The 281304-nt window shown below is 36.9% G+C and overlaps 2 protein-coding genes across 2 annotated transcripts; one reads left to right on the forward strand and one right to left on the reverse strand.

The window, feature by feature from the left end:
• Positions 1–20657: 20657 nt before the first annotated feature.
• On the forward strand, positions 20658–218423 carry LOC121378375 (piwi-like protein 1). Its single transcript, XM_041506516.1, has 21 exons — positions 20658–20736; positions 39015–39179; positions 58595–58772; positions 68200–68272; positions 73000–73200; positions 88428–88623; positions 91177–91295; positions 108622–108702; positions 114569–114682; positions 117220–117408; positions 143337–143415; positions 144946–145047; positions 146405–146545; positions 155392–155694; positions 162799–162894; positions 169055–169171; positions 169525–169719; positions 196709–196894; positions 201499–201566; positions 209745–209922; positions 218056–218423. Exons 2-21 carry the CDS (start codon positions 39051–39053, stop codon positions 218140–218142), a joined length of 2832 nt encoding a protein of 943 aa, XP_041362450.1. The 5' UTR covers positions 20658–20736; positions 39015–39050; the 3' UTR covers positions 218143–218423.
• Positions 218424–232728: 14305 nt separating this feature from the next.
• LOC121378249 (UPF0561 protein C2orf68 homolog) lies at positions 232729–264649 on the reverse strand. The gene is made up of 4 exons (XM_041506327.1): positions 264493–264649; positions 245672–245796; positions 243638–243708; positions 232729–233761 (listed from the first exon to the last, which is right to left on the reverse strand). Exons 1-4 carry the CDS (start codon positions 264564–264566, stop codon positions 233630–233632), a joined length of 402 nt encoding a protein of 133 aa, XP_041362261.1. The 5' UTR covers positions 264567–264649; the 3' UTR covers positions 232729–233629.
• Between the last annotated feature and the right edge of the window lie 16655 nt (positions 264650–281304).

The following is a 281304-nucleotide window of genomic DNA, read 5'->3' on the forward strand; positions in this document are numbered from 1 at the left end:
GTCTGCTATTTCATTGCCAATTATTCCTACGTGAGCTGGGACCCATTCAAAGACAACATTAAGTTTTAGTTAAAATATTATATTTATAGTATGAAAATACTTAACAAGTCTTCATATTAATGTTATAAAAACATATTGCAAAATAAATTTCAAATAGAAAGATACATTTATTTTAAAAACTGTGAATATGACAAATTTAATGAATGCTGGGGAAAGTGGTTTAATCTTTTCAGTATTGACGAATAACATCAAAAACACCATCTTCTTTAACTATAGGTTAGGACCCTTTCCTTTGGTTTCTTTGCTTATTGCTTTTTATTTACAAAAATACCGTAACTTGTTTATAAATTTATAAACTTTTATAAATCTTACATCCACCATATCTACTCGTAACTGCTTCTTCTCTATATGACATTAAGTGTGGATATTAACTGGTAGACACTATTTTGCTTCGCTTGTTAAATGTTATTGTTTTTTTAATTAGCCTGAACCCCATAAACAAATTGTTTCTTTCTCCCCTCTGTCTTTTCTGTCTTTCTTTCCTTTTCTTCCCTATTTCTCTTCTTTTTTCTTTTTTTCTTTTTTTTTCTTTGACTCTCAGATCAAAATCATTTCAGATAATTATGGGTGTACATATACATTAATAGAGTATGACTATGTTTTGAAAGTATATATGAAGTATTGGTATATGTAATATGAATGTACATATGTATGTATGTATGTATGTATGTATGTATGTATGCATGCACTACGTATGTATAACTATATGTAAATATTATGAAATGTAAAACAATGATTCAAGGCACCCCAACTTTGACATTGCCAGTGATCTGGGGACAATAAATAATTTTAAAAAAAAGATATAAAAAAAAAAGTTTCAGTTGGTTTATTTCGTTGAGTACACTATGGATAGCTGCTATTATGTCTGGTAGATTTATTGGTTTGAAGTGACTGTATAGAGCTAAGACTATCAGAGAAGATGACGCGTTTAGTATATTTTTGAGTTTTAATCCAAATGAGAGCTTCATGTATGTATGGCTGTCAGTTGTGTATACTAAAAAGTTGTCTGTTGTGTATACTGACAAGTTGTCCGACAGCCTAGCATATTTAACTAATTTTGAATGTCTGGATAGTTTTTCTTCTACAATTGCAAAGCCAACCCTACCGTTATCTGGATTTTTAGAGCCATCTGTGTAAATATGGATGTGCTCGGGATAGTTTTCATTAGCTGCGGCTTCGAACAGGATTTGTTTTAAAGGTGTGTGGCAATCTGTTGGCTGATTGACATGATATAGTCTCACTGGAGTGTTATCTATTCCTACTTCGATTTCAATTTTGTTAGCTTTAGTGGCGAAAGAATCATTAAGGTTACGATTAGTTTTAAATGCCTGTCCTGGTTTAGCTATTATAGGTGTGAGTTCCTGAACTGGGTGGTCTAGTTTAAGAGAATGGATTTTGAGATGATAATTAAGATGTTGAAAGTTACCGCGACATTTTAGTGGCATAATATTAAACTCGACTTCTAAACTTTGTCCACTGGTGTTAGATGGAACTTTAGCTATTATTCTAAGAGCTTGATTTTGAATAACATCTAATTTATGTAAAAGCTTGGGGAAGGCGCAACTGTAGGCCTGGGCTCCATAATCTATTCTGGAGAGTATGCATGCTTTGTAAACTATAAGCATAGCCTCTGTTTGCGCTCCCCAGCTTGTACCTGAGATGGCTCTTAATACGTTTAGGAGTTTTTAAAAGAGTGTTTAACTATGTCATTGATATGATCACTGAAAGTTAATTTTGAGTCAAAGGTTACTCCTAAGAATTTAAAAAATTTTACTCGTGGAATTATTTTGTCGCCAGATTTTAGTTGGTGGCTATCTGGTTTATTGGTTTTATTAAAGAGCATATAGACAATTTTAGTTTTTGAGAGTTTAATGCCCCAGTCCAGGGCCCATTTATTTAGCCTATTCATATCAGCCTGCATTTTGGTAAAAAGAGCTGAAGTAATAATGCTGTGTTTAGTGGAGAAGCCTTTCCTACTTTTTCATTAGCATTAAGTGATTTAGTTATATCATTAATAAAGATGTTGAATAAGGTTAATGAGAGGACCGAACCTTGTGGCATGCCATTTATTATTTCAGTTCTATCTAGTGACCGTTTACTCTAATTGAGATTGATCTGTTATGGATGAAGTTGTCAATAAAATTAAACTTATTACCTTTGATTCCGTTACCTTGGAGTTTGTTTAATAGATCTTGGCGCCATACCATGTCAAAGGCCTTTTCAATGTCTATGAAGATTGCTAAAACTTTATGGGATTTTCTAAACGCATCGTTAATACTATTTTGTAATCTAACTATTTGATCTATTTGATCTAGAGCGTTTATTTCTAAATCCGCTTTGTACATTAGTTATTAAGTTATTTTCAAGTAAGAAGTTGTTGAGACGTTTGTTAATAATAGTTTCTAGAGTTTTACACATGTGGGACGTGAGTGTTATCGGTCTGTAACTGCCCGGGAGGGCATGGTCCTTTCCCGCTTCAGGGAAAGAAAGAAAGAAATGTTTTATTTAACGACGCACTCAATACATTTTATTTACGGTTATATGGCGTCAGACATATGGTTAAGGACCACACAGATTTTGAGAGGAAACCCGCTGTCGCCACTATATGGGCTACTCTTTCCGATTAGCAGCAAGGGATCCTTTATTTTCGCTTCCCACTGGCAGGATAGCACAAACCATGGCCTTTGTTGAACCAGTTATGGATCACTGGTCGGTGCAAGTGGTTTACACCTACCCATTGAGCCTTGCGGAGCACTCATTCAGGGTTTGGAGTCGGTATCTGGATTAAAAATCCCATGCCTCGACTGGGATCCGAACCCAGTACCTACCAGCCTGTAGACCGATGGCCTAACCACGACGCCATCGAGGCCGGTCACGCTTCAGGGAGACTAAGGCCAGTCGTTTTTGATTAATAAGTTTACGGATCCGCCGAAGTTCATTAAAAAGTCCCGCTGGAAAAATAAAAATGCAAACCTACATTTAAAAAAAAAAAATTTACCGCCGTTCTGACCAAAAAAAAAAAAAAAAAAAAAGTAATTCAAGGGTATTTTTCCCAAAATTATACTTGTCAAATCATATTCTGTCTTTGTTAAATTATTTATTCAGAAGTACGTTGCGTTTTGACTTTGCCGTGTAGGTAGCACTATACCAATTAATTTCCGGCTGGGTCGAAGTTCGAGGTGCACCGAACTTTAGATAGAGAAGTTAACACCACAAGTCCTGTGATTGGTTATAAATGTGAGTGTGTTGGTTGTAAAAAAAAAAAAAAATTCATCTGGGCTAAAAATGTATACAATTTTAATTCATCTAGTACCACTGTGTCAAGTAGCCTTGTGCTTGGAACATGTATGGGGTACATGTAAAAAAAAGTACTAAAATTTTGTGCGAAACTAGGGGTGTTGTAAAAACATCTGGTTATACCGAAAATGAGCCATGAAAGGTACCATTTTCTGCAGTTAATACTTTGAGGTAGGGGTTGTAGTGCTGATATTTATGGGTCATAGTTTGGTTGATATATTGCATATAGTGTTTTCAAACACAAACGTTAACATGGTCGCCTATGGGATTTGAATTGGTATAGTCCAACCTGTACTGTGCGGGTGCACAGGTGCATGGCCACCATCTTGTTGTTGTTGTTATTGATACTTGCGGAAAGCGGCTATATGTCGAAATCAGAATTTCAAGTAGCAGAATTGAACAGTTTATCGTAGTATGTCAGTGTTAACTAATTCAACATCATAAATACATATCAAAAGTATAAATCAATAAGCATCTATGTGTAATACAGTATTTATATGCCTGAATGCCAAAGCAGTAAAGTTTCGCCCTTAGACCCGTTTCACCCTGGAGACCCGTTCACCCAGGGTGAAACTTTATTTATAAAGAAGTTAAAAGGGTTTAAACAAAGGGTTAAAAAAAGGTTTCTACAGGTGATTACGTAAAAAGTAGAATATTGACAATAACGTATGTTTGGTTAATCTGGTATTGCGTGTCTAACATTTCTGCCATCTCTTATACTTTCCTGTCGCCCCATACACGATTCGATAGTTGGGAAAACCTGTGACATAATTTCTTAGCCGAGTTCTAATTGGTCAAATGTATTTACCGCGCCGTATGTCACGGCGGGCCATATGTCATGCCACACCGGGTCCCGTCTCTGAATAGCCAGAGACCGGAATCGGGATAGAAATTATTTCCGGGTCAATTTGAATATTTACGGCCTAAATAAATATGAACTTTATAAATTTGTATACGCATTTCCAAATTAATGATAGTTAAATTAAACATTAAAAATTTTACGCAATTTTTGAATGGGCTGTCTAAAATAGAAACTATTAAATAAAATAAATTAACTTATGCCCTTATATAGGGGAGAAAAAGGAGTTTGGTTGGTGAGTTTGGGCCAGGGCCACAGGAAGTTATTTATCGGTTGGGAAATTCGAGAGGCATCCATCGTATTAGGAACATTGGTGTGACCCTCCGGGGGGGGGGGGGGGGGGGGGGGCGGGGCAGGTCCCCGGACAAACCTAACACACCCTACGGCCGAAACCGCCTACGCCTAAGTGTCCTACCCTAATTTCCAGTGGACGACCCCCCCCCCCCCCCCCCCCCCGACGATCCAACCGCTGTGCCCTCCAGTCTCGATTCTCCTCAAGGTTTTAAAAAGTCCAACTAGTATAGTGGCAAGATCCAACGCTGGTGCTGTCTAGAAAGGGTGATTGTATTGTATTTTGGCGATCTGTAGACAGTAGGGACAAGATCGCGCGCCGGTGTAGACAGAGCTAATTACTACATGAACCGTTCTTTTTTTCCGGAATAGACGGCATCCGGTATCGACAGAGTTTTGTTTTCCTAATAAATTAACGGTAGATGAACGGGACTTTAAAACTGTGCCGGCATCTATCTAAACCGGCATTATGTGCACACACACACACACACACACACACACACACACACACACACACGCGCGCGCGCGCGCGCGCGCGCGCACACACACACGGGCCCGTAGCCAGGATTTTGAGGGGGTGGGTGGGGAGGGGGGTCGTGTAGGCGCGAAACCCCCGAGTTGCTATGGGGACGCCGGGGGTATATTGAAAAAAAAAGTCACCGGTGGGGGGTCGACCGACCTCCTATTGGCTACGGGCCTGACACACACAAAGTTTATAATATATATATATATATATATATACTCTTCAAAAGAAGAAACGCAAAACCACATTGTCGTAACATTTTGGAGAATTGATTTAATTATTGAATGGTGAGTCCGATAATTACCAAATGTTGCAGGATTGTTCACAATTCACTCTAGTCCATTGTGAGTAAGTGATAGGACACACCACCAAGGTCAAGGTCATCTGGAGTCAATACCGGGTGTGGCCTCTGCGTGTGTTGACAACTGCCTGGCACCGCCTGCCCATTGAAGCAACCAGAGTACGGATGACGTCCCGGGGGATGGTGGCCCACTCGGCCTGCAAGGCTGCTGCCAGCTCGGGCAGGGTCTGGGGCTGTGGTTGTCGCTGTCGGAGGCGTCGGTCCAACTCGTCCCATAGATGCTCAATTGGGTTCAAATCCGGTGATGTCGATGGCCAAGGAAGGACATTAATGTTGTTGTTCTGTAGGAAAGCCGTTGTGAGACGTGCTGTGTGAGGCCTGGCGTTGTCATGTTGGAACACTGCGTTGGCGTTGGCCATAACTGGAACGATGTGTGGCCGGAGGATCTGGTCAATGTAGCCCTGTGCATTCAGGTTGCCCTGCACGTGGACCAGGTCAGTTCTGCCAGTGTGTGAGATGGCTGCCCACACCATGACACTACCCTTGCCGAATCTGTCCACTTCCTGCACGCAGTTTGCCGCATAACGTTCACCACGACGCCTATACACGCGACATCTTCCATCATGACGTCGGAGCAGAAATCGGGACTCGTCACTGAACCACACCTGTCTCCATCGCAGTTGAGGCCATTGTCGATGAATCTGGCACCACTGCAGTCGGAGTCGACGGTGTTGTGGTGTTAAGATGACACCTCGAACTGGACGACTGGCACGAATTCCTACCTCACGTAGGCGGTTCCGTACGGTCTGGTCGGATATCCTGCGCAAACCTGGTATTGCTGCGGCTGTGGAGGTGGCAGTAGTCAATCGTTCCCGGAGGTGGCGTACCCGGATGTAGCGGTCCTGCCTGGGGGTAGTGACCCGTGGTCGACCGGATCTAGAGAGGTCACGTGTTGATCCATGTTGCTGGTAACGGTCCCACAGTCTGGAGATGGTGCTTGGGGACACATGGAATGCCCTGGCAACGGCCGTTCTGGATTCGCCTGCGTCTAGTCGGCCGATGGCATTGTTTCTCTGCGGTTCACTGAGACGTGGCATGTCCTTGATTGTCAACTGTCGGCCAGATACAGAGGCCAGGCAAGCGAACACCCTGCACTTTTATACTGTCGGTGTTCATGTTGCACGTGCAGACAACGCACGTGCAGTGGTGACATGGTTTGCACGTGGCTGCGTTTTTGCGAATATTAACATTTTGGAACTTTATTGTACAGTAGCTGCGTTTTTATCGAATGTAACCGTGGGAATGTGTTTGGGACATGCAATGACCTTATATTCACAAAGCATGAACCGGTAGGAAACATAAAATCGGAGTTATAACCCATTTGTACCCTTTTGCGTTTCTTTTTTTGAAGAGTAATATATATATATATATATATATATATATATATATATATATATATATATATATATATATATATATATACACGCACGCACGCACGCACGCACATGCGAAAATTAATATAAAAGTGGTATAATTTCGTTATTTATGATCGTATCACAGTACAATTTGACATGAGTATGTGACAATGTTCTTGCTATGGACTGACGGCAGTGGAGGCGTTTTCGTCACCAAACAGCATCGCACGAGGGCGCTGAAATCAGTACCTTGTGTGGCCACCAGCAGCAGCAAACACTGCGGACATCTCCTTGGCATAGACTGAATGAGTTTCTGAATCTGGGCACGTGGAATCCTAGCCCATTCTTCCTGCAGTGCATGTGACAGTTGCAGAAGCGTCTGAGGCTCCGGGTCACGCTGGCGTACACGTCTGTCCAGTTCGTCCCATAGATGTTCAATGGGGTTGAGATCTGGCGATCTTGATGGCCATAGCAGCACATTAATGTTCTCTCTGTCGATCCAAAATAGGAACATGTGACGGCGAAGAATTTCACCCCGGTAGCGTACAGCTGTCCGGTTGCCTTGTACGAACACAAATTCACTTCTGCCGGTGTATGAGATGGCTCCCCACATCATGAGACTCCCTCCATCGAATCTGTCAACTTGGGCGACACAGTTGTTGGCAAAACGTTCATTGCGGCGTCTGTAAACACGTTGTTGTCCATCACGTCGCTGTAGAAGAACGCGACTCGTCGCTGAACCATACTCGCCGCCAATTTCCCCAAGTTCCACCCCTGTACATTCGTGCACCAGCGAACACGTAAATGTCGATGTTGACGTCGCAGGACGGGGCCAACATACGGTAAACCAGCTTCTCAAAGTCGGTTCCGAATGGTTTGTGCAGACACCCTTCTCAAACCAGGTATGCGTCCAGCAGTGTTCGTTGCTGTGACAGTTCGGTGACGCAAGTGCAGAACCCGGATGTAGCGATCTTGTGTTGCAGTTGTTATTCTAGGTCTTCCACTTCTGGGCCGGTCTTCAGCTGATTGAAACTACTGGTACCTGTCCCAGAGACGTGAAATGGTGCTTTGATGGACGTTCATGTGGCGTGCGACTTCTGACTGCGATTCACCTAACTGGAGGCGGCCTATTGCAATGTTTCGATTCGGCAGGCTTAGTCTTGGCATCTTGTAACTCGTCTACGTCGAAATGGAAATGAGGCATCATTGCGAGCATTGCAGCTTTAAATACCCACCACTACCCCATTCTGTTCCCCGAGTTTCACGTGCATTCGCCAAAATCTGACCATTTCACGCCGATTTCCTGCAATTGTCGCGCAACGTGCGTTAAATTTCTTTTAGGGTGCATTTGGGCATGTTGTCCCATTCCAGGAACATAACAAACATGGTCATTCAGCAACATTGTACAAAAGAAACCGATATTTTGTAAAATCAAACACTTTTCTTCTTTCCCTATCACCTATGCGTTTCTTTTTTGACAGAGTATATATACATACATATATATATATATATATATATATATATATATATATATATATATATATATATATATATATATATATATATATATATATGTATATGTACTCTTCAAAAAAAGTAGGGGAACCTGAAATATTAATGTTAATATCAACTATTAGACCGAACATACGTTTTGACCACAGTCATCCTAGTAAAAAACGTTCAGGTCTGTTTATCAACACACCGAAAAATATTCCACAGTTTGCGCATGCAGCACGCAGTTGCCCCGTACACGTGCGTGGGGTGTCATTCTCGATTTTGACAATTTCCAGGAAGGTCCATTAATCACTGTGGAACATTATTTCTGTTAATCTTTCTCATTCTGTTGATCATACAGTTGTTATTGGTTTTTTTTAGTCATTTTTATTGTTTGAATTTTGCGATTTACTGATAAAAAAACGTCAACTTTCAAATTTCACTTCTGACCACAATCGTCCTTCAAGATCTTTGGTGGTCATAAAACCTGCTGTAATACTGAACTACCGGTTGTAATGTTTGCCCAATTAATTCACTATTATCATATCACCATACCCCTCAGCTAATATACCTTACAATTTTGGCAATTGGAAATTCTTATTAGAGTTCCGCTACTTTTTTGAAGAGTATATTTAGTAAATGATATTTTAATTGCATTGTATTTTGTGTATCATAACTTATTTGATGACTTAGAAATACCTCCCTTATTTTATCATTTAAAATGTTTTTTATTTTTTAAGATGGCTGCTAACATTCCCAATGAAATATCAGTTCCTTAAAATTCCAAAGTGATCCAAGATTTTGATAACCTTGCAACATAATTAATTTTTGTTGTAACTTACTCTCAAAACCATATTAGACAACATAGCAAAAATGTACATTTATATATGTTGGGGAAAGTGACTAATTTACATAGATTAAAATGGCTGCCATATGTAATAGTATACACTTGATTGTGTACCAGTACAAGATATATTTAATAAAGAATGTTTTAAATGATTGTATTTTGTCCATAATAACTTACTTGAATACTTAGAAAGGTATCTCTTTATTTATAATATAAGATGGTTTTCATTTTTCAAGATGGCCGCCAACATTCCCATTGAAAATAACTGTTTCTTAAAATTCTAAAGTGATCTGAGACTTGGTAATCTTGTCACAGTTTATTTTTGTTGTAACTTACTTCCAAGAACATCCTAGACAACATATAAAAAAAGTAACTTGATGTAAGTTGGGGAAAGTAACTAATTTGCATAATTAAATATGGCCGCCACATTGCATATTTTTCAATGGTAATCACATGTATGTGTGCTGAAACGAGATATATTTGGTAAATGTTCCTTTACATTCATTGTATTTTGTCTGTAATAACCTACATAATTACTTAGAAAGACCTCTCTTAATTTATATCTTAAGATGGCTTTCATTTTTCAAAATGGCCACCAATATTAACCTTGAAATAAGAGTCCCTCCATAGTGATCTGAGATCTTGGTAGTCTCTATCATTTATGTTTGAAAAAATAATAAGTAAAGTATTATGTCACATTGTAGATTAATGAGTTCTACATATAATATGGTCTTACTTTTCATCAAGTAGCCTGTATTCTGAAGACAAAACCGAAATGTGTACTTCCTAATTAATTTCCATATTTTACATGCAATCATCCATTCTTTGCCAACTTCCTTCCATGTGCACCATTATGTCATAGTCTGTTTTACCAGTGCTACAATAGGCCTTTGAAATTACGCATCACTGACGGGGCAAAACCTATTTGCCCAGAAATGAGTTTTTCCATTTTCACATAATGATTATCTGTAGCATAAAATAACACAAATGTAGAGAATCCAATCACAAAGTTATCTTACCTTACACTCTGAATTATTCAGCAAATTATTAGTTTCATTCATATATAATAAAAGGCAAATAATCCACAGAAGCAGACTCGAAGAATTCAACCAATTAGAAGAATTTGCCGTCTCTAAAATCAATGCTTAAAAACAAATTATGTTCCCTAGTTAAGAAGATTCAACAATACCACCTGCTTGACAAATATAGGAAATGTCATTTATAGATGGACCTGATCCATATCCATCAAATACTGTTTATGTGACTGTTCACATTCCTGGGGTACTGCCTCATCTTACCTTTGTCCAACAAACCAATACTGAATTACAAAATGAATAACAGTTCGAAAATGATATCGCACGAGGCATTAGTTCAGATAATGTTTTGGCAACGTTGTGACTGTTCCAATGATTGGCACTTCCCAGGACAAGACATCCTTCTTACTTTTGTCTTTAGGAAAACTGCAGACTGGGTAAACCAATCTGAGCATGGGCAATACAGAATAATAGATGGCATGCTTCATGAATCATTGTTAAAACAGTGATGATATCAGGTGTTTGCAAAACGTGAGCGTTAATTTTCACCCAAATGACACCCAATATGAGCCAATAGTTGTGATGTTAGTTGTTTTTATCTAAAAAACATGAAACGATATGTACGGTCAGAATGGGATATGCAGACAAACATCTGATTATTGGCCACAGATCACAGTTATTTTCCCATTTAGTTGACGAAAATCCAGAAATGTATCTGCCATAGCGTACGAGACAGGGGGGCGGGAATTCCCCCCCCCCCCCCCCCCCCCCCCAGTGCTGGAGCAAAAATGATACAGATGCTTGGGCAAAATTTGGTAATCTGAGACAATTTTATCATATATTTCCATCGTTCTTATTTAAAATTAGTTGTAATCCATGTAAATATGTGTAGCGATTCGTTTGCAGCCCTATTATTGCTATTATGAATAAATGTTGTTTTTCAGATTCAGGCATTTTCGTTTAATTCGGGGAAAAGCCAGCCTAACCGCCTACAAAAATGGGAGCTCGTACGCCTATGGTATCCGCACAAGTAGTCTGCTGTTTGACTGTGACTGTTTTATGGTAGATAGCTTTGTAGTGGCAACAATTAGACTGAAGATGATAAGGAAGGGCATGTAGTTTGCAAGCATGTAACCTGTCAACATTGAAGATTTATCTGTGGTAATTCCAGCCCATGCAAATGTAATAATTTTATTGTAAAATGGGTGTGCGCCGGCCAGGTTTAGTGGGTGTGTTTGTTGAAACCAATATCCTGGGAAATAAAAGTGCTATAGCCACTAATGGCATTGTGACGGAACATGCTCTTAATTTTGTTTTCGCCTGTGGCGATATTAATTGTGTTAGAGGGCCGTGTGCAGTTTCATTGCACTTAGCCAGATGGGCAACGTAATACTTCTGCGCGACGGTCCTCGAGCGGTCGTCTAATACACACCCAGCTAGGTGCGGAGGTCATGTGGCCAGTAGTTACGTAATGCCCCCGCGCGACCATGGAATCTCTAGCGAACTGGCGTCAGTAAGTCTGGCGATCAAAGATAAAAATGCGTCTCTGGGAGTTGGGCATATATATCTTGATAGGGGGAGGACCGCCTTGTACCCCCAGGCGATATTCTGGTTTTATAATAAATAGCTAGTTTTTTTTTAGATATCGAGGAGAAGCAAAAAGGACGGCTCTCGGGGAACGTTGTCCTTTTGGACTTTGGTAAATATATATATTATTTCTGCTCTGTTGTATAACCTTGATGTGATTGATGTGACTTTTAAATATTTTAATACTGTATTATACCAATATTCTTTAGACAGTGTCTTCGGTCATCTGACGAAGTAAATCGTAGTCTTATTGTTCTAACATTATACGAGTATTTGGTAATATAAAGCTTAGCCAGTCATCCTAGAAGACCTAGGTAAACTGTAGGTTATTGTCTTTATTGTGATAGGTACCAGTATTAATTCTGTGTTACAAGGTTACTGAATGAGTAGTTAGGGTTAATTAAAAATTAACCAGTTAGGAATAGTGTTGTAATTCCTTTATTAATTAAGTTCCCCTAGAAGCGTTTCTCAATTTATCACACGTGTGGGTGTTGTGTCACGGTGAAGTGATTAGCATATTGTGTAAACTAGACACCTAGAGATTAACTAATTAAGTGATCAGTTCTGGGTTGTTATTATTGTTGTTATTAATTAACTACTGCGGCTGTAAATTTGTCAGCGTAGGTTAATACAGATTCCAAAGTGTATTGTGTTTTTGTTGTGTTTTCTAGTGAACTAAACGTGCTATATTATATATACTTTATATAAGATCGTATCTCTGATCATACCTAGAGACGAGCCACAGCGGGTATATACCGCCTGTTACAGAGAGATCTAATAGATATACAGTTAGGAGAGATATTTGGACAATCGTGTTTTATTCAGTGACGGGTATTATAGAATCCCCGTGACAGGAGTAGAAAATTGGGGTGCTCGTCCCGGATCTGAAACGGGACATGCATATTAAAAAAAGTATTGTTTGTAAATGGGGGCTTTATAAATTAATTTTACAAATACTAGAAGTAGCAACGTTGTTCACTAGAAAATTAATTAATAATAAGTGCGTCCTATCTAAACATGGATAAGAATTTGCTGGATAGGCCTACGCTCAGTGTAGTGGAGATTAAGCGAGCACGTAAGGCCGAGTTAGTTGAAATCGCAAGTGAGCGGGAAATTGATTTAACATCAGCTAAAACCTTAGGTGATATAAAGACAATTATTATCCAGGAAGATTTTGGTGATAGGCCTGTTATGGAAGACAGTGAGATTGTTCCAGAGATAGAGATAAATGAGTTAAGTGTGGAACAACAATTAGCTTTTTAAAAACTTGAGTACGAAAGAGAAGAACGTGCATTAAATAGAGAGAGAGAGAGAAAGAGAAGAGAGGGATAGAGAAAAGGAATATAGAGAGAGAGAAAAGGAAGATAGAGATAGAGAAGAGGAAGGGAGATAGAGAGAGGGATAGAGAAGAGAGAGATAGAGAAGATAGAGGGATAGAGAGAGAGAGAGAGAGAGAGAGAGAGAGAGAGAGAGAGAGAGAGAGAGAGAGAGAGAGAGAGAGAGAGAGAGAGAGGATAGGGATAGAGAATTCCAGTTAGCTAAATTAAAAGTGGAACATGAGTTAAAGTTGAATACTGAAGAAGTTAGACGGGAAGCCGGAAATGGGTTTAACATGTCGGAGGCTTATAGATCAGTGCCTGTATTTGACGAACAGGAGGTAGATATGTTCTTCCAACTTTTTGAACGGGCCGCTAAGCAGCTAAATTGGCCGCAGTCTAAGTGGACATTGTTAGCCGTGTCTAAGTTTAAGGGGAAGGCTAGTGTAGCTTATAATTCAATGAGTGATGAGCGAGCAAGTCAGTACGACCTAGTTAAGGCGGCAGTGTTGAGGGCGTATGAATTACGACCTGAGGATTATCGTTTATGGTATAGCGAGTTGAGAAAAACGCAGGGTCAGTCTTATAGTGAGTTTGTGGCTAAGAAGGCAGGGATGTTTGATAAATGGGTGATTTCTCATCAGGTAGAGTGATATACCGAGTTACGGGAGTTATTGATCTTACAGGACATTAAAAATGGATTACCAGTTAGCTTACGTATTCATTTAGAGGATCGTGATGTCAAAAAGATAGAGGAGGCAGGCTTAGTGGCAGATGATTACGTGTTAATACACAAAGCTCAGGCAGTACAGGGTAGCTCTTTACAACAGGGTGATAAGAAGAAATTTCAGCCAGGTTTTTCCCGGGAAAGTAACTATCGGGGAGAGTCTTCTAGTTGGTCAGCTAGTCAGGCAAGGAATGCACCTGGTGGGCAAAGTAAGGATAAACCTACATTATCAGCCAATGCACGAACTTTTCGTCCACATTGCAATTATTGTAAAAAGGATAACCATCTTGTCGGGGACTGTTTTAAAAGGAAACGCGATAATGCGCACGTGGTCGGTTTAGTAAGGTCAGCTCCGTTAGCGAGAGAGTTAATGGTTAGTCACATGGCAGAGAAAGTAAACCCGTATGTGTCCACTGGTATGGTTTGTGGTGTGAAACAAGAATTGAGTCCTAAGGCTATATCAATCTATAGAGATACCGGGTGTAGTCAGAGTTTGATCACGCAAGAGTGTTTAGCTGGTATTGAAAATTCAGATTCAGGACGTAGTTTGGCTTTAATCTCGGTTACTGGAGAAAATTTGGTTGTCAGGTTACATAAGGTTTTCTTGTGTTCGAAGTTTGTGACGGGACCAGTCATTATGGGTGTTGTGAAGGACTTGCCTTTTGAAAACATAGGAGTTTTGTTGGGTAATGATTTGACTAGTCAATGTTGTCAGCCGCAATGTGACCAATTGTTACTTGAAGACAGCCCTTTACCCATAGAAGAGTGTGAGGTTGATGATACTTGATATCCTGCGTGTGTAATGAGTAGGGCGATGGCCAGTAGGTTAGCACGAGACCCAGAGGATATTTGTGATTTGTCTGATACGTGTGTGAGCTATGAAATTGGAATGGATGAGGTTATCAGTAAAATGGTAGATAAGTCAACTGAGGAATTAAATGTGGTGGAACCTGTTGATCTCCCGCAGAGGGGAAATGAACCAGTTGTGTTTGATAGGGGGGACTTACCTTGTAATAGACAAGAGTTAATCCTAGAGCAGGGGGCTGATCCAAGTTTGTTGGCAGCTCGCACTACATTGTTAACTGAGGGTGAGATGGAGGATCAGATGTCAGGGTATTATATGGACATGGGAGTGTTAATGAATAAGAGAGTGGAAAAGGTTGTGTCTGATAGTGAGGAATGTGTGACACGATGTAGAATTGTGGTGCCCTCTAAGTACCGTCCGTCATTGTTATTGTTAGCACATGAAGACGTGTTTGCTGGCCACTTGGGGCGGAATAAAATTCATAGTAAACTTGCCTCAGAGTTTTATTGGAAGGGAATGTTTGCAGATGTCAGTAAGCATTGTATGTCATGTCATGTGTGTCAGGTTGTGGGCAAACCAAATCAGCTAATTCCTCCCTATCCCCTGCAGAAGGTTCCCATAGTTGGGGAAGCTTTTTCAAAAGTGTTGATAGATGTCGTGGGGCCATTACCGAAAACGCGTTCAGGCAACCAATTCTTGTTAACAATTATGTGTTTAACTACGCGTTTTCCAGAGGCGATTCCCTTAAGGAAGGTTACTGCGTCTGTTGTAGCTAGTGCGCTGCTTAAGTACTTCACGTACACAGGTTTACCAGGTGAAATTCAAAGCGACCGGGGTACGAACTTTATGAGCAAGTTAATCCAGCAAGTACTGTCTATGTTAGATATACGACAGATTCGTTCTGCTGCATTCCACCTTAAGAGCCAGGGCGCCACAGAACGTTTCCACCAGAGCATGAAAAGTATGCTCCGCTGCCATTGTTTCGACAATGGTACTGACTGGGACCAGTCAATTCCTTTCGTGCTGTTCGCAGCACGGGATGCTAAGCAAGAATCCTTAGGATTCACCCCATTTGAGTCTATGGGCATTCAGCCCGAGGCCCTCTCAAATTGGTAAAAGATAGTTAGTTAGACAAGGATAATGCCGAAAACCTGCTGAGTTATGTAGGGAGAGTTAGAGATAGGTTGTGGCAGGCGACCGAACTGGCTAGGAAGCATCTGAGCTATTCTCAGAGCAAAATAAAATCAGTGTTTGATAGGAAGGCTAAGAGTCGGGAATTTAAACCAGGGGATAAAGTGCTGCTGTACCTTCCCATTAAACGGGGTTCATTACAGAACAGGTATTTCGGTCCCTATGTTGTGCACAAACGGGTTAATGAGACAGGGTATGTGATAAACACTCCTGATAGGGTTAGAAAAAGTAGGTATTGTCACATCAATTTGCTAAAAGGTTATTTTGACAGACTGCCGATAGTTCCAGTGTTGCCTGTCCAAATTGAGAGTCACTCAATTTCCTGTGATGACGTCAAGACTGCAGAGATCAAATTAACCAACAGCCAGATTCTAGCAGACTTGAGTTCCTATCTACAGCACCTTGACAGCCCCCAGCGAGCAAAGCTGACTACGTTGATACAAGACAATGTTTCCATTTGTCAGGACTTTCCAACGGTTACCAATACTTTAATCCAGGATGTGCACTTGGAACCCAACGCTACACCGATTCGACAGCATGCCTATCGGATAAATCCTGTAAAACGTGCGGCACTAAAAAAAAGAGATAGATTACATGTTGGAACACGACATTCTGGAACCATCAAACAGTCAGTGGGCATCACCTGTTATTCTGATTCAAAAGGGAGATAACAGTTTCCGGGTGTGCGCTGACCTACGTCGCGTGAATCAACTCATCAAGGCAGATGCCTACCCTCTACCCCGCCTTGACGATTGCATCGACCAAGTTGGACACGCGCAATACATCACCAAATTGGACCTACTGAAGGGTTTTTATGCCATTCCGTTAACGGAGGAAGCTAAGGACATTCTGGCGATCATCACACCTGACGGCCTCTTCCAATTCCGAGTGATGCCGTTTGGTTTGAAGACTGCCCCTGCTGCCTTTCAGAGGATGATGAACCAGGTGTTATCAGACCTAGAAAATGTCAGTGTATATCTGGACGATGTGGTGTTAGCCACCGACACTTGGGATGAACATTTAACCGGGCTACAACAAATATTCATTCGCCTACAGAAAGCTAACTTGACTGTGAACCTGGGCAAATGTGAATTCGTGAAAGCTTCAGTGACCTACTTAGGTCATACTGTCGGACATGGTTGCGTCGCCCCATTGCAGGCCAAGACGCTAAGCATCAGCCAGTATCCTGCACCGACTAACCGTCGTGAAGTTCGCCGGTTCCTTGGTATGGCCGGTTATTATCGTCGTTTCTGTGCTAAATTTGCGACGGTAGCGGCCCCCATCACATCGCTGCTAAAGAAGGAAACGAAGTTCCAGTGGTCAGATGAATGCGAGAAGTCATTTAACCGTCTCAAGCAGATGCTCTCCTCGTCTCCCGTGATGGCAGCACCAGACTACCGAATGCCGTTCAAGCTAGCTGTGGATGCCAGTGACGTGGGAGCTGGAGCTGTGCTGTTCCAGGAAGACGAAAATGGACTGGACCATCCTGTAAGTTTCTTCTCCAAAAAGTTTGACAAACACCAGGTGAACTATTCCACTATAGAGAAGGAAGCTTTGGCCATGGTACAAGCTCTGAAGCATTTTCAGATCTACGTGAAATCGGCAGTGCATCAAGTGGTGGTCTTTACTGATCATAATCCGCTTACCTTCATTCACAGAATGAAAGCCACCAACCAGAGAGTTTTGAGATGGAGTCTTCTTCTGCAGGAATACCCAATTACCATTGAACATATCAAGGGCACATCTAATGTAATCGCTGATGCCCTGTCCCGAAGTTGAACGTTATGATAATGTGTTGACATTCTTGATTTCTGTTTTGTTTTTATATATTTTATTTGTATACCAGGGACTCAGAGACTCAGTGTGATTACTAGTAGTCACCTTATTATTACATGTGTTATAAATGCCCGTATGCGTCGGATAACACACCGTTTTGTTTTAATGTAGTATATTTCCCTATTCCTAGAGTAGAGGAAATATCCTTTTTGAGGTGGGGGTGTGTGACGGCACATGCTCTTAATTTTGTTTTCGCCTGTGACGATATTAATTGTGTTAGAGGGCCGTGTGCAGTTTCATTGCACTTAGTCAGGTGGGCAACTCGTTACGTAATACTTCTGCGCGACGCCCCTCGAGCGGTCGTCTAATACACACCCAGCCAGGTGCGGAGGCCATGTGGCCAGTAGTTACGTAATACCTCCGCGCGACCATGGAATCTCTAGCGAACTGGCGTCAGTAAGTCTGGCGATCAAAGAGAAAAATGCGTCTCTGGGAGTTGGGGATATATCACTTGATAGGGGGAGGACCGCCTTGTACCCCCAGGCGATATTCTGGTTTTATAATAAATAGCTAGTTTGTTTTAGATATCGAGGAGAAGCAAAAAGGACGGTTCCCAGGGAACGTTGTCCGTTTGGACTTTGGTAAATATATATATTATTTCTGCTCTGTTGTATAACCTTGATGTGATTGATGTGACTTTTAAATATTTTAATACTGTATTATACCAATATTCTTTAGACAGTGTCTTCGGTCATCTGACGAAGTAAATCGTAGTCTTATTGTTCTAACATTATACGAGTATTTGGTAATATAAAGCTTAGCCAGTCATCCTAGAAGACCTAGGTAAACTAGGTTATTGTCTTTATTGTGATAGGTACCAGTATTAATTCTGTTACAAGGTTACTGAATGAGTAGTTAGGGTTAATTAAAAATTAACCAGTTAGGAATAGTGTTGTAATTCCTTTATTAATTAAGTTCCCCTAGAAGCGTTTCTCAATTTATCACACGTGTGGGTGTTGTGTCACGGTGAAGTGATTAGCATATTGTGTAAACTAGACACCTAGAGATTAACTAATTAAGTGATCAGTTCTGGGTTGTTATTATTGTTGTTATTAATTAACTACTGCGGCTGTACATTTGTCAGTGTAGGTTAATACAGATTCCAAAGTGTATTGTGTTTTTGTTGTGTTTTCTAGTGAACTAAACGTGCTATATTATATATACTTTATATAAGATCGTATCTCTGATCATACCTAGAGACGAGCCACAGCGGGTATATACCGCCTGTTACAGAGAGCTCTAATAGATATACAGTTAGGAGAGATATTTGGACAATCGTGTTTTATTCAGTGACGGGTATTATAGAATCCCCGTGACAGGCATATAGAAACACAGCATATAGCGTAAATAATTGTGATATGTGCCCTGATATAGCCTCTAGATGTCTACCATCAACTGTTTTGAAAGCTTTCAGGAGTCCTTGAATATTATAACTGATGATGTAACAACTTCTGTACAAGAATGATCTGACATAGTGAAACTGATATACATTGACTTTGAACTAAGATACCTCACAAATTGTGATATGTAAATACAAAAAGGCGAAACAGAAGAAATATTGCTTCTGGAAAGCTGAAGTCATCCCTTTTGTCTTATAACTTAGACTTGATGCCAAGATCGGTTTGAATGTCCATGTATCTACCAAGGTACAGAACTGATTTTATACATTCAGTGGTTTCTTTTCGGTCTTGCAAGTTTGTCTTTCTTATTTTGTCCTTTCTCTAACTTGTGTGATATCACTTATAACATAAATTTTTGTGATTTTTTTATATGACACCACACATGCTGGTACAGAAATGGCCATTGTTTGTTGCGGCGTTGGTCATATCTCAACCTCCTGATAATCCTATAAAAATTAGGTTTTCTGCTGAAAGCGGTCAAAGAGATATTTAACATGGTCATACTGCTACCACGAAGCACTCATGTGCATTGTTTATAGGTAGGCTGCCATTCACAAGGACGATGTACCCTTCTTGACTGGTTATACAGATTTAAACCTGCATACGACAGACCTTCGTGGGTATATTTATAGACCGTTCTGATGGCATGCACTTGTAATATCAGGTGTTTGATGCTTCTTCTCTGCTGATAGTTTTCTTCGTTTCTTCACATATTTTTTTCCAATGCCAATTAAAGGATCAGAAAGTTTAATAACGAAGGGAGTACTTTTGAATTATGGTCGATGACAGGTATTCAAGTAAATGTCTTTATCATTTTCAGTCATGTTTACTTTCATTCTAATTATTAGTTTATATTTATGTGTTAATGGCCAGTCATTGAATTTGCATTTTGCCTACAATGTGTTTAGAAAAACAAGACAGTTTATAGGATTATGTTGTCATTTGTCAACAGTAAAGAGGTAGATTCATGTTTCGGTATTAATACATAATCTAGTTACAGATTGTTCATGCTTGCTGACAAAATAGTAAAATATCATGGTCGTAAACAAAAAATTCCACTGGATTCGTATTTATTGACCGAAAGTGCCATAGAAATGACAATCTAATGTAGAAAACAAAAGTATCCATTTGCCAAAGCTTTTTATCAGTTGGCCAACTTAAGTGGATACAATACAAAGTTAACGGTGGGCTTAATACATCATTTATGTCACTTTTGTAACTAAATAATAAATTTATAGGCTTTCTTTGACAATATTAGCAACACTAACAAAAGTACATTGTTTGTATATATGTACATTTATGTGCAATTTTGGGGAATATTGGTACCCATATATCTCTGAATGAATTTTAAAGAATAAGTGTGAATATATTTAAGTCATAGCACTAATAATTCCATGTATTTGTTCACTGAATCTTAAGAATAATTTGTCATTGTGTTTGTATATATATGAGTAATGGCGGCCATATTGAAATTATGCAAATTAGCATATTTGCGCCACCTACATCAATGTACATTTTTGATATATTGTTTACGGATGGTTCAGGGTACAGTTGCAATAAAAATCATTTATGTTGCAATTTGTTCTAGGTCAACCTTATTTTGACTGGACTAAATCCCGCCCTATAAATAATTAAAAACTCTTATACGAGACCCTTTTTATGGGTTGCAGGATTATCTCCCTTATCTGTTTTTAATCCGGGCCATCATGAACCACGAGAGGGAAAATTTACGAACACAAATTTGACTGTAAAGGTATGTCAGAGTGCAAAGCAGCCCTTTACATTTACTCGCCAACTGGCTAGTGAATGAAAAAGAAAGGAAACCCACTAAGGTCGACGACAGTAACTTTTTTTAGTACCCACGAAAATAGTGTTATATTTAAATCTGTACAAGACTTTATAATTAATAGCAAACGTTTCGATAACTAACCATTCATTATTCCTCCTTCTCCCTTCCCAACTGTGACTAAATAATATCATATCAACTATCTATTTTTATTTTTCCTTTCTTCTCTCTCTCTTCCATTCTTCTCATCTTAGCTAATTTGAATTTATTTAAATTATTATACTATTTCTGTCATCTTGATGTATCAAACTTGTATTTATAAATGTAGGGAGAGGCCTTAATATAGGCTCTTGCCTGTTGGCCAATCCCAAACCGCATTTTGACGGCAATAAATATTGTTTAAACTAGACAGTAACTTTTCGCACCCTTGTTTTGGCTTCGTACACAATACAGGTGATGCGCCAGTTCTGGAGTGGATCACTTTCAAACAAAATTGTGAATTGTCAACATGTGCGCGTATAAACAGTGATATAAAATGTAAATTTAGGTAAACATTTAACACCCAAAACAGTGTTGTTCGAAATGGCGTACTTAAGGCTAAGCCAGTTGCGGATCACTTTGTCTTAGTTCCGGATCACTTTCGAAATTAGAGGCTTACGCCTTAAAAACAGTGACAAAAACACTATTTCCAACAACTTAGAACTTTCTGTTGTTTGTGGATCCTGGCTGACATATTTTATGGCCATTTGCAACTCCATGAGGTGTACTCTCTCCCCCCCCCCCCCCCCCAATTACGCCCCATATTAGCAATTTCTAAAATTGATTGAAAATCAATGATGGTGTCCCGATATCAGTCTCAGATATACGTGGCTTGTGTCAAAAATAAAAGTGTGAATGCGATCCTTATTATTTTCGTTTTGTACTTTTCAACAAGTACGAATTATATTTGATTTCTGTCATTTTGTTATATAATAATAAATAAAAATTTTTCATTTATTACCGTATATATCAATAATAATAATAATAACAGGGGCGACACAGTGTAAACAAATAGAGGTACGGCTCGTGGTTGCCAGACTCGCCATTCAAATTACTTGTAAGGACATTTTCACAGATATAACAAATATAACCCACACACACACAAAAGTGGTACGGCTCTGAAAAGTAGTATGGCCGTACTGTCTATGCCGCCCCTGAATAATAATAATTATAATATTATTATATTGATGACTTTTAAAAGGCACATTTTCTTTGTGAAAGGAACAGTCTTGAACAGCACCTTTTATTGGAACTAGAAAGAAATGACATATCAGCAAAATATCAACTTAGGGACTGTTTAATATTTATCATAATATTAAAATTAAGCAAGTAATTTTGAAGCAGGATAGTTAGACCTCTAGTTAATATAATAATAAATATTAATATAGTGATACACACTAAACAGTCACAAAGTGGAAATATTATTAGTATTTTTAATTCCTTCATTGGGATGCCCTTTTGACGTGTTGTTCCATTTGTCCTTTTCTGGTTAGTCCCCCACACCTGCAAAATATTTCCTGGATCTGCTCCTGAACAGTGCTTTACAAAGCAAGTTCAAATTTACTCTTCCCTGGCCAGTAGAGTATAATATTTTAGTCGCCATTCACTTACATTTAGTAGCCAGCTTAATACATACTTGTAATTAAATCGATTCATCTGCCATTTTACGGCACATTACTAATGTCATAATTGTTATTAGGACTGCATTCGAATGAACTCGTGAAGAGGTGATTCCTAGTTGTTAAATAGTAATTACAAGTTACTGTTTGTGTCCGGTTCCACTAAAACAGTGAATGACTATTAACTATCATTATCAAATTCCGTACACAATAATTGTATTAAATGAATTTAAGCGAATTACTATTTTAATGACACTGCTAAAATATGCATTTAAATTGCAGTACTCATTAAAAGTTAAATAAAAGCATTGTGATAATATCTACCAGGCTTCAACATGTTACTAGTAGTAGTAGTTAACAATCGGCTACCTTACTTTTGGTTTAAATAATATTTATTTTCGTCACATACTGCCTTGTAAATACATAAATACTGTTTTGTAAATAGTTGTGTCTTTAAAGCCGTCTAAAGTCGAGTCATGAAAATAGAACCATGTTTTCATCCTCCACTGGTGAACATGACTTCCAACGTGATTAAAACGACATTCACGACTGGAGACGTCGTTATCGTGGAGGGACCCGTTATCACGATATAAACATGAGACGATTGGAGCGCAGCATAACACATGTATGAGTCGAACATTTAAAATAATTAACGTTTGAGTTTCAAACAGACAAGTAAAGACATACAGTGGCTCATCAATGTCAAATAAAGCCTGGCTTTAAATGGGACAGGACTGACTTGGTCCAAAACTGAACTGGGGCCGAATTATTTCCAAACGCTTGATATTCAAGTTAAGGGAGATAACATCATAACAAAGTATTACCTCTCACTTGACGTCACCGTGTTTACTCTTGAATACTGGACAATCGTTATTCATACTCATAGTCCGATTAACATGTCTCAAACTATTATTTTTCAAACAAATTACCGATAGAAAATGTTTTATGGAAAATAAATTGCTACTGGTCCACAGAGTTTTCCGATGTCCAGTTTTGTTTACAGATTAAAGTAAAATTATTGGACAGTCGCCAACTGGCGAATGTGATTTAATTTTTTAGACACCAGGGAATGTTTTTAGTCGCCATGGCGAGTATTTTACTCGGTTTGTAGAGCACTGCTGAATGTAGAATTATTTTCAGCGATGGTCTAAAGGCTAGGGCTAGCTCAGATTGACCGTGCGAATACACAGATAATTTTCCTGCATCAGGGCCCGTGCTTATAAAACTTAGTCTAGACTTTAATGTAATGCTATTTGAATGGCGTTGCCATGACGTTAAAGTCTGGATTTTATTAAAGTTTAGACTTTAAGGTTTATAAGCACAGGGCCAGAATGCGATTGTATAAAGCAAAAAATTCCACTGAAAAAATTTAATCCACCCTATAGGTAGTACTAAACCAAATAACTTCCGGCTGGGTCAAAGTTCGAGGTGCACCCAACTTTTGATAGAGAAGTGAACACCACAAGTCCTGTGATTGGTTATAAATGTGAGTGTGTTGGTTGTAAAAAATAATAGTTTCATCTGGGTAAAAAAAATGTGCAATTTTATTTCATCTAGTACCAATGTGTCAAGTAGCCTTGTGCTTGAAACATGTATGGGGTACCTGTAAAAAAAAAAAAAGTACTCGAATTTTGTGTGGGATTTGATTTGGTAGTATACACCCTATAGCACATATTCAGGGCATAATAAAAAAATATTATGATTTTGTCATTTTATTTAATTAAACTATACTGGTTGATTAATTAGCCATCACTCGATCATGCAAGTTCACAATGACCTTGACCTTGACAATAATCTCTGTACATGGCTCTGAATGGAGTTTGAATCAAAGTTAGCACTGAAGAAAAGTTGGTTTTGGCCTATAATTCATACAGTAAAGATTTCAATAATTTCTTTTTACATGGTATTTGACTTGCCATATACAACTGCTCTTAAATATGGTATTATATATAGGCAACCTGAACTAAGATTTTAATAGCAATTTATTTTTATATTAAAAATAGCATGTGCCAATAGTGGGTTAATGTCTTTAGTTTCCATTAACATTGTTAATTTTTTTTATGTATGAAATTCTGAAAACTCAAATTTGTAAAGAAGTTGATTTTTATTGTCATTTTGACATATTTATAGGGTGCTAAGTTATATTTTAGACAAATTTGTAGTTTTATGCAAAATTTAAAGTAATTTTGAAGAAAAACTTTACCAAAAACATTATTAAATTTGTTGTCACTATTGTGCCTTCTGTTCTTATTTGTACATAACAATAAGGTTGTTAAACATATACTTAGATCTCCAGATCATTTTTTTTTTTTTTAATAATCACTTAGTTAGCTCTCATGAAAAGCATTTTAAGTTTATACTAGATTCAGAACCAATTTTTTTCAGATTTGATTATCTGCCTTGGATTAAGTTGATAATTTATTTTATTGTTAAAGCTGTATTACCTAATGTTACTAGCTAAATAAAATGCTGGATTACAGATTGTAGGAATACATCTAATGTACATATTGTATTCATCCGGATTAGAAAATAATGCAAGAAAATAGATGTTCGGGTAATTTTGTCATTTAAAAATAGTTTTTTTCAGTAATTAATCAAAAATAAATGTGTTAAAGCTGCATGATTATTCCAGATATCACAACTATTAAAACCTCCCAACTACAGTAGGCTATAAATAAAATATAGTCAGGAATGTTGGTGGCCAATAGTTTTGATGGTGCATTATGAAAATCAGCATGGCCGATGGATTTGAAATTCCCACACTTGGTAACTTGAAGACACCCACACCCAGCATACAGGATTTCCTCCCAACACTAATGTTCAGGACATTAAGTCATTACTTCATACAGGTACAGTCATGTTTGTGTTTCCTTCCTCAGACAGTGTATTTTTTTAATACTGATATTTCTTTGATGTGCCTGTTAAGGTCTTCATAATCTAGGGGTCAATCAAGTGCATGTGTTTTAATGGAATTCTTTAAAGGGGTAGAGGTACTCTTGACTATCTTTGTTGTCTCTACATATATACCTGAGTACACACACCCAACTGAAAGTAAATATCTTCAGGAGTTTTATTTTAAAACAATTTGTTGTTTAATATGACATATTGCATTTGTACAAAACTATATGCAATATATATGCTTTTTGAGGTGTACGTTATATTAGGTTGCACTGTAGAAACAACAGTTTCAGTGAGGTTGTCAGTCTATGTCAGAATACACCAAATCCTGGTTGTCATAAAGACACATAGCTGGACACTTTTTGAAAAATGTATGTTAGGCCAAGTAAAAAAAATTGTTTGGTTCCTGTTACATGCCAAAAACAAATAGGGTAGGTAGGTAGGGAAAACTTTTTTGTTTTTTTTTTTTTGTTTGAGCTAATATTTCCTGAATAGTATAGCAGATTAATATATTAAAAGCTCTTTCTTTGTGTTACAGTGCAACTGACAATACATACTCTGAGAATCATTAATTATTTTCTATAAAAAAACCACCATGTCGTAACCTAGTCAAACCACAATCGGTATTAATGTAAACACCACCCAAGTCTAATACTACACGGTAAGGTTATAAACTACGATAACACTAAAATAACACTATAATTTGTTCATTGGAAAAAAGTTTTAATATCAAAGGTCTGATCCACAACATGGTTACACCCCCTCACAACTACAGCAACAACACTGATCTTCCAGGCCTATTTCATTGCCAGTATTGCAGTAACAAAATGTACATCATGAACACAACGAAGATGTCAATAAAAATTAACAAAATAAGTTAACAAAAAGATCTCCATACTAACTATCCTCATAGCAGAGATATCAAAAGAAAACAACTATTTTCAGGAAAACAGTTTCCCTTTTGGTCATCGATAAGGACACTGCACAGTATCTTTGCACTGTTGACAAATAGGTAAAACAGGTTTGTATTTTTGCTTTTAAAGGTCTGATCCACAACATGGTTACACCCCCTCACAACTACAGCACTGCAGACGCTATTAAATGTGAAAAGAGTTGTCATTTCTTAAGGTTTTGCGTACTACCAGTTCATTTCAAATGCCATGAATATCATCATATTTAATAATAAATACAGGGGTTATTTGTCAAACAAATGCAAAATATTGATAGAGTTGATGTCTAAATATTTAATTTAAGTAATCTTTTCAGCATAATCGGCTATTTTCATGTTTACTCTTTATGTTTAACATTGAATCGTAACTCGGTATTTCTAGAAGTTCGATTACGTTTTAGGGAATTCCCCTACCAAAATAGACTGGAAATTTGTATCATTCTGCTTTTTAACAGTAAACTAGCGTAACATTTTGAAGATTGGATTCACAAGTTCCGAGTAGTTCCGAATGAGTACGAGAACACGTCCGAGAGCATGTGGTGTCAATGGTGTCTTCCATTTACAGAGTAGAATGTCAAAAATGTGCTCATTCAAATCAAATAATATTACACATGTATTTAAATCAATTTCAAATGAAACGACATTCAAGAAATCGGAACACCTCGTCACATTCCGCTACGCTTATATTTCGTGGAAATGTACGAGGAGTTCCGAATGGCTCTCGGAAGCTATTCATTTGGAACTCTTCGGAAGTAAAATTGCGCGAAGTGTTCCGGGTCTTCTGGTAACGAGATCTTGGACTGACAGATCTCGTGGCATCTCTCTGCAGTTGTTGTTTTTAGAGTCGACGAAAATTAGGATTGATATTAATGGATTATTAAAAAAAAAGGGTGGGGAAAAGGTTAAAAAAAAGTTTAGGGTCGGCACCAAAAATTTTGGGACGGTCGGGTAACCGGAACCAAACAAAAATTTTTTACTACGCCTTATCAGTATAGGTACCCCGGTAGTACTCAACCAAATAACTTCCGACTGGGTCAAAGTTCGAGGTGCACCCAACTTTTGATAGAGAAGTGAACACCACAAGTCCTGTGATTGGTTATAAATGTGAGTGTGTTGGTTGTAAAAAATAATAGTTTCATCTGGGTAAAAAAAATGTGCAATTTTATTTCATCTAGTACCAATGTGTCAAGTAGCCTTGTGCTTGAAACATGTATGGGGTACCTGTTAAAAAAAAAGTACTCGAATTTTGTGTGAAACTAGGGTAGTCATAGACGCTACCCGTTATCTCAGAAACGAGCAGCTTGACCCCCATTTTTTCTCTGTTTCACTTTAAGTGTAAGGGGTGGTAGTATTTATATCCGTGGCGTTTATGTCGGTTGATATGTTGCAGGTAGGCGTTTTAGCCACATACGTTACTATTGTCGTCTGTGGGATTTGATTTGGTAGTATACACCCTATAGTGGTACAGACTGTTGAAATGAGATGAACACTTAAAATCGTAGTTTAAGTTTATAAAATAGGCCTACATGTCTACATTATATACATATTGTCATTACCTGTAGAAAACAAAAATGATAAAAGAAATATAGATGGAACTACAAGTATTAATAGAATATTTTGCAGAGGACAACTGACCATGGAACGAACAGTCTAGGGCTATTATGATATGGGTCCAACACATGCAGGGTCGAATTGTTGTGAACTAGTGGTTGAAATGATGAATCCAGAGAGCAGGGTTCACACGCATCCTGGAAAACCCTGGAAAGTGCTTAAATTTTATTTTCATCCTGGAAAGTGCTTAAAACTCCGGGAAAAATGAATTAACCCCCTGGAAAGTCCTGGAATTTTACTATTTTTAATATATATATTTTTCATTTAATAATAATTATTTGGAAAATATATTTATAAATAATCGTGTTTGACGTCTGGTTCCAAACTATATCCTTCATACAACAGTAATTATAAGAGGTCGACTGCCATTGGTCAGCTGTTAAAATGTATACACAGTAAGAAGGCGTGGACATAAATGAACACAACTTGTGATTGGTTGAATAAATTATGTAACTGTAAGCAGTCTTGTTTCTGACGTTTGTGCCTTCGAAATTACTGTCAAAGATAAATAATTTAGTAGATAGCTGGAACCAGCGCCTTCCAACAAAACAACTACTCCTAAGGCTTATGTCTGCTATGCTTCTGTGTAGCGAGAATCATGCAAAAGTTGAGAACTTGTAGTTGTAACATATTCTTTTATCTCCATTGAAGTCTTGGATGACCCAAAACACAGCAAAATGGTATCCACATGTCAAGGCATGTCAACGAAGCAACCAATTAACTAAATAAACAATCGTTTTATGGGTTAGTTTTGATTGTTTGTGATATAACTTGGTGGCAACAAAAAGTCCACTTATCTCTTGATTATTTTTGTGCTGTCAGTGAATAATGTGGTTGACATTTAGTTACTCACGGAAACGGGTATAATTCCAGTAAATTTCATATTTGAAACGCGATGTCACTAATGAGTTTAAATAATTCTTAATGAAAATAAAACATGTTTATATGATTTATGTAATTTTTTCATGAGGTACTTTTAAAAAAACACACAAATAAATAATTATTTAAAGTACATACATGTACTCTATAAGCACTGACTTATAAACATAATACTGTAAATGTATTAATTCATGTTATACATTTTGTGACTTACAATTATTATTATTATATATATGTTTTTTTGAAATAATAGATCTGAATAATACCGGTATTTAAACATTACTGTCTCTTTTTCTTGATAGTTTTGGGTAGAAGAGTGATTTTTTTAAATTTAAAAAATCTGGATAATATAAATTAAACATAAAATTTTATTCATTTATTTTTATATAACGACACCCCAGTACATTGTTTATTTATTGATTGTTTATTTGTAAGTGAATTAAAAGTCTTTTTTTTTTTTTAAATACTTTGATGGATTATTATTCTATCAGTGTTTTAGATCTCATTAATTTGAGCACAACATTTTTCTCTTTTTTTTGTCTGTTCTGAGCATGCTTAGTCTTAGATATTGTTACTATAGTAATGTTAACAGCTGGTAAAGATGTTGCTGAAATCCATTTCAATTTATATCAGTCAAATTAAGCTTAATATTTTAGTGGTATTAAGGTAAAAATATGTTTGAGGTTAACATATAACATTGTTTATACTCAATTTAGGCCTGCTTGTTTTGGGCACACTTTTAGGCCTTTCGCCTTGACTTTGGTGCAGTCCAAAAGTCTCATCTATTTAAAGTTATATACTTCTGAATCATGACCAAAAATAATTGAAACCCTCAAAAACATTTCCACAATGTGGTTAGATATATGTATTAATTTTGGTTATGGAGTGGTTTGCTGTAAGATCCAGCATTGAGACACAGATGCATGCACACCCCCGCACACAGTAAAAAAAAATCTGTACACTACAATATTTTTATTTATGTATTTTTACAACTTTATCATCCATGTGATGTATCTAGATTAGGTGTAGCTTATGAGACATAACAACCACTGAATAAACAGTTTACTGGGGTGCCGTTAAAAAAAAGTTTTCCAGGTATTATATTCAGACTCCTGGAAAAATGTAAAATAGCCCTGGAAAATGAACCAAAATGGTGCTTAAAAGTCCTGGAAAATTAAAATGTGTTAAGTGTATGAACCCAGAGAGAGGTTTAAGAAGAAAATAATAATAATAAAAAAAATAATAATAATAATAATAATAATTATTATTATTATTATTATTAATAGTAAGTGGGGGGGGGGGGGGGAAGTGGGAGAAAAAATGTCCATTGTGTTCAATGTTTTTGAGATAACCCTGAGTTCACTGCGCTATCTTGTGGCAATTACAACATAAATACTTGTATTGTGAGTGATCCGCAACTGGCGTATCAAGTGTGTCCCCTTTGAGGAGTTTGCAGCATCACTTTTCATAAAACTTGTCATGCACAATCTATATGTTTCCCCTACACGTACTATAAAATTTCAAAGGATATAAATAGAAAAACATTAAAAACTTCATATCTCTTGTTAAACGTCTGTTTTTTTCATGTCGTCTGCTCGTGTAAATCTTTAACAGTGGTTATGTATCAGCGTCCAAAACATATATATCAGGGTTTAAGCTGGACTTAAAACATTATTACTTAGCAATTTGGTTAATTTGACCCAAAAATCTGTAGCCAAATTCAGGTTTCAATTAGCCCAAAAAATGACAAAATTGAGGCTCTTTTTAAAGTAATTTATTTCTAACCCATAATTTCTGAATGATTATGGGTGTTTAATGTACTTTAATATATCCATCAGTTCTGCCCTGTTTTAAAATCCACATTGTGAAGTGCATTTCATGGCTACTCTGTAACATTTCTAACAGCTCTTCGCTTGCACAGTTGTTTGTAGAGCTATATATATATATATATATATATATACAACATCAATGACAACACATTAATTTATATATGTGCGATGATAAAAAATATTACATGCAACTAAATCACAATCGTCTGCCGAGGCTTACTGCACCCAGTTTATTGCTATTGTTACTGTTAGGAGTTGTAATGACAGTACATTGTTAAATATTCAGCAAAAATACAGATAGTTAAACAGTTTAATCAGCATTTTAACGATCCTTTATGATATACCCGGTAAGCAATATTCCATGAACAGTCAGTCGAGACATGTCAGCTTTTTTCACACGCAAGAAATCACATGACATCGGCCACATGGAGGATGCGAAAAGGAGTGAGCTATTCTGATTGACAAAAACAAAGCCGGTTACGGAATCCGACAGAAGTGGCTCAAAACAAGCATGCGCAAAGTAGATGTACTAATAACAAATAGCGAGACTAATGCTGCGTTCGCGTTTACTCGGAAGTTGTTATTTCTAACTTGTAAACTGATTTCCGACCTGTATTAACAAATACTTCTCAAAAACAAATAGAGGAAGGTTTTCGAATTAGCTTTTTGGCGATTTGATAATGAAATATTAAACCCTAAACCCTGGTATATATCTGTATCAAAAATAAACATTAGTCCAAGACATTTGTTTACTTTCCCCATGCAAAAGTCAACAATGTCAGAAATATTCAAATGTATGTACTCAGTATTGTTGCATACAAACGAAACAACCACCAAAACTGGGAATGGGAACTGTATTTACGTGCCCATATCCCGGAGGTTCAGGCACGCCTACCCCGGACTCAGTCTCTGACATCACCGGTGGCCGATTCCAGGGAAAGAGGGGGGAAGGAGTGGGAGGAGCAGCTGAGATGAGAGGGACAATTTAGAAATTTTGATGGCATGACCATGGCCAAAAACCAATGGGGGGTGGGGAGGGCGGCTAAATATCGTAATAACTTCAAAATGCACTGTAAAAGATAAAACATCAGGATATGAAACTGGTGCCTCACCGAAACAGGTACATGCCGGACGATACCTTTTACGAAATATGGATTTCACGTGAAATTACGGTAAGATGTGCTATATTTTACAGGTGATGCGTCAGTTCCGGATATCATCCGGTTCAGTCTGTCGGTATATTATATTTTTAGTCATTTCTAATGTAAATTTCATTAAAAAAAATATTACAACAAACAAATAATACATGTTTCTTGAAATTGTACGTAAAAAAACATAACACAACGGTAAATCCTTGTCCTTGCATGTATATGCATAAAGGACCATCAAACCTCACATGTAGGAACAACTTGGGATGGTGGTGTGTCGCGTACTATTACATGGAGGTGGGATATAGCCCAGTGGCAAAGTGCCCGCTTGATGCACAGTCGGTTTGGGATCAATCCCATCATTGGGCTATTTCTCGTTTCAGCCAGTGCACCACGACTGGTACATCAAAGGCCATGGTATGTACTACCCCGTCTGGGATGGTGCATATAAAAAAACCTTGCTGCTAATCGAAAAGAGTAGCCCATGTAGTGGCGAAAGCGGGTTTCCTCTCAGTAGCTGTGTAGTTCTTAACCATATGTCTGACACCATATAACCGTACATAAAATGTGTTGAGTGCGTCGTTAAATACAAAATTTTTTTCTTTCTTTTCAATTACTAGGTCATTATGACCTACTTTTCACAATCTACTGCACATAACAGTAAATCCTTGTCCAGACCATATCTTGCATACAGGACCATCAAACGTCACACGTAGGAACAATTTGGGATGGCGGTGTGTCGCATACTATTTCTAGGTCACTGTGACTTAATTTTCACGATCTACTGCACATAAACAGTAAATCCTTGTCCAGCTCATAATTAGAATTGAATCATACCTGTAACATATTCATTAATATAGATATGGTGTTCCACCAAACTCCTGATGGACGTATCATGTACCTCACCGGTACTCTTTGTTTTTTCTGGATGTTTTTTTTTTTAGAAAGCCTTATGGTATTGACCTGATATTTTGTGGATATCTTTATCATGTACTGTTACAGATCAAATTTGACTTTCATGGTGATTTACCCATTTTTTATGGAGTTATGGGCCTTGAACTTAGGAGATGTGAAAATTTGTTTTCCAGATGTTTTTTTGAGAAAGCCTTGAGATATTGATCTGAATTTTGGTGATAGCTTTATCATGTACTGTTACAGATCAAGTTTGACTTTCATGGCAATTTACCAATTGTTTTTACAGAGTTATGGCCCTTTGAACTTTGAAGATGTGAAATTGTTTTCCAAGCCCTTTTTAATTCAGAAAGCCTTGAGATATTAACCTGAAAGTTTGTGTATACCTCGTCATTTACTGTTACAGATCAAGTTTGACTTTCACAGTGATTTACCCATTTTTGATGGAGTTATGGCCCTTGAATTTGGGAGATGTGAAAACTTGTTTTCCGGAATAATTTTCACAAAGCCTTGAGATATTCAGCTGAAATTTTGTGTATAGCTTTATCATATACGGTTACAGATCAAGATTGACTTTCATGGCAATTTACCTATTTTCGATGGAGTTATGGCCCTTGAACTTAAAAGATATATATATATATATAAAAATAAATGTTATCCAGACTTCTGTTTTGCAATGCCTGAAGATATTGATATTAAATTTTGTATATACCTTTATCATGTACTGTTACTGATCAAGTTTAATTTTTATGGTGATTTACCCACTTTTCACAGAAGTATGGCCCTTAATTTTAGGAGATACGAAAACGATTTGAGTTTGAAAAGGGACATGTATTGCTTTAGCAGTACTCTCATAATGCTTGTTATAATATTATCTTTAATAGGCAGACTGCTTTTAATACTAAAAGTGATGTGACAATTAAATAACACGTGTTAACCACACCAAGTAAAAATAAAACATTTAAAAAAATCGTAACTTCAAACAAAGTCGTATGTTCGGGTTAAGACCATAAAAACCATGTGACAGTCTTTTTCTTTGTTTTTCAAAGCCAGTGACCACTAATTAGTGTGACCTCTGAACTTTTAGTTCCATGGTGCAAGCAGAGTAAGAGAAGGGTCGGATGAGGAGTAGGGATTAAATATACTGGGGTTAATTAGTTTGATATGTTGTCATCCCACTAATAAGTTAATTACCTGTGTCCACTGTTACATTATTATTGTCAGACTTGTTTATTCTGTTGTTAAAATGTAGTGAATAATAATATGGCCTCTTGTAAGGGACATTTAAGCATTTAACAATCTAATTAAAATTAGCTCCACTATTACATGTGGATCTAACATCAGCCAGTTGGAGCTCATGTCCACCAATCAAAACCTTACTTGCAGAATCCTGCCAGTGATTTAAAAATAATTTGAAAACATTCCGAATTATCCTGAGGGTATACATGTTTTGTGTGAATTACGAATGCCTTAAAACATGTTTTATTTTATAAAATAAATAATTTGTAATGTAAAACTGAAGACTGATAACCCACCCCGTACGTATTGGTATGGTTCGCTGTAATGCGGCCACTAAAATAGACTTGCCCGATATTTTTAGAATTTGTATGCTCCCAAATAACGTTGTAAAAGCCGAAGTGTGATTGGTCAATATTTAAATTATTATTTACAGACGAAATGTTACCTGGACATTGGTGACTACGCAGTGTTGTTAGTTTTAAATCACTGGCAGGATTCTGCACGTAAGGTTTTGATTGGTGGACACGAGCTCCAACTGGCTGGTGTTAGATCCACATGTAATAGTGGAGCTAATTTTAATTAGATAGAGCATTTAATTTTTTTTTTTTATCTCATCCCTAGCTGTGCAAGATGTCCATTCATGACGTCAGCCCATACAGAATTTAGAGAATAACTAACGAGCTACAAGGAATTATGAATTATCTGTCCAGAGTGAATGAATGTTGTAAACCCGAGCCTTTGGCGAGGATTTTACAACATTCATTCACGAGGGGCAGATAATTCTAACTCCTCGTAGGGAGTTGGTTATTCTCTTTATTACCCATTGTCAATTTTAACTGATTTTTAATGTAAAAATTCCTCTGCAGTCTACAACAAAGCCATCAGCCATTACGTCATATAATCTTACGCGCATTACGTGACGTAATGTAAGTGACGTCATAGCATAACAGCGTTCTTTTTACAGCCAAATGTTTACAGTACAAAATAATACAACTGTATTTGCATTTGAAAATAATTATTTTTATATATTACTAAAGCCGCTGCTTATGAAAATATACCATTTAATTTTTACGAAACAAATGAGTCCATTTGTTTTTGTAACTTTATGTAGATCGTATAACTTATGTGTAATCTGACTCATGAATGGAAACATTATATGAATGAAAGTGAAGTTCCGGCCATGATATGCAACCAACTAATATTTTGTTATTAAAACCTTCATTATAAAGCTATCTTGTTAATTTGTTGTCTTAAATTTTATTTAACACATGAAAGAAATACGGCAAATATGATAGTGTATTTTATTTATGATAAAATAGTCAAATAAAAAAGTTACTTGTTCAGCCATATTTGTCTGTTAGTGTAAAATAATAGTTTATTTACTGAAAGAATGAGAGAAAAAGTACACCCTCGGTAGTAAAAGTTTGACCATAGGACTCTCCAAGCCTTGTCCTAGGTCAACATTTCCACCACCTTGGGTGTACTTTTTCTATCCCACATGACCACATATGATGGAGTCTTATAATCTTGTATAGGCTATGACGTCATTGCGAGTTGGTTAGTTTTAGATCAATATTTTCTTATTAAGATCTTCATTATAAAAGTTATCTTGTTAATTTGTAGTGTTAAATTTTATTTAACACATGAAACAGATGCGGCAAATATGATAATGTAATTTATTTATGATAAAATGGTAAAATAAAGAAGTTACCTTTTCAGCCATATTTGTTTGTTTGTGTAACATTCTTCCTTGATATAAAGAAGTACATTAGTGTTTTCCCTAGTTTATTTTAGCATGGCGCGGCACCATGCCTCAATAGTCTAGCGCCATCTTGCCTTAATCAGCACCATGGATGCTGCCCTGAGATTAAACAAGCCTTTTCAGCAATTAATTCTAAAATTGCCTTTATAAAACGTCAAAAAAGGTATTATTAATTAATAAAATATGCCTTTTATATCTTTTGCCATTCATTTATTAAAGCAAGCACATAAATTACATTAATATTTATTTCAATTAATTTTTGTGTATTTTTAATGAAAAATAAATGCTCCGAAAATAGTGAAAATGCCCCAAAAGTGTTTGGTCTATCATGCCTTGCCTAATTTCTAAGTAAATCACTATACATTGATATATTTATTTAATATAATGGTACAAATATGACATATTATATGTAAATGGTAAAGCCGTATTTTCATTGGTGGAGTCATCTTTCATCAGGATCCAAAGATTACTGCCAAATTCAGGTACCAGTATTCTGAAAAGACAGTCATATAAATACCAAGTAAAATCAAAATGGAACCAAACAGATATCAAACTGAGATTTCTTAAACCTTAAAATAAGGTCATAACCAGGTAATTTTAATACATTTTTAACACATTGGGCAAAATATAAATACATTTGTGAAATATATACTGCTCAAAAGAATTTAAGGGTCAAAAATTATAACCAAATAAGTTTCAGAGTGTATTAGATTGATGATGTAAACTGCACCAAAAAGTTAATTTATTGTTCCATATTTACAAAAACCCACAAATAAACGTCACTGTATACAAGAAAGTCACATGACATGCTGTCAAAGTTGAAGGTTGTCAAACATGGATTTTACACATTAGAACATTCGTTTAATAGTGTGTGAATCCACCCCTGGTGCGAATACACTCGACACATCGTTGCCTCATGCTGTTGATCAGACGTCTGAAGAACTCTTGGGGAATGGCCTGCCACTCTGCCATAAGAAGTTTACCCAGATCATGAAGGTTGGCCCGAGGGGCATGGTTATCCCAAACTCTCCTGCCTAATTCGTCCCAGGCGAACTCTATTGGGGCCAAGTCAGACGAATATGCTGGCCAATCCATCCTGGCGATACCTTGTTGTCTGAGAAAGTCTGTTACCACCCTGGCGCGGTGGGGTCTGGCATTGTCATCCTGCAGAACTGCCCCGCCGCCAATCTGCTGAAGGCCTGGGAGAACCAACGGCCGGATAATCTCATTCAGATAGCGGATTCCATTCAGATTGCCATCCATCACATAGAGGGGGGTCCTGTGGTGGATAGAGATGCCGCCCCACACCATGATGCTGCCACCACCGAACCGGTGACGTTGTCTAACGTTAACGCCAGCGAAGCGCTCCCCAGGCCGTCTGTAGACACGAACCCGACCGTCGTTGAACTGGAGACTAAACCTGGACTCATCAGTGAACATCACTCGACCCCACTGAACACGTTGCTACCGCAGATGAAGCGTGCACCAGTGACGTCTGGCCGTTCTGTGACGTGGTAGGAGTGGTGGTCGAACAGCCTGGCGACGGAAGTGTAGATTATTGGCTCACAGACGATTGCGTATGGTTTGATCAGACACTCGAGTTCCAGTCGCAGTCCGCAGATTGTCACGTAATCGGCGTGCAGTGGTTGTGCGTTGACGTAGAGCCATATTGGTGATGTAGCGGTCCTCTCTATTTGTAGTGCTTCGGGGTCTTCCCGAACGTGGACGATTTCGAACAGAATTCGTTGCTTGGTACCGTTGCCACAGTCGGCCAACGACACTCTGACTGACACCAAGTCTCAGAGCAACATTTCTTTGCGTATTGCCATCCTGAAGCCAAGCAATAGCCCTTCCTCGATCTTCGATAGTCCGTTGACGTCGTACCATTGTCGAATTTGGGGTGTGCACCGTACACGAACGCAAGCTCCAATTATACGGAAATTCAGCATTGGGAACATGGAATACACGTGCAAAGCGTGCAAATGAAGCGCTTTGTGAAAAAGCAAGTTATGGGCACTTAGCAAACCTTTCGCTTTCGCCCTAATTTACGTGCAAATGTAAGCATGTTTTCGCCATTAGAACTAGTCGACAGTGTCAGTGACAGTGGATTTTAATTCTTTTATGGGTTGCTTAGACCCACTTTCGTCAAAATGGAACAATACCATGCGTGACATGGTCTAGCTAATATAATTGACATTCAGAAATAATGTCGAAAATATCGTCTGACCCTTAAATTCTTTTGAGTAGTATACATTAAGAACTTAGAATTTAGGGAGGGGAATAAGTCTTAATTTCTTTTTAATTGATAATAAAATATATATTCAAATTAATTAATAATAATTATAATTCATATGCATGTGTTGAACGAAGGTGGGGCGGGGGGAGATATATTAAAACACACCACGAATGTCGGGAATTTAAAAAGAATGAATTTTATTTCTGAGACATTCAGAAAAAACTAAATTTGCCCTTGCTTAATCCCAAACATGATTTTGGTGTAATAAATACATTGTAATTACTATGTATTTTACTGCTTAGGCTTACCATTTGCAAATAAAAATAAAAAGGTTTGAGTGGGATTTTTTATTAAAATTAGTGGAAATTGTAATGTTAAAAAGAATAATTAAAAGAGGAAAGAATGTAGATAATGTTTGGACCAGTTTTCCTTTTCCTAAAGGAACTGTACTTTATCTACTCTAGTCTACATAGTTTTAAAAAAAGTGATATATACCTTTTAAGAATTCTGTACTCCCGTCTTCAATGTTTGGTGAAAAGTGTTGAAGTGTAATTGGTTAATTTATATAAAGTGCATGAACTGCATTGGTTTACAGGCGAGTACTCAACTGAACGCAGCCTAGGAATTTATCCTACCGAATAAAACCGAACCGAGCGATAAAGATAAAATGGCAGCCAACAATGTTTGGAAACGTGTGTTTACATTTTTTCATAGAGTAAGGTCTCCAAAATTGTTCAAATGATCGATTCAATAAAAAAAAACCCAATGTATGTATATTAACAAATAAATAAATTGACAACAAAAGTTGTCATTTTGTTTGACAACTTGAAAAAATACAAATTCCATTTAAGATTTGCAATTCGGCGATTCTGTCTGGTACCCCTATACATGTACCTACTTGTTGAGCATTTGCTCTTTGCATGCCCAAGTGACCTAACAGAAATAACAATTCTTAGGAAATATTTTTATAAAGTAGTTTCTTTCCGAAAAACTAAAAAACCTAGCTTTAGAATATGAATGATTCTACTGTGTTTTCTGATTTGTGGACATAGTTTGGTGGTTTTACTGTTGAAAAAAGTTTACATGTTGTCGACTCATAACATGCTTTTTTGTTATTCCTTCAGATAAATAAGTTGCCACGGTAGCGAAGTTTGCCCGCAATGGCCTCTGGTGGTTATGGGCGTGGTGGAAGAGGTGCAGCGTTGTTGCAGGCTCTTTCCCAGCAAGCTCGAAAACCTGGTTCTGGACAGCAAGATGAGAAAGATAAACCAAAAACAGCAGCTTTATCTGTAAGTATAAGTAGTCACAGTGACAGATCAATTTTTATCTCCTGTAATGCAGTTTGTGGGGGATGTTAAAGGAAGGCTAAATTAAGGCTTTTTGTCAACAACATATTTTCATACATATATTTAACATGATTTTTTCATTAAAAAAACAAAAACATATTTAAATAATGATCAAAATACGGACACTTTCACTATTTAGTAGATGCAGCTATTGTTGTAGCATTCAACAGTGAATGCCACCTAGTGAACGGTCAGCGCATTAATTCAGTGATATCAGACTCTGTCACAGTCGAGTGATCAGTATAGTTTGGTACATGTTTTATCTGACAACAAACACATTAGATTTTAGAGCGCATAAATGTACAGTGGCCACACAAACACCAACTTGCATCTCTCTACGTTGTGACCAATTAATGCGACCTTTTTTTTTCATTTGGTGACTGAAACATTTTTACAGTTGTTCTGTTCCCCCCCCCGCCCTACCTGCATTGAGTGGCCATATTAAATGTTTACTATTATCTAAAAGGGGTATTTTAACAACACCGATAAGGTGCAGCAAATAATAGATCTTCACACCTTCAAGAATACTATAGTACCCTTTCAGTCTCGACATCTCGACTGTATCAGTTGAGAAAGTCTGACTCTGCAATGCATCTAATCGCCTCTGGGAAGGCTACGCTTGGCATTTGTCGATTCACTTACTATGACAATATACCGCAGGAAATAGGAATTAAATAATTAAATAGAAAAAGAACGGTTAATTTAATACATTCCATTTGCATTTTTTTCTGAATGAAACAACATGTCATAAGTTGATATATAGTTAACTGTGAAGCACTTCCGTTGATTAGCAGTACAGATGGTGAAACAAGAAACAACAACAAATGTTTTAAAGAATATATATGTTGCAACCTGTAATCAGCGGTCACCTGTCTTTAGCGGCCACTTTTATTTACTCCCTTGTGTGACCGCTTAAGACAGGTTTGACTGTACTTACCCCTGGTATGACAGTTTGTATCTGTGATAAATAATCAGGGAGTAATAGTCCCCCAAAATATAAAAAATATCATTTCCGAATGATAAAAAAACTAAACTTCAGGGGTCTCCAGGTCACAAACTATGACAGATATGTACAAAATGAGTACAATTATAGATTCTCCAGGTAAGGATTAGCTAATATACCAAATTGCAGCTTGATATCTTTATAATGAATTAAGTTATTGGCATTCAAAAGGTGCCTGAAATCACATGACACAGTCGCAAATGTCAAAAACGGGCCCTGCATTTGATCAACAATAATTTCAAAACTAATTAAAATTTGGCCCTAAAATTTTGTATGCATCCATTATTTATATGGAAGTATAAATGGGTGAAATTTTATAAAATTTGGAGATGGTGACCTGGGAACCTCTGGTTGAATTGGCACGGAATGACCCTTAAGCAACCAAAGTTAAATGGAAACTTTTATTTTGAAGTAAGTAAAGTATACCGTATTCATTATGTTTATCACTAGCTTTGTTATTATAAAGTTATTAAGAGTCGCGAACATGACTGGAATTCGTTTACATCTCATAAGCCTTTCCACAGTGACCAGACAATCATGAATTTTATTTTTCAGTTAAGTTTTTAACTTGTCTTCAACAAAGTAAATTCTTCGGCTTGGATTCGTTGAAAGATGTCGACTGTAGGCCTATTTCATTTTCAAATGAAATTGCAACATGTCAAAAGTGACAAAACGTCAACTTGTTTGATGATAAAAAAAACGCATCCCAACCTCCCAAGTTAAGTGCTTATAAATTGCATCATTTTATCTGCATTTGATTGTAGGTTTTACTTGACAGTTTTATTACTTTTTCCATATTTAACCCTTTCACCGATTGCTCCCTGCTAACAAGCTGACCCTTGACGATGGCTTAGCAAATTTCCATTGTCTTTACTAAATTAGCTGTCTTAGATTAAGTTTTATAGTTAGAAGCACAAACTTTTGGATTTAGTGAGATAAAAGGACAAGACTGTTTGTGATATTTAAAAAAAAAAAATTGTTTGTTATTACCTGTCAAATAAATTGCAATTACAGGTGAAAATAAGAAATAACACAAAAGCTGTTTGTTTTCAACTAAATTAAAGTCACATTTTTAATACAAGTGAAGAATACATGTATAAATATATTTGATATTGTTATTATTCAGTGTATACCTTAAAAAAACAAAACAAACCTGTATACAATTGAAATCCACACAGTTTTGTCCAATGTCATATTATCGAATACACAATCAAAATGTCACAGAATTGTGTGTTGCACACATACACACACATGAAGTATAATAAGTACAATAAGAATTCCTCACAGTCAAAGAAACAGTAAATGTAAATATAAAAAGGTGAACTGTACAGGTAAGTGAATTGACTATCTCCAGTATTCCACTTTGGTATGGAAATCTCGGAAACATGTTGAACCTTTCTTTACACACAAGTAAGTGGCACAACCACTGCATTTAAAAATTGTCTCGGTCAATTTACAAGGATTGTCTTTTATTGATACTCCTCCATTTGCATTGGAATAAACATGGTGTTTCTTTGTACACACAACACAGGTGTGGTTTGTACTGTCCACATCCTCGGTTGTCGGAAAATGAGACCCAACATCCAGAAGACGATCAGGAATCTCAACATCTACACTTGGTCGTTTTCTTTTTTTCCGGATAGCTCTGTTGTCACCAACCAAAGAATGAACAAGTTCATCGATGAACTGTTGAAAATCACGTGCTCGTCATCTGCCAGGTTTGTGATCGATCACGTGGCCCTCAATAACGTATGCATTGAAAATACACCACAACAGTCCCTTTAGTACAAGACGCATGTACTATCTGTACTGCTTGGCAGATTTGCTGTAGTGACACATCTGATCATTCCTGTCAACACCACCCATGTTACTGTTGTAGTCCTTTATCAGTTGTGGACATCGCACATCCTCCAAAACTCCGTTTGTTTCGACGCAAAACAACATCTGTATCCGGCTGGTGAACTGTTGAAAGCAGGTGGACCAACCGATTATCCTTCCACACCAACGCCAACATACCATCAGACATCATCCACTTGCACTCGTCCCTACGTAGATCTCGATCTTTGACGTCAACAAGCTGCTTGGGGTAACCTTTTCTGTTTTTACGAACAGTTCCAACAATTCCAATGCCACGACTTTTCAAATTATACGCAAGGATAGGGCTGGTATAAAAATTGTCCGTGTACTAAATGTGTCCCATGTTTTCAATTCCTTTAGTTAAATTCAGAACAACAGCTGTTGTTAGCCCAATATTTTCCCCTTCAAACACACTGTTCTTAGCAACATAGATTTCAAATCTGTAGCAGTACGCTGTCGCAGAATCACACAAGAGAAATGCCTTTATTCCCCATTTCGTTGGTTTTGATTTATGTACTGCTTCAATCCCAATCTGCCCTTGAAAGGGATCATGCATTCATCAATGGAAATGTTCTTAGATGGATAATACTCTTCCTCAAACTTAGTTTGGATGTAAGAAAGGAAAGGTCTCACTTTATAAAGTCTGTAATTTTTGTCAGCATCAGTTTCATCACAAAAATGTAAATATCTACTCAGTTGAATATACTTGCGGTACGTGATCACTTTTGCAAATCCTGGGGTATGAAATATCCACTTGTCTGGTTTTTCACAAAAGTATCTTTCAATTCTGGGGCAGTCAACACACATCAGCATGGCTAGTCTAATTCCAAAATAACTTTTTATTTCCAACAAAGACGGCCGAATCTATTCTGCTTTGTTGTTACTGGGATCGGTGGCAATTTTGTAACACGCGTTTTTGTCGGTCCAATAACAAATGTTTTCAAACAATTCATCTGTAAAAAAAAAAACTGAAAGTACTCAAGTGCTGAACAACTTCCGTCAAAAATCCGCATTGGACCTGGTCATCCCGAATAAACAGCTGAAGAAATGTCGTCCGATTGTTCATTAGAAAAACTGAAAGCAGGATCCTTGTCAAAGTTCTGTAAAAACCCATCAAAATTAATCTCATCGTCGTCATCTTCAAACATGGCCAAAATCCGTTGTTGTCCGATCTCTTGTTCGTCTCGAAATGACATAAAATTGTCATTATTTTCTTCATCAGATGAATCACTTTCTGATCCACTATTCTCGGAATCAGACATCATTGAAAAAATTTAACGTTCGATGAAAAAAATGGGTTTAGGCTACTGCAAGGCTCACACTGGAATTTTTTTTACTTTAGCCAATTTTCAGAAATGTAGAGTATTTCCTTGAACATCGTTAAAATGTGGTTAATTTAAGGACTATTTTATTAGCCAAAGTCTTTTTTTTTTTTAGCCATTTTGTGTAAAAATTAGCAACTGGTTAATATGGCAATGTACAGGGTGAGATTCAATGCATCATGTAAACTTGTACGTACTAGTATATGTAACAGTACATGATTAATAAAGGACAATAGTAACATTATTTTAACATTTGGTGACAGGCACATTTTCTTTTATAACAGGCAATTTCGACAAGCACCACCAAATAATTATTTCCAGGCCTTCAGCTGAAGGTGAAAGTTGAAAACCAGTGACGTGTTCTGAATGGAATGTGCTCGATAACATTTTAACTGTTTTCATTGAATCCTAAACAAAATCGCTAATTGTTTATGACTTTTGTTTCATGCTGACACTATCTCGACTGTAAAACATTCTACAATTTGTTGCAGTCACCCGAGTCACGAAATTACATGCAATCTGAAGTGAAGAGTAATACGTGAATTGGTTTAAAAAGAAAAGCCCAGGGGTTTAACTTTTACTTATGTATCCAGCACCTTCCCTACATATACTCTTCAAAAAAAGAAACGCAAAAGGGTACAAATGGGTTATAACTCCGATTTTATGTTTCCTACCGGTTCATGCTTTGTGAATATACGGTCATTGCATGTCCCAAACACATTCCCACGGTTACATTCGATAAAATGCAGCTACTGTACAATAAAGTTCCAAAATGTGAATATTCGCAAAAACGCAGCCACGTGCAAACCATGTCACCACTGCACGTGCGTTGTCTGCACGTGCAACATGAACACCGACAGTATAAAAGTGCAGGGTGTTCGCTTGCCTAGCCTCTGTATCTGGCCGACAGTTGACAATCCAGGACATGCCACGTCTTAGTGAACCGCAAAGAAACAATGCCATCGGCCGACTAGACGCAGGCGAATCCAGAACGGCCGTTGCCAGGGCATTCCATGTGTCCCCAAGCACCATCTCCAGACTGTGGGACCGTTACCAGCAACATGGATCAACACGTGACCTCCCTAGATCCGGTCGACCACGGGTCACTACCCCCGGGCAGGACCGCTACATCCGGGTACGCCACCTTCGGGAACGATTGACTACTGCCACCTCCACAGCCGCAGCAATACCAGGTTTGCGCAGGATATCCGACCAGACCGTACGGAACCGCCTACGTGAGGTAGGAATTCGTGCCAGTCGTCCAGTTCGAGGTGTCATCTTAACACCACAACACCGTCGACTCCGACTGCAGTGGTGCCAGATTCATCGACAATGGCCTCAACTGCGATGGAGACAGGTGTGGTTCAGTGACGAGTCCCGATTTCTGCTCCGACGTCATGATGGAAGATGTCGCGTGTATAGGCGTCGTGGTGAACGTTATGCGGCAAACTGCGTGCAGGAAGTGGTCAGATTCGGCGGGGGTAGTGTCATGGTGTGGGCAGCCATCTCACACACTGGCAGAACTGACCTGGTCCACGTGCAGGGCAACCTGAATGCACAGGGCTACATTGACCAGATCCTCCGGCCACACATCGTTCCAGTTATGGCCAACGCCAATGCAGTGTTCCAACATGACAACGCCAGGCCTCACACAGCACGTCTCACAACGGCTTTCCTACAGAACAACAACATTAATGTCCTTCCTTGGCCATCGACATCACCGGATTTGAACCCAATTGAGCATCTATGGGACGAGTTGGACCGACGCCTCCGACAGCGACAACCACAGCCCCAACCACAGCCCCAGACCCTGCCCGAGCTGGCAGCAGCCTTGCAGGCCGAGTGGGCCACCATCCCCCGGGACGTCATCCGTACTCTGGTTGCTTCAATGGGCAGGCGGTGCCAGGCAGTTGTCAACACACGCGGAGGCCACACCCGGTATTGACTCCAGATGACCTTGACCTTGGTGGTGTGTCCTATCACTTACTCACAATGAACTACAGTGAATTGTGAACAATCCTGCAACATTTGGTAATTATCGGACTCACCATTCAATAATTAAATCAATTCTCCAAATGTTACGACAATGTGGTTTTGCGTTTCTTCTTTTGAAGAGTATAGATGGACAAGTGGAAATATCTAGCAAGTAGATTTTGTGGTACACTTGTCCGGTGGACAAGTGAATTTTTTCTTCTTATTTCTATCACTGGATACATGTATGCATATGATAGCAGTTTCACAAGCATCAATGTATATATATATCCTTATAGTATACTTATAGATACAGTGAAACCCATCTAAACTGGACACCCTTGGGACCAAGTAAAATGTCTGGATTAAAGAGGTATTCGGTTTAGAGAGGTTAATTTCTGTACTGATTTTTAAAAAAGGACCATGAAAAATGTCCAGTTTTGGGGTAATTCCGGTTTACAGAGGGTCCGGTTTTAAGAGGTTTCACTTTATATATATTGTATAGCTTGTGACGTCAGAAGCGTGTTGACATTGTTTTATTAGATATATTGTATAGTTTGTGACTTCAGAGGTAGACATTGTTTCATTAGCTTGGAATCATATAATATGTATGGCACCGTTTATTGTAAACCATAGAGATAATATTCCATAATTAATAATTATTACTGGTAACACAAATTTATAGTTGCAGTTTCATACATGTGGTTGCAAGTCACTTATTTTTCTATTTTTACACAAGTACATAAACAGTTCACACCAGTTATCCAACAAAACAGCAGCAAATCCTTTGTCATTGTGAAGAGGCAACTCAAATTCAAAATGTGATATGCAATTGGTCACCTGAAATGAATTTTCCCATGATGTAATTCTTTTTCTACTAGAAAATGAAATTATTTAGCTGTAATACTTTATGTGCATGTAATTTAATTCAAGAAATAATATTTATATTTCAAAAGAAGATAAAGTAATAGTTTTTTAAAGTGTATTATGCAACTATGAGATTACCCCTTTAATAGTTCTAAACAGCAAATGTCCTTTCATTTCGTAAATTGTATACTACTCTTAAAAATATCTCAAGTTGTTGCTAACGTTTTTAGCAGAATACCTCTCAAGACAGCAGCGTATAAAATGAGCAAAGACAAACAGAGGTAGGAGAAGAGTAAGAACAGAGAAATGAAGAAAGAGAAAGTGAAGTCAAACGAGAACAAAAAATGAGATGGGGATTAGCATGCTGAGAATGAAAAACCCAGATTTTAAAGAAAGAATATGGGTTATTTACAATCTGTGCTTTATTCCCATTGATTTCTTATGAAGAATTTGGTTCAGCTAAATCATTTGGTAAACCATAAGAAAGTGGATGCAGTATATACTTGGAAATTGCAAAAAGAAATCATTACACTTCCAGTCAACATATACATGTAAACTTAAGCTGTTGTTGAGGCACGTGTGCTGGAAATGTTTAAAGGGAAGGTCTAGACTGACTGGCTGCGATCGAGGGTGTAAATGCCCTAGTTATTAAGGAGGTGGGTGGGTTGAAAAATTGTGATGTCCTAAAATGCAACTAGTTAGGTATTGTAACGGAAACTTTCGCCTACATCTCGGTTACCGTTACGGGATATGGATGCCATTTCTTCGTAGCAGCGCCACCACAAATCACAGCGGCACATTTCTCGCCAATATTATCACACGTTTTGTTCAAATAAAGTTGTAGTTGTATACATATTTAAGTTTCTTCACGACTGATACTCATCAGGCGCCATAACGATGTCTTGTGTATTGGTAAGCCCTTAAAATTAGCAATGTACAATATCGTCTGGCTATTCTTATCCCTTGACTACCATGTTAGTTGTAAGTAGTTTCCTTGCTATCTTCTTCAGAGCACCGCAGAAACTGCATCTAGTAATATATAAAAATAAAAACTGGTCTACTTGACCTCTGTCAAAAAGTTCCAAGAGCAGACAGTGCAGTTTAAATGTCGGTATGTTTTTATTTTTCATAATTTTAGGCAAACTATTAAGTTTAAGTTTTAAAAGATAAAAGAAATAAAAAAATACATTGCGTCAAATATATCATAAAACAAAAATTACTCTAGTAGATTATATATTTTCATGTATGGATATTTCACATTCTCACGACATTCTCGTATTATCTGTCATGGCTGCCGAAGAATGCTTTTTGTCTTAATAATTGTTAAGCTGCATTGTATTAATTATATTTGCAACAACAATTAATTTAATATTTATCAACGATATCGAGGAAGTGTTTCCAACAAAGTGTGAATGTTTTTTTTACAGAACACTGAAGTTTGTTTTTGCTACACATAGGGTATATGCCTCATCTCATAGCGCTGAACAGAAGACCGTGTCGATGTTAGCGCTATGTTATTGTATCTAGCATTTTACAGTAGAATTCATTATGACAAATGTTGGGTTTATTCATAATAAAATAATAACATTAATTTGCTTTGAGCAGGGATAGGGGTGGGGATTGGGGGTTCGACCCCAACCCACCCCCCTGAACATGTCCCTGTTCATTTTTTTTATTCCCTTTTGAAATTCATGTATTTGTTACAATTTAGATGAACCAGTTGCCAAAGACGAATGTTTCATTTTGAAAATTTGCTCTTTAAGTTTTAACTTATTCACAGATGTTGCATCAGTTATTTTTATTATGTCAGTTACCCATTTTAAAAAAAGTTAGTAAAAAAAAATCCTTTTAACATTGCTCTCTTGTTCTTGTGATCAAAGATTATTTGTGCACTACACATTTCTGTATGTACCGGAAAACTTAATCCTTCAGATTCAGAGAATTTTGGCACGTCCAAAGACATGTCAAATAAAGGTGACTTTTTGTGTTGCGTCAGTTACCCACACTTCATTTGTGATTATATTTGCTCTGAGATTGTATACAATGAAATATTCAATTATTCTTTTTGACATGACTTCATTGATAGAAATAAGCAGAATGTTTTACTAGTCCACCTGACAAATACATCTAGAAATCTACTTGTCTTCCAATATTTTCACTTGTCCAAATAAATGGTTTGTTTTATTCAAGTACCATGATGATGTTTGTGATTGCTACAAATGAAACTGCACTGAAACTTTTTACTTGTCCACTGGACAACTAGTGAGGCACATTTTGCTAGTCCGAATAGATTTTCAATTGTCAGGACAAACGGACAAGTGCTTATTTTGAACACTGGACTTTGACACGACATATTTATTGCAATTATAAAGACTTAAAGCCGCACACCCTAGTTCCATCCAACGAAAATAAATTATAATTTGGTTAATCTACAAACCTGTAACACACTTAGATCACGTTTTTATCAAATGGAGTGAAAAAACAGGTTTTATATCGATAAATACCATGGGAATCCCCATGTCCCAATTGCTTGAAATAATTTTGAAAGTTAGTATTCTGATGTCACCGGTAGAAGCACAACAATGCCTACGTCACGACAAATTTCACAGACTGTGATGCGTAAGTCCGCTACAAGTGCAACAGCTGTAATTAACTTTTAGTCAAAAAAGATGTTAAAATTTGCTTAAAACCTGTTTTTTGAGGATATGTAAGAAATAGAATAATATATTTGTTTCCATTAGATACCATTTATCTCACAACTTGTTAATTAAAAACGTATCAAACTCACTTTTGCTCGTTACATACATTTTAACCTTCAGCATGCCATATTTCCACTAGAATTATTTCCCTTGCAGCCACATTATTTTCTATAACTCCACGACCATGACACTGCCTGCTTTCAAAGTCTCATAACTTCTCAGACTGACAGTATTTAAATATCATTTTGCATTTGACTATGTTAAAGAACATTTGTGAATTTTAATTGTTATCTTGTTTAGTGGAAAAATAAATAAACAAACAAACAAACAAACAATGAACATTGTGTGTTTTTTGTCAAAATCAATTGTTATTAGCAGAGTTAGTTCAACCCTAACCTTATTGTTTGTGCAGTGTTTCTGAACAGTTAATTCTGTATTCCACAAGTGAATGTCCATGGATATGGGCACATAGGCTCCTTACACATGTCACAGATGTATTGCGTCTGACACCGTTTTATCTTCCTGTTTGAGCACACAACACAATCAGGTTTTGAAGGTTTGCCATGATTATTTTTTGTCAGGCGACAGGGTGGGTCACTGTGTCGTCTTCCCACACGTGCAGGCACTGGTTCAAATCCCTGCGGCAGGCCATGTGCAATGGCAAGACGAAACTTCTCAGCATTCACACGCTTGGGGTGTTGCTAGTGTTTGTAGATGACCAGTGCATTGCAAAAACAGACATCCAGAAGATAAAAGAACACTTTCTTCCACCACTTGACCACCTGTGCAGAATCATATAATATGTCATAGCTTTGTCAGCCCTATCAATGCCACCCATGTGTTGTGAGTGTGCCTGAATTGCTGCTGGTTTCTGAACTTCACGCACGTTACCAACATGCTTCCTGCAGGCCTGCGATGAGCTTCCTGCAAGCTTGCGACAAGCTATCTGCAAGCTTGCACCATCATCAGCGGCGGCCATCTTGCATCTTGTCTAATTCTAAAAAACCCAACAATGATCAGTTTTAAAGTGAAAAACATGAACTGTTAAAACAAAAAAATAGGTGTTACATGTAGTCAGATACTTACAAAATTAGTTTCCCTGTATGATAAACATGTTCCATGTATGTGGGGCAGTCTTGACTAAACTGACATGCTAAAAAAACCTTCTGATCCTTATCCTATATTCTCCTCCTTTTTGTTTTTTAGGTTATATTCTTCCTCTGTTTTGAGATCCACAGTGGTGTAAAGTCATTTATTTGTTTCTTCTTGTTTATTTTTACCCCTGTTCCACCAAGCAGGATTCAACCAAACTTGGTCCAAATGATCCTCTTATAGACCTAACCAAGTGTTGTTATTTTTCAGGTTGATAAAAATTCCAAGATGGCCACCCTGGGCTCTAAATAACCAAGACATGTTTTACCTTTTCTCAAGTTCCACCATGCAAATCTCAACCATATGTATTTCTAATGATCCTCTCATGGCCCTGACCAAGTTTGTTATTTTTTGGGCCAATTCAAAACCCAAGATGGCCACCCTGGCATCTGATTGACCCAGACATTTTTTGCTTCTTCTCAAGGTCCACCAGGCAGGTTTCAATCAAACTTAGTCCAAATGATCCTCTCGTGGCACTTACTAAATGTTGTTATTTTTGGGGCTGATTAAAAATCCAAGATGCCCACCCTGGCTTCTGATTAACTGAGACCTTTTTAATTTTTAAGTTCCATCAGGCAGTTTCAATCAAACTTGGACCAAGTAATTCTCTCATGGCACTTATCAAGAGTTGTTATTTTTGGGACAGTTTAAAAATCCAAGACGGCCGCTCTTGCCTTTAATTGACCGAGTTGTTTTTGACTTCTCAAGGTTAAGCAGATTTCAACCAAATCTATTCCAAATTATTCTCTCATGGCCCTGACCAGAGACATTTTAAAACTTCTTTTCAAGGTCCACCATCCAGGTTTCAACCAAACTTGGTTCAACGATCCTCTCATGGACCTGACAGAGTATTGCTATTTTTTGGGCTGATTTAAATCCAGGATGGTCACCCTGGCCTCTCATTGGCTAAGACATTTTCAACATCTTCTCAAATTCCACCAGGCAAATTTCAACCAAACATGGCCCAAGTCATCCTTTTATGGCCATGCATATGTTGTTATTTTGGGGGTCAATTGAAAATCCAATCATTACAAGATGATTCTGTTTTAACCATATTGTATTATCATTCGTATGTATTAATATTAATTTTGTTTTAATTATTATTGTAAATAATATGTAAATCTGTTACATGTATGTTTGGTTGTTTAGCCACTGTTCCCATTGAATTTAATAAATCATGTGAGAAGTTATGAATTTAAAAAAAAATAACCATAAAAATGATTTGGACTTAGCTTTTTCTGTTCAAATTCAACTACACAAACTAAGCCTTTCTGTGTAGAACTTTGCACAAGCTTCCACAAGTGGATACATGCTTGCACAGTTACGATATGCATGCAGCAAGCTTACAAAAATGAAAATATGCTTGTGGAAAGCTTGCACAGTTGAAGATATGCATGCAGCAAGCTTGCGCATGCTTACACAAATGAAAACATGCATGAGGCAAGCTTGCAGAATTACTGAATTGGGAATTGGGAAATTGTTTAACGTGCATATTCAGAGCAAGCTGTTGTAGCACACGCCTGTCCTGGGCACAAGTACCAGCCTTGGCCGGTTCCTCCGTCCAGGACAGGAAAGGGTTGGGGTGGGTGAAGGAGGGACCGCCTGCATTGGCAGGTGCAAGGAAGCACAAGCAGTCAAACCGTAGTTGGTAACAGGCGGGGGGTGGTATGGTGCTATGTAATTTGGAATGTCCCGTAGGATTAAGCCAAAGGGAAATGAGTGCGCATTTTGATGAAGGAAGTTTGGCACAATTTTGATGGTCGTTCTGAAAATAGAAAGGTAGAATTACTGACTAGCTTACACGAGGTAAATGTTAGCTTGCAAATAGCTTGCATTGCTTGTACTACCTTGTAACAACCTTGTAACTACCTTGCAACAATCTAGAGACAAGCATGCATTTTTTTTGGAATAACTGTCCAAATATTACAGTAATAAATTAAACAATAAGTATGTCTTTTATGCTTTGTAATATAATAACCAAATACATATACATGTACATCGTATATTTTAGTAAAATGGGGCTTTTTTTTTATTGTTTTATTTTATTTTATTAGTAGCCTACTACTGTAGCATTTACACTATCCAAATTAACCAAAGACGTGTGCGTGCTTCGTCTATAGGACAGCCACTCCCTAGGAAATTCTTTACTGGAGATTTTACCCCCTCTTGCATTGCCACAGTTTATTTCATCCCTCTTGCATCACCAGAAAGAGGATTGCCACCCCAGACTAGTTTATATACTACAGAATGTGCAGTTCTACCTTTATTCTCTTTGTACTATATATATTTTTGTTTTGCTTTCAAGACAGTGCAAGTCAAGCTGCATGCCTTGGCTGTTCTAGCAGTTTGTCTTCACCCCAGTATTAAAAATAAGATTTAATCTGTATATTTTAATGGTAATTTGTAAAGACACATTTTTATTTCTACTGGATTTCTTTTTTCAGTTTTTTTTTTATTTGAGTTGGTATGAGTTTAAAACTTAAGAACATGTTTTTATATGACTTAACTTTATTCATTATGAAGCTACATGACATTTCATTGATTTCCCTTTGAAGCAAGCGGACCATATACGTGAGCACATGGTTATTCTTCAACAAAAAACTTTCTAATTTTGATTTTGGCTGTGCAGTTAAATTTCAATATGATAATTGGAGAGCTAGGTGAATTTGAGAAGGGCCACTGTAATATTTGTCTTCAGCTGGACCTGCTGGCGATATGGTTTTCATGTTAATTTTCAACCCTGAAAATACATTATTTTTATTTCTAATACCGTATAACCGGAAATGTTCGAGGATTTTTATTTTTGTGGGTTTTGAGGGTAAGTAGTCAGCATTGAAAATATAAATCCTTGAAAATATTTTGAAAATATCAACAAATTCTATCAAAAATATTTATTGTGAAAAACTTAACCCACTGACAATTTACCGAAACATTTTATTTCCTGTCATGTGCGCAGTCCACCGGATACGACAAGAGAATAGTATAGTCAAGACAAGTTAGAATTTAAAAAAAGGTATTGTCTGAATCTCACTGTGTGTAGAATATAATGAAATATTTTTTAATTTCGTATATTGCTTTTGTCAATGTCCGCCCGCACTGCATCAGTGATTCCGGTGTGGATGAATGCAGATTTCAACATTTCCTGGCGTGTTTTCAATTCTGCCATAACTTTCATAATCCAGCTTGCATTAGTTGGTTTTGATGTCTGTTACACCTTTGCCGTCTTTCATAGCCAGGGAAACCTGCTTTGAATACCATGTGGTGAACTCAGACTTCATGGCGTTCTTAAGTGGTTTGTTCACACATACGTAGTAATTGGCTTTACACAAAATCAAAGATTGTGAACAGTTGTCTGGCGAATAGTAGTCAGTGGCCAATTAGGCTACAGCTGAGTGTTCTATTGTTTAACTTTACATGTTGGAGGTGAAATTTTAATCAACAGTAACAAGTATTCTTGCAACTAGACTTGTTAAAACTCGAAAATAAAATCACTTTCAATTTAGATTTGGCAAACGACGAAAATAAGAAACCTTAAAATGTTTTTATACCCCAAACCATGAAAATTTCCAGTTACACGGTATATGATATTGACGGTACCGAAACACACAAGGATAATAATCTCTTTTATCATATAATTAATACGACATATGTTTGTATACTGTACATGCAACTTTAATTTCAGTCCGCCAGTACTAGATGTTCAGATGACGTAAGAATATGTGGCACAGTGTCTTTTTTTTTAATGGAATTGACATCAAACTCGAATGACGTCATTTATGGATGTCCTTACATCAAAATAAACTAGTGCTTAAATTTTTTTATTTTCTGGATGCTGGACAGCTTTTAGTGTAAAATTGTTATTGAAATGTTTTTATTTGATGACTGTGAATGCATACGTCAATTATGGAGTGTCACACTAGTACATTTGCTTAAATGTCAATAAACCTAGTCCCGTGACCTTGATTAATTTACATTTAATTTACAAAGTTATCAAATTCTTAAAGTATGTGATCTGAAATTCTGGATTTTTATATTTTAAAAGCTTCGTAAATACCAGATATTTCATATGAAGTTGTATATGACTAATATAAATGATGGTGAAGTGTAAATAAAGAAAGAATCAAATAAAGAAAATAAATTGAATACTTAGGAGATAATCATATGGAGTTTTTAGATTTGCGGGCGTTATTGTCTATTTGACAAAAAATGACATTTGCGGAATCTAAAAACTCCATATCGTTACGTCCATTGTAAACTGAATAGTTTTATCTACGGAATAAACTGTATATTTGGTATTTAAAAAAAAAAATACTTGGCTACAATCTAACTGTAGACCCTTGAAACGTCAACTTCGCCTGTTCCAATTGCTAATGACGTTATTTTCTCATGCCATCATTAGGTTTCCGGGTGTTATTGTCTATTTAATCCTGGAAAAAGAATGTAATTAACCAATCACAATATAGAACACACTCACAATCAGTTTACAATAAATAAATAAAAAAATACATGTAAATAAAAAAACTAATTTTAACCTTCGGAAATACCAGATATTTCAAATGAAGTTGTATGTGACTGATATAAGTGATAGTGAAAAGTAAATGAAAGAAAGAAATATAATAAAATATATAAAGTAAAGTTTGTTTTATTTAACGACGCCGCTAGAGCACATTGATTTTTTATCTTATCATTGGCTATTGGACGTCAAACATATGGTCATTCTGACACTGTTTTTAGAGGAAACCTGCTGTCGCCACATAGGCTACTCTTTTTACGACAGGCAGCAAGGGATCTTTTATTTGCGCTTCCCACAGGCAGGATAGCACAAACCATGGCCTTTATTGAACCAGTTATGGATCACTGGTCGGTGCAAGTGGTTTACACCTACCCATTGAGCCTTGCGGAGCACTCACTCAGGGTTTGGAATCAGTATCTGGATTAAAAATCCCATGCCTCGACTGGGATCCGAACCCAGTACCTACCAGCCTGTAGACTGATGGCCTGCCACGACGCCACCGAGGCCGGTAATAAAATATATAAATAAAATAAGATAAATAAAATAAATAAGGTCACAGCGCTACATTTATTGACATTTAAGCAAATGTACTACAGTGACACTCCAGAATTAACGTAACTTCGTAAGAACCAGATATTTCAAATGAAGTTGTATGTGTCTGATGATATAAATGATAGTTAAAAGTAAAATAAGATAAATAAATAAATAAATTTATATCAGACACTAACAACTTCATTTAAAATATCTGATATTTGGGGTATAAAATAATGATGAAAAACAAAACTACTGTCTCCAAAAGAAAATCATATTTAGGGTAGGTAATAAAAAACAAACAGATGTAAGTGCCTCATATAGGTGGTTATGGGTTTGAAATGTTTTGAAATTAAGGTTAGGACATTACATTTCAAGCACATGACCATTTATAAACAGCATTTCTTTTACTATCATTTATCTAAACACTAAAAAAAAATTCTATTAATTTCCAAGATTTCAGGGTACATAAGTTTAACCTCAGTAGCCTCTGGCAGAAACCATTAAGTTGAAAATTCTAAGAATAACAAAGGAATAATAAAATGTCTTGCCAGTATTTATTATAAATTACCCAAGATTGGTAATTGATCTGCTGTGAGGAATTGTTTTAATATATTTTATGGTAAAATTGGGTTGTTTAATTGAGGGGTGGGGTGGAGGGGGACTAATGGATAAGTTAAAGTTTGTTTTGTTTAAAGACACCACTAGAGCACATTGAATTATTAATCATCAGCTATTGGATGTCAAACATTTTGTACTTTTGACATGCATATAGTTAGAGTGTAAACCTGCTACATTAGTAGCCAGGTATCTTTTATATACTGGATATATTTTAACACCATCCAACAGACAGAATAGCACATACCACAGCCTTTGATATACTAGTCGTGATGCACTGGCTTAAATCGAATCAAACCGAGAAACCGTAACAGGTAGATCTGTTCCGATTGCAAAAAAATCACAATTATTTTTTTCTTTTCTTTTTTGCTTCAGGACATTTCAGGGTCCCTACATAAAATTTGCCTAATTTATAACTTTCCAGACAATACTTCCTTATCCCCCTAAAGCTCAGTGGCGTCGTGGTAGGCCATCCGTCTACAGGCTGGTAGGTACTGGGTTCGGATCCCAGTCGAGGCATGGGATTTTTAATCAAGATACCTACTCTAAACCCTGAGTGAGTTCCGCAAGGCTCAATGGGTAGGTGTAAACCACTTGCACCGACCAGTGATCCATAACTGGTTCAACAAAGGCCATGGTTTGTGCTATCCTGCCTGTGGGAAGCGCAAATAAAAGATCCCTTGCTGCTAATCGGAAGAGTAGCCCATGTAGTGGCAACGGCGGGTTTCCTCTCAAAATCTGTGTGGTCCTTAACCATATGTCTGACGCCATATAACCGTAAATAAAATGTGTTGAGTGCGTCGTTAAATAAAACATTTCTTTCTTTCTTTCTTTCTTTCTTTCCCTCACCCCCCCCCCCCCACACACACACACAAAAACACATACACACACACTCACGCATACACACATGCAAACAAAAAGAAAAGGAAAAAAGCTAACACTTCCAAACGTTCCAGCATGCTTGTTAATACTATCACTAACCCTAAACCTAACTTAAGCCTGAATTAACTGAATGCTGGAACGATGGGAAGTCTTGCCAAAACTTTTATTTTGGCCATTCGTCTGACTGTGTGCAGTTTAACGACGGATTCTTAATGACAATATATACATCGAAGACTGATTAAATGAGTCAGTAAATTCCATTACATTGGAGGGAAATTGATTCTTAAACTCTTACCTTCGTAGAATTTATATATCACTTGAATTTTGCTGGATTTCGGCAAAACTTCACTGTCAATACCATGTGACGGTTTCGCAGGAAAAAACTGATTTTACGTCTCCGCATAGTTGTCATCGCTTTTAACACATGCCAGCAGAAGAGACAATTATTTTAACTAATTTTAATGCTAACTATACAAAAACGTTACACATTGAAAAACATTATGTTGTCAATCGCGCCGTACAGAGGGGTCAGTTATGGAGTGTCACCTAGTACGTTTGCTTAAATGTCAATAAACCTAGTGCCATGACTGATTAATTTACATCTAATTTGCAAAGTTAACAGATTCTTAAAGTATCTGATCTAAAAAATATCACATACTTTGATTGGACTGAAAATGTAAGATATATGATAATTTGTTTAAAATTTCGTAAATATCAGATATCATTTCAAGTGAAGTTGTATGTATCTGATATAAATGATAGTGAAAATAAATAAGATAAATAAATAATAAGTTGTGAATAGACATGTAGCATTGATTTATAGTGGTACGACTGTCTTTTTTAATGAAACGATAAGGGGAAAATAGAGCTGTGATAAAGGTCTATGTGAGGTAGGTTGGGTTTTTTTTTGGGGGGGGGGGGGGTGGGGGAAGCATAGTTTATGTGGAAAATTAAACATCACTGGAAATCCACGTGAATATTTAACTATAATTCTAATTGTTAAAATCTTTTAATTTTGCGTTGTTAAAACCCTTGACAGGCGGCTCCAGAGACTTCGTCTAAGTTACATGCAATGTTTCTTGATTTTAGTCTTAAACTATTATGATGTAAATTTTAGCAGACTGTTTTTCGCAGCCAGTTTACCGTCTGATACAAAGTATGTATGTTAGTCACTAGAGATTCACAGTTCATACGAAGCTACTCACAACGCTCATGACAACTGTTGATCATGCCCCCCAAGTTGTAAATAGCCTGGATACAGTCTAATTCGGCAAGGGATGTTACTCTTTGTGCACATGCGCAATGGGAATATGAAAGAGGACTATTAAGTCTGCAATTGAGGACAAAATATCAGACGAGAATTAATGGGTACAAAAGACAGAATGACCATTCTGATCATGTGACAAAATTTGCACCAAATAAGTGGTTATTCAGTTACAGATTGCCGAAACAATAATTTTATTGTTTTTAATTCATTGCTTAAATAAAATATAACTTTCACTGTGTGTATCAAACATACAAATAGATACTGGAATGGGACACAATACAGGCTGTTAAAATAAACTCTGAAGGTTTCCGTCATTTTCGTACACACTGGCTCGTTTCCTTTGATGTCCAGTGTGCAGACTGATAGATTTTTTTTCGGCGTGTGAAAAGGTGTGCATTTTGAAATAACGGAGCTGGGTGCTGTAAAATATAGTAGGATGTTGAAAAATAAAGAGGGTCACAGAAATATAAAGGGGGCCGGCAAAAGACTAAAGCAGGGCAGCAAAATGCAATAGCATTGCAAACTGCCCCGCATAAATGAAGCAGCGAGAACTCTACATTGCCACCTCCCACCTCAAGTTGACAGTCAAAATGTACTCTTTACTACTGATTACAGAACAGATAATTCACAGTGCAGTTGGTTAATAATATAAATATGTTGTACCTTTATTATTCAGACTACTGGACCTTTTACTTCTGTGCCCACTTCAACACCGAGTCCTGTACCTACTGTCTCATTTGGACGAGGGGCTTACTTGTCAGGTTTACTAAAGACTGTACCAACAACACCAACAGCAGCAACTGTACCTGCTACAATGACTGCATCAGTCGGTCCTAGTCAGATGCCACAGCAAGGTATTTTAGTTGCTTTTTAGCTTCTTAATTTTAAAAAGCACAAGTGATTGAGAGCCTGCAAGGGGCATATATGCTAACACTATGCAATTGTTTCTTGTCGGGTCATGAAGACCATGCTTTTTAGCAGGGATGGACATAATCATGCTATTTCATAAGGTATTTTTTTAATTGTCCTGCAGAGAACATGCAATTGAGGAAAAGTTGTGTTATTGAACATGGGTTTTTTTTAAACTTAAGTAAAATAGTGTATTCCTGGGTACGAATTTAACATGGTTTTTGTTTTCAAGGGCCAGTTGTACAAATATACAAAGACAAATGTTAAATTTTCATTTAGACCATATTTAAACTGATTTAGAGAATAACTAACGAGCTACGAGGAATTACGGATTATCTGTCCCGAGTGATTTAATGTTGTAAACCCGAGCCTCTGGCGAGGGTTTTACAGCATTAATTCACGAGGGACAGATAATCCGTAATTCCTCGTAGTGAGTTGGTTATTATCTTTATTACCCATTGTCAATCATTAACGATTTTAAAAGTATATTTACGTTCTCGCTGCTGTAACAACTAACAAGCTCTACCAGCCATAACAATATATTCATACGCGCCGTTACCGGTGCACACCCAACAGTATCCACCAAAGAATACTTCCAAAAAAACCCAGTCAAAATAATAAAAAAAAATTTTTTTTAAACATTTGTACATATATTTAGATTTTTTCGTATCGTAAAAAATATTTGAAGTTTGTAGTAATAGTTTGACCGATGAATGGAATCATGAATGAACAAAAAGTAGTCCCGGCAGTATGTAATTGCCAATCAAATCTTGTCTTTTTAAAGCCAGCCAATCAGTGACTGTAGAAGAAATCTGCACACTGTGCAGAGATCCAAAAAAATATTACCCCGTATATTTGAGCCCATATGGGTAATAAAAGCAGAGCCCTCAAAAGTACCCGGTCTCCGGCGGCAAATCGCCTCCTGAAACAGCTTTTGTCGCCGCCTACTTTTTCGTTGATGGTAAAAAAAAAGTGCTTTCTCTTCTTTAATTTCTTCGATTTTTCAAATGTTTCTAGGGGAGGGCCCCAGACCCCCCGCTTTGCCCCCTGCTATCATCACTGTTGTAGCCTGCTACTTCTTAAACTATTGAGGGCGCTGTAAAAGTATATATTGTAACAAAATGTGGATACTTAGTAATTATAATGTTGGTTGTTTGATAACGAAATCTCCATTATGGGCCTTCACGGTTATTAGATGGACGCAGACTAGTGGCTCAGAGATCATTTTTCAAGGAAAATATTAAAATATTCTTTGTCATTATTACTCTTACTATTTGAGAAATATTATCGAATTTTTATGTAATCGAATGATGCATCAGTCACCACCTGTCGTTACAGTGTTTACCATTTCTAGCTAGTTCAAGCTGTGAAAATGGCACAATTTTATTTACATGGAAGCCGCCATGTTTGAACTTTAAATATGGAACAATTTTCAGCCTCTTGCTATATTAATTAGGTTGTAAACGGACTATTGTTTAGATAATTTAGGATATTATATAAATCTACTAGTGCAGTGGATTTTGAAAATCACTGATCCCATGGCTAGTGGATTTTTATAAAATTCTAAAAGCCCTGCACTGGCTCCCACACAGCTGTTACTGTAACACAGTGCAGACACGACAATGTAAACCATGACCAGTCTTTTGAGGTTACACATCACCATTTATGTTTGCATACCTTTTAAAGTTTTTTTTTTCTTCAAACATTAAATAATTAAAATCGCAAGATGTATTTTTCAAGTTCATTATGTAATAAAATAACACCTACATGTATGTAACAAAAATGCACAATTACATTTTTAGATAATCTGTTTAATATGTCATGTAGAGGTTTGGCATGCCAATCAACACTGATACACAAGTACATGTAATTCCCACTATATGGTATTGTGAAATGTTATTAACAGTTATTTAATAAGTTAAAACTTTTAATTGGTATTTGTGGCTGCCACATCTGCATATACGGAACTGTGAACATTGATATTAAATGTAGTTCAAACTGAAAAATTCAGTTTCTCTTCCTGTCATTCTAAGTGAGTAAGTATAACTTTTAACAGTTATGTGGGAGTTGAATCAAAGAAATTTAAGAACAGTTGTCTTCACTATATAACTGAAAATCAGAACAATAAAAACAGGTAAATTTTGTTTTATTTAATTAATTAACAACAATGTATTAAAACATAATTATAATTAATAATATAATTAATTATATGTTTTAAATAATATTACAGATGCATAAATTCAGTGGCCCCAAAAATTCCCAATGTTGACTAAAATCGTGCTAATTTTCTCAATCCAATCAGCCGTGAGACTCTGATGAAGTCCCTGGGTCATGCAGAATGCGATAGTCTGCATTTTGTTTAGTGAATACCACACTCCACTTATACTGGACACAAATGTCCATGCAACACAAATATTTTATGAATAAGGGCCCTGAGCCAAAGGTTAAAGTGACCTATTGCGATCTGTTTTTGTCAGTTGGTCAATATGTCTTGTTCGTCATGGGTAAACATTTCACATTTTTAACTACTTCTTCAAAACTACTTGATCAGTTCCAACCAAATTTGTCAATTTTGTCATTGCGACCTTCTTTTTGACCTGAGGGGTGGGGTCGAAAAGGGGAAAATTAAGTCAGTTAAAAATATTTTTCTCTACTTTTACAAATGCTGTAACAGAATAGTCTTCATATATGTATGTATAAAACTCAGTAAGCCATTTATCTAATTTGTTAATGTCATTAATGTTGGATCTCCCATATGTCCCTGGAGAGGAAGTTTACTATAGTTAATATGTAGAAATGCATTTAAATGGGAGAGGTGGGGATCTTCAACTTTTCTCCAAGACTATTTGAGCAATTCCAACCAAATGTTATAGCAAGAGAAACAAATTTGTGAATCTGGTAATCCCCCCCATACACACACACACCACCACCACCACCACCACCACCACCACCACCACCACCACCACCACCACCACCAAAAACAAAACAAAAACAGAAAGAAAAAACATGCCTATTTCTAACAATCTTCTTTTAAAACTAAGAGTTATTTCCCATATACAAAAACAATTTGGAAAGTAGAACACTTGATATACCGTATATCGCTGTGTATTAGCCGACTCCATGCATTAGCCGACCCCCTAGTTTCACCCTCCAAATCGGCTTTAAAATTATAGACCTTGTATATAAGCCGACCCCCCTATATAAAACTAACCAAGTCAGATGTCTGTGTGGTCTACAAAATGACAAAGTACATCTGCTTTCAAACGTCATTTGTCACAGCAAACTTATCCGGAAGCAGTAGCCGATTTCTATTTATAGAAACGGTGTCCGGTTAATTTATTTCTCATAAAATATAAGTACCAAGATAGCGAAATATACCTAAACATTCTTGATTGCAGCCACACGTTAAAAACACAGTGACTGTTTGCATTGTTGATTGTGCTAATCGGTCTTTTCATTACTAGTCGGCTATACCCTACCATACCCAACCACCCGTGTTGATTAATCCCAAGCCGACAAACAAAACAAATGAAGCTGGAACAATTAACGTGTTCACCGGTTTAGTAAGCAGTTTTGTAATGACACGTAACCTGCGAAGTTTTCCGAAATTGTTTTGATCGGTCACCATTTATTGTTGTTTAAACAGATAAATATTACTAAATAACTTTTAAACACCAACATTTATTAAAGATGAACATATATATACAATTTTAATATCTTTTATTTGTAATAGCTTGTGTTAAAATGCAATATTAAACCTTTATGAAAGCGGAAATGCAGAGCACAATAATGACAATAGATCGAGTCGAGCCGTGACGTCACTATTCTAACTTTACATTTCCAATAAAATATTGACTCCTTAGATAAGCCGACACCAGCCTTTGACTTGATAATTTTTGTATCAAAAAGTCGGCTAATACACAGCGATATACGGTAGGCAGGTCTGTTGGCCCAGCAGGGGTGCAGAAATGGAAAATATTTCACTAGCTCACTGGACCAGAGCCAACTAAAATTTACTAGCCCGCAAGAATTTCTACTAGTCCACCAGCCTATATAGAACAATATATTATTCTATAGGCTGGTGGACTAATATAAATTTTATTTATTTATATATATATATATATATATATATATATATATATATATATATATATATATATATATATATATATATATATATATGGTTTGCTTTGTTTAATAACACCACTAGAGCACATTGATTTATTAATTATTGGCTATTGGATCAGGGGTTCAAATTTTTTCAAAACAATTACTTGCCACAGGGCAAGTGCCAATCAGATATTCACTTGCCCCATATATTTTTCCACTTGCCCATACTTCTTAAGGTAACCAATTGTGTTACTCCTATTTAATTTAATAGTCTTGAAAGTAATTGGTTTAATTGCACAAATAAAGAATTTTGCCAATAGGTTACAACACTTACCCAGGAAGTACTAAATGTACATGTCTGTCCAGTAGTATCCACTGTCTTCTCTGTTTGTTGATTTAAACTTTATTTTTTAAATAGTGTCCATTAGTTGATTTAAACTTTATTTGTTTGGTAGCGTCCACTTGTTCATCTAAATATAATTATTGTGTCGATGTATGCCTTAGTGACCACTTGTATGGCCGTGGATGTGGTGAGATCCCTTTTCACTTGTGAGTCATTGTTTTATGGCTGACATTAGTTCAAAAATGTTTTGGGATTTTGGCCCATGTGTCATTAGTGTGAGCATATTAGTTACTTGACATTATTTGTCCAAAAACACTTCTCTGGGGCGTTTTCACCCTGTTCATAGCTGAGAAAAAGTCTCTCGCAAACAGGTGTGGCTGAGCTCAAAGTAAACAAGCTCTTTTACTCAATGGGGGGGGGGGGGTGGGGGGTGGGGGGGGGGGGGGGGGGGGGGGGCAGTTGCAACAGTTATATATTTTATTATATATTAATTTTCATTTTTTTTATGATTCCCCTCCAAACCTCCCCCAAAGTTCCCTTGGTATTTCGCCTCATGTCATTGCCCCCACCCCCCCAAAAAAGAGGATTTTCTGGATCCGCCACTGCTTGGTAAACAACAACAGAGGCGGGGGTGTACATTTCGGCAGGCTTGTATTTTTAATTTATTGAGCATAATTTATTTCTTAAAAACTATTAATAAAGCAGAAAAAAAAAAAATGTTCTTGTATGCTTAAAGGGCATTGCACCATCACGATTATGGCGTAGGGCTAATGAAATCTAACTTCACCTTACCCGTTCATTTTACACGAACATAGATTTGTACTGAAAAAACATTAAGTATGTTCTGCTACAAGGTTTGTTATATCTAAACTAAACTATCTTGCAACTCTTATAAGAATACAGTTCATAACATTTATGCTTTGTTCAAGTGAACTTGGAAATTATAAACATGCTTTACGCCCCCATTCATTTGCAAAAAGCAGATTCTGCAACCGTGTTAACGTCTAATGTAATTTGAATATGACAATTTTAAACTGTATCCCACCTCATATACCATGTTTGCAAGGATTAAACATTATGATTGCACACACAAGGCATGTATACTTTATTTTTTATATAAGCTGTAAAGTGTATTGGACTGTCACTGGGATCCTATAATACCCGTAACTGAGTAAAACACGATTATCCAAATAACTCTCCTAACTGTATATCTATTAGATCTCTCTGTAACGGGCAGTTATACATGCGTGGCTCGTCTCTAGGTATGATCAGAGATACGATCTTATATAAAGTATGTATAATATAGCACGTTTAGTTCACTAGAAAACACAACAAAAACACAATACACTTTGGAATCTGTATTAATCTACGCTGACAAATGTACTGCCGCAGTAGTTAATTAACAACAACAAATAGTAACAACCCAGAACTGATCACTTAATTAGTTAATCTCACTAGGTGTCTAGTTTATACAATATTCTAATCACTTCACCGTGACACAACACCCACACGTGTGATAATTGAGAAATGCTTCCAGGGGAACTTAATTAACCTTTAGACTACTGGATTAATTTTGAACAAAAACCACGTTGAGTGGGTACAAGTTTATAATTTTTACTCACATATATTCACTTAAATGTTTCATAAATACATGAAATAAAGTTCATATATGAATCGGTAAGTATTATTTTCGTGTCTTTTTTTGTAATTTTTATTATTTTAGATTGGCTAATGGTGATTAAAATTAGGCAAAAAATCGAAAAAGTTGCGTTTACTTACGGGCATTTGTGGCCAGCTGTCCAGTATTTATGTCCATTATTCCCGATAACAGTGGTTTTCTGACCAGAATTTTTTTAAAAACCCGAACTACTATTCATATTGCAATATTTGGTAATTTTTGTTGTTGGTAAAACGATCAAATTTATTATCAAATTAGCTGTTACAATCAGCTATCGATCCCTGAAAATTACCGCGACGTGCCGCCATTGTTGTCAAGCGAAAATACTTGCCGAAAACCAGTTTTTGAACTCAAAATTTCAAGGTATTTTCAATTGAAAAAATCAAAACAAAAACCACCATTTTGAAAAAAAAATCTTTTTTCTTTAATTATATTTCCGTTTCCGGTGAGTGTCGTGTGCAAAACGGCGGGAAATATGAATTGGGGAATGCACTGTATACAGTGTATAGTATATCGATTGACGTGACGTCGGGCGAGATATCTCGCCTGCAGTAGTCAGAAGGTTAATAAAGGAATTACAACTCTATTCCTAACTGGTTAATTTTTAATTAACCCTTATCTACTCATTCAGTAACCTTGTAATACAGAATTAATACTGGTACCTATCACAATAAAGACAATAACCTACAGTTTACCTAGGTCCTCTAGGATGACTAGTTAAGCTTTATATATATTAGAACAGTGAGCCTACAGTCTACTGCATCAGATTACTGGCAGCACCGTCTAAATAATATTGGTATAATACAGTATTAAAATATTTAAAGTCACATCAATCGCATCAAGGTTATACAACAGAGCAGAAATAAAATATTTACCAGTCCGGACGGACAACATTCCCCCTGGAAGCCTTCCTATGTTTCTCCCTGATATCTCTAAAACCCTAGCTATTTATTATAAAATCCCAGTATCACCTGGGGGTACATGCGGCACCGAATACCTACAAGTGATATTTCCACAGTGACTAAGACGACAATTTTCCTTAGATGGCCAGACTTGCTGACGTCTAGTCGCCACAATCACGGTTGTTAAAACCGCACTCGCGGAGGTATTACGTAACTACTGGCCACATGGCCTCCTCACCTGGGCTGGGTGTGTATTAGGCACAGCTCGACCACGGTCGCGTGGAGGTATTACGTAACAAAGTGCCCACCAGTGCTTAAGTGCATATTGGAACTGCACACGGCCCTCTAACACAATTAATATCGCCACAGGTGAAAACAAATTTAAGAGCATGTTCCGTCACATGGACACTATTTCCAAGTTTGAAGATCATCGAACCGATTACTTGAACGAATTCAGTCGAACGTTCAGTGGCAAAAATTACTGATCTTAGTCGGTAGTAAAAGGGAAATATCTTTAAAGTTGTTATCAAACTTTTCAACACATTTTGGGTTAGTTCTCCTTAGAGCTATGTAAATGCTCGGACAATCGGAACTCTTTCCAAAGGGACCGGCCTCGGTGGCGTCGTGGCAGGCCATCGGTCTACAGGCTGGTAGGTACTGGGTTCTGATCCCAGTCGAGGCATGGGATTTTTAATCCAGATACCGACTCCAAACCCTGAGTGAGTGCTCCGCAAGGCTCAATGGGTAGGTGTAAACCACTTGCACCGACCAGTGATCCATAACTGGTTCAACAAAGGCCATGGTTTGTGCTATCCTGCCTGTGGGAAGCGCAAATAAAAGATCCCTTGCTGCCAATCGGAAGAGTAGCCCATGTAATGGCGACAGCGGGTTTCCTCTCAAAAATCTGTGTGGTCCTTAACCATATGTCTGACGCCATATAACCGTAAATAAAATGTGTTGAGTGCATCGTTAAATAAAACATTTCTTTCTTTCTTTCCAAAGGTTTTACCGAGATTTGTAACAAAATTAAAAAAACGTTTTAGGTGTTACATCAACTGTGTAAGCTTCCCGCAAGCATGTTTTAATTTTTGCAAGCTTGCTGCATACATATCTTAAACTGTACAAGCATGTCTACACTTGTGTTAGCTTGTGCAAGCAGAAGTAAAAAAGATCTCTGTCATTCAGAGGACAGGGTGGCCATCTTGAATTTTGAATTGGCCCGAAAAATAACAAACTTGGTTAGGGCCATGAGAGAATCATTAGGAATAAAAATAGTTGAAATCTGCATGGTGGAACTCAAGAAAAAGTAAAAAAATGTCTTGGTTATTCAGAGGCCAGGGCAAGCCAGCTTGGAATTTTTATTGACCTGAAAAATAACAACACTTGTCAGGTCTATAAGTGGATCATTTGGACCAAGTTTGGTTGAATCCTGCTTGGTGGAACAGGAGAAAAAAGAAACAAAAAGAAACAAACAAATGACTTTACACCATTGTGTGGATCTCCAGACAATGGAGGAATATAATCTAAAAGAAGAAGAATATAGGATCAGTTTTTTTTAGCATATCAGTTTAGTCAAGACTACCCCGCATACATGGAACATGTTTATCCTACAGGAAAACTAATTTTGTAAGTATCTGACTACATGTAGCATCTATTTTTTTGTTTACAGTTCATGTTTTTCACTTTAAAACTATCATTGTTGAGGTTTTTAGAATTAGAAAAGATGCAAGATGGCCGCCACTGATGATGATGGTCACATGTGTGCAGGAAGCTTGTCGCAAGCATTTGGGAAGCTCATTGCAAGCGTGCGGGACGTTCGTCGCAAGGTTGTAAAAAGGTTCCAAATACTAGCTTAAACTGAACAAGCTTCCAGGAAGCTCGTCACAAGCGTGCGGAAAGCTTGTCGCAAGGTTGTAAAAAGGTTCCAAATACTAGCTTAAACTGAACAAACTTGTGGGAAGCTTGTCGCAAGTGTGCAGAAAGCTCGTCGCAAGCGTGCAGGAAGTTTGTTGCAAGCGTGCGGGAAGCTTGCGAGATGCCAGTTGCAAGCATGCAAGAAACTGGTGGGAAGCTTGCTGCAAGCATGCAAGAAACTGGTCGCATGGTTGTTAAAACGTTCCAAATACTAACTCGAAACGCGGGAGTTACTACCGTGTAAGATATACTTGTACAACCTTGTTGCAAGGTAGTTACCAGCTATTTAATAAGCTTGCAATTTTTTTTCTGCACCCCTTTTTCTAGTTTGAATGTAACAGTGATGATTAATGATGATATTGTGCACCATTAAATAAACTTTCCTTCAGTTTATTTTTTATGTTAGTTTTGGCATATTTTTTTAGCTTCTGTAGGAGTTGCTCAACCTATGATGTCACTGGGTCGAGGTTTGGCAGCAATGCAGGCACTGCTTGAAAGGTATGATGTTTCAGTGCTTTCATTAACATTCCAAAAGAAATTGTCTCATGGGCTTCCTTTACATTGATCAACAGCTTTATTATATAAAGCAAGTGAATACATTTGTGGAAGTTCCATTGTGACAGACTTACACATTTGATGACTAAAATACTAAATAGTGAAAAAGTAAATCAAAATCGGAAAAGTTATTATTAGTTCGAATTTTATACTGATTTTGTATTTATGTATTTGTCTTGCCAGAAATTGTGAAATAGTAGTCCAAAGGTGTGAGACATACATACATGTACATGCAAAATTTGGTGAAATAATTTCATGTAATAATTGATATTTTGTTAGTAAATAACTCTGTTTCAACAAATTTTTAAAGTTTAATAGACAATTTAGCAACATTTTCTGGTCGCCCAGAGCTAGCCGTGACTGTTCAGTAATATATTGTCCTGTTATAACATCATCAACGATGCACCAACATGGTGTGGCAGGAGACAACATTTCGAAATCTGAGGTAACTAGAAGTCGGTTCATGTGGTTTTTAGATAACCAATTGTTTGGTTACGTGAATTATATTTGCATGACCCGTGACTTACCTGATCGGTAATTATATTTCAAATACATAATTTTTAGCTCAGGCATAAAGTTAAACCAAATTACAAAAGAAAACATTTTATAAAAGTTTCTTTAATGCTCGCTAAAGTTAACAATATTGTAAAAGGACTAAATATCATCCCCAGTACTGAAACAAAATAGATACATTTAAAGTGATTCCTTTTTTGTTTTGCGGTGCCATGCTACTTTCACTTTATCGATGGTACTTCTATACTACAATGACGTTCCAAATGTTTGTTTTTTAAAGCTCATTATGGGATGTTAGTATTTTTCAACTTTTGTGACATTTTTGGATTCCTGTTTACGTTAAAACTGTTTTCAACATTTGTAAAATTATAGGCAATTCAATATTATGTCTACATATATTCCTTTAGAGATAAAATAGCAGCAGCCATCCTCAGTGGTCCATGTACATTTCTCTATACTGAGCATTTATAGTCTGTCCCACAGGTAATGCCTTTTTCATACTATGAAATTTATTACAGCATTATTTCTGAGCCGATTAATTTGTAAATTGCAGGCAAAAATATAATTTTTTAGTTATTTCTAAAACACTTTTACCTTTCTTCTTACGTCAAACCAAACTGAAATTATTTATAAAAAACATTTTTGTAGGTGATGGGATGGACTATAGTTTAGATTGGTTACAACTGTTGCAATATAATGTTGTCTACTGGTTTGCTGCTTATCAAGTATCTAAAAATCAGTCTAAAACAATTGCTGGAATGCTAGTAGTATGTCTGTGTGAATAAACATCCTGTAATCGTGAAGTCTGCTACTTTTAATTTCTAAACATCTACAGGTCATGACATAACCGATTTGCAGTTTATGTCAATTTAATTTTGCGTAACAGACACGCCAACACAATGGCAGTTATTTTGAAATATTGTGCCGTGTGGAGTACACTTTAGTTTCAGAAGTCAGGACTGGATCACCATACTTCTAAGAAATAAATAATATATGTATGGCAAACAACAGGTTTTGATTTATTTAAAAATGTAAGTATTACTAAGATTTTAATGATGCACATGAACCGTGTGTGTATTTTTTATATAATCCTTTTTTTTTTTTTTATAATCCTTCTTTTTTTTCCAAACAATCTGGAGCCGAAATTGCAAAAGCCTGTTTTTGTCTTAAATGCATGTAATTACACACATTTACAATGCTTAACCTTCTGACTACTGATTAATTTTTGACAAAAACCATGTTATGGGGCTACAGATTTATAACGTTTACTCACATATTTACACTAAAAGGTTTTATACATATAAATAACAACAATAAATGTGTATATGTGAATCAGTAAGTATTATTTTTGTGGATTTTTAAAATTTAAAATTGATATTTTAGGTCGTTTAAAGTTGATAAAAATTAGGCAAATAAATCAATAAAATCATCTTTACTTGCATGTATTTGTGGCCAGATGTCTAATATTTTTGTCAATTTTTTTCCAATAACTGTGTTTTTCTGACCAGAATTGTTTTTGGAAACAAACTACGATTCATGCCCCAATATTTCATGATTTTCATTGTTGGTAAATGGTCAAATTTATGATCAAATTAGCTTTCACAGTTAGCTGTCCGCCATTGTTGTCAAATGAAAATACTTGATGAAAACTTTTTTTTTCAACTCAAAATTTCCTGGTATATTTCTCAAGCAACAAAAAAACTAAACTAAAACAACTATTATTAAAATTACTCTCGATCAGTGCTGTTCTATTATTTATAAACAGTATGAAGTTTACATGACACTGGGCGAGATATTTCATCTGTAATAGAAGGTTAAACATCTGCATTTAAGCAAAATAGGGGGCGGGACATAGCCCATGTGGTAAAGTGTTTGCTTGATGTGCGGTCGATTTGGGATTGATCCCCATGAGTAGGTCCATTGGGCTATTTCTCGCTCCACGACTGGTATATCAAAGGCTGTGGTATATGTTATCCTGTCTGTGGGATGGTGCATAAAAAGATCCCATGTTGCTAATCAAAAAGAGTAGCCCATGAAGTGGCGACAGCGGGTTTCATCTCTCAATATCTGTGTGGTCCTTAACCATATGTTCGATGCCATATAACCGTAAATAAAATGACATTGTGTTGAGTGTGTCATTAAATAAAACATTTTCTTCCTTTCTTTAGACTACTGGATTAATTTTTTTACAAAAACCACGTTGAGTGGGTTCATGTTTATAACTTTTACTCACATATATTCACTTAATGTTTTATAAATACGTTAAATAAAGTTGATATTTGAATCATTAAGTATTATTTTCATAGATTTTTCAAATTTTAGTAATATTTTAGATCAGTTAATTAGGCCAGAAAAATCGGAAAAATTGCGTTTACTTACGGTCATTTGTGGCCAGCTGTCCAGTATTTATGTCCATTATTCCCAATAACAGTAGTTTTCTGACCAGAATTTGTAAAAAAAAAACGAACTATGATTCCTATCCCAATATTTGGTAATTTTCGTTGTTGGTAAAACAAATTTATTATCAAATTAGCTGTCACAATCAGCTATCGATCCCTGAAAATGACTGTGACATGCTGCCATTGTTGTCAAGCGAAAATACTTGCCGTAAACCACTTTTTAAACTCAAAATTCCAAGCATTTTACACTGTTTCCTGTTAATAAATCGATTCTGGTGAGTGTCCTGTGCAAAACGATGGGAAATATGAATTAGGGAATGCACTGTATACAGTATACAGTATGTTAAGCAAAATAGGTTTTTGATGGCTATCAGAACTATAATGATAAATGCCTTGGGATTAAGTAGTACCAGGATGGGGCCAGGTCCAGGGTGGTATGATTAGAAGTCTGTCCGATGCTCAGCCACTGGCCTTGCCTGAACCTCTTTTGGATATAGGCGCATAAATAAAGTAACAGTATGATTAGAAAACCTAATAGGACTGTGCACGTGGTACTTGACTAACTACCTTTATCACTTGCAATCAATAGCTATATTTATAACATCTCCTCTCCTCTCCCCCCCCCCCCCCCCCCCCAGTTTAATATATTGTAGACTACTTTGGGGACAGTCTGTATCTTACAAAAGTTTCGATAAAACAATACCATCTCAGTGTTTATTACAAATTCTTTCATTGGGAATATATAGAATATTTTTAACAGTATAATGTATGACAACAGAAATCTCGCATTATAATTCCTTGCTTTCCACACTCACCTCAAGATTTTATTTAGTAGGCTATAAAGAGAAAGACTGCATGTATAAATAGTAGGGGCAGGACGTAGCCCAGTGGTTAAATGCTCGCTTGATGTGCAATCGGTTTGGGATCGATCCCTGTCGGTGGACCCATTGGGCTATTTCTTGTTCCAGCCAGTGTATCGCAGCTGGTATATTAAAGACCGTGGTATGTGCTATCCTCTCTGTGGGATGGTGCATATAAAAGATCCCTTGATAATAATGGGAAAATGTAGCAGGTTTCTCCTCTAAGACTATATGTCAAAATTACCAAATGTTTGACATCCAATAGCCGATGACTAATTAATCAATGTGCTCTAGTGGCATTGTTAAACAAAACAAACAAACATATAAATAGTTGTCCTCACCAACACAATAAAGATCCGTATCTCTTACCTAAATTGTTCTATACTCTGATATAGGTTCAGGTAAATGTCCTTACAGGGTATTTAAACACAAGTTTACTCAATTCTTATTTAAAATGCCAGTGTCTGTATTTACAAGGTGTTTGTTGTTGTCCTAATGCTTGTAGTAGCCCAAACCTGATTTTATCTCCCAATAATTTTGTACATACGAAAAAATATATATCACGAATTAAAAGTAAAAACCGAGTGCTACAAACATTAGTATTAGACCGCAAACACATTCGATATACAGACACTGGTATTCTAAACAAGAAAATGTATTTAGTATGAAATGGTAGTCGCGAACAAGGCTCTGTTATCGCAAACATCTTACAATGGCTGCAAACTCAGGACAGTCCCTTTAAAAACCCTTGCTCATGAGGTCATGTAATAGAAGCCCGTACCCACCCCAAAAATGATCAGTGTGAGAAATGTTATTTATAATATTTCATGCATACCTGCTTAATTCAAAATGTTGAAATATTGTACAAACAGTCTGACTAGTACTATATGTTTTGCAGTAAACACAAAGGTCGAGGATTGCCATCCATGCAGTCAAGCCCACCAGCTGCCAGTGTGCCAGTTACGATCCAGGCGACACAGGTTTCCCATCCTTCAGATCCTGTGAAGACATCTGCTGGCCCACCTACAAGACAGTTCCAATCTTTGGCTCTGTATGAACGGAAACCAACGATTAGCAATAGCGGCAAAGATGGAAAACCGTATGTGCCTGTGGCCATTGCTGTTATTTTTATACATGATTGCTGTTAGGTCTTTTTTGATAGGGTTCATAAATACTATTTTGTGCTTCTTGTCAAATGTAATTTTTGTCTCACATGCAACACATAGTGAAAGTCAATAAAATTATGATTTTCATCCAGGTGGTCATATATTATGACAATTCCTTTTCTGCTATGGCATATGTTTGTGATACATTTGCAGAATTTTATTTTGTTTTGCATGGTTAAGCTAGGTTAATGTTCGATTAAAATGTGGTTAAAGTTTGTCTAATTTGTTGAATTCACCAGGAAAGAAGATCAATTGCTTGCACTCACCTCTACATACATCTATCGATTGCCTTGTAAATAATCTTTCTTTGCAACTTACACTTTTAAAAAAAGACTGGGAAGAACTGTTTTAGAAATAAACACACAGAGTAACGGCTGACTGTATTCATTGGGAAACTTTGTCCTGCATCATTCGAGTATTTAACAAATAAGAAGCAAAAACTCACTTATTTATCCAGTTGAAGATGAATATCGTTTTGTTTTGGTATGTCTATATTATGGTCTAAGCAGGAAATAATTCACATTGGAATATTTTATAGGAAATCAAGTTGAAGATGAATATCGTTTTGTTTTGGCAGAGTTCGACAAATCCGCTAGCCCGACGCCCGTGGCTAGTGGTTTTTAAGTTCAGGCTAGTGAGAAACGCAAAACCACTAGCCCCTGCGGGCTAGTGGTTTCCCCCCTCCTCTCGTCATCGCTCGATCGTGGGTTTTTTGTTTTCTTTCTTTCTTTTTCTCTCGGCTGAAATTTCGTTTAATAAATTTGATTGTGACGTTTGTCATCGAATAATATCAACAACGCAATGAGTATATAATAATAATCCACTTGAGCTAGGTCTGCAAACTGCAGTAACAAAACAAAAACGGGACAATGACGATGGATCACACTTGACAAAAGACAACGTACGACACGACAAAAAACTGAAAGTTACAACATGATTTAAGTGTTTGTTTTATTTTTACTGTTATACTCGTAAATGTGTAATGTTACAAAAATTATATAAAAATCCAGTTATAATTGATCAGGAATTTGGGCTAGTGCTTTATCTTGGTGGGCTAGTGGTTTTCACAAACCCACTAGCCCTGTGGCTAGTGACTTTTCAAAATATTTGTCATACTCTGGTTTTGGTATGTCTATATTATGGTCTAAGCAGGAAATAATTCACATTGGAATATTTCATAGGAAATCAAGTTGAAGATGAATATCGTTTTGTTTTGGTATGTCTATATTATGGTCTCAGCAGGAAACAATTCCCATTGGAATATTTTATAGGAAATCAAGTTGAAGATGAATATCGTTTTGTTTTGGTATGTCTGTATTATGGTCTCAGCAGGAAACAATTCCCATTGGAATATTTTATAGGAAATCAAGTTGAAGATGAATATCGTTTTGTTTTGGTATGTCTGTATTATGGTCTAAGCAGGAAACAATTCACATTGGAATATTTTATAGGAAATCAAGTTGAAGATGAATGTCGTTTTGTTTTGGTATGTCTGTATTATGGTCTAAGCAGGAAACAATTCACATTGGAATATTTTATAGGAAATCAAGTTGAAGATGAATGTCGTTTTGTTTTGGTATGTCTATATTATGGTCTAAGCAGGAAACAATTCACATTGGAATATTTTATAGGAAATCAAGTTGAAGATGAATATCGTTTTGTTTTGGTATGTCTATATTATGGTCTCAGCAGGAAATAATTCACATTGGAATATTTTATAGGAAATCAAGTTGACGATGAATATCGTTTTGTTTTGGTATGTCTGTATTATGGTCTAAGCAGGAAACAATTCCCATTGGAATATTTTATAGTAAATCCAGTTGACGATGAATATCGTTTTGTTTTGGTATGTCTGTATTATGGTCTAAGCAGGAAACAATTCCCATTGGAATATTTTATAGTAAATCCAGTTGAAGATGAATATCGTTTTGTTTTGGTATGTCTATATTATGATCTAAGCAGGAAACAATTCCCATTGGAATATTTTATAGGAAATCAAGTGCTGTCTCAGTCTATCCAACTCATCCCATAAATGTTCTATGGGGATTCAAATCTGGAGAGGACCTGAATGTTGTTGTGTAGGTATGCTGTTAATCTAGCTGTATGTGGTCTTGCACATTGGTGTTATTCATAATTGGAACAATGTATGGCTGCAAAATTTCATCTCAATATCTCTGTACGGTTCAGTTGCTTTGGATGTGAACCAGTGATGCGGTTAGTTGCAGTTTTTGTAAGTCCTCTGCTTCCTGTTCCGGTCGCGTGACTAAAGCTTCCTACTTTCTCTTATGTCTTTGACTTTGGTCACAGCCAGGGGTGTGATTTAGCTCAGTTTTTGTAAGTCCTCTGCTTCCTGTTCCGGTCGCGTGACTAAAGCTTCCTACTTTCTCTTGTGTCTTTGACTTTGGTAACAGCCAGGGGTGGGATTTAGCTCAGTTTTTTTAGTACTCGCTTGAGGTGCTTGCATTGCAGGATCCTTGGTGGATCCATTCAGCTGATTAGGTTTTTTGTCATTCCAACCTGTGCACCACAACTGATCAAAAGCCGTGGTATGTGCTTTTGTGTTTGTGGGAAAGTGCACATAAAAGATCCCTCGCTGCATTTAAAAAAATGTATTGGGTTTCTTCTGATGACTACATGTCAGAATTAACAAATATTTGACATCCAATAACCAATGATTAATTAATCAGTGTGCTCTAGTGGTGTTGCTAAACAAAACAAAACTTTGAATTTGTATAACAGCCGTACAGTATCTGCATTGGTTAGCATCGAAGTATAAGGAAATCAACACTGGTTGGGATGATTGGTCGGAAGGTGAATTCAGAAGTATTAAAGAAATGGATTCCCCAGAGGCATATAGCGTAGTGGGCCACAATGCCTTAAGTGTGGGGTCCATTGCGAGTGGATGGTTCTGCCATTTTGTATATCGGTAGTTACTTGACTGTTCACCAGGATCACGGCTCTGATGTCCTGGTTCTTGCATTGCAAAGGTATTTGCTTTTACCCTATCTCAATGATTGCCACATAAAGTGCCATAGCAGAGAAAAGTTACCTGTACATGTTAACTTCATCCTTCAGCTCTTACGATGTCTCAGTTGGATTGTCAATCAGAACAAGTCTCAGTTGCTACCAACACAGCAGGCCCTAATCTTGCCAGTGAAAAGAGCGTTTTATTCGCCAAAAGTCGGCTCACATCGCCGAGTTATTAGCAGTAGTGAGAATTCAAAGTTGCCGTAATATTCTGGACATATTCAGATTTAAAAAATGAAATCACACAACAGACATCAAAACCCCAACTTGTTTATTGTCATAGCTCACTTGGCACCATGTCGCCATATGTCAGACAGTGTTTTTACTTTGGCGCCAGACTATATCCTAGTAATTGAGAACCGGTCTATAAACCGGAAATGGTTTTGTGCACATGCACAAATGTATGATTGATTTGATGAAATAATGTTTACCGTGTTAAATTATTATCATTCTACTATTGGCAAAGTCTGTTGGGTCTCCTGATGTCAACTCAAGACATGACTCTCATGGACCGTTTACAGTTACGACAGATTCACGTCTTCCTGAATCCTTACATCACATTGGACAACCCTTATTTGATCATCAGTCTTTCACACGATCAGCCCAGCCTTCAGTTGTGACAGATCCCATCAAATGTCTTAGGCAGAGTCTCTTCGACGTTTCAGGCGACTCACCATCTGTTCATGGATGCGTCACTGGAAGGTTGTTGAGCACATCTGGTCAATCAGACAACTTGGGGCAGTGGTTATCAGAAGAAACCCGTCTCCATATCACTGTGTTAGAGCTTCTAGCAGTCTTCATTGCTGTGTGACACTGGCACCAGTGATTGATTGATAAAAGTCTCATTCAAGTAGTCTACTGTGGCTAACGTATCACCTGTACAAGATGGTCGACACTGTTCCGCAGAACCTATGAGCAAGACTCATTCCAGGTGTCTTGAATGTAATTTGTTAATGTCATTTGTCCCTGGGGTGAGGGTGAAGTTTACTATAGTGGAATAGAGAAATGCATTTAAATTATAATTTCTTCAACTTCTCCAAAACTACTTGACCAAATCGAAGCAAATTTTGTTTGAAGCTTCCATGGCACACTGAGAAACAAATTTACTGTCAATGACTTGAATACTTTCTGGCTCTTGTCCAGGAAAGAAAGCTGAAAGTGGAAAGTCACCGTTCATCCATTTTCACTACTCTTAGGCAATGTGGACGTCAAGATTTTTTTAACGAATCTCGCATTGTATGACTTGCTCAAGTCGTTGCAGAGCACGGTTGAGAGGCCTTCCATTTTGCCAAAGTGGAATGTTTTTCTGGTTCCACATGCACTTAAAGGCAAGCCCTACGAGCCTTTGAAATTTGCCAGTCTGTGTCATTTGACATGGAAGACTTCTTGTCTCACTAGTGGCGTATGTCGTATTACTGTATTTGACCGGAAATAAACCCAGGGGGCCAAGACAATTCATTGTGAGCTTAGCATGGGGTGGGCTTATTCCCAGACAAGGGGCCAGTTTTGTTGAGAAAAAAAAAGTATAATAATTAAAATAAATAATAATAATTAAATCAACTAGGAAGAAAACAAAAAACGTTCAGTAGCATATCTATTAATTAGTGTTCCATTTGTTATTAATAAATAATAATTGTTTATTAATTAAATTGTGTTTTTTTTTTACTAGTATCTAATTATCAGAAACACACCTTCTATGTTACAATTACTTACCAGTGAGGTTTATTTACATCCAAAATTTAATGCTGAGAAGACTTAAAACAACATCAATTAACAACAAACTCAATAGCGTATACACGTTTCTGACACAGGCAACCAGCTTACACTACAAAAAATTGTCAATCTAAGGTCATTGTTCTTAGCCATTCGCAATATGGTATTTGCTTAATTAGCATTAACTAAGGACCCAGTGTGGTGGTAAAAATAGACATTGGTTTTTAGTTCATACTTGGGCTTGGATACTTCAAAGAAATACTGCAGGCATGAAACTGAAAACAATGTTACACACTGTTATTGTTAGACTGCTAAATCTCACTGGTGGTAAAATATTGTGGTACATTTGTGTTTAATTATCTACAGGAGGTATGACCTTTTAAATGAGCTTTGAGCAAACTTGCAGTTTCATGTTATTTATAAGGTGACGAAGTTGGGGGTGGGCTTATTTACGAATGAGGGCCTAATTTCTTAAATGCTATCAAAACGGAGGGGGGCTTATTCAAAGACATGGGCTTATTTCCGGTCAAATACGGTACTAAGATTCATGCCTTTTTGCATGACTTTGTGGATACGTTATGGAGTTTGTCGAAGTTTGTCTCATACACTGTTGATGTACTATTTTGAGCGTACTAGGAACCTCCAGTGTGTTACGAAAATACTTTTTATGACATTACGAAGAATGCTTTGTCTAGATGGATTGCTGCAACCATCAAACTGGCCTATAAAAAGGCGGGTGATCTTCGTAATTTATCCGTTGGGCCTCAAGAGATTCTGGCGATTTGTGGGTTTGGAAAGGTCGATACACATTCGACTGTTTCCGAGATATGGCATTTGTTCCGGACATTACCCAGCGGATTCAAACAGTCATCATGTGACAGCAAATTGTACCGTGCACAGGGCCACAAGTGGGGGGAGACCCCTATTCCGGTTGCTAGCACAAGATAGTTATCCACTGCCTGGTTGGGAGGTGGTGGGAGGCGGAGTGAGATACTATCTTTTTGCCATTACCCAGTAACATGTTCTTCCTCACCTTGTTGGGTTTTGGACTTTAATGTCAGTTGGAGTCATAGTCAATTGATAATAAAGTGGGTTCATCACACTGTATCATTACTTGAGACAAACAGTACTGGTTGAATGGGTAAGTCCTCCTTTTTCAGAGTTCGATCTTAACGGTTGCCCGATTGCCCCTGGCGACTGAAAATACTGATGGGCAAGTGAAAACCCTGTCCCAGGTTGCTCATCTGGTGACACAAATATTTATTGACAGTCACAGTTGAATGACTGAATGTTCAGATTTATATTTATCGTAGTGATGTGTTGTTAACTGTGGAATCAGTTCGGTTTTGGTTATAGAAGAAAAAACGAAAACCGTAACCATGGAGATAGAAAAAGTTGTTACATTTTTATGTTGTTGCATGACGTGGACTATATTCTGGACTTGAAATCGAGACGAGAATATACTGTCTGCCCATGTACGGGTGTACTATATACATCCGACAAGGGGAGATAATTCTGCAGTCAAGGTTATGACTCCGGTTTGTATAGCTTTGTTGTTGTGCTAGCACTATGTAAGTATGAATAATGGGAAAAAAAAAAAAAAAAAAAATCTAATTTGTGAATGACATTAATGTTGTGTATCCCCATTTGACCCCGGGAAATTTTCCCATAATATGCAATTTACATATAGTGAAATGCATGTAAACTGTTATTTCTTCTACTGCTCCAAATCCACTCGGCCAGTTCCAATTTGTGGGAAGCTTCCTTGGGATATGGTAAAAAAGTTTTGTGAATTTGGTCATTTTTACCCACCCACCCCTCTCAAAGAACTGAGGGATGAGCCCAAAAGAAGAAAAACCAATTTTTAAACACATTTTAACAGACTACTTTACCAATTCCAACCAAAAATTGTTGCATCTTCCGGTGCCTATGGCACATTCCTTTTGTGTATATTTTACATGCAAGTAAATAACAAAAGAAAAGAGCTCACTTGAAAGTTTTTGGAGCATAACTACCAAATTAACATACTGAATGCCGTAAAGCATATATACACATACACACACAGTGAAATCCCACTATTAAGACCACCAATGGAACTTAATAAATATGGTCTTATTAGGAGGGTGGTCTTATTAGTGGGTTACTATCATTTTAAGTTTATTCCAAATTACCGGGTATATATACAATTACATGTATAAGATAAGAAATTGATTAAGTTCACTTTTTGCTTCAAAGTTAGTTCGCAGCGTGTTTTTCCTTTCTTCGGAGTTCCCATTTCTAATAACGATGTTGTGTACAAAATGATATTGAAATAATAATGATAGTACAACTACAACATTCATGTTTGGTTTTCAGCACTTTGACACAACTTGCTAAAAATACACTAACTCACTCTGTTAATGTCACCTCTCTCAATAAAACTTATTTTGTTACCTATTGGATTAGTCAGTCACCTTTCAATTAGCAATTAGCTCCATCCTGTCTCATTGGGATAACGGCAAATCTGTATCTTCAACTAAACAATAACACACAGAGGTATCAAAACAACTTAGAGTAATCAACATTTTGGACTGGCTATTAGAAATAATTGCATTGATGCTTCATCTAATAATTTACATAATTTGTATAGTCAGTGTGTTTCTTTACAAATATGTTTAATTAGCATGTCACTGTAATCGGAATGTGTGCAGGCTTGCAGGTCACTTGATTGCAGTATGAAAACAACCATCCTTGTCTGGACCATATCTTGCATACAGATGCATACAGGACCATCAAACCTCACATGTAGAAACAACTTGGGATGGCGGTGTGTCACGTTCTATTACTCGGTCACTGTGACCTACTTTTCACAATCAACTGCACATAACCGTAAATCCTTGTCCAGATCATATCTTGCATACAGGATCATTCAACCACATGTAGGTACAACTTGGGATGGTGGTTGGTCCAAAACAAACTGTTCATTCATCCCATTGCAAAAATTTCACACAATTAAAATTGAATCATGCCCGCGCGTAACAAATTCCTTAATATAGATATGGTTTTTCATCAAACTCCTGACAGGCGTATCATGTACCTCACCGGTACTCTTTTATTTAGTCATGCTCCACAGACTAAACTAACATGATTCAGGGTTCATACGCGTCCTTATATTCCTTAAATTTTGGAAAGTCCTGGAAAATGTCCTGGAAATTTGAAAATATGTTGTTAGTTTCAAAACGGATGACAGCTGATGTTTTCTGAACTTTCTTTTCATCATTTCTATAGTGACAAATCAAACTTTTGATCTGGCCCCAAGACAGGTTCCGATTGCTGACATTTTCTGAACATTCTTTTCGCATTCCTATGGTCATGGTTCGAACATTGGATTCACAGATTTCCTTTAGTTTATCTATATAGTGCGCATGTGCAGGTTAAACAAGAAAGATAAGAGAAGGGAAAAACCTCAAAACAATCCACGGAAAATGGTAACCTCTGATATGAATGATGTTGCTGCTGATGGCATGTGTCACTTGTCAAATAAATATTGTTTTATCGTGTATTGTTAACATTATTTGCTTTATAATATATATATTATTCCTTTCCTTTTCTTTCTTTCTTTCTTGTTTTTTGGGGGGTTCATTTCTGTCTTTCCTTTAAACATAAATAATCTGTGACAGGCACAATGATACTGTAACTATGGTAACTTATGAAAATAGAACCACTACAAAATAAGAGGCAAACTTCTCTCGGACCAAACTTGGATTTTATTAATTTTAGAATTAACAGCCATTAACTAACATGCACACTGGGTAAGAAAATTATTTTTGATGATCTGTTCTAAATACTTGGATACTGTTGAAGGTTTAAAGTGCCTCGGTAAAGACACATTTTTATTAGATGTATGGAAGGAAATAGTCTTTACATATCAGTGTTCTCGCTGGGTGAAAATTAAAGGAGGGCGGCCGGTCGGCACCACACCCTTCAAAAAAACCCAATAATAAACGTAGAGCAAAAAACAAAACAAAAGGGGGAGGGGGGGAGTAGTTTGGTTATCATATTGTTGTGTGTTGGTAGACTTTGAGAAAAGACATACTCCTTATTTTGCCTACAAAAAAGTGCAAAGGGGTTTATAAAAAAAACTTTTAACTGAATGATATCGGGCTGACATTCACGGGCAGTTCCGGTTTTGCTGGACCGATCAAAGTTTTAATATTATTATTTTTAATAAAGATTTCAAGATATACGAAAAACAATAAAGATGTTTGTAAAGTGATCTCCTAATGTCAGATACATTTTTGTTATTTCCATCTTCATCGAATGAATCGATCGCTGTGATAAAATATCGCCAGCTGATAAAAAGTTTCGTTTTTGTAAAGGCAGTGTATATATTATTTGGCACTCAAGATAAATGATTTTAATGATAAACACTACCACTTCCGTTGTTTTTATAAGCGTTCATATCCCCTCAAAATCAAAAGTTTACAATATTTTATAAAGATCTGCTTAATAAACAGAATAACAGAAAGTAAAAATCAACAGTTTCAACCAATTATATCTGCAACAGAGGACAAAATATCAAACGATAGTTAGTGGAAACAAAAGACAGAATGACCGTTCTGATCACGTCACAAATTTGGCGCCAAATAAGAGGGTTTGTTTTTTCAATCGGAGATTGCCGAATCCGTAAAAAATAAAATGTTTTCATTGCTTACATAAAATATAACTTTTATTGTGTCTATCAAACATACAAATGGATACAGATATTGGACAAAATAGAGGCTGTTAAAAATACTGTTAAATTATGTTACGGTAACTGTCGTAAATGTTTCGTCAATTGCTTTTTCGTACACAACGCGGCTTGTTTCCTTTGATGTTCAGTGTGCAGACTGATCGTTGTTTTTTGTGTGGAAAAAATGTGCATTTGGAAATAGCGGAGATGGGTGCTGGAAAATAAAGAGGGGCGATCAAAAATAAAGGAGGGTGCTCAAAAATAAAGGAGGGCGAGGAACGTGAAAGGAGGGCGGCAAAATGGAATAACGGGGCGGGGCGTCCCGCTTAAATGGAGCAGCGAGAACACTGCATATATATATATATATCTGATAGTTAATTTTTAAAAATATGACCTCAATTGAAATGCCTCAATGAAAAACACTTGTCAGATGCTGGCAGATCTATTTTTAGCCTATGACACGCAAAAAGGCGGAACAAAGTGATGTTAGTGAAGATGGCTCCTTTTTCTACAGTTTCTTGGTCTTGTCCTTCAAATCAAAAAATGATAGTAGTGATGGACAAAGCAAAGGTGTCTTGTCATATCAGTTCGAGTCTAAACTTGATAGTGATGTTCTGGAGATAGATATCACTGTCGAGATCATATTGGATGAGTTAAACAAAAGCCAAGACACTGGTTTTTGTACCAAATGATGTGTGTCCCTATTGCTCTAGATAAGTGAACTGCAGAGATCAGTCTATTTTAAGGGAAAGCTTAGTAATATTCATGAAGTTAATCACCGCCAAAACATTGTTTGAACAACCATTAATGCCAGTGACCAGATTTCAAAATAAACTCAGGCAACAGGTAGTTAGTATTGTTTACATTTTTACTATTAGTTATGACTGTTAATTTAACTAAGTGGACTGTTGTCTAGGCATGTGAGTGAGATCGTACGCCTTTTCGCATAACCAAAACCGTTCTAATGCCAAAAAAAATAGGTTATAAAAAATAAATGTGTCAAATTAACATATTTGAGTATAAATACATGGTATACTTCAACAATAAAACTTGTAAAATAATCCCCAAAACAGTAATATTTTTTGGTGAAATTTTTTTACCCTCTTATAAGTCGACCCCCCAAGTTATAAAATAATTTTTGGGTGAAAAAAATTCGACTTATAGGCGAAGATATACGGTACCATGAAATGACATTTTTCTATTAATAAAATAAAGTTTTATCATGTTTAGTTAAATGTTTTCTTTTTTTAATAATCGGTACAAAATACAAAATAAAATTTGAGGGCGACACATAAGCAAATGGATCACAAAAGGCACATATGAAAAGGTAGCAATTTATTACTGTACTACACATGCACATGACATCATATTTTAGTTTTATCTGATGCTAGTATGTTACCCTTTTAAAATTAAGAGAGTAGTCTAGGGCTTTTTTATAGCTCCCCTTAAATATCAAATATTATCAATACTTAATAAAGATGGGAAATATGTTAATATCCTAAATTGCTTCTTTAATCAAAATAGGATAGCAATTAATCATTCCTTAATTTTTTTTCCCACTACAACTAGTACATGGTCCAGTTGGGCAAAACAAAATTGTGTTTCTGAGAACCCAGTCCTACCAAGAAAAGAGGGCCAACTCTAATTATTTTTTTAATTAAAAAATAATATGACTGTAAAAATTAAAAATAGGTTTTTTTTTTAAAGCCAATCTACCCTGTCTATTTTTAGGGGGCATGTTTTAGGCATTAGATATAGTAACATATTCCTGCACATATTTCTTTTTTATATGGGTGGTACATAAGGATCCTAGCTAATTTTTATTTTCAGCCCCCCCCCCCCCCCCTCCATTTGTGTGGTGAAATAGGATTACAAAATATGATTATTATATATTGGTATTCTTGAATGAAGACTAAATCAGACCTACTCCAGTGTGTGTGTATTTATATTTATATATTTACATTATTAATTATTATTTAATTTTTAAAAAGTACAATCATTAAGTATGGAACTAAACTTAAAACGTCTTATTTGTGTTATCAATATGAACTCACCCTGAGAATCTCTCGCATACCTGTAGCTGGCACCCTTTGACTTGTTTACGTTTGTCTGAGACTGCATGTGTATACAGGTTGTCACGTGTGCTGGCCCTGCGTGATAATGTCAAACAGAAAACTGATTATCATAGTCTTTGGTCAAAAGATGATTGCTGCAGATTCTACCCTATACGGTCCTTTCCTGTGGGCTATGATTGTCAATTTGTTTTTGCAAGCTAGCCTCGTGATGAAACAATGTCCGGTAATTCGTGGATGTTCTTAGTCCATCTCACAGAAAATGCCTTTGTTCATGCTATGGAATTTACTACAAATTATTTATTTTTACTTGTCTTATAAGAAGACAAAACTGAAAATATTTACAAAAAACAGTTTTATAGAATGATGGGACGAATTATAACTGTAACACCTTTCACAGCAATTTTTGTGCATCCATACACAACACAATTATTTATTATCATAGAATATGTCAAACAATATTTACAAATTGGTATTACAAAAAAAGAAATTGCATAGTTTCGTACTCTGATTTTTCGTATTCTTGTCCCCGTGTCGGAATATCTTGAAACCGCCTGTATCTTTCTCTTTGATTACCAGCGGCTAGCCAAGCCCTGTTGTGATGTCACAGGTCTTTACGTAACTCGGTGTGTAGTTTGAAGTGTTTTTCCCAGAGAGGGCTAAAAATGTGATCGATTATTACGAATAAAAAAAAAAAATGGCTTGTCAGATCTTTTAAAAATTTGGTAGGATTCATATACGGTACATTGTAAACGTGATATATAGGTACCAAAAAATAGCAAAATACATGTTTCATTACTGTGTAAACGAAAAATGTTGAAATTTGCTATAATTGTAATATGGTCACTTTAACAGGGTCAACATGCACTAAAAATGACCAATTGGACTGACTTTACTGGTTTTTAATCTGCAATAGTGGTGTGGTCTTAATACCGGAGTAGTTTTATCTATAAAATAATAAGGAAATATTCCAGACTTTACAAAATTTACCATATACATGGATTGTACACATTACTCAGACTTTCACACTTTCTGGCATTCATCAGGTGGCTGAGTGTTACTTGTCATGTCATGTCATGTCATAGGGTTTAACGTGCACATTCAGAGCAAGCTGTTGTAGTGCACGCCTGTCGTGGGCACAAGTGCTTGCAGAGCAAGCTCTGTCGTCCAAGACAGAAAGTTGGGGGGGGGGGGGGGGGGGGGAGGGACCACCTGCACTGGCAGGTGCAAGGGAGCACCAGCAGTCCGACCGGGATCGGTAGCAGGCAGGGGGAGTGTTACTGTTTGTCCTGTGTTTTTATAATGTCATGGAGCAGTTGCAGTGACGGCATCTGGAAATAAGCTCGGATTTTTTGTTGAGTATGTTTTCCCCATTTCTCCACAGAATGGTCAGCTTCTCTTTCAAACACAAGTTGCATTGCCCAGAATTGTGCTTGAACATGTTGGACTCCTTTATTATTTTCCAGCTTATTTTGTATTTGGTACCCTTTTGTCTTAACTCCCATATGTGTTTGGACAGTTTTGTTTCCTTTTCATATTTCATGTGCTTGAAGGACTTTATGTGGTTATTATATCTCTGCTTGAAGTCCCCCCCCCCCCCCCCCCCCAGACAAGCCTATGTAGACTTGATTCAGAGCCTCATATAGCCTCTATTAGAAATTCGCAGAGTTAAAAATAGGCAGAGTTACGTCCCCTAACCACTAACTTCTGGTGTGTTCCAGTTAGTTAAATGGCAGATGACTACAGTTGTTTGTGAATCTTCAGCTGAGATTTATGCATAGCAGCCCCTGGCATCATAAATGTCCCTACCTATGATTTAAAAATAAAGAATGATGCAGGTAAAAATTAAGTTGATGAAATTGCGTTTCATTATAACTGACCATGTGATAAATATAGGAGATAAATCTAGCAAGCTGTTACCCACCCTGATTGTTTTGGTTTTCTTGTATGAACATTTTTTAGATTTTTTTTTTTCAAAGCTGCAATCTCGCCTCACATTAATTATCATAATTTCATTTAAACATAAAAACACACCTACAGTTGTAATGAATTGTGTGTGACAGTAACACAGTTGTAATAGATAATAGAAAGATATGTTTATAGTGCATCCCTCGGGGAATGCATTTTTTCATACTATGGAATTTACTACATGTTATTTATTTCTGAGCCGCTTGTTTTCTAAATTACACACACAAAATAGGATATTTTTGTTATTTCCAAAATACTTATTTTAATTTTTACATCAAACCAAACTTAAATAATTTACAAAAACAACAAAACAACATTTTTGTAGAAGGATGGGACGAACTATATGTAATATTCTGATCAGAACAGTCACCTATGAACGCACGCACACGCACGCACGCACACACATCAGTGGCGTAGGAAAGTGCCAAAAAGTGGGGGGCACACTTATATTTACACACTTTCACACTATTATAAAGCAAAATATATATATATATATATATATATATATATATATATTACTATGGAAGCTTAATGGTTGTGCATGATATTAATAATTGCAGGTAGATAGTCAATCGTAAATATTAAATTACATATGAAATTGTGTCCGTTACACTATGTCCATCTGACAATGACACTGGACTTGCTATTCCGATTTGTTTGCAAGTCAGACAGTAGAAACCTTATCGTTAGGTGAGGAAGTGAATTTCTGTATCGTTAGTTTCTTTATTAACTACTGCATAGGTCGTAGTTAATAATGCAGCTAGCAGTAGGTTGAGGGTTGCATCTAAGGAAATTCAATTTTTAGGTTAGTTTGTAGTTATTTTTAGAGAAAATTCTTCAAAGATGTTTATGGGATTTTTCTTCACTTGGTCAGTGTCACATCCTGTGTGATTTCTGAGAAACACCAGTTAACTTGAAACAATAGTAGTGACCAGTTTTTTTGTTTACGCTGCATTTTTTCCAAAAAATAATCAGTTCATTGAATCAGAATTGGGATAACTATGTAGATTGCTTTATAGCTTTACTATTCAGCATATATAATTATCATACATGCAAGCTTTGCCATTCTAGTTATATTGATGGATTTTGTGCCAAATGTGATTTTTTTAAAATTGCAAAGCAATGAGTGAAAATATTTATGTAAGATGAACATTTCACTATTATTTTGGGAAAATATGACTTAGGGTTACTGTTTAATACTAATAGATATTGATAATAAATGCTTCCTTTGAATATTATTTCTTATCTGTTTAGATATCGGAGACGTTGTATATGTTTGTCCAGTTGTTGATGAGTTGTAGGAAGCCATTCAATTAAGTAACTCAAAACATGGTATTTTTTAAACCTCCACACTGTAAAGATTTATAATGCAGCTACCATATTTGACCAACATTATTTGCTTTTCTGTTTGTATTTTTGTTTAATTTGGGGGTGGGAGTGGGGGTAATAAATACCAGATATTACTTTATGAATAGGAAACATTAATTGTTTTACATAAGAGACATTATTGTTGACAAACACTCGCCAATAATGTCTTGTAACACTTCAGAAGTTCTGTTTTCCCATACAGAGCATTATCTAATTGTTGAATGGCCCCAAAAACTCTGGGTTTTTTTTAAGATTTCAGTGCAAAGCATATTAATACCCTAATAAATAATATTTGTTTCAGTATGTCTTTAACAGCAAATTATATCAGAGTGATTTGTAAGAACAAAGGAGTGTACCAGTATCATGTTTCATACAACCCGCCAGTAGACAGTCGAAGAATGAAATCGGCAATGCTTTATGATCACAAAGACATCATTGGTACGGCAAAGGCATTCGATGGATCTATTTTATACTTGCCAATTCAACTACCAAATGAGGTATGTTATATGTGTTGTATACATTGCCACCAATTACATTCTTTTTATCCCATAGTAGGTTTTACTACTTACAAGAAGAAAGTTCTGCTGGTAGCATATTAACTCTCACTCACTTTTAACCAAGTGTCAACATAACAAGTCACCAAATAGTGAAAAGGCAAAAGTTATTGTGACACACAAAAGACAAAGATAATTGATGATAAGTTTTTACTGCCGTGTATGAAACGTTATTACATGGAAAGAGAAATGTCAGAAGGTATGGAAACGAGCAATAGTCCATAAAACAGGCACACCTGCCATATGCAAATGAGCCACATCACTAGAGGGGGTCCAGAGCAAAGTTCACACAGTCAGTAGCGAGTGTGTCCACCTTGAGCATTGATACAGGCCTGGCACTGTCGTCTCATTGAGGTTGCTGGCTGGAACCTGTTTCGCAGATGCATGGTTTGGATCAATGTGTCTTGGCGAGGGGTTGTCACAGGTGGTTGGTCGCTACGGGGACGGTCCCTGACCTGGTTGTTTTGTTGATATCGTTGCCATAAGTGCCATATGGTGTTTCTGTGGACGTTGAATTGACATGCGAGGTCCCAGATTCAGCCATCCCCATGACTCGCCATCTGTCATTTTCACTGAGACGTGGCATGACGAAATTGCATCAGACAGTTCACTAATGGTGTTTTTCTGACTTCTGGACTTCTGAAGGCTGCACAGAGTGGCAATGATTTGGGACTGAATGTCTGGCCTTTTATGGTGAACACTGGACAGGATTTCTCCCAAATATTCCATGTTTCTTGCACAAAGCATGCAATCGCTGCAACAACTGCTTTTTTGCATTCATGCACATTTTCTCTGGTTTACATCCCTAATTTATTACTCCAAACAATCCATTTCACAATAACTTAAGCCTTTTAGTATAGTTAAAATATGCTGTATAGTTGTTGAAAAAATATTCTTTTCCTTTCCTTAAAATGGTAAATTATATATTCAGCGTGCTGTTAAAACAGAACAGTTTGTAAATCACTGGTCTCGGCTCTCTAAACTCCTTACTGACTGACACAATGTGATATACCATCTATAGGGGTGTTGCTTATAAAAATTGCCAATTCCGCTTATGAAAATTGCCAATTCCGCTCATAAAATGTGTTTTCAGTTTACTGAACTAAAATTCTGTTTATATCTTCAGAAATAGTCAGGTAAGGCTTTTGGAATGCTATGCATTTTCAGTGGTATTTAATAAACATTCTTCCTTGATATAAAGAAGTAAATTGATATATTTATTTAATATAATGTTACAAATACGATAGCTATTCTATATAAAGGTTGAAGCCAAAGTTTCATTGGTTCAGTCCTCTTTCATCAGGATCCAATTGATTACTGCCAAATTCAGGTATTCTGAAAAAACAGACATATAAATATTAATTAAAATCAAAATGGAACCAAACAGATCTCAAACTGAGGTCATTACTAGGTACTTTTGATAGATTCTCAGCACATTGGGAAAGATATAAATAATTTTGTGAAATGTATATTAAGAACTTAGAATTTAGGGAGGGGAATGTCTTAATGTATTTTTAATTGATTATAAAATATGTATTCATATTAATTAATAATAACTGTAATTAACATGCATGTGTTGAACAAAGGGGGGAGGGGGAGATATCAAAACACATATCACGAATGTCAGGAATTTAAAAACGGTTACCATAATAACACAGGAAGAATGAATTTTATTTGTAGTCACTTTAATAAAAATCCATGACCCTGCCAGCAGATCAATTTGTGGGTTTGAGTATGCATAAGAGAACCTTTTAGGAAAAAATATAGGCAAATGTATAGACTGAATGAATTATTTATAAAAATAAACTTTGATGTATTAATTTGGTCAAATAGTTTTAATATTAAAATTTTGGTCCATCTTTGTTTTGTAAAATGCTAATAAAAATTCTGTGATAAAAAAAGAAAAGAAGAGATATTGTTGGTCATAAACTGCAATTAAATAATGAATTTTGACAGTCCGAGATGATGCATAAAAAACTAAATCCCAGACATGATTTTGGTGTAATAAGTAGTGATGTATTCTACTGCATAGGCCCACCATTTGCAAGTAAAATGTGTGTTTATAGTTTGTCGTAGAGTAACATATTTTGTTGTGCCTTAATGGTTCAAATGATCAATTAAGCAGAAAAACAATGTATTGTGTATTAATAAATAAATAAATAAATATATTATTTGATCCAAAAAGTTGGCATTTTATTTGACAACTCGGAAAATTGCAAATTCTGTTTAAGATTTGCAATTCTGCAATTCCGTCCGTGATTCCGTGATAGCTGAAAATCGGTACCCCTACATCTATTAACATTAATTCTTTGTTGATTACTATTTATTCAAGGTATGTGGCTAAAACCTTATATAATTTTACATCATGCAATATGAGAACTGATGACCTCATTGTGCAGCAGTATTTTTGTGAGGGGAAACCAATGCTGAGGTTGTGTTCAACAAACATTCCTTTACTATCCTTGATGTTATTTCTTTTCCATCTTCTCTGTGTAGGAAACTGTTCTCACAAGTGAAAGAAGAACTGATGGAGCTCAGATCTTAATTACAGTGAAGTTGGTAAAGTCTCTGCCACCACAGCAATGTCCCCACCTTTACAATATTCTCTTTAGAAGGTAGGTTATACATGCCATCTTATATCTACTTCACTTTTGTATAAGAAAGGCGTGCTACGGCTTGCAGGGATGGGTGGACATAATCAAGGTATTATTTGGTTTGAAATAGGAGATTGATTTATATACAAAGTAGATGGTAGCTATTTTAAGCATCTGATATAATAATGGACTGATGTAGCATCATGGCTCAAATTTAAGAATTTGTTACATATGGCAAATTTGAAATGTTTTTGCCATAGGCAACATGCTCACCGATAGCAATTTTGAGCTTGCCTACAGCAATTATAAATCGGTAACTTTTGCAACAAATATAAAAACCAAAAATAGTCTCTCTTTTTCAAAAAAAAACCCTGCCACAAACATTTAACACAGAGACAAAGACATTTTTTGTATTTTTGCACATTACAAATATGGATGATATGAGATGAATGGTGAAGCCGCAGTATTTCCATTTCGGTATGGGACTACTTGACAGGTCCATGCTCCACGCTTGCTGTCAGTTGAGCTATCTCAGTATCACCCGAGCCCGGGGTACACGGAACCTGCAGTGCATGCCGGGTAATCATCCCCCATGTGGGGTCATACACTCGGGAGACACACCCATAATCGCACCCGTAAAGTGGGTGAAACTCGGTGTATGTGGCCTTACACCTACCCATAGAGCCTAGCGGTGCACTCACTTTTGGTTGGAGCCGGTACTAGCATGAAAAATCCCCCATTGCCTCAGGTGGGATACGAACCCTGTACCTACCAGCCAGAAAAATAGTCTCTTTATCAACGGCAATAATTTTATCTGTCGGCAAAAACTACCATCGGTGAAGCCCCTGATAGACAGCAATTCATATTGCAACTACCCCAATTGCCGTCGGTGCTATCATTAAGTTCGAGCCCTGGAACATTTTAATGTACAAACCACGGGTTCTAGAATTAAAAAATAAATTCACTAGTCATGGGGCCAGTGGATTTGAAAATTAACTGGCCTTGGTTAAAAATTCACTTGCCCAATTTTTTCTGTCAATAAAACAAGAAACCAGTAACAATATAGGCTACGTGTTGGTGTTGGGACGCTAATTTATGGAAATAAAACTAGCTTTCTGATAATTACTGTAAATATTCATCATATTTTAAATTTCATGATACAATTATACTACTTGTATTATTATTATTATCTTTCTTCTGGGTTTTTTCTTTTTCTTTGACCATAGCAATAATTTTAGGGGTTTGTATGTAGGCTTGTGCGTGCCTTAGAGGGTTCTTTTTAGGGGTATATTGTGGTATATTGAGAATAATTAAATTATCCTGTCATCAAGTGCCTATGGTTTAATCAGTTTGTCAGTTTACACAACAGATAGGCATACTTTATGGTTTGTTTAGAAAAACATGAAAAAAGATTTCATCAGTTTAGAATAAAGTTACCTACTACAACAATTAACAGCCATTAATAACAATGAATATTTTGTAACTTATAAATGAGTATATATTTATGAATAGGAACACCTCCCTCCCCCTTCCCCTCCCCCCAAAAAATATAAATCATCGCTACTGCTACTGGACTAAGAAAAGTGGGAGGCACATCACATCCTTGCCCTCCCCGCTTTCTATGCCAGTGAATAAGTATGACTAAGTTTGAACCAAATTGTTAACAACTACGATAAATTACTCTCCTACCTTTAATTACTGTTAGATTTCCGACAAATATTGTGTAGACACAAATCGTGAAAAATCCATTTTTGTGACACAGATTCCACATAGTTAAGAACAAACATTGTTTTATATACCATATGTATTTGTTGCTCTAAGGGCAGTGGTTAGGGTCATTTGGGTGATATTTGTTTTCTTAATGCCCAAGTATATCAACCATGTATTCCTGGCATGGCTGTTTGCTGGTTATCTGCAGCACCATGTCCCCTTGTTGGACTCGGTAGTGGGTGGGGGTCATGGTTGATGAACCTTGCTTTATTCAAATATGGGTAAAACAAAACTTTCAACAAACTGAGATGGGACCCTAAAAAGGGTCCACACCGAAGTTTCAGACTTCTTGTCCATGAAATCAAAAAATAATGTTAAGAAATCCAAAGTGATTTCTTCTCAAAATTGACCAAAGTTTGTCATCAGTTCTACTGATGATGGGGCTTTTAAGAGATCATCTTCTTTTGCCATTCAAAAGGAAATTGTTGGCTTGGCTGGTGAGCCAGAATATGTAAAAAAGATCAAGAATGGGCTGCTGGTTGAATGTTCAACTGAAAAACATTCAACTTGTCTCCTCACTTCGACAGTTTTTTGTAATGTGCCGATTAAGGTAACTTCACATACCTCTTTCACTTGTCAAAGGGAGTGATCAGAAAAAAAAGAAAAAAAATGTTTTATTTAACGACGCACTCAACACATTTTATTTACGGTTATATGGCGTCAGACCACACAGATTTTGAGAGGAAACTCGCTGTCGCCACTACATGGGCTACTCTTTCCGATTAGCAGCAAGGGATCTTTTATTTGCGCTTCCCACAGGCAGGATAGCACAAACCATGGCCGTTGTTGAACCAGTTATGGATCACTGGTCGGTGCAAGTGGTTTACACCTACCCATTGAGCCTTGCGGAGCACTCACTCAGGGTTTAGAGTCTGTATCTGGATTAAAAATCCCATGACTGGGATCCGAACCCAGTACCTACCAGCCTGTAAACCGATGGCCTAAACACGACACCACTGAGGCCGGTAAAGGGAGTGATCAGATGCAGAGATCTGGAAGGAGTAAGTGAGGAAGAAATATATGAAAATTTGTCTTCACAGGGTGTTACTGCGGTGAGGAGGATAAAGGTTTCTCGAAACAATGACTTGTTATCGACGAATACTTGTATCCTCACTTTTAATGTCCCTACCCTTCCCCAATCTTTCAAAGCCGGTTACCTTAATATTCCCATTGAACCCTTTATTCCAAACCCCTTGCATTGCTTTAAATGCCAGAGGTTTGGCCATGGTTAGAACACATGTGATGGAAAACTTACATTTGCTCATTGTGTTTTTTTTTACCATAACAACAAGTCATATGCAGGTGTAGCTGCTGCCAAAGTTGCCACTAAAAGTGTTGCAGTCAATACAGCTAACCTGGCACTGTGAGGAAGCTAAATACAAGAAACTGTCCGACACCGAGAAGGCTCAAAAACAAATACAAAAAAACAGAACAAAGACAAAAAGAAAATTTCCTCTACAACACAAAGAGATCGAAACCCAAGTATCATTGGATTTTAAAAATCCACCAAATAGGTCGAGCACTAGTCTCCCTAAGACAGGCAATGACCCAAAGAAATCTACCAAAGTACCTTCAGATTAGCTGTAAAAGATCAAACTAACTATGGTCCCAATCAGCAATATTTATGAAACTTTGGACGATATCAGCGATGATGACATGGATATTTCATCTCCAGATCATTGCCGATCACAAAGACCACCAGCAAAGCTAAATATAAAACCCATACTTCCTCATGATGGAAAATAAAGTTATCCAGTTGAACTGTCGTTGGCTAATTCAAAAATATAATCCTTTTGCAGTGTGTCTTCAAGAAACATTTCTGAAGGATACTGACAATATTAACAACAGAGGATTTAATCACTACTATAAATGTCAAGAAACTGAAAATAGAGTGTCTGGGTGCATTTGTAAATTAAAACATTCCTCAGAGTAAAGTTACATTACAAACAAATTTACAAGCTTTGTATGCAACGGTCACGGCTCATAAAACTATTATCCTCTATGTTCAGTTTATTTACCCCCTCGAAACAATTATAATTTTAACCCTATGGACTTTCAAGGCCTTCTTGATGAACTCCCTACTCCCTTTTTTATCATGGGAGATTTTAATGCTCACCACACTTTGTGGGGATGCAATGACATAAATACTATACTAGAGGTAAACAATTAGAAGACTTGATTCTCAAAAATGACTTAATATTATTTAATGGTAAAAGTCATACATACTTTCATCTTGCAAGTGGTTCTTTCACATCCAATGACTTAACCCTTTGTAGTCTATCACTTTGTCTTGATTTCACCTGGAAAGTTTGTTCAGACCCTTGTGGCAGTGACCATTTTCCAATTCTTTTGGAGAATGATGGACCTCCATCACTTGAAAGGGCTCAGAGATGGAGGTTGACAAGGGCAAATTGGGATTAGTTTCGGCATCTATGCAGCTCTTGACTGCAATAAACTTCATGACTGGTGCAGATGATCCCATGGCTTTGTTCACCTCCATCTTGAAAGATATTCCTAAGACTTCGGCAGTACCGAATGTACTGCCGAAACATTTTAATAAACCATGGTTCAATGAGACTTGCAAAGTTGCAATCAAAGAGCGAAACTGGAGGTTCAAACGCAAACCTACCAGGGATAACCTGAATACTTATCGCATTGCTTGGGCAAAAACTTGTAAAGCTATGACAGAGTAAGAAATCATCTTTGAGAAATTATATCTCCAAGTTGAGTTCTCAAAAATCCGTGAAATCTGTCTGGAATGGGATACGTAAAATCAAAGGAAAAGAATCCAATAATACAGTTCGCCATTTGGCTGTCAATTACACGGATGGGACGTCTCATCGTGACATTACCAATACATTGGCAGAAAATTTCTCTCATTACTCCTCTTCTTTCATTACAGATGCTTTTACATCTATTAGAAATAAAGCTGAAAAACAACCTATTAACTTCATCTGAAAATGCTGAAGTATACAACAGGCATTTCTCTATGGAGGAATTGCAGGATACTCTTCATAGAGCCCATAATACTTCAGTGGGACCAGATGAAATACACTATCAACTATTAAAACACTTACCTGAATCATACTTGATGGTTCTATTAAATATATTTAACAAAATCTGGATTTCTGGTGACTTTCCTTCTGATTGGAGAAAAGCAATTATCAATCCTATTCCTAAGCCTAGTAAGGATGCAACAAATCCTACCAGTTATCGGCCTATCCAGGCCTTTCCCCAGGATTTTTTTAAGGCGCTTACATATTTAGCATCATTATAACACAAAAATCAAGCCAAAAGAAGTGGGGTAGTGAGTTGAAAACAGTTAAGTGTTTGCCTTCAATCCATCAAATCATGTTGGAGTTTGTTTTGTTGTTGTTGTTGTTGTTTTTTTGGGGGGGTGGGGGGGGACTGACTTCACAGTATATTCCATTTATAAAAAAAACTACCAAAAAAACCCCAAAATTTTAATAAAATTAAATTTTACTTTTTAAAAAAAATCCAGCTAACTTATTAAATGTCATCTCACAGTTTAACAAATATATATCTAGCATTATCTAACAAATATGATTATTGTAAACTAATTCAGTGTACGTTTAACTGCAATTTGTATAAATACTGCATGTACATTTCCCGCGATCGCGATCTCAGTGCGTGCTCTCGACCATAGGTACAAAATTAACAAAGACAAAGGATATAACGAAACTGCAGTTAGGTATTCATTGATGCAAACAACTATTGTTTTTCTACACATTTACATCAAGATTTACTCCTGTGTAATCGTATTGTTCATGTCCGCAACGATATCTCTTAATGGTGACATGTTTTACTCAAGAATTTCACCTTCAAAGATGTTTATTCAATTAATAGGTATTTTCTTTGATTTGTCTTGATGCGTAATTCCCAAGCATACAGACATTATTACAACAAGCAGTTATCTGGCGGATTAGTAGTAGCCGATCACCTGTACCACGTGACCAGCACAAGCCCGCCGACAATTAAAATGGTGCGATCAATGGACCTCAAAGTGAACATCTAAAGAATTGCAGAGATACCAAATGGAAGTGTGATAATGTGTGGTGAATGACGTTACGGATCACAGCTCCATTGTTTTGTATACATGTTACAAATTAAGCCGACACGGTCCTGCAGTTAAGGCGCTTACCAGACATGAAGGCGCTTACTTGGCTGGCTAAGGGAGCACGGGCCGTGTCGGCTTATCGCTCTAGGGAAACCCCTGCCTATCACTTTGACAAGTTGCATTTGTAAAACCATGGAAATAATTATAAACCGTAGACTTGTCTGGTATCTTCTCACAAATTGCTTGCTATATAACGTGCAATGTGGGTTCAGGTCTAGACAGCACTGTTGATCATCTTGTTAGATTTGAAACTTTTTGTAGGGGTGCTTTCATGCATAACCATCATTTGGTATCGGTATTTTTTTACCTCAAGAAAGCTTATGATACCATGTTGAAGTATTGGATTTTGAAAAAATCCATGGCATGGACCTAAGAGGCAATCAGGGCTCGAAACGGCCAATGTTCGGTTTGGGCGACTTAAATATTTAAAAAATAATGGCATTAGTCGCCTAAATAATATTATGTGGGCAATCTTCTTTAAAGCTATAACCTATGAGCCACTATTAATATTTGTATTCCACATTAAAATCATGATAGTGGTTCTCTTACCATAATTTGGCAACATTGATTATTATTTTTTGGGCCACCATATTTTTTTGTGAGTTTCGAGCCCTGGGCAATATGCCTGACATTATCTCAAATTTCTAAAAAAAAATAGGTCTTTCAATGTATGAGTGGGGTCTACGTTGTCTGATTCTCATGTCCAAGTGATGGATGTGCCTCAGGGTAGCATCCTGTCAGTAACTTTATTTTCTAAGAAAATTAACAGCATCACCAAGTGTTAAAAACCTGGTGTTGATAGCTCGTTATAGTTCAACAATTTTCAGATTTGCTAAAGATCATCCAGTATGAGTATCAATGAACATCATTTGCAGCTTTGTTTGAATAAACTTCAGTAATGGGCAACTGACAATGGATTTCAATTATCAAAGTCAAAAACCAAACACCATCTGTATGCATATCTTCCAGAAGATAGGTCACCATTTAGATCCTCAACTGTTTCTTGACAAAAATCCGTTTCCAGTTGTGGAGGAGATCAGATTTATGGGGGTTATTTTTGACAAGAGGCTATCTTTTGTTCCTCATTTACAGTATGTTAAAAAGAAGGGCTTTAAAGGCCCTCAATATCTTAAAAGTTATTGGCAAGACTCAATGGGGAGCATATCGAAAGGCCATTCGAACATTTGGTCTTCACATTAAGCAGTTGTTATCAGTTTTCAACATTGATTTAACTGACATTTTGGAAATGCCTTCATATTTTATTTTGCCACCTTGGTGTATCAAATCACTGGAAATTGTATTTGATCTTGTGCATCTAAAGAAAGATCGCACAGATGCAGTTATTTACAAATAACATGCCATGGAAATCCAAGAGAGGTACTGTGATTACATTCCTGTTTACACAGAAGTATCACAGGATGGGGATTCTGTGACTTCTGCTACAGTTTTTTCATCAGATTGCCCGGTTGAGCATCAATCTTCACTGCTGAAACCTAGGCAGTCATTAAAGCTCTGGAACAGATTTAGGATTCATGTGCATCTAAATATATTATTTTTACAGACTCACGTTCATGTCTCCAAGCTTTACAGTACATGAAATTGAAGCATCCCTTAGTTGATACGAAAATGTGTCTTTTTATCAATTGCCAATAAAGATGTTATATTTTGTTGGGTAACCAGCCATGTTGGCATTAAGGGTAACAAAAAGGCAGATGTTGCTGCCAAGTCTGCTTTGAACTTGCCCTGTGTCAATGTTGGTGTCCCCTACAGTGATTTTAAATTATATATTAACCAATATATCTTTTTGACTTGGCAAGATGATTGGGACGGTGTGGTTGCAAACAAGCTTTATTCTGTGAAGCCAGTCCTGTAAGAGTGGCAGTCCTACAGGCTGTGCAGGATGGATGAAGTAGTGTTGTGCCATGCCCATATCGATCATACGTTTTTGACACATTCATTTATTTTAAAGAAGGACCCTCCTTTTCAATGTGAATGTTGTCAGTGTACACTGACTGCACCACATTTTGGTTTAGTGTAATCATCTGAAGTCGACGAGATATCGTTTAAATTCCACTCAGAATTAATTTTTAAAGTTTTTAAAACAATGATTTATATACAAAATTTTAAAATATACTTAACTTGATATTTGTATTAATTGCACTTTTTACGTAATTGTATAAATAATATTTCATATAATTACCTTTTATAACACCCAATAGCCAATGTGTATTTTTGTGCTGGGGTGTCGTTAAACATTCATTCATTCATTCATTCAGATTCCACATATGAGACTATAATGATGTCACTGATATCGACTTCACTGAGATTGCAAATACATGTTTTCTGCTGTCTGCCATTTTGTTTGTTTATGGAATACTCTTCAAGAGGGGTGGGTCAATATGATGTAATCTAACAACGTCATGACATGTGCTAAGGTATTACACACTCATCATGATGTCAGATTAATTATGTCACATATGTAGGCGGCTTTCACCCCTCTTGAAGAGTATTCCACAAAAAAGCAAAATGGCAGATGGTAAAAAATTGCATGTATTTTGCCCTATGTTATCTCGGCTAAGTCAATATCAGTGACATCGTTACAGTCTCGTATGTTGAATTTGTGTCACTGTAATGGGTTTTTTCACTATTTATGTTTGGACAAAAAGTGGAGAAAATCTAGTGGTAAGTATTAAAAACAATAAAGAACAATAAGAAAAAAAGAAAAAAAAAGAAAAAAAAAGAAAGATATAAAGACCGAACTGATATCCGTAAACAGACCGTTGATTCAGCATTGTCGTGATGATCTAAATTTAGACAAAGGGACTAGCAAACCGATTTTTACACTTAAGTTACATTAAATATATTGATAAGGTTGGGAAACAGTTAAACCACTCCGCTATTTTCGTTTTCAACTTCGTAGTTGTTATGTTTTTATGTATTTAAAAAAAAAAAGTTAACGTAAAATCGATTGACATGGAAATATTTTGCACACAGATTTTATTTCAGAGTATTTGAGGAAAATATTGCATCAAATATGCAGGAGACCATGGCAAAAAGTGAATATGTATTACAATTTAAGACTTGCAAATCAAATTATTATTTTTTAAAATGAGCTACATGTATTTCATGATATTGTGTACTTTTTTTTATCATTATTTTTTATTTATTTTTTATTATATATTTTTTGACAAGTCTTGCAATTTATGTTATATTTTAGGAATAAAATAAATACACATTTAAACTTTTGTGAAAGTAAATGGTGACATTCAAACTTAAAAGACTGATTACCGTTTTGCATATTATGCTTGCACTGTATTACTATTAGAATTAGAGTAACAAGTCTTTGGGTTTCAGTGTAAAAAGAAACTGGTAGCAAAACAATGAACATTTTCTGTTTGTAATGTTTACACTTTATATCTTGAATAAAATTACATAGGTAGGTATATTAATATCATGATGGGTCAAAGATTACTTGTGGCCAACTATATATTAGTGAAATGTTAGTGAAATCGAAAGAAGTGACTTGTAAATGTTTCTTTTGTTTTTATACGATTGTAGTGTTGTAGATTTTTATTTATTTATTTTTGTTTTTAATTTTCACTTGCCATCAGACTCATTTTTAAAAAGTGATTTTGAGTGGCCCAAGTCTTAAAACCACTGGCCTCAGGCACTGAGCCACAACTATTGTAGAACGTCTGAACCAGCTAAAATAACTGATTAAATACACCATTTATGAACTAATTTTGACAAGTCTATATCCAGGGATTTATCCAGGATCTTTCAGCAGGATCCCATGTAGCATGGATTGGGGAAAATAATTAGTTAAGTAAATCATACTTGGGATATTCTTTCATGCCACTAAATGATGCAGTACACCACTATTAAATTAATTTACTACAACTGACTTGCTGATTCAGAGAATTTTACAGAAGGGACGTGTTAAAAATGTTTTATAACAATTTACTGAAATGCTATATCACATTCCCATCACAAATGTCTAAGATAAAATCGCAAATTGTGATTAAATATACATGGTTAATGCCCTAGGTAATTCTACTTTGTTTTTGTTGGTTATGACAACTGAGGAAGTTAACCCTAACCCTAACCCTAACACTTTAAGTTACCTGTACTTGCAGATCATAAAAACATTTCTTCTTTCTCATCCCCCAGACCTGTCAACCCTCCCGGATTCCGCGGGAGACTCCCAGTATTTGATAATGTCTCCCGCGGGAAAAACGTTTCTCCCAGAAAATCGTTATTTTCTGAGCATAAAACAAATTCAAGCTACTGTGGCTGTGTACTGACATTCAGTGTTGCCATATATAAAACGGTCCAATTTAGTCCTAATAACACCTCTGACTTGTAAAATGTCTTCCCACTGGATTACATAATGCAAAGTTCTATGGCTGGAAGTGCCAGAGTAGACAGCGAAGGCATGCATCAATACACACGATGTCAAAATCACATGTCAAAGCAAGACAACAGAAAGACCAATTAGCTGTATAAACAATACTTGTATCAATTAGATTTGTAGGTTTGTGCAGTAAAATATTAGTAATAAGAGTACACTTCAAGGGATTATTTTCCTATGATTAATAAATCTTGTGTTTGACATGGAAATAGGTATAATTCCGGTATATTTCACACAATGTCAGTAATGAGCTTTTACTTATGATTAGTAGAAATTATTAGTGGAAATACACTGTTTATGTTGATTTTAAATAAGTACCACACCACTGTACCTTATTGTAGTAAAAACTGAATATTAAGTTATAAGATTTAGGCCTATATAAATTTGTCTTGAGTCTACTTTTTACGAAACACAAATAACGATGATGCAACCTGTAAGTGTAATACCGTAAATATACTATCAATGTTTAAATTTGTTAGTGTTAAGATTTTTGGATAAGAGTTATTTTTAAAAATATGTATTAAATTATAATAATATTTAAAAATAATTATGTTGTTAAATTTAATAAAAAAAATAAAAAAAATTTAATGCCAATAACTAAGGTTGACAAGTATACATAACATTATGTAGTGTTCATATAACTTATTGTAGTACTTTAAAAAAAATTGTGTTAAATCATGGTGCAGTTAAAAAAATCTCCTGTTTTTTGACAAAATCTCCTGCTTTTTCAACACACACCTCCTGCTTTCTCTTGACTAAAGGTTGACAGGTCTGTAGAAGGGAGATAAATACCTTGGGCCAGGAGGCTGATTTGTGAGACTCAAGATAATCACTGTGGGTATGCTAAACCAGAACTGAAAGAACCAGGACCCATCATATTTTCAAAGCCATCTTAGCCACGACATGTTGTAAATCTGTCGTTAGTGACTGCGGCAATTGTCGTAGCATATTTTCGAAATTGTTGTAACTCCAAAATATTTTAAATACATCGTAGATCCTATGACAGGTTGTTCCTACCTGTCGTAGACTAGTTCTAAACTAATATATGGCGCCTTAGTTCTTATTTCATAATAATGATGAAGATACAGCTCCTCAGTTTTGTAAACTCAAAGTATTTTGCCGTCAAAACTTTAAAACAGCGTATTGCAACCGTGACCTTTAATTGTTACCCTACCTATTTCAGAAAATTTACCAATCGATATAATGGGGCCTGATTGGGGTTGTTGAAGAAGGCACAGGTGTAAAATGTGATATGCGCCTAAATAATGTATCGGAATGCCCAAATAAAAGAAATATTACTCAAATTTTCATTAATAAAAAAATAGACATGAAACTTTTCCAAAATTAATATTTGAAATGTCTTACTGGTACATGAAAATAAAAATATATAAATATTATTTAATAAAATAATATTTTATTTATATATTAAATAAAATATTTTATTAAATAATATTTATACTGTATTATTAAGATAGTAAAATATGTTGTGTGACAACCTTAGGGCCATTCAAATATGACGTAACGCTTGAGGGGTGGGTGGATGTATGTGGATGTATGTACAAACGTTATGTAGTGTTACATGGGATGAGTGTACTGAACAACATTACGTAACGCACTTTTTTATTACTAAAATATTTTGTTTATTTTTATTGTGGGTTTTTTACCTTCTCATAAACACTGTCATGGCAACAGTGTTTAACGTAGGTAGTTATAGCTATAGTTCTTCCCACAGGGAACGCCTTTTTCATACTTTGAAATTTACTGCAAATTATTCATTTCTAAGCTATTATTTTCTAAACTGTACACAAAAATAGTAAAAAAATAGAATTTATTTCCAAAACACTTTTACTTTTCTTGTTAATTAAAACCAAACTGAAATTATTTACAAAAAAACATTTTTGTAAGAGGATGGGACAAAGTATAGATGTAAACACACAATGATGATTATAAATCGAGTTGAAATACAAGATTTGATATTGCCCCCTCCTCCCACTACCACCCCCAATATAAAATCCTGGCTACGCCAATGGCGCAGATATGCATGTCTTGTATATGCAGGTAACCCATAATGAGGATGGGGGAAATCCACACTATGTATGTGTGTATGATTTTATAAAATTTAATAGTTTAAAAAAAGGTTTGATTGGGGGGGATGGCATGACCCCATGTCCCCACTACGCCACTGATCTGCGCTTTCCCAAATCGCAAAACAAACCACTTCAAATAAAATCAGTTTATTCATAAGTACATAAACAGCACCTTAAAATTATATTACATCCATAGCATGTCTTGTTTGGAAATGGGGGAGGTCTCCAAACTTTAAATAATTTTAAAAAATTGCGGGGTGTATGGTTTAGCGTTACAGGGGGAGGGAGGGTGTCTAATTTTGACACAACTATTTGAACGGCCACTTAGGCTGTATCCATTTTTCTTCTTGGATTTGTGATTTTTTGTTATTAATATATAAAATTAAAGTTTGTTTTGTTTTATCGACACCATTAGAACACATTGATTTATTAATCATCGGCTATTGGATGTCAAACATTTGGTAATTAACGAGAAAACCTGCTACATTTTTCCATTAGTAGCAAGGGATATTTTATATGCACCACCCATAGACAGGATAACACATATCACGGCCAGTCATGGTGCACTGGCTGGGATGAGAAATAGCCCAGTGGACCCACCGACGGGGATCAATCCCCGACCGACCGTGCATAGAGCGAGGGCTTTACCACTCATCTAAAATATTCATAATGAAATAATTTTAGAAGTTGAATTATGTGTATAGTACTTTGTGTTCTGGATCTAATTTAGCCTAATCACTGTTAACCAGCTAAAAGAAAAGAAAATAATGTTGGACATCTTCCCCATATCCGAAATTAAAATTTCCAAATTCTGTGGAACCCAGGTTTCCCTTATGGGGCCTTTTTGCCGGGGGGTTCAGACCAGGAGTGGGAAAAAGCCCTTTTTTCCCGGTCTGGGACCGATTCTCGATTTTTGAGACCGATTTTTTTTTTTTTAAACGTGCGTTTGCCGGTCCCACTTTTGTCATTCTTGTCGGTCCGAAGCATCTGTCCATTTCTATTATAGGAACAAATTCCTATCCGCCAATTGGATCGGCCTGCCCAGACATTGGTATCTTGTGCATGATTTAAAATAATAATAAATAAATAAATAGTGATCAAACTGACTGGTATTTCAGATGTCTGTGATTTTAAAGTCTGCCATAAGATGATAAGTCGGACCTACAATCAATCTACTGCCACTAGGCTAGACATTTGTCAAAGCCGCTGTGCTGGTCATGAGATAAAACAGGCGTTAACAATAACACTATTCTTGGTGAGAAAGCTACCAAGGTATTACACTCCAATTAAAACAAAGGACCCAGAGTTTGCAACTGGTTACAATCAACACCTGTCAACGCCTGTGTACGGAGCTCTGTCGGTGAGTGTCCTAGTCCGAGGCAAGAGGCTGTTGTGAAATACAAAGTAACAAACTGCTTGAAATAGCATAAAATATACTGAAATAATCTATAAATGTGTTTCTAGTTGACTGTTCAATGTAGTGTATCAAATAATTATAAAGGACTTTAAAAAAAAAAAAAAAGGTTTACACTCTTTTTTTTTTAAAGTGGGAGTGAGCTGGAATAGCTAAACTGGCTATTTTTAGAGCCAGGAGAGGTCAAATGTCATCCAATCGGCAACAACGTTATTAATTGCTTTGTCTAAACGTGTGCCAGCTCAAGTTGTCAAACTCTCCAACGGTGTTATTGTTTATTAATTTTCAGGACAGTATTAATACTGGTACTTTTTATACATATATGGGAGTTAGAATGCATAACTTTTATTCCTTTTTGATATTATTTATTCCATTGTCATCATTATGTAAAATATACATAATTTGTTTTTTTCACAGATGTGATCAAACATTTTTTTTTTTTTTCATGTTTTGATGTTTATCATTTCGCATTCATGATTCAAGATAAAAATATACAAATGCTACTATGATTTTGTTTTTAAAACACTATTTGGCAAATATCACCTTTTAAATGATTTTATAATTTTTATTTGTATTCCTTTCTCCTCTCTCTCTCTCTCTCTCTCTTTCCCCCCCCCCCCCCCCCCCCCCCCCGGTAGTGATGGCGTGGGACCGATTGACAATTTTATTTTTCCCTACCCCTGGTTCAGACGCTTGCATAATATTCATTCTGCCAAGTCAGCTGTACGGAGATGAAGTTTAGAGGGAATTTCCTTGATGATGTCACTGAGAAATACCCCATCTTTTTCTGTCTCCATTTAATGAGAGTTCCCATTTTTTGTTTATGACAAATATCATAAATCATGACACACTAAGAGAACTTTACGATACCTTCAAAAATCTGTCGTATCTTAAATCTACGACATCTGTATTTTGCTCATAACTAGCTACGATATGTCGTAGCTTAGATGGCTTCAAAAATAAGGGCCCAGGAAGCCACTGTGGTTATGCTAAACCGGAACTGAAAGAACCAGGAGGCTGGTGAAGCCACTGTGGTTATGCTAAACCGGAACTGAAAGAACCAGGAGGCTGGTGAAGCCACTGTGGTTATGCTAAACCGGAACTGAAAGAACCAGGAGGCTGGTGAAGCCACTGTGGTTATGCTAAACCGGAACTGAAAGAACCAGGAGGCTAGTGAAGCCACTGTGATTATGCTAAACCGGAACTGAAAGAACCAGGAGGCTGGCGAAGCCACTGTGGGTTTGCTAAACCGGAACTGAAAGAACCAGGAGGCTGGTGAAGCCACTGTGGTTATGCTAAACCGGAACTGAAAGAACCAGGAGGCTGGTGAAGCCACTGTGGTTATGCTAAACCGGAACTGAAAGAACCAGGAGGCTGGTGAAGCCACTGTGGGTTTGCTAAACCAGAACTGAAAGAACCAGGAGGCTGAACTGTGTCTGCGTCACTGGTTCCAAGACCCAAGTGCTGGACTCCCAACTCGAGAGACTGCACTGTTAGAACAGGCTACATGCTGGCCTAATCCCGCCATACTGGTCCACTGTGGCCTTGCCAGTCTCCAATTTAGACTGGCCAGGTCATTGAGTTGCCCTGGGGACATCGTCTACCTGCCCCCCTTGTCTGCTTACTTGAACAGCCTATTGGTGTGCTGGGGCAGTCCCAGAGCCTTGAATGGGTCCCACTTAGCCACAGTCCAGTATGCATAAAGTACAAGTGTACTTTGTGTGAACACGTCAAACATCCAGCCTGATTGTCTTCCTTAGCCAGCATTACACAACTAGGGTTTGTATGCATCCTTAAATTCCTTGAAAATCCATGAATTTTGGAAAGCTGTTTTCCAGTACTTTCAAATGGTGATTTGTGTACTTTGTCCTGGAAATGTCCTTGAAATTCGAAAATATGTTGTCAGTTTCAAAAGGGATGACTGCTGATGTTTTCTGAACTTTCTTTTCCCATTCTTACAGTGATGATTCAAACATTTTATCTGACACCAAATCAGGATCCTGTCGCTGACAATTTCTGAACTTTCTTCTCGCGTTCCTTTAGTCATTGGGGTGGGACGTAGCCCAGTGATAAAGCGTTCGCTTAATGCGCGGTTGGCATAGGATCGATCCCCGACGGTGGACCTATTGGGCTATTTCTTGTTCCAACCAGTGCTCCACAACTGATATAACAAAGGCCATGGTATATACTGTCCTGTCTGTGGGATGGTGCATATAAAAGATCTTTGCTGCTAATCAAAAAGAGTAGCCCATGAAGTGGTTTCCTCTCTCAATATCTTTGTAGTCTTTAACCATATGTCTACGTCATATTACCATAAATAAAATGTGTTCAGTGTGTCGTTAAATAAAACATTTCCTTCCTTCCCTTGCTACTGTATTTAGTACTCAGTTTAAACTGTTGTGAATCGTGCCGATAATGGAACTAAAAAAAATTCATATTCTTCAGGACCGGATTCACTGGCCAGACTTGTAATCACGGTTCATACACTTGTAGCTTAAGCAAATTCCAGGACATTTTTCCAAAATTCCAGGACCATCACACATAGAGTAACAGTGGATCATAATTCAAATAGAAGAAAAATAAGTGAAATATGAGAGGGGGGGGGGGGGGGGGGGGGGGGGGTATGGGTTGTGGGTTTGTTTAAACCTGCAGTCTCAAGTATTTAAAACAGATCATCAAAATTAAATTTTAATAATACATGATAATGCACAATATTTATGTGACGAGTGACACCCGTTGTTAGAGGCAACATCATTCACAGGTTACTGTTTTGCGTGGGGGGTTTTCTTCTTTTTTTTTCTTTTCTTTTTTGCTTACGTCCACAAGTAATATGGCTACTATCACTGTATTAAAATTATTTTAATGTTGGGCATGAAGTAAAAAGGATAGGAAAAAGAAAACAACCGCAAAACATTATCAAGTGTGTTTTTTTCCCACTGAACTCTGGATAAGGCAATAAATATCACCTGAGCATGTGCACTATAGATAAACTAAAGGAAATCTGTGACGATTGGATCCTGACTTGGGGCCATGCAGATCAGATGTTTGAATTGTAACTATAGGAAGGAAGGAATAGTAAAACATTTGAGGAATTTAATTTAGTGCATCCTCAGTGATGAGTGAAGAGAAATAGAGAGGCTTATGAGTGCAGTTGGTTGTAACAGTCGGACCAATAGCACAAACAGATCTGATCTCTGATGCGGAAAAGTTTTTTCCGTTCTGCCTTCAAGCTCTGTAAGTCGTTACATTTGGCTAAAAGGATGGCTAACGTCTTAACCCAGTTTTATTCTCCTAAGTATTTCATAGAAATAGAAAATATATGTATGTGAGAAATTGTCTCCTTTAGTGCAAATTTTGTAACCTATAAAAGGCTTTCTAGTGACTACTAAGTAAACATGACTAAGAAGTGAAGATAGAGAGTTAGGCACAGTTGGGATGCAGAGCACAGGAATTTTTCTGTGAAAAGATAGTGTGTGTATGAAAAACATTATTTCCATGTATATCTTATACTATATGTTGAATTTCAGGATTATGGGCATACTTGATATGTGTCAGGTGGGACGGTATTATTACAATCCACACACTCCATCGTCAGTTCCACAGCACAAGTGAGTATTAATCTTGGTTATGCTTGATGAAAATTCTGTGTATTCACTACTCATTGCACCACATTACAGGATGTCCACAGATCCTACTTTTTCCTACTTTTTGGTCTTTGTTTTTTTCTTCTATTTTTCCTACTTTTTCTTCAAAATCCCTAGTTTTTCCTACTGTTTTACTTTGCCACACAGTTTCAAAATTCCGCGAATTGCTGTTAAGTGTGCATATTGCTTATGTGTTGATATAAAAGTCAATATTTATGGGAAATATTTTTTGCAACAAGACATATCTCCCAATTTGAGGCATCATATAATCTGGATATGTTAAATCTACACCCTGAAAGTCAACGTGAGATTAATTTCTGTCTTTGTTTTGTGCTGGAGTACTGGAGTTGTAGCACTACTACATTGAGACTGTACATTGGTTTTGAATTATTGTCTTTATCTTACGTTAGTTAAATATTAAATATAGTTTCATTGTCCTCGTTGGGTGAAAATTAAAGGAGGGCAGCTGCGCAACTGCCCCCTCCCCCCAAAAAAAGCATAAGGGGGGGGGGGGCTTGGTTACTGTTGTGTGTTGGTCGACTAATCTTAATTTTGCCCCTCAGTATCTGGTACAAAAAAAACGTTTGTATGATATACAGATTGACTCATCTTTTATGTATCGTTAGTTGAACCAGAGATATTGTTGGTATGACATTCACGGGCTTTCTTGTTGCTGAACCAATCAAATTTTTTACATTATTTTAATAAATATTTCAAGATACAGTCGAGTCCACTTTATTGCATATTGGTTTATAGCATAAATCGGTTATTTGCATATTATTGGGCTGCACAGAACCATTTAGCATTAAATCAATACAAATTATGTCGCATATTTGAATACCTTTATAATGACAAACATCGGTTAATTGCATACGAAAACCAAAAAAAATCTAGAAAATTTCATCATAAAATGTTCCACAAATCTTTAATATTTTACCAGAAACAATTGTAATTGCACAGAGAATAAAGCAGAATGTTCTATGTTGATTAAAAACTAATATTAAAAGAAGAAAAAAGTAAAAGCGGTTACTAAAACAGGTGTTGTACAATGCTGACATCTCACGCAAGAAGACTCGTCGTAGTGCTTATAGCAATATGTTCAAGAGTTTAATGCAGAAATCCTGGGACCATTATTGCATCATTTAAGTCTTAATGTCAGGATTGCAGGTGTAATTTGTCCTTTGTTACAAAATCAATGTTGAGGTAAAACGTTCACAACTATGAACTAATCCAGTTGTCCACGCCTTTTCAGTGTATTACTAGTGGTCAGTTAATTCATTGTTACAGCCACTCAACAGTTTTTAGGTTTGAGTTGAATCGTTTGTATTTTTCTTTCAAGAGGTTTGACCCTTTGTGAACTTACAGCAGACATGCAGAACAAAATATTTTTAACTCGAAGCCAAATAAATAAATTTTACAGCATTCAATTGGGTCTTTTTTTGTAGAATAACATGCTTACAGGCCCATAGGTATGACATCTGGAGTGGGGAAGGCACAGTCTAGTTGGGGGGGGGGGGGGGGCTGATTTTAATCTGTATATGGAATAGGAAAAAACCACGTACATTTGTCGATTGGTGGGGGGGAGGGAGGGGTGGGGCACAGGCTTCTTTCCCGGTCCCTACAGGCCTGGCTTACATAATTTTATTCATTATTTATGATTAAATATCTTTAATTTTCTAATTAATTAATGAAATAAGCAAAATAAACACTACGCTTCTTATATTTTGTTCAGTGCACAATAGCATCTCTAACAAAATATACTGAAACATTAGTACACTGTAGATGAAATTGGTTGATAATTAACAGTTGTTAATTAAGCTATGTTCATTTCGCCTGCACGTGGAAATTGTACTTTGCCAGGTAACACGGTTTCACTACTCAGCACCCCGCAGAACAATAGGTGTGAACTGTGGAAAAGCCACGTGCAACAAACTGCAATGTGACTATTAGTAGCTAGAAATAGCATCAATAAACACAACCGCAGATTTCTAACAATACAAAATTAAAAATATTTGATCTTACAACATTTATTCTGTTGTTTTATTTATTATTATTTTAAAATACATGTATAAACAAATGAAACACAAACATGTATTGGTATTCAGACAATGTTCTGCAGTTAAGAGTAAGATAGACTGTCCACTTAAGGCATTTGTAAAGTTTACTGTTGGTTATAATCTGGAAATGGGGCTCTATCGGATAATCAGTTATACCGGTTATTAGCACCGGGGCTATGCAATTAAGTGGATTTGACTGTATATATTATGGTATGGCATTGTCCGTCTGTCCATCCATACTTCCATCTGTTAATGTTTTCTTGTTTCGACCATATCTTGCATACAGATGCATACAGGACCATCAAACCTTACATGTAGGAACAACTTGGAATGGCGGTGTGTCGTGTGCTATTACTAGGTCACTGTGACCTACTTATCACAGTCTACTGCACATAACAGTAAATCCTTATCCAGACCATATCTTGCATACAGATCCATCAAACCTCACATGTAGGAACAACTTGTAATGGCGGTGTGTCGCATTCTATTACTGGGTCACTGTGACCTACTTTTCGCGGTCTACTGCACATAACAGTAAATCCTTGTCCAGATCATATCTTGCATACAGATGCATACAGCACCATCAAACCACATATAGGAACAACTTGGGATGGTTGTTGGTCCAAAACAAACTGTTCATCCATCCCATTGCAAAGATTTAACAGAATTAGAATTGAATCATACCTGTAACATATTCATTAATATAGATATGGTTTTCCTGATGGGCGTATCATGTACCTCACCCGTACTCTTGTTTATTTTACTTTGCCGCACATTTCTGTAAAAGTGCATATTACTTGGGTTATTAAAGAAGCCTGGGTTTTTTTAATGCAGGTGTATAAGCATTGTAAATGTATGTAGTGCAAATTTGGCTCCTAGTGTGAAAAATAATGGAGAGTAACAATTTTCAAATTCAGTATAATTTATCAATTGCTCTTTAATACATTGATTATGAAAAACTTGTGTTGTTTCAGTGCTACTTTTGTCCTACTTTTTCCTTCTTTTTTTTACTTTGTCCTACTTTTTCGACAGCTTGCTTTATGTCAGTGATATAAATAGCTTCTTTAAACTATTGCAAACCTGTATTTGGGAAAATAATTTCACCACTTTCGATTTGAGTTTATGGTACTTACTATTGGGCTATTTCTCATTCCAGCCAGTGCACCACAACTGGTATATCAAAGGCCATGGTATGTGGTATCCTGTCTGTGGGATGGTGCATATAAAAGATTCCTTGCAGGGGTGCACAAATGTGAAATTGTGATGGTTGCCCGGTGGACAACCAGTAGCTGAAGTTTGGTTGCACAACATCATTTCTTGGTTGGCTACAGCTCATCTTCGCTTAGGCTGAAAAAAAGTTTGTTTTGTTTAACGACACCACTGGAGCACATTGATTAATTAATCATTGGCTGTTGGATGTCAAACATTTGGTAATTCTGACTCGTAGTCATCAGAGGAAACCTGCTACATATTTCCTAATGCAGCAAGGGATCTTTTATATGCACTTTCTCACAGACAGGAAGGCACATACCACAGCCTTTGTCCGGTTGTTGTGCACTGGTTGGAACGAGAAAAAAACACCAATCAGCTGAATGGATCCACAGAGGTGGTTTGATCTCGCTTGGGCTGTCACAGTCATAATACTTTGATGAACTCAGGGCTCACCCAGGATTAAAAATACCTATAGCCAAAAATAAATGCCAAATGGGATTTTTATTAGCCATAATGAAAATGTTTTAGCCAAAATTGTTTTGTGTAGTACTGTATAGAGTATTTATATATGAATATGAAAATGCATCTTTTTCAGCTAATTATGTACAAACTGGAATACATCTGAATAACAAAATTATCCCCTGATCAAAATCAAAGACAGCAATGGGGTAGGGGCAGTTAATATATTACTTAGATTTTTCAGTGGGTGAGGGGAGATATGCAGAGCTGAAAGCCAATGCCCTATGCAAACACACCCCTATGGCATTAATAAATTTTGAGAGCCAATACTCTTCTTCTTTTTTTAAACAGAGCTCATTATTTCTGTAAAATAGCAATCTTTATTTTGGTTTGAACTGATTTTAATTCTATTTTAAAGTAACCCATCCATTCCACACCCCAACAATTTCGTAATTTGCGCCATTTTGTTGATTTTCATGTCATGTTAAATGCTTGTTGTTGATTTCAGCTTGTAAAATACGTAGCCTAAGAATGCTGACTTCACGTTATGACAACTATCCATTTAGGTCAAAAGGTTTTGATTAAAAAAGATAATGAATTCAAATTTACGGTCGTTTTAAAATCTAGCTAACTTTTGAGATGTCACCTCACTGTCAACAAATTTATATAATATTTTATCTAACAAATATCATGATTATTTTTAACTAATTGTATTCAGTGTACGTTTAACCACAATTTGTATACATACTGCATGTTCCTTTTCTGCGATCGTGAAGACAACTGAAATAAACAAACGAAACAGCAATTAAGTATTCATTGATGCGAACAACTATTTGGTGGTGGGTTTATCAAGATTTACTTACGTGTAATTGTATTGTTTAATGTCCGCAACAATGTCTACTGACACGTGCAACAGTCTCGGCTGACTGTCAAGCGTGAACTATATGCACACTGAGAACAGCTAAACGTTCGCGAACTATGTGGTTGGTTCCTGATGTGGACATTGGGTTTAATGTGAAGCGCATAAACCAGTTTAGTGGACATTTTGTTTTGCTCGGTCTAGCTGAACTCGGCCCTAGCCTACTTGTCTTTGGCCCTGAACTAGCATGTGTGTTGAAACTAACACACAATTTCAGTTCATTTTTATTACTTTGGTTCAAAGACTTTACAAAGTTAAAATAACACACTACAGATTTTTCAGACTTTTCTTTCATACATATTGCCGTTAAAATTAATAACTGTGATTATTAAAATAAGCAAACATTGTTACGCTGAATTCTTGATGACACCGCTTCTCATTACCAGTCGTGAGATTTCTGTTAATATTTGGTATTATTATTATATTTTAGGTGTCAGATAGATTATGTAACTGATTGTTCACATCGGAAGATAGAAAATAGCTTAGTCAAATTTTTTGCTCAGAACTGGATGGTTGTTGGTGTAGTTTGTGGCCTTTCACATGTCTTGTGCCCTTTGCCAATAGCCGCAATTCTGAAACATATCTGTCTGCATTGAACTCGTCAAAATCATGCACGGTGGACGCTGAGTGGATGGCAGCGTTAGGGTGGATATTTATATCGCCTGTCAGTCAAGTTATCAGTTTCGATACTTTTGAATTGCCTGTGACTGTCCGAGTGTCGTGAAGTTTTGTTTTTCATTTTACTTGTTTTATGATTTTCTTGGTTGCCCATTGGGCAACTGTTTGACAAAGAATGGTTGCCCGCAACATATTTTGGTTGTCCCGGTCATGGGTGCACCCCTGCCTTGTGTTAAAGGAAAAATGTAGTGGGTTTCCTCTCTAAAGTCTATATGTCAAAGTTACTAAATGTTTGACACCAAATAGCCAATAATAAATTGATGTGCTCTAGTGGTGTCAGTAAACTAAATAAATTTCTTCTATGGTACTAAAGTCATGTAAACTAATTTATTAATTATCCTAGTTTATGAAAACTACCAATTTAACTTCTGATGATTAGTTCAGTCGTTAATGTTTGTACAGCTGTAATCTACATGTAAGTTGGTTTGCTTTTTGAGGGTTGTTTTATTAATTTATAATTGTGATGTACATGTATTTCTAAACTATAATTGTTTATTTTCTACAGACTGGAAGTGTGGCCTGGCTACATTACTTCTATTACAGAACAAGAAGGGGGACTTATGCTCCTGTTGGATGCATCCCACAGGGTTCTTCGAACAGAGACTGTTCTCGATGTCATGTTAGTATTGAATGTAGATTTGTCAAACTCTTTTTATATGATTCACTTGTTTTTTAAATATTTTTCAGTTATATACATCAGTCTTATTAGTCCCTTAACAGTTTCATTTCCATCTGTCTATCTGACAGTCTGTCTGTCCGTCGATCTGTCCCACATATAGTTTTCTGGATGGTTTTTTCCACAATGACTCACGATACATCGCTAAAATAGCTGTATGGCTTGATGATGTTCTGTTACAAATCAAGTTTGACCATTGTTTGCTGAATTATGGCCCTTGAACTTGAAAATTTATTTTCCGTACTCTTTTTCAATACCTGAAGGTATTGAGATGAAATTTTGTGTATAGCTTTATCAAGTACTGTTACAGATCAAGTTTAACTTTCATGTTGATTTACCAGTTTTTCACAGTGTTATGGTCCTTGAACTTACGATATGAGAATTTTTTTTGTGCCTATAGTAGATGATATGTATTGCTTTAGCATGACTTTCAGAATGCTTGTTTTATTGTGCCTTGGCTGTGAGTTAATTGCTGATTCAGGGCTTGCAGTGTCATTTGCCACAGTCATCAATTGCGAAAAAAAAAAAAAATGGCGAAATAATTTTCGGTTTAATGAAAAAATTGCAAACAATTTTTTTCAGCTTGATTATTAACCAAACATTCCTTCAACCAGTTTTGTTTAATTGATCTGCCTCGCAGTGTGAATAAGCACCATTTGCATGTCCACGTGGCCAGTCTAACTATTCAATAGTCACTGCCAGCTGCTTGTCGTAAAGCTAGAAAACGCGATTAAATACTGTTTAAGACATGTTTAATTGTTGATAATAAATGTTTGATTACTAGCTACAACAAGTTTTACTTTTTATTAGTCATATATTGTCGTACCGGTTAATGTTTTGTGGTTGAGTTCATTTCCAAGAAGTTGTTGAGGAATACATATTGTTTCTCACTTATATACAATTATTATTAGTTAAAACTTTCTGTGTTTATAGATTTTATTTCAAATATATTTAATGGGGAAATTATACTAAAAGGCAAAAGTTATTGTGACATGGATTGTTTGGAGTAATAAATTTGTGAATGGATTTATGGATGTAAACCAGAGAAAATGTGCATGAAACAGCTCGAAGAAATGCCATTAAGCAGTTGTTGCAGTGATTGCATGCTTTGTGCAAGAAACATGGAATATTCGGGAGAGATCCTGTCCAATGTTCACCATAAAAGGCCAGACATTCAGTCGCAAATCATTGCCACTCTGTGCAGCCTTCAGAAGTCCAGAAGTCAGAAAAACACCATTAGTGAACTGTTTGATGCAATTTCATCATGCCAAGCCTCTGTGAAAATGACAGATGGCGAGTCATAGGGATGCTTGAATCTGGGACCTTGCAGCGTGACGTTGCACATCAATTAAACATCCACAGAAACACCATATGGCACTTATGGCAACGATATCAACAAAACAACCAGGTCAAGGACTGTCCTGTAGCGGCCGACCACCCATGACAACCCCTCGCCAAGACACATGGATCCGAACCATGCATCTGCGAAACAGGTTCCAACCAGCAACCCTCACAGCCCGTACCATCCCTGGAATGGCATTCCCAGGAACTTTCTCCAGCGTTTAATGGCCTGAATATGAATAAATATTCACGAATACCAATAATAACAGTGAATCTACCAATACTGTACCACTGACTTGCTGAATGAAGCAACCCACCAGTGAACAAAAGTCAAAAATAGCATGTCGGTCAACACTGATAGACAAGTACATGTAATTCCCACTATATGGTGTTGTGAAATGTTATTAACAGTTATTTAATAAGTTAAAACTTTAGATTGGTATTTGTGGCATGTACTGAACTGTGAACATTAATATTAAATGTTGTTCAAACTGAAAACCAATTGGTTTTTTCTTCATGTCATTCTAAGTGAATAAGCACTAAGGGACTGATAAGAGAATACTCAATGAACTACGTACTGTTTATATTTCACGTGTTGTCCTTCCCAAGCCTTTGGCGAGGAAAAGACAACAACATTTCACAAGTGCAAGATAAACAGTATTGCCATGTAGCGAATTGGGTATTCTATTTATTATCCATTTTCAATATTTATCATTTTATGGAAGATTTTCGAAGATACTGTTGTTGAAAATAAGTGAGAACAAGAGACACCATTGCGTCATAGCTGTGACGTACATATTGCTGATGACATAAGTTAGTTGTTGATATGACTTCCATCATGGAAACTAATCTTAAGCATAATTAACCACCTATAGTAAACAGTGTAATCACAGTTCCACGAGCTTTGCAAGTTCTGCCTTACGTGTAGCGTGTAAGGTTTCTCCATAGAGCGCACATTTCTATGTCATTCACGGGAAATTCATATAGATGTACACGTACAATATTCGATTGCTCAACCTCTCTAATACTAAAATTGTGTCCCAGATACATATATTAATATCAGTTCTATCAGACATATTACATTTTACTTATCTCTTATACATATATCTGAGTGTTTGTTCTTTTTGTGTATTTTCCAGGCATCAGGTTGTGGAACGTAATATCAAAGGATTCCAAGATGAGATCTCCAAAAAGGTGATTGGCTGCATCGTCCTGACCCGGTACAACAACAAAACATACCGTGTGGATGATATCAAATGGGACATGAACCCAACTCACAAATTTAGCACTGGGTCTTCAGAGGAAGTGTCCTTTATTGACTATTACAAGTGAGATTTATAATGCTTTCGTTTTCCATAGTTAAAGAATGATTTGTTTTATTCATACCTAGATGATTGTAAAAAGGAATAATAGACCATCTTTATAATTAATGGGTTTCTCAATCTTTTTTTCTTCTTCTTTTTTGTTGGTGGCTTATGTAAATTCCTGCATGTCAAGTAATCATATTCTGGCAGTCAAGTCACATCCACTTATGGCGAGACAGTCTTCAGGATTTTTTATCAATTCTGGTAATCAATTTTTTCTATTGTAATATGTGTACATTGACATACACGGTACTTGGGATTGGCATCTTTCCAACAAAGAATGCTTATAATAATAATAATAATATACTCTTTTAATTGGGCCCGTTGGGCTATTTATCTCATTCCAGCCAGTGCACCATAACTGTGGCTGTGGTATGTGCTATCCTATCTATGAGATGATGGATATAAAAATCTGTTGCTACTAATGGAAAAAAATGTAGCAGGTTTCCTGTCTAAGACTACATGTATACGTCAGAATTAACAAAAGTTTCATGTCCATAGCCGATGATTAATAAATAAATGTGCTCTAATGGTGTTGTTAAACAAAACAAACTTTAACTTTTAATTGGTGCAATGTTTAAAAAATTTTTTAGCACCACTATGACATACATCAGCGGAGCTTTTCTGATACCAATTTGGCAGGTGTCCGTCCATCCATCCATCCATCCGTCCATCCGTCCCTCCCTACATCCATCCATCAACTTTTCTTTTGAAGTCTGTCTTCTACAGTTTTGATTGCATTGTTCTGAAACTTCGTACAATGATCCTCTCAGACAACCTTAACAAACTAATATTGAAGAATTTTTGTTTTTTAATTAAATGTTTTTAAAATTTAAAATGAAAATTTGAAGCATGTTTTCTCGTAGAGTTTAGATCAGATAGTTCTGAAACGTGGTACACTCCAATTCTGTGGGGCAGTCTTCACAAACTAGTAAATAGATATTTTGTACATTTTGAATAAGTGAAGTTTTATTAAATTTAAATATTTTACCTGTAAATAGAAATTTAACATGATTGAAGTTTTGATTGGACTGTTCTGAAACTTAGTGTAAGTTTTCTTAGAGACAGTCTTATAATTTAACAGAGAGATATTTTGGACATTTTTAATTTTCGAATTTGTATTGAAAATTTAGAAGTCTTATATTCTCAAGTTTTGGTCGGATAGTACTGAATCTTGGTTCAATGAATCCTTGACTAAGGCAGTCTTCACAACCTAACAACCTAGTTTTTTTAACAGAATTTTTGGGAAATTTTTAATTTGTGAATTAAAAAATTAAAGATCTTAAATAAAAAAATAAATAATTTGAGTCTCTCATTCCTAGAGTTTTGATGAAAGAGTTCTGAAATTTGTCAGGGATTCAAGAAATCCCATCGCCCGACACCCGTGCCAAGTGGAATTTTCATGCTGGGCAAGTAATTATGTTAACTGCATATGCCCAATGACAAGTGACTAATTAACACCTAAAACTGTTTTTGTTTTTTTGGGTGGGTTTTTTTGGTTACAAATCTCAGTAAAACCTTTGGAAAGAGTTCCGATCATTCCACTGAATGCTCGACTGAATTCGTACAAGTAATCAGTTCGATGATCTTCAAACTAGGAAATAGCGTCCACTACGCTTTACAGCTTATGTATAGGGGAATGTCTGAGTAACTCTCCATTCCTGAAAAATAATGGAGACGTAGAGAGATACGAGGATATTCCCCTACTTAAAATACACCACTGAGTAATAATTTTATGTGAATATATGTTAGTATGGAAATTAACACCAATGATTCTGGTGGGTTAATTAAGTAGGGTTTCATCTCTCCATTACTGAAAAATAATGGAGCGTTGAGACAATTCTGTGACTTCGCAGGTGTATTTTAAATAAAAATAAAATATACATGCTTTGTGAATGCAATCAAAATGTCATATTCAAATTATATTAGACGTTAACGCGGTGGACTCTGGAATCTACTCTTTGCAAATGAACGGGGGCGTAAAGCATGTTTATAATATCCGAGTTCACTTGAACAAAGCATAAATATTATGAACTATATTCTTATAAACGTTGGAAGATATTTTAGTTTAGATATCATAAACCTTGTAGCAGAACATACTTAATGTTTTTCAGTACTTTGCAAATGTAAATCTATGTCCGTGTAAAATGAATGGGTAAGGTGAAGTTAGATTTCATTAGCCCTACGTTATAATCGTGACAAGTTAGATTTCATTAGCCCTACGCCATAATCATGATGGTGCCATGCCCTCTAAGCATACATGAATATATTAATTTTTTCTGCATTATTAATAGCTTTAACAAATAAATTATGCTTAATAAATCAAAAATACACGGCTGCAATCGATGTACACCCCCTCACCTTCTGTTGTTTACCAATCATGCACTATTTAAAAACATTAACAGAGCTCATGTTTACTTTGAGCCCAGCCACGGCTGTTTGTGCGAGACTTTTCTCAGCTATGAACAGGGTAAAAACATCCCAGAAAAGTGTTTTGGGGCAGAGAATGTTAAATAATATACTGGGCCAAAATCCATAAACATTTTTCAACCAATGTCAGCCATAAAAGAATGTCTCACAAGTGGAAAGGGTTCTCGCCACATCCATGGCCACTAATACATACATCGACACAATAATTATATTGAGATGAATAAGTGGACACTACCAAACAAAAAAAGTAAAGTTTGTTTTATTTAACGACGCCGCTAGAGCACATTGATTTTTTATCTTATCATCGGCTATTGGACGTCAAACATATGGTCATTCTGACACTGTTTTTAGAGGAAACCCGCTGTCGCCACATAGGCTACTCTTTTTACGACAGGCAGCAAGGGATCTTTTATTTGCGCTTCCCACAGGCAGGATAGCACAAACCATGGCCTTTGTTGAACCAGTTATGGATCACTGGTCGGTGCAAGTGGTTTACACCTACCCATTGAGCCTTGCAGAGCACTCACTCGGGGTTTGGAGTCGGTATCTCGATTAAAAATCCCATGCCTCGACTGGGATCTGAACCCAGTACCTACCAGCCTGTAGACCGATGGCCTGCCACGGCGCCACAGAGGCCAGTACACTACCAAACAAATAACAAATTTTAAATCAACAAATGGACACCAATTAAAAAATAAAGTTTAAATCAACAGATAGAGAAGACAGTTGATACTACTGGACAGACATACATTTAGTACTTCCTGAGTAAGTGTTGTAACCTATTGGCAAAATTATTTATTTGTGTAATTAAACCAATTACTTTCAAGATTATTACACTATTAAGCACTATATTAAACTATACTACTCAAAAGAATTTAAGGGTCAGACGATATTTTCGACATTATTTTCTGAATGTCAATTATATTAGCTAGACCATAATGTCACGCATGGTATTGTTCCATTTTGACGAAAGTGGGTCTAAGCAACCCATAAATGAATTAAAATCCACTGTCATTGACACTGTTGACTAGTTCTAATGGCGAAAACATGCTTACATTTGCACGTAAATTAGGGCGAAAGCGAAAGGTCTGGTAAGTGCCCATAACTTGCTTTTTCACAAAGCGCTTCATTTGCACGCTTTGCACGTGTATTCCATGTTCCCAATGCTGAATTTCCGTATAATTGGAGCTTGCGTTCGTGTACGGTGCACACTCCAAATTCGACAATGGTACGACGTCAACTGACTATCGAAGATCGAGGAAGGGCTATTGCTTGGCTTCAGGATGGCTTCTGAGACTTGGTGTCAGTCAGAGTGTCGTTGGCCGACTGTGGCAACGGTACCAAGCAACGAATTCTGTTCGAAATCGTCCACGTTCGGGAAGACCCCGAAGCACTACAAATAGAGAGGACCGCTACATCACCAATATGGCTCTACGTCAACGCACAACCACTGCACGCTGATTACGTGACAATCTGCGGACTGCGACTGGAACTCGAGTGTCTGATCAAACCATACGCAATCGTCTGAGAGCCAATAATCTACGCTGCCGTCACCAGGCTGTTCGACCACCACTCCTACCACGTCGCAGAACGGCCAGACGTCACTGGTGCACACTTCATCTGCGGTGGCAACGTGTTCAGTGGGGTCCAGGTTTAGTCTCCAGTTCAACGACGGTCGGGTTCGTGTCTACAGACGTCCTGGGGAGCGCTTCGCTGACGTTAACGTTAGACAACGTCACCGGTTCGGTGGTGGCAGCGTCATGGTGTGGGGCGGCATCTCTATCCACCACAGGACCCCCCTCTATGTGGTGGATGGCAATCTGAATGGAATCCGCTATTTGAATGAGATTATCCGGCCGTTGGTTCTCCCAGGCCTTCAGCAGATTGGCGGCGGGGCAATTCTGCAGGATGACAATGGCGCACCCCACCGCGCCAGGGTGGTAACGGACTTTCTCAGACAACAAGGTATCGCCAGGATGGATTGGCCAGCATATTCGCCTGACTTGGCCCCAATAGAGAACGCCTGGGACGAATTAGGCAGGAGAGTTCGGGATAACCATGCCCCTCCGGCCAACCTTCATGATCTGGGTCAACTTCTTATGGCAGAGTGGCAGGCCATTCCCCAAGAGTTCTTCAGACATCTGATCAACAGCATGAGGCAACGATGTGTCGAGTGTATTCGTGCCAGGGGTGGATTCACACACTATTAAACGAATGTTCTAATGTGTAAAATCCATGTTTGACAACCTTCAACTTTGACAGCATGTCATGTGACTTTCTTGTATACAGTGACGTTTATTTGTGTTTTTTTGTAAATATGGAACAATAAATTAAACTTTTGGTGTAGTTTACATCATCAATCTAATACACTCTGAAACTTATTTGGTTATAAATTTTTGACCCTTAAATTCTTTTGAGTAGTATAAATAGAAGTAACACAATTGGTTACCTAAAGAAGTATGGGCAAGTGGAAAAATATATGGGGCAAGTGAATATCTGAGTGGCACTTTCCCTGTGGCAAGTAATTGTTTTGAAAAATTTTGAACCCCTGCTTGTTACTATGATTCACTGGGGCAGACTTCACAAACTAATTATAATTTAGGAAATTTTTAAACGACATTTTTGAGTTTGCTGCAATTTTTAAGGTATTATCGACCAACAGAGACGTTTTAACGATTGTAATTAGATATGGAATATATTTTTCTGCATGAAATATTAAACGTGTTTCTGATCGTTCTAATATTTGTACTAAGCAGGGGTGGGGAAAAGCCCTTTTTTGCCGGTCTCGGACCGATTCACAATCTTTGAGACCGAAATAATTTTTTGAAAACATGTGTTTGCCGGTCCCACTTTTATTATTTTTTCGGTCCGAAGCGTCTGTCCATTTTTATTATTGGAAACAACTTTAATTTGTTATTGATGTTTCTGCAACTCATTACTTACCTACTTCACCAACAGGTGTTTATTTTGAGTCGTGATATATTTAAACCGGTCACACGTTTAATACAAATCAATCGGTCATGTTTTGTTTTCTATCAATGACCGGAAATAGAAACGTTGAACACGGTGAATGAGCTTTTTGTGTCACTTCTCAGTTTGTTCCTGCACAGGTGTCAATCGGTACACAATTACAATAGGTTTAATTAAGTCGGCCAGTAATCTTTAATAGCACTGTGATATGAAGCAAGCGCGTAATAACAAAATAACTACATCAATGCAGGGCTCGAAATGCAGTGTTAGTACATGCACCGGTGCATGCTGATTTTTGCGTGTGCATGTAACTTTTAAAACTGGGTGCACGCGGTGCATGCTAATATTTTTCAAGTACTGTGTATTGCATATACTAGTATCCTGTTGTCTACCACATTCAGACTCAAGTTGTTGAATTTTGCGTATGCATTTCGTAATCTGTTTGCCACATGAAAACGATAACTTTTATCTTATGGGCGTATCCATTTTGTATCCACAATGGCGCCCTTTCGGTCATTTCCGTGAAATATATTTGCGAAAATTGCCGGCAATATCTCGTTTATATCCGTGAATGGTATTAGGGAAGGTGGTCGAGACCAACTTTGGGGTATCGACGCGCATAACACAGTTGTTGTCGTCACTGACAGATTGAACTCCGCCAGATCTGTGATCAATACAAAGTACTGTAACTGCCTTGAAAATTTTCGACCTCAAATATGGGCACTTGATCAGATGATTGCGAACGTGCAGGTGCGTTACTCGTGTAGTTGACTCCAAGTCAACCAGTGATTATTTCAGTCGCAACTTCTCGTCGAATTCCATAGGCTAATTTATATTATACAAACAGATCTTATCCAGTTAAAAAAGTTGATAACTTGCTTAATACAAAACACAAATATTCGTACGTTTTTGTAATAGGCCTATTATAGATTTCTGTAAGGCGTTTACGTTGGGTGAAATTTTCAAATTTGATCAAGAATCAGTAATAAACTCAGTTCCCCTTGGAAAAATACCCCCCCCCCCCCCCTCCCGACAGTGACTGTGATCCAGCATGGATGTCAGACAGTGATACTGATAGTGACAGTTAAATTAAAAAGAAAATGACAATCAACACTGTAATCAAGGTAATTAAAATAATATTTTCCTCATTGTTAACAGGATTTACCTTATTTTGGGTGAATGCAGAATTTTAATGGTGCATGTAACTTTTTTTTCAGCATGCACCTGGTGCATGTAGATTTTTTTTTTCATTTCTAGCCCTGCAATGGGATTAGCACCAAAAAGCACAATGAACAGTCGGTCACAACCGGTCACGAGATTAAAGGTTTACTTATTAGCGATGATGCCATTTATTGGTGATAATGAAGGAAGGACGTATGCTTTAATTAAAACAAAGACCTAGAGTTCATCTTTAATCAAAGGGGATACTATTTTTGCGAATATGAATACGCTGCAGGTATGCCTATACTTGTCAACAAAAACAACAACTTTAAGTTTAACGTATATATACTGTTTTGCTGGGAAAAGCAGATGCTTGCGATTTATATTGAGATATCAATATGTCATTGCTTACGTGGGTAAATAAGAGTAAAAAACGAAAACAAGACGAGGTAGATACAGACGACATGGAGGTTATGGACACAGTTTCTTCCCCAGCTAAGAAGAAAGTTAAAGTGCGATGTTTTCAGTCGACGTGGTTGAAGCAATTTTAAGTGGCTAATCTGTAATGATGGAGGTCTTATGCAGTGTACCACATGCACGTTGCATAAAATGAAGAACAGTTTCGTCAACCCTGGATCCAAAAACTACAAGATGTCAGCTTTAACAGACCATGTCAAATCAAGAGACCACTTGACTGCTGAAGGGTTACAAACAATCAAATCGCAAAAACCAATTGAGAGTATCGGGATAAAATCAACAGAAATAGCAGACGACACCATGACAACACTGATACGAAATAGTTACCTGTTGACATTTGAGGATTTACCGCTAGAAAAGTATTAATCACTGAATCGGAACTCCTGACTTCCTGGCAGCATAATAACAACATCCATGTATCAAGACCGGCAGACTGCAACCGACTTGATCACCATTGCATCAGATATCATCAGGGAATCCATTATCGAAGGTAATTATAGTTTGTTATTTGATATTCTTCATCATGAAATATTCTCCATGCATATTAATCAATATATATATATACTAACCAGTATATTAAAATATCCCACTTTTTGGCACCTTCCTACACCACTGTAATTTGATATTATTATTATTATTATTATTATTATTTTAAAATTAAACCATACATATTTTCTCTTTTGTTAGATCTGAAATCTAGTAAAGCAATCGGAATAATGATCAACGAAAGCACAGATTTGGGAACTGAAAAGCACTGTATAATATATGCAACGTACGTGAAGGAGGGATCGACGTGTGTTGCGGTATGTTCAGCTGCTCAAGTTGACATTGTGTGATGCAGTTTCGTTAACTGCAAAGATAGTCAGTTTTTTCCAAGGAAATGAAATTGACATGTAAAAAGTATTTGGGTTTGAATCAGATGGAGCAGCAGTGATGTTGGGGAAAGAGGGCGGCGTAGCGTCATTGTTAAAAGTGTATTCGCCGTATATCTCGTGGAAATGCATTGTGTTGCACACCGGTTGGCACTAGCTGTTGTTGATAGTGCAAAAGTGGTAAAAGAAATTAAATGGATGGAAAGCATTCTTTCCATGTTGTGTGGATTTTTTAGACGTTCACCAAAACGGTTGATGCAGTTAGCAATGTGGCAAGACTTTCTCCACGACCCCAAAATCAAGCCTAATCGTCCGATGGCTCTCTGTGATGAATGCCCTGACCAATGTTCGCTGTACTTTACCATCTCTCCTAAAAATGTTGGAAGAAGACAGAGACAATGACGTCACCGCTGAAATGCTGTTCTTTAAACTATCATCCTACAAATTCGTTTATCTCCTTCACCTTTGTTGTGACATCTTCTACCAGATCACACAGCTAAGCAAGTTTCTACAGCGACGTGATTTGGTTTACGCCGAGATAAACCCTGCAGTGACATCAGTTGTTGACACATTCCATATGTGGTACCTGAGCGACGATGCCATGGGAGTTCCACTGCTGAGGGAATTTATATCAAACGTTGACTGTAGTGAGCCGGTTTTTGCCGGGATTAGTTTAACAACGTCCAAGCAAGATGCAGGCCTGTTGAAACTTCAGCAAAACATTGCCAACGTCATGACAACGAATTTTACATCAAGATTTCCTGACATGGAATTGCGCGATTCCATGAGCATACTTGACCCACAGAATTTGCCATTGTCTGATGCGCATTTCTATCGAGGGAGACGACATAGAGCAGTTTGATCCAGCACCAAGCTGTCCCGATGAAAATGTCGTCGCAGTCGACAGTTGTATGGGGAATTGTTGGGTCGCGTCGCCAACGGGCCTTTGTAAAATAGTACTTCCGTACATGAACGCTGAGAGACTTTACATGACATTTACATAAAGAGTACAGTGCTACATGTATTTATTCTTGACTGTTCAATGTGTTTTTCTTTATTATACAAGTAAATTGCTATTTTGATAATTGAAAATGTCTTGGTGTTTTTTGTCATGTTTATTATGAATGAGATGGGTATATAATATGTTATGGGAAGCAAAATGGTTTACACCGGTTGACATATACAGTAGCTCAAGTTAAAGGTGAACCAATCAGTGTCGACGTTATTAATCGTTCAGTTGGCAACTTCTATGAATAGTATCATTGAATTAGGTGTCAAGTTGGTTGTTGAACGACGCTTATCAGGACGCGTCAATAAAACAATATAGTAAGGAACCATAGCATAATATGAAATGGATTAATATCTTCCTTATTATGTTAGAAACATCATTTAATGTACAGATAAGTAGGTGTTTTAATGTACGTTGAGGGATTGGGTGTACGTGCAGTCGGATATTTTACAAGCAGTAAAGTCCCGTAAAACGATAATAAACGATAAATTCATCAAGTAGGCCTATAAAATAGTTTAAAATTTTTTTTAACCCATGGGAATGGGGGGGGGGGGGGGGATAGGCTACTAATTGTCATAGGTGGGACCGATTGGCAATTTTTATTTTCCCCACCCCTGGTACTATGTTAAATTTAATTTTATTTCCTAAAATGTATTTTTTCGTACGTACGAAATTATTTGAAGACAAAATCCAGTTTGGGCTTCTTATAAATATCAAGACGACCAAAAACACATTGAATATACAGACACTGATATTCTAAACAAGAAAATATATTTAATATGTAAGTTTAATCGTAGAAATATTTTATTAGTCTGAAAAATCTTACAATGCAGCAAACTCAGGAATGTCCCTTTAATTGCTGAATTGTTATTTATTTTATAAATTTTAAATAGAAATGTATCATTGAAAATTTAAAAGTCATCTTCTAGAGGTTTGATTGGATGGTTCTGAGATATAAGTATTAGGGGCAATCTTCACAAACTAATAGAGGGTTATTTTGGAAATTCTTAATTTTTAGTAAAGTTAAAAATGTTAAATAGAAATTTAGCATTGAAAATTTATATATTTTTCTTCTAAAATTAAATAGATCTAAAACTTGGTGCCATACTATGATTCTCTGGGGCAGCGTTCACAAAATAATAGGGATATTATGGGATTTTTATAAACAAAAATCAAATTTAAATAAATATTTAACATTAATTGGTATTTACAAATTAATTGTTATCTACTACTGACAAAATAGAAAATTAATTAGCACAGCTCTATAGGCTGATGGGCTTCTTGTTTAAATATAAATTCTTAAAATAAATGATTTACCTTGGTTCAGAGTTGTTTTGTGATCTGCTCTACCTATATAGTTGAATGGGTAGTACAGGACTTATGTTTTTGCCAGTCATAACGGTTAAATTGATATGAAATTGGAAGTTTATCATTCATTGTAAATAAAAAGAAATGAAGTAGAAAATACCTGTGTATAACTGTTTTATTATACTTTGGATAAAAGATAATAAAAAGGAAAGGGATTTCTGTTTAACACCACCTCAGCACATTTTAAACTTCAGATAGGTAGGTAACTAGTTTAACGTGCTCATATACCACTAGGGTTTCGAACACGCCTGTTTCGGGCTTAGCCTCTGACATCGCCAGTGACTAAATCCGGGACAGAAAGTTGGGGGGTGGGGGTGGGGGTTAAGTTTGAAGTGTACGAAATTTGGAATAAAAAATATAGAAGTTAGGTCAGAGACCTAATTCCAGAAAGGGATAGCTGATCCATTCTAATTATGTCTGGCAAAAACATTTTAGTTCAAAAATAAAATTAAGAGTGCTCATTCAAAAAGGTTTTAAGGTGATTTGAGCAATTTAGATGGGCTATCAAAAATAAAGTGTCGCACTATTTATAAAAAACTAAACATAAAATTTTCAATTACAGCCAAAATTATTAAAAGTCCAACTAAGCCCTTACCTAGAGGCTACATTCTTGGAGGTTGGCCTACGGTGAACTGATGAGCGGAGAACTGGCAAAGGTGGGGATGAAGTGCTTCCATCTCTGGTTAGCGAGAATGGTGATAACACTCCGGTAGTCATTGCAAAAAAGGGTCTTGACGATCCTGTGGATGATGTGGCTATCCATCTCTAACCAGGACCGCTTGTCAGTAGACTCCTTCTCGGCGCTGAGTTAGTACCAACCCCGTTTTGCCGACTGTTGACTTGGTGTGTAGCTCATAAGCACTTCCATCAGGCAGTTGTTGTAGCTCTGGTTCCGCTAGTCTGCCCATCAGAGGTGTCCCCCTGCACAAACTTCAGGAAGCCGGACCTGATTTTCCTGTTCTGAACTTTCCAGATGGCTTCCGAGTTGGAGGGGGATGGTGCTGGTGTAGGTGGAGGCCTTGCATTGTCAGGCTGGTCGCTCGGCTGAGCGACGGCCTTCCTCTTTGCAATGGCTCCTGCCCAGACCGCCACCTTCCGAACTGGCAAGACTGGTGACAGTGGCCAGTTACGTGTAGGCAGTAGCGTAGAGGGAAATGGAAAAAAAGAGAAGAAATAAATGTTTTATTTAACAACGCATTCAACACATTTTATTTACGGTTATAGTGTCAGGCATATGGTTAAGGACCACAAAGATTTTGAGAGGAAACCCGCTGTTGCCACTACATGGGCTACTCTTTCCGATTAGCAGCAAGAGATCTTTTATTTGCACTTCCCACAGGCAGGATAACACAAACCATGGCCTTTGTTGAACCAGTTATGGATCACTGGTTGGTGTAAGTGGTTTACCCATTGAGCCTTGCGGAGCACTCACTCAGTGTTTGGAGTTGGTATCAGGATTAAAATTCCCATGCCTCGACTGGGATCTGAACTCAGTACCTACCAGCCTGTAGACCGATGGCCTAACCACGACGCCACCGAGGCCAGTAGGGAGATGGAGGTCCGTCTGTGGGCGTCTCGCACATTGGTGCATTGAGAGCATCCCTCGGTTTTGACAGTGGGTCTGGTTGAGCTGGTCCTTTTGTCTTGGGTCGAGTCAGGGGCAGCACGCAAAAGGGACTGCTGCTAGTGGTTGAGCCAACAGTTTTCAATTTCCTTCATGGCCACCGTCTACTTTCATTATAAAATACTACCTATACTACCGAGATATTTACAATTTACGGTAGTCACAATGATGTCACAATATTTGGTGGTGTTTGAAGCACGTCATAGTTTCTTAGACTATTATATTATATACTGATGCAATTTAATCACACTGATGAAAATAAAATATGTTAAAATAGAGAATAACTAGTTAATGATGTCAAATATCTGCTTTATCTTGTGAAGGTAAGAATGGGAAATTCCTTGAGGCTCTGTCAAGTGGAATTTCTCATTCAGCCTGAACAGAATAAAGCAGATATCTATTTTCAGCCACATTGTATGATGACCTAGAGGTCAAATGAGCCATTTTGTAATGTAGCTATGCGTGTGACATCACATCAGTGACTTCAAAAGTCATATCCAGCTAGTAGCAAGATATGACTTTGCTTTATCCGTCATCATATTCTGTCTATAGAGACAGTGGTTGCAGGATAATACATTATAGATGGTGTCATGAAAATGTCTCTCACCACTGTTTCAAGCCATTCGAAATAAGTCAGCTGATTACGGATTCTCCGTGGTGTTTGACACATGTATAGATTCTTTTAGACAAAATTGGGTCTATTAATAGCAAACATGGTGGCATTCTAGAGACTGTACGTACCTAGTGTCGGACAAAATGACCGCTAATATTAACTTTGTGAATGTCAAAGCATGCCAATACATAGCCTCATCTGGCTCACGCAACGGTATCTGTGCAGCTACCATTAGATTGATTTAGTTTAAAACCCATTTTGCCTGTCACAAGAGAATGTACCATGTATTACAAACATGCACCATAGTGCACAAGATCTTGTGCCACTGTTGCAGGAAAATCATGTTCTCGTTACTACAGGTTGTGCATTTGGGATATTTTTTTTGACTTGCCATTTGGGCGAGTCATGTCAGCACTTTGACTTGCCCGTGCAGTTTTTGAGTATTGGATTTGGCATTTTAAGATAAGTTTCAATGGACATACGCATCTTGGTTTTAGAGTATATCACTAAATTGGCTGTAATGTAGCAAACCTTCCAGCATGAGCGTCAAGAACTATTTCATCAGCCATAAATGTTGGCAAAGTCACTCATTTCATGCAGCACTTTTGAATGCAATTTATGCAATGCTATAAAAACAACGGTGGAGATATTTTCAACATCTCACTCGAATCAAACTGCTGGCCTTGCCAGGAGTAGGACCTGAGGGAGACATGTCTGAATGTTCAATGGATATAGGCATGTAAAACAAGTTTGAGACAGAATTTTTAACAACCACATAGTGTGTTTGTTTCAATTGTGCTCGATTGGTATGCTTCTAATTATAGTTCCCACTGAATTCCAATCACCCAATTAATCACTCTCAATGTGACTGCATGCTGGTAAACAAAATCAGCCGAAGTGTTCCAAATACTTTTTATTTTAATAGACTGGTTGGCCCACCAAATTTCCCCCAAAACACATGCATTTTTTGGCTGCTTATTATGCATACTGGAGAATCAGTAAATTGAATTATTATCAAAACTAACTTTTTGGTTGTTTTACAAACATTACATTTTGGACACTGAAATAATACACTGTTATGAAAGTGCAAATTTTTTGGTCGCCAAGCGGGCAACTCACAATAAGGTTTTCATTCGCCTGATGTTGTTTTCACTCGCCTGTGGCGACCATAAAATGCAAACCCTGTTATGAATAGCATTTTACAGAATTTCTAATTTCCAACAATCGAAACTGATGTTAATACATTTTGGTTAAATTATATCGAGGTTATAAAACGTTTTTGTATTTATTCTCATTTGATTATCGTTGCCCATTAACCTTTTCATTTGTATATGAACTACTAAAGAAAATTGTTTGTGTAAACATTAAAACCACACAAGCAATATATTGGTTATCTGAAAAATTCTGATTTTATGTCCTGCTATTATCATGTTTAAAAAAAACATATTTTGTGCACATCAATCAAAAGGATACTTTGCAAAATTATCAGTCTATCAAACAGAGGATACCTGTTTAGTCCTATTTGGCACTTGCCATGAGCACAATTCTTAATTGTTACATTTTGGTTTTACCAAAATGGTAAAAGCATATGTATAAGGTAACTAAAGCTCACATAGAGAACTAAAGTGAAAAAGATAAAATGATGAATCCAGTGGAATAGAGAGATAATTATATTAATCTCTGTTCACTTTGCTTTATATATTCATTCCATAGTGTGTCATCCTGCTGTACATATGAAAGTAATAGTTTTATAATTGCTTCGAAGCCAACATTAATCGTACAGTAATGATAGGAGTCATTAACTTTGTCAAAATGTCAACTAAAAAAAATAAAATCTGCAAAAAAATCAGCTTTTTAGCAATTATTGTGAAAAGTGTTGTTGTTTGGAGGGGGTGTCTCTGTTTTTTGTACAAGGGTGGTAAAGCACTCGCTTGATGCATGGTCTGTTTGGGATCAATCCCCATCATTGGGCTATTTCTCATTCTTACCAGTGCACCACGACTGGTGTATCAAAGGCCGTGGTATATGCTATCCTGTCTGGTATGGTGCATATAAAAGATCCCTTGCTACTAATGGAAAGATGTAGCGGGTTTCCTCTCTAAGACTATGTCAAAATTACCAAATGTTTGACATCCAATAGTCGATGATTAATAAATCAATGTGTTCTAGTGGTGTTGTTAAACAAAACTAAAGTTTTTTGTACAGCATACCACAACAAGAATAAATACCTGAAGAAAACAGTTTGTACACAAATAATCGTGCATTTCATTTGAAGAACTCGTACTGAGGAAGGCTGCTTGGGCAATCTTTAATCACTTGTTTTCAAAACAAAAGACCAACATGGAACTAAATCACCTCAGTGGATCCATTCAACTGATTAGGTTTTTCTTGTTCCAACCAGTGCACATCAGCTGGTCAAAGGCTGTTATGTGATTTCCTCTCTGTGGGAAAGTGCATATAAAGGATTCTTTGCTTTCCTCGTGTCACAATTACCAAATGTTTAACATCCAGTAGCTGATGATTCATTAAAATAATGTGCTCTAGTGGTGTTATAAACAAAACAAACTTTTAACTTTTTGTTTTTTTTAATATGGCACTGATGTGATCGGACATGGTCACTGGGTTACTTTCAGAGATACATGCTTACAAGTACACCAAGGCCCCAGTGATCTTGGCGCTAAGATCACCTAATTCATACATGTGATTTTAGCACTAAGATCACGTCATAAAACAGGGCCCTGGCCCTCATATGAACGATAATGTTCGGTCTGGCCTAGGTAACATATAAGGAAACAATGTTGATAGAGTTACTTTTCACCTTTCCAGATATGCAATTATTGTTTAGATAAACATGGATGCAGTAATTTCCACAGTACTGAATGGCCAAATCAAGAAAACAGCCGATGTTTTTTAAAAAACCTTTGTCAGCGCCCAGCTCTCACACAGTTGCTAATGTATTACGGGAAATATTCCTACAAGTACCACTAAACAGTCCAGAATAGGAAAGACAAAGAACGATCTATCTATTTAGTTATAAAGGTCCTAGAAACAATGGTCTTGTAAGCAGTTTCACCTGTGCCATGTCTGAAATCATCTGTACAGCAATTATTGTAATCTCAAATATTGTGTACCCAAATGGTAGCAGGTTAAACTGAACACTGACGAATGTAGTATACTTGTAATACTGCCCCCCCCCATCCACCAGCAATAAGAAGGTCTACAGTCACGAAGGTCCATGCACACCTTTTGTTTCCCACCAATTATATATTTACCTGTCGTGTAAAAGACTCATACAGTGTGGTGGCCCCTCCCATGGGCAGTGGTTGCAAAACAAGGCGTCGCATGCGATGTTTACTAACCTCATTTCCGACGTCTATTTTCGTCACAGTTCCAGTTCATATTTTCTTGGTTCTTGTCTGAATGTATAGCTCAGCTTCTATGGGTTAATTTCTTCAGGAAAACTTTGAGTTTCCCACAAATACAGCGTCCATTACTGCTCATTGCTGTGGCGATTACATTTGGAAACGGAACTACGATTAATACTATTTTACTATTGCCACATGCTGTAAAACTGATGATTGACCCATGTACAATACTATTGGCAAATGCTAGACTGGATTATGCGCTTCACAGTAAACCAAATGGTCACATTGCGAACCAATCAAATACTTCGCAAACATTAGCGACACGTTTGCTGGCTGAACTTGGGGCTGGTTTATACTGCTTAGTCTGTTGCGCCTGCGCAGATGGGACAGGTTTTTTCCAGGAGTAAGTTTAGCCAGTGGTTTGTTGCTAACGCTTGTCTGGGAAGACAGATTTTTACGCTACATTTTAAATCGAATGACCATTTCGGGAACCAGTCAAAATATGTTTGCAAACATTTAGCAAAAAACGACTGGCTGAACATTGCAATGTTACTTTATTTCCGCTGTGTCATGCACATACTTCAATTTGCAGAAGATGTTAGACTGTCAAAGAGATGTTAAAATAAATGTTTACGTTTTGTGAACCCTAAGCCCCGTTGAATAAAGCAGTGCACTTAATTGTTGGACAATCATGCTTTATGTAGTTATTATAATTGTAGCCTTTGCTCCTTCTCATTTGATGATTCAGATTCTAACTGGGATGATTACTTTAAGTAAAAAGTAAGATGAGACAACTTGTAGACTTAGTCACCCAGTCAGTGTTTCTGCCAGAAAGAAATTTGTGGGTATGGCGCTATAGATTTGAATGCAACCACAGTCAACAGAAGGTATAGGGGGCCTCCCCTAGAAAGAAACTGGGTTAAGTTTAGGGTTAGGGTTTAGAAAATCATACAGTAATGATAAGAGTAATTAATTTTATCAAAATGTTAACTTAAAAAATAAAATCTGCCAAAATATTTGGGTATGGCTCCATACCCGTTTTACCCTCTGGCAGAAACCCTGCCAGTCAGATTTCTTGGTTTTTCAAATTGTCTGAACCTGAAGCAGCTAGAGTGGCTAGTGAGACTTTCTTTCTGACACAACTTGCCACTGTTTTTTCTAGAAACAGAGAAATAGAATACATCATGTTATGTAACATAGTTAGAACCAACAGCTTTTGCAAGACATGTGCATTAAAGATCTGAAATGTTTTCTTAACCCGTGAGTCATACTTGTTCTATTCTTGGGCCAACAACTTCACCAACTATATGCATTACAAGTGGACTACATTGCACACTTCTGTTGTAACAGACTCTGGCCCATATAGAGCCCTCCCACGTGCACCCATTACTCAGTGTATGTAGCTCTCAATAAACCCCCAACTCCTACTCTGTCAGTTCCAACGCCTACTAGTACTTCGTTTTGCAACCACTGATGGGGGGGGGGGGGGGGGGGGGGTGCCCCCAATATAAAATATTGTGATACTACTGTGGTGATATACCTGGTGTTGTGTGATTTGTGTCGAGCAGTGGCCACTGTAACTTATAAACTCTTCCCCAATATTTGTACTCTCTTTATTCTGTATTATATTTCCTGTACTATATATCTTTAATCTGTATCTCTTTCCTGTACATTATTTCTCTAATCTGTATTCTGTATCTCTTTCTTGCACATTACCTCTCTACACTAATCTATATTTCTTTAATGTACTATATCTCTTTAATCTGTTCTATGTATTTCTTTCCTGTACATTACCTCTCTACTCTAATATCTATATTTCTTTCATGTACTGTATCTCTTTAATCTGTTTACTTACAGTGGCCTTAATTCACAACACAGGTTGTCAACAGAAAATAATTTAATCAATTTGAGAAATGTATTCTCAAATTGGTAGATGGGAGGCACACAAAGTGCAAGATAAATAAAGAGTAATTATTACAGTAACTGTCCTGTAATATGTAGAAATTAAATGAAAGAAGAACAAAGTCAGGTAGAGTTAAACTCAAGAAATGTGTTCTTGTAAATGATTAAGAATATTAACAACAGCAGTATAATAGTCTCAATATATTAACTACACAAAATACATCAATTTAGTATTTAGAATTAAATTATGATTTCATTAATAAACTTTCTAGTACCTTATATAGTTAATTTATTTATACTTATTTACACAATTCTAAGTTTTATCCTACCCCGTCAGTCAGTTCGTCAACCGTCACTACGGCAAGGAGAGGCACGTAACTTTAACGTGAACCTAACACTGTGATAATCTGTAATCTATGTCTTTAAATACTTTTTCTTTATCTGTTCTATGTGTATGTGCTGTATCTGTGTGATAATGTTTCTGTGTTTCTTTATTTGCTGTTACCTTTGGAGCTCTAATTTTTATTTCTTTACAATCTGTAATGTCCGAGAAACTGAATGCCAACTATCATGACGTCGCACTTTTTATACCCTGTATCAACCCTTTATTTAGGCAAAAAGGTCGGATAAAAATAGGAATATTCCATATAAGGTAAAGAAGGTCACGTTATAAATAGTGCATACTATATAACATAAATAATGTCAAGTTAAAAATAGCACTAAGTCGTAAATGCCGGAAATTATTAATTAATAAATACAATAAACTAATATTTAAGGAAACCACTATTTTTCTAATAACTACTATACACTAGCATATTTAAATAATATCTTAAATTATCTAAACAATAGTCCGTTTACAACCTAATTAATATAGCAACAGGCTGAAAATCGTTTCATATTTAAAGTTCAAACATGGCGGCTTCCATGTAAATAAAATTGTGCTATTTTCACAGCTTGAACTAGCTAGAAATGGTAAACACGGTAACGACAGATGGTGACTGATACATCATTCGATTACATAAAAATTCTAGACTATTTCAATATTTTCTTTGAAAACGATCTCTGAGCCACTAGTCTGCATCCATCAAATAACCGTGAAGGCCCGTAATGGAAACTGTCATCAAACAACAACATTAGTAACTACTAAACATCCACATTTTGTTACAATATGTTGATGTTTACTGCGAAAACAATCGAATGCAAAATATTTTACATTTAATTTCTACAGTATATAATATACACAATAGACTACTTAACGATTTATTAATGTTCTTTCTAAGTATAGCTTAACCCAACCACACACAGTTTAGAAATCCTGACCTATCCTTGAGGTATATCACTATTCTTAACCTTTTTGTGTCTGTTCTCGAATGATGTCGTGGACTGAGCCTTATGACATCATGAAGCAGGGTTACTTTATTTACGTTGTTTTATGCCACACTATTATCATCTAATTTCTTTACATGTAGCTCATAAAGAGCGTGAAATTATGTATCTAAAGTTTTTTTAGTTTTTTTTATACTACTGCATGTAAAGCAAAGAAATTAAGACTTCATAAGTAATTTATAATTTCATTGGATATATTTGATTGTGGGGATGATTTCTAGGTCTGACCTGTTTTATGTTGAAATTGTCAATTTTGCCGACCAAAGGCTTGGTAAGTAGGTCAAATATATCTAAAATACACAGCTTCCTATATCTGATGCCATAGATTGTTAGTTGGATCATGTTTTAGTTCACTTATGGTATAAAATGTATATGATGTTGCTACAGGAAGAAACATGATGTGCCTATCTGAAAAACTGACCTGCTTTCGAATAGCGATATCGGGTTTCTTCTTGTAGTGCTTGTACTAATCATTGGCATGTAAGTTTAATCTCATAAATGCACTAAAAAGTGATTCAACTAAATGTATATGGCATCAGTGTATTTTAGACAAGTACTTACCAACACCTTGGTCAGTGTACTTGTCAAAATGGAAAAGACCCCCAATGCTATGGTTTGTGGTAAATTCGTCACTTATAACAGGAGTACATCTATAAATATGTCATACATAAACTGATTATGTCATGGGGTATGTACATTATACTATTGGGGTTGTTTACGCAACAGACAGGGGCAGGTACAGTAGGCATAGTAATAGCGGCGCGCAGCACGCTGTCATGTCCATGACATTATTCAATTAGCTGCGCTCTGCACGACGTCATACATAAACTGATTACGTCATGGGGTATGTACATTATACTATTGGGGTTGTTTACGCAACAGACAGGGGCAGGTACAGTAGGCATAGTAATAGCGGCGCGCAGCACGCTGTCATGTCCATGACATTATTTAATTAGCTGCGCTCTGCACGACGTCATACATAAACTGATTACATCGTGGGGTATGTACATCGTGGGGTATGTACATTATACTATTGGGGTTGTTTACGCAACAGACGGGCAGGTACAGTAGGCATAGTAATAGCGGCGCGCAGCACGCTGTCATGTCCATGACATTATTTAATTAGCTGGGCTCTGCACGACGTCATACATAAACTGATTACATCGTGGGGTATGTACATCGTGGGGTATGTACATTATACTATTGGGGTTGTTTACGCAACAGACAGGGGCAGGTACAGTAGGCATAGTAATAGCGGCACGCTGTCATGTCCATGACATTATTTAATTAGCTGGGCACTGCACGACGTCATACATAAACTGATTACATCGTGGGGTATGTACATCGTGGGGTATGTACATTATACTATTGGGGTTGTTTACGCAACAGACAGGCAGGTACAGTAGGCATAGTAATAGCGGCGCGCAGCACGCTGTCATGTCCATGACATTATTTAATTAGCTGCGCTCTGCACGACGTCATATTACAAAAGGGTTAACATGATGTTTAGTGTGTGCATCATGCATCACATATAATTATTTAAAAAAAACTTGAATCACCAAATGCAGTTTACTTATACATGTGTATTTAGTTTTTAAAATGTGCAAGAAGGCAACTGCTCAACTGCAAAATATATAACTCCAGGTGTTTACTTTATAATCTAAACCAATTTTCAATTTTACATACCAAATTATTTATTTTATAAAATAAAACATGTTTTAATGCACTGGCGAGATTGGTCTGGTGAGATACAAGTTTGTTTTGGTTTAATGTGAGAGCACTAGAGCACATTGATTAATTAATCATCAGCTATTGGATGTCAAACGTGGTAATTCTGACACGTAGTCATCAGAGGAAACCCGCTACATTTTTGTTCTAATGCAGCAAGGAATCTTTTATATATATGCACATACAAGAAAACACATACCATGGCCTTTAACCAGTTGTGGGGCACTGGTTAGGTGAGATACAAAGCTACTGCACATATATATATTTGAGTTAAGAAGTTGAGAGCTTGAGATAATCAGTAATGCACTCCAGATAATAAGTCAAGCACTCTTGATATAATAAGTCAAGTCTGCATTCAGCATGTACAGAAAAAACTAAGTTTACTTGTGGCTTAAAAGTACTTTGATGACGTCAAATTATGAAAATGTACGTTTAAGTGCGCAGATAATGTTCATGGAAAATGGACCTTATATTGAGATCTTGACTTATTATATTGCCATTGAGGGCTGAACTTATTATCTTGAGCTCTCAAATTACTTATTTCTTGTCAATGCGTACATACCTTCAGTGGCATATAATCATGATAAAAAGCTGAGAGTTTGACATTATAAGTCGAAATCTTGTGATAATGCCTACATTTCAAGATAATAAGTTAAGCACTTGACAAAACAAGTCCAGATTTTGAGATATAAGTTGAAGTTCAATATCTTTAAAAGTAAAAAAAAAAAAATGTGTGTGTCCTTAATACATGTATACATGTACTACCATATTATTTATTTTATGGGTGGTTGTTTTAGATTGTATGAGAAAAAGGTTTGAGGCCTTAGTACATTTTAAATTACTGGTGTTTAACATAATGATAATTATTTTAACACTGTATGTTGGAACGTTGATTCATTTCTATGGCAACGGGATTAAATCGTAACCATTTTGCATTGAGGTTATTTACGCAGTCCTCTGCTGTTACTGCCGTGGTTCATATAGCCAAACTTCAATTCAATTAGATTGCCGCTCAAGCAATAGGCGAACCTGTTGGCCTATTTCAGATTAAAGAACGAGGGGAAAAGTGTAGTAATAAACTCTGGATTTTGTACCTGAATAAATAGATTTTATGGCTATACTATCATTGTTGTTTTTTTGTCTTGAAACGAAAGTTCAACATTAAAATTTTATATTAATATTAGTTTCCGGCATACTTCGTAATTCACCCAAATCATTTTGTATACCCTCGACATAATTCCGAATGGCATGATTCTGCAAGTAAGTTTTTGATTGGTCAAATCAGGGCACAATATTTCACGGGACCGCTGTTCTGTTTGTGTGTTGGTTACGCAAAATTAAGTTTATGCAAACTGCAAATTGGTTACGTGAGGACCTAGTAACGTTCATAAATTAAAACTTGCAAACTTCACAGGAAGTTTATTCACACAGACATACTACTAGTATTGGCCTCAGATTACAGTTATCTTCCCATTTGGTTATCCAAAATCCGGAAATTTGTCCGTGCAAGTAGTCTGCTGTTTGACTGATTATTTCATGGCGGACAGCAATGAAGTGTCAACTATTTGACTGAAGTGACGGGAGAGCATATAGTTTGTAAACATGTGTAACTTGTTGACATTGAAGACTTGTTTGTGGTAATTCCAGCCCATGCAAAAGTAGTGCTTTTTGTGTAACATGGGTGTACTCCGGCCAGGTTTAGAGGGTGTGTTTGTTTAAACCAATATGCTGGGAGAAAGAGCTGGACAACAGGGGTTGTCCTTTTCAGGGTATTTGTCCCCCAGGCAGGCAAAGGTACCTACAAAAATCCACAAGCCTGCTGATATTAATAAAAATGTTACAGCCACTAAGGCTATATATACTACTCAAAAGAATTTAAGGGTCAGACGATATTTTCGACATTATTTTCTGAATGTCAATTATATTAGCTAGACCATAATGTCACGCATGGTATTGTTCCATTTTGACGAAAGTGGGTCTAAGCAACCCATAAATGAATTAAAATCCACTGTCATTGACACTGTCGACTAGTTCTAATGGCGAAAACATGCTTACATTTGCACGTGTATTAGGGCGAAAGCAAAAGGTCTGCTAAGTGCCCATAACTTGCTTTTTCACAAAGCGCTTCATTTGCACGCTTTGCACGTGTATTCCATGTTCCCAATGCTGAATTTCCGTATAATTGGAGCTTGCGTTCGTGTACGGTGCACACTCCAAATTCGACAATGGTACGACTTCAACTGACTATCGAAGATCGAGGACGGGCTATTGCTTGGCTTCAGGATGGCAATACGCAAAGAAATGTTGCTCTGAGACTTGGTGTCAGTCAGAGTGTCATTGGCCGACTGTGGCAACGGTACCAAGCAACGAATTCTGTTCGAAATCGTCCACGTCCGGGAAGACCCCGAAGCACTACAAATAGAGAGGACCGCTACATCACCAATATGGCTCTACGTCAACGCACAACCACTGCACGCCGATTACGTGACAATCTGCGGTTTGCGACTGGAACTCGAGTGTCTGATCAAACCATACGCAATCGTCTGAGAGCCAATAATCTACGCTGCCATCGCCAGGCTGTTCGACCACCACTCCTACCACGTCACAGAACGGCCAGACGTCACTGGTGCACGCTTCATCTGCGGTGGCAACGTGTTCAGTGGGGTCGAGTGATGTTCACTGATGAGTCCAGGTTTAGTCTCCAGTTCAACGACGGTCGGGTTCGTGTCTACAGACGTCCTGGGGAGCGCTTCGCTGACGTTAATGTTAGACAACGTCACCGGTTCGGTGGTGGCAGCGTCATGGTGTGGGGCGGCATCTCTATCCACCACGGGACCCCCCTCTGTGTGGTGGATGGCGATCTGAATGGAATCCGCTATCTGAATGAGATTATCCGGCCGTTGGTTCGCCCAGGCCTTCAGCAGATTGGCGGCGGGGCAGTTCTGCAGGATGACAATGCCAGACCCCACCGCGCCAGGGTGGTAACAGACTTTCTCAGACAACAAGGTATCGCCAGGATGGATTGGCCAGCATATTCGCCTGACTTGGCCCCAATAGAGCACGCCTGGGACGAATTAGGCAGGAGAGTTCGGGATAACCATGCCCCTCCGGCCAACCTTCATGATCTGGGTCAACTTCTTATGGCAGAGTGGCAGGCCATTCCCCAAGAGTTCTTCAGACGTCTGATCAACAGCATGAGGCAACGATGTGTCGAGTGTATTCGCGCCAGGGGTGGATTCACACACTATTAAACGAATGTTCTAATGTGTAAAATCCATGTTTGACAACCTTCAACTTTGACAGCATGTCATGTGACTTTCTTGTATACAGTGATGTTTATTTGTGGTTTTTGGTAAATATGGAACAATAAATAATTTTTTTGGTGTAGTTTACATCATCAATCTAATACACTCTGAAACTTATTTGGTTATAAATTTTTGACCCTTAAATTCTTTTGAGTAGTATAGAAACGTATAGCGAACTTAATTGTGGTCTGTGGCCTGATATTCCGACAAATGTTTTAGGCTGAATTTTAGATACTTGATGTGCAGCAAAACGTTATATTGCAGCAGTTGTAACTTGCGACCAGTCTAAACTAAATGTTCAGTATAATTTTACATAAATTGAAAACAGTTTTAACGTACAGTAATCCAAAAGTGTCACAAAAATTGAAAAATACTAACATCACATAATGAGCTTTAAAAAACCAAACATTTGGAACGTCACTGTAGTATAGAAGTACCATTGATAAAATGAAAGTATCGTAACTCCCGCAAAACGAAAAAAAAGGAATCCCTCCAAATGATTGTCAGATTATGATTTCAAAGGCCCATTATGCACAGTACGCATGTGTGAAATGCAAAAAAAATATCCGGGAATAGGTTGAGGCTGTCTGTAATTGTTCTATAAAATATCCTTTTAATATTGACTCGAAATTTTTTTTAAAAAATGCCTCAGAAAAGGCTCAGATTCTACAGGCTTCCTGGATGCCTCCTGAATCCCCCCGTTTGGGCACGTAAAAATCACGTGAACCGACTTCTGTTTCCCTCAGATTTCGAAATATTGTCCCCTGGAAAGGTCAACTGGACATGCTGTTACTAGTACAGGTAATAGTAATTAACCAGTGGAGCTAATTTTAATTAGATTGATGCAGAGAACTGATGAAGGGGGCTATATAAAAAGATTGTCTACATGTATGTTGTCCATTCCCACATGTTCAAATGTCATACTTTGTTACTGTTTATGGTTCACAATATTTTTTTTAACTTTCTGTCATGTTTGAAGCAACAAATTATTGTATGTTCCTTTTAATGATGAGTGACGATTTACACTGGCAGTCCGCAAGGCTCAATGGGTAGGTGTAAACCACTTGCACCGACCAGTGATCCATAACTGGTTCAACAAAGGCCATGGTTTGTGCTATCCTGCCTGTGGGAAGTGCAAATAAAAGATCCCTTGCTGCTAATCGGAAAGAGTAGCCCATGTAGTGGTGACAGCGAGTTTCCTCTCAAAATCTGTGTGGTCCTTAACCATATGTAGGCCATATAACCGTAAATAAAATGTGTTGAGTGCGTCGTTAAATAAAACATTTCTTTCTTTCTTTGTCAGCAACCCCACTTTATCGGAAGAGTCACCCCAACTCATTTTGGTCAGCAGGTCTCGGTGATCTAGAAAAAAATTGAAACTTAATTCCTAGAATATGTCACAAATCCTTTCTAATTTTGTATCTACTACTGGGACAATATATTACCAGTTATTGATAATGAAATGGCTAAATATTTTTTAAAATCTGAAATTGTCCAAGGATGACACAATGTCATTCTTCAGATCTATGAAGTATAATCAGCAAAAAAAACCAAACCCTTAATACCTAAACTTGAGTTTAGTGGTTCACTGCCAAACTATCACATGAATTTAGTTGCAGAAAATCGGATGTAGTTTTATGTTAAAGATTCTTTATGTATTAGTGACACTGGTCTTCTTATAGGAAAAGTTACAACATAACTGTACGGGACAAGGATCAACCCCTCCTGTTTCACAAACCCAAGAGAAAAGGACTTCCTGGAGTATGTGTCTTTAACTTTTTTAAAATCTTCTAGCCCACTACTGCATGATTATTTTATTTTATTTAGCTGATCATTGTTTCTAATTGTTCAAATGTTTAAGCTTTAGACTACTGGATTAATTTTGGGCAAAAACCACGTTGAGTGGGTACAAGTTTATAATTTTTAATTGCATATATTCACTTAAATGTTTTATAAATACATAAAATAACATTCATATTTGAATCGGTAAGTATTATTTTCGTGGGTTTTTTAAATTTTAATGATAGTTTAGATCAGTTGATGTTGATTAAAATCGCCAAAAAAACGAAAAAGTTGTGTTTACTTACGGACATTGACTGGCGTCGTGGTTAAGCCATTGGTCTACAGGCTGGTAGATACTGGTTTCGGATTCCAGTTGAGGCATGGGATTTTTAATCCAGATACCGACTCCAAACCCTGAGTGAGTGCTCCGCAAGGCTCAATGGGTAGGTGTAAACCACTTGCACCGACCAGTGATCCATAACTGGTTCAACAAAGGCCATGGTTTGTGCTATCCTGCCTATGGGAAGGGCAAATAAAAGATCCCTTGCTGCCTGTTGTTAAAGAGTAGCCTATGTGGTGACAGCAGGTTTCTCTAAAAAAAACTCAGAATGACCATATGTTTGACGTCCAATTGCCGATGATAAGATAAAAAATCAATGTGCTCTAGTGGAGTTGTTAAATAAAGCAAACTTTACTTTACTTTTATGGACATTTGTGGCCAGCTGTCCAGTATTTATGTCTGTTATTCCCAATAACAATGGTTTTCTAACCAGAATTTGAAAAAAAGAAAGAACTACGATTCATATACCAATATTCGGTGATTTTTGTTGGTAAAACGATCAAATTTATTATCAAATTAGCTCTCACAATCAGCTATCGATCCCTGAAACAGGCTGCGGCATGCCGCAATTGTTGTCAAGTGAAAATACTTGCAAAAAATCTAAATTCCAAGATATAATCCATTGAAAAAACAAAATCTAAAGACAGGAAGCTGACTTGTCTTCCATTTCCTGTTACTAAATCGCTTCTGGTAAGTGTTGTGTGCAAAACAGTGGGAAATATGAATTGGGGAATGCACTGTATACAGTGTACATTATGTCAACTAGCGTGATGTCGAGCAAGATATTTTGCCTGCAGTAGTCAGAAGGTTAAGCACATCGACTGTATAATGTAGTTATTATTAATAACAGCATGTGAGAAATCAATTGACATGTGATAGTATACAGCACAGATATGAATAGTATGTTAAACCTTTCATTATTGCTGTGTCTTAACACAAACAATTTGAGGTTTTTAAAACAATTCGACCAACAACAATGTATTTGTGAAGAACACTGCCTAAAGAGTCTCTCTTAGGGTCTCGAAACTGCAATATTCAAGGATATGTTACTCTAATTATTTGGCTTTCTTTATTGTTCTTACATGACCGTTGACAAATAGGACTTAATAACTGTAATACACTTTGCGTCTGAATATCTATAAAGATCTGTATGTCACTTGTGTTTTCAGGATAAAGAATCTCGTGAAGCGGAATACATCTGTCTTGTTCCCGAGCTATGCTTCATGACAGGATTGTCTGATGACATGAGGTCCGACTTCCGGCTCATGAAGGTATTAGTTAGTCAGTTAAGGAGGATTCTTCACAAGTTTGGGGGGAACTAAGTTTGCAAGAGTTTTTTTTAGATCATTTGGACCCCCTGAACAAAATGAACTGAGGTGACAGACCCAAATATGGGGGGGGGGGAGGGGGGTGCAACAGCACCTATTTTCACCACCATTGTTGCCATATTATATTCTAATAATTTAAAATTTTGAAAGTAATTTTTCTACAAATATTTAAAAGTCAGTTGAAGAGAATCATGTTTAGATAGTTAACTTTGCTGTTCAGTCTGGGTTTTTTTGGCATGGTTTGGTTTTTAGTCCCACACCGGTCCAACCGGAGGGGACTATAGGTTTCATCTCCATCCTTTTGGCTAGCTATCTGTTTGTTTGTCCGACATATAGTTTTCCAATTTTTTTTTTTTCATGATGGCTCAAGCTACTGAGCTTAACTTTTGTATAACTTTGTCAAGTACTGTTACAGATCAAGTTTGACATTCATGAAGATTTATTCATTTTTGCCAGAGTTATGGCCCTTTGGAGATAAGAAAAATTGTTTGGCCTTGTAGGGGACATGTATTACTTAGCAGTACTCTCAGAATGCTTGTTTACCCATCTCAGTATTGATGTATTTAATATAGTCCCCTACCTTCAACCAGATGAGACCATAGGTTTCATCTGCATTCTTCTGTCTGTCCGTCTGTCTGTCCATCTGTCCTACTTATAGTTTTCCAGAAGTTTTTTCACAATGCCTTGAAATATTGAACTTTAATTTTGTGTATACAAATGTAGCTTTATCATATACTATTACAGATCAAGTTTGACTTTCATGACAATTTTTTCCATTTTTGACAGTTATGGCCCTTGAACATAGGAGATATGGAAATTTGTTTTCTGGACCTTTTTTCTCAGTGCCTCAAGATATTGAGTTGAAATTTTGTGTACACAGCTTTATTACAGATCACATTTAACTTTCAGGACAGTTTACCCATATTTGACAGAGTTATGGCCCTTGAACTTAGGAGATTAAAAAACTAATTCTGAACTTTATTTTGTAGTGCCTCAAGATATTGAGCTGGAATGTTTTGTATAGCTGTATCATTTTTTATTTTATTTTTGTATACAGTTATAGCCCTTGAATTGGGAAGATATGAAAGTTTGTTTTCTGGACTTTCTTTCTCAGTGCTTTAGCAGTACTCTCTGAATGCTTGTTTTACTTGTTATTAATTTTTAAATATTAAGAAAATAAATAATTATGATTAAGAATTGTGGGTGTTGAGTTATAACAAACATTTTTTATTTGTTTGTTTTTTTCACAGATAAGACAAACATTTAACTATTGATTTTTTTCCTTCTTCATTCTTTTCAGGACATTGCTACACATACCAGAGTCACACCTATGCAGAGAAAACTGGCGATGCAGAAATTTGTTAATTCTGTGAATTCCAATGAGCAAGCATACCAACAGTTGGCTGATTGGGGCTTGGAATTGGACAACAACACAATCCCAGTAAATCTATATTAAATTTTTCTATAATCTTACCTCCAAATAATTGTTTGTGTTTTCAAAAATGGAACTTGAAAAATGAAATTTGTGCTACTACAAACATTAGGACAAGAAACAAACTGAATATGCAGACGAAAATGTAATTAATATGTAATTTTAGTTGTGAAAAGGGTTATTAGTCCGAAACATATTACAAAGTTGGGACAGTCTATTTAGCCTTCCGACTACTGGATTAATTTTGGACACAAACCATGTTGAGTGCATACATGTTTATAACATTTACTCAATTGCTTGCATAATTTCACTTAATTTTTTTTATAAATGCATAAAATAATGTTCATATGTGAAAAGGTAATGACTATTATGGATTTTTCTCATTTTTATATTTTAGATCAGTTAATCAGTTTTAAAATATGCAAGAAATTTATAAAGTTACACACAATTGGGATTAGCTTTCTGGTATTTACAGTCATTATTTCCAATCACTATTTATTTTATTGAATTTGTCCATGGGCCAATACACTTGTCTGTATCATTTTGAGGGACAAAGACTCACTATATTGTTTTTGAAAGAACATTGCCGTGGGCACATTTTTCAGTATGATGGAGATTCCCAAGTGGTAGCTTTATACTTCTTAGTCTTATTCAACTTACCGTACTAGCACAACAACAATGCTATACGACCCTGAGTTATAACCTCCACTGCAGAATTATCTCCCCTTGCCTGATGTATAACCTACCCGCGCATGGGTAGACTGTATATCCTTGTTTTTGATTCTGCAGTCCTCCATTGCAGTCGTGTTCGAGTTCTGTAGTAAAAATTTTGTCAAATTGTTAAATTGTTTATTAATTTGTAATTTTGTTTTACTCTGTCATACGAGGTCTTTTGGGTGATTTACACAGGGGGTTAATGTCTAACACGGCTTCCTCGGGCTCCAACCGGTTGGTTGTGTGTGCCGAGGGGGGTTGTCTTTGATCAGCATTTGTTATGTCGTTCTTGTTGTTTTGAATGCCAGTGTCATATCTGTGTAAATTGGTCCCCCTCCACGTGGGGGAAGGCTAAGAAGCTGTCAAAAGATGCCGAGCGTAAGAGGATGATTAGACGTGAACGGGACGGGCGGAGCACAGTGGCAACCTCCGGGGTCGTGCTCCATACCGATTTGCCGTCGGTCGGCAAGTCGGTGTCCAGTTCAAAGAGCTCGCGGACAAGTGGTAGGCGCAAGGGCGCCTCCTCGTCTGTTCGCCATCTTCATGGTGATACCAGTAAACCCGAAGCGCCGCTTGGCGCGGAGGGGGCACTGTTGCTCCCTGCTTCTTCCAGGTCGGGCTCCGTTCCACCTGGGGATTTGCTTTTGCCTCCGTCGGTGGAGGCGGCGCCTGTTACGGTTGTAACGGGGGCGTCAGTCGGAGGGAGTGCAGTCGTGGCAGGAACGACTGTGTCTCTCAGTTCCGACTCCCATCTTGCTGATGGGGGCAGGGTTATCGGTCCTTCTGTGGAGGGGTCGATTAGCTCTAGAATGAAGTCTGCTTCGTGGCGCCGTTTGTCTCACCAGATTTCTGGTGCAGGGTTGGTCGTGGTGTCTGAGGGCGCCGTTTCGGCCAACCCGTCTTTCGGCGCTACTTCGGTGATTGAACCACTTGGCGAACTCGCGAAGTCTCACAACGTTGTCTCAGTCATGGAGCCGGGTGGCGTTGTTTCGTGTGCGACACCAGTGGGCGTCCCTTCTGTTGTTGGGGCGCCTCTACAGCGTCATCAACTTTTAGATCATTCGCATGTAGCTACGTCAACTGGGTTGGCTAATCCACACGTGGTACGTTGGGTTCAGAATTCGGCGTATGAATTTCCTGACGGTCCGGTTCAGCCGACACCACTAGTCCCGTTGTCTGCTTCGGCAGGGATCAGGGAAACTGCAGCTTTCTTGGGTGCATCTGTGTCTACACCGATGGTCAATCCGGACCTGTCAGATCAGGGTAGAGGTTCCAGGCATTATCCCTTGACTGTGTGGGCGGAACCTTTCGGGTCGCCCTCGGGGGGTGGTGCTTGATGAGATTCCCAATTTGGCCGATAGTACGCCACACAGCGATTATGATTACCAGGCGGTTCTTGGTTTTGTGCGGGAACAGATCCGACTGGTGTGCGCGGATGCAATTCCGTCGGAGGAGGCTGTTCAGTCTTACAAGGGTGTTTCGTTTGGAAACCGGCCTTTAGCGACGGACGCTCCGCGGCAGGATTTCGGCTTGCCGTTAGCGCACGAAGCGCATGATTCTCTTGCGGACATTGATGCTTTGATTGCGGGTAGCGATTGTATTTTGGGGGCGGTGGTGTCTACTTTTAAGCCTCCACCTGTTAAGAAATCGACTTTTTCTTGACAGTTATCAGATCCCTGTGGTGTCTGATTCGGGCGTGCAGTCGGGTAATGCCCGTGGTACATCGAAACAGGGACGTTTTCGGGGGAAGCCCGGCACATTTTCGTGGTTCCGCTCGGGGCAAGGCGCCCAGGGGTGGGAAGCAGCCGGGATGAGGGTGCGTGGACAATCGACATCTGCTTACGGGGGTTCCGTTAGCAGATCTTCCTGTGGGGGGCAGATTGCGCCATTTTGTTCAAAGTTGGTGTGAACTGCCAGATCTGGACCCATGGGTTTTGTCGGTTGTCCGCAACGGATACAGAATTCCGTTTTCATCACCCCCTCCACTGACGTCCTCCCCCCGGTTACCTGCAGTACTGTCTATCGACAAACGAATACTGGTGGAGAAGATGGTTGTCGAGTTTCTCAACAAGAAAGCCATCCAGGAGGTAGATTTGGGCACTCCGGGATTTTATTCCTATCTGTTCTTCGCCCAGAAGAAGAATGGCGAGTGGCGACCAATTCTAAACCTGAAGCTGCTGAATTCTAACGTTATTCCATCTATGAAGATGGAGACGGTTCAGTCTGTTCGCGCTTTGCTTCAGGTGGGGGAATGGGCGGCGTCCATCGATTTGAAGGGCGCTTACCTGCATGTTCCAATCCATCGGGATTTTTAGAAGTACTTGTGGTTCCTCTACGACGGCAGAGCTTAAGAGTTTCAAGTTCTGCCATTCGGATTGGCCACAAACCCTCACATCTTTACTTGGGTAGTAAAGGCAGTGGTGGGGCATGTACATCTGTTGGGTATACGAATGCACAATTACCTGGATGATTGGTTGATTCCGGCGGATTCACAGACAGCATGTCTCGTGGGCGTGGAGTTCGTGATCGACATGATTCTCCGATTTGGGTTTATTCCCAATTGGGTCAAGTCGGAATTAGTGCCAACACAGGTTTTCACTTATCTTGGGGTGGTTTTCGACCTTGTGGAGGCGTCCGTTCTTCTAATGGATTCGCGACTTCACAATTTCATGACGTTGGCACAACGTCTTCTGGTGGAGCAAAGGGCATCAGTGCACACGCTCCATGTGTGGATAGGCCATCTCGAATCACTGACGGCGCTGAATGTGCGGTTCAGACGGTTGAAGAGACCGCTTCAATGGCATTTGTCCCGAGTGTGGGATGGTCTCAGCTGGGATTTGGTGATACCATTGGGGTCTTGGTTCATTCTTCCGATCCAAGAGTGTCTAGTGGACAAGTGTATGTCCCAGGACGTTCCTTTACACCCACTTTCTCCAGAGTTGGTCCTGTTTACCGATGCTTCCCTCGAGGGGTTTGGTGCACACCTTTTGGATCAACATCTGTCAGGGGTGTGGACTCCTTCAGAGAGGAGTCGTCACATCAACCTGTTGGAGATGGAAGCAGTGGGTCGCGGTTCTCTCCATTTCAGGACTGTTATTCGACATTGTCGAATTTTGTTGAGGTCGGACAACACGTCGGTTGTTGCGTACCTCAATCGGTGGGGAGGCACCAAATCCCTGTCATTGAGTCTTGCGGCTTTGGAGATTCTGGAATGGTGCGATGATTGGGGAGTGGTGTTATCGGCCAAACACATTCCTTCGTCCGTGAACGTCTTGGCGGATGCTTTGAGTCGTCGTTCCCTGGTTCAGACGGGGTGGATGTTGCACTGGACGGTGGCTTATCGAGTTCCTCAATTGTGGGGGAGTCCTCAACTCAATATGTTTGCCACTTGCCTGAACAGTCAGTTGCCAATGTTTGTATCGCCGGTACCAGACCATCTTCATAAATCAAGGCTAATATTCGTTCCTTGTATTCAGGCTTGATACATGTTGTCAAGAAATCTTGCCACAAAATGCTTAAATTTCATTGGATGCGATGAGATCTGATTGCAACGAATCGCAACGCTCCTTATAGATTCCCTTGTTATGTAAACTCCATGTTGGCGGGTGAACACTGATATTGCTTTCAAGATTGTCACATGTTACCGATGCTGTGATTGGTCAGCGATGTCATTGTGTAAGGGACATAATCGGTGTTACAAATTTTCTTCCATTAGAGGGCGCTAGTAGTGGATATCAGTAATCTTGACTACATGAATACGAGGAACGAATATTAGCCTTGATTTATGAAGATGGTACCAGACCCACTGGCACTGGAGTACGATGCGTTGAGCATGGACTGGACGGGACTGGATTTTTACGCCTTTCCCCCTCCGGTTCTGCTTGGCAAGGTTCTGGCAAAGATCAGACAGCAACCTTGTCGTGTCACGCTCGTAGCCCCGAGTTGGGCAGCTCAAGCCTGGTTTCCTCCGCTCCTGTCACTTTTAGTGCAGGAGCTGGTGCGGTTGCCGTTGATACCCGATCTGCTCAGTCAGAGACTGCGTCGGACAGAGTGGCATCCGAAGCCGGAGGTTTTCCGACTTCACGCATGGCGGTTGTCAGGGTTTCCCTCCGAAACCGAGGCTTTTCTAAACGGGTTGCTGAGCTCGTCTCTTCTTCGAAGCACCAGTCTACGGAGAGGGTCTACCAGTGTCACTGGCACGCTTGGTTTCGCTGGGCGACTGAGAGGGACGTGGATCCCTTGTCGCCTACTGTTAATGACTTAGCTGAGTACTTTCTGGCTCTTGTCCTAGAAAGACAGCTGAAGGTTCAAACAGTGAGAAGTCACCGGTCGTCCATTTTCACTACTCTGAGGCAGTGTGGACGTCAAGATTTCTCAACGAATCTCGTGTTGCATGACTTGCGTTAGTCGTTGCAAAACACGGTTGAGAAGCCTTCCATTTTGCCTAAATGGAATGTTTTTCTGGTTCTGCATGCACTCAAAGGCAAGCCCTACGAGCCTTTGAAATTCGCCAGTCTTCGTCATTTGACGTGGAAAACTTTGTTTCTGTTCTCACTAGCGGCTTGCCGTCGTATTAGTGAGATTCATGCTTTTTTGCATGATTTGGTGGATTACAATACCGACGGGTCAGTTACATTACATACTGATCCTGTTTTCGTGGCTAAGAACCAGGTGCCAGGGGAAGAGTTTCCTCCGGCCATCATTCAGTGTTTATCTCGTACGCTTTCTGCGGATAATTCTGATAAACTTGTCACTTGTCCATCTCACCCTCTGCTGGCACCACTGCAGATGCTCTGCTAAGTGATGTGGGGTCAAAATGTTACGTTGCATTGGTCTTCTAGAGAAAATTCCTGCTTCCTTCAGCCGATTACGAGCTGTCTGGTCAGAAATTCTGCGTAGTCCAGGGATTTGTGTAGCTGTGGATGTTGCTGTTGTGGTTCAGTTTTGAAGATGACACACCTGGATGTATCAATCTTGAGCAGCGGTGGTTACTCTGGGACAACTTGACCTTGGCCTGTCATTAACACTTTGAGTGGTGTTGTACCATGCCCATAAAGCAGAGATGGTCTGTCTGGAGACACCAAAGTGCCTTGCCACAGCTTGTTGAGTTGCCCTGCTTGCAATCTCCCAATGTCATTGTGTTGAGCCGATGTCAATCTTGGCATTATTGCGTTACCTACCCGTATGCGGTCTGTTTGAATCACTTCTGATGTGGCCTTTTATGCCCCACCAACAGAGGATTCGGCATGCAAAGTTACAGAACTTCATGATGCACGTGCTTCTCTGAGGGTTGCGCTTTTGCGTTTCAGTGCAAACATTGACTGTGGCTACGTTTATGCGAATCGAACGTGTTTTCTAGTGTTTTTGCATCGTCATTCGGTCACTTACTTGATTGTCTTTACAATGTCTTTGATTCTATAAAAATAATCTGATAGCATTATTTTTACTTATGTTGAGTTTCTTTTTTTGAAGAGTATATATACAGTGGACTCTGTTCAAACTGGCATTTGTCTATACTGGATTTCTGTATAAACCGGCAGTTTTAAAGTCCCATCCAGCTACTGTTAATGTCTTGTGAATAAAACTCTGCCTAAACTAGATGCTGTCTATTCCAGATTTTGGATGCAAATTCAAGAACAAAAGAACGGTTTATGTAGTAATTAGCTCTTACTATACTGGCACACGATCTTACCTCTACTGTCTGCCTGTGGTCATCTTTTAAACAATGATGGCCGTTCCCCAATAATTACGACACCAAAATGTTAAGAAATAATTGTTCCTTTTTGAAGGCTTAATAAACAATGAACCACACCTGTTGTAACGAGTGTAGGTAGCATTGCTTAGCCTTACTTTCATAGATGTCTTACACAGTCCAAACGTTTGGTGAATATGACATTTTAGTTATGTTTGTATTTTCTTATCACTATATCGCAAGAACCGTAACTGGACTAAATCTGTTTCCACCAGCCCTCTGTCTAAACCGACATATTCCATCAGTCCCAAATGAATCTGTTTAGACAAGAGCCCACTGTATATATATTTGTTATTACACTGCCTCCTTTCCTTTGTCTCCTTAGAATTCCATCTCATATCTTCCCGATCTTTCAACTTCTTTTGCTGTCCACTTCCACATCCCAGTCCTTGTCTCTACAATGGAAACATTTGCTTGTGACACACACCTGCCATTTCCCATCAGCCTTAACTGTAAAGTTTAATCAAAATTCATAGATTCACTTTATTCGCCTTTTTACCTTACGTCTGATTACACCGTCTTTTGTTACTGGAATTGGTCCTGGATAAATTACAGTTGTTTGTATGTGCAATATTGTTACTCCATAATGCATACATGTAGGACAATCTTGTAGATCTTCAAAGGCCGCTGAAAACCCGCAACATATAATTAAATACATCCAAATCAGTGTAATTATGCTTGCACTTTGGTCGTATCTACCACAAACAAAATTATTATGAATTAAAATGGTATTTACAGATGCAAACTACAAGTTGGAAACTTGGCTTCGATAAAAACACTTCAAAATAGAGCATTTTTCAAGAAAATTCACCAAATCATGTTTATTCATATAATTATGATGCACATAAAAAAGCACACCATACAAACATTCATGTTACTGCAATTCCTGTTTATATTTACAGATACGATTCTTTTCTGTTGCCAAATTGTTCGTCGCAGTATCAAACTGCTATCCATGACACACGGGGCTCTCAACGGAAAAAGTCATATTATTTTTAGGATTTAAGCACATAAAATAATTGACATAATATATGCTCTATTATACTTAAAATTTGTAATTTCTGTCACAAGCAGATAGCAAAGAATGCACATGGGTCGTATTTGCCACATACGAAGTATGTCAGACATTATTATATAACAAACTATTTAAAAAGGGTGTATCCGCCACATACGATCAGTAGTGTTTACATAATAAATAGCTAGCAAATCGGAGGAAAGTTGTATGTGTCAGTTACGTCTATGTTTGTTCAAATTTGTATCTGTGATTTACTTACAACCATTGAAATCCTTCTGTATAAGCGATCCTATTAGGGGCACAACTACGATTTTTGATGACAATATGTAATCAGGCATGGCAATTCCAAATATGCAGAAAAGACATTTTAGGTCATATCTGCCTCTTACGACCTTCTGGCTCTCACGACGATATATGGTTATAAAACTTGAAAGTGTGTCTTGTTCTGAGGGACAGGACCCAAATTGGGAAAATTAAGCCAATTTTAAAAAAACATCTTCTCTACTTCTAGGAAAGCTAGAAACCAAAGTTGTTATATCAGGGAACATTTTGTTCAGTATTGTGCTGCGACTTGCTACGCAAGTTTCAGAGATCGCTACACAATGGTAAAAGTGCTCGCTTGATGCATGGTCAGTCTGGATCAATCCCTGTCAGTTGGCCCATCTGATTCCAGTCAGTGCACCACGACTGGTACATCAAAGCTTGTGGTATGTGCTATCCTGTCTGTGGGATGGTGCATAATATTATAAAAGATCCCTTGCTGCTAATGGTAAAATGTAGTGGGCTTCATTTTTCTCAGAATTACCAAATGTTTGATATTCATACAGATGATTAACAAATCAACATGCTCTAATGGTGTCATTAAAGCAAAAAACAAACTTGTTATGAAACTTGGTACAAATAATCCACTGGGGGCACTCTGCACAAAGAAATAGAGATATTTCAGACATTTAAAAAAAATTAATTTTTATTTATTTGATTTAAATTTAAAACTTGAAAGTCTGTTTTGTCCATGTCTCTTACAGTTTTAATTGAATAATTCTTAAAACTTGACACATGGATATTCTAAGGTGGTCTTTATAAATTAATAAATCATCATCTACTAGAGACAATTGAAAATAAATAGCGGAGGGCTCTAGACTGAAAGGCTTCTTGTTCATTTGTATTATTAGATTGTATCATAGCAGTGGCATCAATAGTCTATAGATCTATTTTAAACTACCTATGATTAAAGTTTAAATTAAGAAAAAAACATTTCATATTTGTAATAGAATGGGGGAGGGGGAGAGTCTGGATTAATTTTGTTTATATTTTTATTGTCCTGTCTTTATTTTTATGATGAAAATAGCTTGTTTACTCTGATTGTAATTTTAGATTGATGGTCGGCTGCTTCCAATGGAAAAGATTAAAGTTGGTGGTAAAGAATTCATGGCAGGGTCTGAAGCTGATTATGGTCGAGAGGTTACCAGGTCAAAAGTCATATTGCCTGTAGCTCTAAGAAATTGGATTGTGTTCAACACGCCACGAGACAAGTCAAAGGCCAATGATTACATACAAATGATGCTCAAGACTTGCCCTCAGATGGGCATTGACTGTCAGAGTCCACAAATCTGTGAGTTGAGAGATGATAGGACAGAAACCTTTATCAGAGCATTGAGAGAGAAAATAAACCCACAGGTAACTTGCTTATTTTATGGTATCATCAATAAATAACTCACAAGTGTTAATTTAGAAACAATAAAGTAGGAGGCAGAAATAAGACAATCCACCTATTTAATCCAAATGATACATACATGGTCATGGTCCAGATTATCTTAGTTAAGTCATACATGGTCCAAATTATCTTAGTGAACTCTGATCTCTGTATGCAGGATCTAAAAGATTGTGTCTTTCTTTTCAGAGATGAAGATTTTCTAAATGTATACAGAATTTAGGATTTTTTTATTGTCTTAACAATGTTTAGCCGTTTTTCACTCTTCGTCCCTGATTTTCCATATTCTCCATTCCAAACATAGAACATGATTTGCCTTTCTTGTTTTGGCTGATGCTTGGCATACATTTGGAATGTAGTTGCCAATTTAGACCATTGTGCAACTTCTTGCTTATTTCCATATTAAAAAAACCCCTATATTTTCCCACATCAACAAACACGTGAATGATAGTACTGTTATACAGGGGTTGGTAGGAATGGGAAATGAAGACCAGTTGAATATTCATTTACCACTTCTTTACTTGAAACAAAAATTGAAAATGTTAGGAAAATTATTTAAACTGTTGTAGACGGAATATGGCTGTGTCTTAATTGCTCAAGATATTAACAACCTGTTGATATGAACATTTTGAAAATGTCGTAATTAAAAATCATCAATCAAAATGTATATTGTATCCACTTGTAAGATACACCAAATATTTGAGAATTACTAAAGTAGTGTTGGGAATTGAATAAAAATTATTTTCGTTAATTATTTCTTTCATAAATATTTTGTAAATATCTATTTAATGATATTCTACCTAATTTAGCATTTACTTGTTTGGTCTCTCATTGATGTACAAGGTGGTGTTTACTCTTTGAATTAAAAGAAAGATGTCAGTAAACAGGTGATTTGTGCACTTTATTGGAACAGACTATAATTTTTTTTTATTGATATGTGTTAATTTCATTGCTATTGCAATAAGTGAGGGACCGTCTCAAAAGTTTGCTAAAATTTATCGCTGTCACTTGACTGGAATGGTCACTGGTGCTACTTTAACGAGGTGCACACCATCACGCTGATGATATTCTGATTCAATCCGCAGAACATTATCCTCAGCTGGGGTAATCCTAGCAAAGGATGCATAGAGTAACTGCTTCACATCCGAGAGTTTTAATGTAGTATTGTTCCTGGCAATGAAACCTTTGCCAGTGTTTCTGCCAGCAATATATTTTTGGGTATGGTACTATGGCATTGAATGCAACCACAGTCAACAGGGGGTATGGGGGGGGGGGGGGGGGCACCCCCATAAAGAAAATAGGTTTAGTTTAGGGTTAGGGTTAAGAAAATCATACAGTAATGATAAGAATAGTTATTTTTTTTAAAAGGTTAACTTAAAAAAAAAAATCTGCAAACAGTTTTGGGTATGGCACCATATCCATTTTACCCTCTAACAGAAACCCTGTTTGCAGTTACCCCAAATGAGTTGATTCAGCTCACAGTGCCTAACTGGTGTATGTAATACAACATGACCATACTTAGCAGCAGTACTGTCCATTTTGTACTGGAATGTTTTTTTATGTCGCCTTATCTTATCCATGAGTTGTGCTTTAGTTTCAGTTGACTTGTAAGGTGCATCACATGAAGTGAGATAATTCTGCATTTGTGACTTACAGCTGCTCATGGTAGTCATGTTGCATCCAAATTCACTCATATTATGATAAACTAGCATTATCCATCACAATAATACTTGGCTCCTCAAGGCGAGGAAGAAGTTGGATGTTCAAACCTCTCCATGAACACCTCACCGTTCATTTCCTGGTGGTAATCGTCGGTAGAATTCTTTGCCTCGAATACCAGATCACAGCCTTCAAGTAAACCCTTGGAATGGGTCACTGGTATAATACAATAACACGCTTGCCTTTTCCTGATGGAAGTACGGGGGCATTGCTACCATCCAAATGTAACCACATATAATCTGTGGAGTGGTTTTTATTCACCCATGTTTTATCAAGATACACTATTTGGAAACCTGATGCTCAGTATGCAGCAACAGACCAGAGATAATTTCATCTAATAAACAAAATAGATAACTTTTCTCTGAAAACTGCACAGTCATCTCCTCGTTTGGTGTACTTGAATCCCATTTCAACTAAAGCTATTATCAGGGTTGTTCGAGTTACATTAATTGTGTCTTTTATTTCCTTCCTGATTTTATCACAAGTTGGTGGTATCTTGCGTTCATACAATGAGTAATCCGTCCTTCGTTTCACGCCTTTGTCAAAATTATCAGGTTTTTTTTTCTCCTAGCTTTACTCTTGAGACAATTTACCCTTACAAAAAGTACTTTATTTACATTATAAACTTGACTATTAGTCGGGCCAAGTGCTTTACAAGTCTGTGGATACACTCTGTTGTAACTGATGAGGGTTTACCCCTCTCTCTCCAAAACAAAATATTTGTATGAGACATTTATAAGTAACTTTTGAGCAAAACTATCAGAACCATTCTGAGTTAGTGATCAATTATACCGATATTAAAGGTGCTATCTCAATGTTGCGTAATGACAGCTATTGCAAATAAAAAAAATTTCACTAAATTGTGCTTTATAATTTAAAGGAAACATGACACGAGACCATATTATAGCTCATTTTAAAAGAAAAATGATATAAAAATAATATACAAATAACTTTATAACAATAAAATACGTGTAGTTAACTTAAAATGAAGAAATTACGCTCATCAGTATCAAAGTACGATTTATGCATATTTCTTCGTGAGCGTTCGGAAAAAAAGGGAAGTGACGTCAGAGCCGCTGTACTCTTCCATTGTTGTTAACTGTTTATATATGGAGTAAGGGGCTTACGATCTTTTCAGTCCAACAGTGCCGTACTGCGCGGCCTTTGGGTGTAAAAATAAACAGTTTAAACAATCGGGATTGTCTTTTTATGGTTTTCCAAAGGATTGTATCCGAAGAAAGACGCGTGTATTTTATCGCAAAAGAAAAGATTGGACACCAACACCGCATAGTACTTTGGTGTCGGCCGATTTACAGCCCGGAGCCCGAACGTTACCCCGGAGACAAAAACAGTACTCGGTTGCGAATGCCGAGGTGTACATTGTACATATTTGGCACAAAGATACACCTCAGCATGATGTATTTATATATGTTAAAACAAAAATGTAGAATTTTTTATTTATTTATTTTTTTGAAAAAAAAAAGATTTTTCATGTTAGGGCTGTAGGCCTACATAACAAAATCTGTATTCACCGTCCGAAGAAGGAAACGTCAATAAGTAATTAAATATGGCATATACAAACATGGGATTTGGCATGAGGATACATCTCAGTACGATGTATTTAAATATGTTTTAAAAAAACGTGTAGAAAACAATAATAATTTTAAATAATGTTTTTAATCTTCGGGCGGAATACGTCACAAAAACGTTCCTCATCGCCCGAAGCCCCAAAGCAACACGAAGTTCAATACAAAATAAACCACTACTGTCGGTGTCGAAATAACTATTATGTTTCATCCACGGGCTGACTTGAGAATCGGAGTGTTGTTTTAGTTAATTGGTCCTTTCTTTCCGTGGCCTGCACATGTGATTCCTGATTGGCAGGTGTATATTGCAGGGTATCGACCAGGTAAGTGATTACCACGGTCTAGACATACGTACAAAATACGTGCCAGTTTTTTTAAGTTCACAGGGTATTGTGGCGTAACCTGTCGCGACTATAGTACAATGTTAATGGACATTATCAGCCGCCCTGCTTCATTACTGTAAATAATGCTGTAAAACCCTTGATTAAGTAGACTTTCCCCATCTAAAATTACAAAACTGACCAATTACGTAGTACCAAAGAAAAGAAAATTATCACTTGGGTATCGTGAGTGGTCGTTTTTACTCTAACGCACCCTACCAATAGGCCTAATAATATGCTACTTTTTTTTTATGAGAGAAAAATACTATAACCCCATTTCGTTCTATTGATGCATAGAAATATATTTAGTTTAAAAGTTGATTATACTCTCAAGTCATTTATGTTGTTTTACAAGCCAGGTTAATGAAAGTGAAGCGCCTTGTCGTAAATTAGAGCGTTTGTTTACACTGTGCATACAGATTTTATTATGTACAGCCCGAACATAAAAAATGCGATATTTTCTATAAAAAAAAACCCCAATTTTTTTTGTCCTACATTTATATTTTTTACATATTTAAATACATCATATCGAGGTGTATCTTTATACTAAATATGAACAGTATACACCTCGGCATTAGCATCAGAGTTTTGGTTTTGTCTCCGGGTTACTTTCGGGCTCCGGGCTGTAAATTGATCGACCGGTCTGGTCTGGCACCATCAGTTTCTCCACCCTCCGACTCGCTATCCGTTTTTGTCTTCAGTATCACTGTTGTAAGTAAATGTGTGTCTTTCTTCATTTACTAACAGCTCATATTGATACGGCAAAACGTTTTGCGAACGAACACTCATTGTTTTGGTAAGCTGTGCAAGTCTTAGATTCTTTATGAGTGGTACGGACTAATGCTTTTAAGTGTAAGGCTTCAGATCAAGCGACGCGTCTCTGACGTCACGGACCTCGTGATTGCCCTGCTCATTAAAGATCGGCAATTTCCGCTAAGAGCTCGTATCTGGGGTTCTTTTATGGAGATATTTTAAGTAATTTATTTTTTATAATTTTTTTTTTTAGGTGATTCAATTTATAATTAATTGTACATGGTTGGTGCCAAATATGGTTTACGTGACATGTTTCCTTTAAAGACTACACGTTTAACTATATGACCATAAATTATAACGAAATAATTTTATTTACTAGTAGAAAATAATTTTTATTGGAGAATCTTTATCACAAATGGATGCTCAAATATAACTATGATATAGCACCTTTAAAGGGACATACCCTAGTTTCTAAACACTAAGGCATATTTTTGACTATTAGAGCCGGGTATTTTTTTTATAACAGAAATCATACTTTACTTACATTTTATTGTTTAGGTTATGCATTTCCGTACATTCGAAGTGTTTTTGGTCATCCTGGTGTTTTTAATATCACAAAATGCATTTCTCATATTTTAAAAACGCACGTGCGTCTGAGAAGTAACAGGTATGGAGTCGAGTTTTAGTCTATTTTTAGAGGGTATTTCACCATTTCAAAGTCACAGACTCATGTTTCACTGAATTGTAACATTATCCAAATGTGTTACAAATTTGTAGATTAACTAAACTTAGTGTGCATTTTCATGGGCTGAAACTAGGCTCTGTTCCTTTAAGTGGTTGCAAGATTGTGTAAATTTCTAATGTACTTATATTTAATTTATGTTCACTAAATATGCTGGTCATAATTAATTATTTATGCCGTTTTAAAATAAAAGTTTGTTTAAGGATAAATGAAATTGACACATGTCAATCAAAATTTGTTATAAAGTGCGCAAATCACCTGTTTACTGACATCTTGCTTTTAATTTCAAGAGTAAACACCACCTTGTACATCAATGAGAGCCCAAACAAGTAAATGCTAAATTAGGTAGAATATCATTAAATAGATATTTACAAAATATTTACTTGTCAGTTTAATATAAAAGAAATAATCAACAAAAATAATTTTTATTCAATTTCTGACACCACTTTAGTAAATGTACTGGAGAATGGTTTCTACTTTACTTCATATCTTTTCAGGTAAAACTATGACCACAGGCAAATTAAAAAAATTTAAATGTCAATTAAAATTTCACCTGCCCTGTTATTAGTACTTTTATACACCCGTCTATGATGGGTCGTATTATGGTATGCCATTGTCGATACATCCGTCTGTTAACTTTTTCTTGTTTGGACCATATCTTGCATGCAGATGCATACAGGACCATCACACCTCCCATGTAGGAACAACTTGCGATGGCGTTTTTTCTTGGACTATTACTAGATCACTGTGACCTACTTTTCACGGTTTACTGCACATAATAGTAAATCCTTGTCCGGATCATATCTTGCATACAGATGCATACAGGACCATCAAACCTCACATGTAGGAACAACTTGGGATGGTGGCATTTCACAATTACTAGGTCATTGTGATACAAATAAATCAAATAATTTGTCTATATTCTGAATGTCGTAGGAAAATCTTGTTTAGCCTTTGAAAAAGTCAGGATTTCATTAATCAGACAGCAACTTCTCCAATGGCTACAGTATCATTAGTAGTTGGTCCAAAACAAACTGTTCATCCATCCCATTGCAAAAATTTCACATAATTAGAATTGAATCATACCCATAACATATTCATTAATATCTATGGTTTTCCATCAAACTCCTAATGAGCGTATCATGTACCTCATTGGTACTCTTGTTAGCATGTGTGCTATCATCCACTGTTCTGTAGCCTGGTAGTAAGAAATGGGATGTGGGACAGTTTACGTAACGCTAAAAGTGTGGTTCTTTTGTAAGTATAAAATATATGTGAATATTATATTAAAATTTAGTAAACCAGCCTGAATTAACATTAAGTAATGTAAGTATTGGTAATGCCTACACAACAGTTTGTAAATAATGGAATCGTTTGATTGGTCTCGATTGCCTTCTTTCGGTCAAATTTAAAAAAATATGACCCACTAACAAATTTTCATTTGGATGGGAAAAAATTATGACAACTGTCGGTTTTTGAAAAATAATTGAATTGAAATGTGGTCGTAATTATAGAGAAAATATGATACACCATTTCACGTTCAATTTCTCTTTTGTTTTAATTGGGGGAAAGGTGTAAGGCCAATCTTGGTACCCGATAACCACTATTAAACTTTCAGGAGTTTGGTTTTCATAACCCATTTTCATCTCTGTCTATCTTTACTATAGGTTCTTTTATTGAAAGTCTAAAGAGATAGTCTTGAAAGTTAGCAGTTGAAATAAAATGTTAAAATGTGGCAAAAAGAGCAGTTTTTCACAGGAATCGGATGGATGAAACCTTGCTGTTAATGGTTAATTGTTTTTTAATTTAATTTAATCATTTATAATGTTAATATTGTGCTAATGTTCTCCTTGGGCAGCAACATGTCTACACAGTGCTTCTGTTTTACAGGTTCAAATAGTAGTAGTAATTTGCCCAACCAGTCGAGATGACCGCTATGCAGCCATTAAAAAGCTATGCTGTGTAGAGTGTCCTGTTCCTTCCCAGGTAAATGAATTATGATATCAGGCATTTTTAATAAGATATTTATACAGTGTAGCTTTCATTGTCTATCTGTACGTCTGTGTGGAACTTATAAAGAAGCATTACAGCAAATGAATTTGTATTTTACATATAAGATTCATCAGTACAAAAATATGAACCTCTGTCATCTTTGTGTTGCTTGTCAGAATCTATGGCCTTTAGACGTTTTTAGGATATGTCTGTTTCTGAAATCATCTGGCATTATGCATTGCATCTTTTTTCTATCTTGAAAGGTCTATATAATTATATAACTTGAAAAAACTGATAATTATGATTAATTGTGAAGTCTGTTGTACCTAAACCATAATGTTGAAATAATACCTTTGCTAGATATCAGGTATTCATAGTTTAAAGGGCTTTGAGATATAGTCAGACTGCTATACTGGTCCAGGGGTCTAATGCATGAATTGAGACAATGACGTTGTCTGGGAATATTTGCGAATGCCGTAACTTTCAAGCCAAAGTCTGGGACTATTGGAGGGACAAAATCAGTTGAATTTTAGACCTGCTATAACCCAGGCGAAAATACAATAGTCTCTGACAACCGGTTACATTCAGTATAGCTGAAGTTGCACTGATGCATCCTATATACTTGCGATTAGGCTTAACTGAATTTATACTCATATTTTATACGCAGGGGCAGATCCAGGATTTTGTAAAAGGGGGAGGGGCCTCAGAAAATTATAAAAAGGGCAATTTCAGTTTGTCGAAGGCAAATTATCCGACCTCCCAAAAAGTGCAAGATCTTTATACGGGTTTGAGGGTATGTTCTCCGGAATTTTTAAAAATAAAGATGCTCAGAGACACGTTTTCATAACAATTTAGTGTTGAACATTGTGGGTGATGAATTTTAAAAATTAATTAAAAAGGGCACTTAAAACGGAAACTTTCTGGGCCAGCAATAGGACATATATATAACGTCGATCAGTTCTATCATAATTTTCATTTGTATATCATTTATAAACTTCATGTCAATAGGAACCTGGGGCCTGTGATCCCCGTCTACCACCTGACCCCCCGAACCCCGTCCCTCCCATTAACTCTAAAATTATAAACTTTTTGGTCCTACTATATACATAAATGAAACACAAACAAATTACTTCTCTCCCACGCTCTCCCTCAACATATAGCGTGTGCCTTACATTTCAAACAAATATTGCTACTGCGAGCCTTGACTAATTTACAACATGTTAGGCAATATTCAATAAATATCGTGGTGTTAAAAAATTCCACTCAAAAAAAGTATGTAAAAAAATGTTTCGGACAAGATCATGTGATCAAAGCCCTTTCCATTTGACTAAAAAGTTTTAATTTAGTATATTATAACAATCATTGTGTGGAACCAACAATGGATATTGGTACTGTCGTAACAATATTGCTAGCACAAGTAGAGAAAATAATTATTAAAGTTTTGTCTTTTATTAATGACTTAAAGGGACACACTCTAGTTAGGCTACTTGTTAACCATTACGGCGTTGTTTTTCGCTATTAAACCCCATTTTTCACAAATAAAATTGCACTGCACTTTACTTACATTTTATTATTTAGAATACACATTTCCATTCACCTGAAGTGCTTTTTGGTAATCCTGATGTTTGTAAAACCACGAAATGCATTTTTTGCATTTTTTCACAAGACGTGCTGTCGAGAAAAAAACGTTAAAGCAAGCGAGGTCCAATCTATTTTTAGAGGGAATCTTCCTGTGTAAACGTCACAGATGTTGGTATACCACGTGACCGTTATAATTTTGGTTCGGTTTGTTTTCTCGTGCACGGTTCGCGCAATCAACATCCGATTTTTTGTTGTTCATTTGTGAGATTTTTCTTCACAGTTCGTGAACATTTTCAGTAACAATAAAGTTCATACAAGTACCGTATATGACCGGAAATAAGCCCCCCTCCGTTTTGATAGCATTTAAGAAATTAGGCCCTCATTCGTAAATAAGCCCACCCCCAACTTCGTCACCTTATAAATAACACAAAATTGCAAGTTTGCTCAAAGTTCATTTAAAAGGTCATACCTCCTGCAGATAATTAAACACAAATGTAACAACAAATGTAACACAATATTTTACCACCAGTGAGATTTAGCAGTCTAACAATAACAGTGTATAACATTGTTTTCAATTTCATGCCTGCAGTATTTCTCTGAAGTATCCAAGCCCAAGTATGTCTATTTTTACCACCACACTGGGTCCGCAGTTAATGCTAATTAAGCAAATACCATATTCTGATTGGCTAAGAACAATGACCTTAGATTGACAATTTTTTGTAGTGTAAGCTGGCTGCCTGTGTCAGAAACGTGTGTATACGCTATTGAGTTTGTTGTTAATTGATGTTGTTTTAAGTCTTCTCAGCATTAAATTTTGGATGTAAATAAACCTCACTGGTAAGTAACTGTAACATAGAAGGTGTGTTTCTGATAATTAGATACTAGTAAAAAAAAAACAATTTAATTAATAAACAATTATTATTTATTAATAACAAATGGAACACTAATTAATAGATATGCTACTGAACGTTTTTTGTTTTCTTCCTAGTTCATTTAATTATTATTATTTATTTTAATTATTATTTTTTTTTTTCCCAACAAAACTGGCCCCTTGTCTGGGAATAAGCCCACCCCATGCTAAGCACCAATGTGTTGTCTTGGCCCCCTGGGCTTATTTCCGGTCAAATACGGTAAGTGTCTCAATACAAAACGTTACAAACCCTTAAAACCAATAATTTTGCTAGGTCTTACGATATCTGGAGAGGGGATAGAACCAGGACAGAACAGTTGGAACATGTCCAGGAGAGGTGAAAAGAACACACCCCAAGTCTGTGCGCATTCTGTGAAATTTGTCGTGACGTAGGCATTGTTGTGCTTTGAGCGACATCTACCGGTGACATCAGAATACTAACTTTCAAAATTATTTCAAGCAATTGGGACATGGAGATTCCCATGGTATTTATCGATATAAAACCTGCTTTTTCACTCCATTTGATAAAAACGTGATCTAAGTGTGTTACACTTACAGGTTTGTAGATTAACCAAATTATAATTTATTTTCGCTGGATGGAACTAGGGTGTGTGGCTTTAATGTTGGGGGTCACTTATCATTAATAAAGTTCATACAAGTTCATATAACTTTAACATTGAAGAACACATTAAGCATAATTACGCATTTCTTTCATTAAATTTTTTAATTGCGACCGTACCAGTTATTGTTACAATTTTGAACGACATTTAAATATATTATTCAGAATTAATTGTGGGAGTATTTGTTTGCTAAAAGTCTTAAATACAGGTCTTTAATTGTTTTATTATCAGTGATAACTTTAAATTATATATTAAAACAATGTTATTGCCATAGTTGAATCGTGGTGCCAAAATATGTAGCAAGATTATAACTACGACAGTACCAATATCCAATGTAAGTCCTACATAGTGATTATTAGTCATAACATTTTTATTCACGTAAAATATGAAGCTAATAGTTGGTTTGTTTTGTATGATGAAACCATTAGAGCACATTGATTTTTGTATTAATCATCGGCTATTGGATGTCAAACATTTGGTCATTTTTGACTCGTAGTCTTAAAGGAAACCCACTACATTTTTCCATTAGCAGCAAGGGATCTTTTATATGCACTTCCCCAAAGACAGGACAGTGAATACCACAGATTTTGATATACCAGTCGTGGTGCACTGGTTGGGACGGGAAAACCCCAATCAGAATATGGATTTGAATAAAAAAAAAACATTTTTTTACTTCGACAGCAAGAGTGTAGCTCATAATGTTACATCATTAGAAATTGATTTAATACAACAACAAAAAATATATATATATATATTTGACCTCACAGTTAATGTTTCTCTCGCCATCCCCCCATTTACCCTCATCTTCCGATGTCTATGTTTTACGAGTTATTTAAAAATATAACTAATTAGAGAACACGTATAAAATATTTTTTATACATATATAAAAATATCAAAATGTGTTCGGAAATCTGCTATATAATTCTTATAGATATATAAAACCTGTGATGTCATTGTTATATGCTTTACTGTATACAGTGCTGTCTGGTGTATCGGCGCACCTAAGCTTTCAAGGACCATTTTCTATGTGAACATTGTGAAATATTTAATAAAATGCGTCTCTCACCAATGAAGAAGTGCATAATCTGAAATACACTACAAACTGTTTTATGTCTGTAGTAAATAAACATTTTAAAATGGTGCATAAATATAGGCACCCCCTTGTATCCAAAACGATTTGCATGTCCGGTGATTCGGCGCAGTAGATGTAGATCGTTGACCCCGCTATTTATAAACCGCCCATGACCTCACTTTTAGCCCATAAACGCTACACTATTGTCCCAGAATTATTTTAGTACTTTTTTGTTTTGTCTTGTTAAAAATATTACTATGAAAATTAACGATCACATATGACCCATCTCATGATCAGTTTCGGAATCGTTTTCTTGAGTGGCACAGTACTGCAGATGCATACATGTTCATTGTCATGCATGGCTAAGATGCCTACATGGATTTTATTTTTCTCGGGTAGATTGTGCACACACGTGGATCTTATTTCGCTTTTATTTTTATAACAATGTGACAATTGTGAAATGGAATGACTGTCAATTAAGGTGTAAAATGTTTGTTTTGTTTGCATTTGCCTGTGTTTTCTTTTTCGGTTTAAATAAAAAAATAACCCAACAAAAATAATTACATTTATACTGTTTACTATAATTTTTAAAATGCGGGAAAGGTGTTTTTAGACTGGTTTTAACATTCTTAATATCAGTAAGGATGACCTACTTCGCGTTTATAAACACGAAAACAGGTGAATGATTTATTTTGAAATTATTATATAATTATTGATAATTCAAAAAAAAAAATTAATTGCACCCTTAACAATAAATATGTTGATACTTGATTAACCATTGAAAAAGGAATTGAACTTTAATTCGTTAAAAACTCCGACAACATGACAACTTCCTAAGCATACTCATGCAAAATACCAAGTGCGCCGATACACCGGACACGGTTGTATATATAACGCATGTGTTGTTTTAATTAGGAGGGGGTGTCAGATTGTCTTCGATGTTACATAAAGGGGACATTTAAAAATATTTGTTGGCGATTTACAGGTATGGTTTAATAGGCAAGTGCAAATCTAGTATTTTTAAATAGCGTGGCCCATAATCTTGTGATGGATTTTAATTTTAAAACTTATGACATCACAATTATTGAAAACTATAGTAACAGACATATTACTGCGAAACACTAGTTACTCCGATTTTATAAAACATCTTTCTTCATATCTTTTCACCTTATGAATGATTTTTGCCACAGTGCCACGATATTACCTTCATTAGCAATACCCACCACATCAAATATTGTAAAGAGTACATTGTGTAGTTCCATTATACAATATCAATGTTAAATGAAGTTTTCTAATATTTATTGCAATGAATATATTCTATCGATATATTTAGGTGGGTTTTTTATACTTTTTTATATAGATTTCCTACTTTATAAATAGAAATACAACAAACACTGTGACAATTGTGCTAAAGTCTTGAACTTTGTTGTCGTAGTCACACGTCGGGTTCATGCATTAAAAACTGGCGACAGCCAAAGTCTTGACGTATTCAGTCCGGGACAATGAGTAGTTAGAGACTTTTGGTTATCTCGGTTCATGCATCAGACCCATGGTTTTGTCTGTCAGTCTGTCTATCTATATCACATATAGTTTTTTGGACTTTTTGTACGCAATATCTCACGGTATGGAGCTAAAAAAAATTACATAAATAAAGAAAAGTTACAGATCAAGTTTGAGTTTCATTTGATTTACCCATTTTCATGGGAATTTATTCAAGGGCCATAACTGTCAAATAATGGAATTTATTCATTTTGACTGAGTAATGGCCTTTGACTGTAGGAGATCATATGTGAAATTTTGTAGGGCCTTGTAGTGAACATCTAATGCTTTATCAGTATACTAGAATTCTTGTTTCCTTTACATTTTAATGATGACATTTTGTAGACTTTCAGTTTACAGCAAAAAACGACTGATTTTACATTGATGAACTCTTATTTTATTGTGGGGTTTTTTTTTCCCCTCCTTCTTGAGGTTATCATTGCAAAGACAATAAGTCAGTCACAGAAACTGCGCAGTGTTACACAGAAGATTGCCCTGCAAATCAACTGTAAGCTGGGTGGTGAGCTGTGGGCTTTGGACATACCTTTGGTGAGTAATATGAACATTCAGAATTGTCATGTATAAATATTTTCCTAATTTTAGCCACAATTTAAATAGTATCTTACAGATAAGCTGAATGTATACTGATTACCATGACATTATTTTCGCATTTGGTATGCTGTAAGCAATTCTAGATCAACCATCAACTCATCCTGAATAAAGAACTAATAAACACTAGTGCTTATGTGTATCAGCAGTCAGTTGATAGTGCATATAAATAGGCTATTCAGTGCAAAGCATGATATGTTGTGAATCGAGACTAAGAATAGACAGGACTGTTCAAACGGAATTTTGACCAATAGAATATTTGTTATTTTAATTAATTTTAAATTATTTTTTAGAATAATTTGATGGTGATTGGAATAGACGTTTACCATGATGCGACTAAAGGAAAGCGATCTATTGCTGGGTTTGTTGCAAGCACTAACAAGGCATGTACGCGCTGGTATTCAAAATGCTGCTTCCAACTGCCACATCAAGAGCTAGTTGACGGACTGAAAACATGTCTGATATCATCACTGCGAAAGTTTCACGAAGTAAGTAATAAAGAATTCAATTTAGCAGTGATATTGAATCTGCAGTAACTTTTGCATCACAACCTATGTTGAATGACAGGTTGGTTACGTGTAGCCACAACAGAAAAGCATAATTGTTGTTTAAGAGGATGTTGACTGGTAGAGACTGGCCTCGGTGGTGTCGTGGTTAAGCTATTGGACATGAGGCTGGTAGGTACAGGGTTCGCGGCCCGGTTCCCGGCAACCACCCAGAGTGAGTTTTAACGACTCGATGGGTAGGTGTAAGACCACTACACCCTCTTCTCTCTCACTAACCACTAACCATTAACAACTAACCCACTGTTCTGGACAGATAGTTTAGGTGTGTGCCCAGGACAGCGTGCTTGAACCTTAATTGGATATAAGCACGAAAATAAGTTGAAATGAAATAGCTATTTTAAATTTGTAATTATAACAGAAAATAATTTAAGAAAGAAGACTGGTAGAGAGGACTGCCTCTAGGCCTTTCCAAAGGATTGTTTTAAGACACTTACGTTTGTCGTATCGACCATTCAAAAATAAGGGTGGGGTTTGGAAGGAAACATTTTATTTGTTTGTCTTAGAATATCCCAACCAGTGCTCCACAACTGGTATACAGGCTTTCCAGTGATCCTACTTTCTTACTTTTTCCTACTTCTTGGTCTTTGTCCTATTTTTCCTTCAGAATACCAACTTTTTTCCTACTTTTTAAATTTAAAGTCAATATGAGATGAAATTTGCGACCCGGTACCGGCTCCCACCCAGAGCGAGTTTTAACAACTTATTTTTGTGTAAGGCCACTACACCCTCTTCTTTTTTACTAACCACTAACAATTAACAACTAACCCAATGTCCTGGACAGACAGCCCAGATAGCTGAGGTGCATGCCCAGGACAATGTGCATGAACCTTAATTGAATATAAGCACTAAAATAAGTTGAAATGAAATGAAATAGTTATTTTAAATTTGTAATTATAACAGAAAACCAAATAGCATTTAAATAATTAATGCATTGCAATTATTATTATTATTATCAAAAACATCAAATTCACATACAAGTAATAGTATGTATGTATGTATGCATGTATGTATGTGTGTATATATATATATCAGAGATGGGATAATCATAATCAGTAATCTTAATCGATTACATGGTTTCATGTAATCGCAATCGTAATCGATTACATTACTGTGATTACTTTCATGATTACTCATAATTACAGTCAAATCCACTTAATTGCATAGCCCCGGTGCGTGTCAAATTTATGTTAATAACCGGTATAACCTATTATAATTATCCGATATAGAGCCCCGTTTCCAGATTATAACCAACGGTAAACTTTACAAATGTCTTGCTCTTAACTGCACAACATTGTCTGAATGCCGATACATGTATGCATTTCATTTGTTTATACATGTATTTTAAAATAATAATAAATAAAATAACAGTATACATGTTGTAAGATTAAATATTTAAAATCTTGCATTGTTACAAATCTGCGGTTGTATTTATTGATGCTATTTCTAGCTACTAATATTCGCGATGCAGTTTGTTGCACAGGGCTGTTCAACAGTTCACATCTATTGTTCTGAGGGGTGCTGAGTAGTGAAACAGTGTTACTTGGCAAAGTGCAATTTCCACGTGCAGACGAAATAAACATCGTTAAACTAATGTTACAGTATATTTTGTCACAGATGCTATTGTGCATTGAACAAAATATAAGAAGCGTAGTGTTTATTTTGCTTAATAAGAAAATGGAAAATATTTAATCATTAATAACAGGCGAGGTCAAAATCATAGAGCAAAGTCACTTCTCTCTCAAACTTTAGAGAGGGTGAAGTTTTTAACAGCAGGGAGACTTGAATGTTTAATAAAAAAAAAAATAATAAAAAAAAAAAAAAATACACAAAAAGAAGTTAACTTAATACAGGTGCAACTTTTACAATCTGTTTTTTTTTTTTTTTTTTTTTTTTTTACAGTCTGTACTGCTAATTGATGGATGTGTGCTGTATAGTTTTGTTTTTTTAAAAATCATCTTTCCACATGTTGCCTTCTTTAGATTAATTTAACCGTTTAGAATCCATTCTCTCACAAGTTTGTCTTCTCATTTCATTTTATAACTACTCCATGCAGGGTATTGTCCTAGTAGATTAATCTACCACGGTCAAGCTAAGATTACCCAGAGGCAATTAAATGCATTCCACAGTCACAGTTTCTTAATTGAGACACTGGGGGTGTGAGTGAAAATTGCTTATCTGCTGCACCTTGTCACTGTTGTTTAACATAAAAAGATGTTTATACAATTTACAGTGGTCGCTTAACACGGGCACTTTAGCGACTTGGGGATTCAGTTTGTAGGACAGGTTACCTTTTATTATGAGTGCATATATACATTAAAAATCCACTAGAACAGGTTTGCTTGTATTATTTTATAATGTCGACATCTGTTCTGTATGTTGAATTTATTCATTATGACAAAGTCTACGTAAAGCTAGTTAATTACTCCCCACATTTCTTTTTTTTTACCTCAAGGTCTGCTGCTCCAAACGAATATTTTTTTCAATGTATTTTCCAAACTCCCTTAAAAAATTCATTCGCCATAGTCTAGATCCCCACCCTTGTACAATTTCCAGCACATTCGCCTGACAATACGCTTCAACAGGCAGTAGCACGTTTAGGCCATCTATTAGTGCCAGACACGGGTGTTGTCTGAGCTAGACAATCTACCGGTATCTGTGAGCCTATCGCATGATTTTGTGGTGTCGGTTTCTCTTCAAACTCTCAGACACTTCACACTTAATTATTATCTATGAATAGGTGTTCCTCAAGTTCTTCACGATTCATCTGTGATGTGTACATTGCAAGTGATGACTATTGCAAATGTACATTGCAGCTGGCTGGCGGCTGGCTGGCTGGCTGGCTGGCTGGCTGGCTGGCTGGCTGGCTGGCTGGCTGTTTCTTTGATGTAGCCTACCCAAGTGAAAAACAAAAATGATTGGGGGTTTTCTTACATGGGCCAAGCCACTTGCTATAACATAGACTGACAGCTTAGTTAGTGGCTGTAACAATTAATTAATTAACAACTATTAATACACTGAGAAGGCGTGGACAGTTGGATTGGTTCATATAGTTGTGAACGTTTTACATCAGACATGGTAAGTGTCTCTCTGTTAAAAACAATGCCAGTGATGAGGTTAGCTGCAGTTTTATAAGTTTTTTAAATTATGTTTTTAACATAAATAAATAGCATTGATAATTAATGTTCAACTTACAATATGGTGGTTCAAATGTGCCATACAAAATAGAGTAAAAACTAATCATATTTAATTATTTTTAATAAATTTATTCTGGGACATAACTGCCATGTCCAAGTCTATCTTTTAGGGTTATCGAAGGCTATAAGCTAACGCATGTGCACAAAAAATAACAATGGACTATTCCACTGCTGCCTGAATTTTTTTGTATGTGTTCTGTCAACGGAGTTTCATTGTCAGTATTGTTTTAAGTGATTTTGTAAAAGGACAAATCACATCTGAAATCAAGACTTAAATGATGCAATAATGGTTCCAGGATTACTGCAATAAACCAGGACTCGCGTTGTCATTCGCCAAAGTCGCCAATTGCGAAAAAAATTGCGAAAGAATTTTCGGTTTGGCGAACAAATTTGCGAAAGATTTTTTTCTAACTCGATTTTTAGAACTAGACATGTGTTCAACCAGTTTTGTTCAGTTGATCCCCCTCGCGGTATGAATAAGCGCTATTTGCGTGTCCACGTGGCCAGTCTACTATTCTGTAGTGTACTGCTAGCTGCTTGTCGTAAAGCTAGAAAACGCGATTAAATAAAATGAAATACTGTTTAAGATATGTTGCATTATTGATACAACCGGCCTCGGTGGCGTCGTGGTTAGGCCATCGGTCTACATGCTGGTAGGTACTGGGTTCGGATATACTTGTTGAAAGTCTCCATAATTGGATATTTATAAACTCCTTTTGTCATTTTAAAATTAATTGATGTCTCATCATATTTAAAAAAAATTGTAATAAAAACAAAAAGGCATTGGGTCCTGTTCTCATCATCATTCCTGCTCCAGCTCTCAGCCGAAGATGACCTTTGCCGCTAAGCAGCTTGAAGTCGCGCCCTGCTCTGTCGATTTCTTTCTCTCTCTCTCTCTCTCTCTCTCTCTCTCTCTCTCTCTCTCTCTCTCTCTCTCTCTCTCTCTCTCTCTCTCTCTCTCTCTCTCTCTCTCTCTCTCTCTGCGCGCGCCCCCCCCACTGCTGGGGTCGATGATCCAGAGTTTGAGCGTGGTGACAGAATACAAACTGTCACAGAAGGGAGGGAGGGCCTACGTAACACTAGTTTACGTAGGCCTCGCACAACAACTGACCTGGAGGAAGAAAAGACAGAGGAGGAGGACAGAAACGGCACGGGGGGGGGGGGGGGGGCAAAGCCGGTGGCTATTCCACCGGTAGCGGTCCCTTCGCCACCGCTGACGTCGAGGACGCCGTCCCCACCCCAGCGCAGACCAGCCAGCTCGCATCGTATAGAAGTGGACCTGCCGGCCAGCCCTGACACTCTCGAGACTGAGGTTTAAAAAAAAACCCACCCGCCAGCCCTTTTAAGGGCCAATCGTACTGCGCTGTTGGCTGGGTTTGAACCCGCGGTCACTCCGAAAAAGCAGGCCACACTCCTCTCCCCCCGGAGGAGAGGAGACCAGCTAAAATCGACAGGACCACAACCCCGCCAAATATCAGCACCTCGACCGAGAAGTACCTGACGTTCGTAAACCACATCCAATACGACCAGTTACCAGGTACGGCCCTGACTGACCCGCCATTCGGGCTGCCATACGACGAGGAAAGGGGCACATGCGACATCCGCGGGTTCAAGAAAGGAGAGCATGGTCACTATCACCACATTGTCACCACTCTTCACAGCGAACAATTCAAGCAAGTGCTCATCCACCGAAAAGCACCCAACCAGATTATCCACAAGGCATTGCACAGGGTCTTCGACAGCCACTACCTGAGCATCCTCCAGTTGTACGGCATCATCTTCGACATGTTTCCAAACTTCAATGCCAAACCGCTACTCTGACGGTCCTTTTCAGGGCTACCTCAACAACCTAGGTTCGTATAGGTCGGTACGTTTAGGCTAAAATAAAAAATCCGACACCCTTTAACTTTCAGCCGAACCGTCTAAATTGCGTTCAAATCACCATAATTCTTTTTGCTACAACGCACATAAATTACTAAAACTTTTTGGCTTAATTCTCCTTCTGAGAAACTTTCAAAATTGACTGCCTCCTCTTCCACCTTACCTCGGTCCATCAACAACCGGTCTTTTGCGCTCCTTCAGTGCTTAAGTCGTAAGCAAGAATCACCCCCCCCCCTTCCTGTCTTCGACAGGCGTGCGCTACAACAGCTTGGTCTGAATGTGCATGTAAAACCCTATGACCTGACCTGACCTGACCTGGGTCCTGTTCTGGACCTCATTTATTCCAGCATTTTGCCCGCATATCTCGAAAGATACTGAATGATATAAGTTGTTAGGCTATTAAATATGTAAACATTATGTACCGGTACTTACCTTTCACACTTATGGTGCAAAAATATATGTATATTGTATATCTTAGTCCGGTGAATCTTTTGGGGAACATATATATCGGATCAAAATTCACTTGTTTCTTTTAAATTACAGAGAAACATACAATTTATATCATTATCTGATGCATACAAAAAGTAAAATGTTTTTTTAGTGATATATACTGATATGCACTGACTTCATTGAGCCCATCGACAGGGATCGACCCTAGACTGACCGCACATCAAACAAGTGCTTTACCACTGGGCTACAGCCAGCCCTACACATATTACAAAACGTATATTGAATAATACGTACATTGTAGCATATACTATATTATCATAAAGAACTAGATTAAAAATAAAATCTTTTGACTGAAATGTCAATATTTTATTGGTGAATATATATTTAGATTGGTAAAAGAAATTGAAGATTGGCGAATGTTTTGGTAAACAAAAATAGCAACCCAGGGCTAGCCCTGTAAACACTTGAACACATTGCTATAAGCATTACGATGAGTCTTGTGTGAGCATTCATAGTTTGTCAGCAATGTACATCACCTATTTTAGTAACCACTTTTACTTGTTTCTTCTTTTAATATTAGTTTTTAACCAACATAGAACATTCTGCTTTGTTCCCTGTGCAATTACAATTGTTTCTGATAAAATACTAAAGGTTTGTGAAACATTTTATGATGAAATTTTCTAGATTTTTTGGTTTTCGTATGCAGTTAATCAATGTTTGTCTTTATAAAGCTGTTCAAATATGCGACATAATTTGTATTGATTTAATGCTAAATGGTTCTGTGCAGCTGGATAATATGCAAATAACCAATTTATGTTATAAACTGATATGCAATAAAGTGGATTCGACTGTATTTACTAAACTTAGAGATATTTTTAGCATTAACTCCAGTAACAGTGCCTATAGTTAGGAGCAGTACTGGTCAATCAGTAGAACTATCATTTGCCTTGAGAAACGGGATCATAATGACTGGATTATCAAATGAATGTAACCCAGGGGATGAAGCCACACATTTACATAATGGCATCTATCTTTTTTACGTTTACTATAAAACCACTTGAATGAATACAGTGTTCTAGCTAGCAATATATAGAAGGGCGCTGCACCCCAGTTTTGTGTCCTGAGTCATTGCTGTAAATAATAAATAAAAAATGTGTTTATAATAAAACACTTGCGTTCCTCTCAGTGTATATACAGCGTTATCACGGGTCTGAATTCAACTAACAAACGCTTCACAATACCTCATTTTGTCACAGGTGTGAAGTCCACCATCGGTATCATGACAATATTTATTTTCTTTTGTTAGTGGTTACGACTGCAGACGGGCAGCCAGCCAGTCTTATCAAGCTTGATTCTATAGGCAGTCATCCTCACACTGTCACAGACGGTAAACGGAAAGAAGGAAACAGGAAACAAAGAAACTAAATGGGCTAGGAAAAAGGAAACTGGTAAAAAAGAAACGGAAAAAAAAAGAAACTGATTATGTAGTCTTTAATACGTCTTAAAAACATTTTTAAACCCAAGAAGGCCATTCAAAAAAGAGAAAAGAAACAACACGATTAACTCAGCTTGGACAACATAATGTAAAATGTTTTATTGTATTAATTTGAATCTGCACCATGTACCAAAAAGATCAGTATTAAACAATAGAATGTGGTTAAAGAACATCTAATCGCTACACATGCGACCAACCGTAGCTTATCTCTTGGCTGCCTAAAAACAGTATTAGAAGTTTTTAAAAAAAAGTTGCTAATTGTTAAGGAACATATTAAGGAATGATCATACTATTACATCTTTTAAACATTTTGAAACCCAAGGAGGCCACACAAAACGGAGAAAAGAAATAACACGCATAACTCAACTTGAACAACATAATGTAAAATGTTTTAAATTGCATTAATTTGAATTTAACATATATGAGATGTTTCTTTCCATTTCTTTTTTTCCTTTTTCCTTATTTCCTACAACTGTCACAGACAACCACAAATAATGTAACTAATTAAGCAAAAAAAAACAGTTGAAAGTAGTCCATAAAGATAAACTTTTGTTGATTTTCCCTTAAAATAGCTTAAAATATAAACATTTCTGATAAAAATTCACAAAAGATGATTTTAATTGATGTTCTATTAAATGCAACTCTTATAATGATACCAAAATAAACACACCTAGTCCATGATACTTTCACCGATAAAATTGGATCATTATAATATGGTACAAAGCAAACTAGCAACACTGTTTTCTTGGTGTGTGTGTGTGTGTGTGTGTGAGTGTGAGTGTGTGATTTATGTATGTATAAATGTGTAATTTAATAAAAGCATGACTGCAAAAACTTGTTAAAGAGACACACCCTAGTTGTTAACCATTACGCCGTTGTTTTGCGCTATTAAACCCATTTTCTCACAAATAAAATTGCACTTTACTTACATTTTATTATTTAGAATATACATTTCCATTCACCTGAAGTGTTTTTTGATAATCCTGGTAATCATGGTGTTCGTAATACCACAAAATGCATTTTTCGTATTTCTTAAAAACGCACGCGCGTCTGAGAAAAAAACGTTGAGCAGACAAGGTCTAATCTATTTTTAGAGGTATCTTCCTGTTTCAACGTCACAGACATTGGTATACCACGTGACCGTTATCATTTTGGTTTGGTTTGTTTTCTCGTGCACAGTTCACACAATCAACATCCGATTTGTTGTTGTTTGCTTGTCGTTCATTTGAGAGGTTTTTCTTCACAGTTCGTAAACATTTTCATTAACAATAAAGTTCAGACAAGTAAGTATCTCAATACAAAACGTTACAAACCCTTAAAACCAATAATTTTGCTAAGTCTTACGATATCTGGAGAGGGGATACAACCTTGGGGGGTGGGAGTGGGGGGCACAAGCTATATTGTTACCTTTATTTAAATAGAGTAGGACAAAAAAAAACTTACATTTTTGTCCTGGGGAGGGGAAGTGCCTCTCCACCTCTGGTTCCTACAAACTGTACTACTACTACTACTACTAGTACTGCCACCGCCACCGGCACCACCACCACCACCAATAATAATAAACGGTGCATCTAATTGCTAATAACAATAGGTTAGCCACTAGTACCCGGTGCAGAATAGCAAATGTAGGCTAATTGCGGTTTATATATATAATTTATTATTTCAAACAGTATAGTCAATATGGTCAGTGACGGACTATCATTGTCTTATTCCGATTCAAGTATCATGGTTGCTGCAGCAGCCACTTCCTCAACAGAAGCACCCATGTTGGTAAAGTAACTTTCTGTTCCAAACTCATTCCTTTCGCTGTCCAGGACAGAACAGTTGGAACATGCCCAGGAGAGGTGAAAGGTTGTGAAAATGCACAGTACGATAATTGTTCAACAAGTCTTCATAATCTGTAAAATGTCATTCAATTTTCAGCAAAATGTCATCAAATGTCGAATTAATAGTGTGTATGCCCACCATGCGCCATAACATGTCGACGCACTGATGATGTAAGACGACAAATGACGTTAGGCGTGATGCGTTGCCATTCCTGAAGGAGACATTGTTCCAGTTGTTGAGTGGTGATTGGTGCCACTGGCCGTCCTCTAACTTGCCGATCCAAGTAGTCCTATAAGTAGAGGGGATGATTTTCCGCGATCACAGAAAAACGGACGGAATCGCGGAATTTAGTAACTGAAACGGAATTTGCAATTTTAAAAAAATAACCTTCAAAAGTTGTATTTCTGGTTCAATCACCATAATAAATATTTTTAGTAGTTTTAAGATTCAATATTGATAATATACGCATAGTGTTTTGGTATGCCTAAATATTTTCAGAACCGTTAATTCATGGAAGTTACGTTTAATTGCTGTAAGCTTGCATGTGACTGTTTGCCCGTGTAACTTTACATAGTGAAATTTAACTTGAAATATAAAAATCAACATTTACTAATACAATTTTAGAATGTTGATTATATAATAAGATTTCTAGTACGTTCAATTTCGATATTTTTCAATAATACTTATTACGATTCAAAAGCATAGCCAATTTACACAATGCTTTCGCCAGAAAACGTAATTTCGTAAAACTTCGGGCATATTCGTTAATTTGTACGGAAACATTTCACATTTATTGTCCGTCCCATGGGGAACGCCTTTTTTTCATACTACGGAATTTACTACATGTTATTTATTTCTGAACTGATTGTTTTCTAAATTGCACACAAAAATAGCATTTTACTTTTTTTTCTCACCGGTTTATTATTGTAACACATGTAGCACGTGCTACAGACCCTGCGGTTCAGGGGGTCCTGCGGTGAGGCATTGTGTACATTTTCCCCCCTCTCCCCGAGGGGGTTGCAAAATATATATCTTGGAAATTGGGCCCAGCTGTTATTTGTGCTACAGGCCCCGCAGATCCTGAAACCGGCTCTGAATATATAATTCTAGGCAAATATATATATTTTTTAAAGTTATAAAATAATGTCAAAACTTTAAACGATCGACAGAACAGTGTTTAGTTTCGTTTCACTACCACTGGCCTATATCCAGATTGACCCGACCTCGTTTGAATATGTAATTTGTGCACACGGCACTCTAGTTAGGTTACAGAGAAATTAACATACATGTGTAATCGAGTGAGTACTAAAATAGTAATTCTTACGTGTGCCCCCCCCTTTTTTTTTTTTGGTTCACGCTTTGTAATCATACTGAAATTAATATGTTATCATGTATTTATTTATTTATACATATTTTTTGGCAAATAATGTAAGATTACAAACAATACATTACCAAAATTCTTGTTCATATTTTCGTGAAAATAGCGGGGTTTGTCAACGGTGTGTTAAATTTGTTTATAAATGAAACTTACCTATGATCCATCAGATGAAATGAAACTGAAAGCCACACAATCAATAATTATTTATTGTTTGAATTTAAGGGAGAATGGATCTCTTTATTATTATTAAATACAAAAAATAATTGACCGTAATTAAGTTCGTGGCTTTGTTTTAACCGCAACTTATTTAAAGGTGCGGTTTATTTACGGATGAAGGTGGGAACCAAGTGGTGTGGTTTATACACTTTTCTTTTTTTTAAGTTTCGTTTCAAAAATAGTTTTGACAGGTGTTTAAAAAAATAGTAATAGCAAACCAGCTCAGAGCTGGAACACTATAACAAATGTATATAGTTTATAACAATAAAACAGGACACTAATTGAACACAAAAACGGAAAAAAAACAGAATTTGAAAAATCTGAAACGGAATGTGGCAAAATCTGAAACGGAAAATCATCCCCTCTACATAAGTGCTCAATGGGATTCATGTCTGGAGAACATGCTGGCCACGGTAAAACATTGATGTTGGCGTTATTAAGAAAGTCGATGGTGAGCCTTGCCGTATGAGGTCTCGCATTGTCGTGCTGGTAGACAATGCCATGTGGTTGTTGCTGCATAAATGGCTGCACAACGGGTCGCAAAATTTCATCCCGATATCTTTGAGCATTCAGGTTGCCGTGAATAATAACGAGCCTCGTTTTCAGATCACCGCAGATCCCTCCCCAAACCATGACACTACCGCCTCCAAATGGGTGGACTTGTGGAACACAATTTGGCGCCACACGTTCACCTAATCGTCTGTATACTCGTGCCCTACCATCATTCCTGAACAGGCAGAACCTACTCTCATTCGTGAACATCACACGTCGCCAGTTACGCACTTGCCAACGTCGATATCGCCTGGCCCATATCAGTCGGTTATGTCGGTGTTGAGGTGTCATGTGAACTCCGCGGTAGGGTCGACATGCTCGAATACCGAAGTTTCTTAATCGGCGATACACTGTCTGTTGACAGATCCGATGTCCCAGTGCCGTCGCTGCCGTTGACGGCGCTGTCATGAAGCGGTCCCTCAGATGAATTGTCCGGATGTGACGATCCTTACCTGGCGTGGTGACTCGTGGTCTACCGCTCCTAGGCCTATCTGCTGTGTGGCCGGTTTGTCGTAGACCATTGGGCCATTCCAATAGCTCTCTCCCTCTCAATACTGCTTAATCGTGGCATAACTTTGGTGTGCTTTTAATTGCTGTACTCGTGACCTGTCGGACAAGCTGTTTTATACCAGTAGTCTGCACGTGGATTTCATGCTACATCACACAAAGTCATTTTTCCATTTAATGCGGTATTTGCGTACAGTGTCAATTTGTTTCGCGTTTTGTACCCAGAAATGTTGTGTTTGTACATGAGACATGTTTAAGTATTGTTTTATCAAATTTTTCTCATTTCGATGAAACTTATTAATATTTTTAGTGGGTATACTTTCTTTTGGACACTAGTTTATAATTATACCTATGGCTATGAGTTCCTATTCATCATTAATCCAAATTTAAGAATAATAAATATAGTTTTGGAAGCTGATTCCCTCCCTGCAATATACATATGTTCATAAATTTTTGAAATCATTTAATAAATAATCAAAAATTATCCATTATGTCTTTCAATGAATGAAATTGGTGTGGCTGTGAAATAAAGTAAATAATTTCATGTTGGTAATATTCACTATTTGTGGAAATGTAATCATGATTACTGGACAGTGTATTCGCAATTGTAATCGATTACTTTAATTTTCTTGTAATCATAATCTTGACATTCTCAAGTAATCGTAATCGATTACTTTTGTCAGTATGTACAGTGAAACCTCTCAACACTGGACCTCCTCTAAACCAGAATCCCTCAAATGCAGATGTTTTCCACGGTGCCGTGATTTACACAACTTTTAACACTAAATTGTACCCTTCTAAACTGAACACCGGACAAACAATTCGGTCACGATGTGTCAATTTAGTGTAAATCTTCCCCGATACCAATTAATGTGGCGCCACTAATTGCTCCTAATATCACTCCGGCCGGATTACCTGTCTGCGAACACGTGATATGCGTGTGCTCAGGTTTGCTTTTATCATTGTAATCACTGTTACACGTCACTAAGTAGGCAAGGTTTGCAACATTCCAATAAGTAATTAAAAGACCCAGCACCAGCATTGATATTTAATTAATACATGCATTGTGTTGTAATTTTGGTTATGATAGGCTGAGTTCGGGTTTGGGTTAGGTGTTTTTATTAAGTTACGAATGTGATTTACAGTCTATATGTTCCTTCACAAACATGTCTCATGATTTGCTTCAAAGATCAACAAAAATAACATTGAATTTAATTCACGATCTTCCTGTTGTGTGAATTTGTTGTTCTTTTAAAAACGTTTATTTAGCGAAATAAAAAGTAAGCAAAAGTAACATTGGCTTTGCATGGTCGAATAGATGTTGGTAACGTTTTATTTTCGTATCGATTTCCAACATGATGGAACATCCAGCTAAAGGTTGCCATGTCGAACTATCATTCGATGATAAACTTAAAATAATTAAAAGTTTCGAAATTACCGGTATACCTAAACCAACGTTAAGATTGTTGAGTGAAAAGTTTAGTATCAGAAAATCAACAGTTAAAGACATCATCAAGAAACAAGAGGTTTATAAGGCAGAGCTTAAAAATAACATTAGCAGAAATAAACTGCAGTTCAATAACGCATGCAACTTTGATAAGCTGAATGAACTGGTGTGGTAGTGCTTCTGTCAAGCACGCACTTAAAACATCCTTATTTCTGGTCCCATCATCCAAGAGAAGACCAGTGAATTTGCCAAAGAACTTTCAGTTGAAGATTTCCAAGGGCTCAAATGGTTGGCTGGACAGGTGGAAGTGCAGATATTCGGTGAAATGTTTTCATGTCAGTGGTGAGAGTGCGGGAGTGGACACAGCGGTGGTGGAAGACTACAAAGCCAGAATCCCGGAGGTAAATTGTTAGCGGTTACGCTCCAAAGGACGTGTTTAACTGCGATGAAACAGGCCTTTACTTTGGCGCTCTACCCACCAAAACCCTCTCGGTGAAGGGCAAGTCGTCGAAAGAACGAGTGACTGTTATGTTTGTATGTAGTGCAACGGGAGAGAAGTTGAAGGCGCTGGTTATTGGCAAATCGCAGAAACCTCTGTGTTTTAAGAATGTAAACGTTGATACATTACCTGTCACCTATGTTACCAACAAAAAGGCGTGGATTGTTGTTGTTTTTAAAAACTTTCTCACTTTCTCTATTTAATGGAGAATGGAAGGTAGTTACATAAATGCAGACCCCTGAAAACCGGACATTTCATTTGGTCCCATGGATATCCGTTTTAGAGGGGTTTCACTGTGGTGTGTGTGTGTGTGTGTGTGTGTGTGTGTGTGTGTGTGTGTGTGTGTGTGTGTGTGTGTGTGTGTGTGTCAGGGGTGGTGAAAAGCCCTTTTTTCCCGGCTGGGACCGATTCTTGATCTTTGCCTGTCCCACTTTTGTCATTTTGGTCAGTCCACCTGTCCATTTCTATTATTGGAACAAATTCCTATCGTCAAGTGGACCGGCCTGCCCAGACATTGGTATCTCGTGCATGATTTAAAATAATAAATACATAGTGGTCAATATGGCTGGTGTTTAGACATTTGTGATTTTAAAGTCTGCATAAGTATATCGACAGTCACTGAAGTCTGACCTACAGTAGTGTCAATCAACTGCCACTAGCCTACACATTTGTCAAAGTCGCTGAGCCGGTCAAGAGATTAAACAAGACGTTAACGATAGCACCATTCTTGGTTTAGATAGCCATCAAGGTATTACACTCCAATTAAAACAAAAGGACCCAGAATTTGCGACTGGTTACAATCAATACTTGTCAACACCTATCATCCTATGTACGGAGCTCTGTCAGGTCGAGTATCCTAGTCTGAAGCAAGAGGCTTTTGTGCAATACAAACAGCTTGAAATAGCATAAAATATACTGAAATAATCTATAAATGTATTTATTGTTGACTATTCATTATAGTGTATCCAATAATTATAAAGGATTTTAAAATTAACAAAAGGTTTCCACCTTTCTTTTTAACAAGTGGGAGTAAGCAGAACAGCTACATGTACTGTTATCTCTAGAGCCAGTAGAGGTCAAATTTCATCTAGTCAGTGTCATGTGCTAGCTCAGGCCGTCGAACGCTTCAACGGTGCCATCTTTTATTAATTTCCAGGACACAGTACTGAATATTCATACTTTTTATACATATATGGGAATTAAAATTCATTACTTTTATTCCTTTTTTATATGATTTATTCCATTATGTAAAATATATACAATTTGTGAGATTTTTTTCACTGATGTGAATTAAAAAAAAAAAAAAAAACGCTTCGCGTTTATCGTTTCGCGTTTATGATTCAAGATAAAACTGTACAAATGTCACTATGATTGAAAAAAAAAAAATATTTGGCAAATATCGTCTTTTAAATGTTCTCTTTTTTTTTTATTCCTTTCTTTACCCCATTTACCTTTAATTTTTGTTGTTGTTGTTGTCAGAATTATATACATGTGTCATACGGCAAACGTCGTTTACATCAATGGTTCACAAAGTACTCCGTGATAGCTGGTTGTCTGATTGAACAGTTTGGTGCAAACAAGTTTTGCATTCTGAGAACGAGTTTCAAGTTTTTTTCGTCACTCATTGTCTTAAAGTACCTTACAAGCGATTCAATGTTTGTCTTGGCTTCCCTTGCTGAAGTGGTTGGCATAGGAGTTGGCTCATCTAAGTCTTTCAAATCACACACAATATCCAGAATATCATCATCGGAAAGTGACTGGCTTGTCTCTTCCTGGCTGTCTGTGTTAACGTACTGCTCAGCCGTCAAAGCAGACGATTGGTTATTATCGGCGCCAGACTCGTTATATAAGAATTGTTTCTCATTTTTTAGGAATTTATCGATGTATAAAAGTCACAAATGGTATAAAATCGCGTAGCGTAGCGAAGCAATTTTATACTACATTTGTGACTTTATATATCTTTATTGTAACTTCTTTTTAAAAAATGAAACAATTTCATGGGCAGATTTGTCTTGTGTTTTTCTATCACAAAGTGACCTTGATATATTAACTTTTGTTTACGTGTAGTGACTGTTGGTGTTGTGTGGTTATTTTGATCTTGGTCTTCCGTGATGACGTATTTTTATGAAGTTTATGGAAGGATAATGCTTGTTTTTTTAGTGACGTCAGCCAATCAGAATACAGTACATCGTATAAATTCGGAAAGTTTGTAATTATATGCGTTTAACAAGTCACATAACTCGGACAGTGGCATGTCGGTCGTCTTCATCATCCTGGGCTTCAGTCTCCGAACTAGGTAGAATATTAACATGCCGGTAACAGTTGCGGATTGTTGCACACGTCACCTCACCACAAGCTTGCTTCACGAATAATTCCTGCATCCATTGGTGTGCTGTGGTATTCGGTGGTAGAAAATGGACTTTAAAATTACTCAATGCCACATTCCCACAAGTGTAGCTGGCTGCGTTGTCAACGAGAAGAATAACTTTGCGACCACACGATTTCATGGGCAATAATTTCATGATGTTTCCTTTTTGGGGGTTGACTCGACATAGTGACTGACAGCGAATTGTGTCATAATTGGCGTACATTTGTTTTTATGTTCGGACCTGATGACAACTTGTGCTCAAAATCGTATTAACTCACGAATCAGACATTTAATATAGATCAAAGACATTATATTTAAAATGAAAAAACACACTTGTGAACAAATTGTGCTCTATCCGACTAACACTAAATAAACACAGGTGAATGGTTGTATCTCTGTCGATTCCTTGAGCGTTTATTGGTGGATTACTTTTATGTTCAAACGAAGCAATTTGCCTTTACTTTTTACATTTGGTTCAGAATTATGACCGTCCGGTACCGGAAGCTGAATATCTGGATTAATGAATAACTTTAATGAGTGGTCGATTCGTTTTGCCAAAAAAGGTGAGGATTTCAGAATACTGGAGTCCGGACTAACGAGGTTCCACTGTAAAAAAAAAAATATATATATATATATATACGAACACATTGCAAAGCTCAAACCAAAAGCGAAGCCCCAAGTTTTTTGTTTGGTAAACCCTTATATTAACTGATATACGCCCAGGGTCGATTATAAGCCTTCGCTCGAACTAAATTATCGGTCCCGTCTGTGCTATTAGCTATATTTCGCTCAAACTGGTGTTAAATATCAAATGGAAAACCACCGAAAAGAACCAACAATTGCTGCGCTTAAGTAGTTGGTTGATACCACCTTCGGATTAATTATTTAGGCGGAACGAGCTATAAATGAATTGGAGAATCGCAACAATAGCCAGGTAATCCTTTCTTTACCATACTTGTCATGTTGTTTGTTAAGTGCCTATCAGTAATGATCTTTCAAGTACAGCTAGTGTTACGTGGTACCTGTTAGATGAACCGTGATACCAATCAACTAGTGATACCAAACAATTAGTGGACAAAATAGCCTTGGCGTGAAGCATTACTTTGAACATGTCTTCAAGACAAGTTTTAAATGAAACAATAGCGAGTTAATCAGCTGTCTTCACTTCAGCAACCACACATTTAATTAATACCGACAAGGGCGTCTGCATCATGCAATCGGAGTAATTTCTAAGACATTGTTTTACTCTTGATATTTTGCTATATAACACCTTGATGAAATTTTTAAGTTTGCAGTTACCAAAATAATATGTATTTAATTCAACTTTCTAACTGATGTTGCGGAAATATCCGATGTTGACCGAATGGTTTGGTCGAACTACCTGATGGGTAGAACACTTTCTCAAAAACCGATGGGGTTTGAGCAAACAGGATTGAACTGTGTATATATACATATACATATACATATACAACAAACTGCAAGGGTCCAGGAACGTCAGTTTGTTATAGCAGTAGTTCACTGTAAACATTTACAGAAATTAGCCGTTTTCATTCAGGAAGTCGGGCATTTTGGATTTTTTGAAATTTAAACAACATAAACACAAGAATTAGTGGGGTCTTTTTTCTAATATTTCATTTATTATCACCAATAGAAGCAAATATGCAAATAAATAAAGCATGTTGAATCGAATGAGTGTTCAGTCAGTCACGTTTTAAAACAGTTGCTTATTTTTGTCTGCTTAGTGAGCGTTGGTCTCATAGCCTGCAGGGTGTATACTACCAAATCAAATCCAATAGACGACAATAGTAACATATGTGGCTAAAACTCCTACCTGCAACGTATCAACCGACATAAACGCCACAGATATAAATACTACCACCCCTTACACTTAAAGTGAATCAGAAAAAAATGGGGGTCAAGCTGCTCGTTTCTGAGATAACGGGTAGCGTCTATGACTACCCTAGTTTCACACAAAATTCGAGTACTTTTTTTTACAGGTACCCCATACATGTTTCAAGCACAAGGCTACTTGACACATTGGTACTAGATGAAATAAAATTGCAATTTTTTTTTACCCAGATGAAACTATTATTTTTTACAACCAACACACTCACATTTATAACCAATCACAGGACTTGTGGTGTTCACTTCTCTATCAAAAGTTCGGTGCACCTCGCACTTTGACCCAGCCGGAAGTTATTTGGTTTAGTACTACCTGCAGGGCTGTAGCGATTTTGGCAATCAAATGAAACACAGGCATAGCTACATCAACTTTACTTTGGAAAAACTGTTATCGTATCCAGTGCACTCACTGTCTCACTCACAGTAGGCGGTGTGCGTACACAGGTCTCCTCAGCCTCCAGTGTATCTTCCATCTCTGTGTCAGAATCCATGTGTACACTGTCATGTTTGGCAGTAATGTCTTTAATAATATCGTCGTCAGTCGTCTGCTCAGTAATAATGATATCTTCGTCAGTGGTCAGATAGTTGTCTAATGTGATGTCGTCTGAGACTGGTATTGTTGACACAAGTTCGTTCCACACTGCCTGAAGGGTATATAGTGGTGTATTGTCATCCTCATTGTCGGAACTCTCTTGGCTGTCACTGGAAATAGTATTCTTGAAACTGCCCTTAGAAAAACAGTTTACTATGCACGATGCTGTCATATGATGCCAAGCTCGATGGGCCATGTTCATAGCCATCCAGATAGAAACAGAGTGCTCTTCTTGCCTGTCATAAGCCTTTATTATGTCGCTCATGATTTCACGCCTGTAAGAAGTTAGAAATAATACCTTGGTCCATCAGTTGAATTTTCGATGTATTCGGTGGTAGGAATGCCAGGCTTACACTTTTCAGTCCAGGTATTTTGGGATAGGCAGGGCAATTGTCAACAAGCAATAGAATTCTTTGATTTTGCTTTGTCATGGTCTTATCAAGTGACTGAACCCATTCCTTAAACATATAGCCCCTGTCATCCATGCCTTCTTATTGGACTTATACTCCATCTGTAAACTTCTAACATTCTTCAAACACTGGGGTTTTGCAGATTTTTCTATGACTAGCAGTTTCATTTTTTTCGTCTCTGTCGTGTTTGCTGCTAGAAGAAGAGTTATTCTGTCTTTTTATTTTTTACCACCGTGGCACTTTTCACCTTTCAGCTGTAGTGTTCTTGTGGAACCAGTTTATAAAAAAGCCCAGTTTCATCTGCATTGAAGATGTCGTCGGGATGAAATTCAGCTAAATAATGTGGTAGTTGAGAAGTCAGCCAGCTATCAACATATTCAGGGTCAACTGCAGAACTTTCGCCATGCATCGCTTTTGAAATAATACCTCTCCTTTGTTTGAAACGTTCAATCCACGTAGTGTTGGACTTAAAATTGCGTTGGCCAAGCTTATCGGCAAGTTCATTAGCTTGCTGCATGAGAATCGGTCCACTGAGGGTGATGTTGCTGTTGCATGCCGACTTGAACCACTCAAAGAGGACGTCGTCGATATCTTGAAATTCCGATGTGCGAATTCTTTTTCTTGCCGTCCTGAACTCAGATGACTGACATTTAGTTAATATTGTTTCCCTCTGCTTCCGAATGGTACTAAGAGTGGACTTTGGAATATTCAATTCGGCTGCTATATCTTTCTTTGATTTTCGGCCGGATTCAATAGCTGATATAATTTGGAATTTCGTATCTAGATCAAGCACTTTTCTCTTACATGATGATTTGCTGTCCGTCATGATTGCATATCTACTGAATACTGTTCAACATTTCATATTAGTGTTACCTACCTTCAAAACAAAATATCTGATTATTTAAGGCTAATTACAATGACATTGAGTTGTGTGTGTCAGTCTTGTTGTTGGATACCGGCACCCAAACGAGCACTCAATAGCAGTGAAGTGAGAACAGATGGTCAGTTGCTCAATACATTAATCCCTTAATTGATACCACAATCTACTACGTAAAGTCAGTGGCAGCCCTTCCCCCTGCAGCACCAACGCCGATGGAAACAGGAAAAGTGTCGTCCGCACCAACCAATCCACCGGCGTCTCCACGAGTTGTTGCGACAGCAGATGCAGAGCGTGAAGCCAAGAAGAGGAAGGTGTCGGTCCAGGACTTGTCCGACACACAGCCCACAACTTGGCAGATCGCACGCAACAAGCTTCCTGGACTGTACCGCAACTGTGTGAAGGGGGAGTTCACTGCGACCTCTCAGCTGCCAGGCCCCCTTCGTCACCAAGAGCTGGAGACCAACACCAACTGGTCAAGGGTGGTACTAGTTCCAATACATCGAGGGAAGTCGTACCTACTACCTGACGTCGGAGCGGAACGGGATGTACCGGAAAGGCTTACTGAAATCAGACATGGATAATCCAATCGTCCATCGGATTATCAAGCTGATACTTCCGGAAGACTACTCAGCAATACTTCGGGGAGAGTGCTACATCGACCTGCCTCACTTCTTCCCGAAGTTCCGAGCCGATCATTCCATCAACTCGCCATGAGTTCTGCTGCGTACCCTCTCCTAGGACATGTACTTCAAAAACATTTTTGGCCGCAGTTCAAAATTTTATGGGTTTTTTTTTTCTTTTTTTTTCTTTGTAAACAGTCCGATGCAGTTTATTTTGGCAGCCCGTCTAAATTGCTCAAATCACCTTAAAACCTTTTCGGCCGAGCACACTAATTTTATTGTTTGGACTTAAATTTTTGTAGCACATTTTGGTCTTCATTTTGGTCTTCGGTCTTTGACCTAACTACTAAATTCATATTCCAAATTCCGCCCACCTCAAAAATGTTAAATGTAAATTTCAAAATTATCCCCTTAATTTTGTTCTGTCCCGGAGCAAGTCACTGGCTATCCAGAGACAGGCCCCGGGACAGACATGCTCCAATCTAATTAAAATTACCTCCACTATTACATGTGGATCTAAAGACAGCCAGTTGGAGCTCATGTCCACCAATCAAAACCTTACTTGCAGAATCATGCCAGTGATTTAAAACTAACAACACTGCGTAGTCCCCAATGTCCAGGTAACATTTCGTCTGTAAATAATAATTTAAATATTGACCAATCACACTTCGCCTTTTATAACGTTATTTGGGAGCATACAAATTCTAAAAATATCGGGCGAGTCTATTTTATTGGCCGCAGTACAGCGAACCATACCAATACGTACGGGGTGGGTTATCAGTCTTCAATTTTACATTAAAAATTATTTATTTATTTATAAAATAAAAAAAAAACTAAATCAGTCTTCAGTTTTACATTACAAATTATTTATTTTATAAAATAAAACATGTTTTAAGGCATTCGTAATTCACACGAAACATGTCGTATACCCTCAGGATAATTCGGAATGTTTTCAAATTATTTTTAAATCACTGCCAGTAAGGTTTTGATTGGTGGACATGAGCTCCAACTGGCTGTCTTTAGATCCACATGTAATAGTGGAGCTAATTTTAATTAGATTGGACATGCTCGAAACTCTAGTGGTATATGAGCATGTTAAAATTATTCGCACTCGCACTCGCACGTAAAGTCAAGCGGTTGTTATCTGATTGGACTTATCAGTGCAGTTGTTTGGGATGCATTGCCGTTAATGCTACTGATTGATAAGATGCAAGTGAGATGCATGTGTCAGTCTTATTGTTGGATGCCAACAAAATGTCAAGAAAGCGATAGGGCCTTAACCGAGCAAACAATAGCAGGGAAGTGAGAACATACTGTTAATTGTTCATTACATTACTATCTTAACTGATGCCAATCGACTACGTAAATACATGTGGACGTTATCTGACTGATCTTATCAGTATAGTCGTTTTTTATGCATTGCTGTTAATGCTACTGATTGGTAACATACAAAAACATTAGGATTGGTTCACTGTATATGCACTAATTTACATTGAAATTCATAATTTTGACCAAAAAATTGATTCGTTTTAACAGTTAATTCGCTATACATAGTTTGTTCTATACATTAAAATTTATTAATACTACATAGGAGGGAAAATCGGGACTTTACAATCAGTTCGTTCTAACCGGTAGTTTGTTGTAAGCGTGTTCATTGTAAATGTACTTTATTGTATTTATGTATGTATGTGTGTGTGTGTGTGTATATATGTGGGTGTGGGTGTGTATACACACACACATACACACACACACACACACACAGTCAGACCTCGTTATTGTGACATTTACACCATCCGACCATAAATTTCATACATCGAAGTTATTCTGTTACACTGGAATTCACACCTTCCAACACCAGCAGATCAAATTAGGAACAAACGTGCATCCAATGTCTGAAAACGCCTCTTTACAACAACATTACATAACCACAGATGCCGTATTATGTTGCCAGTACATACACAGCCACTTAGCATCCTTGATCTCGATGTGAGCCAACATGATCACATGATGTCCAAGTTACTGATGTCGGCTAAATCTGTAGACCTGTATTGCTTTTAAAATGAGCCTTTAGTCATTCAATTAAAGGATATAACTACTATTTTATTATATTATGTACAAAACAGGTACCAGTCGTAGATATCTTTAACCAAGGAATCATTAGAATGACCGTGAATGCGCCTTGATTAATAATAATATATTTAATAATGGTCTGTAATTGGTCCCCATCAGTGGGCTATTTCTCATTCCAACGTGTGCACCACGACTGGTATATCAAATGCTGTGGTATGTCCTATCCTGTCTGTGGGATGGTACATATAAAAGATCCCTTGCTACTAATGGAAAAATGTAGAGGGTTTCCTCTCTAAGACTATATATTAAAATTATACCCAGTAGCCAGTGATTAATAAATGATTGTGCTCTATAGTGGTGTTTTAACATTTTTATAACGACAAAGTGATCCAGGGATGAACATGGTCGTCGTAACGAGGTCTGACTGTATGTGTGTATGTGTGTGTGTATACAGTCAAATCCGCTTAATTGCATAACCCCGGTGCGTGACAAATTTATGCTAATAACCAATTATCCAATAGAGCCCCATTGCCAGATTATAGCCAACGGTAAACTTTACACATGGCTTGTGGACAGTCTGTCTTAATCTTAACTGCACAGCACTGTCTGAATGCCGATACATGTATGCATTTCATTTGTTTATACATACATTTTAAAATAATAATAAATAAAATAACAGTATAAATGTTTAATTTTGTTTTGTTACAAATCTGCGGTTGTGTTTATTGATGCCATTTCTATGAGGGATCTAATTCAGTCGGTAGTGCACACCAGAGACGCTTGGGTCATAGTTCCATGTACTTCAGAACCAGTGGGGTTTTCCAATCCCAACTATCCTAATCATGTTCGTTGCACATAATAATGAAATTCAAGACAAGTTTATTTCTACGTTTAGCTGCATGTTCATCAAACCATCTAACACTGAAAAGGTATCTATAATTGTGTGCATCAAATTATCTCAATAGTACATATTGTAATTAAAAAATCAAATTGTCTGCATGAGTGCATGTCATAATTATATTTTTTAGCACTGCTGCTGAATTTTTTTAATTACTCTATTCCTGAAAGGGAATAGAATACAGACTACACTAATGAACCAAACAACATAAAATTGTAACACATTATTAGTTTATTGGTTAATTTTTGCAACATTAACATGTACCAGTTACATAAATTAATAATGCTTGGTTTTCGCTCACCTTATCATTTTGATGAGTGCGATTTTTCACTTGCCTCCCATATACACAAATATTTTCGCTACTGTGTCCCCCGATATTAAAATCAAAATTACCCATATTTCATTTGCCAAACTTTCTTCAATGAACCGGCCTCGGTGGCATCATGGTAGGCCATCGGTCTACAGGCTGGGAGGTACTGGGTTTTGATCTCAGTAGAGGCATGGGATTTTTAATCCAGATACCGACTCCAAACCTTGAGTGAGTGCTCTGCAAGGCTCAATGGGTAGGTGTAAACCACTTGCACCGACCAGTGATCCATAACTGCTTCAACAAAGGCCATGGTTTGTGCTATCCTGCCTGTGGGAAGCACAAATAAAAGATCCGTTGCTGCTAATCGGAAAGAGTAGCCCATGTAGTGGTGACAGCGGGTTTCCTCTCAAAATCTGTGTGGTCCTTAACCATATGTCTGACACCATATAACCGTAAATAAAATGTGTTGAGTGCGTCGTTAAATAAAACATTTCTTTCTTTTTCTCTTCAATGACAATTTCACGCACACACTTGGACATGTTACCATGCTGTCAGCAAGACGTCAATGTTGTATGTATGTCTGATAAGACATGTTATTGATGGAACACGCACATGCGATACAGAAAATTTAAAACACAAATATCAGAAGAAATAACTTTAAATTATTGATGCTACCCACAAACTTCCATTCAAGTTTACAAAGAAAACAAACAAAACTGAGATTATGTAACAACAGACTTACAACTGTATGTCACTTCGATCAAATCCACGTGACCTTGTGGATAATTTGGTGGTAAAGACAAAGTGCATACGAAACTCGGTATAAATTTAACAGGTACTTCTGACTGCTTGTTTTTTGGTATCCATGAAAATTATACTAAATCAGAAATAACTTAGCACGTAATTAAATTCACGGTGCTGTCAACGTGTTTGCGATTTTCGCGGTATATTTTATGCGCGTACATTTTTGTGTATACAGTAAGTGTTTTGAGGTGTGTGATTTTTCACTTGCCATGGTTTTTGAAAAGCCAAGGACTGTTAAAGTGCTTCGGGAACCAGTTGAAATAGTTTTGAAAAATTGGTGAAAAATGGCTGACTGAACTTAGTGTAGTCCTCTACGTCATTATTTTGTAACATATTTTTCACCTTCCTCTCCCATCTGTGTTATGATTAGCTGACATTTGTTACTGCGTGCACATTAGCATTTTTAATCCAGGGTAAATTGGTCCTTGTGTAACAGGAAATTTCAAGGATATTGGCTACGAGGGGAGGGGATATTTTTCCTAGGAAATATACCACCCATATTGTAATGCATAAATATACTTAGTCCAAAAGAAACTATACCAAGACAAATTTATTTAATTTCCTTTACAATTTGGATAATGAAAATAAAATGGTTGTTAAATACCTTTCTGCTTTTATGGAATGCAATTTTGTTCCCAACATGCCAAAACACCACTCTCATGAATATATGTTTTAAACTTGCAACATATTTTGGTTTATCTTCTTTCTCTCAGACTATTGGACCAGGTATAGTTTCTTTTGAATGTCAGTATAATTATGTAATTCTTCCATGATTGTAAGGGGATGTGGGGTGATTATAAAAAATTTAATTCTCTCATGAATATAGTGTGGGGATATCTCCTAGGGGTATTTTGTCCTAGGATAGTGGCTTCCATGGGGGGGGGGGGGGGGGGGGGGGGGGTCACTGGGAAATATACCCTCCATATTGAATACAAATGTGAAATGTATTTTAAATATGTAGTTCTATCATGATTGGAGGATGGTGAAGGCTCTTAGCATCTAAAAATTAAAAATGTAAAATAGGATGTAGATGACTCCAATTTTACAGTAAAAATATGACTATTACTACAATATGTATAATTAGTATACCATTTGAATAAATATTAAATGAATATTTAGATAAAAATTTAAAATAAAAATAAAAATCACCAAAGGTATTTAAAAAACACAAAATAGGTTTTTTCTACCTTGTCTTGCAGGCAATATTTTAAACACCATGCAACAATCTGCTGATTGTTAAATGTATACAAATAATTGTTGGAATTACCAGATACGTTCAACCATGCAAATTTTAGCTATGTACATGTACTTTGTTCCTATGTTGTTTTGTGTTTCTGTATTTGAAAATAGTAGATAATGTGACTGAATAAGTTTCTTCATTTAATGAGCGGGTGTAGGCCGATTTAAACACTTTTGATTGCATCAATTCTGTAGATTTCTTTGCATAGTTGGTTTAGGTTACAATGAAAAAACGTTTTTAAGTAATAATTATAATACAATTACTCTGAATCAACAGGGATCCATGCTATGTGTAATACACTATATAGAAAACAGACAAAATTATGTTTGTGTGAAATATATAATTTATGTAATACCAGGTATAGAAAATAGACCCTTTACAGTAAAGATTTGATGTCAATTTTTGAATTGACCACTGCAGTGCATCGCAGGTGCATAGAATTGACTAAAGTGTTGATTTCTGCCTGTGGAATATTGTTCCACTCCTGAATGAGCGTTTGACGAAGTTCGTTGACGTTAGCGGGTGGGTTTGGACGACGCCTCAATTGTCAGTCCAGACTATCCCAGACATGCTCGATGGGGTTGAGATCAGGACTTTTAGCGGGCCAGTCATCCCCCTGGAGGAGTATATATTCATATGTTCTAGGAAAATATTCCCGGGGGGAGTGTATTTCCTAGGATATATACCTGGAATGGACTAAATATAGCTCTGAGCTGAAAAAACAAAGGATTAAATAATAATAATAATGCAAGTGTGCAACGTGACTTCCGTCAAGTCAGCACTCTTATTATATCTAGAATGGTCCCAGTGTTGTCAATAATATATATATATATATATATATATATGCATGCGTACATACATGCATGCATACATACATACATACATACATACATACATACATACATAATCAAACAGCATTAGCATTTACACTGGATTTTATTCCAAAGGTTCGATGCCATAATGATATTATCTCCAAAATTATTTTTAGATACGATCAGACAAATTGACCAACATGTGCGTGTAACCAGGGTTCCAAAAGTAAAAGTAATCTGACCCCGATAGCTCTTATTGGACAAATGTAAAGGAATCTGAGACCGAAGTGCATGGGCGACCCTAAATATTTGTTTTTTTGAGAGGGAATGACCCAGAGGACTGTTGAATGTTTGAATGGTCTGTTTAACATTGCATTTGGCAAAGAATGCATGTGAGGCAGTAAATCATATATGATGAAGTACAGCTGAAAACATTTTTAATTTGTTTTATATTGTTTTAAAAACCATTTACCTGTTCCAATACTTCCAAATGAAAATATTAAAATGACTATCATTTTTCATAATAAAGTGTAATATGTTTTCTTATTTCATACTGTAGGTGAACCACAAACTGCCTGACAAGATAATAGTGTATCGTGACGGTGTCGGGGACGGTCAGCTCAATACTGTGTCTGGCTATGAAGTAAAGCAGCTGGAGAGTTGCTTCTCACACTTCGGTGAATACATGCCACAGTTATCGGTTGTCGTTGTACAAAAGAGAATCAACACAAGACTCTTCAGTGAGGTCAGTCTCTTAAGCTCTTATTTCCCTTTGCCATCAACAATATCAAGGAAAACCAGTTGCAAAACTTTAGAGGCCTAGTTATTGGAGTAAACAAATATTTCTTAATTTTAATCTGTTGAAAGTTTTTTAAAGACTGCTAAACAAAAAAGTAATGAATTTACAGAATTTACTTTAGTTTGAGCTCACATCAATTAAACAGTAGCAGGTGCCATTTGTTTTAACAGTCAAACCAGTGCAAGCTAGCCATTTGTGTTAGTCGGTAGTAATTTCAGAGCACCACAGAAATGACAAGGTAAGGAGCTAATATAGTACATCTACCTATTATGTACCAGTGTTTCCCCTAGGGGCTAGAAGGACCCCACACCAACCCCGTAAATTTCTTTACTGGGACTGTAAAAATTGTAACCATTTTCCATTACACATGTAAATAAATATTAAATATCAATTTATTGTTTAATGTTTAATTTCATTCATTTGTTTAATGCTTCATTCATTCATTACCTTTGTTTTACTTAAATAGCCAATTAATTTTTTGGTTAGCTTTTCTTTTTCTTTTTAGACAAATTAGTAAAAGTATCCACTGACTAATCCATCCATCTGTTGTTTAAAGTAACAAACTATCAGTTATATCAGTATTTGAAATGGTTATGGGATGATTCGTACCCATTTTGTTTCGTCCCCCTGAAAGATTCGTACACACTACCGTTTTATTTACATTTACATTTAGGACACGTTTTATGTTGAATTGCACAATGATAATGTTTGGTCTGTCTTAGTTGTTTGCTTGAGGGATTTTAACTGTTTATATACAAACAATTATGATTATATTTTATTGAGATTAACAGATTGTTAAAGAATATATTAAATACATCAAATATCATAATTATAATGCAATAATTTATATTGAGATATATATATACTCTTCAAAAGAAGAAACGCAAAACCACATTGTCGTAACATTTGGAGAATTGATTTAATTATTGAATGGTGAGTCCGATAATTACCAAATGTTGCAGGATTGTTCACAATTCACTCTAGTCCATTGTGAGTAAGTGATAGGACACACCACCAAGGTCAAGGTCATCTGGAGTCAATACCGGGTGTGGCCTCCGCGTGTGTTGACAACTGCCTGGCACCGCCTGCCCATTGAAGCAACCAGAGTACGGATGACGTCCCGGGGGATGGTGGCCCACTCGGCCTGCAAGGCTGCTGCCAGCTCGGGCAGGGTCTGGGGCTGTGGTTGTCGCTGTCGGAGGCGTCGGTCCAACTCGTCCCATAGATTCTCAATTGGGTTCAAATCCGGTGATATCGATGGCCAAGGAAGGACATTAATGTTGTTGTTCTGTAGGAAAGCCGTTGTGAGACGTGCTGTGTGAGGCCTGGCATTGTCATGTTGGAACACTGCGTTGGCGTTGGCCATAACTGGAACGATGTGTGGCCGGAGGATCTGGTCAATGTAGCCCTGTGCATTCAGGTTGCCCTGCACGTGGACCAGGTCAGTTCTGCCAGTGTGTGAGATGGCTGCCCACACCATGACACTACCCCCGCCGAATCTGTCCACTTCCTGCACGCAGTTTGCCGCATAACGTTCACCACGACGCCTATACACGCGACATCTTCCATCATGACGTCGGAGCAGAAATCGGGACTCGTCACTGAACCACACCTGTCTCCATCGCAGTTGAGGCCATTGTCGATGAATCTGGCACCACTGCAGTCGGAGTCGACGGTGTTGTGGTGTTAAGATGACACCTCGAACTGGACGTCTGGCACGAATTCCTACCTCACGTAGGCGGTTCCGTACGGTCTGGTCGGATATCCTGCGCAAACCTGGTATTGCTGCGGCTGTGGAGATGGCAGTAGTCAATCGTTCCCGAAGGTGGCATACCCGGATGTAGCGGTCCTGCCCGGGGGTAGTGACCCGTGGTCGACCGGATCTAGGGAGGTCACGTGTTGATCCATGTTGCTGGTAACGGTCCCACAGTCTGGAAATGGTGCTTGGGGACACATGGAATGCCCTGGCAACGGCCGTTCTGGATTCGCCTGCGTCTAGTCGGCCGATGGCATCGTTTGTCTGCGGTTCACTGAGACGTGGCATGTCCTGGATTGTCAACTGTCGGCCAGATACAGAGGCGAGGCAAGCGAACACCCTGCACTTTTATACTGTCGGTGTTCATGTTGCACGTGCAGTGGTGACATGGTTTGCACGTGGCTGCGTTTTTGCGAATATTCACATTTTGGAACTTTATTGTACAGTAGCTGCGTTTTATCGAATATAACCGTGGGAATGTGTTTGGGACATGCAATGACCTTATATTCACAAAGCATGAACCGGTAGGAAACATAAAATCGGAGTTATAACCCATTTGTACCCTTTTGCGTTTCTTTATAAGTTGCATATCACAAAATTAAATATTAAATCAATGGAAATGACAATGAAATATATGTGTGTGCATGTGTATGTGCATGTGTATGTGTATGTGTATGTGTATGTGTATGTGTATGTGTATGTGCATGTGCATGTGCAAGTATAAGTATATGTATATATATTTAAGAATTGACCGCGTATATAGTGGGTCATATAAAAGTGTGCACATAATTTTTTCGGTCAATTCTTATAATTAAATTTATATGCATACTTGAACTATACATAATTGAATTTATTTTGTTTAGCTTTACATACACACACACACACACACACACACACACACACACACACACACACACATATATATATATACACACATGCGTTTATGCGTAGTTCTACCGCGAGTCTCTTTGTACTGCATTATATTTTACTTCAGAAATAATGCAAGTTAAGTTTCATACCTTGACTATTCGAGCACTTTGTCTTCACCTCTGTATTAAAAATGAGATTTAATATGTATAATTAAATGATACTTTGTAAAGTAACATTTTTATTTATACTGGATTTCTTTTTCTTCTTTTTTTTGAGTTGATATGGGTTTAAAACTTAATAACATGTTGGGGTGGGATGTAGCCCAGTGGCAAAGCGCTCACTCGATGCACGGTCAGTCTGTGGGGTTGATCCCTGTCAGTGGGCCCATTGGGCTATTTCCTGTTTCAGCTAGTGCACCACGACTGGGATATCAAAGGCTGTGGTATGTACTACCCTGTCTGTGGGATGGTGCGTATAAAAAGATCCCTTGCTGCTAACCAAAGAGTAGCCCATGAAGTGGCGACAGAGGGTTTTCTCTCTCCATATCTGTGTGGTCCTTAACTATATGTCTGAAGCCATATAACCGTAAATAAAATGTGTTCAGTGTGTCGTTAAATAAAACATTTCCTTCCTTCTTAATAACATGTTTTTATGTGAATTTTAACTTTATTTTCATCATGGAGTTAAACACCATTTCATCGGTTTTATTTTGACACAAACGGACTATATATGTTGAGCACATAGTTATTATTATTTAAAAAATCTATTTTTGATTTTGGTTCTTCAGTTAAATTTCAGTGTGATAATTGGAGGGCTAGTTGAATGTGAGAAGGGCTAGTAAGATTTTTCTTCAACTGGTCCTGCTGGCGACCATGGTCTTCATGTTAATTTTCAACCCTGATACTCTGCAGTATGTTTATAATTTTTTTTAGAATACTCTTGATTAAATAAGAGAAAACACAATTATATATACTAATTGAATAAGTGCTACGTCAAGCATATAATTAAATATTTATTAATCTAACATTACTAAATAACCCATATGGTAACATATTTTCAATGTATAAAACTAAACATTAATAAATAATCTAAACCGTTACATTCACAATATAATGAAAAATACACATTTACACAGCACACAATTAGCACGAGCAGTGAATATACTGCACGGGCCGTGACCTAAAGAAACAAACAATAGTCTACCTTTCGCTGTGGGCGTAAGGGCGACACAGAGCGTGAAGGTCTTGATCAGTTAACTATAAAACAAATAAAGTAATACTAAAACATGGATCACAACTGTTACATAGCATACATAATATATACAAATACAGGCATTTTCTATTTCTTACTGACATGCTAAATGAATGCTATTAATTACCACAAGGTTTATTACAATTATACTTTAATTATTACACCTATATACATCTTAGATATAACTACATATATAATCCAACTATTAAATAAGCCAGCATTACTTCTAAACAATATAACATTTATGTCTAATTCTTCACACAGATTTATATTTAATACTAACTATAATTTACAACACTACAATTACTTCTTAATAATATTTGACTTTATGCATATTAGTATAAAGAAGTGCAAATAAGAAAATATAAAGAAAACTAACCTCAGGATTTCAAAGGTGGTGAATTTTTTAGAGTAGGAAAAACATGTCTTCTTGCCAGGTGAGATTTTAAAAAGAGTAATTGGTCACCAGTTGGCTTAGCCAAATTAGCCAATAGCAGAGCTGTGGTCAACAGTCAAATACCATCCCAAGCTACAGTCACTGATCCAAAGTATGAACCCACTGATTAAAACTCAATGCATGTGTGTTTGTGTACAAAAGTAAAGTTTGTTTTATTTAACACTTAATTTATTTTGAAAACAGTATTGAGCCTATTCATTATTTGTTGTGTTTCAGACCGGCAGAGACTTACTTAACCCACCTCCTGGTACAGTTGTTGACCATACTGTTACCAGACGGGATTGGTAAGTTTTCTTACAATATATATATGTAGTGAAATATTATGTTGGAGTGTTTTTCGTGCTTTTCAACTGAAGTGTACTGAAGCTTTTGTCTCCATCTATCCATCCGTCTGTCTGTCTCACATATTTCCAGACTTCTATGTTTTTTTACAATACCTCAAGATATTCAGCTGAAATATTTTGTATAGCTTTATCATGTAAGGTTATAGATCAGGCTCAACATTCATGGGGATTTATATTGTTTTTAATTATAATTCCATAATTGAAATAAGTTCAGTAAATAAGTTAAAAAGTTGGTATTAATACATGTAGTTATATTAAATATTATAGACTTGATTTTTTTCCGCTTGATACGCCACTATAATAGCCAGGGTTGTTGCAGCACTATTCAGAACGAATGGGACTTGTTGGAAAGCATGTGGTAACCCTAACAAAACTATTACTTCCTTGAAGACTGCACTAAATTGGTATCTTGTGATAGGCTTCCCATCAACATACATAAATATTTTGGACAGGACAAACCACGTTACCCGATATTCGTGGAAGATGCACATTTGTACCACAACCTCTTTGATCAGTTTTGGAATATCACAAATTCAATGTCATACCTGAACATTTGGTCATGGCAACAGCTAGATCATTGAACAAGAATGGCCTACGCAATGCCAACGATTTTGTGTAAACTACGCAATATCAACAATGTTGTGTAAACTAACTCACTGACTCTAAAAAGGCCATACAATAAACTGCTCTAAATAACTGCAATTCGTATCCTGATGAGCATATTTTTTGTAATGCCGAATGAATTTGGAGTAGAATATCATTAGTAATTGGGATTCTAGCATCTGGTCTACCATGCATCCTCTTAAATCCTTCACTGGCTTTCCTTACTTTAAAACAAATAGTTGGGTCTGGCCACTGATGTAGTTTATGGATAAAGTTGATTCCAGATATATAAGTAGCCACCGAAGAAGGGGAAGACCCCTTATCTGAGTGATAAGCTATAAATAGTAAAACATGATCAATCGGCACGGGCCACAGTTTACTAATGTTCAACCTCTGCCTAAATTGCTCAAAGTTTTGTATTGCGTTGTAAGACGCTCGTGGCTATGCTAGCATCTAGCAATCTTCCCAGTTCAGCGGGACGACTGTCCATAGCCAGTCGGGAAATGCTGTTTTCTCGCACCCTGCATGCTTGGCCCAGTGTCAGAATTTGTCCAGCTGCAAATGTGACAAACTGTCTGTTGAAATATTGGCATGTCCTGGAATATATTCACTGACTGATTATCAGAATGAAATAATACTTTTTTATTATGCAGTCTTTTTCCCTAAATAACAATAGATACCAGAATTAGGAAAATTCCAACTCTGTAATACCGAACATAACTTGGGATCAATAAAATCATTAAACAGACTGCTGATCAGGATAAGACAAATGATGAATAACTCTAAATTCACCCGGGCTTTTCTTTGGTACCAGCCCCAAGGGAGATATTTGCAATGTAGTAATAGATCGACATTCAAATGGCCCTGCTACCCTACCCAACTCAACTTCCTTATAAATTTTGCGCTTGGCTACTGAAAGATTATTAATTAAAGAGTTCAGATTTGAAGCATCCACTGGCAATTGTGGTCTTGGGTAATTGGGAACTCATTTTGATAGCCAGCACCATTGTCCATTGCTTTTTTGTGTTTATTATGGTTAAACGGTGTGTTGTTGGCGGCTGTAGCAATACAAAAGCTGATATATTTAGTCTTCACACATTTCCTAGTAATGTTGCTGTTAGAAAGTTGTGTGTGTATTTGATTAAAACAATGTGGAAAGACTGAACAGGAAGAAAATGCCTGAGACTCTTGCAACAGCAGTGGACACTTTATAGTCCGACCCACAGGGAACGCCTTTTTTCGTACTATGAAATTTACTACAAGTTATTTATTTCTGAGCCGATTGATTTTTAAATTGCACAGAAAAATAGTATTTTTTTGTTATTTCCAAAACACATTTACTTTTCTTGTTACATCAGACAAAACTGAAATGTATAGTAAAAACCATTTTTATAGAATTATGGGACAGACTATAGTTTCGATTCATTCAAAGTGGCTTGTCGGCTTAAGCAAGATATGGGAATACCATGTGTTATGGCTTAAAAAAGATGCCGTACCAACACTTTTTCTGTGACACAAAACAAGTGGCGATACGCCAACGCCATCCACACCGAAACAACCTAGTGGTGCATATCGCCATCGTCCAAAACTGCGTTATGCTTCCAACTCCGGTCAGTTTGTTTTCTCATGCACAGTTCGTGCAATCAACATCCACTTTGTTGTCGTCTGCATCTCGTTCATTTGTGAGGTTTTTCTTTACAGTTAGAGAACATTTTCATTAACAATAAAGTTCAGACAAGTAAGTATCTATAGCCTAGTCCTTCACATCCTACAAAAATGTTTTTTGTAAATAATTTCAGTTTGGTTTTACATAAGAAGAAAAGTAAAAGTGTTTTGGAAATAACAAAAAAATACTATTTTTGTATGCAACTTAGAAAACAATTGGCTCAGAAATAAATAACTTATAAATTCCACAGTATGAAAAAACAATAAATGAGACAAGACTATAAATACATTAAACTAATTTTTAGGGCTGGGTACCGCGAAAAAAAAGTACCAAGGTATACCGCGTTTTTTTGTAATGTACTACGGAGCTTTATCGACAGCACAAAAGTGCCATCGGTGATGCTCGCTACCTATGCAATTTATATCTCAACAACAGCAATTGCTGTTGGTGCCGCCGTTAAGTTCGAGCCCTGCTCAGATATTATCAATGTAATGGTATTTAACGTCAAATAGGATCATTGTTGTATTAGAGCCGTAATCTTTTCCTACCTGGTAGTAGGCAGAAATTCTGTGTATTCGTTATCTCTGACTGAGAGAGAGTGGCTGTAACTGTTCAAATGTCCGTCCATCTCTAGAACAGCATAGGCCTTCTTGGGCTAACCACTTATGATGGAATGAGTGACAATCGGACATTTGGGACATACATTTTAAGCTAAGTTTACTAGCACACATATTTCAAAATTATTTATAAATCATTGTTTTGTGTTTTCAACTAGCTATTACTACCTACGTTAATACATTAAAGTTTAAACTGTGTTGCCGTGACATAGTGTTTATGACGACAACAAAAAATAATAATAATAAAATTAAAAAATATATATTTTAGTAATAAAAAATAGTGTTCTACGTAACACTGCTCAGTACACTCACCCACCACCTGTAATGCTTCAAAACGTTTGGACATACACCCACCCACCCCTCCAGCGTTACATAATATTTGAATGGCCCTTGATGTCTAGGACGGGCTGTAGCCCAGTGGTAAAACACTCGGTCGAACATGTGGTAGGTCTAGGATTGATCCCAGTTGGTGCCACATTGGGTTATTTCTCATTTGTGTATGTGCACCACGACTGGTATAGCAAAGTTCGTGGTATGTCCTACTAATGAGAAAATGTAGTGGGTTTCCTCTCTAAGACTACATATAAACTACCAAACGTTTGACATTTAGTAGCCGATAAAAAATTTAACCTGTGCCACCCTACTAGAGGCTCTATATGCAATGCAATATGTTTTGAACAGTATTTCATATTATTTCATCACATTTTGTAACTTTACAAGAAGCAGTTCACTATTGAATAGTAGACTGGTCACCCGGACATGCAAATGGCACTTATTCATACCACGAGGCATATCTGTCGGACAAAATTGATTGAAAGTATGTTTGGTGACTAAAAATCAACATTAAAAAACTTTCTCGATTTGTTCAAATGTCCAATATCGCGCATGTGTTGCAAACAACAAACTCATCATCTACCGTATTTTTGTTAGTGGCAACGTTTTGAGATTCTAGATACTTTGGGAAATTCCGTTATTTTTTCAAAGATTTGTTAATAGAACACAAACAGTCGTTAACATTCCTCGAAATTATATATTTTATTTCATATTTTATCGTCCACGGAAAGTCCCGAAGTATACCGGTACAGTATAAAACGTACCACGACAGAAAAAAATACCAGTATACCGGTAATACCGCACACCTCTACTAATTTTACTATACCTTCCCACAGAGAACACCTTTTTAATATTATGGAATTTACTACAAGTTCTGAGTCCATTGTTTTTAAAATTGCACACAAAAATAGTGGGGTTTTTTGTTATTTTCAAAACACTTTTACTTTTCTTCTTACGTCAAACTGCCCTTGGCCGTGAAGGCGTCCCAGTACTTACCAGCCTGTAGACCGATGGCCTAACCACGACGCCACTGAGGCCGGTATCAACTACCGTATATCTTCGCCTGTAAGTCGATCTCGGTTATAAATATTGAAGTATTTCTTATTTTCAGCACATGAGAACAATAATGTACGATATTTGAACAAAAGAAAATTATTTTACAAACTTTGGTTTTCACGTTTTGTACATCGCAAACAAGTAACATAGCATCAAAATGAAATATTCCCTTAGTAGATAGTGAAAGCTGTTTGGCTGTTACCGTATGGCACTGTATAGCATGGTTTTGTGCACAGACAACAACTTTATTTCTAAACACTGACAACAGATCACTACAATAAACTGAAAGTATCAGTTAATCACATGTTTTGCCACCATATTAATACATGTAAGGAGGATAACTCTGGAAAGTACACTGGTTTTTATGTATGTCCCTATTGCTCTAGTGAACTGCAGATATCAGTCTAAGCTGTTTTAAGGGAAAGCTCAGTAATATTCATGAAGGTAATCACCCACAAAACATTGTTGGAACAACCATTAATGCCAGTGACCAGATTTAAAAATAAACTCAGGCAACAGGTAGTTAGTATTGTTTACATTTTTGCTATTGGTGATGACTGTTATTTTAACTAAGTGGACTGTTCTCTTGGCATGTGAGTGAGATCGCACGCCTTTTTGCATAACCAAAACCGTTCTAATGCCAAAAAAAAAAAGTTATAAAAAATAAATGTGTCAAATTAACATATTTGAGTATAAATACAGGGCATTCTTCAACAATAAAACTTGTAAAATAATCCCCAAAACGGTAATATTTTTGGGTGAAATTTTTTTACCCTCTTATAAGTCGACCCCCCCAAGTTTAAAATTATTTTTGGGTGAAAAAAATTCGACTCATAGGCGAAGATATACGGTATTGAATAGTCTATCCTGAGTTTGCTATTATTGCAAGATGTTTCCAATAAATAGTAATCTGGTCGTTGAAGGCTAAAAAGTGGTAAATATGCCAAGTGACATTACATGTGACGTCAGTTAACCAGTGCACAGCAATCTGAAATAACAATCGTATTCAAGTCTATATAAGTATGTCACAAACATCGGCATGTCATAAAATGTCACTGTACAGCCTAACCATAATCAATATAGTTTATAAAGTGGCAATTTAATCAAACATTTTCGTGTATGATTGGCAGCCACTGTGACATATTCCTTTTTAATAATTAAAACAACTTATACTGGAAATTTCTTGCTTACAATATTTATGAATATCTGTATACATGTATTTAATGTATTTTAGTCCAGTCAAATTAACTGAAAAAAGTGGTCAACCCACAAGTAATGGATTTTAATTTTTTTTAATCTGAAATACCTCGTTTACAACGTATCAAGGTGTAGTCAAGTGGGAAAATACATAAAATTGCTTGTACAGTGTTAACTGGCAAAACCGGACCCTGATTATCCAGGATTCCTGTCTACATCGGCCATATTGTTTGGTCCCGAATTTACATGTATATAGCCTGTGCTTTAAAATCCTTTAAAAACCGAATCCTGTGTACTATGGATACTGGATCGATTTTCCTCCCCAAAAGCTTAATTTCTTTGTTAAATAACCTTGACAAACCGTAATAACAACAAACTCAGCTCACCACCTGGCCGGTGACCCTATTTCTGTGCTTTAAAAATAAATTTGCATTAAAATGTTTGTTGTTTGTGTGTTTTTTTATAGATAGATATATATTAAATTATTACTGGAAATTCTATTAAAGTTATTACTCGGAATACATCGGGCACTTTTCAAGGTGTAAACGAAATTGGTCGAGATGTTCTGAATCTTTCCGATGTAAATGAAGGGAAGTAACTTTAACATGTTATGAGTTTCTAAAACAAATTCACAAAAGTGAATCTTCTAAAAACCGGATCCTGTCGAAACCGGACATATTCAAAGGTACTGTGGTGGTCCGGTTTTGCCAGTTTCCACTGTATTTGACCGATATAAGAAATATTGGTGTGTGTGTGTGTGTTTTATTAGGGTTAGATATAGTTTCCCAATAACTTTGTTATGAATTAACATATTTTGTTAAATTATGTATTATCTTAAAGACAATAGACTGTGCATTGATTTAAAATATAATTTTGTAACAAAAATTAATCTATGTTATAACAATATTGCCATAGTTATCTCCCATTCGGCAAATCCACAATTTCACAAATCTTTACATTAAAATCTGTTAATTTATGTTGTCACAATATTGCTATAGGGTGTATACTACTAAATCAAATCCCATAGACGACAATAGTAACATATGTGGCTAAAACTCCTACCTGCAACGTATCAACCGACATAAATGCCACGGATATAAATACTACCACCCCTTACACTTGAAGTGAATCAGAAAAAATTGGGGGTCAAGCTGCTCGTTTCTGAGATAACGGGTAGCGTCTATGACTACCCTAGTTCCGCACAAAATTCGAGTACTTTTTTTTTTACAGGTACCCTATACATGTTTCAAGCACAAGGACTACTTAACACATTGGTACTAGATGAAATAAAATTGCATTTTGTTTTTACCCAGATGAAACTATTATTTTTTACAACCAACACACTCACATTTATAACCAATCACAGGACTTGTGGTGTTCACTTCTCTATCAAAAGTTGGGTGCACCTCGAACTTTGACCCAGCTGGAAGTTATTTGGTTTAGTACTACCTATAGTTATCTCCACTTCGGCAAATCCACAATTTCACAAATGAAATACATTAAAATGTTTGTCCTACAAATTATTTGGGTAAAATTATGAACTAAAAGTAATTTGAATTGTAACAGTATACATGAATAAACCATTTAAAAGCTATTGATGGTATGTTGTTGGTTATTTTGCTGATTTACATACATTTGAAATTGGTATTATTGAACATTTTGAACATAAATCTTTTTAATCACCGTCAACTGTTTTCTTTGTTTATCTGTTAATTCATTGTCCCTCATTGTCTATTAGTGTAATCTAAAATATATAATATGCAAGACTGTTTTAACGGTTTCTAATCATTCTGATCGCTCCTGTTTTTTTTATTTGTACTGCCAACCACCTTCTTTGTACTTAACTGAAGCCACAATTTGCTAGTATCTTTTTGCGCTCAGGTTCAGTCTACTACTTTACAAAAATCATGCTCAACATTGTGTACAAAGATAAATTCCATAAATACAATGGCACTGGACACCACCCTCTGTGTCAATTAACATAGAAGTGGCTATATACACAGTAATTACATGTAGGTGCAATGAACTACAGCATGGACAAGTTGGAAATCCTTATGTGTAGTGTCAATTCAGACTTCACACTTCTCAAAATGTTTGGCTGAACTCACTTAATTGACAACTGACTGTTGGACCGATGATAATGATTTCCTATTAATGTTTTAGCAAATCCTTCATAACACTTGATATTCTGCAAGTGCCAATAACACAGACATAAATGTACAAGAATTGGAAACATTTTGCCTCTCTTATGTGTGTGCAAATTATTGTTTGTTTGATAAAGTCAAAGCAAGTTCTAACAATAATTTTCCTTGGTTATGGTATATTCTTAGGTTAATTAAGGTTACTCATTAAGCAATAATTTCAAATTATAAAGAAATACAGACACTCATGAAGGAATTGGACCCAATAAGATTCTACAGTAGTATGTTTTGAAGGTTTATGGTCCAGTTAAAAAAAAATATCATGTTTTTTGTGTAGTTTTCTAGGGGTTTTCGCAATTGGATTAGTATCTTGGAGTTTAAAAAAAAAGTTAGTTCAAATGTTTGATTGTTATTAGAGAAAAATACTATCAGTAAGATAAGCCTGTAGTACCTTATAATTATAATTGTTTTAACAGACGTAACTGCTGATCTGTTTTTCCTGCAGGTATGATTTTTTCCTTGTGTCCCAACATGTGCGACAGGGTACTGTGTCACCGACTCACTATGTGATTGTCCACGACGGCGTTGGCTTACCACCAGACAAAATGCAGCGCCTTGCCTACAAGATGACTCACCTGTATTACAACTGGCCTGGTACAGTGCGTGTTCCAGCCCCTTGCCAGGTATTCTGAAAGCTTTATGGTTTTACTTTTTTGCTGTAACTTTTAATTTTCAATTCGCTGCAGGTTTAAATCCTTTGCCAGATATACTAAACCCCTTGGGGCTTTTGTTTCAAAGGACCGATCGCTCATTATCCAAATATTACAAAATACAATGTTTAACCAGTTTATTAAAAAAAAATAACATGATTTAACAGGTTTTCAATTGTATCATGAAATAAATCCTTGGAAACCTTTTTCTTTTGTACATTATATGTTCAAGTAGATTTATATCAGTTTAAATGAATAATTTTGTGGCTTAATGGAAAGTTACTTTATTGGTGAAATCATGTGTTATTGTGCAACACAATTAAATGTATCCAGTAACTTACCCTTGATATCCATGTCATAAACCATTTTATATTTTGCTTTATGAACCCAGTTAATATTTTAAAACATTTTCTTGCTATCAATGTGTCATTTGGTTTGTTTTGTTTTTTGGTAGGTTTTTTATTTCACAAGCTATACCAGTAGTCCAGTCTGTAAAATGAAATGAGCTGTCTTTTCCAGTTCTCCTCTGTCACCATAGGGGCCAGAATGTAGCTCAGTCGGTTGAGTGCTTGCTTGGGGTGCAGGATCGACCTACCTCGGTGGACCCATTCAACTGATTAGGTTTTTTCTCGTTCCAACCAGTGCACCACAATTAGACAAAGGCCATGATATGTGCTCCAGTGGTGTCGTTAAACAAAACAAACTGTCAGAGTTTGGTTTGTATAGTTGTTTCAATCTAGAGGCCACTCAGATTGTCTCAAACCTTGATAGGTTGGGCACTGCTGTAGGATGTGTTCCGTTGTTTGGTCTTCGAGTCCACAGCTGCAAGTTGGTGAAGGTTCTAGCTTGAACAATTTGGACATGTGAGCATTTAGTCTGTTGTGGTCTGTACAGAGTCGTAACAAAGTTAGTTGATCCACTTGGCTGAGAAGGTGATAATCATCCCTCACTGTTCAAGGCTGTTGTTTGGTTGCATTTCTTTTGTTCTTAGCTTGGCTAGCCTGTCTGCTTCCTCATTTCCTGGGATCCCACAGTGGGCTGGGATTCATTGTACGCCCAATTGTCTTTCTTTTGCAAGTTCTTGGATGCCTCCCAGCAAGGTGCGGAAACGTTTATAAATGGATCATTTCTTTAAAAAAAATATTGAAATGAACTGCGGTTCGCAAATTGGGAAACGGTGCACCAAACCGTGGGCCTAAAACTGCAGTTTTCGGTAACATCAAATAATCGTCCCACCCCTACTTGGAAGTCTCCTGAAGTTATTTGTGGAACAGATATGCTGATCTGTAGATTAGCTTGTTCAAAATTTCATGGCTGTGGGAGATCTGCTGGACTAAATGGAAGAGTCTGTTAGAAGGTTGGCTTCATGCTCTCTGATAAGTCTTCGACTTTGGTCAATGAAACTGCTGCGTTTGAGATAGTTCTATGTCAGACCCTCTATCCTCAGTTTCACTGGATGGTTGGGCAGCTGCGCAGGTACTTGAATTTCTCTGCCTGAACCATAATCTTGGCTTCTCTCCTCTCACTAAGTGGCTGTATTGCAGCAGTTTTTTCCATGTCATTAACAGGTGTAAACTTCATAGATCCTGTTAAGATTTGCAAAGCTTGATTTTTAACCTTGTCCAGAGTTTGCTGGTTTGTCTTTGCTGTCATTGACCAGGCTGTTGTACCGTACTCGAGATGAGGTCTTATGGTTCCTTCATAATCTCTCTTGAGGATCCTCTCATTTGTTCCCCACCTGGTTCTTGCTAGTTTCCGCATAATGGTTAGCTTGTGTCTAGATTTTGTTTCTCCTTTTTGGATGTGTGGTTTCCAGGTTTGTTTCTTGTCAAAGGTGACACCAAGGTATTTTGCTTGTTCTTCATTCTTCAGTGGAGTAATGCCAATTTTAATAATTCCCACTTTTTGCTTCAGTCTCCGCAGTTTGTGTCCATCTCTCTCTCTAGATTTAGATCTGCGGCCTTCCATCTCTAACTTTTGCTTCTTGCCTGGACTTTTTTTTTTTCCTGCTGGAGCTTCATGTTGTTCTCATGTGATGGTTGTTCTTCTGCCATTTTCCTGGCATCAGACATGTCATTAGGCAGTTCTTGTAGTTGGTTACTCCTCTTGGGATTGTCTCATGGGATGCCTTAAATTCCTTGACAGCATGGTTGATATCTCTTCCTTTGACTTGCAAATCCTTTATGAGAGTACTTGTACGATGTCTAAAGAGCAATCTAATTAAAATTAGCTCCACTGGTTAATTACTATTACCTGTGGATCAAACAGCACCCCGTTGGAGCTCATGTCCAGTTGACCTTTCATTCGACCAATCAAAACCTTGCTTGCAAAATCATGCCAATGATTTGAAAAGAGTTTGAAAACATTCGGGTTTATGCCGAGGGTATACAAAATGATTCGGGTGAATTACGAAGTATGACGGAAACTAATTCCAATATAACATTTTATATAAGATTCGTTTCAAGGCGAAACAAAAAACAAAATCTGTTTATACTAGTATACAATCCAGAGTTTATTAAGTGCACTTTTCCCCCTGTTTTTTAATGTTGAAATAGACCAACAAGTTCGCCTATTGCATAAATAGTCTCGCTCGATATTTTTAGAATTTGTATGCTCCTGAATTATGCTATAAAAGGCAAAGTGTAATTGTTCAATATTTAAATTGTTATTTATAAATGAAATGTCACCTGGACATGGGAGTCCACGCAATGCTGTTAGATCTACTGGTAGACCAGTAGAGCTAATTTTAATCAGATTGTCTAAAGAGCCTCCATTTGGCCTTCTTATAGTCCCAGCGTGGAAGTTCATGTTCATGTGGTTGTAGCCTCAGCTTTGTGAATGGCCTTTGAAGTTGCCAAAAAGTTTGTTTTAAAAACATTGGTGGTGTCTAGAGAGAGGGGTCTGCCATTGGGGCGGTAGAAATTTAGACTGTGTAATTCCTCTGTGTTTGTTTTGACCTTGATCACCAGGTATTCAGAATTTTGTATGTGTATTGCTGTCTCATAGGCATGGATGTTGTTCCTAAAGAGTGTCCGAATTTCTCCTTTGTGTCTGTCTGTTCTGTCAGATTTGAAACACTGGTAGCCTCTGATCTTGAATGCTTTGTTGGTTTGTAGATGGGTTTCTTGAATACAGCAAATGTTGATGCCTTTTTTATGTACTGTATGTTCAAGTTCTGTTTTCTTGTCAAAAACTCCCTCAGTATTCCAGTGCATTACCGTGAGAGGTTGTTTTTTCTTAATTGCTGTTGTGCGGCCAGTCTCTCTCCTCCCCCGCCCCCTGGCACAGAAAGGCAAATAGGAGGGACCTCCAGTAGTATAGGGTGGGCTCCTTCGAGGCATGGAGCCCAACGCTGCCTCATCCTGTGGGGACTTTAATGGGCGATTGTCATTTCTATTACATCTGTCTGTTGGTGTAGCCATATTACCATTTTTAGCATGGTACCATGGTTTTTTTAAGAGTGCCAGAGGTCTAGTACCTGTCTTCAGCTCTTTAGGTTTTCTGTAGAGGTTACCTCAAAAACTGTAGTCAGCAAACCACCACACCACATTTGTTTGTAAGTCAACAAGACCTTTATACCTGGGTGTAATGTCAAACTACATTACATTTTGTGCTAATTGTGATGAGGTCATATTACCAATGGAGGTGACTTTAGAACTGATTTACTACATACCAAATTAAAATGTTATTTTAGAAGTGTTATAGGATAAGTAGAATTCATTACTAATGTTTTTTAAGATGTAAAATGTCAGTTTTGTCTAGTTAATCGGTATTTGTCTCGACAAATACTGATTAACATAGACTCGGTTGATATTTTGCATATTAAAAAACACTTGTGGTTCATGAATCGTCTGTATATGAGTTTGATAGATGTATTAATAGAATTTGTAATATTTTAATACATTGGGGATTTGTGTGTTACATGGTTCTCATCCCTTTGCCGTGTGTTTAAAACTGTTAGACCTTGTTACAACGACTGTCGTTACTACAACATTTACACCATCTGACCACAAATTGTTGGGAACAAACGTACATTAATGTTATTCTGTTCCTTATACCGGAATTCACATCTTCCGACACCGGCAGAGCAAATTAGGAACAAACATGCATCCAACATCTGAAAACACTTCTTTACAACGGCATTACATAATCACAGATGGCATTACATAATCACAGATGCCGTAGCATGTTGGCAGTACACACAGTCATTTGGCATTCTTGATCTTGGCGCAAGCCGACAGTGTCACATACTGTCTGAGTTGCCGATATCGGCTAAATCTATAGACGTGTATTGGTTTTGAAAATAAGCCTTAAGACATTCAATTAAAGGATTAACTTCTATAAATCATGTCTACTAGTTTTAGTCTACTAGACTTTTGTAATCGAAGTAGGTACCAATCATAGATGTCTTTAACCAAGGAATGATTAGATTGACAGTGGATATGTGACTTGATTAATAATAATAATTTTAATAATGGTCTGTGATCTCTTCCCGTCGGTGGGCCTATCGGGCTATTTCTCATTCCAGCCAGTATACCACAACTGGTATATCAAATGCTGTGGCATGTGCTATTCTTTTCTGTGGGATGGTGCATATAAAAGATCCCTTGCTACTAATGGACAAAATGTAGCAGGTTTCCTCAAAATTACAAAATATTTTGCACCCAATAGGAGGATTCTTAATAAATCAATGTGCTCTAGTTAAACAAAACAAGTTTTTATGACTGCAATTTCGATACATGAACAAAGTTACCCAGGAACAAACGTGGTCGTTGTAACAAGGTCTGACTATGTGTGTGTGTGTGTGTGTTTGTGTGTGTAGGTTATTACCAGAGTGTTTTTTGGTATTGTCAGTATCATATATTAGGAATAAAAATTGTATTATCCGAGCCTCTGGCGAGCATAATACATTATTTTTATTCTTAATATATGATATTGACGATACGAAACACACGAGGGTAACTAAACAACAGGGTTCGCCGGATCTGGTGATGACAAATCTAACTTCTGCTTCAATAACTATATGCCAGATCTGGTGGTAGATCAACAACCCTGGCATGAACTATAAACATTTTCCAGTCAGATCGCTAGATTTCAGAATAAAACTACATTAGTAATATAATAAATAATCCTATATTATTATTACCAAATAACCTATTCTATTCATCTAAAAGAAAAACCTTGTTTGACGTAGAAATAATTGTTGATGGTTAAGAAATTACAATCTATCAGCGTATTTACTAAAAATTATACAATTTCTACCTATAAAATAATAGGGAAGGAAAAAACACGATTATATTCTTCAATATATTTTTATACTAACTTTCTCCTGAAATCTCGCCCTACTCATAGTTTTATTCTGAATTACTTCTTTTTCAGCTAAAAATTAAAACACATCTTTCCTATTCAGCGGACATTGAAGCAACTGCGCGTTAGAGATATTCAAAGACCATCCACTGATCACGTCACCAACATGACGTCATTACGTTGACATAATACTGGCGCCCTTTTAGACTCCATGTAAACACAGTGTACTTCTATCCAGTGTTGGGCGTTTGTTTATGTATCGAAACTAAATCAAATCTTATGTTTATCTTATTAATAAAACAATATTAGTTTCGTTATAAAGGCTTAGGTGGAATAATTATGTATTCATTACAATACTCATACTTTTTATACAGATATGGAAGTTAAAATTCACAACTTTTATTCCTTTTTTTATATTATTTATTCCATTATGTAAAATACTGGTATATACAATTTGTGTTTTTTTTCGCTGATTTCTTTCTTGTTTTGATTATTGTTTCGCATTCATGATTCAAAATAAAAGTATATAAACGCCACTATGAATTTTTAAAACACTACTTTGCAAATATCGCCTTTTAAATGATTTTATAATTTTAATTTGTATTCCTTTTTTCTTTTTTAATGATATTGCCTGAAATGTGGTCAATAATTGTTTTATTACATAATGTTATCCATAAAGACTCATACATTCCTGCTTTGTTTATCAGAATTCGAATACGCCAATGCTTATAATTTCCCGCAATGTGTTAAACTGATGGGATTTAGTGACGTCAGGTAATCCTGTGACGTTGTATGACACGCAGAGGAATGCCGAAATAAACAGTTAAAACATTACCAAGACAAAAATCAAATTCGAGACATTATAACCAGCAAGAGTGTCAAAATCATATTAATAGCAAAATAAAACACAAAATGTGATAAATCTGAACATACATTTATACCAAACAGTTACCATTTACCTCCAAATGCATTTTTTATTTGTAATATAAAATCCTGAGAGTACCGATTCCAACTGCATTTTGATGTATCATGTACGTTTCTAAATCTGCAAGATATTCCTTACACAATTTGATGATTACTGACCTTGTCTTTGTCATATTAGTGGAACTGAACTCGGTATGAATTAAGATGTTATCTTTTTGTTGATGGACAGCAAAGTGTTTTGTCACAAGTTTGTGGTTGTTTACAATAGAATTAACAGTTGACATTGCGTTACATTACCTACTCATATATATATATACTCTTCAAAAAAAGAAACGCAAAAGGGTACAAATGGGTTATAACTCCGATTTTATGTTTCCTACCGGTTCATGCTTTGTGAATATACGGTCATTGCATGTCCCAAACACATTCCCACGGTTACATTCGATAAAACGCAGCTACTGTACAATAAAGTTCCAAAATGTGAATATTCGCAAAAACGCAGCCACGTGCAAACCATGTCACCACTGCACGTGCGTTGTCTGCACGTGCAACATGAACACCGACAGTATAAAAGTGCAGGGTGTTCGCTTGCCTCGCCTCTGTATCTGGCCGACAGTTGACAATCCAGGACATGCCACGTCTCAGTGAACCGCAGAGAAACAATGCCATCGGCCGACTAGACGCAGGCGAATCCAGAACGGCCGTTGCCAGGGCATTCCATGTGTCCCCAAGCACCATCTCCAGACTGTGGGACCTTTACCAGCAACATGGATCAACACGTGACCTCCCTAGATCCGGTCGACCACGGGTCACTACCCCCCCCGGGCAGGACCGCTACATCCGGGTACGCCACCTTCGGGAACGATTGACTACTGCCACCTCCACAGCCGCAGCAATACCAGGTTTGCGCAGGATATCCGACCAGACCGTACGGAACCGCCTACGTGAGGTAGGAATTCGTGCCAGACGTCCAGTTCGAGGTGTCATCTTAACACCACAACACCGTCGACTCCGACTGCAGTGGTGCCAGATTCATCGACAATGGCCTCAACTGCGATGGAGACAGGTGTGGTTCAGTGACGAGTCCCGATTTCTGCTCCGACGTCATGATGGAAGATGTCGCGTGTATAGGCGTCGTGGTGAACGTTATGCGGCAAACTGCGTGCAGGAAGTGGACAGATTCGGCGGGGGTAGTGTCATGGTGTGGGCAGCCATCTCACACACTGGCAGAACTGACCTGGTCCACGTGCAGGGCAACCTGAATGCACAGGGCTACATTGACCAGATCCTCTGGCCACACATCGTTCCAGTTATGGCCAACGCCAACGCAGTGTTCCAACATGACAACGCCAGGCCTCACACAGCACGTCTCACAACGGCTTTCCTACAGAACAACAACATTAATGTCCTTCCTTGGCCATTGATATCACCGGATTTGAACCCAATTGAGAATCTATGGGACGAGTTGGACCGACGCCTCCGACAGCGACAACCACAGCCCCAGACCCTGCCCGAGCTGGCAGCAGCCTTGCAGGCCGAGTGGGCCACCATCCCCCGGGACGTCATCCGTATTCTGGTTGCTTCAATGGGCAGGCGGTGCCAGGCAGTTGTCAACACACGCGGAGGCCACACCCGGTATTGACTCCAGATGACCTTGACCTTGGTGGTGTGTCCTATCACTTACTCACAATGGACTAGAGTGAATTGTGAACAATCCTGCAACATTTGGTAATTATCGGACTCGCCATTCAATAATTAAATCAATTCTCCAAATGTTACAACAATGTGGTTTTGCGTTTCTTCTTTTGAAGAGTATATATATGGTGCAGTATTAAAAACTGAGTAATAAAGAGTAATGTTTTCTTCTTTTTTCAGTATGCTCACAAGCTGGCCTATCTTGTTGGTCAGAACATCCACAAAGAACCAAGTGACTGCCTGTCAGATCGACTTTTCTTCTTGTGAAGAATGCAAACCATCACTGTTATCTCAGGGTTCATCTAGACTTTAACAAGTACATTGTAATTAGTAGAATCTAAAAACTGACAATACTACTGCCAAAACTGGTGCTGAACACATTTCATCTACTGCTGAAAACATTTCGTGGAAGCATCATTATTTTGTAATGTGGTTTGGTTTATTCTGTTGGACGTATATGACTAACCTCATCACAGTGATATATCTAGTAATAAAATAAATGGATTATTAATAAAGATTGGAATTATGGCATTCCAGGTTGTATTCTGTTACTTTTAAATGTGTCATTTGTTACAGTAATGTCTTCCACATTAACAATGTGGCCTAATTTACCATTCCATAGTCATTTATTTGAATTCATATCTGTCAGGTAGTTTTTGAAAGTGGTTTTAATTTTTACATTAAAAAAACAACTGAGATGTGTATCACAAAAACCAAACAAAAAAAACCCCATTATTTTAATTAGAATTAAAACTTGACTGATCTGAATGTTCACTACTATTTTAATATTAGTTATCAATAGCTATCAGGATGAAACCAAATCCTATAATTTATATTAAAAGAAAGTTAATTTTTAACCAGTAGAAAGTTTAATATTTATTTTCGCATGCCAGTTCGCACACAAACACACACACATGAACACACTCCTGCATATAAATAGAATTATGACAATATCAGTGTGTCAAATGCTTTTTAAAAAAAAGGTTATTATTACTTATTTATTTTATTATTTTCAAGTTCACATTTGTTAACCATAAAATATATTGTCTAGCAATTTTGAACAATTTGTGGGATTCTAGACACATTGAGTTATTTGAATTTGATAAGGAGGTAAGCTGTCTTTTTTTTATTTTGTACGCATATCTGGCACATTGTTTGAAAAAAAGAAGGAAAAAAAGTTTAATAGTTCACAAAGTTTCGTTAAATCATTGTTTTATGTTAAACATTGTTTAAAAAGTGTTGTGCCAAAATTCTGATTAAAAAACATAATACTTTTAAAAAATACTTTTGTTCATGGCCTTCTGACTGAAAACATGGTTGCAGATAAGCCATTTTGAGTTTTATTATTTCATTATTTGACCAATTTCATTTCTGACTTTTGTCATTTATTTCAACATTGGACATGATATTTAATATATTTTAGACATTTTTAACTGTTGAGAACAGTTTTTAAAAAGATTTTGTTTTGGTCAAAATCTAAAGCTGCTCTTTCATCATCTGATTTTAGATTTCATAGTTAATGAAACGTGTGTAACATGCAGTATATAATGATCACAATGGTGTGGAATTATTTCTGTCAAACTTGGAATAAATGGGGCATTCAAAAGGAAAACATTCTATTTTGTCAGAATATATTACATAACATCTGGTCCCAATGTTGTTGGTGGTGTGTTTTTTCTATAAAATTGATACATTGTTGTTTCAGCCAACTGAGGCAATACATATAAAGAGGATGCTATCTTAAATAGTGAAAATTAGTAGTAACCCTCATTTTCATGAAAATTGTATCTGTATTTTTCTTGTACTTGTGTATACTTGTTCTGTTTTGCAATGCATCCGTCTATAACAACTGCATTATGTGTACTTGGTCCTTTTATCACATTTCTATCTAAAGCTTCTTCCTTGTCATAGCAAATATATTTATAAGCACATAAACATCTGCCAGTTAACAATACAAAATGTTCAATCTTATGTGGAGATGAGTAAATGCATATGTTGGTGATTATCTGAATTAGAACACTTTTTCACAATTCAGTAGGAAGTGTTTCTAACAGGTAAATACAAAAACCCATCATCATCATCTTCGTCATCGTCATCATCAAAATTATGAAGCACTCATGGTCAGTCACATCAATTTAGCAAATATATACAAAAATTATTATTCTAAATTTCAACCTGAAGTACCAGTCATTGTTTTTAATGGACTATGTACTTTTCACCGGCCTCGGTGGCGTCGTGGTTAGGCCATTGGTCTACAGGCTGGTAGGTACTGGGTTTGGATCCCAGTCGAGGCATGGAATTTTTAATCCATATACCAACTCCAAACACTGAATGAGTGCTCCACAAGGCTCAATGGGTAGGTGTAAACCACTTGCACCAACCAGTGTTCCATAACTGGTTCAACAAAGGCAATGGTTTGTGCTATCCTGCCTGTGGGAAGCTCAGATAAAAGATCCCTTGCTGCCTGTCGTAAAAGAGTAACCTGGCGACAGCGGGTTTCCTCTAAAAACAGTGTCAGAATGACCATATGTTTGACGTCCAATAGCTGATGATAAGATAAAAAAATCAATGTGCTCTAATGGCATCATTAAATAAAACAAACTACTTTTTTAATGTACTTTTCAATTTTTTGAATTGATTGGTCATAGCAAATATTATTGTTACCACTATAACTATAACTATAACTATAGCCATGTTGCTTGGACTTATAGAACATATAGTGGAGCTCAGTTTATGACCAGGAATCTGAAAGAGAAGTATTGTGTTGTCATTACATCTATAGGGCTGTTAGTAGTAGTGTTACTTTGATGTAAATGTCATATCTTATTCATAGATTGTTATATAAGCACAACAAAACATTTCATACTTGTGTCCAAAAAACTAACATTTTTAATGAAGCATACTACTATTAAGTTGATACATTTTCTGTTTTGCTTTTTTTCAATTCATAAATTTAATATTTGAATTCATAAGGATTGTGTTTTATTTGAAGATCTATAGTTCAGCTAGAAGGATAATGGATGTTTGTAAATTAATTAAAAGCAGCGAACAATAATTGACACGAACTATTCTGTTAGTGGGTCAGTTATGCAACTTCAAATTCAGATGAAATTAAAAGTTGAAAATTCCAAAAGAATTCAATGCAAGTTTAGGTAATTGATTAGGTTACCCAAATATAATAAGCATAACCGTTAGTGAACAGTTGATTTTCTAGGTTATATCACATGCACAAACTTCCATTTAAATGTTTGAAATATTATCCCCTGAAAAGTTACAAAACAGTTCTTAGCATTTCTCCATGAAAATGTTATGTATTAAATCTTGATTTTATATAATTTCATTACAAACTGTGCATACCATAGTTGCTCATAAAATATGTTGCATGTAGATCATGACATATATTTGTTTTCATCTTTATTTATTTTTCATTTCAAACACATAATACACTGGTTGTGACTATTTTTGTTCTAATTTTAGACTATACTTTGCTGTTGAATTATTTTCAGAGAAAACTGACACTATCTTCAATTTTAATTTGTAGATGCATGGGAAATGCTTGGTTTTATTGGTTAATATGTTTATCGTGTTTTTGGGGGGTTTTTTTTAAAATTCTCTTTGGGGTTTTTCTTGCTTGTAGTTATAACAAATATAGAGAGCACATTTTAAGATAAATATGTATTTAGTTTTGCTTTTGTGTTGTTTTTTTGTTTTTATTTGTTGGGGGATGCATAATTTTATCATTTTGGGTAGGGTTATTCAGGTCATTAGAGTTTACCGTTATTTTAATTTCGTGTACAGTATGGCCGAAAAATTTGTATTTCAAGTCTAGTTGCAGTAAACATTTTGGATACAATGAATATGCTGGATTACTGGTATTCTTCATTGCTCGATTTAAAAATGTAATAGTGCCAAAATTCCATCAGCTTTGCAGTGTCAAACCAAGCATAAGCAAACTGAACAGACATTATCAAATTATGATTTGCCTCTCTTTATAGGAATGGAGTTGGGGTTGGGGTTTTTTTTGACATAAAAAAACAAACAAAAAAGTTTTGTTTCTTTCTTTTTGAATATCAGTTTAGTAAAGGTATGTAATAACATGTATACATAAAGTATATTATGTTAGTAATTCATTAGGTGACTTCTTTTTTAAGGTCTTTTTTTTTTTAATTTTGGATGGCCAAAAAGTAATTTTACAGACTGATGATAAGGGCAAAAGTTGATTTGATGTTATCACTGCTGAATTTGGGCTTAAGCCATTATTTTCCAAATATAAAATGAAGATCAATTTGGTGAAAATATTTCTGATAAGCATGTTTCAATTTAGTCTTAAAAAAAAGTATTTGTGTTTTTCACTGAAACTAAAGTTCTAAATTATTAGCAGTTATATTCAGCTATACATTCTCCTTGACTGACTAAAAACTGCACAACCCAGTTTTTATTTCATTTATTAGAAAAAGGTGTTTTTCTTGTTCCATGACAGGGAAAATTTCTTTATGACTCTTGCTGTTGAGAAGATTAACTGCTGTTGTGGTGTCGTTAACAATAAACATCCCTTTCCTTTTGAAAATGCTCTCATAATTACATTCTAATATACATGTATTGTGGGTGGTTGCAGATAGTTAATATCATAGTGGATGTTATATTGTTGCCTCCATGTGATTCACAAAAATAATCATTTCTGAAGTAGCATAAAACACATCAAATGAAAGGTGTATAAAGTGTAGAAAACCATTGTTTTAACGTCACAAAAAAATGTCAACTAGTTTTATATTACCATCTTTTAGTTTGTAATATTCATGTCACATTAGGCATATCATTTAGTATTTTGTAATAAAACTGTTTTGATATGTACTTAAAGCTTTTTATTTTTATTTATATATGTGTGTATGCATCAGAGATGGAGTACCGTAATCATGTTTTCATGTAATCGTAATCGATTACAATGTTTGAGAATGCCATGTAATTGCAATCATAACTGAAGGAAGGAAGGAAGGAAGGAAATGTTTTATTTAACGATGCACTCATTTTACTTACGGTTATATGGCATTGTACTTATGGTTGAGGACCACACAGATATTGAGAGAGGAAACCTGCTGTTGACACTTCATGGGCTACTCTTTTTGATTAGCAGCAAGGGATCTTTTATATGCACCATCCCACAGACAGGATAGTACATACCATGGCCTTTATTACACCAGTTGTGAAGCACTGGCTGGAACGAGAAATAGCCCGATGGGGATCGATCCTAGATGAATCGCGCATCAGGTGAGTACTGTACCACTGCACCCCAATCGGAATTGATTACATTTTGGATATGCTGGATACTGATTAGCTAGCATGAGGCAGACGAGGTAAGTGCCTCATCTGGAATTTCCCCAGATTTATTTAATTTTTCCCATGACAGTGTAAACAATTTTGATCATTCTTTTTTTTTAATTGGATGTATGGCATTGGTGACAAGGTCATCACATATGAGCAGCCAGTCATATGTCTTGAAATTGTCTTGGTCTGTCACTCTCCCTCTCCTCCCTCCCTCTGTCTCTCTCTCTCTCCCTCCCTCTCCTTACTCTGTATCACAGTAAAATTTGACATGAGTATGTGACAATGTTCTTGCTATGGACTGACAGCAGTGGAGGCATTTTCGTCACCAAACAGCATCGCACGAGGGCGTTGGAAGTAGTACCTTGTGTGGCCACCAGCAGCAGTAATCACAGCTCGATATCTCCTTGGCATAGACTGAATGAGTCGGAATCCGGGCATGTGGAATCCTAGTCCATTCTTCCTGCAGTGCATGTGACAGTTGCGGAAGTGTCTGAGGCTCTGGGTCACACTGGCATACACGTCTAACCAGTTCGTCCCATCGATGTTCAATGGGGTTGAGATCTGGCAATCTTGATGGCCATGGCAGCACATTACCGGTAATGTTCTCATTCGGTAGGAAATCCATTGTTACACGTGCCATATGCGGCCTGGCACTGTCCTGCTGAAAGAGCTCTCTGTCTGTCCAAAATGGGAAGCATGTGACGGCAAAGAATAGCTTCCCGGTAGCATACAGCTGTCAAGTTGCCTTGTACGAACACAAGTTCACTTCTGCCAGTGTATGAGATGGCTCCCAACATCGTAACACTCCCTCCATGAGTCTGTGAACTTGGGCAACGCAGTTGTTGGCAAAACGTTCATTGCGGCGTCTGTAAACATGTTGTCGTCCATCACATCGCTGTAGAAGGAAATGTGACTCGTCACTGAACCATATTCGCCGCCAGTTTCCCAAGTTCCACCCCTGTACATTCGTGCACACGTCTATGTTGACACCATAGGACGGGGCCAACATATGGTCTCCTAGCCCATAAACCAGCTTCTCGAAGTCGGTTCCGAATGGTTTGTGCAGACGCCCTTCTCAAACCAGGAATGCATCTAGCAGTGTTTGTTGCTGTGGTAGTTCGGCGACACAAGTGCAGAACCCGAATGTAGCGATCTTGTGCTGCAGTTGTTATGCGAGGTCTTTCATTTCTGGGCCGGTCTTCAGCTGATTGAAACTGCTGGTACCTGTCCCAGAGACGTGAAATGGTGCTCTGACAGACGTTCATGTGGCATACGACTGCTGACTGCGATTCACCTAACTGGAGGCGGCCTATTGCAATGTTTCAATTCGGCAGGCTTAGTCTTGGCATCTTGTAACTCGTCTACATCGAAATGGAAATGAGGCATCATTGCATGCATTGCAGCTTTAAATACCCATCACCCATTATCTTTTAATACACGAAAAACTATAGTCTAGAATTTTTTTTGGTCAAACGTGCTTAAGAAATCTTCAAATAAACAGTAAAATAAAATTTACTGCTTTATGGTATTCCCATTCATAATGAATTCAGGACTTAACAAATTTAATTAGTGACGCGTGTTGGAGAAACTTTTGTCGGTCTCATCCGCCGTTTGTATTTTCATACAACCAAGTCAAATCACGTGACATTTTGTACACCCTGGCAAATTCTGTATTTTCCTGCAAATGACACAGTGTACTTATGGTATGCATTAGCTATTGACCAATCAAAACACATGAAAGGTATCTAAAAGGTAATAAAATCCCATACGCCCTGTTAAAACCTGCATAACTAATATTATTTGTGCATCATTTTTTTATCGTAATGTCGGTTAAGGTAATTTAAAAGTACTGTATATATTTAACCTGTTACTTCATAGAGTGATGGGAAATTTGTAAACACTGAATTAAGAAGACCACAAATGAAATACAATAATAACATTTACTACCATAGGACAACATGAGCCTGACCATAAATTTTCAGTACTATTGTTTCAAAAAATATTAAAGCAAAAAGCAAGTAGGCCTACAATGTATCACAATAGAAAAAATAGCAGACGGCAAAACATCATATGCATGTACATTATAACCACCCACCAATGATGGGTATTGTGCACAAAGCTTGCCCAGTTTATTTGTTTCTTGATCATTAAATGTATTTTATATTAATAACTTTATCTTAACATTGGCTCAACATAAAAAACAAAGAGTACCGGTGAGGTACATGATACACTCATCAGGAGTTTGATGAAAAACCATAGATATTAATGAATATGCTACAGATGTGATTCAATTCTAATTATATGAAATTTTTGCAATGGGATGGATGAACAGTTTGTTTTGGACCAACTACTGATAATACTGTATACATTGGAGAAGGTGCTGTCTGATTAATGAAGTGATTGTTGTTTATTAGAAAGGGAAATTTTGTTTAGCACGAGTACTCTGGTTACACATTTATATTGGCAGAGAAACAGTTTATGCATGTAATGTTAACAATATAGAACTGCCAGGAAATTAGCCAGACAAGGATTTACTCTTATGTGCAGTAGACCATGAAAAGTAGGTCACAGTGACCTAGTAATAGTACACGACACACCTCCATCCTAAGTTCCTACATGTGAGGTTTGATGGTCCTGTATGCAAGATATGGTCTGGACAAGGATTTACTGTTATGTGCAGTAGACTGAAAAGTAGGTCACAGTGACCTAGTAATAGTACGCGACACACCGTCATATCCTAAGTTTTCCTACAAGTGAAGTTTGATCGTCCTGTATGCAAGATATGGTCTGGACAAGGATTTATTGTTATGTGCAGTAGACCGTGAAATATAGGTCACAGTGACCTAGTAATAGTACATGACACACTGCCATCCCAAGTTGTTGCTACATGTGAGGTTTGATATTCTTGTATGCAAGATATGGTCCTGACAAGGATTTATTGTTATGTACAGTAGACCGTGAAAAGTAGGTCACAGTGACCTAGTAATAGTACGCAACAAACCGCCATCCCAAGTTGTTCCTAGATGTGTGGTTTGATGGTCCTGTATGCATCTGTATGCAAGATATGGTCGGGACAAGGATTTACTGTTATGTGCAGTAGACCGTGAAAAGTAGGTCAAACATCTGCATTATCAAATAAATACATAATTTAAGCCTCATAAACCTGATACTAGTGATAGTAATGTATTTTCGGAAATGAAATCGGGAATCAGAGGTTACACGTTTAGCATGTGCATCACTCAATGCAAGCTATTTACTGCTGAGGTTTTCGTGACCGAATCGTTCAGGTTAAATCCAAAAGGATCTTATTGTTTTGGGTTATTAGTTTTGTAAATATTCTTTGCCACTTTAACCAATATTTTCATTAAAAAAGGTAAAATAGTACTTAATTTAGAAATCAAGTAATTTGTTTTAATGAATAATGGATTAAGTTGGAGAATGCACTCGGAAGTGTAGATTCATGAAAAATACGCAATCCATTACTTAGGCCAAACGTAATGTTTTAATACTGAAAAAAGAGTAACATTATTTCAAAATTCTAAGATGTTCATTCGATCAATGCAACAAAATTATTAGTACCGAGGTATATAAAACTTGTTTGAATTAGTTTGATTTTTTTTTCTTTAACAGAAAGCACACCAACAGCATTTAGATCATTAAAATCTACCTTTTCTGCATCAAAATGAAAAAAAAAATTTATTACTTGTTTTGTCGCTAAAGCCCACGAGACAAAATGAAGTGGGAAAACAAATGTGTCACCAGTTTTAAAATAATGCAATCTGGGCTTCCCCAACCAATTAACTGTTTAAGTGGCATCTGTGCTCAAGGTTTCACTGGAATTTTCTCTATCTATCAAACCAATATTTTTGTACCTGTTTAAAAAGTATGCTACAAATTCAAATCATGCCGAGTATTATTTATTGACATTATTTAAAAAGACCGGTCAAATATGAACCTTATGTGTTGAAAAGACACAGTCGGTCCACCAACATGTACAGACAGGTTAGCACAAAAAAAGTAAGTTTAAATCAATGATTTTTCTTTATATCTAGGGTCAACTCTGTCCACTCTAGCTTGACCAGAAATAACATCACATAATGGTTAGCAATTACTGTATGAACAAAGCAAGTAGCTAGACGTGTTGTAGCAAGAAGCCACTAAACTAACAACAAACTGACAACAAACATAAAATAAAGAGTGAGGAAGAGTATTTTTAATAGGCTGTGTCTTGGGGGATTTTATTTTAAAACCATTCCAATTTGAGTCGGTTTACACCGCTACAGAAATAGAAAAGTGCACAGTAGTGGGGTGGCTAACAACTTCTCTATTTTTTCACTTTTGGTTGAAAGCATTAAAAACTTGGTCCAACGAAAGACTGAAATGGACCGACGAAACACCGAAGTGGATCGAAGAAACACCGAAATGGACCACAATGTTATTCAGAAGTTGTAACATCCACTTCTTCGAGTCTTTTAATATCGTTTATTAAACAAAAATAATATATATACATGTATATTGGTGTTTCCCCCAGACTAGTCAGTGGGGCAGGGTGCTGGAATATAGGAACAGGGTGGAGATCTTAAGAGGCAAGGTGCTGATCAATAATGACAAGGTTCCATTTCAGAATTCTCAAACACTAATTTTAATAAAATATACAAAAACGCGTGTATTTTGTCATTTATATTTCATGTAAATTATCACCTCAACATATATATTTCAAAGAAAGTAGGGGAACTCTATTAGACCGAACATACGTTTTGACCACAGACACCCTTGTAAAGAACGTTCAGGTCTGTTTATCAGCACATCGAAACACATTCCATAGTTTGCACATGTACCACGCAGTTGCCTAGTACACATGCATGGGGTGTCATTTTTTATTTTGACAATTTCCAGGAAGGTCCATTGATCACTGTGGAACATTATTTCTGTCAATCGTTTTCATTCTGTTGATCATACAGTTGTTATTGTTTTGTTTTCAGTCATTTTTATTGTTTGAATTTGCGATTTACTGATAAAAAAACCGTAAACTTTCAAATTTCACTTCTGACACCAATCATCCTTCAAGATCTTTGGTGGTCATAACACAGTTGTAATGTTTGCCCAATTAATTCACTATTATCATATAACCATTCCCTCAACTAATATACCTTACAATTTTGGAAATTGGAAATTCTTATTACGGTAGTTCCCCTACTTTTTTTTAAGAGTATATTTTAATATTTAATCTAAGTTAATGTTTTTAATAGTTTATGCTTTTGTCAGTTACCAACTTGGTAAATAAAATGTGCAAAAATTAAATACATATCGATGAATGTTTTTCATCCACTAAATAAGACCGGGTAATAAAACTGAATTGTAAATCACAGACTAGAAGTAATAAAGAAGTAAAGCACATCTGGTTATATTGAGCTGCATTTGGCACAAGATAGCATGCAATGATATCACTACAATGAACTGGTAAAGCAAATCCATATCAGCTACAGTGTGTTATGTATGTGTGTGTGTATAAAATATATATATATATATATATATATATATATATATATATATACACCAGGTGATTAAAAAAAACATAAACGATAATAGTACACAATGCACAAGAGTGAAATTTTGCACAAAACCTGTTTCCTGTGTTGTGTATTGGTGGTACAATGTGCAAAATGCATTACCAATGAAACCCTAATTTAACATCCACTGTACATACTAAAACTATGGTCGGTTGACCCACCTTTTTTTTCTTACAGACCGTAGTCTTTTGTGACAGGATAAAAATACACTTTTATTTCTTAGTGTTGTATTTGCCCCCAATAAGTCCAGGTTTCCGTTTAAAGTACTCCTACAGGTGAAGTTGTCTGAATTACCACTACTGACCTTCTTGGAGAGTCTCACACTGAAAAGGTCTGCAGTCTGGGGACATAAAAACTAAATTTTTAAATATAACTATTGAAGGAATAAAGAAGTTTTTTATCCTAGAAAAACGAACTATAGACTGTGAAACGAAAATGTTATAATAATTGTTGTTGGTATGATAATCCATATGTACAGTAGATGCTGAGTAGGTTCTCAAGGGCATAGCATTTTTAACATTTTTGTTGCATCAAACACTTTTTAAAAAGTAAGATTAATAAAACCATCTATCAAATATTTTACGATCAATATAATAAACTGCTTTCAAGCAAAATACTTTTTCACTAGTGAGCTGGGAGTGCACACCTCGCACACTTGAAGTGCCCCCTAAAAGTTCAGTGTTTAACAGTAACTGTATATACTACTCAAAAGAATTTAAGGATCAGACGATATTTTCGACATTATTTTCTGAATGTCAATTATATTAGCTAGACCATAATGTCACGCATGGTAATGTTCCATTTTGACGAAAGTGGGTCTAAGCAACCCATAAATGAATTAAAATCTACTGTCATTGACACTGTCGACTAGGTCTAATGGCGAAAACATGCTTACATTTGCACGTAAATTAGGGCGAAAGCGAAAGTTCTGCTAAGTGCCCATAACTTGCTTTTTCACAAAGCGCTTCATTTGCACGCTTTGCACGTGTATTCCATGTTCCCAATGCTGAATTTCCGTATAATTGGAGCTTGCGTTCGTGTACGGTGCACACTCCAAATTCGACAATGGTGCGACGTCAACTGACTATCGAAGATCGAGGAAGGGCTATTGCTTGGCTTCAGGATGGCAATACGCAAAGAAATGTTGCTCTGAGACTTGGTGTCAGTCAGAGTGTCGTTGGCCGACTGTGGCAACGGTACCAAGCAAAGAATTCTGTTCGAAATCGTCCACGTTTGGGAAGACCCCAAAGCACTACAAATAGAGAGGACCGCTACATCACCAATATGGCTCTACGTCAACGCACAACCACTGCACGCCGATTACGTGACAATCTGCGGACTGCGACTGGAACTCGAGTGTCTGATCAAACCATACGCAGTCGTCTGAGAGCCAATAATCTATGCTGCCGTCGCCAGGCTGTTCGACCACCACTCCTACCACGTCACAGAACGGCCAGACGTCACTGGTGCACACTCCATCTGCGGTGGCAACGTGTTCAGTGGGGTCGAGTGATGTTCACTGATGAGTCCAGGTTTAGTCTCCAGTTCAACGACGGTCGGGTTCGTGTCTACAGACGTCCTGGGGAGCGCTTCGCTGACGTTAACGTTAGACAACGTCACCGGTTCGGTGGTGGCAGCGTCATGGTGTGGGGCAGCATCTCTATCCACCACAGGACCCCCCTCTATGTGGTGGATGGCAATCTGAATGGAATCCGCTATCTGAATGAGATTATCCGGCCGTTGGTTCGCCCAGGCCTTCAGCAGATTGGCGGCGGGGCAGTTCTGCAGGATGACAATGCCAGACCCCACCGCGCCAGGGTGGTAACAGACTTTCTCAGACAACAAGGTATCGCCAGGATGGATTGGCCAGCATATTCGCCTGACTTGGCCCCAATAGAGGACGCCTGGGATGAATTAGGCAGGAGAGTTCGGGATAACCATGCCCCTCCGGCCAACCTTCATGATCTGGGTCAACTTCTTATGGCAGAGTGGCAGGCCATTCCCCAAGAGTTCTTCAGACGTCTGATCAACAGCATGAGGCAACGATGTGTCGAGTGTATTCGCGCCAGGGGTGGATTCACACACTATTAAACGAATGTTCTAATGTGTAAAATCCATGTTTGACAACCTTCAACTTTGACAGCATGTCATGTGACTTTCTTGTATACAGTGACGTTTATTTGTGGTTTATTTGTAAATATGGAACAATAAATTAAATTTTTGGTGTAGTTTACATCATCAATCTAATACACTCTGAAACTTATTTGGTTATAAATTTTTGACCTTTAAATTCTTTTGAGTAGTATATATGATCTGTTTTTGTTAATTGGGGCATGCAACACATTGGTCAGCTGGGCGTTTCTCAGGAAGATTGTCATATATATAATACATGTTAGTGTATTGGAAATAGCGAAGGTGTCTTCCTTCCCCCAAGTTAATGTTAATAAAAACATTCTAAATCCTGCCCCTGGTGATGTGTTATCTCATGAGACAGTTTGTGTATATATCACTTAGTAATGGGCAACTTCGTTAATAGTTTGCCGACTCGTAATTTGTCTCCACTGACCTTTTTTTTAAATCTTGCAATTGTGGGTTAAATTGTGTTAATTAAAAAAAATCTCCTGCTTTTTCAACACACACCTCCTGCTTTCTCTTGACTAAATGATGACAGGTCTGCCACAGACTCACAATTTTTCAACACACACCTCCTGCTTTCTCTTGACTAAAGGATGACAGGCCTGCCACAGACTCACACTTTTTAAAATGAGGGTCACAACTTCTTATAGTAAACATTGCTATTTCCAATATTACTTTTACTCACATTCCAAATATGATTTATTTGGCTTTTACTATCAAAACTGAAAATTAATTTCAGAAATATTTCTTTTAACTTCTGTCTTCCATGACATAAAATCAAAAGGTAATCAAAACATCCATTCAGCTATTATAAAGACACCAATATTTTTTTCATGTGCAATTACTTAGTGAACAATGCACAGAGTTGACCGAGTGGACATTTCTGTGATTATCACAAGCTAAGTTACATGTTTTAGTACTGATAGAAGTATACTGCACAATGGTGCAATACATGTGTCTCTATGAATGGTATTTGAGTACATTTTCCGTTCTCATGCTCTAGAGGACATTTCTAAAAAAAAGTTGCAATTTTCTCAGCATAAAATTTTTTCCAATCTACTGTGGTACTGACATGGAGTGTTGCTAATTATAAAACTAAACTTGATCAGTACAATTTAGTAAACAGTTGATTAGCATTTTGTTTCTGCAAGCCAACTCTTTACATAATTTGTGACTAAAAGTCAAATTGTCCTTAACATCTCAAAATATGTTTTACAAGAACTGTATAATACTAGCCATTCTCCAAGGTTCAACAAAGCCACTAGCTCTCGGTCCCAGTTAATGAATTTACCGAATATTGAAGATCAGACAAAAGACAATAGAATCTGTTACACTACAAGTACTTTATTAGATAGAGTTGTAGTTTAGTTTTTTGATGTTAGCGATTAATATTTTATGTACTTTTATTTTTGCTGGTCAACCAGACTATGTTTTTATTATTCATATATGAACATGGAAATAAAGTTATTGTATTGTATTGTATTGTAATGTATTGAATTTGTGGTCTGGGCTAGTGGAAATTATCAACTGTAGTACTGTAATACATTGAGCACTAGCCAAAGCTTCTGTGAGGGCTAATGACTTTATCCAGGGATCGTTGCAGTCTTTAAATTCCTTGTAAGTCTTTGAATTTGAAAAAAATATTTTTATGTCTTTGAATTGTAATAAAAGTCTTTAAAAGTTTTTAAATTCTCACAAATCATAGCCAAAGGAATAATGATATCTTTTACAGCTGCATACATTTGATATTTTCCAGTTACAAGGTTTAATCTGTCAGGATGCATGTAAAAAAGCTCAGTTTTTTTGCCATGGACAGCAACGTAAATGAACTGATTTGGTATTTTTTTATCGCATTCTATTGTCTTTGACCACTGTGTAAAAGTCTTTGAAAATGGCAGGTAGGTCTTTGAATTTGTTTGGTCCCTAGCTATTATCAAACATTTGTCAAAAACTGCATTCCCTCTGTTTTCTGTCCATTCACTTTGTGTCCTATTAGTTTTGTGTTAATTTACTACGTTTGATGCCCATTTACTTTGTTTTGTATTCTTTATTTTAATTTATGTTAATTTATTCTGCTTTGTGCCCATTTACAGTTTTTCTTTACATTTCTGTGTATATACTCACTGTTCTGCCATTTCACTCTGTTCTGTCCATTTATTGCCTTCCAACCATTCACTTAATATTTCCTATCTTATCAGTCCAACTTTTCCTTTCTATTTCGCAGTTTTCAATCTGTTCTCGGTTCTATTTTTCTCCATTTTTGACGTATCTTCTGTTCGACCTCTTCGTTAACTTTACATATACATGTAGTGTTTGCGGTCTATTTTCTCTGTACTTTCTGTACCTTGACTCTGTTTTATTTAGTACCTAGTTTCACAACTGGAAACTTACTTTAGTTAGTCAAAATGGGAAATATTTGTTGGAACAAAATTGATATTATCAAAAAGGTTGGGGGTTTTCTGCTTTAATTTGTTTTCAGGCAATACCAAAGGAAGGATTTTCAGATATGAAGCTAATGTTAATACTAAAAATCCACACTAATATTACCCTAATTCATGAACTCTCTAGGTAACTGTTCTCCAAAATGTTGTGAGGTTGGATAGGGTGTAACACCTAGTTAGCTGGAGAATGATCAGACCACTGGGTTCTAATTAACAATCTACAGTAGGTAGTTATATCGCCTTTGTAGACTTGCTAATTAGATTCTGTAGATATATGAGTTCATCCTAGCCATCGTCACTGCAAGAAAGTCGCTTTTCCATCTCTTCTGAAATCCGCTGAGAAAGAGCTTCCATGTATTCTTCTGACAAGCCTCTTTCTTCACCAATTCTTCTTGATATCGCCTCAGCCTTGTCATTCTAAAACAAAAACAAATATGTTATTCTTAAAGCTGCTAAAATATGAAACCGAATGCACATCACATTTTGCACAGTTCTTGATACAAATTATGATTGTTGTGTTTTTTACCAAGAGAGAAATATATGAAATACATGTAGCTTATATAGTTCTTGAGGCTTAGGAATTTTTGTCTGATGGTACATGTACATGTATTTTTATCTCCTGCTGGTAAATGTAGTCTTTACTAATAATACCACATTATGGCTATGCAAAACCATATCACTGATATTCTTCCAGCTTAAATAGTTTGTTTAATACCAATTATCCTAATCCAGAAAAAATACATTATATGAAATTGTTATAATCATTTTAGCTGAAAGCAACATCTGATTTTTAAGACATATTTCACCAAATTTTAATGTATAATTACTGTGTTAAGATTTTGCCATTACATCCCTTTTTTTCCAACAATCACTAACAACAAGGGGATAATTCTACTTAGTTTTCCGATTTGCAGATACAGATCGGTGGTTTTACTATTAAAAAAATTAGTTTTATTGGTGACTTGTTTGCCTTTGGCTCAGGTGACCTAAAAAACCCATGGAAACATTGGCTTATTAGCTCTTCTCATATATAAGTTCTTATTACTTTAGTATTTACAAACTAACAAATTTGCATGAAAATAGAATGGTCACTATTTTTTAACAGGAGACATTGTAATTCTGTATGGATGAAAAAAAAAAGAGTAAAAAACATTCCACTTGTTTTGTTTATTAACATCACTGGAATATATTGATGTTAAACATCTGCTATTGGATATCAAATATTTTATATAATCAACAAAAAAATCAAAAAACCCCAAAAAACAGTATACAGTGTACAGTATACATGATACTGTTTATTTTATCAACCTGCCAAGCTCCATGGATGAAATTTTGGGAAAGATAAATATACCATCATGAAGGAGGTTTGTGTAATTAAATGTGGCTTTGTGGGTCTATGCTTACTTCACAATGACTACTCCTAAAAACCAAAAGCACAGTCCTCAGTTGAAATAACTCACAAAATGTTAAATATCCCTGTAGCTCAGTGGGATGTGTAGCCACCTCAGGTCCCCCAAGTTCATCCAGTAGATGTTCTATGGGACTGACACTACTGGCAAAGGCAATATGTCCATGTGGTTTTGATTCAGAAAGTCAGTGCACATACTGGCAATGTGCTAAGTTAAAATGTCATATGCAGATGTGCAAGATTTGGAAGAACAACTGTCATGCCCTCAGTCAGTTTCTTACAGTTTGGGCAGTGAATCAGGGCTTTAATCACAATAATTTGAACACAACAGGGTTTTTTGTCCATTCTGAGCACTCTTGATGTCTTGTTAATATAGTAATGTTATTAAATGTAAAGAGTTACAGAACTTCAGAAATGTATTTCAATTTATTTTAATCTAATTACAACATAACATTTCAGTGGTTTTGAGGTGAAATGTTTTGAGGTCAGCTTGTTTGAGCTTGCTTATTTTGGACATACTTGTTTTGAGGTGAAATGTTTTGAGGTCAGCTTGTTTGAGCATTTTGGACATACTTGTTTTGAGGTGAAATGTTTTGAGGTCAGCTTGTTTGAGCATTTTGGACATACTTGTTTTGGACACACTTGTTTTGGACATACTTATTTTGGGCACAACATTTATCACCTCGACTTTGATGCAATCTAATGCTCTGGTTATTTGCAACTGATGAGCAGTTATGGTGCGTGGTTGAAATTGGTTTCAGAGGGGTAGTGGCTTGAATATACTGATCCTGCACAACTGACATAACTCATGACCTACCACTACTAGAACAGTCATTGGTGGATCCAGAGAAATTTAGTCAATTGACAAGTCTGTGTTAGTCAATCTTACCACACCAAAACACCTCATAATGTCACTGATACTTATAAATGTACAAGACAGGGGGGCAGGGTGGGGCAACTGTCCCCTAGTGCTTGAGCAAAACCTCAAATTCGGGCAAAAATTATACAGATATTCGGGCAAAATGTGCTAACCTGATACTTTTTTTTTATCATGTATTTCCATCATTCTATGCTCAAAATGAGTTGTAATCGACGTAAAACTGTGTAGTGATTCATTTGCAACCCTATATATCTGTTTAGTAGTAATGCTAATATGAATAAATGTAGTTATCCAGATTCGGGCAAAAGCCAGCCTGGCCCCACTACAAAAATGGGAACCTGTACATCTATGTTGATACCGATGCCTGCTTCACGCAGTCCAACTGCATTCTCAAGGTCATTTGGGGTCAAGTATGGCATGGTCAATGTAGTGTTAATGGAAGTTATTTGGTTTCTTTTTAAATAGTGTTAAACCTGTGTGAGCATTTGAGCAAACATCTTGACCCATATATGTGCAATAAAAACATTCCCAGCTTGTGTATGTCACCAACAGAATTCCATCCTAGCATGTACAACAAAATGTAGAAAAAGTTAAAGTTAATCTTTGTTTGGCTTAACAACACCACTAGAGCACATTGATTTGTCAATCATCGGCTAATGGATGTCAAACATTTGATAATTTTGACACATTTTCTTAGAGAGGAAACGGGTTACATTTTCTTAGAGAGGAAACGGGTTACATTTTCTTAGAGAGGAAAAGGGTTACATTTTCTTAGAGAGGAAACGGGTTACATTTTCTTAGAGAGGAAACAGGTTACATTTTCTTAGAGAGGAAACGGGTTACATTTTCTCCATTTAGTCCTAGACTGACCATGCATCAAGCGAGAACTTTACCACTGACAGTGACAAACCATGGGATGTTCTAACTTACGGCAAACATGAATTTTTTTTCTTTTCAACACACTCCCTCACCCCTTAAAAAATCATTTGGAAAGGCCTGCCCAAGCCCTGATGGGATACTGTGCATGGGACATATATGGAATTGAACAGTCAAGTACAGATTGTAAAGTTACTTTGTTTGCCTACAGGTACCTGTAGTTACCGCATGGAACTTCCTGACACATGGTTCGATCACTGACATAACCAGGCTACATTACATGTTCAAATTGCATTTCTTCCTGTTTACAACAACTTTAATATACAAATTAAAATTTACAATGTCTTAACATTTTTGTTTAAAAGTTAAATCATTCTTTATTCCTCTTATATTTATTAACATGCATAAGAAAATTGGAATTGAAATGTGTTGTATATTTTCTGTAAATCTTGATAATGTGTCCCAGAGCTAGCCATGTCTTTGAACTGTCCAATATTGAAACATTTTGGATTAAGCTTTACTAAATCAGTTTGTCACTCATTATATGAGGACTTATTTTCTTTTTACAAACTGACTTAACATACACAAGCACAATAGTAACAAGATAAGTGAAACATTGTTATCAGTAGCTTTGCAATTGTATGAAAGTACATGACAAAATTTACCACCTTTGATGGGTAATTCCATTAACAAAAAGTCAAAGAATGTTCAAATTTTGACTTTATTATTATTGTTGTGGATACCGATAACAAATCACACTAGGCCAAATTTATAAAGCCTATGTTTTACATGCGTTTAACTACATAAATACTTAATTAAACACTTTCGTTTAAGAAATACAGGCTTCGAAAATTCTGCATAATATGATTTGGTAACAGTACTAATTGTTTAGCTAGTTTCGCAGATTAGCACAGTTAGTGACTTATAGATTACATCATTCTCAGAAGTGTTATTTATTTTTATGTTTCATTATAATATATATTATTACATGTAGCAGACCTTTTTTATCATATAGAGCAGGAAACAAATTGCTGTGATGTCACCAACTACATTGAAAGTGGTGACCTATCACTATCCACAACAGTAAAGGTGTGGTTGTGAAATCTCTCAATATTGCTGTATTTTGTCCCAACACAAATTGTAATTTAAGTATTTAACACTACAATGACATACAGTGAATAGGGGTGGGGCAGGTATGGGAATAACAATAGTCACAGTATGATCAAAAGCATGGAAACTGCAGTCCCATTGTACATGTAGCTGGTAGGAGTAAGGATGTTGCCACTCATCTGCAAACCAGGAAAATGAGAAATCATCATTTGCAATGTATGTTTATCCCTCCTTAGAAGTACCAAGGAACAGAAATCAGATATTGCATTACAGTGATGTCGTTGTTATCCCAGTAGTAGTTGATTTTGTTGTTCTTCTTCTCAAACAGGAACACTTGGACAGATGTTGAAATGCACCACGTTCTCCATGTGGCCAAAGTAGAAGGAAGGATATGTTTTATTTACCGACACACTCAACACATTTTTTTAATTTATGGTTATTATGGTGTTAGACCATGTGGCAGAATAATTTCTCATTTGGGGGTTCATTTCAGGGCTCATACTGGAAAGAATTTGTTTCACCAGATATGCTACAGATATGTAGAAAATTTCCTTTAAAAATATTAAAAAGTGTGTTACTTTAGACAAAATCTTATTAGCCAAATACTAAATATTGCAGCCACTTTGTATAAAAATTAACAGTTGGCTAATTTAGCAATACATTTGAACATTAATTTAATGTTTTTTTCTGGTCCTGGTAGGTAGGACAATGTTGTAGAAAATTATCCACAATCATGGGAGCTATGCCACAATGACATGTTCCAGTGTCTCTCACTCAGTATTTTCTGTACATGTGGTAGTTGGGTCTATAGTGGCCTGTTTGCATTGTCATCATAACTGGATCTGCTCTCAGATGTTTGTAGTAGTTGTCCCTGCTGGGTGCTATTGTTGCCATTGTCTTTTGCCATTGTTTATTGCACGGGCACTTTACTATAGTCTTCATCTTTTAGTATATAATTTATGGCTCATCTTGGATCATTTTTCCTTCTTCTTTAGCTAGAAAATCTACTCCCTCAATTCCTGGGGAGGGTGGGAGGTGGGTGGGATGTATCCCAATAGTAGTGTGCTTACCTGATGCACAGTCTGTTTAGGATCGATCCCCATCTGTGGACCATTGAGCTACTTCTCATTCCAGCCCGTGCACCAAGACTGGTATATCAAAGACAGTGGTATGTACTAGCCATCTATGGGACGGTGCATATAAAAGATCTCTAATGAAAAAATGTAGTGGGTTTCCTCTCTATGACTATACATTAAAATAACCAAATGTTTCCAATAGCCGACGATTAATCAATCAATATGCTTTAGTGGTGTCGTTAAACAAACAAATTTCCTCAATTCCTCGGATGACGTTCCTGTGTGCAACCTTGGTTTGTCGATACTCTTTGTTGCTGCAATTCTCAAAGCTTTCAATTCTAACTTGTAAGGGATGGAGTACTTAATTTCCTGTTGCAATGTTCCGTTTTTAATAGAAAATGATGATACTTAAGTCTCACACCCTTATTACAGCTTGTGTGAGTGCAAGTTTCCACCATCTTAATTCTTATACTGGATGTTTTTGTTTGAAATACACAGTGCATACAATTCATTCTAAATACAAGACTGGCACCAACAATTTTCTTCATCCGTGAGATATAATAAATTGATTTATGGTTGTTTGCTTTCTTAAAACAATTCCCATGGGACATTAAAATTAGACATTAGACAGTGCACTAATATAAATTGATAAAAAAAATATATTTAAAAAACAAAACGTTTACTGACTGACATACAGACAATGCAATATCATAAAACAATGTATAAAAATGGATTATCAACAGCAATATTAAATCTCTATCATCACCAGTGGATTATATTGTAAAGGGTTGTGGAAAACAATATCACATTAGTGAAAAATCCAATAATATATACCCACGTAAAATATTCTGCTAAAAACTAAAAAACCCAAAAACAAACAAACAAAAACATGCTATGGCCAGACCATACAGTGTATGGTAAACCAAACTATATCCAAAAACATCGTACCAATCAAATTTCAAAATGTTTAAGGCAATGGGAAAAGCATTTTGTTGCAAACAGGTTTTGGTTCAGAGTCCATCATCTTTAACACACCAACCGAAAGGCTTCTGGATTGCAACATCCACTCCATTGTATGAGGCCTGGACAATATATCCACCAGAATGTGCCTGGCTCATATTTTCAGCGGTACTGAGTTTAAGAGATCTTAGCGACAGGAACTACTGTTGGTTTATTTCAGCCATTTCTGTCACATTGTCTATGGCCACCGTTAGACTTGCATTCCTCAGAGGACTTAGCCAACAATGGATCACACTGAGGATCACTTGTAACTCTTAACACATTTATGTGAAACTGGCTTTCTTCTAACGATTACAGCCATAACATTGTCTGGTCGACAAGATGAGCTCCATATCCTTCCAAGATGGTGAGACACTTGAACGGCAGCAAAAGTGACTGTCCAAGACATCTGACAAAGTCAACCACCACTGAAAACTGGATGCACATAAACTCCCTACAGAAGGTACATCAAAAACCTCCTTACAGAAGGTAAACCAAAGAACAATCCCTTTTGCCCCCTCTGTGAACCATCCTGTCATTGTTACCTCGACCACGTCCTCTACCAAGGGAATGTATGCTACTGCTATGTTCTGAGTGTAGCTGAAAACCTCTCCCGTTATCGCAAGAATGATCACTAGAGCCACGCCCACTTTCGCCCCCTCTGACAACCGATCTGTCACTAGAAGACTGCACATTATCAATTTCAGTGTTATTAATATCAATATCACTTTGTAAATCAATTTTGGATTCAAAATCACTTTCATAACTGTATGTTGATTCACCTATTTCTTCCTCAGTATTTCAGCTAAAACTTGTTGAACAGAGAACATTTTTTTAGCCATTATTTTGCTGATTTTATACGTGTTTGGTCGGGAAGTTGCCTAGCAATACTGTTTATAAATAAAGACACGTGGTGGCCAGGTTTTCCGGCCGCTGGGGTATTTGGAGGTTGACGTCATGGCCGATTTTCCAGCCACTCAGGTTCAAAGGGTTAACACTATAATGTGTTCTGAAGAGTGTTGAGTCTCCCTTGGTGATAATGTCAAGGATGGGTCTGCAAATAACTGCAGCCTGTTAGATTATGAGTTAACCATGGGTCCTAACACAGGAGATCCCTGTTCCTCCAATAAACTTCAAGTCAATTTCCAACATTGGTCATTACAACCAGTGTTGGGCACACTGGAAGTGTTAAATCCTAATTGCAATCTAAATCTGAGTGAGTGGCTGGCGAAGATAGGCACAGTCTGAAGAGGTGGAATTGACTCATTCTCATTGTCCCATACAACCTTGGTAAGTTTACCCACGTAGTTTAGAGGAGCTCTAAGGCTGCAATAACAACTCCTGTCATCTCTTTAAATGCCAAATCAAGGTCCAAGGCTACCTTCAAGATGACAGAACGGGCCACTAAAGATCTCATAATGACATCCTCTGGTGGAATCTCTGAGGAAACCATAGAAAACTTTTCCAAGACAGTGCCGGCAGTCAGGGGAAAGATGGTAACAACTCGTAAATAAATAAATGCTGCACAGTCTTGAATGGATATCCTCTCCACTTAGTCTTGGTGAAGCGGAAGGATCATCAGGGAAATCTTCAAGAAGCCTAAACAGGAAGCCAATGAGCTTTATTTAGAGAATGAAGATGGTCCATACAGCCAGACACAGACCTGGGTGACTAGATGTGGTCAAAAGATCCATGTTGATGACTAGTGGGAGACATTATGGAAGGCAATGCAACAGACTTGGAGCCATGTGTGGAAGATGTTGGAGTCATATGGGAAGCCATTGGAACCGATTCAGGAGCAGCAGGAGTCATACAGTTAACCCTGGTTGCTGTAAGATCTGCTGACGGGTGAGGCTCATGACTAGAATCCTCCGTAACTGTTCATGAAGCTGTGTCATACTCCAAAACAGCTGGCAGGGTGTCTTTCATTAGATGGCAACATAGCCCTGACCATTTCTAACATGGATTCTTTGATTATCAAGTCAACAGAAGGAGGTGCATCACAGATGGAACCAAAATTCCCAATGCCCTATCAGATCTGTCCTGCTTTCTAGCGGATATCATCTTCAAATATTCAGTAAATATATGGGCAAATATCATGCAAGTCCTTGGAGGCGAGAAAATGCTGCAGTTATTGCAAGCCCTCCATGCCTTGCCAACAGATAAAGTAGACATTATAGATTCTGAAAAGACAGAGAAAGTAAACAAAGTGTAAGACTAGAATTTCCGTTAAGGCATAAACACAAACTGCCATTAACAAAGAAAACAAAATGGCAGTCACCCAAACAAAATGGTTCAAGAAATAAGTGATGAAAATAACACTTATTATGGACGAAAATTAACCAATTAACTTATAAATAGAAAGAATATATATGGATAAAACTAAGCCACTTCAAAAGTAAAGAAAGCTTCAATCACGAGATCCAAACAGGAAGCAGAGGACTCAATGGAAAACTTTAAGCCATCCCAGTGAATGTTGGGATGTTCGTTCCAGCCTACACATGTAGGGGGTTAATGCCATTTGTTTGAGGTTAGGTTAACTTGAAAAGAAAATTAGGTTTATAAGAAAATTATGTTTGTCAAGTCAATGAAACCAGCATTTCCAGCCACACCTAAACATGTAGATCTCAGAGTTTGCTGAGGAGTATATGGTCAATGTGGTTGTCTCTTATGTAACTAAATACATCATTATGAAAAACTGTCTTCACCCCTGACATCATAACCAAGGGACTGTCACAGGCAGAGGAAAATGGACAGCCATTGGAAAACTACTTTTATCTTTAATAAAATCAGCCCCCCAAAAAATTATTCTATATCAAGAATTGCTAGATCAAGAATAATTTTTGTTAGGATGAGACATGTATTAATTTGCAGAATTATTTTAAAGAATACCCAAACAGTGCCAATAATACATAGTTTGTTGTAATTTGGTTATCACATGTACCTGTATTAGGTGCAAATTGAGATCAGGTGGGAATCAAATCTATTCACAACTACCGGCCTCGGTGGCGTCGTGGCAGGCCATCGGTCTACAGGCTGGTAGGTACTGGGTTCGGATCCCAGTCGAGGCATGGGATTTTTAATCCAGATACCGACTCCAAACCCTGAGTGAGTGCTCCGCAAGGCTCAATGGGTAGGTGAAAACCACTTGCACCGACCAGTGATCCATAACTGGTTCAACAAAGGCCATGGTTTGTGCTATCCTGCCTGTGGGAAGCGCAAATAAAAGATCCCTTGCTGCCAATCGGAAGAGTAGCCCATGTAGTGGCGACAGCGGGTTTCCTCTCAAAATCTGTGTGGTCCTTAACCATGTGTCTGACGCCATATAACCGTAAATAAAAATGTGTTGAGTGCGTCGTTAAATAAAACATTTCTTTCTATTCACAAGTAGACTAGCTGTGATAATTTTTTCAATGTACCAAAAATGTAATTCCATGTACGATACTGGTAATCAATGCTTCCTGGTTGATACAAGCTTATGAACTGGGTATGTGTTTATATATTATCTCCCACAATATAACCCTGAAGACAGGTAATGGTAGTTTAGTAAAAAGCCACTTATATATTTCCAACTTAGATAATTATTAGATTGTTTTCTGATTGAAGGGGCTAATTTAAGAAGATGTAGTTCTGCTACCATTTTGTAATTCCAATACAATGACCATTTATGACCAAATATTTTGAAGTTTTGGTCATAATTACTGCTAACATTCTGTAGCTAACTCATTTAGTAACTTATAAATAGAACTACTGATAACATTCTTCTTCAACCTTCAGAGAAATACCTTTTAAAAATTATAGCCAAAAAAACTTTTGTTTTATTAAACAATTACTTGATGGTATATTAACAAAAGGTCCACACTTATCCGAATTGTAATTCCAAATAGGTAAGTCATAATGAAAGGACTGTAGAAAATATGTGAATTAGGAGACATGCACAATACCTTATAAACTACACTACTGTACACTTGATTGTCTTTGTCTTCAAACTTCAGTGTAAACATTTCTTCTTTCTCTTTTCAAACAAAACACATAGACCTCATTAGTTTCTTTTAAATACATACATGTATTAAAATCAGTATAGTAGTCAAGGAATAATAATCTTTTAACATACACATTTAACATATTAAAGAAACAATAATTTTATAAATACGTGTACTTATTATACATGTACATATTTAACACCTATGTTCAAAGAAGGTCGGGCTGCTTGAATATCTTGCACTTGCCAAGCGTGGGCAGCCCCTTCTCCCACCCCCACCCCCCAACACCTTTCCGGTCCTGGACAAAGGAGCTGGCACAAGTCGACACCTGTGCCCATGACAAGCGTGTACTACAACAGCTTGCTCTGAATGTACACGTTAAAACCTATGACCTGACCTGAATAACAATCTTATAAATGCTTATACTACGTATGTAAATATATACAAGGAACAATAATCTTATAAATACTATACTAAACAAAATGAATTAAAGGTTGGTAGACAATTTGGTAATTCTTTTCTAGTATAATATTATTTTATAAACTTTTGATACAGATGACTTTCAAATGTAAGTTTCAGTAAAGTCTGACCCACGATACATGATAAATCTTGCACAGAGGATTTTATGTACTGTCGGTAATGTGTTTAGGTTTATACTAAAATTAGTTTATTTACATTGCGAGGTGTGTTACAATGACGTGACGTCATTGTTTAATCAGCTAATTGAGAATGACGTCAGGGATATTTTGACAGTTGTAAGAAATTTATTGTAGGTGGGGGTTTTAAGTTGAAGTCACTTTATATTTTACTTTTAAACTATTAAATATTTGGATTCGTCAGCGTGTTGTGTATACTTGTAAAATTGGTATTTTTTGTGTAGACCTTTTAGGTTCACTACACAACATTTATCACAAATAGCAAAATGTACATTAGACTAGGCTAGAATTTGTTGCACATTGGTTTATAACAATACTTTGTTCTCTATGAATTTTTTTTAAAGCATTAATTTTAAAAACATGCCACAACATTATAATGGAAGAAGCTGTATACAATTTATTAAAACAAAATGTTATGAATCCTATACACAGTTAAAACAGCTGACCCTTGTTTCTGATGTATGTACCTTTTGTTTCATATAAAATTAATTTTGAGCTACTATAAACATTCTGAATTTGCCAACATTAATCATTTATGCAGGAAGTTATAAATAAGTTCATGCCTGGACTTAAGAAACTTGATCATATAATCTACATGAATAAAATAAATGACATAAAAACAGAACACAAATAACCAAAAGGTTAAGATGACTCGCTGTAAAAAAATAAATAAACAAGAGCCCATAGCTTCCCACCAATATCCTGTCCAAGAATGATCTGCCAAAACGTTTTCCATTCACGTACTCATGGTCGTATAGGCTAAGTATAACATTGTGTTTCAAAACACATAGGATTGTGCAAGGTAGAGTGTAAGGTAGATGTAGATGACAAAAGGACTGTCAAAGAACACATTAAATTAATGATGGCATCTGTGGGTTGAGATGACATTTGAATGTTATACTAAATAAATGAAGCTAGCTGAGATCAAATCTATCTAATATGTTGAACATCATGTAAAATGAAATGGCAAGACTCGATCGAGATCCAGAGCTAGTTTATTCAAATAAACCTTGGCACATACTAAAATGTTATTAATAAATCGTAATAATTTAACATTTGTGTACATGCACTAAATATATATTTTTTTAATTATATCAATTCAGAAATGTTAATTAGTATCTTGCAATAGTACATGTATGTGTCAATTATAATACATTAATATATGCATTTAGTTTCAGTCTTTGTGAACTGATATATAATAATATCATGAATTTTGTATTAATTGGGAAAACTGTGATTTTATATGCAAATTTTATGGATGTTGAAAATATGCAATTTATGAACAATATGTATTTGTAATGATGACTGCAAAACAATTTCTTAATTGGATTGGTGTTACCTTTTCTTAATCGGATTGGTGGAATATATGTCTGTGCATCAGGCTTTTTTGGACGGCTATCATGTCGTCTTGTCCTATGGTTTTCTTTAGCTAATCTTGCTTTTACATCTCTGTCATAATTGTCTCTGTAATATAGTTATAAATATTAAAGTTAATAGCTTGCCATAAATACAAGCACAACTACAGCTGCTTTAATAAACTGTCAGTGATTACTATCAGTCCCAGTGGCAGGCAAGATATGTAAGTATCTTACCTTGTTGTTTCAATTAATTAAGGATTGTGTTATTTCTTTTAGGTTGATCGGGGTGTGAACAAAAACGGCATGTGCAAACTGTGAATTAATTAATGAAGCCATTCACACAACTGTATTGAGGTTATTATACCCTCGTGTGTTTCGATATCATTACTATCATATATTAGGAATAAAAAGAAGGTATCATGCAAACCTGGCATTGATGATACCGAAACACACGAGGGTAATAATCTTTTTATCATATAATCTCAAGCTTAAAATATTGTCTTTCTTTTGTAAATTTTATATTTAACTATAATTCCATTCAGCCATTACTTGATATTGAAATGATGCATGAATATGTGACTCAGAGTCTTTCTAAATGGAAATGAAGGTCAAACTTGAATGACACCACTTTGGATATCCTTATACATTAAAATAAATTAGTGCATGACTTTGTTGTTTTCAGAATGCTTGACAACTTTCAATGTAAAGTTGTTATTAAAAAAAAATTGTTTGATGACCATTAGTATCGATGCATACATTAATTCCAGTGTCATCGTAGTATTTTCTTTTACATGTCAATAAACATGGTGCCATGACCAGATTAATTTTCATCTAATTTGCAAAGTTATCAATTCTGAAAGTATGTGATCTGAAAAATATTACATAGTTTTATTACACTGTATATGCTAGCTATTATATGATATAGGAATAAAATGTTTTTGAAAGAAACAACAAAATGTATCTATAAATAACGCAGACAGTGCTTTCAATTCTTTTCATTATGAATATCATCTTATAAAAAAAAACAAGCACAAGGATTTGAATACACACACAGTAAGCATACATGCATGCATGCATTCAGAAAAAAACAGGCCTTGTTTTAAGGCGGTCCTCGTCTGCATAAAGTGCCCAAAATAATGTTTTAAAAATCACTTAATCTTATAATTAATTAATAAAACGGTTAAATGTGACAAATTATATATAATGGGTGCAGCCATTTTTTACCATCCCAGTGAATATGCCCTGGTTACGTAATACTTAACGTGTCACGTCAGGAAATAGTCTTAGAACTGAAGAAACAAGCATAGGTGATTTTTGCGGATGTATTGCAATGTTCTGTAATAATATCCATCCCAGTAAGCCAGCAATATATTATTTTTCAATACAAAATAAACCACCATTGTCAAAGTGTCTAAATAACTGTATCATGTTTTGTCTATACATTAACCCACAAACTGAAATGATGATTGGAGTGTTTTCTTAGTTAATTGGTCTTTTCTTTCTGTGGCCTGTACCTGACTGGCAGGTGTGTATTTGGAAAGTAGCCTAACCAAGTCACGGTAATTAATTACCACTGTCTAAAAAAAAAAAATATGGGCCGGTTTTATTTACATCACAGAGTATTGTGGGCTAACCTGCCATCCATAAAATGGTAATGGATATTATCAGCCATCCTGCTTTATTACTGTAAATAATTCTGTAAAACCCTTGATTAAGTAGACTTTCCCATCTAAAAATCACACAACTGACCAATTACGTAGTCCCAAAGAAAAGAAAATTATCACTTGGGTATCGTGAGTAGTCATTTTTGCTCCAACGTACACTACCAATAGGCCTAATAATATGCATTTTGTCTTTGGATTTTTTAAGACAGAAAAATACTATAACTCCATTTCATTCTATTGATGCAAATTGAAATATATTTAGTTAAATAGTTTATTACACTATTAAGTCATTTATGTTGTTTTACAAGTCAGGTTGATGAAAGCGAAGCGCCTTGTCGTAAATTAGAGCATTTGTTTACACTGTGCATACAGGAGTTGGTCGGAGTTGACATACTTCGCCCCAAGCCATAGTACCGGACGCCACAAAAATGAAACAAAATAGCTGCTCCCAGTTAGCAGGAATAATCACGTTTTTTTATTAACTCTAAAATTACACATTTATCATTTCTTATAGTATCAGTATGTGTTGGTGGTCTGGGTATGCATCTTTCCAACACATATGGCTCATGTTTGAGTTTACTCTCCCTCTAAGATGAGCATCATGCTGTGTACATCGGCTAAAGATGGCTGGTTATCAACACACCAGTCACAGTTTTGTTGGTAAGCCCTGTGTAAGATAACCACACCTCATCTAAACTTCCCCATGCTTACCACAGGTTACAACTAGTCACATAATAATATTTTAAAAAAAATAATTAATAATATTAAAGAAAATGTTACATAATAATATTAAAGAAAATGTTACATAATAATATTAAAGAAAATAGCGTGCTCCACAATAAAATAGAACAAAAAAAACACACACAAAAACTTGCACACATTAAAAAAACACATACATACACATTAAAAATCTACATAACTAAACCCTAACACTAATCATTCAATCCTATGTTTAATATAAAAGAAAAGAAAATATAACAAAGGACACATCTAAACCCTAACCTTAATCACTCAACCAGGCTATATAGAACAAGCAGTCAAACACTAAAATAATACAACTAAAAAAAACATGCACACAGACACAGAAATACCAATCCACACATATGGCCCTGTATACATGTATAGGAGGTCTATAAAGTAACATTAAAGAAAATAGTGCATACCTAACGCCTAATATATAAAATAGAAAATAACACAATCACTCATCCCTATTTTCCTCAGGGCTAGCTCTGTCACTCACTAAATTCGCAAACTGCAAATTTTGAAAGCAGTTGGTGAATTTTATTTTAATTTGGCAATTTCAGGTAATAATTGACATTTTTTATAAAATAACTATCAATTTCTGCAATTTTTAAGTTTAATAGACAAATTGGCGAAATGTTTTTCTCACCCAGAGCTAGCTCTGTTTTCCTAAACCCTAATCACTCAACCCTATGTTCCTAATATAGAACAGAAGAAAATAGAAAATAGCACACATAAACCAAGTACTTCCTAATTATAAGAAAAATAGAAAATAACACAAACCTAAACCTTAAATCAAATCACTAGACCCTATATATGGTCTTAATATAAAATAATATTTAAAAAGAAAGAAAATAGCACAAACCTAGACACTAACCAAAATCACTTGATTCTATATTGCTAATAAAGAATTAAAGAAAATAAAAAATAGCACAAAACTGAACCCAAACCCTAATCACTCAAATCTAGCTGCTCCTAGCAATCATAAAATAATTTGTTAAAAAAGAAAGAAAATTAATAGTGCAAACCTAAACCCTAACCTTAATAACTCAACTCAGTGCTCCTAATATAAAATAATATTAAAGAAAATAGAAAATAGCACAAACCTAAATGGATATGATATTTACCCTAATACCAAATTTCTCATCCCTAACATAAAATAGACAGTAATCAGTATACTATTCCTGGGAATTTTCTTGTGATTTGCGTATGGCAGTAAATAAAATATTTTGCAGTAAATTGTTAGTTTATTATGGTGATCACAATTAATATTCATAGAATTTGTTAATACTTTCAAGGTTTTATATTTTCAAGGCTGCCTACTTAACCTCTGAACCCACTAAAATATAAACCCATGAAAGTTTTTGGTCAGACTTGCTGAATTGATATAAAGATCACTACAAATCTCTGTGAACTGCCATTGTTAGTACATGAAATATTGTCTGGGCGATTTATTCCTATTACACATGTGTATATTAGTTTATTATAACCATCTTAAAGCAATGGAAATTTATTTGTATCAGTATGTCAATACTGATGATGCCAATGACATAACCGGTAACCAGTATTGCATCCTTTGTCAGTAAATACCATATTTTGTAATTATTTTTAAAAACCTTGTTTTTACCACACACAAAATATTGGAAACAAAAGAACATAACATATCACATTCTAGCTAAAGCATGGGCCACAACTGTGAAAAGTGGATATAATGAAATGAAAGTTAAACTTGATCTGTAATGATACATGATAAAACTCTATACAAAATTTTATCTCAATATCTACAGGCATTGCCAAAAAAACAAAAAGTCCACAAAACAAATTTTCATATTGTTTCAAGTTTAAGGGCCACAACTCTGTGAATAATGTGTAAATTACCATGAAAGTCGAACTTGATCTGTAACAGAACATGATAAAGCTATACACAAAATTTTAGATCAATATCTTGAGGCATTGCAAAATAAGTCAGAAAAACAAATATTCATATCAGCTAAGTTCAAAGGCCCATAACTGTCCAAAATGGGTAAATCACCATGAAAGGCAAACTTGATGTGTAACAGTACATGATAAAGCTTAGTGCAGGGCGCACATTAAGTCAATACTTTTCTTAATGTGCAGGGTAAGTTGCTTCCCTGGATTTAGCAAATTTAAAATGGCAGGAACATTTCTGAAGGTTGTCGGAAGATTTATTTCGTTAATAATGATGCAAGTATTTCAGTTGGGATTTAGTGAGTATGGGAGGTTATACATTTTTGGTTTGTGTGTTCATTTGTTACACTATTTCGGTTGAGGAACGTTTGAAACATGGTGCCACAAATTTTGAATATCAGTTATATACAGGGTAATGTAACCATTTACGGACATGGAAAAAACCATGCTTTCTATGTCCGTTTGGACTAGATAAAACTATACAGTGTCACATAATTTCAGCTCAATATCTCCAGGCATTCTAAAAAAAAAAAACATCCTCAAAACTATATGTGGTACAGACAGAGGCAGAGGCGGATCTAAGGCGCCCCCCCCCCCCCCCCCCCCCACCGTAAATTTTGAAATAGTTATAATTTTATTATATACTCTTCAAAAAAAGAAACGCAAAAGGGTACAAATGGGTTATAACTCCGATTTTATGTTTCCTACCGGTTCATGCTTTGTGAATATAAGGTCATTGCATGTCCCAAACACATTCCCACGGTTACATTCGATAAAACGCAGCTACTGTACAATAAAGTTCCAAAATGTGAATATTCGCAAAAACGCAGCCACGTGCAAACCATGTCACCACTGCACGTGCGTTGTCTGCACGTGCAACATGAACACCGACAGTATAAAAGTGCAGGGTGTTCGCTTGCCTCGCCTCTGTATCTGGCCGACAGTTGACAATCCAGGACATGCCACGTCTCAGTGAACCGCAGAGAAACAATGCCATCGGCTGACTAGACGCAGGCGAATCCAGAACGGCCGTTGCCAGGGCATTCCATGTGTCCCCAAGCACCATCTCCAGACTGTGGGACCGTTACCAGCAACATGGATCAACACGTGACCTCCCTAGATCCGGTCGACCACGGGTCACTACCCCCGGGCAGGACCGCTACATCCGGGTACGCCACCTTCGAGAACGATTGACTACTGCCACCTCCACAGCCGCAGCAATACCAGGTTTGCGCAGGATATCTGAACAGACCGTACGGAACCGCCTACGTGAGGTAGGAATTCGTGCCAGACGTCCAGTTCGAGGTGTCATCTTAACACCACAACACCGTCGACTCAGACTGCAGTGGTGCCAGATTCATCGACAATGGCCTCAACTGCGATGGAGACAGGTGTGGTTCAGTGACGAGTCCCGATTTCTGCTCCGACGTCATGATGGAAGATGTCGCGTGTATAGGCGTCGTGGTGAACGTTATGCGGCAAACTGCATGCAGGAAGTGGACAGATTCGGCGGGGGTAGTGTCATGGTGTGGGCAGCCATCTCACACACTGGCAGAACTGACCTGGTCCACGTGCAGGGCAACCTGAATGCACAGGGCTACATTGACCAGATCCTCCGGCCACACATCGTTCCAGTTATGGCCAACGCCAATGCAGTGTTCCAACATGACAACGCCAGGCCTCACACAGCACGTCTCACAACGGCTTTCCTACAGAACAACAACATTAATGTCCTTCCTTGGCCATCGATATCACCGGATTTGAACCCAATTGAGCATTTATGGGACGAGTTGGACCGACGCCTCCGACAGCGACAACCACAGCCCCAGACCCTGCCCGAGCTGGCAGCAGCCTTGCAGGCCGAGTGGGCCACCATCCCCCGGGACGTCATCCGTACTCTGGTTGCTTCAATGGGCAGGCGGTGCCAGGCAGTTGTCAACACACGCGGAGGCCACACCCGGTATTGACTCCAGATGACCTTGACCTTGGTGGTGTGTCCTATCACTTACTCACAATGGACTAGAGTGAATTGTGAACAATCCTGCAACATTTGGTAATTATCAGACTCACCATTCAATAATTAAATCAATTCTCCAAATGTTACGACAATGTGGTTTTGCGTTTCTTCTTTTGAAGAGTATATATTAATTTTCTTCTTTTTTTTACAATCCCCCTCCAAACCTCCCCCAAAGTTCCCTTGGCATTCCACCTCATGTCGCTGGGGGGCCCCCTAAATGGATTTTCTGGATCCGCCACTGAGAGGGGTGGACAGACAGACAGACAGACAGACAGACAGAGATGAAACCTGTAGTCCCCTCCGGTTGGACCAGTAATTTATAGCACAATTTATACATTTTAAATAAATAAATAATGTGTATTTAATTATTAAGATAAATCATTTAACATTTTTATGGACCTAAATGTGCAAACATTCTTTAGTGGTTCTGAATGATGAAAAGTAGGCTACATTTGATTAAAACTCACTATTTTCTTAATAAATCAAAACCTTTGTTTTGTCGACAGTAGCATGGAATATAATTCATATTACAATGTGTTATGGCTATTTTTCATATATGAAGCCATATAAGTTGAATGAAAGTATATATTTTCAGGAATGGGAAGGAGCTGATGCAGAAATATTCAAAATTAGATGCTTTAGTTAGTAGGCCTACACATGAATTTCACATCAATCATTCATTTGTATTGACTATTAACATTTCACATCAATCATTCATTTGTATTGACTATTAACATTTCACATCAATCATTCATTTGTATTGACTATTAACATTTTACATCAATCATTAACATGTATCGACTATTAACATTTACAGGGTTAAGGGGGCTGTTGCAAATCCTGAAAGTATGAAAACCAAGTACCATGTTTAGGCTAAAAGAGCCTCTTTTTTGTCTACCTCAGGCTTTCTGTCAGAAAATAATTTGAGGGTACATAATAAAAACAAAACAGATAGATAACGAAAATGTGTTACATGCATAAACTGATTACATGAAGATAATTATACATTTTTATGTCTGTAGTAAAATTAGCATACCTCAGAAACTAGGCATCTATCCTGAAAAAATCAGCTATGTACTATTTATTTCTGGGTTCCTGGACTAACACTGCCAAAAAAAATTCTGACTTGTTTTCAGTGAATTTACTTTAGTATTAGCTCACACCAATTAAACAATAGCAGTTAATATATGTTTTAACAGTCAGACCAATGGAAGCTAGACATTTGTGTTAGTTGGTTGTAATTTCTTCCACCTCTTATGCTGAGCATCACAAAAATGACAAGGTGTGGAGCTAACATAGTAAATATACTTAAAATGACGAGGTGTGGAGCTAACACAGTAAATATACTTAAAATGACAAGGTGTGGAGCTAACACAGTAAATATACTTCAAGGTGTGGAGCTAATTAACACAGTAAATATACTTAAAAAGACAAGGTGTGGAGCTAACACAGTAAATATACTTAAAATGACAAGGTGTGGAGCTAACACAGTAAATATACTTAAAATGACAAGGTGTGGAGCTAATTAACACAGTAAATATACTTAAAAAGACAAGGTGTGGAGCTAATATAGTAAATATACTTAAAATGACAAGGTGGTGCTAACATAGTAAATATACATAAAATGACAAGGTATGGAGCTAACACAGTAAATATACTTAAAATGATGAGGTGTAGAGCTATCATAGTAAATATACTTAAAATGACAAGGTGTGGTGCTGACATAGTAAATATACTTAGAATGAAAAACAACAATAATTAATGGAATGTTCTTTTCACATTTGTGTTTTCTTGTTCATTACATGATTACTTTCTGATTCTAACAGATTGTATTGGCATTAGTTTGGGGGATCTTAAATAATTCTTGGTTAAAAATATAATACATCAAGTAATTATTTACAGTATTAAGGTGGACGACAGTCACTTTCACACTCTTGTTTTGACTTTGTAAACAATAAATATTAAATATCCAACGGTAATTTTTTTATGGGATAAATGGTACTTTTTATTTCTTTCCTCTTTTAAAACTAAAACTTAATATTTTGTCTAAAATTATGAAAAATAAAAACATACAAACCTGTAAACGGCATTATTTGCTCAGTATAGAACTTGGAATATGTTTTTGTTTGAACATATTACTAATTCACCTGAATGTGTTTAAAGAAAATCTTGTAATTAAAAATTGTATTATACCGTCACACAATTTTGATCGACATATGTTTTCGATACTTTGTAACTACATATATCACAAGAGTATGTGAGATATGACGTCATTATCAGCCTGAACATAAACAAGGAAGTGTCTTTTTTCTCTCAATATTAAAAATGCTTTATTTCATTTCAACTTATTTTCATGCTTATATCCAATTAAGGTTCAAGCATGCTGTCCTGGACACACCTCAGCTATCTAGGCTGTCTGTCCAGAACAGTTGGTTAGTTGTTAGTTGTCAGTGGTTAGTGAGAGAGAAGGTGTATAGCGGTCTTACACCAACCTATTGAGTCGTTGTGACACCCAATAACCAATGTGTATTTTTGTGCTGAACATTCATTCATTCATTCATTCATTCGCTCTGGGTGGGACCCGGTACTGGACTGCAAACCTAGACTAATTTTCTAATGCAATATTTTGGTACCAATAAAATGCCTCACAGCGAACTTCAAATATCCCTGCAAAGTTATTGTCTGCTACACTGACTTCAGACCTGTTAAAGTTAGATGATATACCATGTGATCCTTACACAGAACAATGAAATTTATGGAAGGCTAGTTATGTTACCTCTTATGTCTTTCATAGCAAAGTTCTGTTCAGTAATTTCTGAATGAAGCCTGTTTACATGAATATTTACATGTAGTACAAATTAAAGCGGTTTGGTGGAGGTAGAATGGGTTTTTTTAATAAATAATTCTGTGCCTCTATCATGTAGAACAAGAAGAATAGATGTTAATTTATGACAAGAGCATAATGTTAATGTTTTCAGTTAAAAAACTGTTTATTGTTCTGAAAAATAATCCATATTTTTTATAAGTGACAAATAACATTACAAAAGTCTGAACCAAATTGTTAACACCTATGATAAAATACTCTCCTACCTTTAGTTAGGCTACCGTTAGATTTCCCTCAAATTTTGTCCAGATACAAATCGTGAAAAAAAAAACCATTACAGTTTCACAAATTCCACATACGAAACTGTAACGATGTCACCGACATTACCTTCACTGAGATCGCAAAGGGCAAAATACATGCAGTTTTCTGCCGTCTGCCATTTTGCTTGTTTATGGAATTCTTCAAGAGGGGTGGATCGATATGAGGTAATCTAACAATGTTATGACATATGCACTCATCATGACATCAAATTAATTACGTCATATATTTAGGAGGCTTCCATCCCAATTGAAGAGTATCCCACTAAAAAAGCAAAATGGTAGACTGTGAAAAATTGCATATTATGTTTTGTCCTAAGAGATCTTAACAAAGTCGATGTAGCTGATATGGTTTCAGTCCAATATGTGGAATCCATGTAAATGTAATGGTTTTTTCATGATTTATGTTTGGACAAAAAGTGGAGAAAATATAATGGTAGGCCTATCATTGCAGTATGGGTTTTGAAGCAAATAAGCAACGATCTCACGTAGTGTAGAAATAACAATGTTTTTCTTGTTATTATTGACAGACATAACCTAATGTATATATATATCATTGAAATATAAACATTAAATTCAATATATAGTGCAATTTGTAGTTTTAGTTTTAGTTTATTTCTGTATACTGTAATACTCTAACCCTTTTGATGCAGTATATATTTTGAAGTGGAACATCCAGATAACTTCTGAATGACCAGTATTCAAGAAAAATAACTCAAAACAACTGCAAACAATATACGGTGGTCCATAAATTCCATATAAATAAGTTTGTTGTGTTTAACGACATCACTAGAGCACAATGATTTATTAATCATCGGCTATTGGATGTCAAACATTTGGTAATTTTGACATAGTCTTAGAGATAGGATGGGATAACTTTGACAGCTTTTTTGTTTTTGTATTATTATTACTCTTATTCAAAACAATGTCTATTACACATTTCATGTTGAATAGGTATTATTTTAAGATGTAACATGCACTTGAACGTCATTTAATCTTGACCCAATATAATCGTATGCAGTGCATGTAAAATAAGAACAGGTGACTCATTCAAATGTCCAGAGAAACAGATTGATGTAGGGGTGGTCTAATTGTCTCGTGTTTATTTCACTAGTAGCAGATGATAATATCTAGTGCAGCAGGTGAGTAAAATTCATTGTGAAAATTTTGATATATAGCAATCCTTGGCTTTTGAAAAACAAAGGCAAATGAAAAATCGCACTCATCAAAATGCTAAGGCAAGTGAAGTAATTGGTACATGTAAATGCAGAGACATATGTTGCAAAAATGAACCAATAAACCAATAATGTTTTCTTCTAATTTTATGTTGTTTGGTTCATTAGTGTATGGGGCTATAATTTATTAAAAAGTAGTTCTATAGAAATATAATTATGACATACACTGATGCAGACATTTTGATTTTTTAATTACAATATGTACTATTCAGATAATTTGATGCACACAATTATATATACTCTTCAAAAGAAGAAACGCAAAACCACATTGTCGTAACATTTGGAGAATTGATTTAATTATTGAATGGTGAGTCCGATAATTACCAAATGTTGCAGGATTGTTCACAATTCACTCTAGTCCATTGTGAGTAAGTGATAGGACACACCACCAAGGTCAAGGTCATCTGGAGTCAATACCGGGTGTGGCCTCCGCGTGTGTTGACAACTGCCTGGCACCGCCTGCCCATTGAAGCAACCAGAGTACGGATGACGTCCCGGGGGATGGTGGCCCACTCGGCCTGCAAGGCTGCTGCCAGCTCGGGCAGGGTCTGGGGCTGTGGTTGTCGCTGTCAGAGGCGTCGGTCCAACTCGTCCCATAGATTCTCAATTGGGTTCAAATCCGGTGATATCGATGGCCAAGGAAGGACATTAATGTTGTTGTTCTGTAGGAAAGCCGTTGTGAGACGTGCTGTGTGAGGCCTGGCGTTGTCATGTTGGAACACTGCGTTGGCGTTGGCCATAACTGGAACGATGTGTGGCCGGAGGATCTGGTCAGTGTAGCCCTGTGCATTCAAGTTGCCCTGCACGTGGACCAGGTCAGTTCTGCCAGTGTGTGAGATGGCTGCCCACACCATGACACTACCCCCGCCGAATCTGTCCACTTCCTGCACGCAGTTTGCCGCATAACGTTCACCACGACGCCTATACACGCGACATCTTCCATCATGACGTCGGAGCAGAAATCGGGACTCGTCACTGAACCACACCTGTCTCCATCGCAGTTGAGGCCATTGTCAATGAATCTGGCACCACTGCAGTCGGAGTGGACGGTGTTGTGGTGTTAAGATGACACCTCGAACTGGACGTCTGGCACGAATTCCTACCTCACGTAGGCAGTTCCGTACGGTCTGGTCGGATATCCTGCGCAAACCTGGTATTGCTGCGGCTGTGGAGGTGGCAGTAGTCAATCGTTCCCGAAGGTGGCGTACCCGGATGTAGCGGTCCTGCCCGGGGGTAGTGACCCGTGGTCGACCGGATCTAGGGAGGTCACGTGTTGATCCATGTTGCTGGTAACGGTCCCACAGTCTGGAGATGGTGCTTGGGGACACATGGAATGCCCTGGCAAACGGCCGTTCTGGATTCGCCTGCGTCTAGTCGGCCGATGGCATGGTTTCTCTGCGGTTCACTGAGACGTGGCATGTCCTGGATTGTCAACTGTCGGCCAGATACAGAGGCCAGGCAAGCGAACACCCTGCACTTTTATACTGTCGGTGTTCATGTTGCACGTGCAGACAACGCACGTGCAGTGGTGACATGGTTTGCACGTGGCTGCGTTTTTGCGAATATTCACATTTTGGAACTTTATTGTACAGTAGCTGCGTTTTATCGAATGTAACCATGGGAATGTGTTTGGGACATGCAATGACCTTATATTCACAAAGCATGAACCGGTAGGAAACATAAAATCGGAGTTATAACCCATTTGTACCCTTTTGCGTTTCTTTTTTTGAAGAGTATATATACCTTTTCAGTGCGAGATGGTTTGATGAACATGCAGCTAAATGTGTAGGAATCAACTTGTCTCGAATTTCATTATTATGTACAACGAACATGATTAGGGTAGTTGGGATGGGAAAAACTCACTGGTTCTGAGGAGGTGGTTCATGAACTGAATTAGATCCCTCGTATTATTTTTTTAAATAACTGGTCAAATGTAGGCCTATAATTAGTTCAATTGATAGTGTTAGTTTGGGAATTGACATTCACGTGGCATTTTTAATTCAACAATTACACAACCAGTCTCCCTCCCTCAACATTTTGTAACACGTCATTTGACCTACCACTACCAGTTACGAATGGCTCCGACATCCATGTCAAATCAGCATTATGTTATGGAGCTAGAACGGGCCCAGTATTGGTCATAAAAATTTTACAAATTCCGACAAAATCTGTCATTACAAAGGATTTTAAAGAACTTATCATCAATTATCTTTGTCTTTTGTGTGTCACAATAACTTTTGCCTTTTAGACTTCACGGATTTCCAGGGTACAGAAGCCACTGTTTAATTCAATTCCTTAATTTTCTCTTTTTTTCATAACTATAGGAACAGTATAAATGAGTTATCCTTATCAGACGTTGTGATATATTACCTTACAAAAGTGGACTTATTCTAATTAATAATAAATTAAATAGATAAAGAAGTTTTGATTGGATTGGTACGTCTTCAAAGATGTCTATTAAACCAGTGTTTTCCGATTTGTATTGCAAAGATAAATACCAGTCATATATTAAAATCTTGCATGGATGCTACCGTTCTCGTAAAAAAAAAAAATTCTGGTATTATTAAACGGATCTTTCTATCAGCTACGTAAGGTAAATAGTGGCAATCAATATACAAAATTATTTTACGTGTGCTGTCTGTTATGTGTAACAAGCATTATTATTCACAATTGCCAGACTGAAATTACATGAGCTGTACGAGCGCGAACACATTTGCGCACCTTAAAAGACAAGGTCTGATCTACAGGTATGTTTATGTATGTTTAAAAAGTGACATATGGAAGATAGTACTTTTAGGTACATGGTATTGTTAATTGTTTACATACTTACAAATTATAAACATTGCTTTATTTTTATCAATAAAAAATGCTTGTTAACAAAACCTTCTGCGTGCGACATCATAGTTTTTCTTTGATGATGCACACTTGTTATTTAGATATTGTGTGCCAAAATAAATACTGCGTCATAATACATACTGAGACGATAATTAAAGGTAGGAGAGTACCGTAATAAATAACAATGTGTTTGAAGAAAAACGTATGATTAAAAATATTTACTTTTTACGAAATATGAATTTCAAGTGATATTAAAGGAAGAGTAAACTCAAACATGAGCCTTATGTGTTGGAAAGAAAAAAGAAAGAAATGTTTTATTTAACGACGCACTCCAACACATTTTAATTACGGTTATATGGCGTCAGACATATGGTTAAGGACCACACAGATATTGAGAGAGTAAACCTGCTGTCGCCACTTCATGGGCTACTCTTTCCGATTAGCAGCAAGGGATCTTTTATATGCACCATCCCACAGACAGGATAGCACATACCTCGGCCGTTGATATACCAGTCGTGGTGCACTGGCTGTGACGAGAAATAGCCCAATGGGCCCACCGACGGGAATCGATCCCAGACCAACCGCGCATCGAGCGAGTGCTGTACCACTGAGCTATGTCCTGCCCCTCTTATGTGTTGGAAAGATGCATACCCGGACCATCAACACATACTGACATTTTAACAAATAAAAAACATGTAATTTTAGAATTAATAAAAAAATGTGATTATTCTTGCTAACTGCATGGGGGCAGCCATTTTCTTTTCTTTTCAATGAGTCTGGTACTCTAGCTTGGGGCAAAGTGACGTCAGCTCCAACCAACTCCTGTATGCACAGTGTAAACAAAAGCAGTAATTTACAAGGCACTTCTCTTTGATTAACCTGACTTGTAAACCAACATAATGACGTGATAATATAATAAAACTATTTAACTAAATATATTTCAAGTTGCATTAACAGAATGAAATGGGGTTATACATTAGCAAAACTTTAAACACCATGCATACAGCAATCTGCTAACTGCTTAATCAATAATTTTTAAAAATAAAAAAGAGTTCCATTTTTATTTATTTATTCAAGACATAAATTCAATAAAGTTAGTTGCAGCTATATGCTTTGTTCTTATGATGTTTTGCACTTCTGTACTTGAAAATAGTAAATAACACGACTCAATAGTGTTACGTTTTTCGGTTTTTTGTTCAGTGAGGCTGATTGTAAGCATGTGTTTACTTCTGATTGCATCAAATATGTAAATTTTTCTGCACTGTTGGTTCAAGTAACAATTAAAAAGTTTCTTCAACTATTAATTATAATAAAATTACAAAGCACTTTTAAAATATACTAATACAATTATTAAGTACCTCGAATCACCAGGGTCCCATCCCAGATAGCACAACTACGTTGGCCAAATGTCTCAATGGTTGGCACTATCTGCGTCGCCGGCCTAATGTTGCCACGACATTGGCAAATGGTTGGTTCGAGCTGATCTCACCCCACATTGCGACCACATGAGGAAAACTCTGACCTTCACCTTCAGCGGCCAATCATTTGTGTTTGAACAGAAAATATTTCAAGCATTAATTTCGGGAATTTAACCACTCACGTAAATATCTGGAACACAATACAAAATCTAAATGAATATGAGTATTTTCTGCTTCAGAAAATGTATGGATTTATATGTGAAATTACCAAGGTTTTGTGTAAATCGTTAAAAAAAAACAATTACCGCTTTGAAGCATTTGCGCCAAATGTACTTCTGCTTGAAGGGGTCGGCTCGACGTTGGTACAACATTGCACCGACATTAGCAAAAGACTCAAGTTAGACAAACAAATACCAGTAATTATATTTGGTATTAAATAATGAAAATAGAAAACTTGTAAACTGGCTAACAAGTATCAACATTAAATATTTATAGTATGGAAATTCAAAACCAAAGATTATAGGCCATTATAAATATTTTACAAAGGAAATTTTAAATAAAAAAATTTATATTAAAAAAAATTGTAATTATAATAAATTTAAATAGAAAAAAAATCTCAGCATGTTTTGAAACAAACAGAAAAAACCAACAAACAAAATAAAACAATAATAAAAAAATAATTAAATCTTGTTATTAATATCTCAATATCTTATCATTCCAGGGAACATTTTGTTTTCAAAATCTCGATTAGTGATATTTCTAATCATCTGAAAATTGATTAGTACTACTCTTTAATGTTTTAAAATCGTGTAGTAATCTCTGATACTTGCATAGCAAATCACAACGTGATACTGAACAAACTGTCACCTGTGCATCCCTCTCTCCCTCTTCTCTCTCCCTGTTAAAGATTCCTTTCTTATTTTATTTTTCAAAAAGCTAAACATCTCCTTATGAATGCTATGATTTTGTTATATATTTGTTTAATTTAATATATTTGATGACGTTAAAATCATATTGTAAGGCAGTGATTCAGGGCTCCCCAAGTATGACACTGTCATTGACCTGGAGATAATAAAATTTATAATAAAAAATATATATGATATTTATATTAACACTATTGGCATCTACAAAGTGATATTGGAAATTTTAGGCAGTCTGCTTGAAATTTTATTAGTAAGGAGTGTGAACATAATGTAATATAGTATCTCAGATTTTTTTGCCAGTTTTTGTTTACTTTATGGAAAGTTTTTGTTTTTTTATTATTAAGATAATGATAGGCAGAGAGTGACAGATGAGAAATATGAATGTAATGGAAACTAGACTGATAATTATGAGCATGCATAGAACATGACATTAAACAAAAATAAAATTATGTTCACAAAAAATAATCTTTCAAAACATTTATTCTAAACTTGTGACATTTTCTAACAAATAACATAAATCTGTAATGTGTGATTTTAATATGTATGAACTAATGATTGGTTAAGAGCTGAACAATTAATATAACATCCATTTGCAACATATTTTTATGATATTTAATACTATCGTATTTATGTATTACACATAGGTTGCCTATTTGAATTCTTTGGACACATAACAGCAAAGGATCTAATTGTGAGATTAATGGAGAGCATATTCACCCATCCCTTCACCTGTCAGTACAACCGAGTTGGCACGAGGAAAAAAAACGGCATCAGGAAATTAATTCTCAGAAAGATGATAAAAGGTATTATTACCCCTAATATTATGGTTCAAAATATCTTGAGACCTATCAAAGTGTTACGTCCCACTAGGAGTGTTACGTCCCACGTCACAAATGATCACCGTCTGTATTATTATACAATGATTTGTCAATTTAAAACATAATTATTTGGGTAATAAATAGCCTAAGGATATTAGCCTTGAAATAATTTTTATTTGTCACTCTTGCTAAGGCAAATAAAAATAATTTCACTCCTGACATAAACTTGATAAGAAATGGACACTTGTTTAATATCCTATAATAAAATATATACAGACATGAAATATCTATTGTTTATTAGAATTTTGTTACTATATATTAAGTTTACAATTATTAATTTTGCTAATAATTTAAGTTAAAAACCATCAATTCAATAATGTTCAACTTATAATTTCTTCAAGCTATAATTGTGTTAACTTGTGACATAATTTCACATCTAAAAAGTTGAAAACATGTATTTAATATTGACCATTTCTTATTTTCTGAAGATGCTGCCAAAAACCAACATAAAAAGAGGCAGAAGAGGAACTGCATCTTAGAGACCAAAGTGGGCACTGCAAAAGGATGCATGATAAGAAAAGGAGTGAGTTTTTGCCATCATATTTGACTATTTCCACAGTTTATAATTTTATTACGGCAGGCCATTTTTTAAACTCCTATCTACACATTTTCAGTATTTTTTAATAATGGTGAACATAGCAGAATCTGTATAATACTATAAAGACATCCCTCCCAACATTTAGAAAAATCTTCAGGCCATTTTAAAAAGAAATAGCCCTTATATGTTTTTAAACATATTTAATGTGTAACACTGAATAAGAAAAAAAATTAATCAAGAACTAAGACAGGACAAGTAATGTCCATCAACATGGAACAAAATAAGAGAAAGCCTAGTTTTATCTGTATGTAGCAAGACATGTAATGGCTAGGTTATTTAGTTTTAGAATTATGAATAAGTACTGTCATGGGGGGGGGGGGGGGGGGGGGTCATCGCCCAGTGGTAAAGTACTCGCTTGATGCGCAGTCGGTTTGGGATCGATCCCTGTCGGTGGGCCCATTGGGCTATTTCTCGTTCCAGCCAGTGCACCACGACTGGTATATCAAAGGCTGTGGTATGTGCTATCCTGCCTGTGGGATGATGCATATAAAAGATCCCTTGCTAATGGAAAAATATAGCGGGTTTTCTCTCTAAGGCTATTTGTCAAAAGGACCAAATGTTTGACATCCAATAGCCGATGATTAATAAATCAATTTGTTCTAGTGGTGTCATTAAACAAAACAAACTTTAAAACAAACTGTAAGTACTTTAATTTAACTCGATGGAAATGTTATATGTTATTTTTTTATAACTATAGTCTGAACAAGGTGACATGTGCGTATGCTGATTACATACGAACAACCTTTTTATTCAGTGGTATATACTTTAATTTTCAGGTGCATATTTAAGACTAAACTGTTGAAATCCTTTTAGTGTGACATTCTTATCTTCTGCATTTGTCATTGCAGCACTCGAGGAGGAGAGGTAACGTGCAAGGCCAGCAGCCATGGAAATGTCATCGGAATCCGAAAAAGATGATGAACAAGATTGATATGTATTTCGATAATAAATGTTACAACTATACTTTTGTTATTCTTAATTACATTGGCCCAACGTTGGGCCAACTATATAACATGGTATGAAATTGTTGGCACAATGTTGGTACACCAATGGTGCAACGTGGAATTGGCAACAGTGAGCCAAAGTTGGCCCAACGAACAAAATTACCATGTGCCAACGTCGGCAGTCTACATTGGGCCAACGGTATGGTATATGATAGGCCAACGGTATGGTATTATATGTTGGGCCAACCATTACCATGGTGTGCTATCTGGGATGCTATGGATCGAAATTTTTGGTTGTAAATAAAATTGTTATGTATAAAGAGAGTATAAGCAAAATATTGTGAAAATATCTAAAATTTACCAATATACAACAATTAGAATTGTATTCATGTATAGGCCTATAGCATGATAGTGTTTATCAATCTGTGTTCACAGCACCGCATATCGCCGGCGTTTGCATTGTTTACAGTTTAGCCTACCTGTCAACTTGATTTTTTATAATACATTTCATAAAGCCATGACTTAAATCCAGCCTTTTGGATCCTTCCGACATCCCAAAATATATTAAGCATGAGAATAATAATATACTTTTAAATTATTAGTAAAATCTTTATTATCGTATTTGTAAATGCACATTTCTCTTAACTCTAATACAACATCCTGTGTAAACGTCATCAAAATGTGTGTAGCCTAACATCTAGCCAGAGTTCTCTGCTGTTCGAGAGCTACAGTCCTTAAGGTTGCACTATACCAATTAATTTCCGGCTGGGTCGAAGTTCGAGGTGCAGCGAACTTTTGATAGAAAAGTTAACACCACAAGTCCTGTGATTGGTTATAAATGTGAGTGTGTTGGTTGTAAAAAAACATTGGTTTCGTTTGGGCTAAAAATGTATGCAATTTTATTTGATGTAGTGCCACCGTGTCAAGTAGCCTTGTGCTTGGAACATGTATGGGCTACCTGTAAAAAAAAGTACTCAAATTTTGTGCCAAACTAGGGGTGTTGTAGAAATATCTGGTTATACCGAAAATGAGCCATGAAAGGTACCATTTTCTGCAGTTAATACTTTGAGGTAGGAGTTGTAGTACTGATATTTATGGGCCAAAGTTTGGTTGATATATTGCATATAGTGTTTTTAAACACAAACGTTAACTTGGTCGCCTATGGGATTTCAATTGGTATAGTCCAACCTTATCACTATTTTTTAATTTTTTTTAGATTTAAGGCAGGTCCCGAACATGCCGGGTTCCCCATTTATTTCAAATAAAAAACCTCCCTATTTACAATGAACCAGGTTCTCCTTGAATGTGGCCAATAAAGATATACATATAAGTGTCAGTGCTTGTTTCAAAATAATATACATTTTAATTAGTGCATGTTTGTATTTTTGTTTTCTTTACTGTGATTGGTGTATATGACTTAAGTGATGTGTATTTACAATATTTAAACCTGGTTTGCGGACCTGGCCCCCAAAGCTACAAGCCGGGGGGTCCAGGTCTATTTTTCTACATTTGGTGCAAATTGCCATTCTTTTTTCATAGTTTATATGTAATGTCAAAGGCATCATTGCACGAGGCAATGACCCCCTTGAAACACCAGTGTCTTAAGAATTTTTCTTTTTTGTTGGGCCGCTCTAAGGCGGCAAAAAATTATATTTCAACCCTTGAATAAACTAAATGTTTGAAAAGTGCCATTTCATTACATGGCTTATCGCCCTCTAATAATGTTCTAGTTGTCCATATTACCCGTATCGCTTTACTCCAAAGAAAAATTCCTAACTGCGATGCATAATCTCCAGGCTTATGTTTTATGCCAAAAATCATGGCGTACGGGTTCAAACGAAATTTATTACCGAGAAGTTTTTTGAAGATTGCTTCAATTTGCTTTATAAATAGTTTTGTTTTGTTGCAGTGAAAAAAGGCATGAAAGACTGAGTCCACTCTGTTGCACACAAGGCACTCCGGAGTGGTCGCAATATTCCAGTCATATGGATGTTTTCTGACTGCAATTACATTTCTAATCATTTTATAAATTAAATCATAGTCGGGATTTTCAATGAAACCAGAATTTAATGTTTTCCAAATGTTTTGCCAGTTTATGGTTTCATTAAAGGCTATATTCCACCTGGTCTTAAATTATGCATCTTTGTAAGTTCTTAATAACAAGACTGCGTATATGTCTTTAGTTTTCGCGTCTGTCACGTCTTTTTTCGTGTCACCTACGTTGATACGAAAGATGGCGTCTAAGTCACCATCAAAGGGGTCTTCATTTTGTAGCGTCCATAGTAATGTCCGCGAAAAGTTGTCCTGTAGGTCTTTTAATTGGCAATAAAATACCGCGCTAGTTGAGCAACCGGCGATGTCCAAAAAGTCGTTCGTCCCCAAGTCCCAAATGTTTTTGACTAAATTTAGTCTTTTTCTACGTATACTTGTGTATGTTTTGTTGGATATAAAAGGGTTTTCGTGTAACGGTTCATAAATTATCTGTTGGTAGCTGTTAGTGTCTCTAGTAATGTCAAGGTCCTTCCATGTTAAGAGTATTTCCCTGTAGATATTCGGCATTGAGATGAAATTAGCTTTTTTATTTATAATTTTACATTTTGGAACATGTCTTTCAATATTTAAGTTTTTGTATTGGCCTAAAAAATGATCCGCTAAAGATTTCCAGTGGCCATCGCCCTCTATGCTTAAAAATCTACTTACAAATTTAATTCTTTGTGCTTTAATTTTTAACCGAATATTTACGACACCCAACCCGCCTAACTCCTTAGGTAGTTGAAGTTGCTCTTTTGATATAAAATGTTTTTTGTAACTCCAAATAAAGTCAAAGATAATTTTATCGATTTGTTTAGCGTATTTTTCCGGTAATTCCAAAACGTTAGATAGGTACCAAATGCCGCTAGTGGCAAGCGAATTTACTGCTACTACTTTACCATGTAAGGTTAATTTACGATTACTCCAAATGTTTAAAATAGTTTTGATTTTTTGAATTTTTGGTTCCCAGTTATCAGCTGAAACATCTACGTTACCAAAATAGAAACCTAAAATTTTGATTTTTTTCGTTTGTCCATCTTATATCAATAGGCGTATCTTTCTCGTACCTAAGTCTCCCCATTAGGAAACCAGTGGTTTTCTGAAGGTTGACTTTGGCTCCAGAAGCACGTTCGTATATATTTAAAACTTTAAACAATCGTTTAACTGAGTCTAGGTCTGATAAGGTCGCGTTGCCGTCGTCTGAGTAGCCCACCCACTTGCTAACGAAGCCATCAGGTAGATTTATTCCATTAATTTTTGTATCTTCCCGAACAGCTTCCGCCAAAGTTTCTGCTACTAAAATATATAAAACTGTGCTGATCGGGCATCCCTGTCTAATACCCCGAGATAAGTTAAAATAGTTTGAAATATGTCCATTGACTTTTACCGCAGATGAAATATCTGTGTAACAAGTCTTAATAATTTTTAAGAAATTTGGTCCAAAGTTAAATTTTTTGAGCACTTTAAATAGAAAATCCCACTCTACTCTATCATAAGCTTTAGTTTGATCTAGAGAAAGAATTAAACCCGGTAAGTTTTCACGATTAACGTATTCTGTTAAGTCCCTTATCAATGACGCACCGTCATGTATTGATCTGCCTTTTACTGAACTTTTTTGATTTGGGTGAATAATTTTTGGTAAGAAATCTCGAATTCTACTGGCCAAAACTTTTGTGATAATTTTGTAGTCGCAATTTAGTAACGAAATCGAGCTCCAATTTTTTAGAAGTTGTTTTCCATTGCCTTTCCAGATTAGAACGATTACACCGCGCCTCATGGTGAAAGTTAATTTTTCTTTACTAAAGGACATCATTAAGTACTTCTACCAGGTCACTACCAATAAGGCCGAACAAATTCCGGTAGAATTCTGCAGACAATCCATCACAGCCAGGCGATTTATCATTGGCAAAAGATTTAATAGCTGATGAGACTTCGTCAAGAGTTATTTCCCCTTAGCATGCTTCTCTGTCTTCATCGTTTAACGTCTTTGTCATTTTGTTTAATAACTATTCATGCTATAGAATTTACTAAATTTTATTTATTTCTGAGCCAATTGTTTTCTAAATTGGATACAATACAATACATTACAATACGATACAAAATGCTTTATTACCGTGCTTACATATTCAATTTAATTCAATTCAATTTATTGTACATTACACTCACAAGGAGCAGGTTACCAGGTACAGACACAATAACAATTACATATATGTACATTACATAGTAAAAGATGTATGGTTAACAACTAATAGGTACATAAATTTATTTAAGTAGTTAACTTAATGAGACAGTCTAGATGATCAAGTTTTTAGATTTTGATAAACGTATTTGCTCGTTAAAGGGGCAATATCTATTGGTAGGTCCAAAATTATTTTTAGTTGTTCATTTTCATTCAAAAGGTTAAACTTTAAGTTCATATATTTTTTAGCAATATCAGTTAGCAGTTTTTTCCTTTTTGTAGTATATGCTGTACATTTTACCAAAAAGTGAAACTCGTCCTCAATTTTATTGGGACAGAAAGGACAAAATCTTTGCTCATGCGTTTTTTTGTGGTAACGTCCCCTTTCAATTTCCGGATGACAACTTAACCAGAGTGTAGTGAGAGCTTTCTTTGTTTTTTTATGTTGAGGTAGGTTGAGTAACTGACCTCATGCTTGAAGATACCATATGTTCTTAATTTGTTACTTTTTCCTGTTGTTGGGTTAATGGGTAAAGAATTTATGTGCAACATATTGAACGAGCATTTCAATTTTGCAGAAATGATATCTATTCTGAATAAACATTTGTTAAGCACATTATTGAATAGGATATCAAGACTTGAGCAAATATGTTTTATTATTGAACTGCACACATTTGAAGACTTTAGCTTAATATCCTCAATCTTTAAAGGAAAGGACAATCAAGGCATTTGACCTGGTATGCATATTCAACGATATATAATGCACATTATTGCTTAATATCAACAAGTATAATCGTATAGTTAATTAATAAAACGGTTAAATGTGACGGCTATTATATATAACGGGCGCAGCCATTTTGTATCATCCCAGTGAATACGCCCTCTGGCGAGCTGGTGGTTACGTAATACCTAACGTGTCACGTCAGGAATTAGTCTTTGAACTGAAGAAACAAAACATACCGGATTTTTGCAGATGCATCGCAATATTCTGTAATAATAGTCATCCCAGTAAGCCAGCAACAATTATATATTTATGTTTAATACAAAATAAACCACCATTGTCAAAGTGTTGAAATGGTTTGTACAATTATGTTTTGTACATAAATTAACCCACGTACTGAAATAATAATTGGAGTGTTTTCTTAGTTAATTGGTCTTTTCTTTCCGTGGCCTGTACCTGCGGTTCCTGATTGGCAGGTGTATATTTAAACGGTCCCCAGACTCTGTGTCTAGACACACTAAAAAGACATGCCTCTTTTATTAAGATAACAGGGTATTGTGTGCTAACCGTACTCCCCTCTAATCGTAATCGATCAGCCGTCCTGCTTTATTACTGTAATTCTGTAAAACCCTTGATTAAGTAGCCTTTCCCATCTAAAATCACAAAACTGACCAATTACGTAGTCCCAAAGAAAATAAAATTATCACTTGGGTATCATGAGTGGTCGTTTTTGCTTGAACATAACATACCAATAGGCCTAATAATATGCTCTTTTTTTCTTTGGATTTTTAAATAAAGAAAAATACTATAACTCCATTTCGTTCTATTGATGCAAATTGAAATATATTTAGTTAAGTAGTTTATTATACTATCGTTATTTATGTTGTTTTACAAGTCAGGTTGATGAAAGCGAAGCGCCTTGTCGTAAATTCAAGCGTTTGTTTACACTGTGCATAGAGCAGATGGACGGAGCTGACGTCACTTCGCCCCAAGCTATACCACCGGACGTCACAAAAACGAAACAAAATGGCTGCCCCCAGTTAGCAGGAATAATAATGTTTTTTTATTAACTCTAAAATTACGCGTTTTTCATTTGTTAAAGTGTCGGTATGTGTTGGTGGTCCGGGTATGCATCTTTCCAACACATAAATCTCTTCTTTGAGTTTACTCTACCTTTAAGGCTTTACCGACCTCGGTGGCGTCGTGGTTAGGCCATCGGTCAACAGGCTGGTAGGTACTGGGTTCGGATCCCAGTCGAGGCATGGCTCAGTGGGTAGGTGTAAACCACTTGCACCGACCAGTGATCCATAACTGGTTCAACAAAGGCCATGGTTTGTACTATCCTGCCTGTGGGAAGCACAAATAAAAGATCCCTTGCTGCTAATCGGAAAGAGTAGCCCATGAAGTGGCGACAGCGGGTTTCCTCTCAAAATCTGTGTGGTCCTTAACCATATGTCTGACGCCATATAACCGTAAATAAAATGTGTTGAGTGCGTCGTTAAATAAAACATTTCTTTCTTTCTTTCAATCAAGGCTTTGTGAATAAGACAGGCATTTGTAGCTAACCAGAGTCTGTTGTAATACTTTAACATTAATAATATTACATCATATGATAATGGAAATAAACCCAGTTCACTAAGGGATCCTATATTACTGCATCTTATTGGCACCACTAAAATAGATTTAGCAATTTTTATTACAGCATGATTACATTTTTGGTTTTCCCAGTTATAAAAAAGAGAGCTTTGACATGTGTTAATTATGTCTTATCTCCAGATTCCAGCTCGGCATATATACATATTGGTTTGCATATGACATTGAACATTTTAAGAAGAGTGGCAGTAGGCACTAGTTCTGCTGAAGTTAGTTTACAGCGTATTTTAAACCAGGCTCGAAGTGATTTTGCCTGTAGATCTTTTATAGCCGTTGTGAAATTTCCAGTGTAAGAGATGTAATGCCAAGATAGCAGTAACACAATTTGTAGTGGAGTGGAGTTATAGATAAAATTGTGATTTACACACTTTTGTGCAGTGCTACCAAAAACCATAACTTTTGTCTTATTTGGATTTAATGAGAGATCCCAAGTGCTGCACTATGTTCCAAGCTTATTAAGACTGTGTTGACCAGCTTGAATTGTTGAAAATAACAGGTTATCTGCAAAGAGTAAATGTGGGATTTTTATAACCTCTAATTCAGGTGGATGAATTATTTCTGACTTGAGATAGTCACCTAGATCATTAACATAAATATTAAATAGCAATGCACTCATAACACCTGTTTGACTCCTATATTTGAAGGTATCTTAAAGGACAATCCATCAGTAGTTTTTATAATATATTGAATGTTACGATACATGGTTTGAATTATCTTCAATGTGGACCAGTAACGCCTGTCATAATTAATTTATAGAGTAAACCATTTCGCCAGATTGAATCAAAAGCTTTCTTAAAAGCCACGAAACTGACAAAGAGCTTGCGTTTAGTTGATCTGTACTTATTGATAAGGGTTTTAAGAATAAAAATATTATCCAATGTTCTGTGGTCGGCTCGGAAGCCATGTTGAGCATTATTTAACACAGTTGGTCTCTAAGTAACAGGAAATCCTGTTATTTATTATTGACAAAATTGTTTTACCTAGACAGCTACTCAAAGCAATTCCACGATAGTTGGCAGGGAGGTTTTTGTCCCCTTTTTTGTATATTGGTATGAGGTATGAATCTTGCCATGATTCTAGAAAATATCCAGACTCCAGGATAATGTTAAAGAGTTTATGAAAGTGGTCTATTAAGTACCATGATGAACATTTTATCATTCCATTTAGTACAAGGTCAGTGTCATTTGATTTATTAACTTTAAGCTTTTTAATTGCATTTCTGATTTCATTTATAGAGATTGCATTAACAAGGGCAGAGACAGGAGTGAAATCAGTCTTTGATTGTTTTATTAATTAATTCTTGTTGGAGGCCAGCTGATGGACCTTTGGAGTTGAGTGATCTAAAATGTTCTTCCCAGCTTTTAATAGCAATATTATCAGAGGAGTGTTGATCATCAGAGGTCAGTGATTTAATCAGTTTCCAATATTCTCTTGGATTTTCATTGCCAAGCTGTTCTAGCTTATTTAATTTTTTTTTTTTTTAATGTCTTTTCTTTAAATTTAAGAAGTTTTTGTATTGTTTCTTCATAGTGTTAAATCTGATGATTAGATCTACTTTAGGAGTATTGTATTTAATTTGTGAAATGAGTATGTTCAAGTTCCTCCGAAGAATTTTACAGTCCTGGTTGAACCATTTACGTTTTCTTTTCTTTTTTGTAATACACACTTTACGTAGACTGCGGTGAGTAGCTTCTGAAAGTAAATTTGTGAAATCGCCACATGCCTCATTAATCTCGGAATACGATTTCATAAAAAATTGCAAAGCTTTTAGTTTAAGGTCTTGATGCAGAACTGCTGACTCAAACCAATTTTGGGAATTTTCATCCCAGACATATTTATATGCTTTCTTTTTAGTATGTGGTACTTTTTTGTCAAATGTTTTTTTAGATGGGGTATGATTGGTTTTAATACATCTGGTGTTAATTTTAAGTATCAGAGGGCAATGATCTGACATGTAAGTAAGTGGATGGACAGAAAAGGAGTGTATGGTATTTAGCAGACAGGCTGAAACCAGTGAATAATCAACAGTACTGCACCCACTGTAGGTATAACAAGTACAGTTTCCAATTATATCCCCTATTAATCTACCATTTACTATATGCATGTTTGCTGATTTACATAAATCAATTAAACATCAACCAAATGTGTTTGTTTTTCTATCTAAATTGTTTCTTTTGTTAACTTCAATATTAGAGTTAAAACTAGGTAGGGGGAATTGTTTGACATAGGATGAGTTTCAAGAGTATCTTCCATGACACTTGTGCGGGCATTAAAATCACCATACAAGAGAACTAAACCTTTTTGTAAAAAATTGTTAACATCATCATCTGGAATTTTAAAATAGTCAACATTTCTGTTTGCCCAGACAGGGGAGTTTTCTGGGGGAATGCACACTGTACATAAGTACAAATCTTGATCAAGCATACCTGCACATTTTTTCAATACACACCATAGAATATCACACCTATATTATTTCACAGGGGATATGAAAGGTTCAAAGTAGTCCTTATAGTACACAACAAGGCCATCTTTATCTAGATTGTCTCCCCTAGAAGCATGGATAAAGGTATAGCCTGACAGCAGCCTATTATACATCATGTTCTTAGTGTCCTCTTTGGTTGTCCATGTTTCAGTTAAGCACACAAAATCATAACGGTTAACAATACGTTTAAAGTCATTGAATTTTGCTGTTCCGCCAGTAGCCTTGGAACCAAGTCCTTGTATGTTCCAAGATAGCACTGACAGATCCATTAACTAAATTTAAATAAACACATATGCAACAAGATGGTAAGAAACCTAGAGCCTATGTAGGCTGTTACTATGACATTTTCAGCATACATGACTGTTAAACATATTAAAGGAAGGGACAATTAAGGCATTTGGCCTGGTATGCATATTCAACGATATATAATGCACATTATTGCTTAATATCAACAAGTATAATCGTATAGTTAATTAATAAAACGGTTAAATGTGACGGCTAGTATATATAACTGTCGCAGCCATTTTGTACTATCCCAGTGAATACGCTCTCTGGTGAGCCAGTGGTTACGCAATACTTAACATGTCACGTCAGGAATTAGTCTTAGAACTGAAGAAACAAAAAATTGCAAAGCTTCTAGTTTAAGGTCTTGATGCAGAACTGCTGACTCAAACCAATTTTGGGTATCGTGAGTGGTAATTTTTACTCCCAATAGGCCTAATAATATGCATTTTTTCTTTGGATTTTTTTAAAGGTCCACAGTCATGGCACATTATTAATACACAGTATATAAAACAAATACATAAACATTACAGTATTAAAAATAATCATCCCAGTTATTAATAAAGTTACTTTTTGTAAAATGCTTGGGGAAAAAACCCCACTGCTCAGTCGATTTGACCCGCATTAGACCTGTGACGTAGCATCAGGTGTTCTGTTAGTAGGTCAACATGCCGACAGCACAGAATGATTGTTAGAAAAACAGCTGATTCTTAACAGACGCTAGTTTGGACATTTTGGTCTTAACACATTTGTACATCTACTCTAATGGTACATCGATTGGTGAGGAAGTGGTATAAGCACGTTAACCTAGTTACCTACCTACCTGTCAAAAGCAGGCCACAAGTTCAGTCCCGACTTTTGAAAGTGGGATATTAACATTTGACTGTAATAACAAATATGTGTTCAGATCAGAACGCATTTAAAACAACAAGCAGAATAAATAACATTATTTTATTGATTAATATGACATAAAATAGGGATCTGAATTTACTGTCTTAGACAGATCGGTATGATGCAATGCAGGTATGAACACATACAAATAATAATACGACTTATCTTGCTACCTACACCCGTTACTACAGGTGTTGTTCATTGGTTTCAAAGAGGCGCGATTATTTCATAACACTTTCTGTGGTGTCCTAATTACCGGAGAACCACTGGCAGACAGTAGGTATGATCGCATGCCGGTGTCGACAGAGCTAATTACTACATGAAAGGTTCTTTTGTTCTTGAATTTGCATCCGAAGTCCGGAATAGAAGGCATCCGATGTCGACATTTTTTGTTTCCTAATAAATTAAGGGTAGCTGAACGGGACTTTGTGTGTGTGTGTGTGTGTGTGTGTGTGTGTGTGTGTGTGTATATATATATACACGCACACACGCACGCACAAAATGTTTGTATTTAATTATGAAATACAAGCCCCATATTTTTTGATCGTTCTAGGCTTGGTACCCTCCACTGGCGTAGGCAGGATTTTATATTGGGATGGGGGGGGGGGGGGGAGAGCAGGAACCCACACTATGTATATACATGTGTATATATGATTCTATAAAATTTAAGTTTAAAAAAAGTTTGATGGGGTGGGGGGGGGGGGGGTCTGTATGCCCCCTCCCTACGCCGCTGCAGGGACGGCGCATGGCCTAACACTTTTCAAAGAGCCACTTTTGTGGGTTATATTTGTTGTATCTGTGAAAATGTCCTCAACTGAATTTGAAAGAAGAGTCGTACCACTATATTTTACACTGCCGCCCCTACTCTGGTACTCGTCTTGGTTTCTTGTTTGTTGTATCATGCGCAGTCGTAGAACATGTGCTGGTGGGGATACAGGCTTGAAACAGATATGTTTAAAAACTAATAATTTAAAAAAAAAAAAAAAAAAAAAAATACGTGTCATATTTATCGACCACCTTAAATAATTGTCGTAATCCCCAGGGATGAAGTGGTCACTGCAGATTCTATCTCATCGTGATGATCTTTTTCATTACGCACGGGTTCTGTTTAAGAACCACTTCCATGCAAACCCTGTGATTGTCGGTTTGTTTAAAGTTCGGAAAAACTGCTGCTTTGATACATCCAAACACTAAACAATGATTCACCATATTTTACATTTGAAAACTATCTCCAAAAGAATATTCCATCCATACAATTCAATTCAATATAATAAAATTTTCGCGTTTTAAAATACACGTGTTCCACCTTCCCAGTAAAATGTCTGGCTGCGAATCACACTGTCATGTTATGCCGGTTAGCGCGTCACGGGGTCACGTGACTTGGCTCTTGGAGTCGACAGGCTTTTTGGCAACCGATGGGGAAAACGCGACCTTTTAATAGTTTTATTGCGAATATATTAAAAACTGGTACATTTGTAAAAATGTTTTTTATTGATACTTCATATATATTGTAAAAGGTATAGACTGGTTTATTGGCCAGTGACGTCAAAGTACTGTGCGCGGCCATGTTTATAATCACGTGATCGGTCCGCCATTAAGGGAGTGAAATTTGCACAACATGTGAAGGCATTGCATCTGGGTGCATTTTCAGTATTTATTACCATTTTAGTACATTTTGTGAAAGCAAAACCAGTATGTCGAATAATACAACCTCATTTAAAGATTGTAGATTCACATCAAAGTTGGTGGAAGGGTATTATAAATAATAAAGCATGTATATAGCCCATACACGCGAATATAAAAGCATAACGAATAATTTAAACTTATGCAAGCAAATATAATTTCCCTGGACACTTGTATAGCCTAATGTATTGAACATTAAAACAATATTTTAGCCTCAGCGGACGAGGGTATAAGGTGACCCCCCACCCCACCCCACCCACCACCAGCCTAAGCTCCTGTTTTGTTTGTACTTGCCTTGGTCATCACCAGTAAGTCAAAGGGGTTCGTTTTGTAATTAACTAGTATATAGAAAATTATATGACTCACCAGAAGCGCATTTTCGGGGTAATTTAGTGTTGTATATTATGTATGATTAATTTAATTTAAAAAAAAATTCTAAGAAACGAAAGATAATTTTAAAAATATATATTATAATTATAAAATAATAACAAATAAATAAAAAAATAAAAAAATAAAAAATAAATAAATAAGAGATAACTATTTGGCAGTGTTAACTGCACCCCACTTCAACCCCATGTGATCACATCTGGAATATCCCAGAGCTAATAATAGTAAAAGCTAAACGTTGACATCTACTCTAGATCTAAGGTCAGTCTATCTTTTTTTCAAAATGGTACACCACGTAGATACCAAACAATAGTGAATTATGTTTTTGATAAATGTGGACCTTTAAGAGAGAAAAATACTATAACCCCATTTCGTTTTATTAATGCACATTGGAATATATTTAGTTAAATAGTTTATTATATTATAAAGTCATTTAGGGCCTATGTGGTTTTACAAGTCAAGTTGATAAAAGCGAAGCGCCTTGTCGTAAATGACTGCCTTTGTTCAATCTGTAGGATGGGACGGACATTTGTATGGTTATGATCTCTCTCTGCAGCAATCTAATTAAAATTAGCTCCACTATTACATGTAATAGTGGAGCTAATTTTAATTAGATTGTCTCTGCAGTCAGCGAAAACAGGAAACCATAATCGTACGAGACGAGTGTGTGTGTGTGTGTGTGTGTGTGTGTGTGTGGGGGGGGGGGGTAACTGCGCCCCTGGTGCTGGAGCAAATCCTCAAATTCGGGCAAAAACGATAGCTCATCTACCGGCCTCGATAGTGTCGTGGTTAAGCTCTCACCCAAAGCGAGTTTTAACGACTCGGTGACGTAGGTGTAAGACCACTACACCCTCTTCTCTCTCACTAATCACTAACGACAGATAGCCGAGATGTGTGCCCAGGATAGCGTGCGGGACTCTAAATTACACGAAAGTCAAACTTGATCAGAACATGATAAAGTACAACTGTTCGGCTCAATACCTGGAGGCACTGCCAAAAAAAGTCTAAAAAACCCCCAACAATTTTCACAACTCCTAAGTTCAACGGCAATAACTCTGTCAAAAATGGGTAAATAGCCATGGAAGACAAACTTGTTCCGTAAAAGTAGGTGGCCCTTGAACTTAGGAGATATGAACATTTCAGCTTAATATCTCGAGGTATTATGACGAAAAAAAAAAAAAAAAAAAAAAAACATCCGGAAAACTGTGTGGGACCGGAAGGGGACTACTACTACTAAGCTAGTATTTTTTTGAAGCTAAGCGGGAGAAAGTCAACTCGCCCCTAAACCAACTCGCCTCCTGCCAACTCCCCAGCCGTTTGTCAACTCGCCCCACACTGTTTAGTCAACTCATATTATTACCGTTTTATTAATTAATATACCCATATTTTAAGCAATAACGTGCATTAAATATCACATTCCCACTCTGGAGTTGTTTTTGTCAGCAAAGTGAAGTTTTCTACTGGGATGTATGCGGCCATTGGAACTGATTGAACGCTGAAACGCTTCTCGTTTCGACAGTCTGCACCACCAGGTTGGATTCATTTTTAGCGAGATTCCTCGCCTCCACGCCATTTCTCCGTCTGACTTGTTTTTTTCGTGACTCGTATGACGGCCATTCTGCAGAACGCCACTGTTGTTCGCGTTTAGTCTCTACATGTCCGAGCCTGTCCTAACAGCACTGGAAGATTAACCGCCCCACTCTAACAAGAAATAGGAAGCGGGGTCGGCCCCTTCTACTCTTTTCTAGACTTTACTTTGTTTTATTGTGATACCATCTCGTATCCTCCGGAGTCAGGCCCGTCCGCACCACTATACCAACCCATGACGACTGGACTATACCCTAGTCTGATTCTCTCTCTCGTTCAGACGGATCCGGCTTCTCAAGATCTGTATTTCAGCACAGCACTACACCTTCAACGTCTATTGACTGTCAATCTAGGGGTTTTCTTGACGGGATGCAACGGGATGCAGTCGATTCGTCCAATGGACAATTCGGCCACGGATGATTCGTCCACAGAAAATTCGTCCACTGAGGAACTCGAGACGATTCGTCCACTACACAAAATCAGTTCCGGACGATTCGTCCACTGGGTTTTTATTTCCCCAGTACATTTCGTCCACGGCCTAAATAATGTGTACTACATGTACGTGGGGGCTAAATAAATTATTAGATATATTTTACCCTGTATTTTTTTTTTGCTGTGTCATAAATTTACAAAGGTGAAAATAAATGATATTGCATTAGATTACGCTTGGTAGATGTTTTTGTAACAATGCTCTGCAGACATAATTATTTGGTGTTTCTATTTATTCGGTTATTGTTTCTATAATGTACGCCTTTCACGCTACATGTCGTAGGATGTTTTTAGTACAATATGTCCAGTAAAGATAATCTTTAGCCCTTCCCTTTCAACTTGTTTGGTTTCTGTTTGCTTTACCAATTAAGTGTACAGGTGTACTCTATTGTGATATCGTGAAGTAATTAGCAATGCAGGCTCATTACTGCTTAAGCTCGTTTCACAAAGTTGGATCCAGTAGCGTCTAAAACAACACACCTTATTTCAAAGCGGCACCGCTAACTACCTGTATGGACGGAATGAATGAATGAATGAATGTTTAACGACACCCCAGCACGAAAAATACATCGGCTATTGGGTGGGATGCAGTCGATTCGTCCACTGAACAATTCGTCCACGGATGATTCGTCCACTGAAAATTCGTCCACTGAGGAACTCGAGACGATTCGTCCACTACACAAAATCAATTGTCCAGTGGACGAACCGTCTGGAAAGCGATGCAACCCATCTCATCCCTACAAGCTGTGCATCCTAACGGCCTTAACGAGGCCACTCACGTGGACATATAGATCGGACTTTAAACTTTTAGACCTTCGTTCAAAAGTTTATGTCGAAATTACTTTCTTTTTTTAATATTATTAAATAGTCCGATCCTCTCTTCTTTCTCTTATTTATTTTTGGACTGTCCTTCTAAAATGCTCCAAATTATATAAATATTCGACCGAGCAGTCAATTCTTTTTATTTTTGGCTTGTAACTTTTTCTTTTTTTTAAATTCTATTAACTTTTTATACTAATTGCTATTTTCAAAATTCTGCCCATTTTCAACAATACCCCCCCCCCCCCCCTCCATCCCGAGTCAGGCCACCGATCTTATCTAATTTCTTTTTGACCACCCGATCTAATTTAGCGACCAAATTTAATGAGTAGAATTTTCTTTATTAATTATATTAATTAAAGATGCGCATCAAAATGTTAAAGACCCACTATTTAAATTTTGGATGTAAATTTCAAATTGTCCGCTTAGTTTTTTATCCAGAGACAGGCCCCTGGACGGACATGCTCGAAACTCTTGTGGTATATGAGCATGTAAATATTATTCGCACTCGCATTAAATATTGTTGAATATGAACCCCCGTCGGAGTCCAAAAGCCTTGCCTGATCATTCCTTTAAGGATATAAGGGACAAACTCACACACGTCGTTAAATTAGGCTTGACATTTCATTGTCATTGATTATTGGATATCCCCAATATAAAACCATTTTAATAAGTGGTCGTAATAGCGGAGTTTCACTGTAATATTAATAAATTAAATGACACCAAAGTTGTAGACGGCCATTTTTAATTACGTCACAATTATTTACGGACAGTAAAGTTTGGGGCGAGTTGTCCAAATACTGGGGTGAGTTGGTAGGGGGCGAGTTGGCCAGCATTCAACTAAGCTACACGTATACTATACTCTTCAAAAAAAGAAACGCAAAAGGGTACAAATGGGTTATAACTCCGATTTTATGTTTCCTACCGGTTCATGCTTTGTGAATATAAGGTCATTGCATGTCCCAAACACATTCCCACGGTTACATTCGATAAAACGCAGCTACTGTACAATAAAGTTCCAAAATGTGAATATTCGCAAAAACGCAGCCACGTGCAAACCATGTCACCACTGCACGTGCGTTGTCTGCACGTGCAACATGAACACCGACAGTATAAAAGTGCAGGGTGTTCGCTTGCCTCGCCTCTGTATCTGGCCGACAGTTGACAATCCAGGACATGCCACGTCTCAGTGAACCGCAGAGAAACAATGCCATCGGCTGACTAGACGCAGGCGAATCCAGAACGGCCGTTGCCAGGGCATTCCATGTGTCCCCAAGCACCATCTCCAAACTGTGGGACCGTTACCAGCAACATGGATCAACACGTGACCTCCCTAGATCCGGTCGACCACGGGTCACTACCCCCGGGCAGGACCGCTACATCCGGGTACGCCACCTTCGAGAACGATTGACTACTGCCACCTCCACAGCCGCAGCAATACCAGGTTTGCGCAGGATATCTGAACAGACCGTACGGAACCGCCTACGTGAGGTAGGAATTCGTGCCAGACGTCCAGTTCGAGGTGTCATCTTAACACCACAACACCGTCGACTCCGACTGCAGTGGTGCCAGATTCATCGACAATGGCCTCAACTGCGATGGAGACAGGTGTGGTTCAGTGACGAGTCCCGATTTCTGCTCCGACGTCATGATGGAAGATGTCGCGTGTATAGGCGTCGTGGTGAACGTTATGCGGCAAACTGCGTGCAGGAAGTGGACAGATTCGGCGGGGGTAGTGTCATGGTGTGGGCAGCCATCTCACACACTGGCAGAACTGACCTGGTCTACGTGCAGGGCAACCTGAATGCACAGGGCTACACTGACCAGATCCTCCGGCCACACATCGTTCCAGTTATGGCCAACGCCAACGCAGTGTTCCAACATGACAACGCCAGGCCTCACACAGCACGTCTCACAACGGCTTTCCTACAGAACAACAACATTAATGTCCTTCCTTGGCCATCGATATCACCGGATTTGAACCCAATTGAGCATCTATGGGACGAGTTGGACCGACGCCCCAGACCCTGCCCGAGCTGGCAGCAGCCTTGCAGGCCGAGTGGGCCACCATCCCCCGGGACGTCATC

Source organism: Gigantopelta aegis, chromosome 8 (genome assembly GCF_016097555.1).
Source record: "Gigantopelta aegis isolate Gae_Host chromosome 8, Gae_host_genome, whole genome shotgun sequence".
In the NCBI taxonomy this organism is placed as follows: Eukaryota; Metazoa; Mollusca; class Gastropoda; order Neomphalida; family Peltospiridae; genus Gigantopelta; species Gigantopelta aegis.

What these genes read in the sequence shown, in the direction of transcription:
- LOC121378375 (XM_041506516.1), top strand. Translation starts at nt 39,051, where the DNA reads ATGGCCTCTGGTGGTTATGGGCGTGGTGGAAGAGGTGCAGCGTTGTTG. An exon ending in ACACAAGACTCTTCAGTGAG is followed by an intron (nt 196,895 to 201,498) that starts GTCAGTCTCTTA and finishes GTTGTGTTTCAG; the next exon opens with ACCGGCAGAGACTTACTTAA. An exon ending in ACTGTTACCAGACGGGATTG is followed by an intron (nt 201,567 to 209,744) that starts GTAAGTTTTCTT and finishes TTTTTCCTGCAG; the next exon opens with GTATGATTTTTTCCTTGTGT.
- LOC121378249 (XM_041506327.1), bottom strand. Translation starts at nt 264,566, where the DNA reads ATGTCGGAAGGATCCAAAAGGCTGGATTTAAGTCATGGCTTTATGAAA. An exon ending in ACCAATCCGATTAAGAAAAG is followed by an intron (nt 243,709 to 245,671) that starts GTAACACCAATC and finishes TTGTTTGAAAAG; the next exon opens with AGAAAGAAGAAATGTTTACA. An exon ending in ACAGTAGTGTAGTTTATAAG is followed by an intron (nt 233,762 to 243,637) that starts GTATTGTGCATG and finishes TTTTTGTTTTAG; the next exon opens with AATGACAAGGCTGAGGCGAT.